This window comes from Coregonus clupeaformis, chromosome 6 (assembly GCF_020615455.1).
Source record: "Coregonus clupeaformis isolate EN_2021a chromosome 6, ASM2061545v1, whole genome shotgun sequence".
NCBI lineage: Eukaryota > Metazoa > Chordata > Actinopteri > Salmoniformes > Salmonidae > Coregonus > Coregonus clupeaformis.
In genome coordinates this window covers 9,972,508-10,260,865 of record NC_059197.1, presented here as the reverse complement: position 1 = coordinate 10,260,865, position 288,358 = coordinate 9,972,508, and the positions used below count along the sequence as shown (strand labels likewise).

The 288,358-nt window shown below is 43.9% G+C and overlaps 1 protein-coding gene across 1 annotated transcript; it reads left to right on the top strand.

Moving 5' to 3' along the window:
• The first annotated feature begins 67,681 nt into the window (after nt 1-67,681).
• Nucleotides 67,682-275,139, top strand: LOC121567293 (protein furry homolog). Its single transcript, XM_045218226.1, has 64 exons — nt 67,682-67,969; nt 74,469-74,668; nt 81,936-81,989; nt 83,558-83,700; nt 84,120-84,210; nt 84,637-84,716; nt 84,813-84,893; nt 88,177-88,345; nt 89,061-89,153; nt 92,972-93,070; nt 94,635-94,736; nt 94,860-94,963; nt 96,888-96,996; nt 101,735-101,821; nt 106,522-106,693; nt 107,146-107,278; nt 107,601-107,708; nt 109,911-110,055; nt 110,196-110,306; nt 113,683-113,856; nt 114,354-114,440; nt 115,010-115,269; nt 121,178-121,364; nt 125,581-125,705; nt 126,504-126,561; nt 126,800-126,891; nt 127,402-127,574; nt 129,974-130,134; nt 132,967-133,077; nt 134,029-134,183; nt 135,993-136,092; nt 136,601-136,772; nt 137,948-138,213; nt 138,396-138,542; nt 138,871-139,045; nt 139,309-139,399; nt 145,385-145,467; nt 146,975-147,125; nt 149,737-149,840; nt 152,990-153,178; nt 155,315-155,483; nt 167,984-168,105; nt 168,296-168,483; nt 168,886-168,980; nt 169,582-169,815; nt 170,039-170,397; nt 171,073-171,170; nt 171,415-171,579; nt 171,923-172,063; nt 186,702-186,878; nt 188,119-188,286; nt 189,622-189,696; nt 191,700-191,882; nt 192,598-192,606; nt 205,907-206,107; nt 206,527-206,676; nt 212,375-212,547; nt 225,278-225,485; nt 241,285-241,434; nt 241,733-241,831; nt 242,160-242,243; nt 254,841-254,951; nt 270,380-270,591; nt 274,045-275,139. Exons 1-64 carry the CDS (start codon nt 67,909-67,911, stop codon nt 274,295-274,297), a joined length of 9,027 nt encoding a protein of 3,008 aa, XP_045074161.1. The 5' UTR covers nt 67,682-67,908; the 3' UTR covers nt 274,298-275,139.
• Nucleotides 275,140-288,358: the final 13,219 nt, after the last annotated feature.

Below are 288,358 nucleotides of genomic sequence, written 5' to 3'. Positions count from 1 at the left end.
GAGGGGAGCTCCCACCACTGAGAGGTCCAAGGTTGCCACAGTGCTTTCCTTGCTGACTGGGAGGGCGTTGGAATGGGTTATGGCCATCTGGGAGAGAGGAGAGGAGGAGCTTGATTCTTATGAGGGGTTCATGGCTCTGTTTAAACGTATTTTTGATCATTCCCCAGAGGGCAGAGAGGGAGGTGAACAGCTACTGCAATTATGGCAGGGGAACCAAACAGTAGGACAGTAGCAGCATCCAGTGGATGGAATGAGCCAGAACTTTGTATGCTATTTAGAAGAGGTTTGTGTGAAGAAGTCCAGGCGGAACTGGCTTGTCGAGACGACAACCTCACCTTGGACGCACTCTTTGCGATGGCCATCCGTCTTGTTAACCTACTTCGGGAGCGCCGGTACTCTCATCGCTTCTCTCCCTCCCTCAGTGAACACTCGGGATCAGAGTCTGAACCCGTGGAGGTAGGGGTAACTCGTCTCCCCGCGGCAGAGCGCCGCAGACGGATACAGCTGGGGCTGTCTGTTCCGGCATGTCCGAATCCGGGATCACAAGAGCAGAGGGACGGTCACGTGATCTTCCACCCCCTAGGGCAGGAGTGAGTATCCCATCTTCATCACTGTCTACTATGCTCTTTTTGGTGTCCATTACACGATCTGACTGTCCCTCAAGTACTGTGTCTACAGCGTTAGTGGATTCCGGTGCCGCGGGGAACTTTATTGACCAGAACCTTGCCTCCTTTCTTAACATCAACTCATACCTGCTCTCCTCTCCTTTTCCAGTTCAAGCCCTGGATAGTCGGCCTTTAGGATCCGGAACCGTCACCCACATCACTCAACCACTCACCCTCACCGTGGAGTCCATTCATCAGGAGAACATTCCCTTCTTAAATACCAGTGCACCAGTCCACAAGATCATCCTCGGCCTCCCTTGGCGTCAACACCACAACCCTACCATCTCATGGTCGAGAATGAGAATTACAGACTGGTCACCCGAATGCCGGAGGACCTGTTTCCCTGTGCCCTGTGGTTCCACGTCAGTTGAGAGTCCTGTGGTTGCCCTTCAGCCCAACTTGCCGGAGGTATACCAGGACCTGCGGGAGGTATTCTCCAAGACCCGCACCACCTGTCTTCCTCCTCATCGCCCCTGGGACTGTGCCATTGACCTGCTTTCAGGTTCTGCGCCTCCACGCAGACGCATCTACCCTCTGTCGGTGGCTGAGACCCAGGCCATGGAGAATTACATCCAAGAGGCACTTCAACAAGGTTTCATCCGCAAGTCCACTTTCCCTGAGTCGGCTGATTGCTTCTTCGTGGCCAAGAAGGATGGAGGGTTAAGTCCCTGCATTTACTACAGAAGACTCAACGAAATTACCACAAAGTATCGGTACCCTCTCCCATTGGTGCCGTCAGCCATCGAGCAGCTCCGCGGGGCCCGGTTCTTTACCAAACTGGACCTGTGGAGTGCATACAATCTCATCCGCATCCGGGAGGGGGATGAGTGGAGGACGGCATTTAGCACAATGTCTGGTCACTACGAGTACTTGGGGATGCCATATGGCTTAGCCAATGCTACGACAGTTTTCCAGGCATTCGATAACGAGGTGTTCAGGGACATGCTCGGCCGCCAGGTGGTCGTGTATATCGATGACATCCTGATTTACTCAGCTACCCTGGAGGATCACATCATTCATGTTCGAGCAGTCCTGGAACGCCTCCTTGCCAACCACCTGTTCGTCAAGGCTGAGAAGTGCCAATTTCACCAGAGGACAGTCTCCTTCTTCGGCTACCAAATCAGCCCACAGGGTTTGAGGATGGATGACAAGAAGGTAGATGCAGTCAGGTCATGGCCAGTTCCAACCACCATAAAGGGGTTACAACGGTTTTCGGGGTTTGCCAACTTCTACTGCCGCTTCATAAGGAACTTCAACTCTGTTGCCGCTCCTCTCACCTCTCTCCTAAAAGGGGGCCCCCATAGGTTGGTGTGGAGCCCAGCAGCCGACGAGGCCTTCTGTCTACTCAAAGGACATTTCACCTCCGCCCCAGTGCTCAAACACCCAGATCATTATGATTCACACCTGGACTCCATTACCTTCGTCATTACCTCCCCTTTATCTGTCCCTCCCTTACATTCATTCCTCAGTCTTTATTGTTCCTGTGTTCATGCTATTATCGCCACTGTTACTCTGTCTCGTTTGATGTTTGTTGTTTTATTAAACGTTTCACCTGCTTCTCGACTCACAGAGTCATTGTTACAATAATGAAGTCTGGCTTTGTGATGTTTTCTGTCCTCAGATATGGAAAGCTGTAAAAGCCTTTTTGCAGATGAAGAGAGAGGTTCCAATGAATGTCCCAAGAGACTAAGGGTATATCCTATATGCCAAGGACTAAATGTGTAGACATACGTATTGTTTATATAAATAAATAAATAGTGGGTAGATCAGCTTTAATATTGCAGATAGATTGTAACTTCCATCAATGTAATTGTCTGAATCACTTCCAATCCCCCATATATTTTTTTGCAAATATATAACCGTTATACATATACATACAGTTGAAGTCAGAAGTTTACATACACTTAAGTTGGAGTCATTAAAACTCGTTTTTCAACCACTCCACACATTTCTTGTTAACAAACTATAGTTTTGGCAAGTCGGTTAGGACATCTACTTTGTGCATGACACAAGTAATTGTTTACAGACAGATTATTTCAATTATAATTCACTGTATCACAATTCCAGTGGGTCAGAAGTTTACATACACTAAGTTGACTGTGCCTTTAAACAGCTTGGAAAATTCCAGAAAATGATGTCATGGCTTTAGAAGCTTCTGATAGGAAAATTGACATCATTTGAGTAAATTGGAGGTGTACCTGTGGATGTATTTAAAGGCCTACCTTCAACTCAGTGCCTCTTTGCTTGACATCATGGGAAAATCAAAAGAAATCAGCCAAGACCTCAGAAGAAAAATTGTAGACCTCCACAAGTCTGGTTCATCCTTGGGAGCAATTTCCAAACGCCTGAAGGTACCACGTTCATCTGTACAAACAATAGTACGCAAGTATAAACACCATCGGGACCACGCAGCCGTCATACCGCTCAGGAAGGAGACGCGTTCTGTCTCCTAGAGATTAACGTACTTTGGTGCGAAAAGTGCAAATCAATCCCAGAACAACAGCAAAGGAACTTGTGAAGATGCTGGAGGAAACAGGTACAGAAGTATCTATATCCACAGTAAAACGAGTCCTATATCGACATAACCTGAAAGGCCGCTCATCACTTCTCTAAAACCGCCATAAAAAAGCCAGACTACGGTTTGCAACTGCACATGGGGACAAAGATCATACTTTTTGGAGAAATGCCCTCTGATCTGATGAAACGAAAATAGAACTGTTTGGCCATAATGACCATCGTTATGTTTGGAGGAAAAAGGGGGATGCTTGCAAGCCGAAGAACACCATCCCAACCGTGAAGCACGGGGGTGGCAGCATCATGCTGTGGGGGTGCTTTGCTGCAGGAGGGACTGGTGCACTTCACAAAATAGATGGCATCATGAGGAAGGAAAATATGTTGATATATTGAAGCAACATCTCAAGACATCAGTCAGGAAGTTAAAGCTTGGTCGGTTGAGTGGGCTGTATCGTTTTGCGGTATTTGTACCGTTTGTACATGGCTGTACACCTTTTATTTATTGGGTTGAAAGTATAGGAAAGTAATATTGAAGTGCGTGTGGGCATTCCTTGTCAAGTTACTACATCTTTTTGGCGACGAGGATAAAACTTCATCAGCATATACAGGGCGATGTGCTAGCTAGCTAAGAAACAGTGAAGGTAGTCAGTTAGCTAGCTTTAATGAGCGACGGAGAGCAGCTGCCGCTGGAGGGAAACGCCGACTGGGACAATCAGCAGCAAGTGCAATCGCTAACGAGGATCAAGGACAAGTTGGCGTTATAATGGCAATGTTTGGGACTATCACTGAGTTTGTGGAAGAGAACGAGGACTGGACGGAATATGTGGAAAGGTTGGGACACTTTTTCTTGGCAAATGGAATTACAGATGAAGCTAAACAGTGCTCTATTATGTGTGTGTGGGGCTAAAACCTACAAGCTAATGAGGAATTTGGCTACACCACAGAGACCGGGAGAAATTCCCTTTGGGGATCTAGTTGCTCTCGTTCAGACTCACCACAATCCAAAGCCTTCAGTGATTGTCCAGAGGTTCAAGTTTAACTGCCATTTTTGGAAAACAGGTCAGTCTGTTGCTAACTTTGTTGCTGAATTACGTGAACTCTCTGAACATTGTGAATTTGGGGCTATGTTACAGGACATGCTCCATGACAGATTAGTCTGTGGCATTATTGAGAACAGCATACAGCGCCGGTTGCTGGGAAAAGCCACACTGACTTTCAAGAGAGCATTGGAACTATCTCAAGGGATGGAGATGGCCGCTAGTAATGTGAAAAATATTCAAAAGGCCAACAGTGGAAGTTATGCAGTGCATCAGGTGACAAAAGAGGTGGCAGGAAAAAGGTGAAAAGCAGTGGAATTATGCAAACAACTGTGAGTTAAAGGATACTGTCTGTCACAATTGCAACAAAAGGGGAGATTTAGCTAAAGAATGCAGGGGTCCTAGGAGCAAGCCAGAGGGTGGGCGGACTGGGCAGGGCAAGTTCACAGCACCGAAGCCGCAGTCAGCAGCGCACCACCTAGAGAGCACAGAGGAGGAGGAAGAGCATTGTTCCTACAATATGTTTAATGTGAGTGAGCTGCGCGCAGAGCCTATCTATGCTACAGTGGAGGTAGATGGAAAGCAGATGAGGATGGAGGTTGACACTGGGGCCTCTGCCTCTGTCATCAGTGAGGAGACCTACAGACAAATGTGGGGCTCAAAACAGGCTTCTGCCCTCACACCGGCAGGGATCAGACTGCGTACGGGGAGACCATACCATTGCTGGGGGCTCTAGAGGTGGACATTGCATACAACAGCCAGGAAGCGAGAGCACGGCTCCTGGTGGTGAAAGGGAATGGGCCTAGTTTACTAGGGCGTGACTGGCTAAACAAAATACAACTGAACTGGGGTGAGATAAAACACACACGAGTAACTGAGGATGTCATTCAAAAGTACCCAGAGATTTTCAAAGATGAACTGGGCACACTGCAGTTAAGCTGTTCGTGGATCCTCAGGCCGTGCCTCGCTTTTTTAAGCCCAGGACAGTGCCTTACGCCATGAAAAAGAAAGTGGAAGATGATTTGGAGTGGCTGCAGGAAACAAACATCATTACTCCCATTCAGTTCTCCCGCTGGGCAGCTCCAATCATTCCTGTTCTGAAAAGTGACGGCACGGTGCGTACATGTGGGGACTACAAACTCACCATCAACAGGGCCTCTAAGATTGACGTTTACCCGCTGCCGCGGGTGGAGGACCTGTTCGCGACGCTTGCAGGAGGCAAGACGTCCTCAAAGCTTGACATGAGTTACGCCTACCAAAAGCTCCTCCTGGAGCTCAAAAGAGAATGTCAAAGGCTTGTTCAGGTACAACCGCTTGGTTTTCAGAGGACAATGGACAATCTGCTGCAGGGGATCCCTCATGTAGCAGTGTACCTGGACGACATCCTGGTTACAGGGGAGACGGATGAGGAGCACCTCCACCATCTGGACCAGGTGTTAAAGGGATTCTCTGAGGCAGGGCTGCACCTAAAGTGAGGCAAGTGCACATTCCAAGCACAGAGTGTGACATACCTAGGTCACAAGATCACAGCGCAGGGTCTGTATCCGGTGGAGGACAAAGTCAGGGCAATCAAGGATGCTCCTAACCCCAAGAATGTGTCTGAGCTCAGGTCGTTCCTGGGCATGGTGAACTACTATGGTAAGTTCCTCCCTGAGCTGTCAACAGTGTTGACTCCACTTTATCAGCTGCTCCACAAAGACTGTAAATGGAAGTGGGGGCCAGCACAAGAAAAAGCTTTCAAGAAAGTGAAAGCACTACTATAATCAGCACAACTGCTGGTTCATTTTGACCAAGACAAAGAGATCATCCTGTCATGTGACGCCTGGCCCTATGGCGTCGGGGCAGTACTCTCTCATCAGATGGAGGACGGGTCAGAGAAACCCATTGGATTCGCATCATGCACACTGACGAGTGCTGAGAAGGGTTATTCACAGTTAGACAAGGAAGGCCATAGTCTTTGCTGTGAAACGCTTCCATCAGTACCTCTACGGTCATCATTTCACCATATGCACTGACCACAAACCACTGATGAGCCTTTTCAGTGAATCAAGATGCATTCCTCCCATGGCTTCAGCAAGGATACAGCGCTGGGTCCTCACACTTTCAGCTTACCAGTACACTATCGTGTATAGAGCGCGGAAGGACAATGCAAACGCAGACGCGCTCAGCCGTCTCCCGCTACCAGAGATGCCCGCCACAACTGTGGTGCCTCCCGAGACAATTTTCCTAATGGAGAGATTGTCAAACTCACCTGTGAATGCCAAACAGATCAAACAGTGGACAGACCGGGATCCTATCCTGTCCCAATTGAAAAGATTCCTTATGCAGGGTTGGCCTCCTGTCATAGAGGATGATGGACTAAGACCTTACGCGGAACAGCTGTGGGTGGTACTATACAAGTTGAAACCCCACAGGAAACAATATCTGAGGAACAGGGGCATTCAATGGTTCCAGCAGAGGGTGATAGACATTCTCTCACAAACACCCAAACCGCTCCTGTGCCCTCAGACCCAGCTCCACTGGGACACGCCTTACCTGTGTCTCATGGCACACCAGGAGTACTGTGCAGATCACAGCGTAGTCACAAGCCTCCTGAAAGACTAACTCTGTAGTTGAGACTGAGAGACTCGTGGTGTTAGTGTTTGTTTGGAGCAGCAGACCTAGTTGAAAATAAATAAGGACTGTAATTTCTTTGTTTTTTTGTTGTTGTTTACAGTTACAGTAACACCAGCAGAAGTTCTACGGTGTTGTGAAGTAAAGAAAATAAAATGCTGATTTACTTGTTAACTTTATGTTTTCCTTACAGGGGTGATTTAAATTGAGGGGGGAGAAGTGTTATAGTGTGGACTATCCAAATAATTACATTGAATATGTGTTGTACCTGCAGTATAGTATGATTACTATTCATGTGTGTAGGGTTATTATTGGCATTGACCGTGACCTTTCCCCTTTGATGATGTCACGCCCTGGCTCTGGGGACTCTTGTATGTTGAGCCAGGGTGTTAGTTTCTTTGTGTAGTGTCTATGTTTCGTTTTCTATGTTCTGTTCTAGGTTATGTGTTTCTATGTTGGCCGGGGTGGTTCTCAATCAGAGGCAACGAGAATCAGGTGTTGCTTGTTGTCTCTGATTGGGAACCATACTTAGGCAGCCTGTTGTGCACTTGTGTTTTGTGGGATCGATCTTGTTCCGTGTTGGTTTGTGTTGTTAACCGAGGACTTCACGTTTCGTTTGGTTGTTTTGTATTTTGTATCGTGTTGCCAGTACACTATTAAAAAGATGCACGCATATCACGCTGATCCCACCAAAACAGGACCAAGCAGCGTGTCCAGGAGCAGACAGCCTGGACTTGGGAGGAGATCTTGGACGGGCAGGGGTCCTGGACTTGGGAGGAAATCCAGGCTGGAATGGATCGCCGTCCGTGGGAGGAGACGGTGGAGGCGCGCCATAGAGAGGAGCAGCGGCGCCAACCGGGCCGACGTCGGACATGCAAGAGGCAACCCCAAGAATTTTTTTTGGGGGGGCACACAGCATGGACGACGGGGCTGCTGGAGGCAGCTACGGGGCGAGTTTGGGGATTAGGAGAGGAGGCCACCGGGTTTGGGGGGCTGGAAGGGAGGTTGGCGGAGCCTAGAGGTAGAGCAGAGCCAACTCCCCGTACTCAGGCTAGGCAGCGTGAGACTGGGCAGGTTCCGAGGTATGCGGAGCTGCGTACTGTGCCGCAAGTGGTCCGGCACAGTCCGGTACGTCCTGTGCGAGCACCACGCACATGTCGTGCTAAGGTGGGCATGCAGCCAGGACGGAGTGTGCTGGCTCAACGTTCGTGGCCTCCAGTGCCCCTCCTCGGTCCCGGATATCCTGCGCCAGTGTCACGTGCTGTAGTGCCAGTACGAGTACACAGCCCTGTACGTCCTGTGCTGATGCCTCACACAGAGTGTGTAAAAATAGGCATTCAGCCAGGACGGGTTGTGTCAGCTCTTCGCTCCAGACCTCCAGTCCGTCTCCACAGCCCGGTCCGGCCTGTTCCTGCTCCCCGCACCAAGCCTGTGGTGCGCGTCGCCATCCCGGTCCGGCCTGTTCCTGCCCCTCGCACCAAGCCTGTGGTGCGCGTCGCCAGCCCGGCCCGGCCTGTTCCTGATCCCCACACAAGGCCAGTGGTGTGTGTTCCCAGTATGGGGGGGGGGGGGTACTGTCACGCCCTGGCTCTGGGGACTCTTGTATGTTGAGCCAGGGTGTTAGTTTCTTTGTGTAGTGTCTATGTTTCGTTTTCTATGTTCTGTTCTAGGTTATGTGGTTCTATGTTGGCCGGGGTGGTTCTCAATCAGAGGCAACGAGAATCAGCTGTTGCTTGTTGTCTCTGATTGGGAACCATACTTAGGCAGCCTGTTGTGCACTTGTGTTTTGTGGGATCTTGTTCCGTGTTGGTTTGTGTTGTTAACCGAGGACTTCACGTTTCGTTTGGTTGTTTTGTATTTTGTATCGTGTTGCCAGTACACTATTAAAAAGATGTACGCATATCACGCTGCGCCTTGGTCCAATCATTATGACGAACGTGACAGATGATGTCATCACCCAGAGTCGGATCTGTACAATGTGACTCTACCACAGGTTGAGTGGGCTGTATTGTTTTGCTGTATATGTACCGTTTGTACATGGCTGTACACCTTTTATTTCTTGGGTTGAAAGTAAAGGAAAGTAATATTGAAATGCGTGTGGGCATTCCTTGTCAAGTTACTACACTAATAAATACAAATACATTTGCATAGGAAAGTGGACAAGATAGGGTTTTGAAGGTTTCAAAAAATATATATTGGTAGCATACACACATTTAGCAGATGTTATCACGGGTGTAGAGAAATGCTTGTAAAATGTTGTACGACATGGATGGGATACAAACCCACATGTGCAGAGCACTATAGATTGGCAGTCCATTGACTTAACCACTCAGCCATCTTGTGTCTTTATGTGGTCAATGTGTAAGTGTATCCACTGACTGACTGTGACGTTCCAAATGGAACAGGAAATGGGAAAAAAGCAGTGAAACAGGTGTGTGTGTGTACGTGCATTTTGTGTACATTTAATTGTTTGTTTTGTTTGTGTTCATATGAAATTATTTACACTCCTCAAAAGAATAAAGGGAACACATAAACAACACAATGTAACTCCAAGTCAATCACACTTCTGTGAAATTAAACTGTCCACTTAGGAAGCAACACTGATTGACAATACATTTCACATGCTGTTGTGCAAATGGAATAGACAACAGGTGGAAATTATAGGCAATTAGCAAGACACCCCCAATAAAGGACTGGTTTTGCAGGTGGTGACCACAGACCACTTCTCAGTTCCTATGCTTCCTGGCTGATGTTTTGGTCACTTTTGAATGCTGGCGGTGCTTTCACTCTAGTGGTAGCATGAGACGGAGTCTACAACCCACACAAGTGGCTCAGGTAGTGCAGCTCATCCAGGATGGCACATCAATGCGAGCTGTGGCAAGAAGGTTTGCTGTGTCTGTCAGCGTAGTGTCCAGAGCATGGAGGCGCTACCAGGAGACAGGCCAGTACATCAGGAGACGTGGAGGAGGCCGTAGGAGGGCAACAACCCAGCAGCAGGACTGCTACCTCCGCCTTTGTGCAAGGAGGAGCAGGAGGAGCACTGCCAGAGCCCTGCAAAATGACCTCCAGCAGGCAACAAATGTGCATGTGTCTGCTCAAACGGTCAGAAACAGACTCCATGAGGGTGGTATGAGGGCCCGACGTCCACAGGTGGGGGTTGTGCTTACAGCCCAACACCGTGCAGGACGTTTGGCATTTGCCAGAGAACACCAAGATTGGCAAATTCGCCACTGGCGCCCTGTGCTCTTCACACATGAAAGCAGGTTCACACTGAGCACATGTGACAGACGTTACAGAGTCTGGAGACGCCGTGGAGAACGTTCTGCTGCCTGCAACATCCTCCAGCATGACCGGTTTGGCGGTGGGTCAGTCATGGTGTGGGGTGGCATTTCTTTGGGGGGCCGCACAGCCCTCCATGTGCTCGCCAGAGGTAGCCTGACTGCCATTAGGTACCGAGATGAGATCCTCAGACCCCTTGTGAGACCATATGCTGGTGCGGTTGGCCCTGGGTTCCTCCTAATGCAAGACAATGCTAGACCTCATGTGGCTGGAGTGTGTCAGCAGTTCCTGCAAGAGGAAGGAATTGATGCTATGGACCGCCCGTTCCCCAGACCTGAATCCAATTGAGCACATCTGGAACATCATGTCTCGCTCCATCCACCAACGCCACGTTGCACCACAGGCTGTCCAGGAGTTGGCGGATGCTTTAGTCCAGGTCTGGGAGGAGATCCCTCAGGAGACCATCCGCCACCTCATCAGGAGCATGCCCAGGCATTGTAGGGAGGTCATACAGGCACGTGGAGGCCACACACACTACTGAGCCTCATTTTGACTTGTTTTAAGGACATTACATCAAAGTTGGATCAGCCTGTAGTGTGGTTTTCCACTTTAAGTTTGAGGGTGACTCCAAATCCAGACCTCCATGGGTTGATAAATTTGATTTCCATTGATCATTTTTGTGTGATTTTGTTGTCAGCACATTCAACTATGTAAAGAAAAAAGTATTTAATAAGATTATTTCATTCATTCAGATCTAAGATGTGTTATTTTAGTGTTCCCTTTATTTTTTTGAGCAGTGTATTTTTACAAAAAAATGTCTAAAATATAATATATATATTTCAACCCATCTTGTGTATTTCTTCCTTTACTTTCCAAGTGCACCTCTGCAACACAAACTCCAACAGTGTTTTCATTGTTTATGTCAATGCACATAACTGAAATTAAAGTTTTATTTGATGTAAATTATTAATACTCATATTTTAGTATTCAACTATTATCTACTTTCTCAAAACATAAGATTAATCTGTAAAACAAATTATTAGACATTATTTGGTTACAACACTGAATATGTTGGTGAAGAACCATTTTTTAAGAGTCCACAGGAGGGCGGACCGGGCTACGCAATGAAAAGTTGACAGGCAAGTCATAATTTTTTACCGGAAGGCTAGCCAACTAGTCAACTATCTAGTAAACACTTCGGGTACGTGGTTGGTGTCTCTTTTTTGAACAAAATTAAACGGATATATCTTGTATTTGAACAAAATAGTAAGGTGGCCAATAACTGGGGACCGTATGCCGATAATACGGGACGTATTTATTTGCTAAACCGCTTATCAAAAAGCTGATAATAGTAGTATTTCCACTGAAATGTCAAACATGCTAATTGCTAACCCGTTAGCTAACATTTTTACGACACCAATAATCACATAACATTGATGGCTTGATCACAAGATAACACTGTTGAAGGTAATATATTTCTTAAACACTGTTGAATATGCCGAAAATACAGGGTTCCACGCTATGCTCAGTGTGTATTTACATTTTGTGTACACTGTCTTATGTGGAATGTGTCTCTATCCCTGTGTTCTGTATATGATCTTACTTCTCCCTGTGTGTGTGTGTTTCTGTCTGTATATGTCTGTGTCTGTATATGTCTGACTGTCTGTGTGTGTGTGTGTGCGCATGTGTTTAGTGCGGAACCTGGTGGCGTTCCTGATCATTGTGTTGTCCTACAGCAGCATGTTCTACACCGTCTGCCAGATGGGCATCAATGCCACAGACCTCCGCAGCCGGCTGCACAAAGACGTGGCCAACCGCATCTTCTTCATCGTGTCTTACACCCTCTGCTGGACCCCCATATTCCTGGTCAAAATACTGTCACTGCTGGAGGTGGAGATACCTGGTGAGACACATTAGGTGGGTGCATGCATTTACTAACACATGCGCGCGCGCACACACACACATACGAACACAAACACACACACATACACCACAACCCAACGCTCACAACCCTCTTTGTCCCTACAGGGACCATAACGTCCTGGGTGGTTATCTTCGTGCTGCCATCAACAGCGCCCTCAACCCCATCCTGTACACCCTGACTACCAGCTTCTTCAGAGAGCAGCTGGGGGTGCTGATGTGCCAGTGGCAGAGACACACGGGCCTCACCAGCTTGAAGGCCCACAGATAGATATGAAGGCCCACAGATAGTTACTGCCAGAACTATATACCCAGGATGTCGCTCACTGACAGAGAGGCCAACTATGGATGAACCATACAGTTAACTAAGGCTGAACTATACAGATACCTTTAAATGAACCATACAGCTAACTATGGATGAACTATTCAACTAACTAGGGCTGAACAATATAACTATGGATGAACCATACAGCTAACTATTGATGAACCATTACAGCTCACTATGGCTGAACCATGTAACTATGGATGAACCATACAGTTAACTTGGGCTGAACCATAACAATGGATTAACCATACAGTTAATTATGGCTGAACTCTACAGCCAAGTGTGAATGAACCATACAGCTAACTATGAACCATTACAGCTTACTATGGCTGAACCATGTAACTATGGCTGAACCATACATCTAACAATGGCCGAACTATGTAACTATGGATGAACCATACAGCTAACTATGGATGAACTATACATATAGTGACACTGACTCTAGTCATGACAACGCTCATCATGGATATTTTCTTCAGTTTGTCTTTCCGACAGTGAAACACAATACATAGAGCAATAGGACTCAATATTGTAACAGGGTTGTGTTAAGTTGGCATGAAACGGAATAAAACGTAGTGAAATGGGGAGTTACTACCTGAACTTGTCCATTAAGAAACATTTGTGATTGCAGAACGGCGCAAAGTTCTGTATCCAATCTTCAAGGAAAATAGATTAAAAGGGAAGCGTGTTGCTCTTGTTGTCGATAAACTGTATATAGACAACCACATGTTCCGCGACACAAAGACTACTCCATGGCTATTCTGAACGTTCTAATAGAGGAGTCGAATAATAGAACACCCAATACTAGCCATGGTAGGGATTGTAATAATAAAGCACATTTATAGTATGTATAGTATTTTATAAAGGGATAAAACGGTATTACAAGAAAAGATAACAAGCAAAATAATACATCTTCAAATACAACTAAATTAGAACACAAGTACTCAATCAATATACGGGGGACCAGTATGAAAAATAAAAAAGATTATGTATGCACTCACTGACTAAGTCGCTCTGGATATGAGCATCTGCTAAATGACTAAAATGTAAAATAGAAGGCACAGTATGTGGGTATGTGTGGATGAATTGTGATGTGTGGTGTGCGTTTTTGTGTTTGAATAAGTGTGGCGTTAAGTGATTGAGAAAGGAAATGGTTGTATATCCCAGAACCAACGTGTGTCTGTGAGCAAAGGTTGTGAGAGAGAGCTTTCAATTTTGTGCAGATGAGGGATATACATTTTAAAATATAGTATACATCTAATATATTTTTTTATTGTCCTATCATGATGGAACGATCCCCAACCCTATATCCTAGACACCCACCAAAAATAAGTCCCCATCTGTTTTATGGACCTGCTGTGAGTTGCCTATATGCAGCCAAAACAGAAAAATAAATGCAGTCAGAGACCTACTTGAGCATCACCGCCCCCTCAAGATTCTGAGCGTGCCTGGTAGGGTTGGTCCTACAAAGCCAGAGCCCACTGGTGGGAGAGCATAATATACAAGGACATTCTCAAAGCTGCTAATGAGAACCTTGACGACCTTGTACCTAGCCGGTGGGGATTCCGGTGGGGTACCCCCACCCAGGTAGTGGCAGTGCTGGCAACACTGGCTGCAGTAACCCATGGGGAGGGGGTCACACTCGGACAATCAGAGAGGGGGCTTATCATTGTGGCCCAGGTGGCACAAAATAATCAACGGTCTGACTGCACAGAGATGCTTGGGAAAAATGGTTACAACGGGGTACTAGAGTGTTTGTGTCACAGGTGAAGAGGGTGGATCTGATCTCCATCACCTAGGACTTGACATAGATTAAATAGATTAATCAAATCTCACATTGTTGTCAATTTTTGCTCAATCTTGCATGATTTCTCAAACAGCTGTAACTGTATATACATTCGTATATGCATTTGTAAATCAGGTCCTTTCTTGAGTTGGGCTCTGGGATGTAACAACCGTTGAGCATCTGATTTTATGGTTGATTGTAGAGGAAAGGGGTTGAGTGTGTTAGAGTATGTGCGTGTGTGTTTATCCCACATCTGTTGCAAGGGGGTAAGGATTTTAGGGAGAATATAGGATAAACCACAATAATTGTTTGCTAAAATAATAATTGCTTGTCAAAAATGTAATGTAATACAATGGCAATCCGGGTTATAGGTTAAAATCCTACGCATGAACTGCCAACATTATTACGCATATTAATTGATAATGATGGAAAATAAGATATGCAAGATATATATATATATTGAGGTGAGAGCATTGGAAATGCTTTTGGCGGTTGACCTGCTTCTGTTTTGTGGGTGGCACTGTGTGCTGTTTTCGATGGATGGGTCCTGGCCTCTCGGGGCCCTAGGGATCCGGAGGGACGGGGGTGGTATGCCGATCACTGGGATGATGGTCCAACTTGGGATGGGGAGGGGCTTTAGTGTGGGAATTAGTGGAGAACAATTGTAAGGTTACTTAGTAGCAATGCAAATATCATGGTACAGCTATATGGACACTCAATCACTATGGTATTTTTTTCAGTCATACAAAGGTTATACTTAAATCCGGACTGGTTCTCTAGCAAATTAGTAAGATTGTCTCACCCAATGTTCAAGAATGGCCTTTTTCCCTTTATTCAGATTACAACCTCTCACTTTCAGTTATTTGAAAAGGAAATCATCTCCCAAATATCACTATTTCAATTCAATCCTCCAGAAACGACAGAACAAATAATGCAACAAATATACGGGGCGTACCGGGCTGGCGACACGTACCACTGGTTTGGTGCGAGGAGCAGGGACGGGCCGTACCGGACTGGGAACACGCACCACTGCCTTGGTGCGAGGAGCAGGCACGGCCGTACCGGACTGGGAACACGCACCACTGCCTTGGTGCGAGGAGCAGGCACGAGGCATACCGGACTGGGAACCGGCGCTGGAGGTCTACGACTGTACCAGTCCTTTACTCTCCGCGCCCAGTCCTCCTCCAGTGAGGATTCCTCCTTGAGCCCCCACAAGTGCAGTGGTCGGGGCTCTTCCCTATCGATCCCCGACCACCCTTTTAGCCCCCCCAAAAACAATTATTGGGGTTGTCTCTCGGACTTCCTCCTCGGCCGGCGCCTTCTGTGTTCCTCTCCTGCCTGGGCTTCCTCCTTCGCCCAGGGTCCTTTACCTGCCAAAATCTCCTCCCTTGTCCAAAAACTTTTCCCCACCTGTGTCCAGGGTGTCTGCTGCTCCTGGGCACGCTGCTTGGTCAGTTTTTGGTGGGATCTTCTGTCATGAACGTTGAGAGACGGGTCGGACCATTGTGCAGCGTGAAAAGCGTACATGTTTATTAATACAATAAACACTGACAATACAACAAAAGGCAATGAAACGTGACGTCGGAAGCCAAACACACCGAAACACAAACAAGATCCCACAACCCAGGCAGGAAAACTGGCTGCCTAAGTATGATCCCCAATCAGAGACAACGAGCGACAGCTGCCTCTGATTGGGAACCACACCCCGCCAAACATAGAAATACAATACATAGAGTTTCACACCCTGACCAAACTACCTAGAGAATAACAGTCTCTCCAGGTCAGGGCGTGACATACCTTGACTACCTGGTACCTCTGCACATTGACTCAGTACTGGTACTCCTTGTATATAGCCTCATTATTACCTCAACTACCTGGTACCCCTGCACATTGACTCAGTACTGGTACTCCTTGTATATAGCCTCATTATTACCTTGACTACCTGGTACCTCTGCACATTGACTCAGTACTGGTACTCCTTGTATATAGACTCATTATTACCTCGACTACCTGGTACCCCTGCACATTGACTCAGTAGTGGTACTCCTTGTATATAGCCTCATTATTACCTCAACTACCTGGTACCCTTGCACATTGACTCAATACTGGTACTCCTTGTATATAGCCTCATCATTACCTTGACTACCTTGTACTCCTGCACATTGACTCAGTACTGGTACTCCTTGTATATAGCCTCATTATTACCTCAACTACCTGGTACTCCTGCACATTGACTCAGTACTGGTACTCCTTGTATATAGCCTCATTATTACTTCAACTACCTGGTACTCCTGCACATTGACTCAGTACTGGTACTCCTTGTATATAGCCTCATTATTACCTCAACTACCTGGTACCCCTGCACATTGACTCAGTACTGGTACTCCTCATATATATCCTCATTATTACCTCAACTACCTGGTACTCCTGCACATTGACTCAGTACTGGTAATCCTTGTATATAGACTCATTATTACCTAAACTACCTGGTACTCCTGCACATTGACTCAGTACTGGTACTCCTTGTATATAGCCTCATTATTACCTCAACTACCTGGTACTCCTGCACATTGACTCAGTACTGGTACTCCTTGTATATAGCCTCATTATTACCTCAACTACCTGGTACCCATGCACATTGACTCAGTACTGGTACCCCTGCACATTGTTTCAGTACTGGTACTCCTTGTATATAGCCTCGTTATTACCTCAACTACCTGGTACCGTTGCACATTGACTCAGTACTGGTACTCCTTCTATATAGCCTCATTATTACCTTGACTACCTGGTACTCCTGCACATTGACTCAGTACTGGTACTCCTTGTATATAGCCTAATTTTTACCTCAACTACCTGGTACTCCTGCACATTAACTCAGTACTGGTACTCCTTGTATATAGCCTCATTATCACCTCAACTACCTGGTACCCCTGCACATTGACTCAGTACTGGTACTCCCTGTATATAGCCTCATTATTGTTTTTATTGTGTTACTATTTGCTTTTTTATTTAACAAATATTTGTCTTACTTTTTAACTCTGCGTTGTTGGGAATGGGCTCGAAAGTAAGTTACAAGTCTGGAGTAGAAGTAGAAGGTAGGTACAGTCATAAAATGGCCAATTTCTCCATGAAGAGGAGGAATCTTTTTCCCTAATCTTTTCCATGTTTCAGTTTACAAATGTAACTATTTGAGTTAAAGCTCATCAGCAGGCGTATGTGATACGCTCTATCATAATAATTTGGAAGTCGATATGGCTAATTTTGTATGTTTTTTTTTTTCATAATCTCATGTCTTATTGCCAAATTAAGGACTAGATAACTGCATGACTATACGTCGCTTTGGATAAAAGCGGCTGCTAAATGGCATATATTAATTACAGCATTATTCACAGGTAAGTGAGCATCTTAAACGTACAATCTGCAATATTTACAGCGGTTTATGGACATTTCAATATACAGTATACTTGATATATGAATGATACATCTTTGTTAATGATTCTTGAAGAGGTCTTGGAGCAGGCAGTAACAGTAAACACATTCAGGATCTGTCTGGAGCAGAAGGTAGCATGGCCAATTACAGAGAATGGCCAATTCCTCCATGTTTCAGTTCACAAATCTAACTCTTTGTTAAAGTGCATCAGCAGGCATATTGTAACACAGTATTTTCTGGAAAAAAGTAAGTGATCATGCTTTTAATAACTTGGGCTGCTGGTCTCTGATTCCAGGTACCATCTCCTGCCATTGTGCCCTTGAGCAAGGCACTTGACCCCTTAAAAATGTCTCTCCATACAGGAGACCGACACTGACTGCTCTATTCTATTATATAATATTCTATTCTCCAGAAACAAACTTCTGCTGTTCATTATTCATCATCACTTCTCTGGATGAGTCTGTGGTTGCTAGGGGTGGAACCTGTGACTCAGTGCTTTAATAGTGCAGGGAGCAGTGTTGATGTAGAAGGCGGCTGAGAGAGAGCGAGAGAGAACGAGAGAGAGAGAGAGAGAGAGAGAGAGAGAGAGAGAGAGAGAGAGAGAGAGAGAGAGAGAGAGAGAGAGAGAGAGAGAGAGAATTTTGAGCAAGTGCAGTTTTAGGGACCACTGACTGAGACAAGAACTTCAACGACATGTTTGGAAAGGAGATGGACTAAGAACAGAACTGATGAGCACCTTAAACAGTTACAGGTATTTAAAATTCTTTGATGAGCACATTTCCTTATGTATGTCACTACCCTTTATACCATTTTTTTAAGGACATTTTTGGTTGTAAAAAAAAGACTGTAAAATAACCAGGAATTCAGCTAAAATTAGTTTAACTTAGGAAATCTGTTCCCAAGTATTCCCACAAATAAAATATAGACATAACCCACGGGCACAGACGTCCATTCAATGTCTATTCCACGTTGGTTTAACGTAATTTCATTGAAATGACGTGGAAACAACGTTGATTCAACCAGTGTGTGCCCAGTGCGATGTGATCGTCTCATTGTAATCAAGGTATGAAATGATTTATATTTTCAAATACAATCAATTTTTTGGGCTTAGTTGTGGTCAATTTGCAGTGTACAAATTATGATAAATATTTTCCAGCCCCCGACCATTCGCGACGAAAAAATCTAGTTGCCTACTCCTGCTTTAAACAGTCATATGAGACCGCATGGAAATAGTCACTACATAAATTATTCAAGCTCCTGCAGAACACAAGATTACATGATAGGTACTTAGTTTATTGCACTATATCTGTATGATAACCAACAGCAGAAACCCTAGAGTAGAAGTTTGTCTGATGGAAATGAGATGCTATTGGTTATGTTGAAATGCTTGCATTATGAATATGTTTTTGCGCATAACACATTATTTTAACCCACTTGAAGCAAATGCTTGAAGTGGGCGATGTTGGCAATGGCTTTTAAACAGCAAGCGCGTGGGTGCATGGTTTTCCTTCATTGTGCTCCAATAATGTTGCCACCAGTAGAGTGTTGGGGTATTCTAGTTAGGATATTATTTGCCATGATTGTAGGGCTGGTTGACATAGTTCATCTGCAGTACAGTATAGGCCATGTTAGTGCTTGCTATTCCTCTTCAAAAGACGTCGACCTATTTTCATTATTTATTTAAGATGCTATTTGCATGTGGCAGCAAAGGTTGTTTTGTGCTTTTAAAAAATTACAAACCGGTTTTCCCTCAAGTTATCTTACACTTAGTTGTAGTCCTAGTCTCTAAAATATTTGACATTGAGATAAAATAAAAATAATAAAATATTTTACATTGGTCAATTAAGCAATAAGGCCTGAGGGGGTGTGGTATATGGCCAATATACCACCTCTAAAGCACTCTACACACTCTATGCAAACAGAGACGGTCCGTACAACAGTACGTAGGCCGCTACACACTTCACACAAACTACGCAAACGCAGCATAGTTTTTTATGTAGTTCTACATACTTCTGTTCCGCTCACATTTTGGAATGGACTGTATAAGACGCTCTGTCACTCTGTTTGCCTAGGGTGTGTAGGGCCCTTAAGGGCTGTTCTTACGCACGACGCAATGCGGAATGCCTGGATACAGCCCTTAGCCGTGGTATATTGGCCATATACCACAAACCCCTGAGGTGCCTTATTGCTATTATAAACTGAATACAAACGGAATTAGAACAGTAAACAAGTCGTTTTGCATCATACCCGTAGTATATTTTCTGATATACCACAGCCAATCAGCATCCAGGAGCCAAACTACCCAGTTTATAATAGGCTATATTTTCTGATTACAATCAACTTTTGAACTTAAAGTAGGTGCATTGACTACAATGTAGGCTATATCTTTCACATGCACTCATGTTTTCATATGTTATTTTCATTACCCATATGGATCATAGAGGGATATCAATCAACAACCTTTCTACAAGATATGTAAAGTTAGTTTTCTACAACAGTGTACTCAATCAATCTATCTTGAACACACACACACACACACACACACACACCACACACACACACAATAACAATGGTTTCATTAATTGACAGCCCTTATTATTTTCTACGTGATGATGTTGAATCAACGTGGAAAACTGATTGGATTTGCAAAAAGTCATCAATGTTAGTGCATTTAGTATTTTTTTCACCCAACTTTTCACCTAAATCCAATGACAGGGTATTTTTGTTGTTGTTGATTTCATGTTGAATTCACGTTAGTTGACAACTCAACCAAATGTAAATCAAAACTAGAACTGACGACTATGCCCAGTGGGTAATGCTTTCCATCCAGCAGCAAGACTCTCAAATTCTCACGTTTTACTTTCCATACTTAACAACTGACATGGTGTAACCTATTTTGGTGTCTTGAAATGAGAAGACACACATTTTTATGATAAGGTGTTTGCATAATTCATATCCTGATACATTTAGGAAACTCCTATTCCTAACCCTCACACTAGATCACCTCAGTTGGTGGTTGAAACTGTATCACTTAGACCAAGAGAAGATACAATACCGTAGCCCCCTACACACTTGTGTAGATCTTAAAATATTGCGAAGAAGAAGAAGAAGGTATAAGAAATAAAGTAGTAGACCCTCCTATCCATTAGCTGGGTGGATTATTAGCTGGGTGGAATATTAGCTGGGTGGAATATTAGCTGGGTGGAATATTAGCCATATTATCCAGTCCTCCGATCTACACAAGTGTCTAGGGGGCAGGGGCTAGGGGGTAGGGGGTAGGGGCTAGGGGGCAGGGGCTAGGGGCTAGGGGGCAGGGGGTAGGGGCTAGGGGCTAGGGGGAAGGGGGCAGGGGCTAGGGGGTAGGGGGCAGGGGGCAGGGGCTAGTGGGTGTTTCTGGACAGGGCCAATGACTACCTTGCCAAAATACACTCAAGCCCTTCCCTGTAAAAAAGGGTGAAAACAATGATGTGCTATATTATTCAGAGCCTCTGATTAAAACCTATTCAATCCATAATAACCATAGGCGTCACTTGATATGGGTGTCGCCCACTGGTGTCCGTAGGTCGACTGTCCAATTGAAGCCAACAGGTAATTTCCTTTCCAAAATGGAAGACAATGAGTGCTTGTTAACCATATCACTGCTCAATGCAAACCAACTCAATGGCATGACTGTAACTAGATAGGCGTGTTGTGCTGCTCGGTGGCGAGGGCTGAGACTCTGTTTTGTCATCTCAATAGCCTAAAGTGGCTTCCTCTCCTCAATAATTTCAATTAGATTCCTCTCTACGTATCCTTTGATGGGTGCATCTCAAGTCTAAAGTGGCTTCCTCATCTCCTTGACTCCTTTCCTGCACTGATGTAAATGATCTGGACAGGTGAGAGCAAGGTCCTCCCGGTAGGCTTCAAGCATATTTACATATTTTGTGTTTTCACATCGATGAAGATGAAGGAAAGAAGAAAGGAAGCCACTTTGCGCTATTGCGATGCAACCATAGTGTCTAGTGTGTGAAGCCGCTGGCTGATAATTGACAGGTAGCGTAGGGACAGGTGTGCTGTGAGGGCCTCTAGGCTGCCAGTGAATGGTACTATTGTCTGATAACCCTGTTGAGAGAGAACAATGCCAGGGAGTAGGGAACAACCTGTTAAATAATTACTTGCTTCATCTTGGGTAGGGCCTCTTTCAGTGATCAGCTGTGCCCAGTATTTGTTTATTAAGTTCTTGGTTTCGCTTGTAGCCTAGTAGCAAGGCTATCATGTTAGGAATGTAAAGGCTACTGTGAAGTATGACATGTACAGTGCATTCAGAAAGTATTCAGACCCCTGATTTTGATTAATTAAATTGTTTTTTTCCCTCACCAAATTGTTACAAATTTGTAAAAAAAAATAAAAAAAATAATAATTAAATATCACATTTTTATTATTGAATTTACCACAGGTGGATTCCAATCAAGATATAGAAACATCTCAAGGATGATCAATGGAAAGAGGATGCACCTGAGCTCAATTTCTCATAGCAAAGGGTCTGAATACCTATGTAAATAAGGTATTTCTGTTTTAGCTTTTAATAAATATGCAAACATTTCTAAAAATCTGTTTTTGTTTTGTCATTATGGGGTATTGTGTGTAGATTGCTGAGGAGCTTTAGTTATGTAATCCATTTTAGAATAAGGCTGTAACGTAACAAAATGTAGAAAAAGTCAAAGGGTCTAAATACTTTCCGAAGATAAGATCTTGCTACCATGGAAAGGTAAATTACCCCGATTAAACCTGATTAATTATTTGGTCATAGTTTACCTATTTACTGATGGCCCTGTCTACACTGGACAACTAGTTTTTAAAAATGTTATGAGCAAATAATATTCCACTTTATTTGGAACGGCAAGCCAAACAAAATTAAATGGGCCTATTTATGTAATGAATATGAATTCGGAGGGCTAAAATGATTAAATATTAAAGCATTGAACCTCTCACTAAAGGCTTCAGTCATACAAAAGTTATACTTAAATCCAAACTGGTTTTCCAGCAGATTAGTAAGAATGACTCACTCAATGTTCAAGATTAGCCTTTTTCCCTTTATTCAGATTACCTCCTCTCACCTTCGGTTATTTGAAAATGAAATAATCTCCAAAATATAATAATTTTAAAACAAGCCATTGAAAGCTCGTTACAATCCACCAGAAAAGACATAACAAATATTACAACAAATAATTATGGTTAAACTCAAATATACTAATTGATAAAGAATGTTTAAAAACCTTGTAATCTTTGATAATGATATCATAAATAGGACACATGCAGCTAACAAAAATATATGGAAATGTCTGGTCTATCCAAAATTACAACCAACTGATTGCAGCATTAACACAAAAATGGAGGAGGCATTAAATACAAAAATTTAATAAATAAAAAGATACATAAAAAAGTATACCAGTTCCATTTAAGGACCAAAAAATGTACAGCTGTGCCATACAGGTTGCAAAATATACTGAACAAAAATTTAAACGCAACATGCAACAATTTCAATGATTTTACTGAGTTATAAGGAAATCAGTCAATTCAAATAAATTCATTAGGTCTTAATCTATGGATATCACATAACTGGGCAAGTGCGCAGCCATGGTTGGGCCTGGGAGGCCCACCACTTGCAGTCAACATGCCAATTGCACGCTCCCTCAAAACTTGAGACATCTGTGGAACCGTGTTGTGTGACAAAACTGCACATTTTAGAGTGGCCTTTTATTGTACCCAGCACAAGGTGCACCTGTGTAATGACCATGCTGTTTAATCAGCTTCTTGATATGCCACAACTGTCAGGTGGGTGGATTATCTTGGAAAATGAGAAATTCTCTCTAACAGTGATGTAAAAAAATCTGTGCGCAAAATTTGAGAGAAATAAGCTTTTTGTGCGTATGGAACATTTCTGGGATCTTTTATTTCAGCTCATGAAACATCGGACCAACACTTTACATGTTGCGTTCATATTTTTGTTCAGTATGGTTGGGAAGAGATTTTTGATGTGTCGATTCCATGGCACAGAGTTTATGAACTGATACACAAAACAACGCTGGATTCAAAATGCAGAGTTTTTCAATGAAAAATATTTTTAAAAAATCTTGCAACCAAAAGAATGTTACGTATATGGGGGATACAACCATCCCAGCTCTGTAGATTTTGCTGCAAAGAGACAGAATCATTAAATCACTTGTTTTGGTGCTTTCTTTATGTAGCTTGTTTTTAAAATCACCACATTTACTTAAAGCCATCTTCGCAAATAGCACTGCTGGGTGACATGATAAGCCATGGTCAGTCGATCATCAGCTGTTTTCCTGTGTCACTCATTGACAGTAACTCAATTAACCCATGTCAGTTAAAATGTTTTTGATTGGTAAATTAGTCTAGCCGGCTATCTAAATGTGTAATAATCATGGCACGCAGGGCACGTGCCCAGGGGCCATAACCTCCAGGGGGCCCACATTGATTTTGTTAGTCACTCTTACTCAGATATCATTAACATGGCATAAGTCATGGCAAAATGTGTAGAACTGAGGGACATTTGCTTTAAAACTACAAAAATGTCTCCCCACCCCATGGCATAAAGTTTATAATTGCATGAAATTAGTTGTAAAACTGCGAAAAAAATATAAAATGTTCTGTAAAGCAAACTTATTTGTTTACCTTTTGCTAATACAGTTATTTTTATCATAACAGATCCCTCTGTTCGTATTAAATTATAGTTTTTAATCCCTGTGATCTAGTAAGGTAAATGAAGCTACAGCAACTAATGTAAAAATTGCTGGGGCAAATCTTGTTTTTGCAGCTCTCCAAGTAGCATATTAGAGTTTGTATAGAATGCAGTAAATGAGCTTCAAATTTCTTAACATTTCTTGGATGAACATGATGAGATACGATGACAATGGAGCAGTGAGAGAAATAAGCTTTTTGTGCGTATGGAACACTCCCGAGTGGCGCAGTGGTCTAAGGCACTGCATCGCAGTGCTAGCTGTGCCACTAGAGAGCCTGGTTCGAATCCAGGCTCAGTCGTAGCCGGCCGCGACCGGGAAACCCATGGGGCGGTGCACAATTGGCCCAGCGTCGTTCAGGGTAGGGGAGGGAATGGCTGGCAGGGATGTACAGTGAGTGAAAAAAGTATTTGATCCTCTGCTGATTTTGTACGTTTGCCCACTGACAAAGACATGATCAGTCTATAATTTTAATGGTAGGTTTATTTGAACAGTGAGAGACAGAATAACAACAACAAAATCCAGAAAAAAACATGTCAAAAATGTTATAAATTGATTTGCAGAGGGCAGAGGTCAGACGTTTCTTGTAGTTGGCCACCAGGTTTGCACACATCTCAGGAGGGATTTTGTCCCACTCCTCTTTGCAGATATTCTACAAGTAATTAAGGTTTCGAGCCTGACGTTTGGCAACTCGAACCTTCAGCTCCCTCCACAGATTTTCTATGGGATTAAGGTCTGGAGACTGGCTAGGCCACTCCAGGACCTTAATGTGCTTCTTCTTGAGCCACTCCTTTGTTGCCTTGGCCGTGTGTTTTGGGTCATTGTCATGCTGGAATACCCATCCACGACCCATTTTCAATGCCCTGGCTGAGGGAAGGAGGTTCTCACCCAAGATTTGACGGTACATGGCGCCGTCCATCGTCCCTTTGATGCGGTGAAAACACCCCCAAAGCATAATGTTTCCACCTCCATGTTTGATGGTGGGGATGGTGTTCTTGGGGTCATAGGCAGCATTCCTCCTCCTACAAACACGGCGAGTTGAGTTGATGCCAAAGAGCTCGATTTTGGTCTCATCTGACCACAACAATTTCACCCAGTTCTCCTCTGAATCATTCAGATGTTCATTGGCAAACTTCAGACGGGCCTGTATACAGTGGGGAGAACAAGTATTTGATACACTGCCGATTTTGCAGGTTTTCCTACTTACAAAGCATGTAGAGGTCTGTAATTTTTATCATAGGTACACTTCAACTGTGAGAGACGGAATCTAAAACAAAAATCCAGAAAATCACATTGTATGATTTTTAAGTAATTAATTTGCATTTTATTGCATGACATAAGTATTTGATCACCTACCAACCAGTAAGAATTCCGGCTCTCACAGACCTGTTCGTTTTTCTTTAAGAAGCCCCCCTGTTCAACACTCATTACCTGTATTAACTGCATCTGTTTGAACTCGTTACCTGTATAAAAGACACCTGTCCACACACTCAATCAAACAGACTCCAACCTCTCCACAATGGCCAAGACCAGAGAGCTGTGTAAGGACATCAGGGATAAAATTGTAGACCTGCACAAGGCTGGGATGGGCTACAGGACAATAGGCAAGCAGCTTGGTGTGAAGGCAACAACTGTTGGCGCAATTATTAGAAAATGGAAGAAGTTCAAGATGACGGTCAATCACCCTCGGTCTGGGGCTCCATGCAAGATCTCACCTCGTGGGGCATCAATGATCATGAGGAAGGTGAGGGATCAGCCCAGAACTACACGGCAGGACCTGGTCAATGACCTGAAGAGAGCTGGGACCACAGTCTCAAAGAAAACCATTAGTAACACACTACGCCGTCATGGATTAAAATCCTGCAGCGCACGCAAGGTCCCCTGCTCAAGCCAGCGCATGTCCAGGCCCGTCTGAAGTTTACCAATGACCATCTGGATGATCCAGAGGAGGAATGGGAGAAGGTAATGTGGTCTGATGAGACAAAAATAGAGCTTTTTGGTCTAAACTCCACTCGCCGTGTTTGGAGGAAGAAGAAGGATGAGTACAACCCCAAGAACACCATCCCAACCGTGAAGCATGGAGGTGGAAACATCATTCTTTGGGGATGCTTTTCTGCAAAGGGGACAGGACGACTGCACCGTATTGAGGGGAGGATGGATGGGGCCATGTATCGCGAGATCTTGGCCAACAACCTCCTTCCCTCAGTAAGAGCATTGAAGATGGGTCGTGGCTGGGTCTTCCAGCATGACAACGACCCGAAACACACAGCCAGAGCAACTAAGGAGTGGCTCCGTAAGAAGCATCTCAAGGTCCTGGAGTGGCCTAGCCAGTCTCCAGACCTGAACCCAATAGAACATCTTTGGAGGGAGCTGAAAGTCCGTATTGCCCAGCGACAGCCCCGAAACCTGAAGGATCTGGAGAAGGTCTGTATGGAGGAGTGGGCCAAAATCCCTGCTGCAGTGTGTGCAAACCTGGTCAAGACCTACAGGAAACGTATGATCTCTGTAATTGCAAACAAAGGTTTCTGTACCAAATATTAAGTTCTGCTTTTGTGATGTATCAAATACTTATGTCATGCAATAAAATGCAAATTAATTACTTAAAAATCATACAATGTGATTTTCTGGATTTTTGTTTTAGATTCCGTCTCTCACAGTTGAAGTGTACCTATGATAAAAATTACAGACCTCTACATACTTTGTAAGTAGGAAAACCTGCAAAATCTGCAGTGTATCAAATACTTGTTCTCCCCACTGTATGTGCTTTCTTGAGCAGGGGGACCTTGCGGACGCTGCAGGATTTCAGTCCTCCACGGCGTAGTGTGTTACCAATTGTTTTCATGGTGACTATGGTCCCAGCTGCCTTGAGATCATTGACAAGATCCTCCCGTGTAGTTCTGGGCTGATTCCTCACCGTTCTCATGATCATTGCAACTCCACGTGGAGAGATCTTGCATGGAGCCCCAGGCCGAGGGAGATTGACAGTTATTTTGTGTTTCTTCCATTTGCGAATAATCGCACCAACTGTTGTCACCTCCTCACCAAGCTGCTTGGCGATGGTCTTGTAGCCCATTCCAGCCTTGTGTAGGTCTACACTCTTGTCCCTGACATCCTTGGAGAGCTCTTTGGTCTTGGCCATGGTGGAGAGTTTGGAATCTGATTGATTGATTGCTTCTGTGGACAGGTGTCTTTTATACAGGTAACAAGCTTAGATTAGGAGCACTCCCTTTAAGAGTGTGCTCCTAATCTCAGCTCGTTACCTGTATAAAAGACACCTGGGAGCCAGAAATCTTTCTGATTGAGAGGGAGTCAAATACTTATTTCCCTCATTAAAATGCAAATCAATTTATAACATTTTTGATATGGGTTTTTCTGGATTTTGTTTCGTTTCTTTGTCAGTGGGCAAACGTACAAAATCAGCAGGGGATCAAATACTTTTTTCCCTCACTGTAGCTCAGTTGGTAGAGCATGGCGTTTGCAACCCCAGGGTTGTGGGTTCGTTTCCCACGGGGGGCCAGTATGAAAAAAAAAAAAATAAAATAATGTATGCACTCACTAACTCTAAGTCGCTCTGGATAAGAGCTTCTGCTAAATGACTAAAATGTAAATGTAAATGATAGAGAGTGGCCTCAACTGGTGGGCCATTTGTCAATTGGCTTTCAAGGAACCAAGTAATGAACCAAGTAAGCCACAAGTGAAAATGTTTTGAGTAGAGCCTGTGGTCCAGCGGTAATGCTCCCACATAATCATATACTACTCCCCACTGTAGACTGTGGTTCAATCCCTATGTCTGACCTTCCAACTGTACTCCCACTTGCCTGTTTCCAACTATCTATGTAAAAAAGGTATTGAAAGCACCTATATTTTCAGTTTGCTTCAGGCATTCTGGAAAACACCCATCAAAATGGTTTATGCTATCATTTAGCCTATAATTGAGTTCTGCTGACTTGTTCTTCTGATTTAAGCCTAAAACCAGCACAAACGCTACAATCAAGTCATATGTAGATGTACAGTATGCTCTCTGCTATGGTGCTAGAGCGCCCTCAACTGGCAAACAAGTGGAGAGGAGAACTGTTCAGGAATAGCTCTAATGAACCCTTTATTGTCTTCATGGCCACATTTGTGTTTGCACGGCATCAATAGAGATACTGTAAAAATGACTATTTTTGATTCTGATTTTTTAAAATGTTTAAGTATTAGCCTACTGGTATATATAATACACATTCTAGATGGTTTAACACATGATGGATTAACACATGATGGGTTAACACATGATGGGTTAACACATGATGGATTAAAACATGATGGATTAAAACATGATGGATTAACACATGATGGATTAACACATGATGGATTAACACATGATGGATTAACACATGATGGGTTAACACATGATGGATTAAAACATGATGGATTAACACATGATGGATTAACACATGATGGATTAACACATGATGGATTAACAAACAGCGATGCCCAGGAAATAATTATATCCAATTGTTAGATGCTATCACCCCCTCCAAATCAAAACCAAACATGGATTCTATGTTGTGTCTCGCTTAGCGCGCACATCTGTCTGTGTTTCACACCTGTTTGTGTAGCTAATCAGCCTCGCAATTGGGCAACATGATGCCGCAAACGGGAAGTAGAACGGCGCTTGTGCACACAACATTGACATTTTCTTATTATTTTAATAGTTTTTCCTTTATTATTTTCCCCTAACCCTAACTCCCCTGCCCTAATTCGAGTACACTAATGAACAAGAATACTTAGACTTCTACTTCCAGCTTACATACTATATAAATTTTATGGACACGGTACGTTTTACATTATTATTATTTTTTTCATTCATTTTTTATCCCACCCTTCAGCTACCCAAAACCCGTCCCATCTATCTCTAAAAAACACCAAGTCTGGACTTCTACTTGCATGGGTTAATTGAGTGACTGTCATTGAGTGACATAGGAAAACTGCTGATGCACAACCAAGTTTCGAAATTGCACCTTGTGCATTCTACTATTCTAACTCTCTACAGTAAACTGAGTTCCTAATTGACCCCAACCTTTCAAAAGGTTTTGGATTTGAATTTACCGGCAACAGCAGTGAAACACTCTCAGATAGAGAAAATTAGTTTGGGGCGACGTCCCAAACTGCACCTTTTTCATGGGGAATAGGGTACCATTTGGGACGAAGTTGGGGTTTCAGAAGAAGTCTCCCAACAAGTTTTACTGTAAACATGTCAGCGTTGTGGTTAACACACTGCCTGGCCCCCAGGAGGTAACTAACAAATAAGCATTGACATTGGGTAGAATAAACAAGATAGGGGACAAGATGTCTTTGAGATACGGTGTTTGTATCAGTCTTGAAATGTTACAAAAGACCAGAGATAGATACCGAAATGGAATAATCTCAACAGAAGTATTTGTAGAAAGTTAGTGGACAGTAGAAAAACAGAGAGACAGAGACCAGCGGGAGTGCTGCTGTATGTTGGGGTGTGTGTGTGTGTGTGTGTGTGTGCGTGTGCGGGTTGACTCATAACCCGCATTCTCCAGGGTGCGTTTATATCCGCATGGTGGGTGGGTTGAATAAAGAGACAATGCATAAAAAAATCCATAAATGTATCATTCTTGTGCAAATCATATTTATAGGCTACATTGAGGTTTTTTCTTTCATAATTTTTATCTGGCATTAGTGCTTATGCCTATGCTTTAGGGTACGTGCGCCAACTGAAACCTGGACGCTATTCTGTTTCTCAACAGTGCTGTAAAAACAAGGAAGACAAAGTATTTATAGCCTCATAACTGCAGGTAGGTAGGCACCATTTAGAGCGTTGGGCCAGTAATCGAGAGGTTGCTGGTTCGAATACTCAAGTCAACTAGTGGCGTCTCCCGAGTGGCGCAGTGGTCTAAGGCACTGCATCGCAGTGCTAGCTGTGCCACTAGAGATCCTGGTTCGAATCCAGGCTCTGCCGTAGCCGGCCGCGACCGGGAGACCCATGGGGCGGCGCACAATTGGCCCAGCGTCGTTAGGGTAGGGGAGGGAATGGCCGGCAGGGGATGTAGCTCAGTTGGTAGAGCATGGCGTTTGCAACGCCAGGGTTGTGGGTTCGATTCCCACGGGGGGTATAAAAAAATAAAATATAAAAAAATAAAATAATGTATGCACTCACTAATTGTAAGTCGCTCTGGATAAGAGCGTCTGCTAAATGAAGTAAATGTAAATGAAAACTAGATGAAAAATCTGTCGATGTGCCCTTGAGCAAGACACTTCACCCTAATTAGCTCCAGGGGTGCTGTACTATTATGGCTGACCCTGTAAAACAACACATTTCAATGCACCTATCAGGTGTATGTGTCAATAAAACATTATTATTATTATTTTACTGTTATTAGTGGGTACTTAGATTTTCTAAACTTTATTGTGTTATAGTCTATTTATTTTCTATGCCTATTTTTTGTATGGTTTTATTTTTTATTTTATTCAAATGCCGGTATAGGCTATTAGCCCACACAGGCACTCAGCCTACAAGATGTCCATTTAATGTTTCACATTTTGTTTAGTTTCAGCAAAACGATAGGCTACTACTGTTCAATAAGCCTTTTCAATTGAATAGGCTTAAATGCTCAAGAAAAATGTAATTGTTCAATAAATTCAAGGGCAGAGTAGCCTAATTGTACAGTGCATTTTCACAAAAGCACAATGTGGGATTTACTGTTTGACTTATTTTTCACTAAATCATGCGCAAGGTGTCAATTTAGGTGACATTTTCTGTTTAAGCGAAACATTAGGCTACTGTTCAATAGGCCTAAATATTGCAGTAGGGTAGCTTTCCAGGAACAGGGTTGGGCAGCCATGCATTCGGCTATCCTCTAAATATAGAACTAAGCAAAAAGGCATTACAGGTTTTTGGATATGGGAAAGTATACTTCAAATGTTTGAACTCAACACAGCTCTTAGCTCGTTGGGCTAACAGAAAGGTGTGAACAGGTGGCTTAAACTCCATCCCGAATGGCACCCTATTCCCTATATTGTGCACTAGTTTTGACCAGTATCCATAGACCTTTGGTCAAAAGTGTCAGTGTTAGTTTCAAAAGTGGCTGAGGATATACAATCTCTCACATAACTATGAAATACGGCACTATTGAGATATGGGAACAAACTCGCATATTGTAGTCTTGTGTTCTGCCTGTACCTGATATAGAGCTGATATCACAGTATTGGTACAAACAAACTCTCACATTTCCTCCATGAAAATGTTATTTCTGCCTCGGAGACAAATGGCAGATAGGTTTCAGAACCTGGCAGAGCCTACCCACTGGGCAAAAACTGGTTAAATCAACATTGTTTCCACTTCATTTCAACAAAATAATTCAATGCGACGACATTGAATCAACGTGGAAAACTGATTGGATTTGCAAAAAGCCATCAACATAAGGGAATTTAGTATTTTTTTCACCCAACTTTTAACCTAAATCCAATAACATTGTGACATTTTTTGTTGATTTCACATTGAGTTCACGTTCACGTCAAAACTAGATTGAACTGACGACTGTGCCCAGTGGATAGCGTGTATCAGAATGTTTGGTTTGTTTGCTCTATTCTGTCATTGGCTCTAGTCAGACAGAGCCTGGACCTTAGAGGACTTTTTTTTTAAAAAGTAGGTCACAGGCCAAGCGAGGTAAACTATCAGCTACAGGAGTGGCATTAGGCAACGGTGGTAGTGAATGTATAGTAGGCCCTATGTCTGATTATCTATTTTACAGGTTTGTTCTAAACACATACCGACGCACAGCATTTTTTCTCAAGGCTACCTGTTTTTCTGACAGCTTGATGGAAGTCAAGGTGGTCACAGTGGAGGCTGCTGAGGGGAGGAAGGCTCATAATAATGGCCGGAACGGAGCAAATGGAATGGCATCAAAGACCTGGAAACCATGTATTTGATACCATTCTACTGATTCTTCTCCAGTCATTACCATGAGCCCGTTCTCCCCAATTAAGGTGCCACCAACCTCCTGTGGTGGAGAAGGGGAGGTGAGATGAGGGGGTGGCGTGTCGTTCCGCTCGGTTGTGTTTTGGTTCACTACGATTATACTTTCTGGTAGAAAACCATTGAGCTAATTGTTTTTCAGGCTGTGTATGTAGGCTACTTCTTAGGTTAGAGTTGTTGGAATTAAATTGACATAGTTTATATTTGTATAATTATATTTAACATTTGTTATTTTGCAGAAAAGAGGATATGAGCCTGTTCAGATATACTCAGTTCAGGTGCTTTTATGAATTGTCTCTCTGTATCCTGTTCGATTTAGTTAATTACTGTTTGTTTAGTTTCGAGAGTACCATCCACATTTATTTAGGAAACTAATCGGGAGCCACTCCTCTTTTCATTCAATAGACTCATTTGACAGCAGTTTAGCTGCCCAGGAACAGGGGAGAATGGACCAGCTGTTCCCTGGCTAAATGTGGTGACTCTTTCAAACAGAAAACGCCTTTAAGTACATACATATGTTTGTATTACTGATGTAGGCCAGCCAGCCTAGGAAAAACGTGTACATATACAGTACCAGTCAAAAGTTTAGACACACCTACTCATTCAAGGCTTTTCCGTTATTTTTACTATTTTCTACATTGTAGAATAATAGTGAAGACATCAAAACTATGAAATCACACATATGGAATCATGTAGTAACCAAAAAAGTGTTAAACAAATCAAAATATATTTTATATTTGAGATTCTTCAAAGTAGCCACCCTTTGCCTTGATGACAACTTTGCACACTCTTGGCATTCTCTCAACCAGCTTCATGAGGAATGCTTTTCCAACAGTCTTGAAAGATTTCCCACATATGCTGAGCACTTGTTGGCTGCTTTTCCTACACTCTGCGGTCCAACTCATCTCAAACCATCTCAATTGGGTTGAGGTCGGTTGATTGTAGAGGCCAGGTCATCTGATGCAGCACTCCATCACTCTCCTTCTTGGTCAAATAGACCTTACACTTCCTGGAGGTTTGTTTTGGGTCATTGGCTCATAATCGGCTCCTGTTGAAAAACAAATGATAGTCCCACTAAGCGAAAACCAGATGGGATGAGGTATCGCTGCAGAATGCTGTGGTAGCCATGCTGGTTAAGTGTGCCTTGAATTCTAAATAAATCACAGACAGTGTCACCAGCAAAGCTCCCCCACACCATCACACCTCCTCCTCCATGCTTCACGGTGGGAACCACACATGTGGAGATCATCCGTTCACCTACTCTGCGTCTCACAAAGACACGATGTTTGGAACCCAAAATCTCAAATTTGGACCACCGGTCTAATGTCCATTGCTCGTGTTTCTTGGCCCAAGCAAGTATTTTCTTCTTATTGGTGTCCTTCAGTAGTGGTGTCCTTTAGTAGTGGGTTCTTTGCAGCAATTCAACCATAAAGGCCGGATTCACACAGCCTCCTCTGAACAGTTGATGTTGAGATGTGTCTGTTACTTGAACTCTGTGAAGCATTTATTTTTGGCTGCAATTTCTGAGGCTGGTAACTCTAATGAACTTATCCTCTTCAGCAGAGGTAACTCTTGGTCTTCCATTCCTGTGGCGGTCCTCATGAGAGCCGGTTTCATCATAGCGCTTGATGGTTTTTGTGACTGCACTTGAAGAAACTTTCAAAGTTCTTGAAATTTTCCAGATTGACTGACTTAAAGTAATGATGGACTGTCATTTCTCTTTGCTTATTTGAGCGGTTCTTGCCATAATATGGACTTGGTCTTTTACCAAATAGGGCTATCTTCTTCTGTATACCATCCCTACCTTGTCACAACACAACTGATTGGCTCAAACGCATTAAGAAGGAAAGAAATTCCACAAATTAACTTTTAAGGCACACCTGTTAATTGAAATGCATTCCAGGTGACTACCTCATGAAGCTGGTGGAGAGAATGCCAAGAGTGTGCAAAGCTGTCATCAAGGCAAAGGGTGGCTACTTTAAATATAAAATATATATATATTTTTTTATTTTTTTTTTATGGTTACTACATGATTCCATATGTGTTATTTCATAGTTTTGATGTCTTCACTATTATTCTACAATGTAGAAAATAGTAAAAATAAAGAAAAACCCTTGAATGAGTAGGTGTGTCCAAACTTTTAACTGGTACTGTAGGTGTGTCCAGTTTTCTTGTCAATTCCCTTCGAGGGATTGAAAAAGTTTGATTGAATACAGCCTGCTCAGAGAGAACAATTTTTTTTTTTACTTGTGTTTAATAATATTTCATGTTTTGACCCCACATTTTTTTTACAGTGTACTGTGTTATTTTTTACGCAGTACTTGCCGAATAACTGCAATATAACTGCAGTGTATTGCATTTGAACTGCACTGTACAGCAGTTCTACTGCACTGTCACTGCAATCTTTTTTCGTGACAGAAATTGAGATAAAACTCTAGAGACGTTGTTGTAAATGCTGGGCTGACATGTGACCCTGACCCGACACTGAACTGGCTATGGATGTGGCATCTGATGATTGTTTGAACCTGGGTATTCTGCACACCACAAGACTGTGTTAGCCCACTTAGCTAAAGGTATTTGCATAGACGTCACACAACCTTAGTTACACAGGATCAAGATAACGGAGGAAGCAGGGACGAGGCGACTTCCAGGTGGACAACCATGGCGGTATTCATAAAGTGTCTCACTTACCTTTAATTCTGCCCCCCAACAACATTCATCACTGTTGCAGTTGATAATATGTATATTATTACAAGTTTGATTGTTTTTATTTCACTTGGTCCCCACAGCCCTTCAATGGTAATTTTACCAGGTAAGTTGACTGAGAACACATTCGCATTTACAGCACAGACCTGGGGAATAGTTACAGGGGGGAGGATGAATGAGCCAATTGGAAGCTGTGGATGATTAGGTGGCCATGATGGTATGAGGGCCAGATTGGGAATTTAGCCAGGACACCAGGGTTAATACCACTACTCTTACGATAAGTGCCATGTGTGACCACAGAGAGTCACGACACCTGTTTAACGTCCCATCCGAAAGATGGCAGTCTATATAGGGCAGTGTCCCCAGTCACAGCCTTGGAGCACTGGGATATTTATACATTTTTAGACCAGAGGAAAGAGTGCCTCCTACTGGCCCGCCAACACCACTTCTAGCAGCATCTGGTCTCCCATCCAGAGATTGACCAAGACCAAGACCAATCCTGCTTAGCTTCAGAGGCAAGCCAGCAGTTGGATGCCAGGTGGTATGTTGCTCCCCGTATGGTCAATCCCCCCCACCCCAATGGACATGTATTTATTAATCACTGCCAAAGTTATTATGTATTGTCACATCTACTCCTGATCCTCCCCTCCGGCATGCGACATCGCCGGAATACTAACCACCGGTCCTGGGATTCATCATTACGCACACCTGGCTCACATCATTACGCGCACCTGCAGATCATTATGATTCACACCTGGACTCCATTACCTTCCTCATTACCTCCCCTTTATATGTCCCTCCCTTACGTTTAGTCCTCAGTTGGTATTGTTCAATGGTGGCGTCATTGTTACAGAATACTGACTCAAACCAGGGAAGCAGCAGGAAATTCGAATATCTCTCACAAGGTCGACGAACAGGGTTATCTTCTACGTCAACACCATGACCAGCTGGCACAACTGGGATCGGTTATGGAGGAGGTTCTTTGCAGTGTGCAATGACTCGAACACACCCAGGAGACGTAGTCTTTATCCAGCTGAGGATACTCTACAACCAGTCGACCCAACGAGCCAGCACATCAGCCCATTCAGCAACCCGCTCAGGTCAGGGATAACCATTTATCCCTCCTGGATAAATATGACGGTACACCATCAAAATGCCGTGGCTTCCTACTTCAGTGCTCTCTCTATTTTTCGCATCAGAGGGGAGCTCCCACCACCGAGAGGTCCAAGGTTGCTACAGTGATTTCTCTGCTGACTGGGCGGGCGTTGGAGTGGGCTACGGCCGTCTGGGAGAGAGGAGAGGAGGAGCTTGATTCTTATGAGGGGTTCATGGCTCTGTTTAAATGTATTTTTGATAATTCCCCAGAGGGCAGAGAGGGAGGTGAGAGGCTACTGCAATTACGGCAGGGTAACCAGACGGCTGCTGAGTATGCGATCACTTTTCGGACAGTAGCAGCATCCACTGGATGGACTGAGCCGGCACTTCGTACGCTATTTACAAGAGGTTTGTGTTAAGAGGTCCAGACGGAACTGGCCTGTCGAGACGACAACCTCTCCTTGGACGCACTCATTGCGATGGCCATCCGTCTGGATAACCTACTTCGGGAGCGCCGGTACTCTCATCGCTTCTCTCCCTCCCTCAGTGAACACTCGGAATCAGAGTCTGAACCCATGGAGGTAGGGGTCACTCGCAGACGGATACAGCTGTGGCTCTGTCTGTACCGTGGAGAGGGAGGGCACGAGCTCCAGAGGTGTTCGGCATGTCCGAATCCGGGATCCACAAGAGCAGAGGAACGGTCACGTGATGTTCCAGGAGGGCAGGAGTGAGTATTCCATCTTCATCACTGTCTACTATGCTCTTTTTGGTGTCCATGTACTGTGTCTACAGCGTTAGTGGATTCCGGTGCCGCGGGGAACTTTATTGACCAGACCCTTGCCTCCTCTCTTAACATCAACTCATACCATTCAACACCACAACCCTACCATCTCATGGTCGAGAATGAGAATTACAGACTGGTCACCCGAATGCCAGAGGACCTGCTTCTTCTCTCCTTAAAGGAGGGCCCCGTAGGTTGGTGTGGAACCCAGCAGCCGATGAGGCCTTCTGTCTACTTTCACCTCCGCCTCAATGCTCAAACACCCAGATCCCACGAAATCCTTTCTGGTGGAGGTGGACGCTTCAGAGGTAGGCGTGGGGGAAGTTCTGTCTCAACGACAGGGTAACCCACAGAAGTTGTACCCATGTAGGTTTTACTCTAAGAAACTCTCCCATGTTGAGAGGAAGAATAGCGCCGGAGAAGATGGCTGCCGTTTTACAGCCCTCTAACCAATTGTACTATTATGTGTGTTTTTTCGCATTATTTGTAATTTATTTTGTACATAATGTTTCTGCCATCGTCTCTTATAACCAAAAAGAGCTTCTTGATATCAGGATAGCGATTACTCACCTCGTATTGGACAAAGATTTTTTCTTCAAAGCGGCGGCCGGACGCTTATAAGAAATCCCGCTATGCCCTCTGACGAACCATCAAACAGGCAAAGAGTCAATACAGGACTAAGATTGAATCGTACTACACCGGCTCTGACGCTCGTCGGCTGTGGCAGGGCTTGAAAACTATTACAGACTACAAAGGGAAACACAGCCGCGAGCTGCCCAGTGACACAAGACTTCCAGACGAGCTAAACCACTTCTATGCTTGCTTCGAGGCAAGCAACACTGAAGCATGCATGAGAGCACCAGCTGTTCCGGATGACTATGTGATCACGCTCTCCGTAGCCGATGTGAGTAAGACTTTTAAGCAGGTCAACATTCACAAAGCCGCAGGGCCAGACGGATTACCAGGACGTGTACTTCGAGCATGTGCTGACCAACTGGCAAGTGTCTTCACTGACATTTTCAACATGTCCCTGACTGAGTCTGTAATACCAACATGTTTCAAGCAGACCACCATAGTCCCCGTGCCCAAGGACACTAAGATAACCTGCCTAAATGACTACCAACCCGTAGCACAGACGTCTGTAGCCATGAAGTGCTTTGAAAGGCTGATCATGGCTCACATCAACACCATTATCCCAGAAACCCTAGACCCACTCCAATTTGCATACCGCCCCAACAGATCCACAGATGATGCAATCTCTATTGCACTCCACACTGCCCTTTCCCACCTGGACAAGAGGAACATCTACGTGAGAATGCTATTCATTGACTACAGCTCAGCATTCAACGCCATAGTGCCCTCAAAGCTCATCACTAAGTTAAGGACCCTGGGACTAAACACCTCCATCTGCAACTGGATCCTGGGCTTCCTGATGGGCCGCCCCCAGGTGCTAAGGGTAGGTAACAACATTTACATTTTTTACATTTACGTCATTTAGCAGACGCTCTTTTCCAGAGCGACTTACAGTTAGTGAGTGCATACATTATTTTTTATACTGGCCCCCCATGGGAATCCAACCCACAACCCTGGCGTTGCAAACGCCATGCTCTACCAACTGAGCTACATCCCTGCCGGCCATTCCCTCCCCTCCCCTGGACGACGCTGGGCCAATTGTGCGCCGCCCCATGGGTCTCCCGGTCATGGCCGGCTACAACAGAGCCTGGATTCGAACCAGGATCTCTAGTGGCACAGCTAGCACTGCGATGCAGTGCCTTAGACCACTGCGCCACTCGGGAGGTACAACACATCTGCCACACTGATCCTCAACACGGGGGCCCCTCAGGGGTGCGTGCTCAGTCCCCTCCTGTACTCCCTGTTCACCCATGACTGCATGGCCAGGCACGACTCCAACACCATCATTACATTTGCCGACGACACAACAGTGGTAGCCCTGATCACCGACAACGATGAGACAGCCTATAGGGAGGAGGTCAGAGACCTGGCTGTGTGGTGCCAGGAAAACAACCTCTCCCTCAACATGACCAAGGCAAAGGAGATGATTGTGGACTACAGGAAAAAAAAGAGGACTGAGCACGCCCCCATTCTCATCGACGGGGCTGTAGTGGAACAGGTTGAGAGCTTCAAGTTCCTTGGTGTCCACATCAACAACGAACTATCATGGTCCAAACACACCAAGACAGTCGTGAAGAGGGCACGACAAAGCCTATTCCCCCTCAGGAGACTGAAAAGATTTGGCATGGGTCCTCAGATCCTCAAAAAATTCTACAGCTGCACCATTGAAAGCATCCTGACTGGTTGCATCACTGCCTGGTATGGCAACTGCTTGGCCTCCGACCGCAAGGCACTACAGAGGGTAATGCGTACGGCCCAGTACATCACTGGGGCCAAGCTTCTTGCCATCCAGGACCTCTATACCAGGTGGTGTCAGAGGAAGGCCCTAAAAACTGTCAAAGACTCCAGCCACCCCAATCATAGACTGTTCTCTCTGCTACCACACAGCAAGCGTTACCGGAGTGCCAAGTCTAGGTCCAAAAGACTTCTCAACAGCTTCTACCCCCAAGCCATAAGACTCCTGAACAGCTAATCATGGCTACCCGGACTATTTGCACTGCCCCCCCACCCCCACCCCACACCCCATCTTTTTACGCTGCTGCTACTCTGTTAGTTATTTATGCATAGTCACTTTAACTCTACCCACATGTACATATTACTTCAACTACCTCAACTAGCCGGTGGCCCCGCACATTGATTCTGCACCGGTAACCCCCTGTATATATAGCCTCCCTACTGTTATTTTATTTTACTTCTGCTCTTTTTTTCTCAACACTTTTTTGTTGTTGTTTTATTTTACTTTTTTATTCAAAATAAATGCACTGTTGGTTAAGGGCTGTAAGTAAGCATTTTACTGTAATGTCTGCACCTGTTGTATTTGGCACATGTGGCCAATAAAATTTGATTTGATTTGATTTGGAATTACGACGTCGGTGATTTAGGAGCTGCTGGTGGTGAAGTTGGCATTAGAGGAGTGGAGACACTGGCTGGAGGGCGCCAAGGAACCATTCGTCATTCTCACCGACCATCAGAACGTGGAGTACATACGGACAGTGAGGAGGCTGAATCCGCGGCAAGCAAGGTGGGCCCTTTTCTTCACAAGGGTTGACTTCCCGCTGACCTATCGCCCAGGTTATAAGAACACCAAGGCCGATGCTCTGTCCCGTCTCTACGATTCGGGGGAGGGTCCAGAATGCGCCCATAATTCCATCCTCCCGAGTCGTAGCTCCTGTGGTCTGAGACATAGATGCGGACATCCGCCAGGCTCTGGAGAGGGAGCCCGCACCGACTAATTGTCCTCCGGAGTGCATTTACGTTCCCACAGGGATAAGGGATCCCTGTGGGATCATCGCTGTACACCCAGGTATTTCTCGCACTACCCAATCCATCTCCGGGAAATACTGGTGGCCCACTTTAGTGCAGGACGTCACTTGCTATGTCAACTCCTGTTCCGTAGGAGCTCAAACCAAGTCCCCCCGGAACGCTCCAGCAGCGAAGCTTTTCAGCAGGTCTTCCGGCATTATGGCCTTCCGGAGGACATCGTCTCTGACCGTGGGCCCAAATTCACATCACGAGTATGGAGGGCCTTCATGGAGAAGCTCGGGGTCATGGTCAGCCTCACTTCCGGGTACCAGCCTAAGTCCAACGGGCAGGTGGAAAGGATGAACCAGGAGCTGGGAAGGTTCCTGTGGAGTCACTGTCAGGACCGGCAGGATTCCTTCCATGGGCAGAGTACGCCCAGAACTCTCTATGTCACTCCTCCACTGGGTTGACACCCTTCCAGTGTGTTCTGGGTTTTCAGCCGGCCCTGGCCCCGTGAACCCCGTGCCAGACCGAAGCTCCTGTGGTTGATGTGTGGTTCCGTCGTGCAGAAGAGATGTGGAGCGACGCTCAAGTGAGACTCCAGCGTGCTGTCCATCGTCAAAAGGAACAGGCAGACCACCACCGCAGTGAGACCCCTGTGTTCCACCATGGGGATCGCGTAAGGCTTTCTACCAGGAACCTCCCACTCCGCCTGCTCTGTAAGAAACTGAGCCCCGGTTTGTGGTGCCGTTCAAGGTTCTACGGAGGGTCAACGAGGTGACGTATAGGTTACAGCTGCCCAGTCACTATTGTATCTCACCCTCCTTCATGTTTCCCTTCTCAGGCCGGTGGTTCCTGGTCCTATAGCTGAAGCTGTCCCCCACGACACCCCCCAACCCCCCCTGGACATCGAGGGGAGTCCGGCGTGTGCTGTTAGATCCCTATTGGACTCCCGGCATCGTGGGGGTCGGCTCCAGTACCTGGTGGACTGGGAGGGGTATGGCCCAGAGGAGCGGTGTTGGGTTCCGGTGGAGGACATTCTGGATCTCAACATCATCCGTGATTTCCACCTTCGCCGCCCGGACCGAACCCGCTCCTCGTCCTTGAAGTCGTCCCTCTGGTCGGTGTCATCTTGCGGTGGGAGCCGTGCGTCAGAGGGGGGGGTACTGTCACGTCTACTCCTGCTCCCCTCCGACGTGTGACGTTGCCGGAATACTAACCACCGGTCCTGCCATTCATCATTACGCACACCTGGCATCCATCATTACGCGCACCTGCAGATCATTATGATTCACACCTGGACTCCATTATCAACACCTTCCTCATTACCTCCCCTTTATATGTCCCTCCCTTACGTTTAGTCCTCATTCGGTATTGTTCCTGTGTTTATACTGTATTGTCACTGTTACGCTGTCTCGTTTCATGTTTGTTGTTTTATTAAATGTTTCACCTGCACCTGCTTCTCGACTCACAGCGTCATTGTTACATGTATATAGTGCTATTTCTATTGTTTTGTATTACCATATTCATTATTTTATTCCACTTAAGCCTAAGATTTTCACTGTACCCTGCAATCACAACTGCAACCCTGTACATTAAACAATCTGAAACTCTAAGTAGGAGTGCGGATCTAGGATCAGTTTTGCCTTTTAAATCATAATGAATAAGATTACATGGACAGGGGTGCTTCATGAATACGGGCCCAGAACTCAACATGAGGAGTAGTCAGGGTCAATGCATCACACCACTGCTGTCATTCTCACAGCTAGTTTAAAACGTTCTGAAATAGGGAGGTCCTGTGTGGCTCAGTTGGTAGAGCATGGATAAGAGTGTCTGCTAAATGACCTAAATGTAATAGTCAGTGTTGTAAAATACTTGCAAGTATTACTTAAGTCATTTTTTAGGGTATCTTTACTATTTATATTTTTGACAACTTTTACTTCACTACATTCCTAAAAAAATTACGCCATACATTTTCCCTGACACCCAAAAGTACTCGTTACATTTTGAATGCTTAGCAGGACAATAAAATGGTCTAATTAACACACTTATCAAGAGAACAACCCTGGTCATCCCTACTGCATCTTGCCTGGTGGACTCACTAAATACAAGCTTTGTTTGTAAATGATGTCTGCATGTTGGAGCGTGCTATCCGTCAATAAAAATAACAAGAAGCCGTCTGGTTTGCTTAATACAAGGACTTTATCATTATTTACCCTTTTACTTTTGATACTTAAGTATATTTTCACAATTACATTTACTATTGATACTTAATACTTTTAAAGAAGTAGTATTTTACTGGGTGACTTTCACTTGAGTCATTTTCTATTAAGGTATCTTTACTTTTACTCAAGTATGACAATTGGGTACTTTTTCCACCACTGGAAATAGTCCAATAAGAAATGTTGACTTTCAGAGTGGCTGATCAATTAGAGGACCAGTGTGTGTGTCTTCCTTTGAGGAAGTGCAGACTGCCTCATGCCTGGACTGTGTTAAAAGTATGGACAATGTTTATTTTTCTCTCTCTCTCTCTCTCTCTCTCTCTCTCTCTCTCTCTCTCTCTCTCTCTCTCTCTCTCTCTCTCTCTCTCTCTCTCTCTCTCTCTCTCTCTCTCTCTCTCTCTCTCTCTCTCCTGAAAAGAGGAGGGCCAATGCCATGCAGTAATCATACACCTGCACAATTCATACATGTTACTGTAACTCGCTAAACTGCCTTGACAAGTGCAGGGGTTAAAACACACTAGCAGGACTGGAGGCTGGCATCACAGCGACACACACAGTCACGCTTCCCAGACGGAGTGCTAAATAACAACCGGGGGAAGGAGAAAAAGGAAGAGAGAAATTAAACAAAAAGCAGAAATTCCCTTCCCTCGCCAGCTCTCAATGTTGCCACGGCCATTCCATCAGCATGTCTCTAAAGGAGAGCGCTCTGAGGGATGTGGGGGAGAGTGCTGAAGCGGAGGGCTCGAAGGGACAGGATGAGTTGGTCATGGTTCGCATGGCTAGTCTACCTGTGGACTTGTTTCCTGCCAGGGACTTCCAAGGGAAGTTTAAAAAGATGCGTCCCAAAAAAAGACCCACCATTCTGGACTTGGAAAGTAGGTGCTGTTTTGGATGTTTGACTGATGTTTGCCGTGCTGGGAAACATCTCGGTGCTGAAGGCTGGGGTTTTATCTGCCAATTTAGTTGTCCTTAAGAGAGGATAAGTCTTAGAACCTGGTTTTAGTCTTTGACCTGTGACTCGATGCCAGAAAACTAAAAACTGACTCATTTCAGCTACTCATGTCATCACTCTGCGAAATACCTCACTCTCCAGATAAATTTGTCATGGTTACCTCGAATCTTAAAACTTGTTACTAAAAGATTCAGAGAGAAATGTGTAGGCTACATCATGTTACTTAGCCTAGCTCTGCAATTTCAAGTTTCAAGTTTTAATGTCACGTGCACAAGTACAAGCTCTAAACCCAGCAATGCAGTAATCAGTATCAATGTAGTACTAAAAAAAAGGTACTGTGCACAGGGATACTGGAGTGATAGAGGTAGATATCTATACTGTAGGTGACTAGGCATCAGGATATATGATAAGCAGAGAAACAGCAGCGTGTATGATGATTGTATGTGAGTGTGTGTGTGTAGATTCAGTATAAATGTGTTTGTATGTTGTGTGAGTAAATGGTGTGTGTGTGTGTGTGTGTTGGAGTGTCAGTGTGCGGGATTGTGTAGAGTCCTGTGAGTGTGCAGAGAGACAGTGCAAAAATAAAATACAAGGGTCAACTCAGATAGTCCGTGTAGCCATTTTGTTAGCTATTTAGCAGTCTTATGGCTTGGGGATAGAAGCTGTTCAGGAACCTGTTGGTGTCAGACTTGATGCCCCGGTAGGTACCGCTTGCCATGCGGAAGTGGAGAGAACAGTCTATGGCTTGAGTTGCTTGAGTCTTGAACAATTTTCCGGGCCTTCCTTTCACACCGCCTGATATAGAGGTACTGGATGTCATGGAGCTCGGTCCAAGTGATGTACTGGGCTGTCCGCACCACCATCTGTAGCGCCATGCGATCGAGGGTGGTGCTGTTCCCATACCAAGCAGTGATGCAGCCAGTCAAGTTGCTCTCAATGGTGAATAGCTTTTTGAGGAGTTTTCAACATCCTGAGGGGCTTCTCGACTGCGCGCGTGTGTTGGACCATTTTGAGTCCTTAATGATTTGGACACTGAGGAACTTGTTGTCTGTTTCAATGGAACCAATGCATATTGTGTGTGTGTGATTAAACGGTGTGTGTCTGTGTTGGAGTGTCAGTGTGCGTGAGTGTGTAGAGTCCTTTGAGTGTGCAGAGAGACACTGCAAAAATAAAAATACAAGGGTCAACTCAGATAGTCTGTGTAGCCATTTTGTTAGCTATTTAGCAGTCTTATGGCTTGGGGATAGAAGCTGTTCAGGAACCTGTTGGTGTCAGACTTGATGCACCGGTAGTTACCGGTCCTAAAAGTTTAAACCATGCATACCTGGAACTCCAGGCAGGCTAAAGCGAATGCTCAAAGTGTTTGAAAGATTTCAAATAGTATTAAACTCAAGTCTTTCCGAGCCACAGGTGGTTTCATTGGTTCTGTTGAGTGATTTTATTAAGATCGTAGTTATGCTCTCACCTGTGTATTCATGCACTACTAAAAAACAAAAAGTGTTTCGTAGGCTGTGAGAATTTTTTTTGCAATGGAATAGAGTGATAGAGGAATGGCATGACATAAAGGTAGGGTTATGACAAGTCAGTAACATTTTTAACGGGACATGATTGTTAGGACAGGGGATAGAGAGAGGCCAGGGCAAATAGAGAGCGAGAGATAGGCCAGGGGCAGAGATCGAGTAGGGCCAGAGAGACTGAAAGAAGTTTCCCCTATGTACAGATCTAGGATCAGCTTCACCTTAACCATTAGTGAGGAAAATGCTAAACTGACCCAAAATCAGCATCTAGGGGCAACTTCACCCTACACCCATCTTGTTATCCCCAAGCAGGATTCAAATGGCTGATATTGGCTTTGCCTTCCACACATTGGAGCTAGCAAGAATACAAGGTGCTATATCATAAACACTGTGACTAGGTAACAGGATAGATAACATATAGTAGAAGCAGCGTATGTGATGAGTCAAAAGTTAGCAGATAGTCCGGGTAGCTATTTGGTTAACTACAGTATTTAGCAGTATCATGGTTTTGGGGTAGAAGCTGTTCAGAATTCTGTTGTTTCCAGACTTGGTGCATCGGTACTTCTTACCGTACGGTGTGTGTGGACCATGCTAATTCCGATGTAGATGTGGGGGGTGCTCGGCCCACCATTTCCTGTAGTTCATGATCAGCTCCTTTGTCTTGCTGACATTGAGGGAGAGGTTGTTGTCCTGGCACCACACTGAGTAGCGGTGCATAGGTAAAATCACTGGGGAAGCCAAGCCAGGAAAAAAAGCCATATTACAACCTATGTGTTATGCCTTGCCATTGTGATATACAGTATAGGCAGGGGTGAAAGTAAATGTCAAGAAAACTTTTGACTATTATACCACTTTTTATTGTTACTGCATGTCAGAGGCATGAAAAATGAGCGAATGGACTTGAAAACGGGTGGTATTGCCTACGCTCCAAAATGCAATGTGGTTAGACGAGAACACAGAAAAAGGCAGAGATGAGTGGCCGACATCAAAGACGCACACGGACAGCAGCGGACGCATAAATTCTGGCTTAATGACAATCGGCAAATGTCATTACACTTTCTGGTGTTTTGTGTAACAGGTGTCTCTTTCCTGTTACCTAGTCACAGTGTTTATGATATAGCACCTTGTCTTCTTGCTAGCAGGTGTCACCACTGTTTGGGAGTTGGAAATATGTTTTGAGTGGATGAACGTGCACAGGTATCCTAGTAAAGGAGACCTTTGAAGTGATTGTTTGACAATCAGATAAAAACTTAATGACGGTTTGTCTTTATGTCACAATAAAAGATAATACATTTTGAAAGTTAAATGACAAATCTTTATGACTAGATCCTATTGAATTATACAGGGATTCTACTGTATGATTGGCCCATAAACATTTTGGGGAGGTCCCGTATGGGGAAGAAATGAATAGTACTTTCACCCCTATAGCCTATATAGGCCTAAGGCCGAGACAACAAGAAGACACAGTGGCAGAATAAATTCAACCACACCTTTGTTTCATCACAGAACTGGAGAGCAACATCTGTCCGATGAAGTCCACAAAGCATATTGCATGTAACCAACAGTTACATGACCTACAGCATTGTCAAGCAAGTTAATGTTTCTGACATTTTCGGACTACTCAACAACTATTGATTTAGAACCACACAGAGTTACCGAAAGTCACAAAGAAAACAGGAGCTGCCTCCACTATTCCAACACCATTTCAACTTCAAGATTTTAATATCATAAAATTACAGTGCCTTCGGAAAGTACTCAGACCCCTCAGCAATCTACAAACAATACCCCATAATGACAAAGCGAAAACAGGTTTTAATACATAAATAAAAAACAGAAACACCTTGTTTACATAAGTATTCAGACCCTTTGCTATGAGACTTGAAATTGCACTCAGGTGCATCCTGTTTCCATTGATCATCCTTGATGTTTCTACAACTTGATTGGAGTCCACCTGTGGTAAATTCAATTGATTGGACATGATTTGGAAAGGCACACACCTATCTATATCAGGTCCCACAGTTGACAGTGCATGTCAGAGCAAAAACCAAGTCATGAGGTCGAAGGAATTGTCCTTAGAGCTCTGAGACAGGATTGTGTCTGAGGAAGGGTACCAAAAAATGTCTGCAGCATTGAAGGTCTCCAAGAACACAGTGGCCTCCAACATTCTTAAATGGAAGAAGTTTGGAACCACCAAGACTCTTCCTAGAGCTGGCTGCCCGGCCAAACTGAGCAATCGGGGGAGAAGGGCCTTGGTCAGGGAGGTGACCAAGAACCCGAGTTCCTCTGTGGAGATGGGAGAATCTTCCAGAAGGACAACAATCTCTGCAGCACTCCACCAATTAGGCCTTGATGGTAGAGTGCCCACTCCTCAGTAAAAGGCATATGAAAGCCTGCTTGGAGTTTGCCAAAAGGCACCTGAAGACTCTCAGACCATGAGAAGCAAGATTCTCTGGTCTGATGAAACCAAGATTGAACTCCTGAATGCCAAGCGTCACGTCTGGAGGAAACCGGGCACCATCCCTATAGTGAAGCTTGGTGGTGGCAGCATCAACCTGTGGGGATGTTTTTCAGTGGCAGGGACTAGGAGACTAGTCAGGATTTAAGAAAATATTAACGGAGCAAAGTACAGTGAGGAAAACCTGCTCCAGAGTGCTCAAGACCTCAGACTGGGGCAAAGGTTCACCTTCCAACAGGAACACGACCCTAAGCACACAGCCAAGACAACGCAGGAGTGGCTTCGGGACAAGTCTCTAGAATGTCCTTGAGTGGCCCAGCCAGAGCCCGGACTTGAACCTGATCGAACATCTCTGGAGAGACCTGAAAATAGCTGTGCAGAAACACTCCCCATCCAACCTGACAGAACTTGAGAGGATCTGCAGAGAAGAATGGAAGAAACTCCCCAAATACAGGTGTGCCAAGTTTGTAGTGTCATTCCCAAGAGGACTCGATGCTGTAATCGCTGCCAAATGTGTTTCAACAAAGTACTGAGTAAAGGGTCTGAATACTTATGTGAATGTAATCGTTTATTATTTTATTTTTAATAAATTAGCAAAAATGGTTAAAAACCTATTATTGCTTTGTCATTATCGGGTATTGTGTGTAGATTGATGAGGGGAAAAAACAATTTAATCAATTTTAGAATAAGGTTGTAACGTAACAACATTTGGAAAAAGTCAAGGGGTCTGAATACTTTCAGAAGGCACTGTACGCTTAGTCTAATACAATGACAACTAAAAGATACCAAAAACACTTTAGTCCAATCAACGTAAGCTAAATATGATCTGGCTGTCCATGGAACTGATTTATCTGTGTGTGTACTATAGAGCCACAAAATAAGTTATAGGAAAAACAAAAAGAATGGAGGAACTTATTCAGGAACGATCAAGTGTAATTTATTACAAAAATAAAGCGAACTGGATAGAAAGTGGTGAAGAATACACAACATTTTTCTTGAATCTTCAACATAGAACCAAAAATAATTTACAGAAACTCGTTAGAAATGACAGTCATCCATGATCAACCAAATTATATTTTGAAAGACGAAGCAAAATATTTTAAGCATATGTTTTCTTTTCAGTCTCCCCCATCTCCACTGAAGGATGTTAACTGTAAGGATTTTTTCCTAATAATAATAATGTAAAAGACCTGGGTGAAGGCCAACTTCCAGAGGAGGAACTTCTTGAGGCAAATACATCTTTTCAGTCTGGAAAACCCCCAGGGCTTGATGGTATACCAGTAGAGGTATATCAGACCTTTTTTTAGGTACTCAAAGATCCACTATTAGCATGTTTTAACTACTCCTATAAAAATGGTAGACTATCAGGTACTCGGCAAGAAGGTCTGATGTAATTACTACTGAAACAGGGCCCAGGTGGTAGGGATAAACATCCAGTCCATTTAAAAAACTGGAGGCCTTTTACACTTCAATGTTGTGATGCGAAAATGCTGGAAAAATGTATAGCACATAGAATTAAAAAGGTTTTACCAGATATTGTTCATCCTCATCAGACAGGTTTTTTGGAAAAAATATACTTGAAACAATAAAACATTAAGAAACATCAACGATACCGGGCCTGGTCTTCATAGCAGATTTTGAAAATGCTTTTGATAAAGTATGACTAGAATTTATATATAAATGCCTGGAATATTTTAATTTTAGTGAATGTCTTATACAATAGGTTAAAGTGATGTATAGCAACCCCAGGTGTAAAATAGTAACCTCTCTGGACTAAAACCCAATTATGATAAGTGTACCATATTACGTATTGGATCGCTAAAAGACAAGAAATGTACACTACTTTGTAGTTAACCAATAAAATGGGCTGATGGTGAAGTAGACATACTTGGTATTCATATCTCTAAAGATATACATTAATTTACCACAACCAATTTCAATAGAAAGTTAGCAAAAATAGACAAGATTCTGCAACCATGGAGAGGTAAATACCTGTCTATTTATAGAAAAATCACATTGATAAACTCTTTGGTCCTATCACAGTTTACTAACTTACTTATGGTGCTGCCTACTCCAGACAAGTCATTTTTTAAATCATATGAGCAAAAAAGATTTCACTGTATTTGGAACGCTAAGACAGACAACATTAAATGTGCCTATTTATATAATTAATATGAGTTTGGGGGGCTAAAATCATTAAATATTAAAGCATTAATAAAGCACCTCTGACTAAAAGCTTCACTCATACCGAACTGCTTCTCCAGTAGATTACTAAGGCTCATCCTTTGTTCGAAAATGGCCTTTTTGCCTTTATACAGATTACAACTTGTAATTTACAATTAATTGAAAATTAAACTTTGTTCAAAAGTTTAAATTATTTCTGTGCATTTGGAAAGTATTCAGACCCCTTGACTTTTTCCACAATTTTTTTACGTTACAGCCTTATTCCAAAATGGATTAAGTTGTTTTTTTCCCCTCATCAATCTACACACAATACCCAATAATGACAAAGCAAAAACAGGTTGTAGAAATTTTTGCAAATTTATAAAAGATACAAATCTGAAATATCACATTAAGGGCTATTTTACCAAGAAGGAGAGTGATGGAGTGCTCCTTCAAGACTGTTGGAAAAGCATTCCAGGTGAAGCTGGTTGAGAGAATGCCAAGAGTGTGCAAAGCTGTCATCAAGGCAAAGGGTGGCTATTTGAAGAATCTAAAATATAACACTGTTCTGGTTACTACATGATTCCATATGTGTTATTTCATAGTTTTGATATCTTCACTATTATTCTACAATGTAGAAAATAGCAAAAATAAAGAAAAACCCTTGAATGAGTAGGTGTTCTAAAACTTTGGACCGGTAGTGTATATTTTTAGCAAGGGTTCGTAAGTAAGCATTTCACGGTAAAGTCTACACCTGTTGTATTCAGCGCATGTGACAAATACAATTTGATTTGATTTGATCAAAGCTCTAATCGGGAAATACTGGGTTACCCGGGAGAATAAATATTTATTCTCGGGATGGAGCGTCTGTAAAATATCAGGAAAATATTCAACCCTAGTCTGGCTGTAACCGTAGCCGTTGGGCTGTGGCTTTCTGTCATTGGGCTGTAGCTTTCTAGCGGTGGGGCTGTAGCTTTCTGCCATAGGGCTGTATCTTTCTAGCAGTGGGGCTGTAGCTTTGTAACAGTGGGGCTGTAGCTTTGTAGCATTTGGGCTGTAGCATTGTAGCAGTGGGGCTGTGGCATTGTAGCATTGGGGCCATACCTTTCTAGCGGTGGGGCTGTAGCTTTGTAGCAGTGGGGCTGTAGCATTGTAGCAGTGGGACTGTAGCTTTATAGCAGTGGGCTGTAGCTTTGTGGCAGTGGGGCTGTAGCTTTGTAGCAGTGGGACTGTAGCATTGTAGCAGTGGGGCTGTAGCTTTGTAACAGTGGGGCTGTAGCTTTGTAACAGTGGGGCTGCAGCTGTGTAGCAGTGGGGCTGTAGCTTTGTAGCAGTGGGGCTGCAGCTGTGTAGCAGTGGGGCTGTAGCTTTGTAGCAGTGGGGCTGTAGCTTTGTAGCAATGGGGCTGTAGCTTTGTAGCAGTGGGGCTGCAGCTGTGTAGCAGTGGGGCTGTAGCTTTGTAGCGGTGGGGCTGTAGCTTTCTAGCGGTGGGGCTGTAGCTTTGTGGCAGTGGGGCTGTAACTTTGTAGCAGTGGAGCTGTAGCTTTCTAGCAGTATGGCTGTGACTGTAGCCATGGGGCTGTAGCTTTGTAACAGTGGGGCTGTAGCTTTGTAACAGTGGGGCTGTAGCTGTGTAGCAGTGGGGCTGTAGCATTGTAGCAGTGGGGCTGTAGCTTTGTAGCAGTGGGGCTGTAACTTTGTAGCAGTGGGGCTGTAGCTTTGTAGCAGTGGGGCTGTAGCTTTCTAGCGGCGGGGCTGTAGCTTTGTAACAGTGGGGCTGTAGCTTTGTAACAGTGGAACTGTAGCTTTCTAGCAGTATGGCTGTGACTGTAGCCGTGGGGCTGTAGCTTTTTGTTATTGGGCTGTAGCTTTCTGTCATTGGGCTGTAGCTTTCTAGCAGTGCAGTGTACTCCCTAGTTCTTTCTAGCAGTGCTACTGAAGCCTACTCCCCAGCCCAGCATGACTGAAGGACACAGCCATTAAACTATCTGTTACTCCTCTTCGAATAGTTGTCATTATAAAGGGGCAACGCAGCCTGTCAGGACAGTTCATAGCTGTATTTATTGTAACATGATTGTTGGCAGTGTGAGAAGTTGGCCTATGATTCTCTCTCTCTCTCTCTCTCTCTCTCTCTCTCTCTCTCTCTCTCTCTCTCTCTCTCTCTCTCTCTCTCTCTCTCTCTCTCTCTCTCTGTATCTTGTAGACAGGAAGTGATCTTGGGCGTTGTTCCGACAGCGTCCACTTATCTTTCCTGTTTCATGGTCTTGTTGAAAAACTCTGAAATTATTCGACCAGGGAATTACATTATGATTTGCTCCTTAGAGGCCTGCAGCAGAGAGGGCCGGTAGTAAAAACATTTCAGGACTTATCTACTTGTTTAATAGCATGTCTTTTTTATTAATATGTGATGAGGGTGGCAGGTAGCCTCGCGGTTAACGATGCGCGCCAGCAGCCGGAGGGTTACTAGATCGAATCCCGGGTCCGACATGACAAATCTGGCAGGAATTGAGCTGGCAACTGGAGGGTGCTGGTGTCAAATCCTAGATACCATTGCCTGCCTTTGAGCAAGCCACTTAACCAGTTGAATGATAGAGGAACATTTTGATTTCTGCCTAAATAGACACACCCAAATGTTATTATTTTAATGAGATGGCCATTAACAATAACTGGTAATGTTGCATATGTTTTTAGAAAGGTCTGGAACTTACCTTTCTGGTAAAAATAGTTATAAATTGCTGAGGTGTATTCACTTTTCAGGACACAAGCTCAAGTACATAGCTGAGCTCACTCGCTCAGAAGAAGAGATAATTGATTCTTTGTCTGGATAGTCAAGTCAGCTCCGCTTAGAGACTGGAAACGGAGTGCAGACAGATGGGTATTTTTGGCAAATGCATACAATAAAATTAAATATCACATTTAGATAAGTATTCAGACCCTTTACTTAGTACTTTGTTGAAGCACCTTTGGTAGGGATTACAGCCTCGAGTCTTCTTGGATATGACGCTACAAGATTAGCACACATGTATTTGGGGAGTTTCTTCCATTATTCTCTGCAGATCCTCTCAAGCTCTGTCAGGTTGGATGGGGAGCATCGCTGCACAGCTATTTTCAGGTCTCTCCAGAGATGTTAGATTGGGTTCAAGTCCAGGCTCTGGCTGAGCCATTCAAGGACATTCAGAGACTTGTCCCGAAGCCACTCCTGCGTTGTCTTGGCTGTGTGCTTAGGGTCATTGTCCTGTTGGAAAGTGAACCTTTGCCCCAGTCTGAGGTCAAGCGCGCTCTGGAGCAAGTTTTCATCAAGGATATCTTTGTACTTTGCTCTGTTCATCTTTCCCTCGATCCTGACTAGTCTCCTAGTCCCTGCCGCTGAAAAACATCCCCACATCATGATGCTGCCACCACCATGCTTCACCGTAGGGATGGTGCCAGGTTTCCTCCAGGCGTGACGCTTGGCATTCAGGCCAACAACAGATAATCTTGTTTCTCATGGTCTGGGAGTCTTTAGGTGCCTTTTGACAAACTCCAAGCGGGCTGTCAAGTGCCTTTTACTGAGGAGTGGCTTCTGTCTGGCCACTCTCCCATAAAGGCCTGATTGGTGGAGTGCTGCAGAGATGGTTGTCCTTATGGAAGGTTCTCCCATCTCCACAGAGGAACTCTGGAGCCCTGTCAGAGTGACCATCGGGTTCTTGGTAACCTCCCTGACCAAGGCCCTTCTCCCCCGATTGCTCAGTTTGGGCAGAAGGCCAGCTCTAGGAAGAGTCTTGGTGGTTCCAAACTTCTTCCATTTAAGAATAATGGAGGCCACTGTGTTCTTGGGGACCTTCAATGCTGCAGAAATTTTTTGGTACCCTTCCCCAGATCTGTGCCTCGACACAATCCTGTCTCGGAACACTACGGGCAATTCCTTCGACCTCATGGCTTGGTTTTTGCTCTTACATGCACTGTCAACTGTGGGACCTCATATAGACAGATGTATACCTTTTCAAGTCATGTCCAATCAATTGAATTTACCACAGGTGGACTCCAATCAAGTTGTAGAAACATCTCAAAGATTATCAATGGAAACAGGATGCACCTGAACTCAATTTCGAGTCTCATAGCAAAGTGTCTAAATATTTATTCCACAAGATACAGTGGGAAAAAAAATAGTATTTAGTCAGCCACCAATTGTGCAAGTTCTCCCACTTAAAAAGATGAGAGAGGCCTGTAATTTTCATCATAGGTGCACGTCAACTATGACAGACAAAATGAGGAAAAAAAATCCAGAAAATCACATTGTAGGTTTTTAATGAATTTATTTGCAAATTATGGTGGAAAATAAGTATTTGGTCAATAACAAACGTTTCTCAATACTTTGTTATATACCCTTTGTTGGCAATGACACAGGTCAAAAGTTTTCTGTAAGTATTCACAAGGTTTTCACACACTGTTGCTGGTATTTTGGCCCATTCCTCCATGCAGATCTCCTCTAGAGCAGTGATGTTTTGGGGCTGTCGCTGGGCAACACGGACTTTCAGCTCCCTCCAAAGATTTTCTATGGGGTTGAGATCTGGAGACTGGCTAGGCCACTCCAGGACCTTGAAATGCTTCTTACGAAGCCACTCCTTCGTTGCCCGGGCGGTGTGTTTGGGATCATTGTCATGCTGAAAGACCCAGCCACGTTTCATCTTCAATGCCCTTGCTGATGGAAGGAGGTTTTCACTCAAAATCTCACGATACATGGCCTCATTCATTCTTTCCTTTACACGGATCAGTCGTCCTGGTCCCTTTGCAGAAAAACAGCCCCAAAGCATGATGTTTCCACCCCCATGCTTCACAGTAGGTATGGTGTTCTTTGGATGCAACTCAGCATTCTTTGTCCTCCAAACACGACGAGTTGAGTTTTTACCAAAAAGTTCTATTTTGGTTTCATCTGACCATATGACATTCTCCCAATCCTCTTCTGGATCATCCAAATGCACTCTAGCAAACTTCAGACGGGCCTGGACATGTACTGGCTTAAGCAGGGGGACACGTCTGGCACTGCAGGATTTGAGTCCCTGACGGCATAGTGTGTTACTGATGGTAGGCTTTGTTACTTTGGTCCCAGCTCTCTGCAGGTCATTCACTAGGTCCCCCCGTGTGGTTCTGGGATTTTTGCTCACCGTTCTTGTGATCATTTTGACCCCACGGGGTGAGATCTTGCGTGGAGCCCCAGATCAAGGGAGATTATCAGTGGTCTTGTATGTCTTCCATTTCCTAATAATTGCTCCCACAGTTGATTTCTTCAAACCAAGCTGCTTACCTATTGCAGATTCAGTCTTCCCAGCCTGGTGCAGGTCTACAATTTTGTTTCTGGTGTCCTTTGACAGCTCTTTGGTCTTGGCCATAGTGGAGTTTGGAGTGTGACTGTTTGAGGTTGTGGACAGGTGTCTTTTATACTGATAACAAGTTCAAACAGGTGCCATTAATACAGGTAACGAGTGGAGGACATAGGAGCCTCTTAAAGAAGAAGTTACAGGTCTGTGAGAGCCAGAAATCTTGCTTGTTTGTAGGTGACCAAATACTTATTTTCCACCATAATTTGCAAATAAATTCATTAAAAATCCTACAATGTGATTTGCTGGATCTTTTTTTCTCATTTTGTCTGTCATAGTTGACGTGTACCTATGATGAGAATTACAGGCCTCTCTCATCTTTTTAAGTGGGAGAACTTGCACAATTGGTGGCTGACTAAATACTTTTTTTCCCCACTGTATAGTCCCGACACAAATCTAGGGTTGCTACCCAAGCCGGTTGGTTGTTCGTCAGTTCGGTTCGGTTGCCAGAGACACGACCCAGTCGTTAAGTCTTTTTGTTCTGTATCTATGGACACGACCCAGTCGTTCGTTCTAAATGTTCTATTGCCATACTGGCTGGCAACGTTCTTATTCCTTGCTTATTAGCTAGCCAACTACGGCTAACTGACAGTCACGTCAAACAGTGCAGCCAGAATAACAACAAAGTAGCTGTATTGGCATTTGTTTAAGCTGTTTTCTAGTGACATTTATTTGGATACATCCATAACAATGAGCTAATGATTCACCTGGCATAGAAAATGTGCTCTTTCATCAGGACACTGTTGTTCAGAGGAGCTAGCCAACAACACAGCTATCACAATCAAGCTGAAGCTGGAAAGACTGCAAACTAGCTGCACTTCGTTTTGTTTGACCTGTTTTCTATTGATATTTCTTTGTATATATCCATAAAAATGCTGATTCATGATTTTGACTGGCTGAGAAAAGCTGCCTGCCTGTCTGAATCATCCCGACTCCCGACACGTTCATTACTATGCAACAGCTGGAGTTCGAATTTGAATACTGAAACAATGTTGCAAATGTCGGAGAGACAAACAGCAAGGTTTATACAAATCTGTTGACTAAATGTTAGTCTAAAAGAAATGTGAGATAATGTCTAGATGCTTTTTATAGTGGAGATCATGTTTATAAATTGGCGGCTGGGCTGATGAGACAGTGGATTGCGCAGTCAGATGGAACAGAGTAAATAGGCATTTTAACGTCATAGCTTTAGCCGGTGGTAACTTGTGGAATAGACACCGGCTGGAATGCGGTTTTAACCAATCAGCATTCAGGATTAGACCCACCCGTTGTATAAAAGGCAGTGATGTATAATGAATACAGTCACAGATAATTGGGTTGACTGGACCTCAGCTATTGTGTCGGGCTGAACGCCATTTTACCTGTGACTGTATTCATGATACAGCACTGCCTCTTGTGCCTTATTGCTTAATCATAAAATGTTCATTGAAATGGTTTTCAAGGGAATTATTAATCCATTTAGCATTATTTCAATGAACTCTCTCCAGCAATTAGAGTGGAAATTGACTCCTTTGTGTTGGTATATGACACCTTTGTGTATTATGTAATGAAGGTAAAGTGGCTGTGGCTTGATGGACAGACACACAGACAGAGACGCATGATAGGATCTCTCTTTCTCTCTCTCTCTCTCTCTCTCTCTCTCTCTCTCTCTCTCTCTCTCTCTCTCTCTCTCTCTCTCTCTCTCCCTCTCTCTCTTTTATTGATTGATTGATTTTTCCCAAAGAAAACACAGCTGATCAGGTGATGTTCTGCTGCATAAAGACCCATCCAGAGGAATGATGCTATTACTGTTAGCATTGTGTTGTTAGCATATCCTTGAGAGAGCCTCCTCTCCCCTCCACTCCACTCAAATCAAATTGTATTTGTCACATGCTTCCTAAACAACAGGTGTACACTAACAGTGAAATGCTTACTTACGGGTCCTTTTCCAACAATGCAGTATTAAAGAGAGAAAATAATATGAAACATAGAAGTGACACAAGGAATAAATACACAGTGAATAACAAACAACAATAATGAGTACAAATAACATATACACTATACAATGCTTTTGGAAAGTATTCAGACCTCTTCTCTTTTATCACATTTTGTTACGTTACAGCCTTATTCTAAAATTATTTTTTCCCCCTCATCAATCTACACACAATACCCCATAATGACAAAGCAAAAACAGGTTTTTACAGGTTTTTACATAAGTATTTAGACACTTTACTATAAGACTTGAAATTGAGCTCAGGTGCATCCTGTTTCCATTGATCATCCTTGAGATGTTTCTACAACTTGATTGGAGTCCACCTGTGGTAAATGCAATTGATTGGACATGACTCTTTCCATTTAGGAATGATGGAGGCCACTGTGTTCTGTGGGACCTTATATCTGTCTATATAAGGTCCCACAGAACACAGTGGCCTCCATCATTCCTAAATGGAAAGAGTTTGGAACAACCAATACTCTTCCAAGAGCTGGCTGCCCGGCCAAACTGAGCAATCGGGGGAGAAGGGCCTTGGTCAGGGAGGTGACGAAGAACCCGATGGTCACTCTGACAGAGCTCCAGAGTTCCTCTGCGGAGATGGGAGAACCTTTAAGAAGGACAACCCTCTCTGCAGCACTCCACTAATCAGGCCTTTACAGTAGAGTGGCCAGACGGAAGCCACTCCTCAATAAAAGGCACATGACCGCCCGCTTGGAGTTTGCCAAAAGGCACCTAAAGGACTCTCAGACCATGAGAAACAAGATTCTCTGGTCTGATGAAACCAAGATTGAACTCTTTGGCCTGAATGCCAAGCGTCACGTCTGGAGGAAACCTGGTACCATCCCTAGGGTGAAGCATGGTGGTGGCAGCATCATGCTGTGGGGATGTTTTTCAGCGGCAGGGACTGGGAAACTAGTCAGGATTGAGGGAAAGATGAACAGAGCAAAGTACAGAGAGATCCTTGATGAAAACCTGCTCCAGAGCGCTCACCTTCCAACAGGACAACGACCCTAAGCACACAGCCAAGACAATGCTGGAGTGGCTTTGGGACAAGTCTCTGAATGACCTTGAGTGGCCCAGCCAGAGCCCGGACTTGAACCAAATCGAACATCCCTGGAGAGACCTGAAAATAGCTGTGCAGCGACGCTCACCATCCAAACTGACAGAGCTTGATAGGATCTGCAGAGAAGAATGGGAGAAACTCCCCAAATACAGGTGTGCCAAGCTTGTAGCGTCATACCCAAGAAGACTCGAGGCTGTAAACGCTGCCAAAGGTGCTTCAACAAAGTACTGAGTAAAGGGTGTGAATATTTATGTGAATGTGATATCAGTTTATTTTTGCCTTGTCATTATGGGGTATTGTGTGTAGATTGATGAGGGAAAAAAAGAATTGAATCCATTTTAGAATAAGGCTGTAAAAAGTTGAGGGGTGGGAATACTTTCCAAATGCATTGTATACAGAGAGTACCAATACTGAGTCGATGTGCAGGGGTACGAGGTAATTGAAGTAGCTATCTACATATAGGTAAGGTTAAAGTGACTAGGCAACAGGCTGTATAATAGACAGTAGCAGCAGTGTATGTGGTGAGTGTGAAAGTATGTGTGTGTGGCGTCAGTACGCATGTTATGCGTGTGTGGGCATATGTAGTGTGTGTATGTGTGTGTTGGGTTGTCAGTGACCTCCTTTACTGTAGCTCCCATCCTCTTCCAGTCTGAGAGTCTCAGGCTGCTCAGTGACAGGGCTCAGCAGCTCATCGCTATCATCATTACCTGGCCGCCGCACAGACAAACAGTGGTTATCATTAACTACGCTCCTCTAAGAGGATTGCTTCCTGCACTTTCAGCCTCCACGCAGTTATTTAAAGGGAGCTTGCACATCGCCACCCTGCCTGCCTGACGCACGGCTTTAGACATACACACAGAGACATAGAGAGAGAGAGAGAGAGATAGAAACCCTTACAAAAGAAGATTGCAGTTTTGAAACTGCAGTTAAAGTGCATTAACTGCAGTCGACTGTGGTATTTTGGACGCAGTAATTGCAGAATAACTGCAGTGTACTGCAGTTGAACTGCAGTTATACTGCACTCTAACTGCAGTTACACAGCAAAATTACTGCAGAACAAAAACAGTGTTACTACACTCTGACTGCAATCTTTTTTCGTAAGGGAAGAGAGAGGGAGGGAGGGAGGGAGGGAGAGAGGGACATAGGGAGGGAGAGAGGGAGAGAGCGAGAGTGATTGAGAGAGGGATTGAGAGAGGGGAAGAGTGAGGATAGGGAGGGAGAGATAGTGGGAGAGTGAGAGAGCGGATAAGTGAGTGAGCGAGGAGAGAGAAAGAGAGAGAGGGCTGAGAGCGAGGAACAGGAGGAGAAGGAGGAGAAGGAGGGGTAGCGCAGTGTCAGTTTGTTCTGGTCCTGGCGAGCGCAGCAGAAGTGTTGTGCATCACAGTGAGTTGACAGTGACAGCAGCTCAAACTGCTGCCCCAGAGCTGCAGGAGTAAACAACAACAGGGAGACTTCCTGTATAGGCATGGCCAGCCAACAGGACTCAGGCTTCTTTGAGATCAGCATCAAGTCTCTGCTCAAGTCCTGGAGTGGCTGTGAGTATACTCTAGCCTGCCTGGTTTCCAGCGCAGCATGCTTGTTTTGTGCTGTTAGCGTTAGCTACCAGGCTAAACTTAGCTTCAGCCATTCAGAATGACAGAGTAGAGATGATAGCGTGCCTTAGTGTGGCTGAACTACTTAGTGGTGCTGATTCAGTATGTGTTTTTTTGTTTTGGCTCCTTCCTGTTTGTGGGTTAGGGTCAGGGTCAGGCTTCTTTCTACGTGGCCTGCCTGCCGTGGAGTTTAAATAGCTGCTGTTCCATGCTGGGCTGTCCTAATAGGATGAAGCAGCTTCACCACCCTGCAGGATGGATAGGATGCTATAGCGCTACATGACTTGGGCTGGGCTGTCCTAATAGGATGCTATTACATGTGTAAAAAACGATATATATATATATATATATATACAGTGAGGGAAAAAAGTATTTGATCCCCTGCTGATTTTGTACATTACCTGGATTTCTGCATAAATTGGTCATAAAATTTGATCTGATCTTCACCAAGTCACAACAATAGACACACACAGTCTGCTTAAACTAATAACACACAATTATAAGTTGTCATGTCTTTATTAAATATTCACAGTGCAGGGTGGAAAAAGTATATGAACCCTTGGATTTAATAACTGGTTGACCATCCTTTGGCATCAATAACCTCAACCAAATGTTTTCTGTAGTTGCGAATCAGACCTGCACAACGGTCAGGAGGAATTTTGGGCCATTCCTCTTTACAAAACTGTTTCAGTTCAGCAATATTCTCGGGATGTCTGGTGTGAACCGCTCTCTTGAGGTCATGCCACAGCATCTCAATCGGGTTGAGGTCAGGACTCTGACTGGGCCACTCCAGAAGGCGTATTTTCTTCTGTTGAAGCCATTCTGTTGTTGATTTACTTCTGTTTTTTGGGTCGTTGTCCTGTTGCATCACCCAACTTCTGTTGAGCTTCAATTGGCGGAGAGATAACCTTACTTGCTCTTGCAAAATATCTTGATAAACTTGGGAATTCATTTTTCTGTCGATGATAGCAAGCTGTCCAGGCCCTGATGCAGCAAAGCAGCCCCAAACCATGATGCTCCCTCCACCATACTTTACAGTTGGGATGAGGTTTTGATGTTGGTGTGCTATGGCTTTTTTTCTCCACACATAGTGTTGTGTGTTCCTTCCAAACAACTCAACTTCAGTTTCATCAGTCCACAGAATATTTTGCCAGTAGCACTGTGGAACATCCAGGTGCTCTTTTGCAAACTTTTTCTGGACAGCAGTAGCTTCTTCCGTGGTGTCCTCCCATGAACACCATTCTTGTTTAGTGTTTTACGTATCATAGACTCGTCAACAGAGATGTTAGCATGTTCCAGAGATATCTGACACTCTAGGATTCTTCTGAACCTTATTGTGCATTCTGCGCTGTGCTCTTGCAGTCATCTTTGCTTTATGCAAGTCAACAATTGTTAATCTTAGGTCTTCTGAGCTCTTTTGTTTGAGGCATGGTTCACATCAGGCAATGCTTCTTGTGAATAGCAAACTCAAATTTTGTGAGTATTTTTTTATAGGGCAGGGCAGCTCTAACCAACATTTCCAATCTCGTCTCATTGATTGGACTCCAGCTTAGCTGACTCCTGACTCCAATTAGCTTTTGGAGAAGTAATTAGGTACAATGTTCTTGTGAAGCAGTTTTTTATAGGGAGAAGTCATTAGCCTAGGGGTTCACATACTCTTTCCAAACTACACTGTGAATGTTTAAATGATGTATTCAATATAGACAAGAATAATACAATAATGTGTGTGTTATTAGTTTAAGCAAACTGTCTATTGTTGTGACTTATGCAGAAATCCAGGTAATTCCAAAGAGTTCACATACATTTTCTTGCCACCAGTCAAAGGTTTGGACACACCTACTCATTCAAGGTTTTTTCTTTATTATTACTATTTTCTACATTGTATAATAATAGTGAAGACATCAAAACTATGAAATAACACACATGGAATAATGTAGTAACCAAAAAAGTGTTTAACAAATGAAAATATATTTTATATTTGAGATTCTTCAAAGTAGCCACCCTTTGCCTTGATGACAGCTTTGCACACTTGGCATTCTCTCAACCAGCTTCACCTGGAATGCCTTTCCAACAGTCTTGAAGGAGTTCCCGTATATGCTGAGCACTTATTGGCTGCTTTTCTTTCACTCTGCGGTCCAAGTCATCCCAAACCATCTCAATTGGGTTGAGGTCGGGTGATTGTGGAGGCCAGGTCATCTGATGCAGCACTCCATCACTCTCCTTCTTGGTCAAATAGCCCTTACACAGCCTGGAGGTGTGTTGGATCATTGTCCTGTTGAAAAACAAATGATCATGCCACTAAGCGCAAACCAGATGGGATGGCGTATCGCTGCAGAATGGTGTAGTAGCCATGCTGGTTAAGTGTGCCTCCACCTCAATGCTTCACGGTGGGAACCACATATGCGGAGATCATCCGTTCACAAAGACACGGCAGTTGAAACCAAAAATCTCAAATTTGGACTCCTCAGACCAAAGGACAGATTTTCACCAGTCTAATGTCCATTGCTCGTGTTTCTTGGCCCAAGCAAGTCTCTTATTATTATTGGTGTCCTTTAGTAGTGTTTTCTTTGCAGCAATTCGACCATGAATGCCTGATTCACGCAGTCCCCTCTGAACAGTTGAGATGTGTCTGTGACTTGAACTGAGGCTGGTAACTCTAATGAACTTATCCTCTGCAGTAGATGTAACTCTGGGTCTCCCTTTCCTGTGGCGGTCCTCATGAGAGCCAGTTTCACCATAGCACTTGATGGTTTTTGCGACTGCACTTGAAGAAACTTTCAAAGTTCTTGACATTTTCTGGATTGACTGACATTCATGTCTTAAAGTAATGATGGACTGTCATTTCTCTTTGCTTATTTGAGCTGTTCTTGCCATAATATGGACTTGGTCTTTTACCAAATAGGGCTATCTTCTCTATAGCACCCCTACCTTGTCACAACGCAACTGATTGGCTCAAACGCATTATGAAGGAAATAATTCCACAAATTAACTTTTAAGAAGGCACACCTGTTAATTGAAATGCATTCCAGGTGACTACCTCATGAAGCTGGTTGAAAGAATGCCAACAGTGTGCAAAGCTGTCATCAAGGCAAAGGGTGGCTACTTTGAAGAATCTCAAATATAAAATATATTTTGATTTAACACTTTTTTGGTTACTACATGACTCCATATGTGTTACTTCATAGTTTTGATGTCTTCACTATTATTCTACAATATAGAAAATAGTAAAAATAAAGAAAAACCCTTGAATGAGTCGGTGTGTCCAAGCTTTTGACTGGTACTGTATATATATACAGTGGGGAAAAAAAGTATTTAGTCAGCCACCAATTGTGCAAGTTCTCCCACTTAAAAAGATGAGAGAGGCCTGTAATTTTCATCATAGGTACACGTCAAATATGAGAGACAATTGTGGAAAAAATTCCAGAAAATCACATTGTAGGATTTTTAAGGAATTTATTTGCAAATTATGGTGGAAAATAAGTATTTGGTCACCTACAAACAAGCAAGATTTCTGGCTCTCACAGACCTGTAACTTCTTCTTTAAGAGGCTCCTATGTCCTCCACTCGTTAACTGTATTAATGGCACCTGTTTGAACTTGTTATCAGTATAAAAGACACCTGTCCACAACCTCAAACAGTCACACTCCAAACTCCACTATGGCCAAGACCAAAGAGCTGTCAAAGGACACCAGAAACAAAATTGTAGACCTGCACCAGGCTGGGAAGACTGAATCTGCAATAGGTAAGCAGCTTGGTTTGAAGAAATCAACTGTGGGAGCAATTATTAGGAAATGGAAGGCATACAAGACCACTGATAATCTCCCTCGATCTGGGGCTCCACGCAAGATCTCACCCCGTGGGGTCAAAATGATCACAAGACCGGTGAGCAAAAATCCCAGAACCACACGGGGGGACCTAGTGAATGACCTGCAGAGAGCTGGGACCAAAGTAACAAAGCCTACCATCAGTAACACACTACGCCGCCAGGGACATAAATCCTGCAGTGCCCTGCTTAAGCCAGTACATGTCCAGGCCCGTGCTAGAGTGCATTTGGATGATCCAGAAGAGGATTGGGAGAATGTCATATGGTCAGATGAAACCAAAATAGAACTTTTGGTCAAAACTCAACTCGTCGTGTTTCGAGGACAAAGAATGCTGAGTTGCATCCAAAGAACACCATACCTACTGTGAAGCATGGGGGTGGAAACATCATGCTTTGGGGCTGTTTTTTCTGCAAAGGGACCAGGACGACTGATCCGTGTAAAGGAAAGAATGAATGGGGCCATGTATCATGAGATTTTGAGTGAAAACCTCCTTCCATCAGCAAGGGCATTGAAGATGAAACGTGGCTGGGTCTTTCAGTATGACAATGATCCCAAACACACCGCCCGGGCAACGAAGGAGTGGCTTCGTAAGAAGCATTTCAAGGTCCTGGAATGGCCCTAGCCAGTCTCCAGATCTCAACCCCATAGAAAATCTTTGGAGGGAGTTGAAAGTCCGTGTTGCCCAGCGACAGCCCCAAAACATCACGCTCTAGAGGAGATCTGCATGGAGAAAGGGCCAAAATACCGTGTGTGAAAACCTTGTGAAGACTTACAGAAAACGTTTGACCTGTGTCATTGCCAACAAAGGGTATATAACAAAGTATTGAGAAACTTTTGTTATTGACCAAATACTTATTTTCCACCATAATTTGCAAATAAATTCATAAAAAATCCTACAATGTGATTTTCTGGATTTTTTTTCCTCATTTTGTCTGTCATAGTTGACGTGTACCTATGATGAAAATTACAGGCCTCTCTCATCTTTTTAAGTGGGAGAACTTTCACAATTGGTGGCTGACTAAATACTTTTTTCCCCACTGTATATATATATATATATATATATATATATATATATATATATATATATATATATATATATATATATATGTATATAAACGGTATTGAAAATCATACTGCCGGTATTTCGAAATACCCCGGTATACGGTATATCGCCCAAGTTTACTGGGCACGAACCCGTGATGCTTGGAGCCGAGGCGTGCTGCTCAGACCACCGCGCTATGGCAGTTCACAATGCTCTAGCAAGCCGTGAGATTAATTGATGATACCTGATGGCATGAGGTAGGTTGGTTTTCAGAGCCTTCCCCAAACCATAGCTCCCTAGGTACGGTACTGCATTGTGTAGCCTACAAATACACTTTCCAGCTGTCCCCTGGTGGCGATTATACATATTTAATATTTATTAAAATCCTCTTGCTGCAGGATTATTTTCCTCCTGCAACGAAATGGGTCATATTAAGATCCGACATCTGTATGGCGCACCACCATGCTCAGAGTTTGTCAGCGGCAGCGTGCTGGTGATGTAATGCCCAGTGTGCCTGAGCTAGCCTGTTGTTTACTGAATCACATTTAGCGCCCCAGTCCTTGATGCAGAGCCCAGAGTGCCTGGCCACACTGGCTGCTTTCTTCAGCTCCCCATCTACAGCTGAAAGCATGAGAACCATTCAGTCAAAAGAGATAAATGCGGGAGAAGTTGTTTCAGTGAACATTCATCTTCAGTGGCGACCCATCATTCCGGGGCAGGTGGGGCAGAGCCACCTGTTTAGCTAACAAAAAATCTATACTGTATATATATATATATATATATATATATATATATATATATTGTTGTTGTTGCCTGTTTTGCATGTTCTTTTGTCATTAATACATGTCACATATCAGTTTGCAAAAAGAATTTAAAATACTAATTGAGTTAATAAAGCAGCATACAAACATGGTCTCTTTTTTGCTTTCTTGAGTAAGGCAGCTCCAAAATGCAGGTGTTTCAGCCTAGCTCAGTGCTTTCTGTGGTGGTGGGGCATCCAGTGGAAAATACGGAGCGTAGGGGTTGGTAATGTTCTCTAGTTATGCCATTATTGGCTCAGTGTTCTGTCACTCATGGGGACACTACGTCACCGCCGAATCTACGGGGAGGGCAAAGAAATTCAAGCTCTTTGGGTGCTGCCATAGAGTTACATTAGAAGTGCCCATCCAAGAAGGCTCAAGGTTATTGGCCACAGATAAAAAGACGTCAAATCACGTTATATGCACCGTAGCTTTGATTGGACTGATCATGCCAACATTATACTTTCAAAATCTTAGCTAGCAAGCTAGCGGTCATCATCATGAATCAAGTCGACAATCTACTGGCAAATCCTTTTGAATCCTTGTCATATGAAGAGAAATTATGAAGAGAAATTATAGATAAAACGTATCGGTGCTCATCGGCCATTGTCAAGGTGACGTGTATGCGGGAAACGAAGTCAAGCGCAGGACACCGAACTACTGGCAGAACGTACTTTACTTAACACAGTAAAGAAAGTACAAAACAAACCTCCAAACAGGGAGGAACAAATAACGCATACAACCAGCACTGCCGACCTAACGGAAAACAATCACACACAATAACCAATGAGAGACAGGGGTTTATAAAGGGAATACAATATAACATAATGGGAAACAGGTGTAAACAATCAGGACAAACTAGACAAACACCGAAACATAGATCGGTGGCAGCTAGTACTCCGGGGACGACGAACGCCGAAGCCTGCCCGAGCAAGGAGGAGGGGCAGCCTCGGCTGATTCCGTGACAGCCATTGAACATAAACATTACACAACAAGTTGGAAATCGCTAATTCAACAATGAGTGGTTTGATCAGTGGCTAACTGCAAGCATTGCAAAGCAATCACTAGCCTGCTATTCAGTGGAGTTGGTGTGTGGTCCAAGACTGTGTTTAAGGGTCTCTTTTCGAAGCTTAAATGGATAAACATTCAACATTGGCCATGCTGTCAATCCAGCCAGGTGTAGCAGTGGTAAGGTGTTGGGACTGCTGTTGGGACTCTGCTGTTGGGACAGGTTTATGTGGGCACAGTTTGTCACCGTTATAGAGCAATTAATGTATTGTTTAGTGTTGTGTTGTGTAGTGGCTTTACTGGCATGCATCCCCAAATTGTTTTTTGAGTTTGCCTCACAAAGAATTACATGCTAAAATCGCTACTGCTCATCTTTCATTTAGGCTAACATTCATGTTTCATTTAACAGCCATTAGGCTAAATCGAAACTTGGTTGTGTTCGGTATTTTGCTGAAAGCACATCATTATTTTGTGTTGGGAGATTCCATTTTCCATGTGATGAGCCATCGCTTGCGAGCATTCTTGTTATGTCCCAAATTCTCTGCATTACATTAACTAGACAACACACCATTGGCCAAACACATAATGCTACACCATGAGTCAATGCCAAAAAAAACTAAAAGTGCCTTGATAGTTTTTTTTATATTTCTTTATGATTGTGGCACTCTTGTTAGATCTCAGTATGATGTTAAATTGTCTGCAGATTTTGTGACTGTTCTGTGTAACGCAATTTTAAGAAAGCAAACAAATACTTGCATATAGTGTGAGTATACATGGAGACTCTCCATGGTTCTACAGTTTGTTACAGGTTTTGGTTATTCCATTTATGTTTTGAGGTTGGAATTCTAGCACGTAGGGCGCACAGATTGGTGTCACCTCATCAGTCCTTATGTGTTACACCTGTGCTGGTTGTCATATTGTTAGTGGGAAGGTGTTTCACCTGTGTTGGCCAAGGTGCTATTTTGGAGTTGCTGGCCCAGTGCTCCAGTTGAGATTGAGAGATGTTGGGGCGCTACATTTCACGGCAGCTGAGGTGTGAGTTCGAGCTCAACTTAAGTTTGAAAGAAGCGTGAGTTGTGGTGTTTCCCCTGTTTAGTTTTTTTGTCTTTTCGGAGGCAAACCTAGTGGGCATCTATGGTGGGTGTCTTTCAGAACCCCTTACTAGTGGCTTTGATAACTTTCAGAGGTCATCCACTAGGGTGGATCAGAACCCCCTCCCACACTCTGCTGCGCTGCCCTGTGCCTCCTACTCTGGAGGGAGGGGATGGGTGGGAAGGGGAGGGCTGATGTGTCAGTATAGTGTGTACCCAGGGATAAATATAGTCACACAACTATTCCACCGTAACATGTTAGCCCTCGTCACTCCAACGGGCCGTGGTTAGAAATTCCTGCCTGACCTTCACTCTTGGAAGGCACTGTTGATCACAAGTCAGCACACAGCCACAGAAGCAGGCTGGAAAGAGCTAGAGGGAGAGATTCGTGTGGATTAGCAAACACAACTCAGCCTTTTAAACACACCTGTCACTACAGACCCACTCTGGGTCGGTTCACCATGGAGCGTACACCCAGGAGCACAGACAGACAATCGACAGAGCCCAGGGACAGACAGACGGAAAGACGTTAGAGGATTTGTAGTGTGTGTTTGTCTGACTTTTACAACCCTGGATACCCTACCTCCCTTCCCCACCATGGACGGCACTGCCATGTGCTGGAGCAAGGCCAGTGTCATCAGCTTTATCAAGGGCCTGGGTAGGTGCTGGGCTGGGTTGGGCTGGGTTGGGCTGGGTAGGTGTTATGTTAGTTCTGGGCTTGGCTGGGTAGTTGTTGGGCTGTACTGGGCTGGTTAGGGGTATGGGAAGGTGATGGGTTGGGCACGGTCCAGGGTAGGTGCTGGGGTGGGTTGGGTAGGAGCCTGAGAAGGTGCTCGGCTGTTCTAGGTTGGTGTTGGTAGGGGTATGGGAAGGTGATGTGTTGGGCACGGTCCAGGGTAGGTGGCTAGAGCCTAGCTTTGGTGGGCATGAGGATGAGTGTGCTGTAAGCTGTGCCATGAGGATGAGTGTGCTGTAAGCCGTGCCATGAGGATGAGTGTGCTGTAAGCCGTGCCATGAGGATGAATGTGCTGTAAGCCGTGCCAGACAGGCACACATGCTTGGCATTCCTGGCAGATAAAAGAACATATCAGAATGCTCCATGTGGTTGAGTGAAGCAGAGGCATGGACGACATGTCTACAGTTGCCAGCCCCACTCTCTGGCCCCTTCTGACACTCCGCTTGCTGCAATACTGTAACAGAATTATCCACTATCTAACTGTGAACTGAGAGATATTTAGGAATATTTAGGTTGTCAAAACTAATTTGGTGCTATGTCGCTGTTTTCGCTATTTTCAAACCTTCTTCTTCTTCAAGAATTGAATGTTAGTTCAGTGTCCACTGGATTCCTACAGGGATCACATTTCTAAAATGTATGCACTCACTGTACTGTAAGTTTCTTTGGATAAGGCATTGACGTAAACATGTTGTTGTTTGAAGAGAAGCTTCTCTATCTGTTCTACTTAATCATACTACTGTTGTCAACCCTCTGACCTGTGAACGAACTGATCTTTCTTCTGACAATCACTCACATGGCAGCATGCAGGGGGTCGTTAACTTAAGTTAGCACACATCTCATTCCGGTGTTCGATACTGTCAGGTGAGGCCAAGGCCTAGAGAAAATGGTGAACTCAAGTGTAACGAGACTTCCAGTAGCCATGATATGAATAAGCTTTTATATTAATATTTACCACTGTAGCAGTTCAAAGTTACATTTTAAACAAATAAGATAATAGTTAAATGAGTATTATTTAGAGCACCCACAAGGTTGGACTTTTGTTGCATTTAACGGGGCTCATCTCTCATTCAGGGGGTTTGAGCCCCCTTCGTCCTCTCTGTAATTCGTACTCTGCACATATTTATCTTCTGGTAAGACTTTATAATAACTTTCTTGAATAAGTGTTACTAAAATATTTATATATTATATACATACTATACATATTTTATCATGTAAACAATTCATAAACACTTTGTTATTTATAAAGCATTTATAGCATGTATAATGGCTTGTTCATTATAGTGTAACCTCTTGTCCTTTCATACACACAGATGCAACCTCTGGTTTACTCTAGATGATTAACCAGAGCAAATCCATACTACAAACAAGTCTCATCAAGTTCTACAAGGTTACTTGATACTCAGTTCCAAGATTTGCACGTAGCCTACAGGAGCGTTATGTTTTTATCAATGTGTATAGGTTATTATTGTCCTGCTGTGCCTTCAAAATTATTTTGTGCCAATCGGAGATGGAAAGGAGTTTGATTAAGTTAGGTCCTAGGTCATGTGTACTTGTAAAACCATCTGCCACCCAATTCTCTACCCTTCTAAGTGTGCAACTGTTCACTTCCCTTCTTTGATTTTATAAAGTAAATGACTGGTATAAGATGTAGTATACATGCTGTCTAGTCCATGCTTAGACCAATCCAATGCTTTTAAATCAATGGGAGGAGTGCACACTTTAGGAAAAAGATCAGAATTGGCACGCAGAGAATGTCTTTCTCCCTTGGCAGACAGATTGCACGTAGCACGTCTGCAGAAAGTGTAGCTGTTATGTTGTTTCCACAGACGCCAGCTGTAGGAATATGGCTGCCCAGTCTGTAGTGAGAAAAACAGGCTGAAGTCAGTGTCATGCATATCAAATAGTATTTGAACCCAGGTCTGATATGCATAACACTATGACTTCATCATTTTCATTAGCCTGCCTAGAATGCTAGGTGGGCAGGTTTTGCCATTTTGACACTTTTCTATTGGTTCCATTGGAACAGGCAAGCTCAACCAAGCACACATGGTATTTGAAATTATTTCACATAGCATTTGAACCCAGGTCTGGTGCACATAGAGGAGTCCATTATGCAATAGCCAGCTAGTACCATTCAACAGATACAACTGGGAGTGCTGAGACATTTCTGTTTGTGATACTCTTGTGTGGAGGTATGTCATGCACCAAGCGAACTGAAGGTATTTTTTCAAACATAGCTCACCTTGGAATTTTACCTTTCCTGAACTCACAACACCCCTAACATGATTTAATGCATGTTCGTCCCATTTTTATCTTTCTGTAGCTTAGTAACCAAAACGTCCAAGAAAGACGGGATGGTTTGTTCTGCATAGTGTTCTATGAATCAAGGAAATTTAAGAGGTCTTGTACACTGTAAAAATGTAAAGTCTCAAAACGCCATGATTGTGTAATGAAACCATGAAAAGTAGTGCACCTAAGCTGAGATCTGGTGTTTGGTGGGTGTTTGAATGTAAACCCAATGTAAGTGTTTTAATACACAGAATGTGTATCTATCATGAGGATAACCAAAGAGTCTTCAGTTTTAATCTCCTTGCATTTCCTATCACGCCATGTGTTTTTAGAGAATTGTGGGTAATTCCATTTTTTTTATTGACTTTATGATTCTTTCACACAATGTTGTATGCATAATATATTTCTATATTAGTATTAAGCTTGTTGTGCCATGAGGTGTAATGGATCATGATGAACGGATATCAAAACCGTCAGGCAAATTGACGTTCAATGAGGACAGCACCCATTCCTACATTCATGATTGTCAATTAGCGACACAACATTAAGGGGGAAAAGCAACAGAAGTTGGTGGATAATGGAGGGAAGATTGACGTCGGTGGTAAAATAGTGGACAGGGAAAAATTTGGAAAGTGGAACATACTGTATTATGAGAAAATATGGAGTGGGGGAATGCACAAGCCTTCTGGAAGATCTGATGGAAAAGATGGAGTGGGGGAATGCACAAGCCTTCTGGAAGATCTGATGGAAAATATGGAGTGGGGGAATGCACAAGCCTTCTGGAAGATCTGATGGAAAAGATGGAGTGGGGGAATGCACAAGGCTTCTGGAAGATCTGATGGAAAAGATGGAGTGGGGGAATGCACAAGCATTCTGGAGGATCTGATGGAAAAGATGGCGGACAAGAAAAAAATGAGAAAAGTGGAACATGTTTTGGGTGAATATGAAATGGTGGATCACACAACTTTTGGAAGAGCTACAGAAGGAAATTGAACGTGACAAGAGTGAGGATGAATTAACTGCAGTGGCAGGTGCAGTGATGACCGCCGAGAAGGAGCTGAGTGTAGAGGGAAGCGGTGTGATGAGGACGGTTGGCGTCAAGTGCAAAAAGAGGGATACCTGCTCCAGTAGCTCAGAGATGGAACCTGAAGAGAGTGAGGAGGAAGTACCTGCGGGGGCAGGTGCGGTGAGGACTGCAGAGTTTGAGCCTCTTCCAGATGATGACAAGAATGATTTTGGCCCAGTGGGAGTGAGATTTGTGGAGAGAATGGATCTTTGTATTCTGGCTGATCCATATGTGGTGTCAGGTTGGGTAGAGAAGAGGTTGGGGACGTTGAGTTGGTGAAAGTAACTCGAAGTCGACTTGTGGTGATGTATTATGTTTCTTCCGTCCAGAGGGAGTGGGCGCTCCGGACCATGCGACTAGGGACAAGAACTGTGACTTGCTTTGCTCTTCGGAGCAGGGCGCAGTTGAAATGAGTGATAATGGGGGTGGCATTAAGTGTTTAGGAGGATCAGCTGAAATGGAAGATTCCTGGTATCTGTGACCCCCACCGTTTGGTGCGACGCAGATCCGGTGGAGAGCGTGGTGAACCGGAGAAGACATTGTCTGTCCTGCTGATTTTTGATGCAGTCCTTGCCCGACAAGGTCAAGTTAGGATGTCAGTTATCCCGTGAGAGCTTTTGTTCCGAAATACTACGGTGTTTTAGGTGCCAAGCTTATGGTCATGTTGCACAGTGTTGCAGCAGTGTGTAGGAGGGCATGAGATGAAGGAATGTGTAGTATCGGTGGAGAAAGTTGTGGGGGTGCCCATGGGGCTGGAGATCGGAAGTGTCCGGTGAGAGAAAGGCAGGTTGAGATTGCCAGGTTCAGAGTAGTACAGAAAGTGTTGTTTGCTGAAGCAGTGAAGAGCGTGGTAGAGGAAGATGGGTACAGGGTGAGTAATCCTGAGAGGATTCCTGTGAGTAGGCAGAGACCAATAGAGTGATGGGAATAATATGTGCTTCAGTAAGGTGGGTTTCTTAGCATTCATAGCCGTGGTTGTCAACTGTACTGCAGAAATGGAACGTAAATTACAGGAAATAGAGGTTGTGGTGGCAGCTGCAGAGAAGTACTTGGGATTGCGAGGTTTTACTGCTGAAGAGTTGCAGGGGGTGTTGAGTGGTAATGTTCTGTCCTTCCAGACCGTTGGCCTGGAGTAAGATTAGATAGGGTTAAATAGTGGAATGGGGGGGTGTTTTTTTAATGAGGGCTAATAGTTGACAGGGTCATTTTTATTTACCTATTACCCAGTTTAGTATTTTTATTTAATTTTAATATAGATCTTCTTTTTTTAGGGGGTTTTGTATTACTGTATCTTGTTGTATAATGGATTGTACAGTAGGTGGCAGCAATACACCAATAGGTGTAGTCTGCCATTAAACTTTAAAAAAAGAAGAAGAAGAAGAAGAAGAAGAAGAAGAAGAAGAAGAAGAAGAAGAAGAAGAAGAAGAAGATTGTCAATGGAAGAGGAAAGTTCAGAATCCTCAGTTCTTGAAGTTCAACCTCCAGCTACTGCTAGTGGTTTGAATACTGTGCTTGACAATGCCTGCGAAAACTGTATATAATGGCAAATGATGAATCCATAAAACAATGTTAAACATCAAGACACTTCAGAAAAAGTTATCTAATTCTGCACTGAACAGGACTAGAAACACCAAAATAGCTTCTTTATCCTTTTCTGTTAGTGATCCCAGTCCCTGGCAAGGTTTTGCAGAACACTTGATTAAGCGGTGTTACAACACACCATGTAATGTTTCAAAACGTCTCAGAATGACGTGTTTCAATACTTAAGGTTAAGGTTTCGTCTCCAAGTTGGTGGCAGCTCAGTTGCCACTAGTTTTGGTGTTACAAAGCACTTCATTTTAACAGTGTAATGCATATTTCTGGGGGAGTATTCTGGGGTTGAAATCTTACTTTATCTCAGAGTGAGATTGTTACAAAGTAGCAATGGCACATTGAGGTCAATGTTGGGGTCAAGGTTGAGATAATGTTGGTGGTGGTTTTGTGTTTGCTGGGAGTCTTCATCGGCCTGAGGCCATGGAGAAGGCTTTTGTTGCCAACGAGAGAGCCTGGGATTTGATATGTGACTTTAATGGCCCCTGACACTCACAGTAAAGACCGTGCAGTAAGGCTGCCACTGATGGCCTGCTAGCTGTCCACTCTTATCTATCACACACAGGCAAGCATATAGACACACACACACAGTGCTGCAGCTGAGAGAAGATGAGACAGCCAAATTTGTCCAGTTTTGCTGTTAGTCTCCCTGTCCCTGAATATTTTACCCAGCAGATTTACCCCAGTTCACTGAGCTAGTACAATTCTGGGTTGAGGCAATCCACGCTAAGTGAACATTTCACACCCCTAATTAGGAGATAGCACACGGCATTTGGCTATTTTTAGCAACATTCTCTGTTTATGGGGAGTTGAAGTGAAACGGTGAGTTAAAGTCCAACTAACGTGCCAGTTGTTTAGGTGTTTTATGCGCCATGCCATCAGTGATTAAACTCAGGTCTGCATCACAGCGTTGGCAGAATGATGGTCACATGCAAGGGATTTCTTTCCTCAAAGGGCGTCTTGAACAGGAGATGAACACACCAGCTGCTAGCAGCTAGCCAGGGTGTTTTCATTTCCCTAGCCAGCCACAGATAAGGTCAGATCAGCTGGAGCATTAGGAGGAATTTCCCACATGTTGGGAACTTTAAATAAAAGCACTTTTCAAAACCAGAAAGTGGAGGCACAGAATCCAAGACTAAATGCTGCAGCAAATGCATGATTTTTTTTCCCACTGTACCCAGAGGGCAAAATTTGGCATATGACATCATAACCAGATTACAACCAACTGGTCTCTTTTAGATATATTTTTCATGACGGCATCAAAATGTAATGGGAACTACGTCATATTTTGGTTATTATCTGGTCATATACAACCAGATAAAAACGAATGTATCTTGTTGCTGAAAAGACATTAACAAAACATAAAGACGGAGTACACTACTAGCAACAGTACGTTGCTGCTCTTACACAATGACAGGCAGAATATGTCAAATGTACGTTGTTTCCTAACCCTGCCTGTGTGTTGTGTGTCCCCAGCGTCTCCAGTGGGGAACGGATATATTAAGCCGCCCATCCCTCCAGTGCTGAGTCCCCAAGGGGACAAGGGTCTTCCAGCCATGATGCCCATTAGCATCGACCCGGAGAGCCGGCCGGGGGAGTATGTCCTCAAGAGCCTGTTTGCAAACTTCACCACGCTGTCCGAGCGCAAGATATGCATCATCATGGCCGATCCGCTGGTGAGTCAGCAAGTTTTCCCTGTCTGTTCGTCCGTACATCAATCTGTCCGCCCGTGTCTGTCTGTGTCCGTCTGTCTGTCCGTGTTGCCGGACTGTTTTTTTTTTTAAGGGAACTTCTAAGCTTTTCCTGACCTTGCTGTGACATGAGGAGAAACCATATTACAAGGGCCCTAGTTATAAGCCGTTTACTTGACGACACAATAGGAGAGAGAGTATTCCATTATTGATTGATGGTTTGTATATCTCATATTCTGCTCCTGAGGTGGAAGAGGCATTATCGTGCCCTCTTCACGACTGTGTTGGTGTGTTTGGACCATGATACTGTAACTCGTTGGTGATAAGGACACCATGGAAGTTGAAGCTCTCGACCCGCTCGACATGGGTCTTTAGACATAGGCTCTGACATGGGTCTTTAGACATAGGCTCTGACATGGGTCTTTAGACATAGGCTCTGACATGGGTCTTTAGACATAGGCTCTGACATGGGTCTTTAGACATAGGCTCTGACATGGGTCTTTAGACATAGGCTCTGACATGGGTCTTTAGACATAGGCTCTGACATGGGTCTTTAGACATAGGCTCTGACATGGATAAGGAAGTAAAGCGGTAAAGACATTAGTACAACTACAGAGGAACAGCCCTGGGATACAGTGGGGTAAAGCGGTAAAGGTGGTCCCTTTCCCACCACATTAGTACAACTACAGAGGAACAGCCCTGGGATACAGTGGGGTAAAGCGGTAAATGTGGTCCCTTTCCCACCACTTTAGTACAACTACAGAGGAACAGCCCTGGGATACAGTGGGAATTGTAGAGCTACCGTATATGCTTCACCTGGCCTTCCCTGACAATACAGCTGTACATAATGATGATCAGCATTCCTACTCTGAGACGCTTTATGAATATGGGTCCTGGATGGTGTACCAGGCAATTGTACCTGTGGATGTATTTCAAGGACTACCTTCAAACTCAGTACTTTGCTTGACATCATTGGAAAATCAAAAGAAATCAGCCAAGACCTCCACAAGTCTGGTTCATCCTTGGGAGCAATTTCCAAACGCCTGAAGGTACCACGTTCATCTGTACAAACAATGGTACGCAAGTATAAACACCATGGGACCACGCAGCCGTCATACCGCTCTGGAAGAAGACACGTTCTGTCTCCTAGAGATGAACGTACTTTGGTGCGAAAAGTGCAAATCAATCCCAGAGGACCTTGTGAAGATGCTGGAGGAAACAGGTACAAAAGTATCTATATCCACAGTAAAACTAGTCCTATATCGACATAACCTGAAAGGCCGCTCAACAAGGAAGAAGCTACTGCTCCAAAACCACCATAAAAAAGCCAGACTACAGTTTGCAAATGCCCATGGGGACAAATATTGTGTAGCTCAGTTGGTAGAGCATGGTGTTTGCAATGCCAGGGTTGTGGGTTCGATTCCCACAGGGGGCCAGTATGAAAAATGTATGCACTCACTAACTGTAAGTCGCTCTAGATAAGAGCGTCTGCTAAAATGACCAAAAAAAAAAAAAGTCCTCTGGTCTGATGAAACAAAAATAGAACTGTTTGGCCATAATGACCATCGTTATGTTTGGAGGAAAAAGGGGGGACGCTTGCAAGCCAAAGAACACCATCCCAACCGTGAAGCATGGGGGTGGCAGCATCATGCTGTGGCTGTGCTTTGCTGCAGGAGGGGCTGGTTCACTTCACAAAATAGATGGCATCATGAGGAAGGAAAATGATGTTGATATATTGAAGCAACATCTCAAGACATCAGTCAGGAAGTTAAAGCTTGGTCGCAAATAGGTCTTCCAAATGGATAATGACTCCAAGCATACTTCCAAAGTTGTGGCAAAATGGCTCAAGGACAACAAAGTCAAGGTATTGGAGTGGCCATCACAAAGCCCTGACCTCAATCCAATAGAAGATTTGTGGGCAGAACTGAAAAAGTGTGCAAGCAAGGAGGCCTACAAACCTGACTCCGTTACACCAGCTCTGTCAGAAGGAATGGGCCAAAATTCACCCAACTTATTGTGGGAAGCTTGTGGAAGGCTACCCGAAACGTTTGACCCAAGTTAAACAATTTAAAGGCAATGCTACCAAATACTAATTGAGTGTATGTAAACTTCTGACCCACTGGGAATGTGATTAAATAAATAAAAGCTGAAATAAATAATTCTCTCTACTATAATTCTGACATTTCACATTCACTTAAAATAAAGTGGTGATCCTAACTGACCAAAGACAGGACATTTTTACTAGGATTAAATGTCAGGAATTATGAAAAACTGAGTTTAAATGTATTTGTCTAAGGTGTATGTAAACTTCCGACTTCAACTGTGTATACACTGAGATTTATACCATTCCAAAACCCTGACTAAGTGAACTGATTGAGACCCCATTTACATTTGGTATAAACATGAGCTTTCTGTTATCTGGATCCAGGTCGCATTTTTGTGTCAATTGGGTCTGAGAGTGACACTTGAATACTTTATCCACATAAAGTATGATGGAAAAAAGTTTTGGAATACTTAAACAATTTAATTATGGGCAGGATTAATTCAACTCCATCTTTCATTGAATCAGATTAGTCATTAATCACAAAACCTTTTGATGTTGCCAATTACTTTAATGACTATTTCATTGTCAAAGTAAGCAAATTTAGGCATGCATAAAATACTTAATAATGAAGGGAAAGCATTGTAATTTTTTATTTTGTAACATTAGTGTGGGTGAGGTGGAAAAAATTGTTGTCCATCAATAATGAGAAACCTCCTGGTATTGGCAACTTAAATGGAAAGCTACTGAGGATGGTAGCTGACTATATTGCCACTCCTACTGTCTTTAATCTGAGTATGGAGAATATTTTTTGTCCTCAGACCTGGAGGAAAGCCAAAGAATGGTAAAGCACCCTTTACTGGTTCTAACAGCCGACCAATCAGCCTGCTGCCGACTCATATCAAACTTTTGACCAGATACAATGCTATTTCTCTGTAAACAAATGAACAAGACTTTCAGCATGCTTATAGGGAAGGGTTCTCTGGATGCACTGCACTGACACAAATGACTGATGATTGGTTGAAAGAAATTGATAATAAGACCATTGTGGGAGCTGTACTGTTGGATTTCAGTGCAGCCTTTGATATTATTGACCAGAAACGTGTGTGTTATGGCTTTATCTAATAGAACAGAGGGTTTTGTTTAATGGAAGCTTCTCTAAAGTTAAACATGTAAAGTGTGGTGTACCGCAGGGCCTGTGTTTCTATGTATGCTGATGATTCAATCTTGTACGCGTCGGCAACCACAGCTAGTGAAAACATCCCTAAGTTCTACACCTCAGCTGAATCTGGTAATGAATGGTGTGGCTGTTGAGCAAGTTGAGGAGACTAAATTACTTGGTGTTACCTTAGATTGTAAACTGTCATGGTCAAAACATATTGTAATGGTTGTAAAGACACCACACACCACAAAGCAATTCCTGCAGGCTCTAGTTTTATCTTATCTTGATCATTGTCCAGTCATATGGTCAGGTGCTGCAAAGAATGACCTAGTTAAGCTGCAGCTGTCCCAGAACATAGAAAAACGTTTTGTTCTTCACTGTAATCAGAGGGCTAATATCAATACTAGACTGACAGAATCACTTCTTGTTTTTATAAGAAACATTAATGTGTTGAAAATTCAAAATTGTTTGCATAGTCAACTTACACACAGCACTGACACACACACACTTACCCCACCAGACATGCCACCAGGGGTCTTTTCAGTCCCCAGGTCCAGAACAAATTCAAGGAAACATACAGTATTATACAGAGCCATGATTCTATCTCATATAGCGCAAGTGAACAGCAAACCGGATTTCAAAACACAAATAAAGCAACACCTCATGGCACAACACCTCTCCCCCATGTGACCTACTTTTTGTGTGCATGTACTGACATGTGTGTGTAACTGATAGATGCGCACACACACATGAACACACATGCGCGCACTCTAACGCAAACTCTACACACACCCACACATTATTATTTAGTTGTATTGTTGATTTTATTAAATTTGTGTATTTTTATTGAAGATATATCTATCTATATGTGTGTGTGTATATATATGTATGTACATATATGTGTGTGTGTGTGTGTGTGTGTGTGTGTGTGTGTGTGTGTATGTGTATATACAGTGGGGGAAAAAAGTATTTAGTCAGCCACCAATTGTGCAAGTTCTCCCACTTAAAAAGATGAGAGAGGCCTGTAATTTTCATCATAGGTACACGTCAACTATGACTGACAAATTGAGAAGAAAAAAAATCCAGAAAATCACATTGTAGGATTTTTAATGAATTAATTTGCAAATTATGGTGGAAAATAAGTATTTGGTCACCTACAAACAAGCAAGATTTCTGGCTCTCACAGACCTGTAACTTCTTCTTTAAGAGGCTCCTCTGTCCTCCACTCGTTACCTGTATTAATGGCACCTGTTTGAACTTGTTATCAGTATAAAAGACACCTGTCCACAACCTCAAACAGTCACACTCCAAACTCCACTATGGCCAAGACCAAAGAGCTGTCAAAGGACACCAGAAACAAAATTGTAGACCTGCACCAGGCTGGGAAGACTGAATCTGCAATAGGTAAGCAGCTTGGTTTGAAGAAATCAACTGTGGGAGCAATTATTAGGAAATGGAAGACATACAAGACCACTGATAATATCCCTCGATCTGGGGCTCCACGCAAGATCTCACCCCGGGGGTCAAAATGATCACAAGAACGGTGAGCAAAAATCCCAGAACCACACGGGGGGACCTAGTGAATGACCTGCAGAGAGCTGGGACCAAAGTAACAAAGCCTACCATCAGTAACACACTACGCCGCCAGGGACTCAAATCCTGCAGTGCCAGACGTGTCCCCCTGCTTAAGCCAGTACATGTCCAGGCCCGTCTGAAGTTTGCTAGAGTGCATTTGGATGATCCAGAAGAGGATTGGGAGAATGTCATATGGTCAGATGAAACCAAAATAGAACTTTTGGTAAAAACTCAACTCGTCGTGTTTGGAGGACAAAGAATGCTGAGTTGCATCCAAAGAACACCATACCTACTGTGAAGCATGGGGGTGGAAACATCATGCTTTGGGGCTGTTTTTCTGCAAAGGGACCAGGACGACTGATCCGTGTAAAGAAAAGAATGAATGGGGCCATGTATCGTGAGATTTTGAGTGAAAACCTCCTTCCATCAGCAAGGGCATTGAAGATGAAACGTGGCTGGGTCTTTCAGCATGACAATGATCCTAAACACACCGCCCGAGCAACGAAGGAGTGTCTTCGTAAGAAGCATTTCAAGGTCCTGGAGTGGCCTAGTCAGTCTCCAGATCTCAACCCCATAGAAAATCTTTGGAAGGAGTTGAAAGTCCGTGTTGCCCAGCGACAGCCCCAAAACATCACTGCTCTAGAGGAGATCTGCATGGAGGAATGGGCCAAAATACCAGCAACAGTGTGTGAAAACCTTGTGAAGACTTACAGAAAACGTTTGACCTGTGTCATTGCCAACAAAGGGTATATAACAAAGTATTGAGAAACTTTTGTTATTGACCAAATACTTATTTTCCACCATAATTTGCACATAAATTCATTTAAAATCCTACAATGTGATTTTCTGGATTTTTTTTTTCTCATTTTGTCTGTCATAGTTGACGTGTACCTATGATGAAAATTACAGGCCTCTCTAATTTTTTTAAGTGGGAGAACTTGCACAATTGGTGGCTGACTAAATAAAATTTTTTTCCCCACTGTATATATGTATGTGTGTGTATATATGTGTGTGTATATGTATATGTGTGCGTGTATATATGTGTGTGTATATATGTATATGTGTGTGTATATATATGTGTATGTATATATATATATTGTGTGTGTGTATATGTGTATACATACATACATACATACATACATACATACATACATACATACATGTGAAATCCATAGATCTATTGCAAGTGACAGATTTTCATTATATGAAGTGTAACTCAGTAAAATTGTTGAAATTGTTGCATGTTGCGTTTTTATATATTTTTGTTCAGTAATATTTAACCTTGATTTTGAGTCAATGCTGACACCAAGGTCTCTTTTACAGATGAGCCCTGTTTAGCACAACAATACAAATCAAAAGACAATATACACATTAAACTACACATCCATATACACATTAAAATACACTTTATTATACATAACAATACATGAAAAGCAAAACACAATCATAAACCAACACATTCTTCAGTAAAAAGGACCCCTAACAGCCGTTTGAAATGCCCTAGAGGCATCAATTCCTCAAATGTTTTACGTGCGTTGGAGATCATTCCACATGTAAGGTGCAAAAAATCATGTCCAGAGTTAGCGAGACCGGGTCTGGTATCTTGTACGTCTATAAGTTAGCAATTAAGTAATTTATGCAGGAGGGTATAAACTTCACCCTTGTGATTTCAATCACTTCAATGGTTTCTAGATTCAGACTGTATGTAGCTACATGAACAATCTAAGAGTATGACTAGATACATTGGAATGTACCACCATGTCGCGAAGAACACTGGCACAGAGTTAAGAGGAAAGGCTTCCCCCGGGGCCATGAGAGAGGTAGGTCTGTCCTGGGGCCTCAAATAGAATTTGTTTAGTTTTATACTAAATTTCTGCGTACGTTCAGTTTTTAAAACGAAGGGAAACACACATCCTAAAAAGGTATATGCATTAAACACAAGCGTGTGTAAATCACTTTATAAGTACGTTTCATACATTTCTTACCTACAAATAAATTGCCCATTTTTAGATTTTCACATCAAGGTCAAGAGGAATCATTTACCACCTTTGTGTGTGGACAACATCAATAGCCTATGACATCAACGCACAGCACGCACAATTTATGGTCAAATCTGAGCGCAAGACTATTTTGATAAATGAGACCCCAGGGCAGTAACAAGGTGATGGGGCATTATGGGCATTATCCAGCTGAGTAAAGACTAATGAGGCACCTCATTAATGTCGCAACTGTCCTGTCCGTCTGACAGAAGCTGCCCAGACCTCCAACTGACTGAATGCTTTTCTCATTAACTCTGAGCGCTGTGTCCCAAATGGCACCCTGTTCCCTATATAGAGCAACATGACCAAAGCCCTATGGTTCTTGGTCAAAAGTAATGCACTATATAGGGAATGGGGTTCATTTGGAGCCTACCTTGGTATGACACTTTTAGTGTCTGAATGAATTGATCTATTCTTATTCTATTGTTTTTACAGGAGAAACCCTTGACCAAGTCTCTGCAGAGGGGTGAGGATCAGCAGTTTGACCAGGTAACATTTTTTACATTTACATTTTTAGTCATTTAGCAGACGCTCTTATCCAGAGCGACTTACATTTAGTGAATACATATATATATTTTTTTATACTGGCCCCCCGTGGGAAGCGAACCCACAACCCTGGCATTGCAAGCGCCATGCTCTACCAACTGAGCTACACAGGACTGTTACTCTCTAATAGACAGAGGAATCAGTAAGGCAGGGTTGGGTTTGTCAAGACTATGTTTCCCCGCTGAGCTCAAGCTAATACATTTTTGCTAGGGGAGCCAAAGCAGGTTTTCAGGTCTCAGACAACATTACTCAACAAGTGATACACAAGCTCGTTGTATTGAGCAGTCCATCAACGTTAGTGCTTGTTGGCTGGGTCTGCTCTAGGTGCCTGTATAGTAGAAGGTCTGGGTGTGTGTGCGTTTGATGGTAACTCATTCCAGAGGCCATTCAACAGTGTACAGAGGCAGGATTCTTCTCCTGTCCGTGCTGAATAAAGGCCCGCTGTGTTCCCCTGGTCTCACCAGACTCCCCTCCCTTCCTGTGTGCTAGTAGCCTGGTCCGAGCCGGCCAGACCCCTCCCTTCCTGTGTGCTAGTAGCCTGGCCCGAGCCGGCCAGACTCCCCTCCCTTCCTGTGTGCTAGTAGCCTGGTCAGAGCCGGCCAGACTCCCCTCCCTTCCTGTGTGCTAGTAGCCTGGCCCGAGCCGGCCAGACTCCCCTCCCTTCCTGTGTGCTAGTAGCCTGGCCCGAGCCGGCCAGACTCCCCTCCCTTCCTGTGTGCTAATAGCCTGGTCCGAGCCGGCCAGACCCCTCCCTTCCTGTGTGCTAGTAGCCTGGCCCGAGCCGGCCAGACCTCTCCCTTCCTGTGTGCTAGTAGCCTGGCCTGAGCCGGCCAGACTACCCTCCCTTCCTGTGTGCTAGTAGCCTGGCCTGAGCCGGCCAGACCCCTCCCTTCCTGTGTGCTAGTAGCCTGGCCTAAGCCGGCCAGACCCCTCCCTTCCTGTGTGCTAGTAGCCTGGCCCGAGCCAGCCAGACTCCCCTCCCTTTCTGTGTGCTAGTAGCCTGGCCTGAGCCAGCCAGACTACCCTCCCTTCCTGTGTGCTAGTAGCCTGGCCTGAGCCGGCCAGACTCCCCTCCCTTCCTGTGTGCTAGTAGCCTGGCCCGAGCCGGCCAGACTCCCCTCCCTTCCTGTGTGATAGTAGCCTGGCCCGAGCCGGCCAGACTCCCCTCCCTTTCTGTGTGCTAGTAACCTGGCCTGAGCCGGCCAGACTCCCCTCCCTTCCTGTGTGCTAGTAGCCTGGCCCGAGCCGGCCAGACTCCCCTCCCTTCCTGTGTGCTTTTCCATTCTCTCTCCTCTCCAGATTCCTCTCCTCTCTCCTTTTTCCCTTGTCCCTCTCTCTCTTTTATCTGCTCCCCTCCTCTAATCCCCTCTCACTGCCTGCAGTTTCTGTCTTGTGGAGGACATTGAGGGTTAAGACACAGTGATGTCTGTAGTGCATCTTCTTTTGATTCAGCTATAAATTAACTGACCAATATGTACACACCATTTGCATTTATTTGCTTGTTGTTTCAGGTAATCAGTGCTATGAGTTCTCTGGCGGAGTACTGCCTCCCGTCCATCCTGAGGACACTGTTTGACTGGTACAGGAGACAGAATGGTCTAGAGGACCCAGAGTCACACGAATACAGACCCAGAGCCAACATCAAGTCAAGAAAGTAAGACGTATGCACACACATACACCTTTTGACTGGTACAGGAGACAGAACAGCCAGGAGGACTCAGATTTCCATGAACACCCTGTCACATTTCATGACCAGAAATCAAACACAAAGAAAACACTGCACAGTAAAGTCTAAGACATTGTGCCTGAATTGATTGACATTATCATTGAACTGAATTATCATTGAATTGATTGACATTATCATTGAACTTAATGCATAACAGATGGTTATGGAAGCATATAGCTGCCGAAATTCAATTAGAAATGCCAATTGGTTATGATAAATCAATATCATTTTTGACCTTTCTTTTCCTATTTACATGTGCGTAATCTGTGACATAATTGGTAACAGCAAGCTTGGTGCTCTAGTTTGATAACTGCTCTAACTTGTCCAACCCTGTTGATGTTTCACAGTGACGAACAGCAGAGAGATTATCTACTTGAAAGGAGGGATCTGGCCATCGACTTCATCTTCTCTCTCGTACTTATAGAAGTTTTAAAACAGGTGACTCATTTCTATACTCCACTCTAAAACACTAAACCCAGCTAGCATATTAGTTTCCCTCAATGTTCTGGCAAGAACAAAAACCTTAATTTCTTAAAGTGCAAGTTTGTGTTGTATACTAAACACAAGTGCCACTTTGACCAATGTTAGCATTCACATCGTCATTAGATATGGCTCCCCTAAGGGATACCTGACAGAACAACCGCTTCTTGGATGCATCCCAAATAGCACCCTATCCCCTATATAATGCACTACTTTTCACCAGAGCCCCATGGGCTTTTTGGGAATATGGTGCAATTTGGGACGTAACCCTTAAAAGGCTGATTTATTCCTTTTGCTCAATCTCAGACTCATGACTGGAGTTTTCTGTTTGTAAAAGCGTGTCTTTCACCCTCTCACCCTCTCACTCTCTCACTCTATGACCAGATGCCACTCCACCCTGTCCTGGACAGTTTGGTCAGTGAAGTCATTAACTTGGCCTTTAAGCACTTTAGACACAAAGAAGGGTACGTTTAGCTCTGCTTTCATGACTTTCTGAGTATACAGTAGTGTTTCTTTCTTTCCTTGTTTCCTATTCTTACTCCTGTGTGTTTGTTTGCCAGGTACCATGGTCCTAACACTGGTAACATGCACATTGTAGCAGACCTCTATGCAGAAGTCATTGGAGTTTTAGCCCAGGCCAAGTAAGTTCATCAAGTCATCTGTAAACAATAATCCATACTGTATGTAATTCATTCGTTTGTTTGTTCGTTCATTCATTCATTCATTCATTCATTCATTCATTCATTCATTCATTCATTCATTCATTCATTCATTCACTTATTCATTCATAGGCTACTGTATAGGTAGTGACTGAACAACACAAATAAAGGCTCCTCGATAGTAGGCTGTCATTCTTTGGGCAGTAGTTGAACATATTTTAATTAACCTACACTTGAGGATACAGGACAGTAATGTATGCTGTTCAAATGCTGTTCGGCTTTGTCCCAAATGGCACCCTATTCCCAATATAGTGCACTGTTTTTGACCAGGGCCCATAGTAGTGCACTATGTAGGGAATAGGGTGCCACATGTTTAATGTTGCCATTGGAGATCACTAATGACTGTTTAGCTTTTGTGGTCTGGTTGAGTTGTCACAAGGCTCTCTCCTGCTTCTCTTCTGTACACATCTGCATAAGAATCTCCCTGGTTCAAATAGAGAGCTAGACCTGAGTAAATCACAAGACATGTTTTGGACAAGTCCTTTGCCCTCCATACTAGGACTGAAAATCACTGTGTTTATTGGAACGTTCCAGATCATCGTTACGAAGGAACAAAGCCCTTAAAATAGAGCTATGGTTGGGTAGTACTACCATCTTAGGCCCGAAGAGTAGGAGTGCCTTTTAGAATATTAATGAATGGCCCGGGGATCCTGGTCCTAGATCAGCAGTCCTACTCTGAGAATATAATGAATGGCCCGGGGATCCTGATCCTAGATCAGCACTCCTACTCTAAGTCCCTGGCTAGGCTTGTCAGATGTGACGTGCCACCGTGGAGCTGCTAGGTCATGTTCATTAACGACCAAACGGAAGGAAACAGAATCAGGGAGGGACTACCTCCTCCAATAAGGAACCCTCATTTCTGTTTTCCATTGCAAAATGTTTTAAAACATTTGTCTGTTGCGTGCCCTAATGAACACAGCCCTGTAATAAAACTGGGACACCAGGTGTGTGCATCTCCAGCCAATCTGTAGCATTCATTGATCAATTAAGTACCAGGTGAGAACCAGAAACCAGTGGGATGGGGGAAGTAGAGGGCCTGAGTTGTGCACCCCTGGTATAACCCAACCAGCTTTGCAAGCTTGCATGTTAGGTGATGCGGGGATATTAGATGATTTTATAGGTGGCAGGTAGCCTAGGGCCTAGCAGTTAAGAGCGCTGGGCCAGTAACCAAAAGGTTGTTGGTTCGAATCCCCGAGCCGACTAGGTGACAAATCTGTCTCTCTGGATAAGAGTGTCTGCTAAATAAGTAAAATGTAAAAATAGCAACCATAATTATCATAATGCAATCCTACCCGTGTAACATTCTCTGTCTCTGTTCGAATACTTTTAAAAAATGCATATTTCCTTCCTTACTTCCTTGAAGTAATCAGAAATCTGGATTGGTAAAAGTAATAGGGCTTTAACCTTTCTTTCAACTTTTCAATCACTTACTGTAGGGCCCGATTCAGACTTAGCAAAAACACCTTTCCTATGCACGCCTTTCCTAAGCACTTCTCAGTAGTTGGTTTTCAGACTTGCCTTATGCAGGTGTGTAACGTGCTTTGCAGGCTCCCTTGTGTATTATTCAACTGCTGAAAACCCTCCCACTTGCTGGCCAACAGATTTTTTATTCAATAGGGTTTTCTGTACATTTATCTAAAGCCATCCCTTTAAATTTGATGTACCTTTTTTAATTATACTTTTCTCCACTGACTCACTAGAATATATGGAGAGAACGGTTCAGAATATTAGGGATCAATGAAAGAAAGCAAATAAATAAATACACGCATATCTGTCTTCTTTTCAGCACCAGTTGGTAGATTTTAAAATACTCTAATCTTGTATATTATTTAGGGTTAGGAAAGTATTCATAAAAACAAAAAAACTGGGTTGGAGAGCAAAATATATTGGTGAATCAAAAATAGTGGTTTGATTCATCCTGAAAATTGCCATATTCAATTGTTCATCCATGAAATATTGGAAAGTGAGAAAACTGTGCAATAGGGGTTGAAGAGAAGTCCTATAAATGTACCTTAATAATCCTCACTAATGGAACTGTGACGACAATAGTCCAGTCATTGGGAACCGTGCGCCAAGCTCCAGGTTTAAACTGCTAAGTATGGTCTGCATTCCATAATGATTCAAATAGGCTACATGTCCCAAATTATTGCACAACTTGTAAAACGTTAGCCTAATATGATCCACTATTGCTAGCGATCCTCAGGAACAACCACACAAATGTGACAGAAATAAAAGATATACTAATAATATAATGGAACGATGCAAAATGTAAGGAAACTAACACTAAAGTCACAGTTCTAAATATATGTGGGTATAACTGATGGTGGCTACCCCTAATATTTAACAAGATACAAATTGTTTAAAAAAAATACTGTGAAAAGTCTGGGCATTTAATTAAAACATTCTAGAAATCATAAATCAACTAGGTACTGTAGGTTTGGCGCTTTACTGTCATTTGCGCATGGTCTCCTTCAAATGTCATCCCTGCAAGTTATAAGGCCAGCATTTCCTAAAGGTGACATGTTGATATGCTTCAGTTTGCTGCCATATGGCTGGTTTCACATTTGTCTCCAGCGATCATACTGTAAAAATCTAAAACAATTGTCATTTATATTTACAATCCAAACAGTTTACTCATTAACCACTTATCAATAGCTGTTATCAATTTGTAAACGATAGTGTATAGAGTGGTGTTATTTCTATAGAAAAAATAGAGTAGATGTTGTTCCACTTGGAATGGACAGGTTGCTCGACCTTCATCGTTTCATTGTGCGTAAAGGTGGTGGAATAATGAGGGAATTAAGTCAAGGTCAGAATACGGTGTATCTGTAGACACACCCCTGCCACACCTTCATTTCTTTGATCTCCACCCCAAACAAATAGCAGGTGAATATCATGCTATTCTCATGCTTAAATTCAAGGTCAGAATACGCATAGAGAGAACAGTGGATAAAAAGGGAATTATGTTCCATTCACGCGCTTAACTCGGGTCGGAAGTCCCCCCCCCCATATAGATCTGTTTTTACCTCAATGAAACAAGGAAGGACTGATTCATTTCTAAAGTCTTCAAACAAGGCTTTGTCTATGTCTGGTGTTGTCCCAAATGGCACCCTATTCCCTACAAAGTGCATTACTTTTGACCAGAACCCTGGTCAAAAGTAGTGTACCGTATTTCCAACCCTCTGTCTCCTCCTCTCCTTCTCAGGTTTCCTGCTGTGAAGAAAATGTTTCTGTCTGAGCTGAAGGAGCTGAGACAGAAGGAGCAGAGTCCCAACGTGGTCCAGAGCACCATCAGCCTTATCATGGGTGTCAAGTTCTTCCGCATCAAGATGTATCCAGTGGAGGACTTTGAAGCCTCCTTTCAGTTCATGCAGGTACAGAAGTGAGCAGTGAGCTCTACAGTACAGACGTGATGATTATAGGCCCACCTGTATGCACTGTCTCAAACAAGTGTGTAATCCTGCATGGCTGAAAAGGAACAGTGAATGCTATAAGGGACAGGAATCAGTATTTTCTGACCACTCACCTTTTCATGTTGAAATGGTCCTGAAATGTTTATTTCTATATTGGTCAATTTCGAAGGACCCGGATGCATGACCTGTATTGAGGCCATATAATCTTTTTAGTAAACAAATGAACTTGACTCATGTCTCTGCCTTATCCATGAAGCTAACAATGTAATAAGTGTCAGAAGTGGGATCTGAACCCACGAGTGAGAATGGTCATCTTTAACAGCATTAAAATCAGTCTAGAATCACTTGATTCCTCTTATCTTTAGCTTGAATTCCCCACTTTTGCATTCTGTGTACTTTTCTCATCCTATGCCTCTAGTTTGGCTGAGTCCCAATTCACCACCTTTTCCAGAAATTCCCATCATGCATTTAAAAGCATATGATTGGTGTAAGCATTGGCAGGAGTGAGTTTCCATCATTATAAAATCCATGTGAGAAAGTGTGCATGTGTACACTTTGTGAGAAGAGTGTAGTATCGGGACTTAGTGTTGACCACCATGTGACCTGACCTCAGTGGCCTGAATGTATGGTTTACAATATGTAATCCTTATGATGAAAGGGCTGCTCTCCGTTACAGGACTGTGCCCAGTACTTCCTGGAAGTGAAGGACAAGGACATTAAGCATGCCTTGGCCGGCCTCTTCGTGGAGATCCTAGTTCCTGTAGCGGCAGTAAGTTGGTTATCTGACCAGATGACAACCAGAATATGACGTCTTTTCCTTGACATCTTGATGTTGTCATGAAAACGATACCTTGTTGTTAAAGAGACCAGTTGGTTGTAACCAAATATGTATATAAACCCTGGAATGCTGATGCTATGTACAGTTGAAGTCAGAGGTTTACATACACCTTAGCCAAATACATTTAAACTCAGTTTTTCACAATTCCTGACTTTTAATCCTAGTAAAAATTCCCTGTCTTAGGTCAGTTAGGATCACCACTTTATTTTCAGAATGTGAAATGTCAGAATAATAGTAGAGAGAATGATTTATTTCAGCTTTTATTTATTTAATCATATTCCCAGTGGGTCAGAAGTTTACATACACTCAATTACTATTTGGTAGCATTGCCTTTAAATTGTTTAACTTGGGTCAAACATTTCGGGTAGCCTTCCACAAGCTTCACACAATAAGTTGGGTGAATTTTGGCCCATTCCTCCTGACAGAGCTGGTGTAACTGAGTCAGGTTTGTAGGCTTCCTTGCTCGCACATGCTTTTTCAGTTCTGCCCACAAATGTTCTATAGGATTGAGGTCAGGGCTTTGTGATGGCCACTCCAATACCTTGACTTTGTTGTCCTTAAGCCATTTTGCCACAACTTTGGAAGTATGCTTGGGGTCATTGTCCATTTGGAAGACCCATTTGCGACCAAGCTTTAACTTCCTGACTGATGTCTTGAGATGTTGCTTCAATATATCCACATAATTTTCCTTCCTCATGATGCTATCTATTTTGTGAAGTGCACCAGTGCCTCCTGCAGCAAAGCACCCCCACAGCATGATGCTGCCACCCCCGTGCTTCGCGGTTGGGATGGTGTTCTTCAGCTTAAAAGCCTGCCCCGTTTTCCTCCAAACATAACGATGGTCATTATGGCCAAACAGTTATATTTTTGTTTCATCAGACCAGAGGACATTTCTCCAAAAAGTACGATCTTTGTCCCCATGTGCAGTTGCAAACCGTAATCTGGCTTTTTTATGGCGGTTTTGGAGCAGTGGCTTCTTCCTTGCTGAGCGGCCTTTCAGGTTATGTCGATATAGGACTCGTTTTACTGTGGATATAGATACTTTTGTACCTGTTCCCTCCAGCATCTTCACAAGGTCCTTTGCTGTTGTTCTGGGATTGATTTGCACTTTTCGCACCAAAGTACGTTCATCTCTAGGAGACAGAACGCATCTCCTTCCTGAGCGGTATGACAGCTGCGTGGTCCCATGGTGTTTATACTTGCGTACTATTGTTTGTACAGATGAACGTGGTACCTTCAGGCGTTTGGAAATTGCTCCCAAGGATGAACCAGACTTGTGGAGGTCTACCATTTTTTTTCTGAGGTCTTGGCTGATTTCTTTTGATTTTCCCATGATGTCAAGCAAAGAGGCACTGAGTTTGAAGGTACGCCTTGAAATACATCCACAGGTACACCTCAATTGACTCAAATGATGTCAATTAATATATCAGAAGCTTCTAAAGCCATGACATCATTTTCTGGAATTTTCCAAGCTGTTTAAAGGCACAGTCAACTTAGTGTATGTAAACTTCTGACCCACTGGAATTGTGATACAGTGAATTATAAGTGAAATAATCTGTCTGTAAACAATTGTTGGAAAAATTACAGTGGGGAAAAAAAGTATTTAGTCAGCCACCAATTGTGCATGTTCTCCCACTTAAAAAGATGAGAGAGGCCTGTAATTTTCATCATAGGTACATGTCAACTATGACAGACAAAATGAGGAAAAAAATCCAGAAAATCACATTGTAGTATTTTTAATGAATTTATTTGCAAATTATGGTGGAAAATAAGTATTTGGTCAATAACAAAAGTTTCTCAATACTTTGTTATATACCCTTTGTTAGCAATGACACAGGTCAAACGTTTTCTGTAAGTCTTCACAAGGTTTTCACACACTGTTGCTGGTATTTTGGCCCATTCCTCCATGCAGATCTCCTCTAGAGCAGTGATGTTTTGGGGCTGTCGCTGGGCAACACGGACTTTCAACTCCCTCCAAAGATGTTCTATGGGGTTGAGATCTGGAGACTGGCTAGGCCACTCCAGGACCTTGAAATGCTTCTTACGAAGCCACTCCTTCGTTGCCCGGGCGGTGTGTTTGGGATCATTGTCATGCTGAAAGACCCAGCCACGTTTCATCTTCAATGCCCTTGCTGATGGAAGGAGGTTTTCACTCAAAATCTCACGATACATGGCCCCATTCATTCTTTCCTTTACACGGATCAGTCGTCCTGGTCCCTTTGCAGAAAAACAGCCCCAAAGCATGATGTTTCCACCCCCATGCTTCACAGTAGGTATGGTGTTCTTTGGATGCAACTCAGCATTCTTTGTCCTCCAAACACGACGAGTTGAGTTTTTACAAAAAAGTTATATTTTGGTTTCATCTGACCATATGACATTCTCCCAATCCTCTTCTGGATCATCCAAATGCACTCTAGCAAACTTCAGACGGGCCTGGACATGTACTGGCTTAAGCAGGGGGACACGTCTGGCACTGCAGGATTTGAGTCCCTGGCGGCGTAGTGTGTTACTGATGGTAGGCTTTGTTACTTTGGTCCCAGCTCTCTGCAGGTCATTCACTAGGTCCCTCCGTGTGGTTCTGGGATTTTTGCTCACCGTTCTTGTGATCATTTTGACCCCCCGGGGTGAGATCTTGCGTGGAGCCCCAGATCGAGGGAGATTATCAGTGGTCTTGTATGTCTTCCATTTCCTAATAATTGCTCCCACAGTTGATTTCTTCAAACCAAGCTGCTTACCTATTGCATATTCAGTCTTCCCAGCCTGGTGCAGGTCTACAATTTTGTTTCTGGTGTCCTTTGACAGCTCTTTGGTCTTGGCCATAGTGGAGTTTGGAGTGTGACTGTTTGAGGTTGTGGACAGGTGTCTTTTATACTGATAACAAGTTCAAACAGGTGCCATTAATACAGGTAACGAGTGGAGGACAGAGGAGCCTCTTAAAGAAGAAGTTACAGGTCTGTGAGAGCCAGAAATCTTGCTTGTTTGTAGGTGACCAAATACTTATTTTCCACCATAATTTGCAAATAAATTCATTAAAAATCCTACAATGTGATTTTCTGGATATTTTTTCCTCAATTTGTCTGTCATAGTTGACGTGTACCTATGATGAAAATTACAGGCCTCTCTTATTTTTTTTTAAGTGGGAGAACATGCACAATTGGTGGCTGACTAAATACTTTTTTCCCCCACTGTACTTTACATTGTTTGCAAGATCAGACATAATATCACTGTAATCCGAGTTTTCCTTTTCGGAAGTTGCTTTCATTTCAACGCATCTAATTTGTAAACATTTCAGCTGTATTAAATCATAACTTTTTTCAATTACACAAAAAAATCAACACCCACCAAAATAAAGTTATATTTCTTATGTCGATACGGTGCGTTAAATCCCCAACCAAGATTTACCGTTCTTATAGATGCAACAGAAAGCCAATGTAGTCCATTGAGCCCATTTCAGCCAATACTAGAGCAAGTTTGACAGGTCATTAAAGACGTTTCCACTGTCGATACGTTAACGGGAAAAAACGAATGGCAGAAGCATGAGTAGGAAAGAGTCACCAGAGTCAAATGAAATAAATAAATCCAGAGAGATTTAAGTGACGAGTGGATTTTGCACCCCTCAAACACAGGAAATAGATGGCTGAAAAGGAGAGATCCTCAGGTGGGTGGGGCATTCACATTGCTAATTATGTTTAAGTGTGTGTGTGTGTGTGTGATGCGTGTGATGCTGAGTATGTGTTCTCCGTTTCCAGGCTGTTAAGAACGAGGTGAACGTGCCGTGTCTAAGGAACTTTGTGGAGAGCCTGTATGACACAACACTGGACCTCTCCTCCAGGAAAAAACACTCTCTGGTTAGTCACACACACACACCAGAGTTATTGATGTTCTTCTCCCAAAGCCACAGTGACAGGCCAGTATAAAACTGGTGCATAGTGTACATGGCTGTGGTTTCTGTCAAGCCTGACAGCATTTCAAGGTCAATCTTGTACAGTGGCTCTCTCCTTGTTGCTCTTCTAACTAACGATGCACAAGGGAGGACAGACAACCTCTTCAAATCAAAGAGTAAACACTCAATCGGATTATTGTGGACAGTAAATGTGTGTAAGATTTACAGTTCCTCGGTGTCCACATCACTGAGGACTTAACACGGTCCTCTCACACCAGAACAGTCAGCACGGCAATGCCTCTTCTCCCTCGGTAGGCTGAAATGATTTGGCATGGCCCCTCATATCCTTTTACAGCTGCACCATTGAGAGCCTCCTGACTGGTTGTAATGCAACTGCACCACCCACGACCGGAAGGCCTTACAGAGGGTGATGCGGATAGCCCAGCGCGTCACTGTGGGCAAGCTTGCAGCCATCCAGGACATACATGCCAGGCGGTGTCTGAGAAAGGCCCGGAAAATTGCCATAGACTGTTCTCCATGCTCCCATCCAACATCAAGGCTCAGACAAACAGACTCCTTAAACAGCTTCTATCCCCTGGCCATGGGACTGTTAAATGGCTAACAACTACTGCTCTCCCTCTCCCACAGACTCTCCACACTGGCTCTATGCCCATCCACAGGTCTCTACCCACTCAGACACAACTTACGCTGCTGCTAAAATTATTATTGATTAGATGTATTACGCTGTTGTCCATTGGTTATTGATTGCCATTACCATTAGTATCTACCTATTTATTCTGCTATTGGTCACTTTTACTCCTGTTTACATGTGTATATATTTCCATTAGTATTTTACCATAAGTATTTATGTTGTTGCTACCCGTCACTTTTCAACCCTGTTTACATGTATATCCTACTACCTGTCATTTTTTATGTCTAAACCCACCTCAACCACACCAGTACCCCTGCACATTGAATAAGATACTAACACTGACCTGTATATACAACCACTCCAGTACCCCTGCACATTGAATAAGGTACTGACACTGACCTGTATATACAACCACTCCAGTACCCCTGCACATTGAATAAGGTACTGACACTGACCTGTATATACAACCACTCCAGTACCACTGCACATTGAATAAGGTACTGACCTGTATATACAACCACTCCAGCACCCCTGCACATTGAATAAGGTACTGAAACTGACCTGTATATTCTTGCATTCTCTTTTTCTTTAACTCTCATCGTACTTCTTGTGTGGGTTTTTATTCCTACTTTAATTTTATATTCTATTTTCCATTATTATCTATATTATTATAAGTGCATTGTTGGGAAAAAGCTCTCAAGGTAAGAATTTCACTTGACTGTTTTACATCTGTTGTATCCTGTGCATGTGGCGACTAAACTTGAAACACACACCTCACTGAAGCATAGGAATGTTCTATCTGAAGGTTTCATAGACCTAAACACCTTGCAGGCTCTGTATCCCTTAGTGACATGTCTACTGTGTGTGTGTGTCCTAGGCTCTCTACCCGTTGGTGACCTGTCTGCTGTGTGTCAGCCAGAAGCAGTTCTTCCTCAACAAATGGGCCGTCTTCCTCAACAACTGCCTCTCCAACGTCAAGGTACTGTACTGCAACCAGCGGGAATCGAACCAACGATCCTAATGTTGCAAGCGCCATGCTCTACCAACTGAGCCACACAGGACCAACCAGTAATAACATCAGTCTGTCTGTCTGTGTCTGCAGAGTAAGGACCCCAAGATGGTGCGCGTAGCCCTGGAGTCTCTTTACCGCCTGCTGTGGGTCTACATGATCAGGATCAAGTGTGAGAGCAACACTGCTACGCAAGGGTAAATGTTTCTACGGCTGTGTTTACACAGGCAGACAAATTCTGATATTTGTTCCACTAATTGGTCTTTTCATCACATAGATCAGCTCTGAAAAATATCTGATGTGAAAAGTTTTTATGTGATTGGTCAAAAGACCAATTAGTGAGGAAAAAATCTGAATTGGGCTGCCTGTGTAAACGCAGACAATTTCACACAGCAATTGCAATGTTCGTGTTTTGTGGCACGCAATTTCTTTTTCCACAAAATACAGCTTGTTGCATACAGCACCACATACACATTGCAACTCAGGTGTACATATCTTGATAATGTTCATCACTGCAACAACACAAGGGTAAATATCGTCATTCAACCATTCACTGCCCAGCTACGTGCCACATAATATAGCCTACCATGGCCACTCCTCTCCTCCATGTTGAAGCCACAAGGGCTACGTTCCGAATGGCATCTTAATCCCTACGTAGTGCACTACTTTTGACCAGGGCTCATAGGGCCAGAGTAGTGCACTACTTTTGACCAGGGCTCATAGGGCCAAAGTAGTGCTCTACTTTTGACCAGGTGTCATAGGGCCAAAGTAGTGCTCTACTTTTGACCAGGGCTCATAGGGCCAAAGTAGTGCTCTACTTTTGACCAGGGCTCATAGGGCCAAAGTAGTGCACTAAATAGTGCATTTTAGGACACAGTCAAGGAGAAGAGACCGGGGCTTGGCAGCACCCACAGGAAGCAAAGGCACGACCATAGGAAGCTGTGTACATAATCTAGCCTGCTCATGAATAGTATCTTTCTCTTGGTAGAACTTGAGAGCCAAAAACATGTTTTTCTATATTGCATTCCTCCCCAAAACACTTACACACACACACTTATGCCTGCAGGCATGCAAACACACACACACACGTGCATGCACGAGCACACGCATGCATGCACATACACACAAACATACACACACACACACTAACACACACAGTCGCCTCCCCTTCCTTGATATTGGGAGACTTGGCTGACTTGGCTCTTTACCTGTCAGAGTAGCAAGCACAGTCTGTAAACAGGCAGCCTGTTACACCAGGAGGGATGGAGGAGAGTGGAAGTAGAAAAAGGGAGAGTGGGTGTGTGGGGGAGAGGGGAGGAAGTGGGTGGGTGGGGGAGATGAGGTAGCTAGGTCATCACACTATAGGGAGTTGAAGCTCTTTCTCATTGGATGGGGGACTTTACTATCAGAGCCACACACACACACACACACACACTAGTGTAGCAGGCAGTGGATTAGGGCTCGACTCGTAGGTTAAGACGATACGCATTACCAGGGCAGCGTCCCAAATGCCACCCTATTCCCTTTATAGTGCACTACTTTTGACCAGGGCCCATAGGGTGAATATGGTCCCATTTGGGACGTAGCCCAGGCCACAGGAGGAATCACAAACAGGTCAAGCCTTTAACACGTCGTAATTAGCCCAGAAAAAAACCAGGCTTAAAATAAAACACTTGTTAAGAAATGGGACAACGGCATACAGGCCAGCTAGCGTAAAGCAATCTAATTTTACATTTTTATCTATGTCAGTTCTGAGTAACTGTGTGTACATTTTTATTATGTGAATGTGATCCCTGTGTATCTCATTTGTTGAATTCCCTGAAGCATCCATCCTTAATGTCTCTCTCTCTCTGTCTCTGTCTCTCTCTCTCTGTCTCTCTCTCTCTGTCTCTCTCTGTCTCTGTCTCTCTCTCTCTCTCTCTCTCTCTCTCTCTCTCTCTCTCTCTCTCTCTCTCTCTCTCTCTCTCTCTCTCTCTCTCTCTCTCTCTCTCTCTCTCTCTCTCTCTCTCTCTCTCTCTCTCTCTCTGTCTCTCTCTCTCTCTCTCTCTCTCTCTCTCTCTCTCTCTCTCTCTCTCTCTCTCTCTCTCTCTCTCTCTCTCCTGTTCTCCTGTTCTCCTGCAGGCGTCTCAACACCATCATTACAACACTGTTCCCCAAGGGCTCTCGCAGTGTGGTGCCCAGAGATATGCCCCTCAACATCTTCGTCAAAATCATCCAGTTTATTGCACAGGTAAACAGGAAGTTGCATGCAATCCACTGTCAACAACATTTTAATACAAACAAGACACAGGTTCAATGTTCTGGAAAATACCTACAGTGTATCCCCAGAGTCAATGTTGAACTTTCAGTGTTGAACTTTCAAATTAGCTCCCTGACTACAATATTGACAAATACTATTGTATTAAATTAATGTTAATTGTTCCTGAAGCGTGCACAATAAAAAAACATGTATATATTTTAAATTTTTGTCATTTAGCAGACTCTCTTATCCAGAGCGACTTACAGTTAGTGCATTCATCTTAAGATAGATAGGTGGGACAACCATATATCACAATCATAGTAAGTACATTTTTCCTCAATAAAGTAGCTATCAGCAAAGTTAGAGCTAGTAAAGGGGGGGGGGGGGGGATTATGTAAGATACTATTTGAAGAGGTAGGGTTTCAGATGTTTTCGGAAGATGGGCAGGGACTCTGCTGTCCTAGCTTCAGGGGGTGGGAGGGCCAAGAGACCAGAGGTGGCAGAACAGAATGCTCGAGTTGGGGTGTAGGGTGTCGTGACGTGACTTACTTTAATGTATGACTGTTATTTATCGAATCACCTATCTATGTTTAATTGTCACTCGATTTAATTAATCATGTAACAATTAACTCATTAGGAATTTGGGGCACCACGGAAGAAGTTGTTTAACGAGTTACCATCTTAGAAGATATATATGTAATATATCGATAACAGTCACTTATTAAATAATTACCTCTTATCAGTCTCATTCTGAATGTCGCATAATCCTTGAACCTCCAAGAACCCTAACCTTATTGATGAATCAGCAATACACAAATTGGCTTAATTATTTATTTACTCACTAACTAAATAATAACACAATACAAACATACATACACATAGGTTATTGATTACTAACGTACTAATGAAAACAGGTCCCTAGTGGACTGTACTAACAATAGCGTGACTGCTTGGTTAGGGGAAGGAGGGGTGAGTATGGAAGGGAGAGACAAAGATTCAAACTATCGTAGTTACTTTGGAGACTATGCTCACAGTAATCATAATACTTATGCACCCTAATAACGCTCATTCGGATTAGAAATACAACATGTATTTACGTGTTGCTGTCCTCGATAGTTGAGTTGATGATGTAGGACGTTGGTTTGCCCACCAGAGATTCCAATGTCCTTGGTAGAGTTTCTGGTCGTAGTAGTGGTTAGAATGGATACGTCAGATGTACCAGCAGTTGTCTGAGAGGGATTGTCCTTCCCACTTCCTGTCTTTAGTGAAAGTTCTCTAGACGACTATACATGCCAGCTGCAGACTGAAATGATAAGGTCTAGTGCATTGTCTTCTTCTTCACCTCGTGTAGAGGTTGAGAGTTTCAGAGTTTCTCAACTTCAAACGTGTGGACTAACGTCTAACGTTTTCTGGTCTTTCTAGTCTAACCATTTTGTAATGTGTAGCTTCAGCTTCACGCTTCTTGGTGTTGTAGAGTGTCAACCATTTGCAACATTAGGCTCACGCTTCACGTCTGCTGGTCTAAAGGTTGATTTGTTTTTCAAGGCTTTTTATGCCCTCGGGGTAAAAGGGGCGTTCCATCAAGTTTGTGCTCATCTGGGCGTGGCCACTGACTGAGAACAAATCAATATTGAAAACAATCATCTCATCTAGAATGCTAAAATCACATTGTTATCTTCACAAAAGTATATACAACAAATAGATGCAAACCTCATTACTGGGAAGTGTCCCCCCCCAAGAGATACAGTTATGTTGTTCCACCATCTTTAATGACATCACAACATAGTAACGAATTTGACATGATTGTTCTTTAAGTCCCCACCAACCATTTCCCACATACTTTTAAGTAGGAATGTTGTTTCATTATCCACTTTTGGATGTTGGAGTTTTGGCGGGAAGACTTCCTTTGTTAACAAAGGGGTCCTTTCTCCCAATACTTCATGGCAAGGAAGAGAAAGTCTCTGCAAGGAATTTATGACCGGTCATAAAACTGGCCCCCAGGAAAGGGGGTTTTCAAACCTTTGCCTAGCAGGAATCTTTGATCCTCAGCCCAAGAGGGCAAGTCATGACAAGGGTTTGAGCATAGCCTGAAAGTAGGGAGGGGCAGTTCCTCTTGCTGCTCCATAGGCAAGTAACGTGGTCTTGTAGTGGATGCGAACTTCAACTAGAAGCCAGTGGTATATGCAGAGGAGCGGGAAGGTTGAACACCAGGGGGTCTGCAGCGTTATGGATAAGTTGCAGGGGTTTGATGGCACAAGCGGAGTGCCCAGCCAACAGCAAGTTGCAGTAGTCCAGACAGGAGGTGACAAGTGCCTGGATTAGGACCTGCGCCGCTTCCTGTGGGAGGTAGGGTCGTACTCCTAACGAGTCACTGCTTGCACAGAATGACAGGGTGTTGTCCAGGTTCACACCAAGGTTCTTTGCACTCTGAGAGGGGGACACTGTGGAGTTCTCAACCATGATGGAGAGGTCTTGGAGCGGGCAAGCCTTCCCCGGGAGGAAGAGCAGCTCTGTCTTATCAATGCTGAGCTTGAGGTGGTGGGCCGACATCCAAACTGAGATATCTGCCAGGCATGCAGAGATGCGTGTCGCCATCTGGGTGTCAGAAGGGGTGAAGGAGAAAAGTAGTTGAGTGTCATCCGCATAGCAACGATAGGAGAGACCATGTGAGGATATGACAGAGCCAAGTGACTTGGTGTATAGACAGAAGAGGAGAGGGCCTAGAATTGAGTCCTGGGGGACACCAGTAGTGAGAGTATGTGGTGCAGACACAGATCCTCTCCACGTCACCTGGTAGGAGTGGCCTGCCAGGTAGGATGCAATCCAAGTGTGTTTAGAGCCTGAGATGCAGGACCAGCCCTTAGAAAGTGGAGAGGAGGATTTGATGGTTCATGGTGTCGAAGGCAGTGGATAGATGTAGGAGGATGAGAAACTCAGCTTTTGAGAGCCTCTGTGACAGAGATGAGCAGTCTCGGTTGAGTGACCCATCTTGTAGCCTGACTGGTTAGGGTCAAGAAGATCGTTCTGAGAGCGATAACGAGAGAGTTGGTCAGAGACTGCATACCGGTCTGTAGTTTTTGTTGTCAGAGGAGTCGAGTGTTGGTTTCTTGAGGAGGGGCGCGACTTGGGCCATTGTGAAGTCATAGGGTACTCAGCCAGTGGTCAGGGATGAGCTCATGAGGTAAGTGGGGAATGGGAGAAGGGGATAGTGTCAGGCAGCTGGACCTCTCTAGTCGCAGGATTTCATCTTGAGAGAGAGGAGAAAGAGGTCAAGGCGTTGGGTAGTTCTGTTTGTGTGGGACCAGTGGACTCAATAGGCTGAGTGAATGAGGAGCGGATGTCGTCAACCTTCTTTTCAAAGTGGTTGACAGTGTCATCCGCAGAGAGGGAGGGGGAGGGGGTGGAGGATTAAGGAGGGAGGAGAAGGTGGAAAAGAGATTCTTAGGGTTAGAGGCAGAAACTTGAAATGTAGAATGATAGAAAAGTGGCTTTAGCAGTGGATACAGAGGAAGAGAAGGTAGAGAGGAGGGAGTGAAAGGATGATAGGTCCTCTGGAAGTTTAGTTTTCCTCCGTTTTCGCTCAGCTGCCTGCAGCCCTGTTCTATTAGCTCGCAAGGAGTCACTCAGCCACGGAGCAGGAGGGGAGGGCCGAGCCAGCCAGGAGGAAAGGGGACAGTGTAAGTCATAGGAAAGGGAGGAGAGTAGGGTGGAAGAGGCAGAATGAGGAGACAGGTGGGAGAAGGATTTAGTGGAAGGGAGAGAGAGAGCGAAGCTTGCGACGGCGCATCAGCATCTGGGTAGGGGCTGAGTGGCTAGGGTTCGAGGAAAGGGAGACAGAAAGGGAAACAAATTAGTGATCAGAGACCTAGAGGGGGGTTGCAGTGAGATTAGTAGGCGAACAGCCTCTAGTAAAGATGAGGTCAAGCGTATTGCCTGCTTTGTGAGTAGAATGGGACTGGGAAATGGTGAGGTCAAAAGAGGCAAGGAGGGGAAAGAGAGAGTTGGAAAGAAATGAATCGAAGGCAGACGTCGGGAGGTTGAAGTCACCAAGTACGAAGAGCGGTGAGCCATCGACAGGAAATTAGCTTATCAAGGTGTCAAGTTCATTGAGGAACTCTCTAAGGGCACCTGGTGGGCGACAATATTAAGCTTGACTGGGCAAGTGACAGTGACAGCATGGAATTCAAATGAGGAGATGGACAGGTGAGAGATGGTGAAAAGAGAAAATCTTCACTTAGGAGAAATGAGTAGCCCTGTGCCACCACCTCGACGACCAGATGCTCTCGGACTATGAGAGAAAACGTAGTCAGATGAAGAGAGAGCAGCTGGAGTAGCAGTGTTCTCTGGGGTGATCCATGTCTCCGTCAGGGCCAAAAAGTAAAGGGACTGAAGTGCAGCATAGGATGAGATAAACTCTGCGTTCTTGGCCGCAGAAAGGCAGTTCCAAACGCTGCCGGAGACCAGGAATTTCACATGGGTTGTGCGCACAGGGTACACTAAATTAGAAGGGTTGCAGCCAAGGGGTGGGGAGCGTCTACAGGGAGAGGAGCGAACAGGTATAGAAAACACACACACATAGTTACAAAAGAGCAAAATTATATCTGAAAATAACTAGGAAAGATACTCAAGTGAGAGAGTGGTGTGGATCCTTCCTCTCTGATGTGAATGTGACGATGTGAAAACAGCAACAATATTACAAATCTGTTCTAAACCCTCTTTTCCACCACAGGAACGACTGGACTTTGCCATGAAAGAGATCATCTTTGACCTTCTGTGTGTTGGAAAACCAGCCAAAGCCTTTAGTCTTAACCCAGAGGTACAGTACACAATTGGCTTTGAATTCCATAATTCTTCAATATTCATTATATAAAATTCAACAACCTTATTTAATGTCACTAGAGACATATTCATGCAGACATGCCTTTGCAGTAATCATTTGGGGTTCACAGCAAAGCTGTGAAACCTAATGTTATTGTCTGAATTCTTATTATTTTAATTTTCCTTGACTTGGTCAAATAGCTCAAGCATAGATTGGCCTATAGGGGGCACTCTTATAAGAAGTCTCACTTAAACCCTCACATCTGTCGCCCCGTTTGACCTAGAGACTTGGAACTTTGTATGTAGTTGTCTTTCCTCATGCTGAACAAATTTGCCTCAAGGACCCATAATGTCCGTTAGGATAGATTTTCCTCAATTTTGGAAATTATGGAAAACCTTTGAAAAACGTATTCTCATTAACCATACGATCCAAATAACATTTGGTATGTAGGCCCATGGTACATCTCTTAACTTAGTTTGAGAAAAGTTAAGGGATTGGTTAAGAGATGGTTGAGTTATTGATAAATCAGGAAATCAGATTTTAGGTGTCCATTTAAATCCTTGTAAATGCACTCCACAATGGCCTATCAACTTGAAACGTTGTGGGGTTACCAAAGACATTACCATGATGAATGTCTTAAAAAATAAGGAAACTATTAACAATTCACTTTTTTATTATGCAAAACTAATGCTTAAAATAATAATACAAAGTCAGATTCACTCCAGATGTGGTCTTTGCACTCATCACAAAAATAAGGCTGATGCATTCAAAGATGGCCACACTATACCAGTAAATGCATTTTAACACATACGCTAAAATGCCAAAATATGCAAAAAAATACTTATTCTCATGAAGCATAAGACCAAATGACACCAATTCGGAATGTAGGCCCATGGTACATCTCTTAACTTAGTTTTGAGAAAAGCTAAGGGATTGGTCAAAAGATGGCTGAGTTATTGACGAGTCAAGAATCTGATTTTACGTGTCCATTTAAACCAAGCCTATCAACTTGGAACTTGTCATTGCTGTCATGGACGTCCCTAAAATGAACCACACTGAATTTCGTATTGATATAAAAAAAAACAAGGAAACTATTAACAACTTATTCTTGGCATATAACGCTAATGCTCAAAATCATCTGCAATTATCTTCTCCTAATGAACCATATGTCAGAATGTGTATTTACATCAGTCTAATGGTTGTTGCATTCAAATATGGCCGCTCTGTTCCAATAGATACTAAATAAATCTTCTTCTCAAGAACCATCAGTCAGATTGACACCAGATGTAGTATATAGACTCAATTAATTAGTCTCTAATGAATTTGAGAATGATTAGTTGCTGCATTCAAAGTCTGCCACACTACACTGCTAGATTGCACCATATCACACCAGGGCTATAAGAACTGAACCGATGGACATGGGCCCATGGAAATTGGTATGTAAACCTTAGTATACAAAACATTAAGAACACCTGCACTTTCCATGACATAGACTGACTAGGTGAATCCCAGTGAAAGCTATGATCCCTTATTAATGTCACTTGTTAAATCCACATCAATCAGTGTAGATGAAGGGGAGGAGACAGGTTAAAGAAGGATTTTTAAGCCTTGAGACTATTGAGACATGGATTGTGTATGTGTGCCATTCAGAGGTTGACTGGGCAAACAAAATATTTAAGTGCCTTTGAACGGGGTATGGTAGTAGGTGCCAGGTGCACCAGTTTGGGTCAAGAACTGCAACGCTGCTGGGTTTTTCACGCTCATCAGTTTCCCGTGTGTACTAAAAATGGTCCACCACCCAAAGGACATCCAGCCAACTTGACAACTGTGGGATATTGGAGTCAACATGGGCCAGCATCCCGGTGGAATGCTTTTGAAACCTTGTAGAGTCCATGCCCTGACGAATTGAGGCTGTTCTGAGGGCAAAAGTGTGTGGGGTGGGGGGGGGGTGCGCAACTCAATATTTGGAGGGTGTCCCTAATGTTTGGTATACTCAGTGTATATGTCCTTGTGTGAACATCATAAAGTCACTGCAACCTTAGATGGCTGCACCAGACCAGTTGGTGGTTCTATAGATGCCATTGGCACCAGTGGCATAGGGTACTAGAGCAATAACTATTGATCAAGTGGACTTTGTCTCATGCAAATTAATGTTAGATTTAAATTATATAGATGAACAATGTTAAATATTGTGAAAATAACGCTGTAAATATTTCACAAATCTTAACATAAACCATTAGTCCAATTAACCTCAGAATTGGTATACTGTATAAACTCAATACATGAACACTATAAAAGCCTGACTCGTTGGACCCCCCTTTGTGCCAATGAAACGTCTTTTGGACGTCAACATTCTAACAGTCTAATACATACAGTGGGGAGAACAAGTATTTGATACACTGCCGATTTTGCAGGTTTTCCTACTTACAAAGCATGTAGAGGTCTGTAATTTTTATCATAGGGACACTTCAACTGTGAGAGACGGAATCTGAAACAAAAGTCCAGAAAATCACATTGTATGATTTTTAAGTAATTAATTTGCATTTTATTGCATGACATAAGTATTTGATCACCTACCAACCAGTAAGAATTCCGGCTCTCACAGACCTGTTAGTTTTTCTTTAAGAAGCCCTCCTGTTCTCCACTCATTACCTGTATTAACTGCACCTGTTTGAACTCGTTACCTGTATAAAAGACACCTGTCCACACACTCAATCAAACAGACTCCAACCTCTCCACAATGGCCAAGACCAGAGAGCTGTGTAAGGACATCAGGGATAAAATTGTAGACCTGCACAAGGCTGGGGTGGGCTACAGGACAATAGGCAAGCAGCTTGGTGAAAAAGGCAACAACTGTTGGCGCAATTATTAGAAAATGGAAGAAGTTCAAGATGACGGTCAATCACCCTCGGTCTGGGGCTCCATGCAAGATCTCACCTCGTGGGGCATCAATGATCATGAGGAAGGTGAGGGATCAGCCCAGAACTACACGGCAGGACCTGGTCAATGACCTGAAGAGAGCTGGGACCACAGTCTCAAAGAAAACCATTAGTAACACACTACGCCGTCATGGATTAAAATCCTGCAGTGCACGCAAGGTCCCCCTGCTCAAGCCAGCGCATGTCCAGGCCCGTCTGAAGTTTGCCAATACCATCTGGATGATCCAGAGGAGGAATGGGAGAAGGTCATGTGGTCTGATGAGACAAAAATATAGCTTTTTGGTCTAAACTCCACTCGCCGTGTTTGGAGGAAGAAGAAGGATGAGTACAACCCCAAGAACACCATCCCAACCGTGAAGCATGGAGGTGGAAACATCATTATTTGGGGATGCTTTTCTACAAAGTGGACAGGACGACTGCACTGTATTGAGGGGAGGATGGATGGGGCCATGTATCGCGAGATCTTGGCCAACAACCTCCTTCCCTCAGTAAGAGCATTGAAGATGGGTCGTGGCTGGGTCTTCCAGCATGACAACGACCCGAAACACACAGCCAGGGCAACTAAGGAGTGGCTCAGTAAGAAGCATCTCAAGGTCCTGGAGTGGCCTAGCCAGTCTCCAGACCTGAACCCAATAGAAAATCTTTGGAGGGAGCTGAAAGTCCGTATTGCCCAGCGACAGCCCCGAAACCTGAAGGATCTGGAGAAGGTCTGTATGGAGGGGTGGGCTAAATCCCTGCTGCAGTGTGTGCAAACCTGGTCAAGACCTACAGGAAACGTATGATCTCTGTAATTGCAAACAAAGGTTTCTGTACCAAATATTAAGTTCTGCTTTTCTGATGTATCAAATACTTATGTCATGCAATAAAATGCAAATTAATTACTTAAAAATCATACAATGTGATTTTCTGGATTTTTGTTTTTGATTCGGTCTCTCACAGTTTAAGTGTACCTATGATAAAAATTACAGACCTCTACATGCTTTGTAAGTAGGAAAACCTGCAAAATCGGCAGTGTATCAAATACTTGTTCTCCCCACTGTATATTTAATACGCTATTGGAAAAATAATAATTTGGTTGTGTTTATGAAGGTCCTAGGAAACAAAAAACTAACAAAAAAATATTTGAAAGAACATATTAACATTTTCATCCGTTTTTGTGGCTGTAGGCTATATAATCCATGAGCCAGACCCACAAATGTGGGCCATCGGGCTGACGATGTCTCATAGTGATTTATTTTAATTTTACATTTTAGTCATTTAGCAGACGCTCTTATCCAGAGCGACTTACAGTTAGTGAGTGCATACATTTTCATACTGGTACCTGTGGGAATCGAACCCACAAGCCTGGCGTTGCAAGCGCCATGCTCTACCAACTGAGCTACACGGGACTATAAGGATTTTATGTCCCTAGAGTTGTGAAAATGTGTTATACAGGAATGGTAGCTTGGTAGCTTTCTGTGTGTTATCACCAGCGGCGCCACTTTGGTTTTAGAATTGGCGGGACATTACCTGGGGTCCTTTCTGTCACCCTGTGAACAGATCCCTGTTCATTTCTGCTTGCAGCTATATTTTCTAAATTGCACTGCCATTTTTTAAAGCAGAACTGCATTGAACACACTGAACAACATAACAGCTTCAGAATAACAAGAAATGTAAAAATAATTTCCTGTAAAAGGACAATACATGTAATCAATCAATCAAATCAGCCATGATATCATGACAATTAACACAGCATTCCAGTGTGTGTCTTTTGTCCAGAGAATGAATATAGGCCTGAGAGCGTTCCTGGTGATAGCTGACAAGCTGCAGCAGAAGGATGAGGAGCCGCCCATGCCCAACACAGGAACCACGCTGCCCTCGGGCAACACACTCAGGGTAAAGAAGACTTACCTGAGCAAAACCCTGACCGATGACGAAGCCAAGGTCATAGGTGGGTCACCAGGTGGACTATCTACTTTTCTTATATGTTGTGGATGTGTGGATGGATGTGTGGGTTGGTGGATAGATACATGGATGGATGGATGGATGATGGATGGATGTGTGGGTTGGTGGATAGATAAATGGATGGATGGATGGATGGATGGATGGATGGATGGATGGATGGATGGATGGATGGATGGATGGATGGATGGATGGATGGATGGATGATGGATGGATGTGTGGGTTGGTGGATAGATACATGGATGGATGGATGGATGGATGTGTGGGTTGATGGATGGATGGATGGATGGATGGATGGATGGATGGATGGCAGAATGAATTACTAGAATTGTTGTACTGGAATAAAAGCTTGTGTTGTTCACCATGCACCTTCCCATGTAAGTATGTCCCTATATGAATAGATTCTGAAACGTAATGATGTGTTCTTCCCCTGTGCTGTAGGTATGTCCCTGTACTACTCCCAGGTGAGGAAGGCCATAGACAACAGCCTGAGACACCTGGACAAGGAGGTGGGCCGATGCTTGATGATGACCAACGTCCAGATGCTCAACAAAGAGCCTGAGGACATGATCACGTACGTGTGCTACTCAGTTAGGGTTTTACATTTACAGAAACTTTCCCAAAGTTCCCAGCTCTCCAGAGTCCTAAAACTGGGAATCCTCCAAGTTTCAACCTGGATTGGCCAGGAAAAAGGTTTCCCATTTAGATCATGTGGTCAGGAAAAAGTAAAACTAAAGGCCCTACTCTTGATGTACCTTGGTTTAGCAGTTGTCACAAATGTTTTTGTTTTTCTGTATGTCATTATTGGGGGGCATTTTACATTGCATACCTAATGACAAACTGAAAGCCAGGCAGTTGTGCTGTTGACCTGATCTTGACGTTGTCTCGTTTGTCAGAGGAGAGAGGAAGCCGAAGATCGACTTGTTCAGGACGTGTGTGGCGGCCATCCCTCGCGTCCTGCCGGACGGCATGTCCAAGCCCGAACTCATAGACCTGCTGTCTCGGTGAATGTGTGTGTGTGTCGTGCGTGTGTGTGTGCATGCATGTATGTGTGTGTTTATCTGCCTGTGTGTGTGTGTGTGTGTGTGTGTGTGTGTGTGTGTAAAATTGCAGGAAAACCATTGTAATTAATGGGCCAATCCATCAGGTTTCCCGAAACCTCAGTAACACGATCCTGCAGAGGCCTGCTGTTGGATATTTGACCAGGGCATTCAGATAATTAGGTGACATTTCTCATGCTGAACCCACTTAAGACCAGAAACCATTCCTATCTTACCTGACTGGAAACACTACCATAAACCTCATTATATTCTGGCAGCGTGATTTCATTTGAAACTTTTCTTTAACAATGTGTTATAAGGAGGCAATTATTTAAAGCTAGAATCCTTAATTGAAACAGTAACAAAGTGTTCACCCCACCTGTGTTTTGGTAAAAAGCTGAGGGATGGGCCTGGAGAAATGTAATCACTCTCAAATTCATAGACAGAGCTATGGATGCAAGGACTGACCATCCATTATAATCAAAATCATAGTTTAAACCATGTTTTGAGGCTATATAGTGTTTGTTTACATTGTTTACAAACATCAAAATAAACAAGCTTATATTTTGGGTTCTGATAGGGTACGACAGTTGAACTAAGCTCATTAGGCATTTATAAGTTATATTCTTCAAGAATCAATGGGTATATGTCATTTATTTATACAGTGCCTTCGGAAAGTACTCAGACCGCTTGACTTTTTCCACATTATTCTAAAATTTTTTATTTTTTTTCCTCAGTAATCTACACACAATAACCCATAATGACGAAGCAAAAACTGGTTTTAGATTTTTTTGCAAATGTATTAAAAATAAAAAACAGATATCTTATTTACATAAGTATTCAGACCCTTTGCTATGAGACTCGACAATTGAGCTCAGGTGCATCCTGTTTCCATTGATCATCCTTGATGTTTCTACAACTAGATTAGAGTCCACCTGTGGTAAATTCAATTGATTGGACATGATTTGGAAAGGCACACACCTGTCTATATAAGGTCCCACAGTTGATAGTGCATGTCAGAGCAAAAGTTCGAAGGAATTGTCCGTAGAGCTCCGAGACAGGATTGTGTCGATGCACAGATCTGGGGAAGGGTGCCAAAATATTTCTGCAGCATTGAAAGTCCCCAAGAACACAGTGGCCTCCATCATTCTTAAATGGAAAAAGTTTAGAACCACCAAGACTCTTCTTAGAGCTGGCCACCCAGACAAACTGAGGCGGGGGAGAAGGACCTTTGTCAGGGAGGTGACCAAGAACCCGATGGTCACTCTGACAGAGCTCTGTAGAGATGTGAGAACCTACCAGAAGGACAACCATCTCTGCAGCACTCCACCAATCAGGCCTTTATGGTAGTGGCCTGACGGAAGCCACTCCTCAGTAAAAGGCACATGACCGCCCACTTGGAGTTTGCCAAAAGGCACCTAAAGACTCTCAGACCATGAGAAACAAGATTCTCTGGTCTGATGAAACCAAGATTGAACTCTTTGGCCTGAATGCCAAGCGTCACGTCTGGAGGAAACCTTGCACCATCCCTACGATGAAGAATGGTGGTGGCAGCATCATGCTGGGGGGGATTTTTTTTCAGCGGCATGGACTGGGAGACTAGTCAGGATCGAGGCAAAGATGAATGGAGCAAAGTACAGAGAGATCCTTGATGAAAACCTGCTCCAGAGCTAACAGGACCTCAACAGGACAATGAACCCTCAGCACACAGCCAAGACAACGCAGGAGTGGCTTTGGGACAAGTCTCTGAATGTCCTTGAGTGGCCCAGCCAGAGCCCGGAGTTGAACCCGATCGAACATCTCTGGAGAGACCTGAAAAGAGCTGTGCAGCAACGCTCCCCATCCAACCTGACAGAGCTTGAGAGGATCTGCAGAGAAGAATAGGAGAAACTCCCCAGATACAGGTGTGCCAAGCTTGTAGCGTCATACCCAAAAAGACTCAAGGCTGTAATCGCTGCCAAAGGTGCTTCAACAAAGTTCTGAGTAAAGGTTCTGAATACTTATGTAAATGTGATATTTCCGTTTTTTATTTTTAATACATTTGCAAATATTTCTACAAACCTGTTTTTGTTTGTCCAAATATTGATGTAGCAATTAAGGATTTCAGCTTTAAGTACAGTTTAGTAAACTTTAAAACGCACCTTGTGTGTGTTATTTTTCTCCCAGGTTGACCATTCACATGGACGACGAGCTACGCCTCATAGCCCAGAACTCCCTCCAGAGTTTACTGGTGGACTTCCCTGAGTGGCGTGATGACGTCCTGTTTGGCTTCATCAACTTCCTGTTGCGGGAGGTTCAGGACAGCCACCAGGTACAGATGGATGGATGGATGGACGGATGGATGGGTTAATGTATAGACGGCTGGATGGAACTATGATGAGTTGATTGTTGGCTTGATGAGTTGATTTCTTGATTGATGGATGGATTGATTGACTAATTGATTGATTGCAGGCCCTACTGGACACCTCCCTCAGGCTGCTGCTCCAGCTGTTGACCCAGTGGAGACAGGCTCTGTCAGCCCCAGAGAAGGGCTGCGACACGGCCAAGATACGCACTGCAGAGGTACAGTAAACAGAGATAGGCTGTCTAACATTTCCTTATTACTCTTACAGTGGAGATATAGGCTGTGATGTGTAATGCGTAGTTACATTAAGTGCCTGTATGTTTTATGTAGTTTTGAGCAATTCGGTTTTTAAACAACACATTTACCGATGTCGGTTCAATTATTTGAATTCCATTTTATTTCGTTTTTTTCTGTGAGCTCGATGTGCAGTTTCTGTAGAGATAAATCAGATCAAGCCTGTACTGTGCATTGTAGTAGGGAGTTGTAGTTTCCAACAGGACAATATTCTACACAGTTTAGCACAGAAAATGTGGTACTTAATTACAATGACCATAATCCATTGCATGCCCGCTTAAACTTGTCCAGTCTGTGCGGAGCTGACACAGATGCCACGTTCAAAACAACTGGGAACTCTGAAAAAGATTAGATCAAATCATGACGTCAGTGATCTTCAGGTCGGAAGGTCGGAGCTCTAGAAATAGGCCCGAATTCCCAAGTTGGAATTCCGAGTTGGATGACCGTTCAAATCGATTTTTCCCAGTCGGAGCTCAATGTTTTCAGAGTTCCCAGTTTTGAACGCACTGAAGTTGGAAGTCGGAGAGTTGCCAGTTCCCAGTTGTTTTGAATGCAGCAAGAGACTGACAGAAGATTACATGGGGATAGAAAACAGTGGCTTCACAAGCCTGAAAATACCTGATCTAAGTGATTGATAGTTGGTATTCAGCAGTCAATAAAGTATACCTTATTTACGTTGAAGAACTACGTAAATGATTTTGTCAGACAGCATAGGCAGCAGCTCTATAGAGCTGAGATGATGACTTGGAATTAAATAATAAAGTCATCAAATAAAACAAATATTTTATTAATGTAATGTGAATAAATTATGGTTAATAAGTGATAAGCAGTAATGGGCAGTCACTACCATCATGGGACTTTTATTAATTGTTTTATTCTGTGTTAGGGACAGACTGAAATGTACTGTGGGGGAGGGGTTGTCCCAAATAGGGGAGGGTTGTCAAACTTTTTTTTTTTTTGCTTTGGGGAGGGTTGTGTGTTTTATGGGGGAGGGGCCTATGATATGTGGGCAGTGCGCCTCGGCACTCCAACTGACTCCGACAGTTGAACTTGAGGTGAGGAAGACTATTTCAGGCCTACCAGAGTTACTCCTATAATCGAACAATATAATGCTTATCTTCATACAAAATATTCGGATCAACTTCCTTCTGTACGTCTGTATAGCAGATGCAGTAGCCATCTGACATAAAGAAATGCATGTCTGTGTCGTAGCATGCCACCGGCATATCTCTATCTCTCTGGGGTTAGGCCTAAGCTTCTCTTCCTTTTATATAGGCTATACAGTGCTTTCAGAAAGTATTCAGACCCCTTGACTTTTTCCACCTTGTTGTTGTTACAGCCTTATTCTAAAATGGATTAATACAGTTTTTACCTCATCAGTCTACACACAATATCCCATAATGACAATGCGAAAACTGGTTTTTAGAAATGTTTGCAAATTTATAAAAAATAAAATACAGAAATACCTTATTTACATAAGTATTCAGACCCTTTGCTATGAGACTCGAAATTGAGTTCAGGTGCATCCTGTTTCCATTAAGCATCCTTCTACAACTTGATTGAAGTCCACCTGTGGTAAATTCAATTGATTTGACATGATTTGGAAAGGCACACACCTGTCTATATAAAGTCCCACAGTTGACAGTGCACGTCAGAGCAAAAACCAAGCCATGAGGTCGAAGGAATTGTCCATAGAGCTCCGAGACAGGATTGTGTCAAGGCACAGATCTGGGGAAGGGTACCAAAAAATTGCTGCAGCATTGAAGGTCTCCAAGAACACAGTGGCCTCCATCATTCTTAAATGGAAGAAGTTTGGAATCACCAAGACGCTTCCTAGAGCTTGCCGACCAGCCAAACTGAGCAATCGGGGGAGAAGGGCCTTGTTTCTTTTATTAATTTTTTATACATTTGCAAAACAATCTAAAAACTTGTTTTTGCTTTGTCATTATGGTGTATTGTGTGTAGATTGAGGGGGAAAAAAAACAATTTAATCAATTTTAGAATAAGGCTGTAACGTAACAAAATGTGGGAAAAGTCAAGGGGTCTGAATACATTCCGAATGCACTGTAAATATATATTCATTAAAATATTAATATCATTCAGTGGACGCCTAAGACTTTGCTTGCTATGCCATGATAAATGTAGTGCTAAAATCTCTGACAGCTGAACCGTGATTTGGACAGTTATTGTTTTAGGAAAGTAGCCTAAAAAACCCAAACATAGGCTATAAAGTTTTGAATATGCTACACATCGAAACACAAGGAATAGTGTTTTTGTAATTTGTAATAGGCTGTTTGTTTTTAAGGACACGTAAATGTGGCTCATTTGTCCAACATCCCTCGTTTATTGATGGTGCTGGCTGAGCCAGGTTGGATTTGAATGCATATGGATGACGTTACATTTCTCAAATGTCCGATAATTGAAAAATCTTCCCTGTCCGGCACCAGATTTTCCTAAAGGAAACTCTGAAATGGCATATTGTTTTTATGAAGATTTTAGAATAGTCACATGAAAATCTGTCGCCAATTGGATGGAAACCTAGCTATAGACACCCTATAGGCAAGTGAGCTAGTCCAGTGTCACTTTGATTATGCCTGCACATCATGGTTCACCAGCAGCCCCAAATATCTAAAGAATAAGCTACCAGACAAACAAGCTTGTAAGAATTGTACTTAAACTCCCCCCTCAAACTCATCTGGAGGTTGAGCATTGTTTCGTCTCTATCTATGTAATGTGTCTGTATCTATGTAATTGTATTTGAATTTATGTTTTTAAAACATAGGGACCACAATGGAAATAAGTCCCCGACTTTATTGTGCAATCCCGGTCACTTAAAAAAATCTTTGTGTATATACAGTACCAGTAAAAAGTTTGGACACACCTACTCGCTCAAGGATTTTTCTTTATTTTTACTATTTTCTACATTGTAGAATAATAGTGAAGACATCAAAACTATGAAATAACACATATGGAATCATGTAGTAACCAAAAAAGTGTTAAACAAATCAAAATATATTTTATATTTGAGATTCTTCAAAGTAGCCACCCTTTGCCTTGATGACATCTTTGCACACTCTTGTGCAAAGAAAACGAAATCGAAAACCATGATTTTTTTTTTTAATGAATGAACCGAAACCGAACCGACCTTAAAAATCGTTCAGCACCAGTTTTACATAAGGGCATGGTTTCTGTTTTTTCAGAAAGGAATCAAAAGGAGTGTCTAGTTTTGTTGTGAGTGCGCCATACTCTTCTATTGAGGTGTTGTTGTTTGAGCCTGTGTCCTCTGTGTTGATGTTGCAGTCGGGCTCCAGCCACCGCATGTTGGTGGATCACGGTACCCACTCCATGGTGCTGCACGCCGTCGAGGGGCTGGCCTTGCTGCTGCTCTGCTCCTGTCAGCTCGCCACGCGCAAACTGGCCGTGGCCATCCTCAGGGAGATCCGCTGCCTGTTCTTCGCCATCGGACAGGCTGAGGTAAGGGGGAGGGTGAGATTGGGTTAAAATCGCCGGGCTGTTATTGTAAAAGATGGAGAACCATAGAAACCACCACAACACATCCAAAAGGCTATTTTCTAACCTTTGATGCAGTGTGGTTCTGATTAACCTACCTGGTTGACTTACAGGCTACACTGGACGCGAAACTTTTGCAGAGCGTGAGACACTCCCATTCATTTCACGAGAGGTTTGCACTGCTCACCATAAAATGTCAAACTATGATTTTTTTTCTCAAGAATTCAATGCACGGCTCACGCCCCAGAGCACTTGATAAAGTGGATGCTCTCTGCTCAGGCCTGCAACAAGTTACAGGTCTAATGTAGGCTAACAGCTAAAAACCGACTGTTTTCCCGAAGCCCCAGTGTAGCTCCCCAGTCAAGCTGACTAACTGGAAAGTTAACCAGTAAATTGTATGCTGGTTACAGAGTATTGGACCAGAGTTGATTGAACATGGTGGATTCTGTGTTACCTTACAGGATGATGACAAACCCATGATAGAGGTCATGGACCAGCTGAGCCTGGTGGTTCTGGACAGTTTTGTCCATGTGGCAGTGTCGGACACGGTGAGCGTTTCTCTCTGTTGCACTCTGTGTGTGTGTGTATGTGTGAGGGAGAACGGAGGCGGAGGGTTTGGGTGGAGGGAGAGAGGGGAGACTGAAGGCGTCAGTGTGTACTCAGACAGTATAGCTTCTGTGCAAGTCTGGCTGCATTCCGCTCGCCTAAGTAATCCACTTATTTTAGGTTCAATTTCTGGCATTTCATAACTTTGTAATCACTGTGCCATGACTCAATCTCCAGACATTCAGGATGGGTATTGTAGCCCTGTCTGCTCCACATACTGTCATCAAGTGATCTGGTTAGCTTCCATTGATCACCTTAGTTATCTGTATGAAGAATCTGCTTCACTGATCATAGAATTGTGGATGGCAGTACTAGCCTGGTTCTAGAACTGCAATTGTAATTCTAATTGAACAACCCCAAAAAAATTGCATTCATTTTTTATGATTTCTCAATAAACAGTCCATAGCCTTTAATTGTAATTGAAGATAATTTCCTGAATTGACTGAAACCTCTAACCCTTGAACTCTAACCCCTGACCCTACTGTCTCCCAATCCCAAAACTCCTTTTTAGGCCACTCTTCCGTTGACCCACCAAGTAGACCTGCAATGGCTGGTGGAGTGGAACTCCATTCTGGTCAACAGCCACTATGACATCCGGAGCCCGTCCCACGTGTGGATCTTTGCCCAGTCGGTCAAGGACCCCTGGGTGCTTTGTCTCTACAGCCTGCTGCACCAGGACCACCTGCCCAAACACTGCCCCACCGCCCTTAGCTACACCTGGTCCTACGCCTTCACGCGCATGCAGCTGCTCATGCCCCTGGTGGACCCCACGTGAGTACTGATGAATTCTATTGCTGATTGAATCTTGATCTTTATTGTTTCCAACCCAAGCCAACCTGACACAACCCCATGTTGGATTTGATTTATTGTACAGATTGAGTACAGTACAGCCCCAGAGGATGACAAGTCAGAGTATTGTACAAAAGTGTATTTTACAATGTGTATCTTGATGTAAGATAATCCATAAAAATAAAATGGACAGCACTCTAAGGGGCGGTTTCCCAGAAACAGAGTAGGCCTAGTCCTGGGCCCTTATCCACAAAGCATCTCAGAAAAGGTTCTTAAAACCTGTTTTTAGATTTTAAAAAACTTTTAGGAGGATGTGAAGACATTGCCCAGACAATCCTTGAGCCAGGAGTAAAATAAACGGATAAAAGTTTATCTCAGCTGGTAATCACGACAGTTTGAGGTACTGCAAAGGAAAGGTGGGGATGACGCTCATTGACATTGTTGCAAATTATGGGGAATAACCAATCGTTATGAGGCATCGGCAGCTGTGAACTCTATATCACTCTTCAGACAACCACGGTGAATGTGACTACATCAAATGTTGCCATGGTAAAACTTTTGATTTAACTTTGCCAACTCTTAATTCTTGCCGAATATGTTGGAAGCATAACCCTTTTTTTTGTACAAATTCAGATAAAAAAATAATAATGTGATAGGCATATTGCACTGAATCATACAGTATGATGGTTGTTAAACACAGAATTTTGATAAATTACCGTTATATCAACACATTTGCATTAGGCGAGAATGGTCAATATCAGGGGATATCTTTATCTACACTATAAATACAAAAGTATGTGGACACCCCTTCAAATTAGTATATTCGGCTATTTCAGCCACACCTGTTACTGACAGGTGTATAAAATTGAGCACACAGCCATGCAATCTCCATAGACAAACTTTGGCAGTAGAATAGCCTTACTGAAGAGCTCAGTGACTTTCAACGTGGCACCATCATAGGATGCAATCTTTCCAAAAAGTCAGTTCATCAAATTTCTGCCCTGCTAGAGCTGCCCCGGTCAACTGTAAGTGCTGTTATTGTGAAGTAGAAAGTCTAGGAGCAACAACGGCTCAGCCACAAAGTGGTAGGACACACAAGCTCAAAGAATGGGACCGCCGAGTGCTGAAGCACTTGGCACGTAAAAATCATCTGTCCTCGGTTGCAACACTCACTACCGAGTTGGAAGCAACGTCAGCACAAGAACTGTTCGAGTGCTGAAACGCGTACAGTGCCTTGCAAAAGTATTCATCCCCCTTGGCGTTTTTCCTATTTTGTTGCATTACAACCTGTGATTTAAATGTATTTCTATTTGCATTTCATGTAATGGACATACACAACATAGTCCAAATTGGTGAAGTGAAATGAAAAAAATAACTTGTTTCAAAAAAATTAATGACGGAAAAGTGGTGCGTGCATATGTATTCACCCCCTTTGCTATGAAGCCCCTAAATAAGATCTGGTGCAACCAATTACCTTAAGAAGTCACATAATTAGTTAAATAAAGTCCACCTGTGTGCAATCTAAGTGTCACATGATCTCAGTATATATATACCTGTTCTGAAAGGCCCCCCAGAGTCTGCAACTCCACTAAGCAAGGGACACCACCAAGCAAGCGGCACCATGAAGAGCAAGGAGCTCTCCAAATAGGTCAGGGACAAAGTTGTGGAGAAGTACAGATCAGGGTTGGGTTATAAAAAAATATCAGAAACTTTGAACATCCCTTTTAAATCCATTCAAAAATTTTTTTTAAAGAATATGGCACCACAACAAACCTGCCAAGAGAGTGCCGCCCACCAAAACTCACGGACCAGGCAAGGAGGGCATTAATCAGAGAGGCAACAAAGAGACCAAAGATAACCCTGAAGGAGCTGCAAAGCTCCACAGCGGAGATTGGAGCATCTGTCCATAGGACCACTTTAATCCGTGCACTCCACAGAGCTGGGCTTTATGGAAGAGTGGCCAGAAAAAAGCCATTGCTTAAAGAAAAAAATAAGCAAACACGTTTGGTGTTCGCCAAAAGGCATGTGGGAGACTCCCCAAACATATGGAAGAAGGTACTCTGGTCAGATGAGACTAAAATCTAGCTTTTTGGCCATCAAGGAAAACGCTTTGTCTGGCACAAATCCAACACCTCTCATCACCCCGAGAACACCATCCCCACAGTGAAGCATGGTGGTGGCAGCATCATGCTGTGGGGATGTTTTTCATCGGCAGGGACTGGGAAACTGGTCAGAATTGAAGGAATGATGGATGGCGCTAAATACAGGGAAATTCTTGAGGGAAACCTGTTTCAGTCTTCCAGAGATTTGAGACTGGGAAGGAGGTTCACCTTCCAGCAGGACAATGATCCTAAGCATACTGCTAAAGCAACACTTGAGTGGTTTAAGGGGAAATATTTAAATGTCTTGGAATGGCCTAGTCAAGCCCAGACCTCAATCCAATTGAGAATCTGTGGTATGACTTAAACATTGCTGTACACCAGTGGAACCCATCCAACCTGAAGGAACTGGAGCAGTTTTGCCTTGAAGAATGGACGAAAATCCCAGTGGCTAGATGTGCCAAGCTTATAGAGACATACTCCAAGAGACTTGCAGCTGTAATTGCTGCAAAAGGTGGCTCTACAAAGTATTGTTTTTTTGTCTTATTTCTTGTTTGTTTCACAATAAAACATATTTTACATCTTCAAAGTGGTAGGCATGTTGTGTAAATCAAATGATACAAACCCCCCCAAAATCCATTTTAATTCCAGGTTGTAAGGCAAAAAAAAATGAAAAATGCCAAGGGGGGTGAATACTTTCGCAAGCCACTGTATATGCGTGGAGGCCTGGAGATGCTAAACGTGTTTGTTAATTAACGGTAAATTACCGTGAGACCGACAGTCTTTTGCATGACAATAACCGGCTGACCAAATTTCATGACCACCCCACAGCACTAGGGGTTTCCATAATAACTTGTGTGATAGTTACATGCCTCCCATTCCACACACACTCTCTCTCTCATTTTTAAGTAATTAATTTGCATTTTATTGCATGACATAAGTTTTTGATACATCAGAAAAGCAGAACTTAATATTTGGAACAGAAACCTTTGTTTGCAATTACAGAGATCATACATTTCCTGTAGGTCTTGACCAGGTTTGCACACACTGCAGCAGGGATTTTGGCCCACTCCTCCATACAGACCTTCTCCAGATCCTTCAGGTTTCGGGGCTGTCGCTGGGCAATACGGACTTTCAGCTCCCTCCAAAGATGTTCTATTGGGTTCAGGTCTGGAGACTGGCTAGGCCACTCCAGGACCTTGAGATGCTTCTTACGGAGCCACTCCTTAGTTGCCCTGGCTGTGTGTTTCGGGTCGTTGTCATGCTGGAAGACCCAGCCACGACCCATCTTCAACGCTCTTACTGAGGGAAGGAAGTTGTTGGCCAAGATCTCGCGATACATGGCCCCATCCAGCCTCTCCTCAATACGGTGCAGTCGTCCTGTCCCCTTTGCAGAAAAGCATCCCCAAAAATGATGTTTCCACCTCCATGCTTCACGGTTGGGATGATGTTCTTTGGGTTGTACTCATCCTTCTTCTTCCTCCAAAAACGGCGAGTGGAGTTTAGACCAAAAAGCTCTATTTTTGTCTCATCAGACCACATGACCTTCTCCCATTCCTCCTCTGGATCATCCAGATGGTCATTGGCAAACTTCAGACGGGCCTGGACATGCGCTGGCTTGAGCAGGGGGACCTTGCGTGCGCTGCAGGATTTTAATCCATGACGGCGTAGTGTGTTACTAACGGTTTTCTTTGAGACTGTGGTCCCAGCTCTCTTCAGGTCATTGACCAGGTCCTGCCGTGTAGTTCTGGGCTGATCCCTCACCTTCCTCATGATCATTGATGCCCCACGAGGTGAGATCTTGCATGGAGCCCCAGACCGAGGGTGATTGACCGTCACCTTGAACTTCTTCCATTTTCTAATAATTGCGCCAACAGTTGTTGCCTTCTCACCAAGCTGCTTGCCTATTGTCCTGTAGCCCATCCCAGCCTTGTGCAGGTCTACAATTTTATCCCTGATGTCCTTACACAGCTCTCTGGTCTTGGCCATTGTGGAGAGGTTGGAGTCTGTTTGATTGAGTGTGTGGACAGGTGTCTTTTATACAGGTAACGAGTTCAAACAGGTGCAGTTAATACAGGTAATGAGTGGAGAACAGGAGGGCTTCTTAAAGAAAAACGAACAGGTCTGTGAGAGCCGGAATTCTTACTGGTTGGTAGGTGATCAAATACTTATGTCATGCAATAAAATGCAAATTAATTACTTAAAAATCATACAATGTGATTTTCTGGATTTTTGTTTTAGATTCCGTCTCTGACAGTTGAAGTGTACATATGATAAAAATTACAGACCTCTACATGCTTTGTAAGTAGGAAAACCTGCAAAATCGGCAGTGTATCAAACACTTGTTCTCCCCACTGTACATACATACATACACACACACACACACACACAATCAAAATCATAATCATTTAATGAAGCCCTTAGTGGCCAGATTGTTTCTCTTTTCATGGTGTGCATATACAGTGGGGGAAAAAAGTATTTAGTCAGCCACAAATTGTGCAAGTTCTCCCACTTAAAAAGATGAGAGAGGCCTGTAATTTTCATCATAGGTACACGTCAACTATGACAGACAAAATGAGGAAAAAAAATCCAGAAAATCACATTGTAGGATTTTTAATGAATATATTTGCAAATTATGGTGGAAAATAAGTATTTGGTCAATATCAAAAGTACAGTTCGTAGAACTGGCGCAGGATATGCGGGACCGAGGAGGCGTACTGGAGACCAGGAGCGTTGAGCCGGCACACCCCGTCCTGACTGGATGCCCATCTTCGCACGGCACGTGCGTGGTGTAAGCACAGGACGTACAGGACTGTGCCGGCGCACTGGCGACACAGTACTTAGCTCCGCATAACACGGAGCCTGCCCAGTCATACGCTTCCTCGCGTGAGTACGGGGAGTTGGCTCTGCTCTGACACTAGGCTCCGCCAACCACCCCGTGTGCCCCCCCCTACATTTTGTTGGGGCTGCTTCTCGGGCTTCCTCCTCGACCGGCCTCCTCCGCGTTGCCGTTGCTCCTCTCCTGCCTGGGCATCTACCTTAGCCCATGGTCCTCTCCCCGCAAATATCTCTCCTCCCATGACCACAAATTGCCCACCTGTGACATGGCTACTCGCTCCGCCTGGGCACGCTGCTTGGTCCTCGTTTGGTGGGATCTTCTGTCACGTTCGTTGAAGGACGGGTCAGACCAAGGCGCAGTGTGAAATGTGTATTAAACTAAATAAACACACAACAAAACAATAAACCAACGACACGTGAAGTCCTAAGGTAACACACAACAAACCTTACACGGAACAAGATCCCACAACTAGACAGTGCCAATAGGCTGCCTAAGTATGGTCCCCAATCAGAGACAACAAGCGACAGCTGCCTCTGATTGGGAACCACACCGGCCAACATAGAACTATACATACTAGATTCCCCACATAGAAAAAGCACAACAAGGAATATACACACCCTGACTCAACATATAAGCGTCCCCTGAGTCAGGGCGTGACAGTAACTCTTAACTGGTTAGGACAGCTCATGAGGTCTCCTAAATATCTGTCAACTAGGTGGGACTGAAGAGGCTTCGTGCATAGCTTTTATTGTTACCCATCAGAGTAGGAGGAAAATGTCTCTATTCTCAGCGCTTACAGTACGACAAATGTTCTACTCTGAGAAGCTTTGTGGATACGGGCCCAGGACTAGGCTTAACCTGTGTCAGGAAACCCCCCCACCCCTAAAGGTTCAATTTGACTTACCATACACTTTCAATGCACTGTGTGTGTGTTTACCTTGGGTCTCTCCAGTAACCCGATATACGCTAAGAAGGCCAGCAGCACGTCGGGTGGTGGGGACAGCTACGTGACCCTATGGAGGAACTACCTGATCCTGTGTTTTGGACTGGCCAAGCCCAGTATCATGAGCCCCGGCCACCTGAGAGCCTCCACCCCTGAGATCACTACACCTGACGGCAGTATCAGCTACGACAACAAGGTACAGTATTCAGACCAATTGACTTTATCCACATTTTGTTATCTTACAGCCTTATTCTAAAATGGATGACGTTGTTTTTTCCCCCTCATCAATCTACACACAATACCCCATAATGACAAAGCAAAAACAGGTTTTTAGATTTAAAAAATAGTAAAATAAATAAAATATTACATCTACATACGTTTTCAGAACCTTTACTCAGTACTTTGTTGAAGCACCTTTGGCAGCGATTACAGCCTGGAGTCTTCTTGGGTATGACGCTACAAGCTTGGCATACCTTTATTTGGGGAGTTTCTCCCATTCTTCTCTGCAGATCCTCTCAAGCTCTGTCAGGTTGGATGGGGAGCGTCGGTGCGCTGCTATTTTCAAGTCTCTCCAGAGATGTTTGATCAGGTTCAAGTCCGGGCTCTGGCTGGGCCACTCAAGGACATTTAGAGACTTGTCCTGAAGCCACTCCTGCGTTGTCTTGGCTGTGTGCTTAGGGTCGTTGTCCTGTTGGAAGGTGAACCTTCGCCCCAGTCTGAGGTCCTGAGCGCTCTGATTTCAGGTTTTCATCAAGGATTTCTCTGTACTTTGCTCCGTTCATCTTTCCCTTGGTCCTTACTAGTCTCCTAGTCCCTGCCATCCCCACAGCATGATGCTGCCACCACCATGCTTCACCGTAGGGATGGTTCCAGGTTTCCTCCAGACGTGACGCTTGTCATTCAGGCCAAAGAGTTCAATCTTGGTTTCATCAGACCAGACAATCTTGTTTCTCATGGTCTGAGAGACCTTTAGGTGCCTTTTGGCAAACTCCAAGTGGGCTGTAATGTGCCTTTTACTGAGGAGTGGCTTCCGTCTGGACACTCTACCATAAAGGCCTGATTGGTGGAGTGCTGCAGAGATGGTTGTCCTTCTGGAAGGTTCTCCCATCTCCACAGAGGAACTCTGGAGCTCTGTCAGAGTGACCATCGGGTTCTTGGTCACCTCCCTGACCAAGGCCTTTCTCCCCCGATTGCTCAGTTTGGCCGGGCGGCCAGCTCTAGGAAGAGTCTCGGTGGTTCCAGACTTCTTCCATTTAAGAATGATGGAGGCCACTGTGTTCTTGGGGACCTTCAATACTGCAGAAACTTTTTGGCACCCTTCCCCAGATCTGTGCCTCAACACAATCCTGTCTCGGAGCTCTACGGACAATTCCTTCAACCTCATGGCTTGGTTTTTGCTCTGACATGCACTGTCAACTGTGGGACCTTATATAGACAGGTTTGTGCCTTTCCAAATCATGTCCAATCAATAGAATTTACCACAGGTGAACTTCAGTCAAGTTATAGAAACATCTCAAGGATGATCACTGGAAACAGGATGCACCTCAGCTCAATTTCGAGTCTCATAGCAAAGGGTCTGAATACTTATGCAAATAAGGTATTTCTGTTTTTTATTTTTAATACATTTGAAAAGAAAACAAAACCTGTTTTTGCTTTGTCATTATGGGGTATTGTGTGTAGATTGATGATAATTGTTTTATTTAATCCATTTTAGAGTAAGGCTGTAACGTAACGAAATGTGGAAAAAGGGAAGGGGTCTGAATACTTTCTGAATGCACTGTAGATATCTCCCCCTCTCACAGGTAGATTTTCCCAACTAGGGACCTAGGGACTAACTAACCCCCCACAGGGACTAACTAACACCCCATAGGAACTAGCTAACTCCCCTCAAAGTTTGTAAAGTGACATGGTTATCCTTTCTACTGTGGTTTGCTCTGGTTTGGAAAACCATGTGAATAAGTTGTGTTGTCATTTGGAAAGACGTCTGAGTTGTGTGTGTGTGTGTACCAGGTGATTGGAACTGAATTGTGTGTGATGCACAATGTTTTGTGTGTGTACTAACTGTAAGTCGCTCTGGATAAGAGCGTCTGCTAAATGACTAAAATGTAAATGTAAAAATGTGCATTCAAAAAGTAAAATAGTATGTGAACGTTAGTTAAGGTTAGCTACCGTTAGCTAACATATCCATTCGTTTTGTGTTAACCGTAAACATTTGTTATCTCAAAGTCTGAGATGGTAGTGTGCAGCGAACGTAAGTGTCTATTTCGGGTCTAAACTGCCACTACAAATAATAATGTGGCCATGTAGGCTTATGTACAGTACCAGTCAAAAGTTTGGACACACCTACTCATTCAAGGGTTTTTCTTTATTTTTACTATTTTTTACATTGTAGAATAATAGTGAAGACATCAAAACTATGAAATAACACATATGGAATCATGTAGTAACCCAAAAAGTGTTAAACAAATCAAAATATATTTTATATTTGAGATTCTTCAAATAGCCACCCTTTGCCTTGATGACAGCTTTGCACACTCTTGGCATTCTCTCAACCAGCTTCACCTGGAATGCTTTTCCAACAGTCTTGAAGGAGTTCCCACATATGCTTAGCACTTGTTGGCTGCTTTTCTTTCACTCTGCTGTCCGACTCATCCCAAGCCATCTCAATTGGGTTGAGGTCGGAGGATTTTGGAGGCCAGGTCATCTGATGCAGCACTCCATCACGCTCCTTCTTGGTCAAATAGCCCTTACACAGCCTGGAGGTGTGTTGGGTCATTGTCCTGTTGAAAAACAAATGATAGTCCCACTAAGCCCAAACCAGATGGGATGGCGTATCGCTGCAGAATGCTGTGGTAGCCATGCTGGTTAAGTGTGCCTTGAATTCTAAATAAATCACAGACAGTGTCACCAGCAAAGCACGCCGACACCATAACACCTCCTCCTCCATGCTTTACGGTGGTAAATACACACGTGGAGATCATCCGTTCACCCACACCGCATCTCACGAAGACACGGCGGTTGGAACCAAAAATCTTGAATTTGGAGTCCAGACCAAAGGACACATTTCCACATCTAATGTCCATTGCCCGTGTTTCTTGGCCCAAGCAGGTCTCTTCTTCTTATTGGTGTCCTTTAGTAGTGGTATCTTTGCAGCAATTAGACCATGAAGGCCTGATTCACACAGTCCCCTCTGAACAGTTGATGTTGAGATGTGTCTGTGACTTGAACTCAGTGAAGCATTTATTTGGGCTGCCATTTCTGAAGCTGGTAACTCTAGTGAACTTATCCTCTGCAGCAGAGATAACTCTGGGTCTTCCATTCCTGTGGTGGTCCTCATGAGAGCCAGTTTCATCATAGCGCTTGATGGTTTTTGCGACTGCACTTGAAGAAGCTTTCAAAGTTCTTGAAATGTTCCGTATTGACTGACCTTCATGTCTTAAAGTAATGATGGACTGTCGTTTCTCTTTGCTTATTTGAGCTGTTTTTGCCTTAATATGGACTTGGTCTTTTACCAAATACGGCTATCTTCTGTATACCCCCCTACCTTGTCACAACACAACTGATTGGCTCAAATGCATTAAGAAGGAAAGACATTTCACAAATTAACTTTTAACCCTCCCGTTGTCCTAGGGTCAAAATGACCCGCCACTGTGTTGAACCAACTTTATTTAATTTTTATATTTTTTGGATCATTTGTGAGAAGGAGGCAGTGATACTTTCTTTAAAGTCTCACTGCCTCCTTCTCACAAATGATCCCAAAAATATAAAAATTAAATAAAGTTGGTTCAACACAGTGGCGGGTCATTTTGACCCTAGGACAACGGGAGGGTTAAGAAGGCACACCTGTTAATTGAAATGCATTCCAGGTGACTACCTCATGAAGCTTGTTGAGAGAATGCCAAGAGTGTGCAAAGCTGTCATCAATGCAAAGGGTGGCTACTTTGAACAATCTCAAATATAAAATATATTTTGATTTGTTTAACACTTTTTGGGTTACTACATGATTCCATATGTGTTATTTCATAGTTTTGATGTCTTCACTATTATTCTACAATGTAAAAAATAGTAAAAATAAAGAAAAACCCTTGAATGAGTAGGTGTGTCCAAACTTTTGACTGGTAGTGTATATTAAATGTAATAGGAATAGCAAATGAGTCATTTGCAGTTTGATTATTGGCACTAAAATGCCTTACAAAAATTAGCTGTTCGATTTTTCACCGTAACATTTTGGAATATTCATTCAAATCGTCCAACTGAAATTGTGACTAGGTAACATGTTCTGCCGCAAACAGAAGCCTGGTTGAACGCTCCTCAAGTGATTGGCACTGGGTTGTACAATGTTTTGTGTGTGTACCAGGTGAACGTGACTGAGTTGTCTGTGATGTACAATGTTTTGTGTGTGTGTGTACCAGGTGATTGGGACCCCCTCAGTGGCGTGGCTCCTGAAGCAGCTGGTCCCTCTAATGAGAGCAGAGAGCATCGAGTTGACAGAGTCCTTGGTGCTGGGCTTTGGACGCACCAACTCCCTGGTCTTCAGGTACAACACGCTCGCACACACACATACACACTAAAGTTGCCCCTGATCAGTGTAGGAGTTAGCTAAGCAAAGGCTATTTGTTTTAAGAATTTCCTCAGTACGTGATTATGGCAATAATCATTCCAGTTATATTTGACATGTAGCAGCACACCTGGGTGATTTATCAGTGTCTTACCTCCACTCCAGGGAGAAGTTTCCCCTAGGTACAGATCAAGGATCAGCTTCCCCTCCCCCGTTCCGAACCGTAACCATAAATGGGGAAATTGCTAAACTGACCCAAGATACGCAGCTAGAGGAAACTTCACCCTACACCCTTTTATTCAGTCAAACAGAAACTTGAGATATTAATTGGTTTAATGTGAGGGATTGAACACAGAGTGGTACATTCCAGTCTTTTTCAGTTTGGACATATCCCCTTCTCTTTGTTCCGGGTAGACCTAATTTTTGCCCAAATACCCTTTTCTTGGAAATCAATTTAATCAGTGCAAAACACTGCAAGGCTCAATCTACTGTGCTTTTTTGTGAATGTTTGTGAAATTGTTTTTCATCACATTTCAGAACATATGGCCTCTTTGGTATAGTATATCATTTATGTAATCACAGAGATCCTATTAAATTACTAACTAGCTAACATACATACAGTGATATATGATATTATACCACATATATGATATTATACCACATTTGATCCTTTTCTAGAATGAAAGGTTTCCTGAGCAAGATGGATGTTTTTTAGGCATGTTGCTAGGATCCAAATGTCCATTCTAGAGTTCTATATGTAATTCTGTGTGTGTCTAGAGAGCTGTTAGAGGAGCTGCATCCTTTAATGAAGGAGACTTTGGAGAGAAGACCAGAGGTGAGCTATGGGCATAATCATCATAACGCACCCCATTGTTCTTACATACACAACTACTACTTTGCAACATATTGCAAGTCATTGAATATAGAGGGGAGGTCATTGCCTGATGACACGTTGTAGATGAAACAGCTATTTGAAGAAGTGCCTATCTGATGGATCTCTCGTCTCTCTTTTCCTCCCATTCTATCTCTTTATCTCTCTCGCTCCTCCCCCTCTCTCTGTCTCTCTGTCTCAGAACAAGAAGCGTCGTGAGAGGAGAGACCTCCTGAGGCTGCAGCTGCTGAGGATCTTTGAGCTGCTGGCTGACTCTGGTGTCATCAGTGATAGGTTAGAGTCCCATTCACTGACCAATCACTGTACAGGAGGCTGCTGAGGGGAGGACGACTCTTAATAATGGCCGGAACGGAGCAAATGGAATGGGATCAAACACATGGAAACAATGTGCTGGGTGTATTTGATACCATTCCACCCATTCTGCTCCAGCCATTACCATGAGCCCATCCTCCCCAATTAAGGTGCCACCAACCTCCTGTGAATCACTGACACGCTCACTGACACGCTCTCTGACATAACCCACACTCTCTGACACACTCTCTCACACACTCTCTGACACACAATCCACACTCACTGACATGCTCACTGGCACACTCACGGTCATGCTGGAGACACTGCCCAGCACACTGGGCAGCACAGGACCCACAGAATACCTCTGTCCTCTCTTGGATGTGAAAGCAACAGTATGGTTTTGAAAATGTAAATAAAGTAAATGAACTGTTGTCTTGACTGATGTTCTCTTCTATCTGTCCATCTGTCTGTGTGTCTGTCTGGTGTCCACAGCACCAATGGGGCTCTGGAGCGGGACACGTTGGCCCTGGGAGCTCTGTTCCTGGAGTACGTGGACCTGACGCGGATGCTTCTGGAGGCGGAGAACGACAAAGAGCTGGAGATCCTCAAGGACATCCGAGCTCACTTCAGTGCCATGATGGCCAACCTTATCCAGTCTGTTCCCGGTAAATGCCCAAATTACTTTTTGGCCGACATTTTAGGGTGTGTCCCAAACGGCACCCTCTTCCCTATATAGTGCACTACTTTTGAACAGAGCCTTATGGATCCAAAATAACTGTGTTTCAACAGAATTTGTGTGTTTTCAGGTCCCCCTAGATGCGCACTGTCACCAAAAATATCCTACTTTTTGGTAGCTTATGATTGATGAAAACAGACCTCCATGTGGCAAGGGTTGGTACAGGCCTAGGGAATGCATGGACATTGATCTTGATTTGGCCATATTCCAAGGGACACCAGTCCTAAAATAGTGCAGCTTAAATGGGGAAGGCAAGGGCAGATGATGACTCATTGGCAGCCAGACTTCAGACTTCCTGACTGCCTGATGAATGAGAGATGACAGACGGAGGTGGAACACGACTGTTGTCCATCGGTGAATCCCAAACTAGCCCCTCGCCCCTACCAACTCGTTTGGAGGACCCTCCATTGTCACGTGTTGCTGATGAAACTCTGAGGGTGACTTCCATAGAGTGGCGAGGGGATCAATAAACCCATCAACCTCGGGACACACTTATGACTTGGATGATGCAATTCATGTTACACATTTAAATAATAAAATGAGCATGACATTCAAATGAACAAATTCCCTGTGGCGTTTTACAAGATATAAATCTCATTAACAGTTAAACATTTCATTTGGATGTATTTCATTGATTTTATGTGTCAAGCCTCGCAATCAGACACAAATGCATGTGTCAGAAAAAAGGCACGCCTCAATTCCTTTGTATGAAATGGCGCAAACTCCAAACATATTGAAGTGTGTGATGAGATAACACTTCGCTCTGGAGCCTGCAGCCTTGCTGGCTTGGTCGAAGTGGCTATCTGACGGTGTAATTAGCCCCTACACCCTCAATCATTTTCACTACCTCAACTTTGGGACACTTGTGCATATGTCGGAGGCACACGTGAATGGGCAAATGGAGGGCCGAGGGGAAGGGAAAGGGGAAGAACCGGTTTGGGATTCAGCATAGGCTCTCTCTCAGGAAACACTTAGTCACTCAGCCCATACAGTAGAAGTTTGTAATGCCCCAGTGATTTCATAGGCTCTCTCTCAGGAAACGCTTAGTCACTCAGCCCATACAGTAGCGGTTTGTAATGCCCCAGTGATTTCATAGGCTCTCTCTCAGGAAATGCTTAGTCACTCAGCCCATACAGTAGAAGTTTGTAATGCCCCAGTGATTTCATAGGCTCTCTCTCAGGAAACGCTTAGTCACTCAGCCCATACAGTAGCGGTTTGTAATGCCCCAGTGATTTCATAGGCTCTCTCTCAGGAAATGCTAGTCACTCAGCCCATACAGTAGCAGTTTGTAATGTCCCAGTGATTTCATAGGCACTCTCTCAGGAAATGCTTAGTCACTCAGCCCATACAGTAGCAGTTTGTAATGCCCCAGTGATTTCATAGGCACTCTCTCAGGAAATGCTTAGTCACTCAGCCTATACAGTAGCAGTTTGTAATGCCCCAGTGATTTCATAGGCTCTCTCTCAGGAAATGCTTAGTCACTCAGCCCATACAGTAGCAGTTTGTAATGTCCCAGAGATTTCATAGGCTCTCTCTCAGGAAACGCTTAGTCACTCAGCCCATACAGTAGCAGTTTGTAATGCCCCAGTGATCTCATAGGCTCTCTCTCAGGAAATGCTTAGTCACTCAGCCCATACATTAGCAGTTTGTAATGTCCCAGAGATTTCATAGGCTCTCTCTCAGGAAACGCTTAGTCACTCAGCCCATACAGTAGCAGTTTGTAATGCCCCAGTGATTTCATAGGCTCTCTCTCAGGAAATGCTTAGTCACTCAGCCCATACAGTAGCAGTTTGTAATGCCCCAGTGATTTCATAGGCTCTCTCTCAGGAAATGCTTAGTCACTCAGCCCATACAGTAGCAGTTTGTAATGCCCCAGTGATTTCATAGGCTCTCTCTCAGGAAACGCTTAGTCACTCAGCCCATACAGTAGAAGTTTGTAATGCCCCAGTGATTTCATCGGCTCTCTCTCAGGAAACGCTTAGTCACTCAGCCCATACAGTAGAAGTTTGTAATGCCCCAGTGATTTCATCGGCTCTCTCTCAGGAAACGCTTAGTCACTCAGCCCATACAGTAGCAGTTTGTAATGTCCCAGTGATTTCATCGGCTCTCTCTCAGGAAACGCTTAGTCACTCAGCCCATACAGTAGCAGTTTGTAATGCCCCAGTGATTTCATAGGCTCTCTCTCAGGAAATGCTTAGTCACTCAGCCCATACAGTATCAGTTTGTAATGCCCCAGTGATTGTGATGCCCAGAGACTGTTCTGAGAAGGGGACTAACTGGGACATTTTACTGTCCTTCTCTTCTTCCTCTCCTCCTCTTCTCCTCCAGTACACCACCGACGCTTCCTGTTCCCGCAGCAGAGCCTAAGGCACCACCTCTTCATCCTGTTCAGCCAATGGGCCGGTCCCTTCAGCGTCATGTTCACGCCTCTTGATCGGTACAGTGACAGGAACCACCAGATCACCAGATACCAGTACTGCGCCCTCAAGGTACATCAATCAATCACATGTGTTATTTGTATAGTGCTTTTACTAAACCATTTGTCACAAAGTGCTTAACAGTTGTATCTGTTTTTTATTTAATTTAATTGTACTGTATATACACTGAGTGTACAACACATTATGAACACCTGCTCTTTCCATGACATAGACTGACCAGGTGAATCCAGGTGAAAGCTATGATCCCTTATTGATGTCACTTGTTAAATCCACTTCAATCAGTGTAGATGAAGGGAGGAGACACGTTAAAGAATAATTTTCAAGCCTTAAGACAATTGAGACATGGATTGTGTATGTGTGCCATTCAGAGGCTGACTGGGCAAGACAAAAGATTGAAGTGTCTTTGAACGGGGCCAGGCGCACCAGTTTGTGTCACGAACTGCAACACTGCTGGGTTTTACACACTCATCAGTTCCCCGTGTGTCTCAAGAATGGTCCACCACCCAAAGGACATCCAGCCAACTTGACAACTGTGGGAAGCATTGGAGTCAACATGGGCCAGCATCCTGTGAAACGCTTTCGACACCTTGTAGATCCCATGCCCCGACAAATTGAGGCTGTTCTGAGGGCAAAAGGAGGGTGTGGGGGGGTTCAACTCTATATTAGGAAGGTTTTCTTAATGTTTTGTACACTCAGTGTATGAATAGTGTGTAAATAGTATTTTTGGTGTCTTTCCTCTATATAACTGTTATTTCAAATTTTTATTTAATGTAATATCTTATGATGTTCTTGTCTATAACTGTTCTGTACTTTGTCATGTATTAGTATGTTTTATGTGGACCCCAGGAAGAGTAGCTGCTGAATGTGCAGTCTTAATAAACTAAACTAAACAGTAACCTTGCCTAGTCCCGGGAAGACCAAGCAGTAGCACAACAGCAATGGAAAACTCCCAGAAATAAATCCTCATTTGGCTGTACCCAGTGGGCAAAGTGGTTGAAAAGACGTCAGGCTGACATTTGGATATTTTTATGTGATGTTATGGTCAGGTTGTGTTCTATTGAAAAAGGACAGAAGTCTTTTTAGTGACCAAAAAAACGTGTCTTTACCTGGTTGTAATCTGACGTCACTACAACCAGATTACAAAATATGATGTTTCCCAGGCATTTTGATGACATCAGTTAAAATGTTTTTATCTGGTTGTAATCTGGCCTTCTGGGTATCGGGTATTAGTTCAGAGTTGACCGTCTAGGCCAGACAGTTGTCCACTTACATGCCGTAGTACATCAACTCTCCATCCCACTTCCTCTGAACTCCAGAACCTCTTATTCACATTAACACCTTTCTGTCTGTGTTAAGGGTTAAAGTACATATTGTTCCTCATGGGAGATTTCCCTGGTTCTACAGCACTACTTGTAAAACCTGTGCTTTGGAAATGATAAGGAAACAAAGTGCTGCATGTGGTTTTAAGTTACCGTACAATGCGGCAATGTCAATTCGCAGTTTAGCCAGTGCTAAATTTAAACTTTTCCCAGCTGCCGCTAATTTTGACTCCAGTCCAGACAAACCGTGGAGTCACCCATTTTCTAACTTTATCCCTCAACTCCACATATATATTTAAAAGCCATACCTTATGGACCAGGGGAAATGTATAGCTGGAATCCAAACCATGTCAAGACAACATAGAATCCGATGTCTCTAAGAAATGTTAGGTTATAAATGAGATGTGATGATGTTGACCAAGCAAGCCTATGCTGGAGACATTCCAGTCCAGTTGACTGACTGTTTGCAGTCCAGTTGACTGACTGTTTGCAGTCCAGTTGACTGACTGTTTGCGGTGTGTCTTGGCGCAAAGGGGGACACACCCTTTAAAATGATGTCAGCGTTGTTGATTGATCTACAGCAAACAAAGACCGTGACAGGGAGACCATCTACTTTGCATGGAGAACTGCTGGACATTTCAATCAGCTTCTGTACCAGTGGTTCACCCCATTGTCCCAACAGGCTTTGAAACACTATCACTGTGTTGTTGGGAGGTACACTCTTAGAAAAATAGGTGCTATCTAGAACCTAAAAGTGTTCTTCAGCTGTCCCCATAGGAAAACCATTTGAAGAACCCTTTTGGTTCCAAGTATAACCATTTTGGGTTCCATATAGAACCCTTTCCACAGAGGGTTCTACATGGAACCCAAAAGGGTTCTACCTGAATACAACGTGTTAAGTGCGTTTGTCACATTTTTAGCAGTATTAATTTAGTGCCTTATTGCAAACAGGATGCCTGTTTTGGAATATTTTTATTCTGTACAGGCTTCCTTTTCACTCTGTCAATTAGGTTAGTATTGTGGAGTAACTACATTAAACTCTAACTGTTTTAAAGTCACCATTGACCTCATGGTGAAATCCCTGAGCGGTTTCCTTCCTCTCTGGCAGCTGAGTTAGGAAGGATGCCTGTATCTTTGTAGTGACTGGGTGTATTGATACACCATCCAAAGTGTAATTAATAACTGTTGAATGCTTATTGACTCAAGACATTTCAGCTTTTCATTTTTTATTAATTTGTAAACATTTTGAAAAACACAATTCCACTTTGACATTATGGGGTATTGTGTGTAAAAATCTAAATGTAATCAATTTTAAATTCAGGCTGTAACACAACAAAATGTGGAAAAAGTCAAGGAGTGTGAATACTTTCTGAAGGCACTGTATATGCAGCACTACCCAACCTTTATGGTTAGTGCTGGAAGCCACAGCGTGATGGTACAGAAGCTATACAGCACCCAACCTTTGTTAAGGACGAGGTGTCTGAAGTCATCCTGAGTTTGAGCAGGGGGTTGGTCCTTCTGCCATGTCCTACTGTTTCTAGAGTGGGTGTGTTTGTTTCTCTAGGCCATGTCTGCTGTGTTGTGCTGTGGACCTGTGTTCGACAACGTTGGACTGTCCCCAGAAGGATACCTCTATAAGTGGCTGGATAACATACTAGCCTGCCAGGACATACGGGTATGTGATGTGGCCACACACACCCATGTTTTGTTCTTCTATCCTCGTGGGGATCTAAAATTAATTTCCATTCAAAATCCTATTTACCCTATCACCTAACCCTAAACCTTACCCTTACCCTAACATGTAACTCTAACCCAAACCCTAAACATAACCCCTAATCCTAATTCTAACCCTAATCCTAACCCATAAAATGTAAATAGCTGCGCGCGCACACACACACACAATGACCCAAATAGCCCTCTGATAGTTTGCTTAGTTTCCTCGCAGTAAAACATGCCAACTGTTCCCTGTTGTTTTGATCAGGTGCGGGGAGGCAGTGAATGTTGTCCTTTGTCTCAGTGTAATTTGCTCAATTATTTGTCAATTTACCATGACTGGCTGGATTAAGCACCTGTCCCTCTCTGTATATGTCTCCCTCATTCTTTCTCCGGGGCAAAGTTGACTTTCATATTGTGTCCTGTTTACATATCCTTGTCCCAGATCTGTTTGTGCTGTCTTGCCAACTCGTATGGTCAATGTCAGCTATACAACACAAACAGATCTGGGACCAGGCTAGTGTTTACATTCTTTAACCTTAGAATGAACAGTAAAAACTGGGCATGTAGCCCAGAAAATGTGATTAATCCTGCTATGACAGATGACATATAGCTTCTACTATCCTTTCAGGCTAGTCTTACTCAAGGCTTTTAAAACGAGGAAACCTTTTACACCCCATATTTCTAAATGGATATACTGTAGTATAGAATATTTTTGTCTGAGGCTTTCCCTCCCCCATTCGGTATTGCACAGCAACATCCCTAGTGATTTTAATCAAGTTCAACTTTGCTCGCATCGCCAACAGTCAAATCGTCATTGAAGATGCATGATTTATCCGGTAGTTTGGATGCTCAAATTAGTTGATGGTGGTCGCACACACACTCGCACTGACCACCTGTCATTGACCTCTAGGTTCACCAGCTGGGCTGTGAGGTAGTTATTCTGCTGCTGGAGTTGAATGCTGACCAGGTCAACCTGTTTAACTGGGCGGTCGACCGCTGCTTCACCGGCTCCTACCAACTGGCCTCTGGCTGTTTCAAGGCCATCGCCACCATCTGTGGCAGCAGGTAGGAACTACAGACATCACTGGTAAGATCCCTTCTAATTCCACCGTCTCTGGCACAAGTAGAAAGTTAATAACCATAGGATATTAATGGAAGCAAGTAGGAACTACTCAGTCACCTTCCGTGGCAGCAGGTACTAACTAAGTTAAGAACCATAGAGATCATTGATAGTAACCACTCTACCATAGGGCTCCCGAGTGGCGCAGTGGTCTAAGGCACTGCATCTCAGTGCAGTGCCTCACTACAGACCCCCTGGTTCGATTCCAGGCTGTATCACAACCGGCCGTGATTAGGAGTCCCATAGGGCGGCGCCCAGTGTCGTCCGGGTTTGGCCGGTGTAGGCCGTCATTGTAAATAAGAATTTGTTCTTAACTGACTTGCCTAGTTAAATAAAGGTAAAATAAAATAAAAAATAAATAAATAAAATAGACATGATTGGTAGGAACTGCTCTACCATAGACATTGGTAGGGACCGCTCTACCATAGACATCATGAGTAGGAACTGATCTAATGCACCTCTCTGTAACATAACTCAACCTTACACTTCAAATACTGAACTGAAGCATCACTATTTGGTTAAATATTCTGTAATACTTTAACCTGCTGGTATAATGCTTTATACTAGGGGTCCGATCAAAAACTCAAATTATGACCAATGGGTAAAATAATATGTTAATAAAATAATATGTAGATAATCCTCTAAGAAAACCAATGGTCCAAACCTCAAGTCTCTATCATAATCCGTTCAAAAGTTATTGAAGTTTTTGCCCTTGGTGGCCAGAATTAGGTTGACTAAATCAACGGAGGCCAGAGGAAAAAAAGTGGTCAAAAATCTGGAAAATTGCATCACGTCAGCTAGGCTGGGTTCTGTGCAAGAATTAAGGCTACTGGCTACCTAGGTTCAAAATATACATAGCTGGCTACCTAGGTTCAAAATATACATAGCTGGCTACCTAGGTTCAAAATATACATAGCTGGCTACCTAGGTTCAAAATATACATAGCTGGCTACCTAGGTTCAAAATATACATTGCTGGCTACCTAGGTTCAAAATATACATAGCTGGCTACCTGACATGCTACTTTCCTGTTGAACTCGTAATCTTTCTTCTCGAAATCCGCAGGACAAAAAAACAATATAGAGGTAAGATGGATATTGATTTTGACAGTATCATATTTTAGTATACACTTTTCATATTCATTCGAAATTCCTGTTCTTTTTCTAAGATTTCTCACCAAAAAAAGCTTATCTCTGTGAATTGTCAACGGAGCACTGAGCGTATACCAAGCCTTTTATTTTCAAAGTCTTTTACATTTCATTCAGCTCGTGTCATGCTAATTTTGCTTTTTGCGACCCGTGGAAACAACTTTGAAGATGACGACCACAAAATGTAAAATCCTCAAAAGTTGTTACGAGAAACCTGAACCGCTATGTCAGCAGAGCTTGGTGCTTATTATCGGATGTATTCGCTTACGAAATCCGACTTTTTGAATATAATGTTAATAATATGTTAGAGAAGACCCCACTGAACGATTCAGAACATGAATAATCATATTTGTCTTGGAAAAGTGCAATTTTATCACCACTGGGCAGAGTGGACACCTGATTTATACCTTAACATAGGTTATGTCTATGTTATTTCAATTGACTTTTTTGTCAGGATCATTGTGAGATGATTGAAGACATTATGATATACCTGTCCATGACATGTCTTATGATGCATTATAACTTAATCATAATGATTTAGACCTACAAGGTTTATTAAGTACTGTAAAGTCTTACTAAATATTCATCTTGATTATTTCACTTGCAGAAACTACCCCTGTGACATCGTGACTTTGATGAATTTGGTGCTCTTCAAGACATCAGATACCAGCAGGGAAATTTATGAAATCTCAATGCAGCTAATGCAGGTAAGGACCAAGACCACAGAGTCTATGGACGCTCAACAAACCAATAGACTCAATCAGTAGCATGTACATAGATGACTATCCAAATAAAGTTTTACTGACCAATGTAAGGTATGATATCCTTCCATTGTAAACTGATAACAGGGTTTTTTCAGTTTACTTCCCGTATTGACTGAAATTAATGCAGGTTAAAGTTTTTTTGTCATGAATCTTGTTCTGGAGGCAGCGTTGCAGAGTGGTCACTAGCTGGCACAGCCAAAGTCATTATATTTAACCTAACCTTAACCCTAACCACACTGCTAACCCTAATGCCTAACCCAAACCTTAAATTAAGACCAAAAAGCAAATGTTTACTTTGCAGCTGGCCCATCTAGCGGTAATCGCTCAGTTCTGCCTCAAGGACAAGACTTATCCCAATAAACGTCAACCTGTGAATTGAATTAGAATTGACCCCAAACCTGACTGATAATATCCTGGACTAAGAGTGTGTGTTTTCTTCCTTGATAACCAGATTCTGGAGGCAAAGCTGTCCGTGTGTTCCAAGAGGATAGCAGACCAGAAGCCCAGTAGCATCCTGTGTAGGACCCATGGACCTCTGCCTCCCCTCTATAGTGTCTCTCTAGCCCAGCTCTCACAGCAACTGGCTAGGATATACCCTGAACTCACTCTGCCTCTCTTCTCAGGTAAGCTGTGTCTGTGTGTGTGTGTGTGTGTGTGTGTGTCTGTATGGTACTCACGTAGTACTCACAAGCAGGTCATCTTCATTTGGCTTCCTGCTAAATGTGTTGTTCTTGTGTTAGGATGGCTCCTCCCACTCAAAAAGGCTCGTTGTCAGTTAGCTATAGAAGCTCCCACTGCTCTTTGCCATAGCAACAGTGAAGTGGGTTGTGAGTCAGAAGGATTTTGTCAGTATAAAGTGGACCAAATAAATACACAGATCATCAGTTATTATCAAATGATGGAGACTCAGTATTCAGTTATCAAAAACACGGGTGAAAACAGACAACGACGAGGATCGACGACGTTGATTCAATAAAATAAGTATTGATCGGCAGTCGTTGTTTCCTCAACTGTGCCGTTTTTCAACTGTGTCTCTCCGTCTTCCTGCCATTACCAGCACCTTGTAGAAGGTGCACTGCTGTGCACAGGTCTTTACCTCATTGGTATTCAACTATAAAATGTATATTAGCTTTAAACCCTTTTAAGCAACAGGGCCTGTATTTATCAAGCGTTTCGGAGTAGGAGTGCTGATTTAGGATCAGGTCCTCCCTGTCCATAATAATATGATTCATTATGATCTAAAGGGCAAAACTGATTCTAGATCAGCACATATGACATAATGAGCCTGTTTGTTTTTAAAATGCTACTACCCCCACCTCTGCAGAGGACAACTGTATAGTCCCTCCAGGATTGAGCAATTCTGCAAAAACATTTTTTTTAGCAAAATCTATAATTTCCCGTATGTGAAGCGAGGTCTTGCAAATTTGACCATTCACTGCACTATTACCATATGTAACAGTCAAATCACCGCAATATTACCGCATAAAACTGTCCGATCACGCACTGCAAAAAAGGGCTCTCCATTTTAACCAATCACCACTTTTACAAATCAATCACTTTTACCACATAACATTGTTAAATCAAGCCACACATCAACAAATGTTTCCCCCATCACTGCATTTTCATCATGCAAAATGTCATAATTGCCACACCAAAATCAAGTATTTGTATCTACAAATACCACAAACAAATGCAGCGAAATCCTGGAGGGACTGACTTTGTAACAATTATTTATGACTTTGTATAAATTCATAAACTTACGGTTTCTGCTCGGTTGTGTTTCTCTCTCCTGTCCCAGAGGTTAGCCAGCGTTTCCCTACGACCCATCCAAATGGCCGTCAGATCATGCTGACCTACCTGCTGCCCTGGCTCTCTAACATCGAGTTGATGGACAGCTGCCTGCTGCCACCAGTCTCCAGTCCCTGCAGCCCTGAGGAGGAGACCCCGGGCCGGACAGGCACCACCGTGGGACAGGTCCCCCAACACACCCTAAGAGGAATGGGCTGGGGCTCGCTGCAGGCCACCTCGCTGGTCCTCAACAACCTCATGTTCATGACCGCCAAGGTGAGGAGGGTCTGTACATTGCTCGTTGAAAGGCAGACAACATACAGGAAACATGGGAGAAATAACACTTAGCACATTAGCACTTACAATACAAATATGACCACATATATGTTTTGCTCAGTGAAAGTTGTCATTCTATTGTTAATATTACTAATCGCTGATGCTCTGCCTTGTCCTGTCAGTACGGTGATGACGTCCCAGGACCAGAGATGGAGAATGTCTGGAACGCTCTGGTCAGTAACGACACGTGGCCCAACAATCTGAGGACCACCCTGCAGTTCCTCGTCAGTCTGTGTGGAGTGAGCAGCGACACTTCTCTGCTGCCTTATGTGAGTCTGCTGCATTAGAACCCCTCTAATTCCATTACTGTCTGAATAAATTGTAAGTAAAACCACCAAGAATATACAAAAAGATAATTAAGCTCAACCCCGCAGCCTTAGAACAATACAGAGAAAACGAATCCTGATACCTTAGAACCCTACAGAGAAATAACTTGAATCCCGCTGCCTTAGAACCATACAGAAAACGAATCCTATCTCTAATCCTAACCCTTGGTTTGTGTGTGTGTGTGTGTGTGTGTGTGTGTGTGTGTGTGTGTGTGTGTGTGTGTGTGTGCACGCGTGTATGCGTGTGTTCCTACTTCCGTGTGTTTTCCAGATCAAGAAGGTGGTGATCTACCTGTGTCGTAACAACACCATTCAGACCATGGAGGAGCTGTTGTTTGAGCTGCAGCAGACAGACCCGGTCAACCCTGTGGTACAGCACTGTGACAACCCACCTTTCTACCGCTTTGCTGCCACCTGCACGGCCTCCACCGCCGCCTCAGGTATAGGTACAGAAACGCACACAGACATACGAACACACAAACACGAACATGAACGAACACACTACCACACACACGAACGAACACACCAACAGTCAGACTGGACATATAGACCTCCACTGGCACCTTTGGTAGTAACATAATGTTACACACAGGAAGGTAACCAGATCAGATTTTTTATCACAAGTTTGACATTTTTCAAAACTTTCACAATATGTATGTTTGAATTATTTGTGTCTATAAACACTTAATTATGTCTGTTACTTTTTTAGGTACAAAATCCAGTAGCAACACTATAGTTGCTGGCCAAGAGAGTTTCCCTGACGCAGATGACACTAAAGCAGCCAAGGAGAATGAAGAGAGGTATAGTATCACAGTAGAGTACTTGGACTGGGGCTTGGTCTCACATTTCTTTCTGCTGTTTTGCCAACTCCTATAGGTCGTTTGGTATGTCAACAACCATGGAAGTTGACTAAACAGCACAAAGGGATCTGGGACCAGATCTGTTTGTGTTATCATGTCAACTCCTTCATTGTCACATCTGGGACCAGGTTAGGTGAAATGTGATGTAATATAAGATCAGCAGTAGCAGAGAGGAAGAGGCGAAGCGAGGGGGTTTACTCCGCCCAAAATCTGTCCATGAAAATAAGACCACGACGTGAGGAATGTTTATATAGAGGTACAATGTGTCAGCTTCCTGCCTCCTGTTTGTCTCCGGGCCTCTAGAGGTCATCTGTGTTCCCCTCTGCCTTAGTTCTTCCTCGTGTGTCCTAATTAGCTTGATCCAGGTCACCTGTGCCTTGTTTCCCCTTGTGTATTTTAGCTGTGTGTTTTCCCCTTGTTTCTCACTTGGTTATTGAGTCCTGGCTATGTGTCTCCTGCTTTGTTCCACCGTGTCTTTCCATGTAAGGTTTTCTAAGTTATCTTTAGTTTGTTTTTCTCCCCTCGTGGAGTTATTTTGTTTTGCCTCCTGTTTTGTTAACATACCTCTTTCTGAGAAGAACTTTTGTTGGACTATTTGTGAATGGCGAAGAACCTTTGTTTTTACATTAAATCTACTGGCCTGGAGTATTGCCTTGGGTGTTTCATTTGGGTCCTACTACACCTCCTCTGTGGCTAAGGGGTATTACCCCCAGCTCTCCACATCTGAGACCGGAGTTCTAGCACGGCTTGTGACAGAATAACCAAGTCAATCATGGACCCAGAAACACTCAGTTCCCAGGACCTGTTGGCGGTGATCACTCGACATGAGGCTTCTTTCCAGCGCCATGAAGCCGTTCTCAGCCGACAAGAGGAGCTGATGGCTAGACATTCTCAACTCCTGGCCGAAATGATGAGTTCCCTTCACCAGCTCTTTGAACGCCTCCTTGGTCCTCTCCCTTCCCCCAGGTCACCTCCCAGTGACGACAGGCCTTCTCGGTTGGCGGAGCCCCGACTACCACCTCCCAAGCCCTTTTCTGGGGATCCAAGCTCTTGCCAGGGTTTCCTCACCCAATGCTCCCTCACCTTCGAGCTCCAATCCTCAAGTTTTCCCACAGACCGTTCCAAGATTGCCTACATCATTACCCTTCTTTCAGACAAGGCGCTCGCCTGGGCCTCTGCGGTGTGGCAGTCCCAGGAGGCCTGTTGTGATTCCCACGCTGCATTTGTAGAAGAGTTCAAGCGGGTGTTCGATCATCCTGTCAGTGGGCGGGAGGCTTCCAAGCGCCTACTGTCTCTCCGTCAGGGCTCCCGAAGCACGGCAGATTTCGCCATTGATTTTCGGACCATAGCAGCAAGGAGCGGATGGAATGATGAAGCGCTGAGGGTCTGCTTTCAGGGAGGGTTATCTGAGCCCCTTCAAGATGAGTTAGCCACCCGAGAACCAGCTGGAGATCTCGAGTCCCTCATAGCCTTGGCCATCCGCCTGGACAATCGTCTAAGAGAGCGGAGAACGGCTCGCCGCCAGGTGTCTCAGTCCCAAGTTCCTCGGAGCAGCTCTGTTTCTCCTGTTTGGACTCCGTCATTCAGAGCTTCCCCGGCTCCTGAACTGCTCCAGGATTCCCCGGAGAGCATGCAGTTAGGCCGTTCCAGGCTTTCTCCCAATGAAAGGGAACGTCGCATGAGGGAGCGTCGGTGCCTCTACTGCGGGGTTGCCGGCCACTTCCGATCCACTTGCCCCGAGCTTTCGGAAACGCCAGTCCCCGCCCAGCTACAGGAGGGCTGTGATGGGGAGAATTAGAGCTCCTCCTACTAACGCTGTCCTGGCTATTCCAGCCACTCTGTCCTGGGAGGGCCACCAGCATCGGGTCCAGGCTATGATCGATTCCGGTGCCGCAGGTGATTTCCTGGATGTAACCTTGGCTAAGGAACTTAAGATCCCTACCCAACTACTTCCTCATCCCCAGGCAGTTACAGCCTTAGATGGCAGACCTCTGGAACCAGGAAAGGTTACAGAGGCGACTCAGTCCCTGCGACTTACCATCTCTCAACACCAGCAGGAGGAAACCTTCTATCTCATTGACTCTCCCGAGTATCCTATTATCCTGGGTCACCCTTGGCTATGCAGACATAATCCCCAGATCGACTGGCCTACTGGCACCATTCTAAGCTGGGGTCCCACTTGCCAACTCACCTGCATGCTTCAGAGTCCCTCAGCCCCTAGTACCCAGTTTCAAGAGTCTGTTGACGTCTCCTAGTCCCCAGTGTTTACCATCGGTTCAAGGCTGTGTTCAGCAAGGCCCGGGCTACTTCCTTACCGCCTCATCGCACGTATGACTGTGCCATTGATCTACTCCCTGGGTGCTGCCCTCCTAGAGGTCGGATCTTTTCCTTGTCCTCCCCCGAGCACGCAGCTATGGACACCTACATTAAGGAGTCCTTGGCAGCCGGCCTCATCCATGCCTCTACTTCCCCGGCTGGGGCGGGCTTCTTTTTTGTTGAAAAGAAGGACGGGGTCTTAGGCCTTGTATTGATTACCGGGGACTCAACAAGATCACGGTTCGGAATCGATATCCTCTTCCTCTCATGGCCACTGCTTTTGAGCTGCTTCAAGGGGCTTCCATTTTTTCTAAACTGGATCTCCGCAATGCTTACCATCTCGTGCGGATCCGGCAAGGTGACGAATGGAAGACGGCGTTCAACACGCCCACGGGGCACTATGAATATCGGGTGATGCCGTTCGGGCTCACCAATGCCCCCGCAGTATTCCAAGCCCTGATTAATGATGTTCTCCGGGATATGCTTAATCTGTTCGTCTTCGTGTACCTGGACGATATCCTCATCTTCTCGAGGTCACTGAAGGAGCATGAGGGGCATGTTAGCCGGGTTCTCCAGAGGCTCCTTGACAATCACCTCTATGTTAAACCTGAGAAGTGTGAATTTCATGTTTCTCAGACTCAGTTTCTCGGGTTTATTGTCACTCCCGGGCACCTAGAGATGGATCCCAAGAAGGTCGAAGCGGTCCGCAGCTGGCCCACACCTGCCACGGTCAAGGAGGTTCAACGGTTCATTGGCTTTTCTAACTTCTATCGGAAGTTCATCAAGAATTTCAGCTCAGTGGTAGCCCCCTTGACGACGCTTACCAAGGGAGGAGGGACCAAGGTTCACTGGGGTCCGGAAGCAGCAGGGGCCTTCGAGGATCTCAAGCGCCGCTTCACGTCTGCTCCGATTCTGGTGACTCCTGACCCAGAAAGACCTTTCGTGGTGGAGGTGGACGCCTCAGAGGTGGGGGTGGGAGCCGTCCTGTCACAGAGGGGTGAGGATGGGAGATTACACCCTTGTGCCTTCATGTCTCGCCGCCTGTCTGAGGCCGAGCGCAACTACCACGTGGGGGATCTAGAGTTGCTTGCAGTAAAACTGGCCTTGGAAGAGTGGTGCCATTGGCTTGAGGGGGCTCAGCACCCGTTCCAGGTTCTCACAGACCACAAGAACCTGGAATATCTCCAACAGGCTAAGCGGATGAACCCTCGGCAAGCACGATGGTCCCTTTTCTTTAATCGATTCCAGTTCCTCCTGTCTTACCGACCTGGCACCAAGAACGTCAAGCCGGATGCCCTGTCTCGAGCCTATTCTCCCGAGGTACAAGAGAAGCCCTTGGCATCGATTATTCCGAGGTCTAGGATCGTCGCACCTCTTCAGTGGGAACTAGAAAGAGGGGTACGAGAAGCCCTTGTCCATGAGCCCGATCCAGGCGGTGGTCCTGCCGGTCGCCTGTACGTTCCTCTCTCTGTTCGGGCCCGCGTCTTGCAGTGGGGTCATGAGTCGCCCTTGACATGCCATCCAGGCAGTGCTCGCACACTGGAATTCCTCCGACGGCGGTTTTGGTGGCCGTCCATCAAGAAGGACGTGCAGGTCTATGTTGAGGCCTGCCCGGTGTGCAACCAGGGAAAGTCGACGCGCCAGCGACCCCAGGGACTGCTCCATCCCTTACCTATTCCTCGAAGGCCATGGTCACACCTTTCTCTGGACTTTGTTACGGGACTTCCTCCATCCCAGGGCAACACCGTCATCCTAGTGATCGTTGACCGGTTCTCTAAGGCTGCCCGGTTTATTCCCCTGCCCAAGCTGCCCTCGGCTAAGGAGACTGCTGAGCTCCTCATGAACCATGTCTTCCGGATATTTGGCATTCCCCTGGACGTGGTCTCTGACCGAGGTCCCCAATTCTCGTCCCGGTTTTGGGGGCCTTCTGCAGGCTTATTGGGGACACAGCCAGCCTATCGTCAGGGTTCCATCCAGAGTCTAATGGCCAAACGGAACGGATTAATCAGGATCTGGAGACCACCCTGCGGTGTATGGCGGCCAGTAATCCCACGTCTTGGGCCACCTATATCATTTGGGCTGAATATGCCCACAACACCCTCCAGTCTTCAGCCACCGGATTGTCCCCCTTCGAATGCCAGTTCGGTTACAACCCTCCATTATTTCCAGAGGAAGAGGCGCAAGTTGGTGTTCCCTCGGCCCAGCGCTTTGTCCAACGCTGTAGGCGGACCTGGAAGAAGGCCAGGTGTATCCTCCTTCGGACCTCCCAGAGATACCAAAGTCAGGCTAATCGACACCGCCGGACGGCCCCTAGTTTCCGAGCTGGTCAGAGAGTTTGGTTGGCCACTAAGAACCTGCCCCTCCGGGTCGAATCCAAGAAGCTTTCCCAGAGATACATCGGCCCTTTCCGCATTGCTAGAAAGGTTAACCCTGTTTCGTATCGTTTGGTTCTGCCTCGCTCCCTTAGAGTTAACCCCACTTTCCATGTTTCACTCCTTAAACCTGTCTTGTCTTCTCCTTTTGCCCCCCACGCAGACCCCCGCCACCTCCCAGGATCATTGACGGCCAGCCAGCCTACACAGTCCGCCGGATACTGGACTCCCGGAGGGTCCAGAACTCTCTGCAGTATCTGGTGGACTGGGAGGGCTACGGGCCAGAGGAGCGCTCCTGGGTTCCAGCCAGGGACATCCTGGACCCAGGTTTGATCCGAGATTTTCGCACCCTGGGGCCGGGGTGTTCTGGAAGGAACGTCAGGAGTCGTTCCTAGAGGAGGGGGTCCTGTCAGCTTCCTGCCTCCTGTTTGTCTCCGGGCCTCTAGAGGTCATCTGTGTTCCCCTCTGCCTTAGTTCTTCCTCGTGTGTCCTAATTAGCTTGATCCAGGTCACCTGTGCCTTGTTTCCCCTTGTGTATTTTAGCTGTGTGTTTTCCCCTTGTTTCTCACTTGGTTATTGAGTCCTGGCTATGTGTCTCCTGCTTTGTTCCACCGTGTCTTTCCAAGTAAGGTTTTCTAAGTTATCTTTAGTTTGTTTTTCTCCCCTCGTGGAGTTATTTTGTTTTGCCTCCTGTTTTGTTAACATACCTCTTTCTGAGAAGAACTTTTGTTGGACTATTTGTGAATGGCGAAGAACCTTTGTTTTTACATTAAATCTACTGGCCTGGAGTATTGCCTTGGGTGTTTCATTTGGGTCCTACTACACCTCCTCTGTGGCTAAGGGGTATTACCCCCAGCTCTCCACATCTGAGACCGGAGTTCTAGCACGGCTTGTGACACAATGAGTGTTGAATTTGGTCAACAAAAAATGTAATTGCTAATTTGCTATGTAAGGCTTATTTGATCAAATATACATTTCCTAATGGTTTGGATGGCATTTCGGCAACTTTGAAAAAAACGACTTTATATCAAAGTTTTGCCTGTTGTTGACACGCGTATCTGCCCTTTCATTGGCTAGAATGGTCCCACCTGATCTCGCCTCCTCCCACCTGCCTTGCATCTTTGAGGACATGTATTTCCATTGTTAGAGCGGTCACTCGACTATCTTGTCAATATAATAGATAATCTGTGGCAGTAGTCTTGGCGACAACCTCTGACCTCTGACCTTTGTGATCCAGGCTGAGTAACATAATGCGTAACCACAACCGCCTGGAGTCCCGATACAGCAACAGTTCTGGAGGCTCCTACGACGAGGAGAAGAGTGAGTAAAGAGATTATAGATATACTCTATGTACAGTGTGTGAATATAGTGCCTTATTCACCTGCTTAAAGTGGGGGGTGCTGCTAGCCTGGGAAACAGACCATATGTTACATAGCTTGGCTGCTGCTAGCCTGGGAACCAGACCATATGGTACATAGCTTGGCTGCTGCTAGTCTGGGAACCAGACCATATGGTACATAGTTTGACTGCTGCTAGCCTGGGGAACAGACCATATGTTACAATGTAACTACATTTAATCAAAAATGTAATCTACGTAATCCTCAAAATAAATGATTTATCATGAGATGGCCATAAACAATAACTAGTAATGCTGTTTAAAATCTTACCTTTCTGGTAAAAATGGTTATAAATTGCCAAAGTGTAGTCACTTTTGAGGACACAAGCTCAAGTACACAGTACAAACATGATGAAAATATGAACTATTTTGTATGATGTATTTCCTATTCAACAAAACTGTATGAATAAGGCTTGAAATGACTTATATGCTTTCTAAATATAGTATAATCAAATTATAAAACAACTAACTATAAGATTTCACCTTCCTTATAACTGTAAAATACATACTGAATTTGAATGTTTTGTGTTAGAGAAAATGTGCAGATTTTCTAAAGGGCTCTCTTGATCAAAACGTCTGCCTCCATCGCTGTGAACATCTCACAGAGCTCTAGCTTGGCTTCCTAGCTTGGAATTTGCCTTTCATCTCATATTAATCTTGCCCATCTATAACAAACAGAACGTTTTTTGTTTAAAATCTAGGAATTATTTAAGATGAATGGCTATAGCTCAATCTCTGAATGTGCTACAGTGATGAAACTCTCCTGCTGCGCTACGATGTAAGGATTGCAGGCATGTGCTTTGTCAGTGGCTGTGACATAGGATTCAGCCAGGAGTTGATGGACAGTCGGAAGAGCGAATGAAATGGTAGGAGGGACATCCCAACTTCAAGTGGTTTCAGATTTCACATCCTACGTCACACAGGCTCAGAAAATATACTACTGTGTCCGTGGGAACCAGGGTTATCTCTCAATGCAAGCCATTTCGATCTACGGTGTCCACAGGTCAATCTATACGTGGAAATATCGGTCGGAACCGGTACCAGAACCATGCAGGTCCCCTAGACTTTACATCTAAGGGGTAAGATGGCTGCCTAGGTCAGTGCCATTGATAATGCATGATAGGCCTGGAGCGCTGAGAAGATCCTTTGTAAGAACTGGAAGTGAAACACACAAGCAGCTCCGTGACAGGGCCTCTCAGATACTACCAGTAAACAGCCAGTGATCCCAAAACTCATTTGTTCTACTCATTGGTTCTACTCTCTGGAACAGAGGTAGCCTGGGTCAGTGTCCAATAAGAAACATTGGTTTTCGTTTTCCGTTGGAAAACGTTTTGCCCAAGTGTGCCCCACTGAACACGACCCTGGAGAGGGTCTGGCCTGGCGAGTGCTGCCGTGCTTTGTCATGAGTTTAACTTCCTGTGTGACCCCTAGGTGAACCCCTTCCGCCGTACACTGGTTGGCTGATGAGCGTTGTGGAGACCAATCAGCCACTCCCTTTGCCCATGCCTGTCAACGGAGGCTGCTGGGCTCCCCTGGTGGACTACCTCCCTGAAACCATCACTCCTAGGGGACCTCTACACAGGTACACACACACACGTTTCCTGGTGGACTACCTCACTGAAACCATCACTCCTAGGGGACCTCTACACAGGTACACACACACACATGTTTCCTGGTGGACTACCTCCCTGAAACCATCACTCCTAGGGGACCTCTACACAGGTACACACACACACATGTTTCCTGGTGGACTACCTCCCTGAAACCATCACTCCTAGGGGACCTCTACACAGGTACACACACACACGTTTCCTGGTGGACTACCTCCCTGAAACCATCACTCCTAGGGGACCTCTACACAGGTACACACATACACACGTTTCCTGGTGGACTACCTAACAGGAACCATCACTCCTAGGGGACCTCTACACAGGTACACACACACACGTTTCCTGGTGGACTACCTCCCTGAAACCATCACTCCTAGGGGACCTCTACACAGGTACACACACACACACGTTTCCTGGTGGACTACCTAACAGGAACCATCAACCATACCTCTACACAGGTACACACAGGTTAACACACACAGGCGCACACACACCATTTGTGTATGAAATACCAAGCAGTGTGTGTGATGCATGTGAGATACAATTGAAGTCGGAAGTTTACATACACTTAGGTTGGAGTCATTAAAACTCGTTTTTCAACCACTCCACAAATTTCTTGTTAACAAACTATAGTTTTGGCAAGTCGGTTAGGACATCTACTTTGTGCGTGACACCAGTAATTGTTTACAGACAGATCATTTCACTTATAATTCACTGTATCACAATTCCAGTGGGTCAGAAGTTTACATATACTAAGTTGACTGTGCCTTTAAACAGCTTGGAAAATTCCAGAAAATGATGTCATGGCTTTAGAAGCTTCTGATAGGCTAATTGACATCATTTGAGTCAATTGGAGGTGTACCTCAAGGCCTACCTTTAAACTCAGTGCCTCTTTGATTGACATCATGGGAAAATCAAAAGAAATCAGCCAAGACCTCAGAAACAAAATTGTAGACCTCCACTAGTCTGGTTCATTCTTGGGAGCAATTTCCAAACGCCTGAAGGTACCACGTTCATCTGTACAAACAATAGTACGTAAGTATAAACACCAAGGGACCACGCAGCTGTCATACCGCTCAGGAAGGAGACGCGTTCTGTCTCCTAGAGATGAACGTACTTTGGTGCGAAAAGTGCAAATCAATCCCAGAACAACAGCAAAGGACCTTGTAAAGATGCTGGAGGAAACAGGTACAAAAGTATCTATATCCACAGTAAAACGTGTCCTATATCGACATAACCTGAAAGGCCGCTCAGCAAGGAAGAAGCCACTGCTCCAAAACCGCCATAAAAAAGCCAGACTACGGTTTGCAACTGCACATGGGGACAAAGATCGTACTTTTTGGAGAAATGTCCTCTGGTCTGATGAAACAAAAATAGAACTGTTTGGCCATAATGACCATCATTATGTTTGGAGGAAAAAGGGGGTCGCTTGCAAGCCGAAGAACACCAACCCAACCGTGAAGAACGGGGTTGGCAGCATCATGCTGTGGGGGTGCTTTGCTGCAGGAGGGACTGGTGCACTTCACAAAATAGATGGCATCATGAGGAAGAAAAATGATGTGGATATATTGAAGCAACATCTCAACAGATCAGTCAGGAAGTTAAAGCTTTGTCGCAAATGGGTCTTCCAAATGAACAATGACCCCAAGCATACTTCCAAAGTTGTGGCAAAATGGCTTAAGGACAACAAAGTCAAGGTATTGGAGTGGCCATCACAAAGCCCTGACCTCAATCCTATAGAACATTTGTGGGCAGAACTGAAAAAGTGTGTGCGAGCAAGGAGGCCTACAAACCTGACTCAGTTACACCAGCTCTGTCAGGAGGAATGGGCCAAAATTCACCCGACTTCTTGTGGAAAGCTTGTGGAAGGCTACCTGAAACGTTTGACCCAAGTTAAACAATTTAAAGGCAATGCTACCAAATACTAATTGAGTGTATGTAAACTTCTGACCCACTGGGAATGTGATGAAATAAATAAAAGCTGAAATAAATCATTCTCTTTACTATTATTCTGACATTTCACATTTGTGAAAAACTGAGTTTAAATATATTTGGCTAATGTGTATGTAAACTTCCAACTTCAACTGTATGTAGGACATCTGCAGAGGGCTATTGTTAGAGGTCAGACCTACGCTACCCTGTCTCTCACACCTGGTCCCTGTAACTCTTATCAAAACCATTATCTAAGATGATGTCATCCTTCATGGTAGCAGAGGGAAAGAACATGACCCAGCACATAGGTTTAAACAGGGTGGATGAGCTCTATCGTTTGACAAAATAAGTTCTGATACAATGTCCTCCTCATTTCCCAGTGATAAACCCCAAGCAGTCATAATATATATTCCATTGCATCCCTGAGCATTGAAAACAGAGGGAGAGAGAGAGGCCATAGATGCGTCTCAAATGGAACCCTATTCCCTATTTAGGGCACTACTTTTATGCACTATACTATGTAGGGAATAGGGTAACATTTGGGATGGAGACAATGTATAGAGTATATTTGATGTGTTGTTGTATGCAGTATGTTGGTGTAACATAGTAGTTGATGTATATACAATATGTATATTGTTGATGTGTCTGTAGGTGTAACATCGCAGTGATCTTCATGACCGAGATGGTGGTTGACCACAGTGTGAGAGAAGACTGGGCCCTGCACCTGCCACTGCTGCTCCACGCCCTCTTTCTGGGTATGACACACACCAGCGCATACTTTTCAATGAGGAATTACTGAATGAACTGATTCTGAACTCGCTCCAACTTGGACACGCCAGAAAGTAGCTGGCAATTGCTGCCAATCGTTTTGCCTCTTTTACAGCTGGAGACCATAGGGAGCAATAATATTAACCCCAACCCTGTGTAGTATCAGTTATTACACCAGTAGAGACACTGTATGTAAGGATGTTATTATTGACACCCTTGATAAAGATTAACAATAATGACTGTATAAAATAAATAATTCATACTGAGCTATATTGTATGCTCCCAAAATGTGGGAAATTATATTATTTTATACTAATATCATTGCTCAGAGAAATAAATTTTGTTTAACAAATAAAAAGGTAGGGGTCAAAATGATTACCACCCCTAAAGATTGTTATAAATAAAGCAGTCAAAAGTGTAGTATTTGGTCCCATATCCTAGCATGCAATGATTACATCAAGCTTGTGACGCTACGAACTTGTTGGATGCATTTGCTGCTCGTTTTGTTACAGATTATTTGGTACCCCAATAGGAATGAATAGTCAATTATGTATTGTGTCATTTTAGAGTCGCTTTTATTGTAAACAAGAATATAATATGTTTCTAAACACTTGTACATTATTGTGGATGCTACTATGATTACGGATAATTCTGAATGAATCGTGAATAATGATGAGTGAGAAAGTTACAGAGGGTCAAAGATCATACCCCAAGACATCCTAACCTCCCCTGTTATTGGTGAAGAGGTTAGCATGTCTTGGGGGTATGGTCTTTGACCCTCTGTAACTTTCTCACTCATCAGTAATGTCCCGTGTAGCTCAGTTGGTAGAGCATGGCGTTTGCAACGCCAGGGTTGTGGGTTCGATTCCCACGGGAGACCAGTATGAAAAAGAAAAAGCACTCACTAACTGTAAGTCGCTCTGGATAAGAGCGTCTGCTATATGACTAAAAATTTAAAAAATGTAAATGAAATCATTATCCACGATTCGTTCAGGTAGCATCCACATGAATGTAGAAGTGTTCAGAAACATATTCTATTCTTACATTGTACAGTTGAAGTTGGAAGTTTACATACTTCTTAGCGAAATACATTTAAACTCAGTTTTTCACAATTCCTGACATTTAATCCTAGTAAAAAGTCCCTGTCTTAGGTCAGTTAGGATCACCACTTTATTTTAAGAATGTGAAATGTCAGAATAATAGTAGAGAGAAAGATTTATTTCAGCTTTTATTTCTTTCATAACATTCCCAGTGGGTCAGAAGTTTACATACACTCAATTAGTATTTGGTAGCATTGCCTTTAAATTGTTTAATTTGGGTCAAATGTTTCGGGTAGCCTTCCACAAGCATTCCACAATAAGTCGGGTGAATTTTGGCCCATTCCTCCTGACAGAGCTGGTGTAACTGAATCAGGTTTGTAGGCCTCCTTGCTCGCACACACTTTTTCAGTTCTGCCCACAAATGTTCTATAGGATTGAGGTCAGGGCTTTGTGATGGCCACTCCAATACCTTGACTTTGTTGTCCTTAAGCCATTTTGCCACAACTTTGGAAGTATGCTTGGGGTCATTGTTCATTTGGAAGACCCATTTGCGACCAAGCTTTAACTTCCTGACTGATGTCTTGAGATGTTAATTCAATATATCCACATAATTTTCCTTCCTCGTGATGCCACCTATTTTGTGAAGTGCACCAGTCCCTCCTGCAGCAGAGCACCCCCACAGCATGATGCTGCCACCCCCGTGCTTCACGGTTGGGTTGGTGTTCTTCGGCTTGCAAGCGACCCCCTTTTTCCTCCAAACATAACGATGGTCATTATGGCCAAACAGTTCTATTTTTGTTTCATCAGACCAGAGGACATTTCTCCAAAAAGTACGATCTTTGTCCCATGTGCAGTTGTAAACCGTAGTCTGGCTTTTTTATGGCGGTTTTGGATATAGATATAGATAATTTTGTACCTGTTTCCTCCATCATCTTCACAAGGTCCTTTGCTGTTGTTCTGGGATTGATTTGCACTTTTCGCACCAAAGTACATTCATCTCTAGGAGACAGAACGCGTCTCCTTCCTGAGCGGTATGACGGCTGCATGGTCCCATGGTGTTTATACTTGCGTAATATTGTTTGTACAGATGAACGTGGTACCTTCAGGCGTTTGAAAATTGCTCCCAAGGATGAACCAGACTTGTGGAGGTCTACAATTTTGTTTCTGAGGTCTTGGCTGATTTCTTTTGATTTTCCCATGATGTCAAGCAAAGAGGCACTGAGTTTGAAGGTAGGCCTTGAAATACATCCTCAGGTACATCTCCAATTGACTGAAATGATGTCAATTAGCCTATCAGAAGCTTCTAAAGCCATGACATCATTTTCTGGAATTTTCCAAGCTGTTTAAAGGCACAGTCAACTTAGTGTATGTAAACTTCTGACCCACTGGAATTGTGATAAAGTGAATTATAAGTGAAATAATCTGTCTGTAAACAATTGTTGGAAATATTACTTGTGTCATGCACAAAGTAGATGTCCTAACCGACTTGCCAAAACTATAGTTTGTTAACAAGACATTTGTGGAGTGGTTGAAAAAGGAGTTTTAATGACTCCAACCTACTGTAAGTGTATGTAAACTTCCAACTTCAACTGTATATAATAAAAGTTACTCCAAAATGACACAATACATTATTTACCATTCATTCTATTGGGGACAAATTACAAATCTGAAACACAACTAAAACGAACTGCAAATGCATCCAATGAGTTTGTAGAGTCACAATCTTGATATGGTAATTGCATGCTTGGAATATGGGACCAAATACAAAACTTTTGACTACTTTATTTTTACGAATCTTTAGGGGTGTCAATAACTCTCTTTCTCTCAGCAATTGTATTAGTACAAAATAATTTCCCAATTTCTTTGAGCATACAACATAGCTCAGCATTTGAATTATTTATTTTATTCAGTAATTATTGCTCATCTTTATCAAGGCTGTCAAAAATGTTGGACCCCACTGTATCTGCTGTCTCTGTATTATGATGTCACTGTATCTGCTAACATTGTATTATGATGTCACAGTATCTGCTGTCACTGTATTATGATGTCACTGTATCTGCTGTCACTGTATTATGATGTATTTGTTTCACCACCAGGCATTGATCACTGCCGTCCTGAGGTGTTTGAGCACAGCAAGCGTCTCCTCCTGCACCTGCTCATTACTCTGTCCTGCAATGGCAACTTCCAGACCATCGCCTCCGTCCTGCTGCAGACACAAGAGGTCAATGGCAACAAAACCTTGACCAGCGAGTCAGGCTACCTGCCTGAATACTTCACTACTACAGGTATTACACAGTACAGTATAGACTCCTGGGCAGTGTTCACTAGGGCATGCAACAGATACAAATCATTATCATTATCGTAACTTGTGTGGTCCAAGTCGGAGTTGTTGTTTTAAAACTATATAAATGCACCATGTAAAGTGGTGGTCCCATGTTTCATGAGCTGAAATAAAAGATCCCAGAAATGTTCCATATGCACAAAAATATTATTTCTCTAAAATGTGCACAAATGTGTTTACATCCCTGTTAGTGAGCATTTCTCCTTTGCCAAGATAATCTATCCACCTGAAAGGTGTGACATATCAAGAAGCTAATTAAACAGCATGATCATTACACAGGTGTACCTTGTGCTGGGGACAATAAAGGGCCACCCTAAAATGTGCAGTTTTGTCACACAACACAATGCTACAGATGTCTCCAGTTTTGAGGGACCGTGCAATTGACATGCATGCAATTGGCATGCTGACTGCAGGAATGTCCACCAGAGCTGTTGCCAAAGAATTGAATGTTCATTTCTCTACCATGAGCCGCCTCCAACATTGTTTTATAGAATTTGGCAGTGTGTCCAACCGGTCTCACAACCGCAGACCACATGTAACCATGCCAGCCCTGCTTCTTCACCTGCGGGATCGTCTGAGACCAGCCTCCCGGACAGCTGATGAAACTGTGGGTTTGCACAACAGAAGACTTTCTGCACAAACTGTCAGAAACCGTCTCAGGGAAGCTCATCTGCATGCTCGTTGTCCTCACCAGAGTCTTGACCTGACTGTAGTTCGGCGTCATAACCGACTTCAGTGGGAAAATGCTCACCTTCGATGGTCACTGGCACGCTGGAGAAGTGTGCTCTTCACGGATGAATCCAGGTCGTATGGCGTTGTGTGGAGCGAGCGGTTTGCTGATGTCAACATTGTGAACAGAGTGCCCCATGGTGGTTGCATTTTATCGATGGCAATTGCATTTTCCCGCCAATATCCAGCAACTTCGCACTGCCATTGAAGAGGAATGGACAACATTCCACAGGCCACAATCAACAGCCTGATCAACTCAATGTGAAGGAGAAGTTGCGCTGCATGAGGCAAATGGTGGTCACTGACTGGTTTTCTGATCCACGCCCCTACTTTTTTTTTTAAGGTATATGTGACCAACAGAAGCATATCTGTATTCCCAGTCATGTGAAATCCATAGATTAGGGCCTAATGAATTCATTTCCATTTAGCTATTTCCTTATATGAACTGTAACTCTGTAAAATCATAGAAATTAGTGCATGTTATATTTTTGTTCAGTAAAAAAAATTAAGAAAGGCATTTTCAGTTTATCAATCAAATGAATATAAAATGGCCATCTTAGACAGCCATGTGGTTCTACAGGGTCTATGGGAGAGAGTGTAGCACTGGACACATTGCTCCTCTCCATGGTTAATCTAGGTACAGTTATCAGCAGGGAATGGCTTACACTTTCAAGGGAGAGCTTTGTGGGGGAAAGAAAACATGGTAGCCTGGCCAGCAACAATCCTATGTCCTGCAGCAGACGACATCAAAAGTCCTGATTAAAGCATTCCATTACGCTATTTATATCCTCTTGCCCAAAAAGGGGCCATCTACCAAGGCAGGGTTAGACACGCTGCAAGGATAGGTTCTTTCCCCACTTTAATTTGTTTTGCTTGAAGCGATAAAGAAAACTTCACTTGACCTGACTAGCGACAAGCTGGTATCTTAAATTCAGTAGTTGTAATATAGAAAAACAGAGCATAGAGTTCACCTCACATCTCGCTACATTGGACTCACAACAGGAGTAGTCAAGATATAAAGTGAAACCACCAAATGTACCTCTGTTATCTGGGTGCTGTTCAGTAAACACGGTTTTGAAATGGACAAGTTCAGGATGCACCTCCTGTTTCAAAACGTTTCTTCCTGTTTTGTGCCTTCTAAACTGTCCCTGTTGTGACTCCTCTCCTTCTCCCGTTCTCTCTCTCTCTCTCCTTTTCCCTTTCTCTCTCTCCTTCTCCCTTTCTCTCTCTCCTTCTCCCTTTCTCTCTCTCCTTCCCTCTCCTCTCCCTCTCTCTCTCCTTCCCTCTCCCTCTCTCTCTCCTTCCCTCTCCCTCTCCCTCTCCTCTGCTTCTCTCTCTCTCTCCCTCCCAGGTGGGGTGGACTTCCTGCGAAAGGGCCAGGCATCCCCTGTACCCGACTCTGGCTCTTCGTCCACCTCTTCCAGCCTCAGCCTGGGAGGCAGCACCTCCAACCTGCCCCACATCTCCTCCCAGGACGCGGAGGAGATGACCAACAAACTGATTGAGTTCCTCACCACCAGGTAGGTGGACCACGGACTGAAGGATGGACAGACAGGCAGGCAGAGAGTCGGCCAGACAGACAGTCGGCCAGTCAGTCAGTCGGCCAGTCAGTCAGTCGGCCAGTCAGTCACATAGTATGTTCCACTACCAACAGACTTGAGTGGAACACTAGAACTTCATTACCTAGTTATCCTGGCAAGGACAAGCCGAAATATAATTTGCAAGCCTTTATCTTGAAGATGTTTTGTTATCGAGACTTGGCCATGTAATTTCATGTCAGTTTAATCCACTTGATGTCAGTGTGTGAAAACAGGGAGCCAACTCCTGACATCCACCGCCACCTAGCGGTCTAATGTGGCTAACAACAACAGACTTTTTACCAACTCCGGACGTCCACCGCCACCTAGTGGTCTGGTGTGGCTAACAACAACAGACTTTTTACCAACTCCGGACGTCCACCGCCACCTAGTGGTCTGGTGTGGCTAACAACAACAGACTTTTTACCAACTCCGGACGTCCACCGCCACCTAGTGGTCTGGTGTGGCTAACAACAACAGACTTTTTAAAATATTTTTTTTATGAGGTAGATCAGCTTTAATATCGCAGGTAGTGTGGCTTCCATCAATGTAATTGTCTTTCCAATCCCCCATTATTATTCTATCTATATATAAGCTACCGGTCAAAAGTTTTAGAACACCTACTCATTCAAGGTTTTTTATTTATTTTTACTATTGTCTACATTGTAGAATAATAGTGAAGACATTAAAACTATGAAATAACACATATGGAATAATTTAGTAACCAAAAAAGTGTTAAACAAATTAAAATATATTTGAGATTCTTCAAATAGCCACCCTTTGCCTTGATGATAGCTTTGCACACTCTTGGCATTCTCTCAACCAGCTTCACCTGGAATGCTTTTCCAACAGTCTTGAAGGAGTTCCCACATATGCTGAGCGCTCGTTGGCTGCTTTTCCTTCACTCTGCGGTCCGACTCATACCATATCATCTCAATATATACTGAACAAAAATATAAACCAACATGCAACAATTTCAGAGATTTTACTGAGTTACAGTTCATATAAGAAAATCAATCAATTGAAATAAATTCATTAGGCCCTAATATATGGATTTCACATGACTGGGAATACACAGGCCGTGGTAATTAACCTCTCCAAAAAAGAGCTCACTGACGCACAAGTCTCAGTCTTATCTAAGGGCCTCTCTTTTGTACCTACGTGTACAGACAAACCATTTGATACGAAAGTAGATCTGTTTAAATTATTTCGCAAGATTAAACTTAAACATTTGTTTTCCCTAAACATTGTTTCTGGCCTAGAAACCCAACAAAGAACTGTTACCCATTTTAAGCCCAAAAGCAAATTCTGTCCTATGGTGAACAACTCCTCGATTTAATACCTATTGTAGCCATATTCAGAAGAACCTCACCAGGACAGTCACTTAATTAATAATAATAATAATAATAATATGCCATTTAGCAGACACTTTTATCCCTAATGAAAGATTCATCTTTGGTTATCAAACCTGCAGACAAGAGGGGTGCTGTGGTCGTTTTAGACTATGAAAAACACAAAGAAGAGATTCTGAGACAACTCAGTAATGAACGTTTCTATATAAAACTGAGTGTTGATCCCACACAGGTGTTCCAAAGGGATATTAGCTCTAATCTGGAGCAAGCCCTATTAAACAACCTTATCTCAAAACCTGAATATGAATACCTTTGCTGCAAATGTGCCATACGTCCATGCCTGTACATTTTGCCTAAAGTACATAAACCTAAAAAAAAACAAGGCAATTATCTAGGCAGACCAGTGGTTGCAGGAATAGGCTGAATGCTTGAGCCATTGTCAAACTTTGTAGACTCTTTTATTAAATCTCATGTGCAAGCATTGCCATCATATGTGAAAGACTCTATAGACTTCATAAATAAGATCTCACCAATAACGGGATTAACAGAGGACTGTATTTTGGTCACATTATACAGTGGGGAGAACAAGTATTTGATACACTGCCGATTTTTCAGGTTTTCCTACTTACAAAGCATGTAGAGGTCTGTAATTTTTATCATAGGTACTCTTCAACTGTGAGAGATGGAAAATCCAGAAAATCACATTGTATGATTTTTAAGTAATTAATTTGCATTTATTGCATGACATAAGTATTTGATACATCAGAAAAGCAGAACTTAATATTTGGTACAGAAACCTTTGTTTGCAATTACAGAGATCATACGTTTCCTGTAGGTCTTGACCAGGTTTGCACACACTGCAGCAGGGATTTTGGCCCACTCCTCCATACAGACCTTCTCCAGATCCTTCAGGTTTCGGGGCTGTTGCTGGGCAATACGGACTTTCAGCTCCCTCCAAAGATTTTCTATTGGGTTCAGGTCTGGAGACTGGCTAGGCCACTCCAGGACCTTGAGATGCTTCTTACGGAGCCACTCCTTAGTTGCCCTGGCTGTGTGTTTCGGGTCGTTGTCATGCTGGAAGACCCAGCCACGACCCATCTTCAATGCTCTTACTGAGGGAAGGAGGTTGTTGGCCAAGATCTCGCGATACATGGCCCCATCCATCCTCCCCTCAATACGGTGCAGTCGTCCTGTCCCCTTTGCAGAAAAGCATCCCCAAAGAATGATGTTTCCACCTCCATGCTTCACGGTTGGGATGGTGTTCTTGGGGTTGTACTCATCCTTCTTCTTCCTCCAAACACGGCGAGTGGAGTTTAGACCAAAAATCTCTATTTTTGTCTCATCAGACCACATGACCTTCTCCCATTCCTCCTCTGGATCATCCAGATGGTCATTGGCAAACTTCAGACGGGCCTGGACATGCGCTGGCTTGAACAGGGGGATCTTGCGTGCACACACAGAGAATTAGTGAACATAAAAGTTAAATCAGAAGAAACGACAGGGATTATCCAGTTGCAGTACATTTTAATGACCAAAAACATGACCTTTCTACGTTTTAGATTTTGTGGCATAGAGAAAGTCAAGATATCAGACAGGGGAGGTGATATAAATAATACTCTGAGCAAAAGAGAATGTTTTGGGATTTTCACCCTCCAAACATTATTCCCAAAGGTCTTAATGATGGAATGTGAACATGAATTATTGCCGCCACTTCACACTACTCTGTTTTTTCTTGCACAGTACACAATGATTTATGAAAACGTACTTGATAGGTCAATGTCCTCATTGGTGTTTTACAGTCTGGAGTTGATACGTTTTATGTACACACTTTATTAGAATACTTATGAAATGCACATTGTTATATTTGGTAACACTTGCTTATTTTCCCTCAACTTAATACCCATTTGATGCATTGAACGGATGTGGGTGGAGCAGTGTCTACATAGGGGTGCAGGTTGTGAACACTCACAAAAGTTCTGACGAAGGAAACAGTGCCTTCGGAAAGTATTCAGACCCCTTGTCTTTTTCAACATTTTGCTACGTTACAGCCTTATTCTAAAATGGATTAAAATGTTTTTTAAAATCCTCTGCACACAATACCCCACAATGACAAAGCGAAAACAGGTTTTTAGAAATCTTTGCAAATGTATTACAAATACAAAACAGAAATACTTTTTATTTTTTATTATTTCACCTTTATTTAACCAGGTAAGCCAGTTCAGAACAAGTTCAGAACAAGTTCTCATTTACAACTGCGACCTGGCCAAGATAAAGCAAAGCAGTTCAATAAAAAACAACAACACAGAGTTACATATGGGGTAAAACAAAACATAAAGTCAAAAATACAACAGAAAATATATACAGTGGGGAGAACAAGTATTTGATACACTGCCGATTTTGCAGGTTTTCCTACTTACAAAGCATGTAGAGGTCTGTAATTTTTATCATAGGTACACTTCAACTGTGAAAGGCGGAATCTAAAACAAAAATCCAGAAAATCACATTGTATGATTTTTAAGTAATTAATTTGCATTTTATTGCATGACATAAGTATTTGATCACCTACCAACCAGTAAGAATTCCGGCTCTCACAGACCTGTTAGTTTTTCTTTAAGAAGCCCTGCTGTTCTCCACTCATTACCTGTATTAACGGCACCTGTTTGAACTCATTACCTGTATAAAAGACACCTGTCCACACACTCAATCAAACAGACTCCAACCTCTCCACAATGGCCAAGACCAGAGAGCTGTGTAAGGACATCAGGGATAAAATTGTAGACCTGCACAAGGCTGGGATGGGCTACAGGACAATAGGCAAGCAGCTTGGTGAGAAGGCAACAACTGTTGGCGCAATTACTAGAAAATGGAAGAAGTTCAAGATGACGGTCAATCACCCTCGGTCTGGGGCTCCATGCAAGATCTCACCTCGTGGGGCATCAATGATCATGAGGAAGGTGAGGGATCAGCCCAGAACTACACGGCAGGACCTGGTCAATGACCTGAAGAGAGCTGGGACCACAGTCTCAAAGAAAACCATTAGTAACACACTACGCCGTCATGGATTAAAATCCTGCAGCGCACGCAAGGTCCCCCTGCTCAAGCCAGCGCATGTCCAGGCCCGTCTGAAGTTTGCCAATGACCATCTGGATGATCCAGAGGAGGAATGGGAGAAGGTCATGTGGTCTGATAAGACAAAAATAGAGCTTTTTGGTCTAAACTCCACTCGCCGTGTTTGGAGGAAGAAGAAGGATGAGTACAACCCCAAGAACACCATCCCAACCGTGAAGCATGGAGGTGGAAACATCATTCTTTGGGGATGCTTTTCTGCAAAGGGGACAGGCGACTGCACCGTATTGAGGGGAGGATGGATGGGGCCATTTATCGCGAGATCTTGGCCAACAACCTCCTTCCCTCAGTAAGAGTATTGAAGATGGGTCGTGGCTGGGTCTTCCAGCATGACAACGACCCGAAACACACAGCCAGGGCAACTAAGGAGTGGCTCCGTAAGAAGCATCTCAAGGTCCTGGAGTGGCCTAGCCAGTCTCCAGACCTGAACCCAATAGAACATCTTTGGAGGGAGCTGAAAGTCTGTATTGCCCAGCGACAGCCCCGAAACCTGAAGGATCTGGCGAAGGTCTGTATGGAGGAGTGGGCCAAAATCCCTGCTGCAGTGTGTGCAAACCTGGTCAAGACCTACAGGAAACGTATGATCTCTGTAATTGCAAACATTTACATTTTCGTCATTTAGCAGACGCTCTTATCCAGAGCGACTTACAAATTGGCGCATTCACCTTATGATAGCCAGTGGGACAACCACTTTACAATATTATTATTTTTTTGGGGTGGGGTAAGGGGTGGGTAGAAGGATTACTTGATCCTATCCCAGGTATTCCTTAAAGAGGTGGGGTTTCAAGTGTCTCCGGAAGGTGGTGAGTGACTCCGCTGTCCTGGCGTCGTGGGGGAGCTTGTTCCACCATTGGGGTGCCAGAGCAGCGAACAGTTTTGACTGGGCTGAGCGGGAACTGTGCTTCCGCAGAGGTAGGAGAGCCAGCAGGCCAGAGGTGGATGAACGTAGTGCCCTCGTTTGGGTGTAGGGACTGATCAGAGCCTGAAGGTACGGAGGTGCCGTTCCCCTCACAGCTCCGTAGGCAAGCACCATGGTCTTGTAGCAGATGCGAGCTTCAACTGGAAGCCAGTGGAGTGTGCGGAGGAGCGGGGTGACGTGAGAGAACTTGGGAAGGTCGAACACCAGACGGGCTGCGGCATTCTGGATGAGTTGTAGGGGTTTAATGGCACAGGCAGGGAGCCCAGCCAACAGCGAGTTGCAGTAATCCAGACGGGAGATGACAAGTGCCTGGATTAGGACCAGTGCCGCTTCCTGTGTAAGGCAGGGTCGTACTCTACGAATGTTGTACAGCATGAACCTACAGGATCGGGTCACCGCCTTGATGTTAGCGGAGAACAACAGGGTGTTGTCCAGGGTCATGCCAAGGCTCTTTGCACTCTGGGAGGAGGACACAACGGAGTTGTCAACCGTGATGGCGAGATCATGGAACGGGCAGTCCTTCCCCGGGAGGAAGAGCAGCTCCGTCTTGCCGAGGTTCAGCTTGAGGTGGTGATCCGTCATCCACACTGATATGTCTGCCAGACATGCAGAGATGCGATTCGCCACCTGGTTATCAGAAGGGGGAAAGGAGAACATTAATTGTGTGTCGTCAGCGTAGCAATGATAGGAAAGGCCATGTGAGGATATGACAGAGCCAAGTGACTTGGTGTATAGTGAGAATAGGAGAGGGCCTAGAACTGAGCCCTGGGGGACACCAGTGGTGAGAGCACGTGGTGCGGAGACAGATTCTCGCCACGCCACCTGGTAGGAGCGACCTGTCAGGTAAGACGCAATCCAAGAGTGAGCCGCGCCGGAGATGCCCAACTCAGAGAGGGTGGAGAGGAGGATCTGATGGTTCACAGTATCAAAGGCAGCAGATAGGTCTAGAAGGACGAGAGCAGAGAGAGAGTTAGCTTTAGCAGTGCGGAGAGCCTCTGTGACACAGATAAGAGCAGTCTCAGTTGAATGACCAGTCTTGAAACCTGACTGGTTTGGATCAAGAAGGTCATTCTGAGAGAGATAGCAAGAGAGTTGGCTAAAGACGGCACGCTCAAGAGTTTTGGAGAGAAAAGAAAGAAGGGATACTGGTCTGTAGTTTTTGACATCGGAGGGATCGAGTGTAGGTTTTTTGAGAAGGGGTGGAACTTTCGCTCTCTTGAAGACTGAAGGGACATAGCCAGCGGTCAAGGATGAGTTGATGAGCGAGGTGAGGTAAGGGAGAAGGTCTCCGGAAATGGTCTGGAGAAGAGAGGAGGGGATAGGGTCAAGCGGGCAGGTTGTTGGGCGGCCGGCCGTCACAAGTCGCAAGATTTAATCTGGAGAGAGGGGAGAAAGAAGTCAAAGCATAGGGTAGGGCAGTGTGAGCAGGACCAGCGGTGTCAGTTGACTTAACAAATGAGGATCGGATGTCGTCAACCTTCTTTTCAAAATGGTTGACGAAGTCATCCACAGAGAGGGAGGAGGGGGGGAGGGTGTGGTGGATTCAGCAGGGAGGAGAAGGTGGCAAAGAGCTTCCTAGGGTTAGAGGCAGATGCTTGGAATTTAGAGTGGTAGAAAGTGGCTTTAGCAGCAGAAACAGAGGAAGAAAATGTAGAGAGGAGGGAGTGAAAAGATGCCAGGTCCGCAGGGAGTCTAGTTTTCCTCCATTTCCGCTCGGCTGCCCGGAGCCCTGTTCTGTGAGCTTGCAATGAGTCGTCAAGCCACGGAGCAGGAGGGGAGGACCGAGCCGGCTGGGAGGATGCAGAAAGGGAGGAGAGGAGGGTTGAGGAGGCAGAATCAGGAGATTGGAGGGAGAAGGTTTGAGCAGAGGGAAGAGATGATAGGATGGAAGAGGAGAGAGTAGCGGGAGAGAGAGAGCGAAGGTTGCGACGGCGCATTACCATCTGAGTAGGGGCAGAGTGAGTAGTGTTGGAGGAGAGCGAGAGAGAAAAGGATACAAAGTAGTGGTCGAAGACTTGGAGGGGAGTTGCAGTGAGATTAGTAGAAGAACATCATCTAGTAAAGATGACGTCAAGCGTATTGCCTGCCTTGTGAGTAGGGGGGGACGGTGAGAGGGTGAGGTCAAAAGAGGAGAGGAGTGGAAAGAAGGAGGCAGAGAGAAATGAGTCAAAGGTAGACGTAGGGAGGTTAAAGTCACCCAGAACTGTGAGGGGTGAGCCATCCTCAGGAAAGGAACTTATCAAGGCGTCAAGCTCATTGATGAACTCTCCAAGGGAACCTGGAGGGCGATAAATGACAAGGATGTTAAGCTTGAATGGGCTAGTGACAGAAACAAAGGTTTCTGTACCAAATATTAAGTTCTGCTTTTCTGATGTATCAAATACTTATGTCATGCAATAAAATGCAAATTAATTACTTAAAAATCATACAATGTGATTTTCTGGATTTTTGTTTTAGATTCCGTCTCTCACAGTTGAAGTGTACCTATGATAAAAATTACAGACCTCTACATGGTTTGTAAGTAGGAAAACCTGCAAAATCGACGGTGTATCAAATACTTGTTCTCCCCACGGCAAAAAATAGGCCATAGTGCAAAAGAATTACAATGAGTATTAACACTGGAATGATAGATGTGCAAGAGATGATGTGCAAATAGAGATACTGGGGTGCAAATGAGCAAAATAAATAACAATATGGGGATGAGGTAGTTGGGTGGGCTAATTACAGATGGGCTGTGTAAAGGTGCAGTGATCAGTAAGGTGCTCTGACAACTGATGCTTAAAGTTAGTGAGGGAAATAAGAGTCTCCAGCTTCAGAGATTTTTGCAGTTCGTTCCAGTCATTGGCAGCAGAGAACTGGAAGGAATTTCGGCCAAAGGAGGTGTTGGCTTTGGGGATGACCAGTGAGATATACCTGCTGGAGCGCATACTACGGGTGGGTGTTGCTATGGTGACCAATGAGCTAAGATAAGGCAGGGATTTGCCTAGCAGTGATTTATAGATGGCCTGGAGCCAGTGGGTTTGGCGACAAATATGGAGTGAGGACCAGCCAACAAGAGCGTACAGGTCACAGTGGTGGGTAGTATAGGGGGCTTTGGTGACAAAACTGATGGCAATTTGCTGAGTAGAGTGTTGGAGGCTATTTTATAAATGACATTGCCGAAGTCAAGGATCGGTAGGATAGTCAGTTTTACGAGGTTATGTTTGGCAGCATGAGTGAAGGAGGCTTTGTTGCGAAATAGGAAGCAGATTCTAGATTTAACTTTGGATTGGAGATTCTTAATGTGAGTCTGGAAGAAGAGTTTACAGTCTAACCAGACACCTAGGTATTTGTAGTTGTCCACATACTCTAGGTCAGACCCGTCGAGAGTAGTGATTCTAGTCAGGTGGGCGGGTGCCAGCAGCGTTCGATTGAAGAGCATGCATTTAGTTTTACTTGTGTTTAAGAGCAGTTGGAGGCTACGGAAGGAGTGTTGTATGGCATTGAAGCTCGTTTGGAGGTTTGTTAGCACAGTGTCCAATGAAGGGCCAGATGTATACAAAATGGTGTTGTCTGCGTAGAGGTGGATCTGAGAATCAAGCAGCAAGTGCGACATCATTGATATACACAGAGAAAAGTCAGTGATCTGTTTGTTAACTTGGCTTTCAAAAACGTTCGAAAGGCAGGGCAGAATGGATATAGGTCTGTAAAAGTTTGGATCTAGAGTGTCCCCCCTTTGAAGAAGGGGATGACCGCGGCAGCTTTCCAATCTCTGGGGATCTCAGACGTTACGAAAGAGAGGTTGAACAGGCTAGTAACAGGGGTTGCAACAATTTTGGCAGCTAATTTTAGAAAGAAAGGGTCCAGATTGTCTAGCCCTGATGATTTGTAGGGGTCCAGATTTTGCAGCTCTTTCAGAACATCAGCTGTCTGAATTTGTGTGAAGGAGAAGCGGGGGGCGCATGGGCAAGTTGCAGCGGAGGGTGCAGATATGGTGACCGGGGTAGTGGTAGCCAGGTGGAAAGCATGGCCAGCCGTAGCAAAATGCTTGTTGAAATTCTTGATTATTGTAGATTTATGGTGATAGTGTTTCCTAGCCTCAGTGCAGTGGGCAGCTGGGAGGAGGTGCTCTTATTCTTACATAAGTATTCAGACCCTTTGTTATGAGACTCGAAATTGAGCTCAGGTGCATCCTGTTTCCATTGATCATCCTTGAGATGTTTCTACAACTTGATTGGAGTCCACCTGTGGTAAATTCAATTGATTGGACATGATTTGGAAAGGCACACACCTGTCTATATAAGGTCCCACAGTTGACAGTGCATGTCAGAGCAAATACCAAGCCATGAGGTCAAAGGAATTGTCTGTAGAGCTCCGAGACAGGATTGTGTCGAGGCACAGATCTGGGGAAGGGTACCAAAAAATTTCTGTAGCATTGAAGGTCCCCAAGAACACAGTGGCCTCCATCATTCTTAAATGGAAGAAGTTTGGAACCACCAAGACTCTTCCTAGAGCTGTCCGCCCGGCCAAACTGAGCAATCGGGGGAGAAGGGCCTTTGTCAGGGAGGTGACCAAGAACACGATGGTCACTCTGACAGAGCTCCAGAGTTCCTGTGTGGAGATGGGAGAACCTTACAGAAGGACAACCATCTCTGCAGCACTCCACCAATCATGCCTTTATGGTAGAGTGGCCAGACAGAAGCCATTCCTCACTAAAAGGAACATGACAGCCTGCTTGGAGTTTGCCAAAGGGCACCTAAAGGCCTCTCAGACCATGAGAAACAAGATTCTCTGGTCTGATGAAACCAAGATTGAACTCTTTGGTCTGAATGCCAAGCCTCACATCTGGTGGAAACCTGGCACCATCCCTACGGTGAAGCGTGGTGGTGGCAGCATCAAATATGAACTGAGCAAAGTACAGAGAGGTCCTTGATGAAAACCTGCTCCAGAGCTCTCAGGACCTCAGACTGGGGCAAAGGTTCACCTTCCAACAGGACAACGACCCTAAGCACACAGCCAAGACAACGCAGGAGTGGCTTCGGGACAAGTCTCTGAATGTCCTTGAGTGGCCCAGCCTGATCCCGGACTTGAACCCAATCTAACATCTCTGGAGAGACCTGAAAATAGCTGTGCAGCGACGCTCCTCATCCAACCTGACAGAGCTTGAGAGGATCAGCAGAGAAGAATGGGAGAAACTTCCCAAATACAGGTGTGCCAAGCTTGTAGCGTCATACCCAAGAAGACTCGAGGCTGTAATCGCTGCCAAAGGTGCTTCAACAATGTACTGAGTAAAGGTTCTGAAGATCAAGTGTAATATATTGTAAAAATAAAGCGAACTGGATGGAATATGGGGAAAAATGCACTAAATTATTTTTTTATCTTCAACATAGAAATGCTACCAAAAGGAATTTACTGAAACTTGTTACAAATGACGGAGTCACCCATGATTCACCAAACAATATTTTGAAAGAGGAAGCAAAGTACTTTATGCATATGTTTTTGTTTCAGTCTCCTCCATCTCCACTAACCTAAGTTAATTGTATGGATTTTTTTTCTATTAATAATGTAAAATTAACAGCTGTACAGAAAGTCTCATATGAACGCGAAATTACACAGGAGGAACCTCTTGATGCAATTAAAGCCTTTAAGTCCGGGATAGCTCCAGGGCTGGATGGCATACCAGTTGAGATATACCAAACTTTTTTTGATGTACTCAGAGGAACGTTATTAGCATATTTTAACCACTCCTATAAAAATGGTAGATTATCAGATACTCAACAAGAAGTTCTGATTTCATTTTTACTGAAACAGGACCCAAGTGGTAAATATAAAGATCCATTAAAAAAATTAGAGGCCCCTTACACTTCAGTGTTGTGATGCAAAAATGTAAAAGGTATTGTCGGATATTATTCATCCTAATCAGACAGGTTTTTTACATGGACGATACATTGGAGATAATATAAGACAAGTACTGGAAACAATAGAACACTATGAAAAATCTGGGAAACCAGACCTGGTATTCATAGCTGACTTTGAAAAGGCTTTTCAATTTTGGAGAATCTCTTTATACAATGGGTTAAAGTTATGTATAGTAACCCTAGGTGTAAAATAGTAAATAATGGCTACTTCTCTGAAAGCTTTAAACTGTCAAGAGGAGTGAAACAAGGTTGTCCACTATCGGTATATCTATTTATTATGGCCATCAAAATGTTAGCTATTAAAATCAATTCTAACAATAATATCAAGGGGCTAGAAATCCAGGGCTTAAAAACAAAGGTGTCATTGTACGCTGATGATTTAATTTGGATCCCTCCACAGCCTCATAGAGGATCTAGATAATTTTTCTAACCTCTCTGGATTACAGCCAAATGATGATAAGTGTTCTATATTACGTATTGGATCACAAAAAAATACAACTACATTACCGTGTACCAATAAAATGGTCTGACAGTGAAGTGGACATACTCGGTATTCATATCCCAAAAGAAAGAAATGATCTCACTAAAATACATTTGAATAGAAAGTTAGCAAAAATAGATAAGATCTTGCTACAATGGAATGGAAAATCACCCTGATTTATCTCTTTAGTCATTTCCCAGTTTACCTATTTGCTTATGGCCTTGCCTACACCTAGTGACCTTTTAGTGATCCAATACGTAGTATAGTACACTAATCATAATTTGGTTGTAATCCAGAGAGGTTATAAAACGTATCTAGATCCTCTATGAGGCTGTGGAGGGATCGAAATTGTGGATTTAAAAGAAAACATGAATCTTCAGTGTACAATGACACCTTTGTTTTTAAGCCCTGGATTTGGCATTGTTGTAGTAGCTACAGCACCGTAGCTCCACTTCGCTCTGGGGTGAAGTTTCCGCTAGGTACAGATCTAGGATCAGCTTCCCCTCCCCCAATACTAACCTTAACCATTAGTAAGGAAAATGCTAAACTGATTCAAGATCAGCGTCTAGGGGCAACTTCACCCTACACCAGGTAGGTATACTTCTGTTTGAATTATACTTTTGTTTTCCTCTCTATGATATCATAGTATAAAACAAATTGTTTTCCAGGGCCTATAGACCCATGTGGTGTCACGAAGACATCTCACCCAAGAACCCCAACTCAAAAAGCATGGAGCAGCTTGCCAATTTATTGTGTCACGTGGTGTCGGTGTTCAAAGAGTCCAAGTCAGGTAATCCTCCCTAAGATCCTACCTTACCACACTACATGGTCATGACCGTCATGCTGGAACCACTGCACTTTCATTCACCTATTGCCTTGTAATCTGACTCGTACCCAGGTAGACATCAGTGTGTGTGTGTATATGCCTGCATGCCCATGATTTGTGCACGTGTGTTTTATACCTCTCATGTGTGGGCCAGACTTCCACCTGGAGCAGCAGTTGAGTGACGTAGCTCTGCAGACGGGTCTGTGTAGCTCGTCGCGCCACTATGCCGGGAGGTCCTTCCAGGTGTTCCGGGTGCTGCGGCAGCCGCTCTCGGCCCACTCCATCTCCGACCTGCTCTCACGACTGGTGGAGGTGGTGGGGGAGCACGGGGAGGAAGTACAGGTGTGTGTGGGTGGGCGGAGGGAAGGTGGGAGTGTGTGTGCAGGGTAGGGGGAGTGTGTGTGTGTGTGTGTGTGTGTTGTCTGCCTGTCTGTTCCTCTGTGTGTGTGCCTGTGTGCGTGTGTGTGTGTGAGAATGGGATGTGATGTGGGCTTGGGATGTGATGTGGGCTTGGGATGTGATGTGGGCTTGGGATGTGATGTGGGCTTGGGATGGGATGTGGGCTTGGGATGTGGGCTTGGGATGGGATGTGGGCTTGGGATGGGATGTGGGCTTGGGATGGGGTGTGATGTGGGCTTGGGATGGGATGTGATGTGGGCTTGGGATGGGATGTGGGCTTGGGATGTGATGTGGGCTTGGATGGTTGTATAGGTACCCAGTTTTAATGTCCTCCTGCTCTTCCAGGGTTATGTGATGGAGATGTTGCTCACCTTAGAGTCTGTGGTGGACAACCTGGCTGAATGTCTCAAGAACAACAACCTAATGGCTATCCTGACCAGGTTGGTTTACAGGTCTCTTTCACTGACAGCATGACAAAAAAAAAAAACCTTGACAGAGACACTTAAATGTAGCTAGATGGGGATATAGTACAGTACAGTACAGAAAGTGCGTTGCGGAACGAACCGTTACCTCCAGGGTACCTCATGTGGTCTGGGGACGGCAGCACTACTACTAGACCAGCTAATGGACCTTTATATTAGCCTGGAACACTCACTGCATAAGACTGGCATTATATAAAAACTAAATAGTCAGCCAATGGATCACCTTCAACCAATCAGAAGGCCAAATCTTTTGACGTTATCCAAACGCAACATAAGCTAAATCCGCCCGTAGTTGCTGAGAGGACACTAGCTACTTTCAAGCCTGTCCAAGTGCCCCTCTATTGGAGAAAGTTCCGACTGAATTGGTGAAATGAACCAGAAAGTGGTAGCTGCAGCAACAGAGTTCACACATCTATTATCCCTTCAAACCTTACAACCCAGCACCCAAAGATGTTTGTACAAACAATTTAGAGTTGAGTACGCCAATCTATTATTAGGTATTTGTATGCCAGGTTGTTAAGGGTTTGAACTCATCGCTAGTCTCTTATTGGCTCTCTAGGGCATCCTCAGACTTACTGGCCAATGGCAAGCTGGTGTCCAACAGGAAGAGCACGGGGCAGCTGAACCTGTTCCAGCAGGGCCTGGGGACATCCGAGCGCAGCCGCCACCAGAGGAGCTACTCCGTCCCCAAGAAGTTTGGCGAGGCGGACCGCTCATCCGACCCTCCTCGCAGCGGTACACTGGACCCCATCCAGGCCTGCACCCAGCAGGGAGGGCTGACCAAGAACCGCAGGTAGGGGACAGCAAGTAGCCTAGTAGACTACAGCAGTCTTTCTCAATCCTTTCCTTTGGCATTTCCCAGTCGGTTTGAGGTCATGTTTATTAGGATACACCTTGGCAAAACGTTTAATGAAAAATGTGCTAAGTCTTGGAGGTGCCACAAGGGGCATCGATTAGATAGAAAGCCAACTATATGATTTCCTCCAAAGAAATAAACACATTCCTCTCCTACGCAGTCCATTCTCTTCCAAAGAACTCCTAAGTGACCTGGCCAACGTCAACCACCCGTCCAACCTGCTGGCCACCATCTTCTGGGTGGCCGTGTCCCTGATGGAGTCAGACTTTGAGTTTGAGTACCAGATGTCCCTGCGGCTGCTCCACAAGCTGCTGGCCCACGTGGCCCTGGACAAGCAGGAGAACAGGGAGCGGCTGGAGAAGCTGCAGGGCCAGCTGAGGTGGAGCGGCTTCGCCGGGCTCCAGCAGCTGCTCCTCAAGGGCTTCACGTCCACCTCCACCACCGACCTCACCCTGCACATCTTCTGCCAGCTCACGCCTGTCTCGCGGGTGCCCGTGGTGGACACCTCCCAGACCATAGGTAGGTTATCTGTGGTCCTGTGTGACTCAATTGGTTAAGCAAGGCTCTTGCAACGCTATGGTCAAGGATTAAATTCCAGCTTGGGGTATGATCTTTGACCCTCTGTAGCTTTCTCATTCATCATTATCTTTACCAAGGGTGTGAATAATTTCGGATCCCACTGTAAATTGTATGTACTCACAGCAGGCCATTTGTGACTTCTTAACTTAGCTCACACAAGCCATCGGTACATAAACTAAATGCTCTACTCACTTCAGCTATCTATAGATTTTTATATTATGACCTTTATTTATACAGGTGAGTCAATTAAGAACATGCTTTTTTGTTATTAACAAGACGACCTGTGATGAGCTGACGATAACGTTAATTCAGTTCCTCACAATTCATACTGGTTTCAATACCAGCTAAAGTTGGGCATTGCTTCCAAAGAAGAAAATATGTTTATTGATGTCATGGAAAAATAAAAGAGGAAGAAAGACATTACATTTACTATTTTTCCTTGTCCATTGTAGCGTCAGGTGTGTTCTTTGTCTGTCTCTCATTTGTATTTATTTTATGCCATCACTGTAGCAGTTTGCGATTGTCTTTCAATGAAAAGCGTGTTAAAAATGAAAGGTATTGTTATTATTGATCATTTCTGAGGAAATTGGAATCCCTATTTCTCCTGTTGCCCAGGTTTCCCTCTGAACGTTCTCTGTCTGCTCCCACACCTGGTCCACAACTTCGACGGCCCCTCCCAGTTCTGTAAAGACGTGGCTCAGAGAATAGCTCAGGTTAGTCTCCTCGTCAACTTTCCAGTCAATGTTCTTATTTAATAGATAAACAAGGACTTAACACATGCAAATCGTGGTGAGTCATGTACATTTTCTCCAGAAATTAAGTAAATGTAAAGTATATACAGTAAATGTCATCTTGGTTGTTTGGAAATCGATTTCATGTCAATCTAAATCATTATTAATTATGATTCATTGCCAATATGTACAGTAAATATTTTCTGCTTTTTGCTTGGATGGCCAGGTATGCCTAGAGGAGAAGAAACTGTCCAACTTGGCCCATGTGATGACCCTGTACAAAACACACTCGTACACGCGGGACTGCTTTTCCTGGGTCAATGTCGTCTGTCGCTATCTCCACGAGGCCTTCTCCGACATCACCCTTAACATGGTCACTTACATGGCCGAGGTCTGTATGGCTGTTCTATGGATAACCATACTCCTCTTAAGTCTGATTCACACTACAGGGCCAAACCAATCCAGTTCAAGATTAACTGTACAGGGCGGGTCTGGTTAGGCATCCACCATACTTGCTGGAACCTTGCGGGAAAGGACAATGTGAGAAGAAAATATCCGAGCCAGCATAGTGCTGTTCAGGTCAGCCCTATAGTGTGAATTAGCCATAAGAGTTTCTGATATGTAAATTAAGTTTCTCCTCAAGTAATATGGATCGATGGATTGATCGATCAATGTAGGGCTTTACATCCATTCCAGACTGTGTCGTTAACTGTGAGTGTGTTCTGATTGGCCAGTTGTTGGAGAAGGGTCTTCCCAGCATGCAGCAGACCTTGCTCCAGATCATCTACAGCCTGCTGAGTCACATGGACCTGTCAGTCATTCAGGCCAAGCCATTCAATATGGAGGTCCTCAAGACCATCGAGAAGTTTGTCCAGGTGAGAGGAACATGACGTTGTTCTTAGTGAAATAATATTTTCAGCCATCAAAACTGGGCAAAACTCACAATGATGTTATTTCAACCAGTTTTGTCCACTGGGTAGTGACAAACACAGCTTTGTGTGGTATCTTGGCATTAAGCAACAAGAGCAATCAGGAAGTAGAAGAGAGCCTTTCTCTGGCCCAGAGAACTCCACCAGTACAATAATAAACATTTGGTCTGACTGATGGAGAAACTAGATGCAATCACAAGACAATTAAAAGTATTTGCAAGAAAATTGATAACATATAGCTTATCATGTGACATGCCAAGACACCACACAAAAACTAAACTTCCTGATTTGACCTTGTTTTGAAACTTGGTCATTAAGAAACGCTATCGGCCATGACTCAAGCCAAACGATATTTGTCTTGGGGGTGTGGTTTGATGTGGGTGTTTCTTGGGTGTCTTTGCAATTCAATTACAACAAACAAGGGCAGTAGTGAGTACAGCGAGGTATGTTAAGCTAGCTTTGAGAACAACGTTTTGAAGTTGTGGACTTCCCCCTTCTGACTGACTGGCCATTTCAAGATGGTTAGCCAATTCAGTTCTACTGTATGTATAGGCTAAATCCTCTGCTGAACTTGTGTTTAGCCAAGCTGACAGCAGCTAGCATAGCTTGGGGATAGATAATAATAAATAATATGCCATTTAGCAGACGCTTTTATCCAAAGCGACTTACAGTCATGCGTGCATACATTTTTGTGTATGGGTGGTCCCGGGGATCGAACCCACTACCTTGGCGTTACAAGCGCCATGCTCTACCAGCTGAGCTACAGAGGACCAGCAGCTGGACCCTTATAGATGCAGCTTGACCCTTATAGAAAAAGATACCCGTTTTGAAATTGCAGTAAAAGTGCAGTAACTGCAGTCGACTGGTATTTTGGACGCAGTAATTGCAGAATAACTGCGGTGTACTACAGTTGAACTGCAGTTACAGTGTATACTGTGGTAGAAATTCTATAGGAAGAGAAACTGCAGAATCTTTAAAACAACAACTTTATCATAAAATTAGCAAAAATGGAGATATCAACCATCCACTCAACAATGCATTGTTGAAAGCCCAACGACCACGGTTGGCTCTCTCCTTTTATAGAAAGTACATCCTCTTATCAATGTGACAGTTAGCAGATGTTCAGAAACAGGGCCAGGGAACAGAGTTGTATCGCCACCATTCTCTGTTCCTCCCGGCAATTCCCAAATAGCTAAATTCCTGCCGATCGTGAACACAGGAGCACCCAACGGCTCATAAATCTGTACACTCAGATTCATGACTAAGTCACACAATACAAGTGTGTATCAGTAAAAATACTAGCATTTAACAATGGACAATCTTTAGGTAAAAACAGCATAGTATGTCTAATTAAAAAGTATAGTATGTAATGAATATTAATTTCCAGCACAATACCGCACTCTAACTGCAGTTACACTGCAAAATTACTGCAGTAAAAAAAATGTTATTTTGGACGCAGTATTTGCAGCATACTGTAGTTATACTGCAGTTATACTGCACTCTGACTGCAATCTTTTTTCGTAATGGGCTAGCCTATCTAGCTGATATTTTTCTGTCAAATCCATTATGGCAGATAGCAAGAGCCAGTGTCTGGAATGCGTTTCATAACACAATCGTTCTACGAAAGTAGCTTGCAGCTTAGTTTCAAAGTTTAATTGTGTCATGTTAAGACATGTTACAATGGAAACGGTATCAACTGTGAGTTGAATGCCCGGTCTTAAGTCAGCTCAGCTGTCCACAACACAATATTCTACATATAACTGGATAGTTTTGTCTCGTCTCTCCTTATGTCCGCTGTTAGATCTTACCCGGGGGGAAAATCCCAGAACTACTAATATCCCTACAGGTGTAGGCTACATGTGGACATTGCACAAACATCACCCAGCTTGAATGTACAGTGCATTTGGAAAGTAGTCAGACCCCTTGACTTTTTCCCGATTTTGTTACGTTACAGCCTTATTCTAAAATGGATTAAATAAAATGTTTTCCACATGAATCTACACACAATACCACATAATAACAAAGCAAAAACAGGTTTTTAGAAATATTTGCACATTTATTACAAATAAAAAACAGATACCTTATTTACATAAGTATTCAGACCCTTTGCTATGAGACTCAAAATTGAGCTCAGGTGCATCATGTTTCCATTGCTCATCCTTGAGATGTTTCTACAACTTGATTGGGGTCCACCTGTGGTAAATTCAATTGATTGGACATGATTTGGAAAGACACACACCTATCTATATAAGGTCCCCCAGTTGACAATGCATGTCAGAGCAAAGACCAATCCACAAGGTCAAAGGAATTGTCCATAGAGCTCCGAGACAGGATTGTGTTGATTCACAGATCTGGGGAAGGGTTCCAAAAAATGTCTGCAGCATTGAAGGTCCCTAAGAACACAGTGGCCTCCATCATTATTAAATGGAAGAAGTTTGGAACCACCAAGACTCTTCCTACAGCTGGCCGGCCGGCAAAATTGAGCAATCGGGGGAGAAGGGCCTTGGTCGCAGAGGTGACCAAGAACCCGATGGTCACTCTGACAGAACTCCAGAGTTCCTCTGTGGAGATGGGAGAAACTTCCAGAAGGACAACCATCTCTGCAGCACTCCACTAATCAGGAGTAGAGTGGCCAGACGGAAGCCACTCCTCAGTAAAAGGCACATTGCAGCCTGCTTGGAGTTTGCCAAAAGGCAACTAAAGGACTCTCAGACCATGAGAAACAAGATTCTCTGGTCTGATGAAACCAAGATTGAACTCTTTGGCCTGAATGCCAAGAGTCACGTCTGGAGGAAACCTGGCACCATCCCTACGGTGAAGCATGGTGGTGGCAGCATCATGCTGTGGGGATGTTTTTCAGCAGCAGGAACTGGGAGACTGGTCAGGATCGAGGAAAAGACGAACGGAGCAAAAGTACAGAGAGATCCTTGATGAAAATCTGCTCCAGAGCACTCAGGACCTCAGACTGGGGCAAAGGTTCACCTTCCAACAGGACAACGACCCTATGCACACAGCCAAGACAACGCAGGAGTGGCTTCGGGACAAATCTCTGAATGTCCTTGAGTGGCCCAGCCAGAGTCCGGACTTGAACCTGATCTAACATCTCTGGAGAGACCTGAAAATAGATGCAGCGATGCTCCCCATCCAACCTGACAGCGCTTGAGAGGATCTGCAGAGAAGAATGGGAGAAACTCGCCAAATACAGATGTGCCAAGCTTGTAGTGTCATACTGTCATGAGAATTTCTACATACATACAGCTTTATACCCCTTGACACACAAAGGCACTTTGCTCTGCCCACCTTTAGGAGGCTTTTTTTAACCCGTTTTCTCAGTCCCCTTCACCCTAGAATGTTTAGTCCCGCCCCCCTCTGTTAGTGGGTTGCCACTACATTATAACTCTAACACCGTTCACACATTTATACTGTATTTGGGGTGAAATCCTTTAGTCATTATTCTTAAAATACAAATTAATCTATCACATACCCAAGAAGACTGAAGGCTGTAATCGCTGCCAAAGGTGCTTCAACAAAGTACTGATTAAAGGGTCTGAATACTTATGTAAATGTGATATATTTTCTTATGTTCTTTTTTTTTTAGCTAAAATGTCTGAACCTGTTTTTGCTTTGTCATTGTGAGGTTGTGTGTGTAGATTGATGAGGGGGGAAAAAACAACTTAATCCATTTTAGAAATAAGGCTGTAACGTAACAAAATGTGGAAAAAGTCAAGGGGTCTGAATACTTTCCGAATGCACTGTAGATACATTTATCAACAAAAAAAACGGTGGGTGTGTTCGTGTTACAAAGGCAAAACATTTTATGCTGTAAATATCATATTGATGTGCATATAAAGACAGTACACCTACACATACCTAGCAAATAAAAGTTCTAACCAGAACTAGAATGGCATCTATTTGTCTATTTGGCCAAATCTAAGGATTTGGCTTTCTAACCACACACTGACATTCACAGCTGTCTGGGTGAGGTTCTGTCTTCAAGTCTCCAGTGGTTGATTGAGTCCCTTCCATTTATGTAATGTATTACAGGTTATAGACAGTGCAGTCAGGTGGCAGGAGGGGTGGAGTGCATGACACCATCCTGGATATGACAGAGTTTGCCTCAACCCATCGGGTCCATCAGGCAAAGGCAAACACCCCATAATGTCAAAGTGAATTATGTTTTTAGAAATGTTTACGAATTAATAGAAAATGAAAATAAGTATTCAACCCCTTTGTTATGGCAAGCCTAAATAAGTTCAGGAGTAAAAATGTGCTTAACATGTCACATAATAAGTTGCATGGACTCACTCTGTGTGCAATAATAGTGTTTAACATGATTCTTGAATGACTACCGCATCTCTGTACCCCACACATACAATTATCTGCAAGGTCCCTCAGTCGAGCAGTGAATTTCAAACACAGATTCAACCACAAACACCAGGGAGGTTTTCCAATGCCTCGCAAAGCAGGGCACCTATTAGTAGATGGGTAAAAAAAGCAGACTGAATATCCCTTTGAGCATGGTGAAGTTATTAATTAGTCTTTGGATGGTGTATCAATACACCCAGTCACTACAAAAGATACAGGCGTCCTTTCTAACTCAGTTGCCGGAGAGGAAGGAAACTGCTCAGGGATTTCACCATGAGGCCAATGGTGACTCAAAAACAGTTAGAGTTTAATGGATCAACAACATTGTATACTACATGACCAAAAGTATGTGGACACCTGCTCGTCAAACATCTAAATCCAAATCATGGGCATTAAAATGGTGTTGGTCCCCATTTACTGTTATAACAGCCTTCACTCTTCTGGGAAGGCTTTCCACTAGATGTTGGAACATTGCTGCGGGGACTGAAGTTGGGCGATTAGGGCTGGCTCGCAGTCGTCGTTCCAATTCAATTTCCCTTCACTGGAGCTAAGGGGCCTAGCCCGAACCATGAAAAACAGCCCCAGACCATTATTCCTCCTCCACCAAACTTTACAGTTGTCCCTATGCATTGGGGTAGGTAGTGTTTTCCTGGCATCCGCCAAACCCAGATTTGTCCGTCGGACTGCTAGATGGGGAAGCGTGATTCATCACTACAGAGAACGCATTTCCACTGCTCCAGAGTCCAATGGCGGAGAGCTTTACAGCCCTCCAGCCGACGCTTGGCATTGAGCATGGTGATCTTAGGCTTGTGTGTGGCTGCTCGGCCATGGAAACCCATTTCATGAACCTCCAGACGAACAGTTATTGTTCTGACGTTTGGAACTCGGTAGTGAGTGTTGCAACCGAGGACAAATTATTTTTACACGCTACACGCTTCAGCACTCGGCGTAACCCCAAGGCAGTTGTGGTTACTCACCGAAGTCCAGTGGTCTCCCGTGAGAGCAAAAGCCTTTGCATGTTTCAACTCCTCCGCTTTCGTAGCCCTCTCGCTTTCATATAGCTTGTGTATTCTTGCAACGACTGTGGTTCTCGAGGGTAACTCATATGTTGAGTCGTTTGATGCTATCCAAATGATATCCCTCAAGACTTAGTCCTCCACAATGTAGACTGGCCTGCAAGCTGTAGCTATCCATTTTGGTATTGCTTGTGTTAGCTTGCTGCTCGTCGACTTGTCCATAGGCCTCCCGCGCACACTCTTCTAGCTTAACCTGCCGAAGATGTCCTCCATTGCTACTAGTAGCGTTACTTGTATTGCCGGGTCAACTGTATGTTTCCCTGCTACAAGTAGCGTTACTTGCATTGCCGGGTCAACTGTATGTTTCACTTGTAAATGATAATGAAGACTCTGTACTTCGGTGATAAACAAATTCAGCCTTGCAGTAGATGCAAATTACTTTGGTTTTATCCAGAGAGCCATCTAGGAGTGATTTAAAATTGAATTTGTCATTTAAAAGCCCCTTACTAGCATTCTCCATCATTCAGTCATACAAGTAGCTAGCTAGTAAAGTGTTTGTCAAACTAGCGCATCGGCTGCCAGGGCTTGAATTTGAACTATGGGGGTCAAACTAAGAAAATGCGTTAATGGCGTCAAAAAAATGAACAGCATTAAAAATGTAAGCATTAACGCATTATTAACGCGTCAACTTTGAAAGCCCTACTTATTAGTAATCACCTTTTGTACCTTCTGAGGTGTTTGCCAACGCCTGATGGGCATAGCAGCGTAGATCAGTTCCAGGCCCCTCTCGTGACAGATACTGGTCAGGAAGGAGCCTGACTTCGGCTCCTATATCACAGAGGAGGGAGAGAGGGAAAGTCTGTCACAGACAGTCATGGAAGCCAACAGTAAATATACGGTTGAACATAGCCAATCAGAGATCCTGATTCACAGCTAATTTACAAGCGATTGGTTGGCATTACTCACTCTGGCCCAGGAGTAGTCCATTGGCACAGTGGAAAGGGGCACCTTCTTACAACATACAAGACACACATACAGTGGGGAAAAAAAGTATTTAGTCAGCCACCAATTGTGCAAGTTCTCCCACTTAAAAAGATGAGAGAGGCCTGTAATTTTCATCATAGGTACCTGTCAACTATGACAGACAAATTGAAAAAAGAAATCCAGAAAATCACATTGTAGGATTTTTAATGAATTTATTTGCAAATTATGGTGGAAAATAAGTATTTGGTCAATAACAAAAGTTTCTCAATACTTTGTTATATACCCTTTGTTGGCAATGACACAGGTCAAACGTTTTCTGTAAGTCTTCACAAGGTTTTCACACACTGTTGCTGGTATTTTGGCCCATTCCTCCATGCAGATCTCCTCTAGAGCAGTGATGTTTTGGGGCTGTCGCTGGGCAACACGGACATTCAACTCCCTCCAAAGATTTTCTATGGGGTTGAGATCTGGAGACTGGCTAGGCCACTCCAGGACCTTGAAATGCTTCTTACGAAGCCACTCCTTCGTTGCCCGGGCGGTGTGTTTGGGATCATTGTCATGCTGAAAGACCCAGCCATGTTTCATCTTCAATGCCCTTGCTGATGGAATGAGGTTTTCACTCAAAATCTCACGATACATGGCCCCATTCAATCTTTCCTTTACACGGATCAGTCGTCCTGGTCCCTTTGCAGAAAAACAGCCCCAAAGCATGATGTTTCCACCCCATGCTTCACAGTAGGTATGGTGTTCTTTGGATGCAACTCAGGATTCTTTGTCCTCCAAACACGACGAGTTTAGTTTTTACCAAAAAGTTATATTTTGGTTTCATCTGACCATATGACATTCTCCCAATCCTCCAAATGCACTCTAGCAAACTTCAGACGGGCCTGGACATGTACTGGCTTAAGCAGGGGGACACGTCTTGTACTGCAGGATTTGAGTCCCTGGCGGCGTAGTGTGTTACTGATGGTAGGCTTTGTTACTTTGGTCCCAGCTCTCTGCAGGTCATTCACTAGGTCCCCCCGTGTGGTTCTGGGATTTTTGCTCACCGTTCTTGTGATCATTTTGACCCCACGGGGTGAGATCTTGCGTGGAGCCCCAGATCAAGGGAGATTATCATTGGTCTTGTATGTCTTCCATTTCCTAATAATTGCTCCCACAGTTGATTTCTTCAAACCAAGCTGCTTACCTATTGCAGATTCAGTCTTCCCAGCCTGGTGCAGGTCTACAATTTTGTTTCTGGTGTCCTTTGACAGCTCTTTGGTCTTGGCCATAGTGGAGTTCGGAGTGTGACTGTTTGAGGTTGTGGACAGGTGTCTTTTATACTGATAACAAGTTCAAACAGGTGCCATTAATACAGGTAACGAGTGGAGGACAGAGGAGCCTCTTAAAGAAGAAGTTACAGGTCTGTGAGAGCCAGAAATCTTTCTTGTTTGTAGGTGACCAAATACTTATTTTCCACCATAATTAGCAAATAAATTCATTAAAAATCCTACAATGTGATTTTCTGGATTTTTCTTTCTTGATTTGTCTGTCATAGTTGACGTGTACCTATGATGAAAATTACAGGCCTCTCTCATCTTTTTAAGTGGGAGAACTTGCACAATTGGTGGCTGACTAAATACTTTTTCCCCCCACTGTATACACACAGCACTGATTACATTATCAATGGTGGTTAGGTGAATTCCAGGACAGGTAGTATTTTGACCATTGACCAGATCAAATGTGACCAACCTGATTCAAGTGTCCTCCTTTACTCTGAAGTGTCTGGCCACTGCCTCAGCCTTCTGTAACAGCTCCTGATATGGAGCGTTTCCACAATGCTGCTGAACAACAAATCCACCAGGTTTTGTACGTAGCCTGTGAATGAAATAAAATATCATCACTCAATATATAGTGAGAAAAATAACTTTCTCTAGTTTTGAAGTAATTGATATGCTAATAGAGGGACTGTAACTACAGAATAGATTGAGGCTGGTGACGCTGACACCGTTACTATGCAACCAGTTATGTATGTTGCTGAATGTTTGCTGACACGTTTTGCTATTTGCTTCCAGAGCCATAGATATATTTGTAGTAGAGAAGTACCATACTTTTTGCCCTAGAAAATACATGATAAACGTATGAGTACAGGCACGTTGTTTTGCGTTAGCAGACGAAGCCCCCGAATGCTAGCTAGCTACCTAACTTGCATATCCATGTTAGCTATCAATATTTTTATCCGAGTTGAAATTAGTTGGCTAGCTAGCTAGCCTGTTTGAGTTGAAACATTATTGAAAGCAAGCAGGCTACATCTTATGCAGTGGCAATTTTAGCATGTACAATAATGTTTAAGATGCATGCCAGCAAAGCCACTACAACACTAAACAATACATTAATTGCACTATAACGGAGACAAACTGTGTCCACAAACTGTTAGGGCCTACGTAAAGCTGTCCCAACAGCAGAGTCCCAACAGCAGTCCCAACACCTTACCACTGCTACACCTGGCTATCAGCGGAGCCTTGTCTGGTAGTAAAACAGTTCATTCAGCCTCATTTACTGCCTTTTAAAAAAACATAGCTGATATGGCTGACTTGCTTCAACAAATGTGGTTTCTACTGACAATTGAGATGTACAAACTATGGCATAAGGGAACGATTAGCAGATAAGAGGCAATCCGTAATTTCGATTAATACATTAATGAGCGAGCTAAAACGGACGTAGTCAATATAACTATTTGTTCAGCACTTTTTAAATGTACAGCGACAGAATTCAGAACATGGGCCGTTCTTACAGTATTCTTCCTCTACACCAAGTCAGAACCGTAGGATAAATAAAGGGGGCATATAAGCAGACAGTGAAAGCTCCTATAATATTAGATTATTACATTTCTCTAAAACAGGCTATAGGCTACATGTGCACCACCAAGTCAGAACAGTAGGCTAAATTACTTAGTATTACTTTCTTAGCTACAGTATACATATCTCCCTGGCATATTACATAATTTATGCAAATCAAATCAAATTTTATTTTTCACATACACGTGTTTAGCAGATGTTATAGCGGGTGTAGCGAAATGCTTGTAAATGCAGCAGCATACAATACATTTTTGGACTCACCTTATTGTGCTGTGCTCACTTGAACAGGAAGGTGGCGCGGCATTCCTTCATGGGCAAATTTCGTCATCAAACTTTGTCATCAAAGTCTGGCATTCTCTGGATTTATGGTGTTTAAGACAACTGGGAACTCGGAAAAAATAATTTCTGCACAAACTGTCAAACTGTCTCAGGGAAGCTCATCTGCGTGCTTGTCGTCCTCACCAGGGTCTTGACCTGACTGCAGACTTGCAATTCCGAATTGGATGACCGTTGAAAATATTTTTTGCCAGTCGAGCTCGTTCCCAGTTATCTTGAAGTCACTGATGTCTGAGATTTCCGAGTTTCCAGTTGTTTTGAGCGCGGCAGAAGTCATGCTGGATTGACAGCATGGCCAATGTTGAATGTTTGGAAAAGAGACCCTTAAACCCAGACTTGGACCACACACCCACTCCACTGAATAGCAGGCTAGTGATTGCTTTGCAATGCTTGCAGTTAGCCACTGATTCCTTCCAAAACACTCATTGTTGAATTTGCGATTTCCAACTTGTTGTGTAATGTTTATGTCTAATGGCCGATGAGCACCAATACGTTATATCTATAATTTCTCTTCATTATTTCTCGGCAGATTTGCCAGTAGATTGTCGACTTGATTCATGATGACTGCTAGCTTGCTAGCTAAGATTTTGAAAGTATGATGTTGACACGATCAGTCCAATCAAAAGTACTGTAGATTTAACGTGATTTGACGTCATTTTATCTGTGGCCAATGACCTTGAGCCTTCTTGGATGGGCACTTCTAATGTTACTCTATAGCTCTCCCCGTAGATTTTGCGGTGACGTAGTGTCCCCATGAGTGACAGAACACTGAGCCAATCACGGTGCAACTAGAGAACATTACCAACCCCTACACTCCATATTTTCCACTGGTTGGCCCACCACCACAGAAAGCACTGAGCTAGGCTGAAACACCTGCATTTTGGAGTTTGTATGCGGCTTTATTAACTCAATGATTTATTTATTTATTTTTGTACATTGTTTGCAAACTGATATGTGACACGTATTAATGCCAAAATGACATGCAAAACAGGCACACACAAAAAAAGAAATGTTATTTTTATTTTATCTAAACAGGTGGGGCAGAGTCGCCACTGATCTTATGATACATCCAATGCTTTCTCTGTATTGACCCTAAATGCAAATGGAGTGCAGTTAGCTTTTGTTAGCTAATGTGAGCATGCACATCTTCCTCTGACATGCTACATCACATTACACGTTAGCTTGATGTATTTAGCGAGCTACAGTATTATTCCCCTTTTATCTGTGGTATCATAGCTAGCCTGGCTCTCTAGTATTATCAAATAATGTTGTATAACCAAAAGTAACTAGATATCTACTTAGCTAACATACTCACCAACGGATGTAATCCATTCCTGGCCATCTGGCAATATTTTTGAAATGCACTGTTTGCACCAACTTTATGGAAGTCCATTTTCACTCTTATTTGCCAAGCGAAATGTGCGTGCGTTGCAACCATATGCAGACTTGGCAACATTATTGTCCACAAACTCCACATGGCAGCTAGGGCCGGACAACAATGTGTTGTCTCTGGGCAATGGCGAAGGTGCATAAAGATGGAGGAATTCAGATATGACGTCATTGTTTTTAGCAATACCCACAGAGTTCTTAAACTACGACGCACAACATGGTTCAATGTGCCAGTAAATCAGCACAATCTACTTTTTAGTTTTTTCATATTGCTGCCGTCTTGGAGCTAGAATTTGGATAATGTATACCGCGCTAATGCCGATACAAAAAAACAGTAATGGAGAGCAATGTACAATACGGCAAACTTAGCAAACGAGGCATTTGTGGTAAGTACATGGGGTCCACCATCTTTATGCACCTTCGCCATTGGACATCATTAGCATGTAAGTATTCCAGTGGTTGGCAATCATTTCGGCTCGAGGGCCACATCAGGATAAAAAAATTCAGAGGATGGGCAGTTATTTAAAAACGTATAGGTCCATTGTAATTTCTACATATTTTCTATCTAGTTTTAGACTTTCAAGATTGGCCTGGAGTGTTTTTTTAACCCAAAATAATCATTTTCCCCGCGGGCCATATGTTGCACACACCTGAAATAATCCATACCCAACCCTCAAATAAGTCATGACGAACTCAGTTACAAAACTCTGTTTTGGATGAGACTGACTTTATGACCAAAATTGTCCTATTAACACTTTGTAGTATATTTTGACACTAGAATAAATGTTTCTGACTCATATCGATGCCATATGAGTTGTTTTCTACCAGATAAGTTGTTTATTGCCTTCAGTTGCTCTTTAAAGCAATATATTTTAGTATTTTGTTCTTTAGTCCACTACAATCCCAATAAGTGTGTATGTCAACAGTCAACTTTTCAAGGTAGAGCACTTTCAGTACAGAGCAAAACATGTTTTGATTATGCTTTGTATGGTGTTAAGAATTAACAAATTCAGGAGAGAGGACCAGACTTGAATGCAACACTAACTATACTGAACAAAAATATAAACACAACATGTAAAATGCAAAAATGTTGTGCACAAAATGTCTCCTTTGTCAAGATAATCCATCTACCTGTCAGGTGTGGCATATCAAGAAGCTGATTAAACAGCATGATCATTACACAGGTGCAAAGTTTTGAGGGAGCTTGCATTTGGCTTGCTGACTGCAGGAAATGTCCACTCTGTTGCCAAAGAATGTAATGTTCATTTCTCTATCATAAGCCGCCTCACAACCGCAGACCACGTGTAACCACGCCAGCCCAGGACCTCCACATCCGGCTTCTTCACCTGCGGGATCGTCTGAGACCAGTCAACAGCCTGATCAACTCTATGAGAAGGAGATGTGTCGCGCTTCTATGATATCATGGCGGTCGGCAAACAATCGTTTAAGTGCATGCCGCCACCTACTGTGCTGGAATGTATGAATAATAATGATCTGCCCAATTCTGTACTACCATGAAAATAAAATTCAAACCAAATAAATACCACACTCTCCCCAAAAAAACTCCCCAACCCGATATAAACTTTATCTATATCATGCTGAAACACTCCACCCTTAGGATTGTTCAGCATGTCAACAACCATTTCAATGGTAACATTTGTTACCCCCAATATCTCAAAGTGTCCTTTGACACCGCACATTCATGAGCACAAGATTTCTGAACAGGCCTCGAAACCATGCCAGGACCATCAGAAGCACCAGCCCCAACAGTAGGTCCACTTACTTCAGATACATCCATGTAAGCTTCATCAGTCCGCACTGTAGTTCTACCAATCTGTTTTACGTCCTCTGCATACGATACATCATGACTGATCCTATATCTCTAGCCTCTCTCTGTACCTGGCATCCACCAAATGCTGCACTGTGTTCTCCCCCACAATTACAGCACTTAACCTTCACATTACTTCCACATTCACCATAATCTTGTGCCCCTCCACTCTACATGTTCCATTCTTTGGCATTTAAAACACTGTGGTGCATATGGGACAAATTCTCTAACATTGAAACTAAGGAATCCTATCTGTACTTTTTCCGGCAAGACTTTCTCAAACCTCAACATCACTGATAAGCTTTCACTTCTTTGACCCGCTTTCTTACTGATCAACCTTTTGGCCTCAATCACTCTGCCTTCACATTTTCTTAAATATCATATGTGGACATACATTTTGGGACCCCAGTGATGACTCCCCTCAATCTAGTATAAGCACCAGGGACATGGCTTTTAATCTTCTTCCCAGTAAGCTTTTCCATTTTCAGAATCTTCTCTTGCTGAGGCTGGCTACCACACAATATTAACAATCTACCATTTCCAATGAACCAAGCTAATTTCACTTCACCTATCTCTTTCTCTACTGCATTAGTTAGCCAGATAGGGTGTAAGTGAGGCCACTGCTTTCTGTACCGACCATTACGGTCCTTGACCCTCATCCTCCCGCTCCATACCATCAGAACTGACACCCATATTGTTCACATTCCAGCACAGTTGTCCTCACTACTCACCGCCATTTCTGACCCAACCCTCCTGTCTTCCTTTCCCAAATGGTGGTCACACCAGATACTGACTTGTTTTCTGATCCACGTCCCTACTTTTTTTTTTTAAGGCATCTGTGACCAACAAACAGCTGCATATCTGTATTCCCAGTCACGTGGAATCCATAGATTAAGGACTAAGAAATGTATTTCAATTGACTGATTTCCTTATAGAAACTGTAACTCATAACTGTAAAATCGTTGAAATTGTTGTATGTTGCATTTATATTTGCCGCGAACCCAGCTCCTCAATAGCATCAGCTGCAACTCATTGCTAATCAGCCTCCACACCTGTCCTCCTTAATCACCACTGCCACTTAAACCTGACCAAACTAACATTCCTCCTCTATGTTCTGCAGTGCATGTTGCGTTGCATGACACTGTGCGTTACTAGCCTGATCAAGGTTCGCATCCCTCCTTCTCCACCGTCTATCTAGTATCTCTTAGGTTCTTCCAAGGATCTCCTAGGGGGATTGCCATCACCACAGCAGCCTAACTACCATGGCCTGATGTCTACATGAGACTCCAAACTCTACAGAGTCCACCACCCAGATTCTTCATCTGCAGACTTCGGCTTCATCTGGAATATTCTCATCCCCTCCTGAATCCTTCTCACATCCATTCAATTCCCTCCATAAATATTCTAAACCAAATTCAATGTCTGGTCCTTAAACTCGTGAAAAATCCTATGATGACTAGAATATTGAATGTTTTTGAGTGTACTATTCCTTTAACTACTGCTGATTAAAAACAAAACAAAAAAATGTCTTGCTTCTCCGCAGTAAATTTGCAGGAACACCCAACATGACTCTATAAACAACCTGATGTGTTGGCTGCAGGCCCTCATTCCAGGCTCACACACACTGAAACCTTTCTCCTGGAGGATTCTCCTCAGAGGCTTTGCTTTACGGTAGCTTTCAGGAAGCCCCGTCTTTATGCTTCTTTGATAAATGAAAACAGTTTTGACTCATGTCGATGGTGGATACCTTCTAACAGACTTTGTGTGTGTGTGTCTCGCGCTCTCTCTCTCTCTTTGTGTGTGCTCTGCCTGCACACGCTTTGCAGACGGCCCACTGGAGAGAAGCCCTGAACATCCTGAAGCTAGTGGTGTCCCGGTCGGCCAGCCTGGTGCAGCCATCGTCCCCCCACAGCGAGCTGTCCCACCTGGACCCCCGGGTGTGGGAGCGCTCCTCCAAGGCCCTGCCTGGGAAAACATTGGACTTTACTTTCGACATCTCTGAGGTTTGTCAGACAATCGACGGTCCTTTTGATCTGTTTCTCTCCCTTTCTCTCTCTCTCTCTTGCTTACTATCTTCCTCTCTCACAAACACACTGTATTTTCTTTTTCTCTCTCTCTCCCTCTCTCTCGTTCTGTTTCTCTCCCTTTACCTCTCACATCCTCTCACTCTGACGTAATGTTGTCGCTCCCTGTCTGAGAGCCAAGCCACGGACAAGACAGGGTTTGTTCTGTGCATGAAGCTGTTCTGTGTTACATAAAGACTGCTTCCCAAATGGCACCCTATTCCCTATATAGTGTACTACTTTTGACCAGGGCTCAGGGTGCCATTTGGGACAAAGCCAAAGGTTTGGTGTTAAAAGCAAGAAGGCCACTTAGAAGAGTGGTTCTGTCTCGTGTTTTCCTGTACTTTTCCTGTGTTTTCCAGGGTGCGGTACTGGTGTGAGACTGTGTTGATGACTGGATCTGTTTTGAACAGGAAACATGTCTTTCCTTTCAGTTCATTATTGATTGTGCCTTTTAATAATGACCCTAGTAGATTAGCAGCAAAGCTAGAAAAGTACCCACACACACACAGTAAACAATATCAGCCAGGCTGGGCAGAGCTAGGCTAGAAAGCGATGTTGTGAGGGCTAACAGACAGACTGGGCAGCGGTGTATGATTTATGTACGTCTGGGAACCAAACAGGCAGCAATTTGTGCGGTTTATGAATGGCAGGAAATATTGTCAGACAGGGCTGCTGCCGTCCTTTGTGTGGGAATCAGGGAGGAGGAGAGTTCAAACTGGGCTGGGGTGGAGAGGGAGGGAGCGCCAGCCAAACAGAGATCCAGAGAGCATTACAGCCTAGAGAGGAATGATTGAACAAACTAACCCCTCAGAGAAATTCCTCAGTATTTTTAGACGGAAGGGGGTCGGGGAGAAAACACAGCAGAAGGAACAGCATGTTACAAGAGGCACATGGAATCTGTGTGAATTGACTGCAGGTGGGTTGTGCAAATCTCTCCTGCTCGGTAACTGAGCTGCCGGGGCTATGAACAGCTGCCAATGGGACAGTGCTAAGGGCTTAACAAACGCTGCCTGGCAGGTGTTGAAATATTGATGAGCGGCTGAATACTTGGCCTGGCTGGACTGGAGCAGCCATAGGACAGAGGAATGTCCGCTCATGGACTTATTGCCGCAGAGAGACACACTGGTTCTGCTCCAAACGTCTGCTCTGTGTGACTCACAAAGGCCCCTGTGTGTAGACCCCAGTGATAGGCAGGAGGTATGAGGAGCTGCAAGGTCCTCCAGGCCGGGAGGGGAAGAGCCAGGCCATAGCTGTGACCTGCAGCATCACCTCCATCACCTCCTCGGGCTCCACCTCCAACAACGTCCTGGTTCCAGTCAGCTGGAAAAGACCCCAGTCCTCTCAGGTCAGTGTCACCCTTTCACCCTCAGTGTCTCAGGTCAGCCTCCCCCTTTCACCCCTCCTCCCCCTTTCACCCCTCCTCCCCCAGTCTTTTCAGGTCAGTGACCCCCTTTCTCCCCAGTCCCCCACTCCTCCCCCAGTCATAGCTGTGAGTGTGCCCTTGAGCAAGTCACTTAACCCTATTTGCTCCTGTAAGTCGCTCTGGATGACTAAAATGCAATTGTAAAATGTAAGGGGGATACTGACCTGAGGGTTAATTAGGGTTAAGTGACTTGCTCAAGGGCACATCGACAGATTTTTCACCTAGTCACATCAGAGATTCAAACCAACAACCTTTTGGTTACTGGTCCAACGCTCTTAACCGCTATGCTACCTGCCACCCCTACCTACTGTCCTCCCCCAGTCATCCAAGGTCAGTTTACCCCTCTCCTCTAGTCCTCTCAGGTCAGTCTCACCCCCTACCCCAGTCCTCACAAGTCAATCTCTCCCTTCTGTTTCAGAATGTTATCTCTATCTAGCCTGGTCACTAGTTTCTGTTTGTGCTTTAGCTAACCCCTCACGTTTCTTGTATGTCATGGCAAGGACCACTACAGAGGAGTTGGCTAAAGCACACCCAGATCTGGCCACCAGGATAATTGCTATCAGAAATTGAGAAATAACAACAAACATCCCTCGGTACCTGATTATGTAGCTCTTGTCCAGGGCATAGTGTCACTAGTAGTTCCTCCAGTCGTAGTGGAGAAACGCGCAGGTCCAGGGCATAGTGTCACTAGTAGTTCCTCCAGTCGTAGTGGGAAACGCGCACTACACCCTGGACCAGAGCAAGAGTCAACACACCTTCAAAACATGTGCATAAGGAGTGATGACTGATAATATTACAGTACATTTCTGTGTACTTTTAGTAGAACAAACACATTCCTACAGTGTTCTAATTATCCAGTGTTTACAGTGGACAGGAACAGGGGAGTCTTTTGAAAGGAAGCAGCAGAAGTACAAAGAGTCTGTCTAGCTTAATGGACATTTTACTCAAAAACGATATTTTAGTATTTTGTTAATTCATCTACTGTTAATACAATCCCAAAATTGTGCATGTCAGCAGCCAAGTTTTCAAGATGGAGCACTTTCAGTGTGATGATGATGATGCATTCCCTTTAAAGAGAAGCGAGGTCAGACTGAGATCACGTATTGTTATTTATTATATATTATGTAATCTGATGTGTTGTGCTGCTGCATCGCTGTCCTCTCAGAGGTCCCCCTCCACAGTCTGAACAATGCAGCTCTGCTCTGCTCTGCTCTGGTGGGACGTCACCTCACAGATCTCTTCTCTCCATATCTGCAGAAGAGAACACGGGAGAAGCTGGTGAATGTGTTGTCTCTGTGTGGACAGGAAGTGGGGCTCACCAAAAACCCTTCGGTGAGATACACACACACACACACACACACACACAGTTCATGTTGAATATTCATAATAAGTGAATTTTTTTGTTCAGACTCACTGAGAGACAGCGCAGTCTATACACTTATTCAACAATTCAACACTCATTTTGATGATGGCCTACTCACAACTAATATTGCAGACATTTTGTGAAAGTTATACACTGAGTGTACAAAACATTAGGAATGCTCTTTCCATGACATAGACTGACCAGGTGAAAACTATGATCCCTTATTGATGTGACCTGTTAAATCCACTTCAATCAGTGTGAATGAAGGGGAGGAGACAGGTTAAATAAGGATTTTTAAGCCTTGAGACAATTGAGAGACATGGATTGTGTATGTGTGCCATTCAGAGGGTGAATGGGCAAGACAAAAGATTTAAGTGCCTTTGAACGGGGTATAGTAGTAGGTGCCAGGTGCACCGGTTTGAGTATGTCAAGAACTGCAACGCTGCTTGGTTTTACATGCTCAACAGTTTCCCGTGTGTATCAAGAATGGTCCACCACCCAAAGGAAATTTAGCCAAGTTGACACAACTGTGGGAAGCATTGGAGTCAACATGGGCCAGCATCCCGGTGGAATGCTTTCAACACCTTGTAGAGTACATGCCATGACAAATTGAAGCTGTTCTGAGGGCAAAAGTGGGGGTGCAACTCAATATTAGGAGTTGTTCCTAATGTTTTGTACACTCAGAGTTATGTTGAGTGATGGAGGGGTAAGGAATGATGTGTAACCAATGTCATAGTAGTGCCTTAAGATTGTGTAACATGGAAGACGTAAAAAAAATATTATACTGATAATGTTGTTTATGCACTGTGATCATACAGTACACCAGTCAAAGGTTTGGACACACCAACTCATTCAAGGGTTTTTCTTTATTTTTACTATTTTCTACATTGTAGAATAATAGTGAAGATATCAAAACTATGAAATAACACATATGGAATCATGTAGTAACCAAAAAAGTGTTAAACAAATCATAATATATTCTACTTCAAAGTAGCCACCCTTTGGCTTGATGACAGCTTTGCACATTTGGCATTTTCTCAACCAGCTTCATGAGGAATGCTTTTCCAACAGTCTTGAAGGAGTTTCCACATATGCTGAGCACTTGTTGGCTGCTTTTCCTTCACTCTGCGGTCCAACTCATCCCAAACCATCTCAATTGGGTTGAGATCGGGTGATTGTGAAGGCCAGGTCATCTGATGCAGCACTCCATCACTCTCCTTCTTGGTCAAATAGCCCTTACACAGCCTGGAGGTGTGTTTTGGGTCATTGACCTGTTGAAAAACAAGACCTGTTGAGTCCCACTAAGCGAAAACCAGATGGGATGGCATATCGCTGCAGAATGCTGTGGTAGCCATGCTGGTTAAGTGTGCCTTGAATTCTAAATAAATCACAGACAGTGTCACCAGCAAAGCACCCCCACACCATCACACCTCCTCCTCCATGCTTCATGGTGGGAACCACACATGCGGAGATCATCCGTTCACCTACTCTGCATCTCAAAAAGACATGGCGGTTGGAACCAAAAATCTCAAATTTGGATTTCCACCGGTCTAATGTAAATTGCTCGTGTTTCTCGTCACCAAATAATTTATTAAAACACACTGTTTTGCAATGAGGGTCTACAGTAGCCTCAGAAGCACTCTGTAGGGTAGCACCATGGTGTAGCTGGAGGACAGCTAGTTTCTGTCCTCCTCTGGGTACATTGACTTCAATACAAAACCTAGGAGGCTCATGGTTCTCACCCCCTTCCATAGATTTACACAGTAATTATGACAACTTCCGGAGGACATGCTCCAACCTATCAGAGCTCTTGCAGTATGAACTGACATGTTGTCCACCCAATCAAGGATCAGATAATGAATCTAGTACTGAAAGCATAAGCTACAGCTAGCTAGCACTGCAGTGCATAAAATGTGGTGAGTAGGTGACTCAAAGAGAGAGAAAGACAATAGTTGAATCCTCCCGTCCCCAGGTGATCTTCTCCAGCTGTGGAGAGCTGGACCTGATGGATCTGCAGCCCAGCCTGGTGTCATCTGACGAGGGGACAAGAGAGCAGGACAACACCATGGATGGATCCTCTAGCTCCACGTCCGAACAACAGTTCAGAGTGTTCCGAGACTTTGACTTCCTGGACGTGGAGCTGGAAGATGGAGAGGTGAGATTGGTTGATTTTGATTTGATCATTTAAAAACAGAATTCTAATCACGCACCTGGATGCAATGCCTTTGAAATCATTGAGGATAAACATTAAAAAAAAAGGTTTTACAGTTTATTTCCAGTGTGGTCCTCTGGTTTAAGCAGGCAGGCTGACTGTCAGGGCTGAGAATATGACTAGCTTAGTGGTGTGTAAAAGGGTGGAAGACGTGAATGCAATGGCCAAATCACTCACAAGTTGCTTACCTTGGAACACCCATATAAGTTCTCTGGGTGTACCTTCTTGCTCAGGGGATTTTGGAGTGTAAGATATCCATGGGTTGGCCCTGTATAGACAGTACTCAGTGTGTAGTGCCGTTATGGAACCTCTGTCTCCGAAACCTAATGATGGAAGTTAAAAAAGCATTAAGTACTGTGTAGGACACCAATGTGCACCGTAATGTACTTGAGTATTGGTGCTATCAGCTTTTCAATTAATTTAGGGTGCTGAGAACTTTCTTCATCCCAAACGAGTGTCTCAGCCATACAAATGGAATTACTAAAAGGGGAATCCCCATTCAAGTCAATGAGGCCATAATGGGTGGCCCTTTCTAGTAATTATATTTATATGGTCTCAACAGATTTCTAGGACACTTTGTTGTGTCTACTTTGATTTCTTCTCTTCTATAATGAAATGTGGGTTTATTTGTTCTGTTTTTGTCTGTGCCACCATCTAGGAGCTCCAGGTAAGTTCAGTCATGTTGCAATGCTAATACTGTGTTGTGTAGATGGCATGCAGTGGGTTGTGGTAGTCTATGGTTGCGTCCCAAACAGTACCCTATTCCCTATTTAGTGCACTACTTTTGACCAGAGCCCTATGGGCCCTGGTCAAAAGTATTGCACAACGCCTCCCGAGTGGCACAGCGGTCTAAGGCAATGCATCGCAGTGCTTGAGGCGTCACTACAGACCTGGGTTCAATCACAGGCTGTGTCGCAGCCGGCCGTGACCGGGAGACCCACGAGGAGGCGCACAATTGGCCCAGCATTGTCCGGGTTAGGGGAGGGTTTGGCCGGCCGGGATGTCCTTGTCCCATCGCACTTTAGCAGCACCTTGTGGCGGGACGGGCGCATGCGCGCTGACTTCGGTCACCAATTGTACGGTGTTTCCTCCGACACATTGGTGCGGCTGGATTCCAGGTTAAGTGAGCAGTGTGTCAAGAAGCTTGGCAGGGTCGTGTTTCGGAGGATGCTCTCGACCTTCGCCTCTCCCGAGTCCGTATGGGAGTTGCAGCGATGGGACAAGACTGTAACTACCAATTGGATATCACAAATTTGGGGAGAATGTATTTTATTTTATATATATACATTTTATATATATACAATGGGGGAAAAAAGTATTTAGTCAGCCACCGATTGTGCAAGTTCTCCCACTTAAAAAGATGAGAGAGGTCTGTAATTTTCATCATAGGGACACGTCAACTATGACAGACAAATGGAGAGAAAAATTTTCCAGAAAATCACATTGTAGGATTTTTTATGAATTTATTTGCTAATTATGGTGGAAAATAAGTATTTAGTCACCTACAAACAAGCAAGATTTCTGGCTCTCACAGACCTGTAACTTCTTCTTTAAGAGGCTCCTCTGTCCTCCACTCGTTACCTGTATTAATGGCACCTGTTTGAACTTGTTATCAGTATAAAAGACACCTGTCCACAACCTCAAACAGTCACACACCAAACTCCACTATGGCCAAGACCAAAGAGCTGTCAAAGGACACCCGAAACAAAATTGTAGACCTGCACCAGGCTGGGAAGACTGAATCTGCAATAGGTAAGCAGCTTGGTTTGAAGAAATCAACTGTGGGAGCAATTATTAGGAAATGGAAGACATACAAAACCACTGATAATCTCCCTCGATCTGGGGCTCCACGCAAGATCTCACCCAATGGGGTCAAAATGATCACAAGAACGGTGAGCAAAAATCCCAGAACCACACGGGGGGACCTAGTGAATGACTTGCAGAGAGCTGGGACCCAAGTAACAAAGCCTACCATCAGTAACACACTACGCCGCCAGGGACTCAAATCCTGCAGTGCAAGACGTGTCCCCCTGCTTAAGCCAGTACATGTCCAGGCCCGTCTGAAGTTTGCTAGAGTGCATTTGGATGATCCAGAAGAGGATTGGGAGAATGTCATATGGTCAGATGAAACCAAAATAGAACTTCTTGGTAAAAACTCAACTCGTCGTGTTTGGAGGACAAAGAATGCTGAGTTGCATCCAAAGAACACCATACCTACTGTGAAGCATGGGGGTGGAAACATCATGCTTTGGGGCTGTTTTTCTGCAAAGCGACCAGGACGACTGATCCGTGTAAAGGAAAGAATGAATGGGGCCATGTATCGTGAGATTTTGAGTGAAAACATCCTTCCATCAGCAAGGGCATTGAAGATGAAACGTGGCTGGATCTTTCAGCATGACAATGATCCCAAACACGCCGCCCGGGCAACGAAGGAGTGACTTCATAAGAAGCATTTCAAGGTCCTGGAGTGGCCTAGCCAGTCTCCAGATCTCAACCCCATAGAAAATATTTGGAGGGAGTTGAAAGTCCGTGTTGCCCAGCGACAGCCCCAAAACATCACTGCTCTAGAGGAGATCTGCATGGAGGAATGGGCCAAAATACCAGCAACAGTGTGTGAAAACCTTGTGAAGACTTACAGAAAACGTTTGACCTGTGTCATTGCCAACAAAGGGTATATAACAAAGTATTGAGAAACTTTTGTTATTGACCAAATACTTATTTTCCACCATAATTTGCAAATAAATTCATTAAAAATCCTACAATGTGATTTTCTGGAGAAAAAAAATCTCAATTTGTCTGTCATAGTTGACGTGTACCTACAGTGGGGAAAAAAAGTATTTAGTCAGCCACCAATTGTGCAAGTTCTCCCACTTAAAAAGATGAGAGGCCTGTAATTTTCATCATAGGTACACGTCAACTATGACAGACAAAATGAGAAAAAAAAATCCAGAAAATCACATTGTAGGATTTTTAATGAATTTATTGGCATATGATGGTGGAAAATAAGTATTTGGTCAATAACAAAAGTTTCTCAATACTTTGTTATATACCCTTTGTTGGCAATGACACAGGTCAAACGTTTTCTGTAAGTCTTCACAAGGTTTTCACACACTGTTGCTGGTATTTTGGCCCATTCCTCCATGCAGATCTCCTCTAGAGCAGTGATGTTTTGGGGCTGTCGCTGGGCAACACAGACTTTCAACTCCCTCCAAAGATTTTCTATGGGGTTGAGATCTGGAGACTGGCTAGGCCACTCCAGGACCTTGAAATGCTTCTTACGAAGCCACTCCTTCGTTGCCCGGGCGGTGTGTTTGGGATCATTGTCATGCTGAAAGACCCAGCCACGTTTCATCTTCAATGCCCTTGCTGATGGAAGGAGGGTTTCACTCAAGATCTCAAGATACATGGCCCCATTCATTCTTTCCTTTACACGGATCAGTCGTCCTGGTCCCTTTGCAGAAAAACAGCCCCAAAGCATGATGTTTCCAACCCCATGCTTCACAGTAGGTATGGTGTTCTTTGGATGCAACTCAGCATTCTTTGTCCTCCAAACATGACGAGTTGAGTTTTTACCAAAAAGTTATATTTTGGTTTCATCTGACCATATGACATTCTCCCAATCCTCTTCTGGATCATCCAAATGCACTTCAGACGGGCCTGGACATGTACTGGCTTAAGCAGGGGGACACGTCTCGCACTGCAGGATTTGAGTCCCTGGCGGCGTAGTGTGTTACTGATGGTTGGCTTTGTTACTTTGGTCCCAGCTCTCTGCAGGTCATTCACTAGGTCCCCCCGTGTGGTTCTGGGATTTTTGCTCACCGTTCTTGTGATCATTTTGACCCCACGGGGTGAGATCTTGCGTGGAGCCCCAGATCGAGGGAGATTATCAGTGGTCTTGTATGTCTTCCATTTCCTAATAATTGCTCCCACAGTTGATTTCTTCAAACCAAGCTGCTTACCTATTGCAGATTCAGTCTTCCCAGCCTGGTGCAGGTCTACAATTTTGTTTTTGGTGTCCTTTGACAGCTCTTTGGTCTTGGCCTTTGTGAAGTTTGGAGTGTGACTGTTTGAGGTTGTGGACAGGTGTCTTTTATACTGATAACAAGTTCAAACAGGTGCCATTCATACAGGTAACGAGTGGAGGACAGAGGAGCCTCTTAAAGAAGAAGTTACAGGTCTGTGAGAGCCAGAAATCTTGCTTGTTTGTAGGTGACCAAATACTTATTTTCCACCATAATTTGCAAATAAATTCATTAAAAATCCTACAATGGGATTTTCTGGATTTTTATTTCTCAATTTGTCTGTCATAGTTGACGTGTACCTATGATGAAAATTACAGGCCTCTCTCATCTTTTTAAGTGGGAGAACTTGCGCAATTGGTGGCTGACTAAATACTTTTCTTCCCCACTGTATGATGAAAATTACAGGCCTCTCTCATCTTTTTAAGTGGGAGAACTTGCACAATTGGTGGCTGACTAAATACTTTTTTTTCCCCCACTGTATGTGCACAACATAGGACATAGGGTGCCATTTGTGACACAACCCTATATAGTGCACATTGAGTGGATTATTTCCCTATGGTGGTGTGTGATACAGTAGTACTGTGCATGTTTGGAGTGTGTTCAGGGTTTTCTTTCCCTAATGTTAAGTCAAGTCCTCACTCAAGCCTCTACAGTTTCTGTCAGGGTCGGTGTTCTTAGTACTTAGTTCCAGTCAGAGGGATACTGTAGCATCATGTAGATCATACGTGACTTAACACTCCCATCAAAACACATTATACACAGCCTTCCATTCACTGATGCTAGATATGAGCAGACGTATTGCTCTTAAATGAGTAGTATGCAACTTAGTGGTCCTCTGTAGCTCAGCTGGTAGAGCACGGCGCTTGTAACGCCAAGATAGTGGGTTCGATCCCCGGGACCACCCATACACAAAAATGTATGCACGCATGACTGTATATCGCTTTGGATAAAAGCGTCTGCTAAATGGCATATTATTATTATTATTATTAATAATCAGCTGATTGATCACTGTTGATCACACACAGCCATGCCAAACTAAGGACTTAGGTTGCATCCCAAATGGCACCCTATTCCCTACACATTGCACTACTTATAGTTTCCTCTCATTTATGTTGCATTTGCTCAGATTATTATTTAATACCAGTCATGTATAGTGAATTATATAGTTAGAATTGCGTTGATATATGTATATGTGTGTATATATGTATGTATATATGTGTGTATATATGTGTGTATATATATGTATATGTACAGTGGGGGAAAATAGTATTTAGTCAGCCACCAATTGTGCAAGTTCTCCTACTTAAAAAGATGAGAGAGGCCTGTAATTTTCATCATAGGTACACGTCAACTATGGCAGACAAAAAGAAATCCAGAAAATCACATTGTAGGATTTTTAATGAATTTATTTGCAAATTATGGTGGAAAATAAGTATTTGGTCAATAACAAAAGTTTCTCAATACTTTGTTATATACCCTTTGTTGGCAATGACACAGGTCAAACGTTTTCTGTAAGTCTTCACAAGGTTTTCACACACTGTTGCTGGTATTTTGGCCCATTCCTCCATGCAGATCTCCTCTAGAGCAGTGATGTTTTGGGGCTGTTGCTGGGCAACACAGACTTTCAACTCCCTCCAAAGATTTTCTATGGGGTTGAGATCTGGAGACTGGCTAGGCCACTCCAGGACCTTGAAATGCTTCTTACGAAGCCACTCCTTCGTTGCCCAGGCGGTGTGTTTGGGATCATTGTCATGCTGAAAGACCCAGCCACGTTTCATCTTCAATGCCCTTGCTGATGGAAGGAGGTTTTCACTCAAAATCTCACGATACATGGCCCCATTCATTCTTTCCTTTACACGGATCAGTCGTCCCTGGTCCCTTTGCAGAAAAACAGCCCCAAAGCATGATGTTTCCACCCCCATGCTTCACAGTAGGTATGGTGTTCTTTGGATGCAACTCAGCCTTCTTTGTCCTCCAAACACGACGAGTTGAGTTTTTACCAAAAAGTTATATTTTGGTTTCATCTGACCATATGACATTCTCCCAATCCTCTTCTGGATCATCCAAATGCACTCTAGCAAACTTCAGACGGGCCTGGACATGTACTGGCTTAAGCAGGGGGGACACGTCTGGCACTGCAGGATTTGAGTCCCTGGCGGCGTAGTGTGTTACTGATGGTAGGCTTTGTTACTTTGGTCCCAGCTCTCTGCAGGTCATTCACTAGGTCCCCCCGTGTGGTTCTGGGATTTTTGCTCACCGTTCTTGTGATCATTTTGACCCCACGGGGTGAGATCTTGCGTGGAGCCCCAGATCGAGGGAGATTATCAGTGGTCTTGTATGTCTTCCATTTCCTAATAATTGCTCCCACAGTTGATTTCTTCAAACCAAGCTGCTTACCTATTGCATATTCAGTCTTCCCAGCCTGGTGCAGGTCTACAATTTTGTTTCTGGTGTCCTTTGACAGCTCTTTGGTCTTGGCCATAGTGGAGTTTGAAGTGTGACTGTTTGAGGTTGTGGACAGGTGTCTTTTATACTGATAACAAGTTCAAACAGGTGCCATTAATACAGGTAACGAGTGGAGGACAGAGGAGCCTCTTAAAGAAGAAGTTACAGGTCTGTGAGAGACAGAAATCTTGCTTGTTTGTAGGTGACCAAATACTTATTTTCCACCATAATTAGCAAATAAATTCATTAAAAATCCTACAATGTGATTTTCTGGATTTTCTTTCTCAATTTGTCTGTCATAGTTGACATGTACCTATGATGAAAATTACAGGCCTCTCTAATTTTTTTAAGTGGGAGAACTTGCACAATTGGTGGCTGACTAAATACTTTTTTTCCCCACTGTATATGTGCTTTCTTGAGCAGGGGGACCTTGTGGGCTCTGCAGGATTGCAGTCCTTCAAGGCGTAGTGTGTTACCAATTGTTTTCTTGGTGACTATGGTCCCAGCTGCCTTGAGACCATTGACAAGATCCTCCCGTGTAGTTTTGGGCTGATTCCTCACCGTTCTCATGATCATTGCAACTCCACGAGGTGAGATCTTGCATGGAGCCCCAGGCTGAGGGAGATTGACAGTTATTTTGTGTTCCATTTGCGAATAATCGCACCAACTGTTGTTACCTTCTCACCAAGCTGCTTGGCGATGGTCTTGTAGCCCATTCCAGCCTTGTGTAGGTCTACAATCTTGTCCCTGACATCCTTGGAGAGCTCTTTGGTCTTGGCCATGGTGGAGAGTTTGGAATCTGATTGATTTATTGCTTCTGTGGACAGGTGTCTTTTATACAGGTTACAAACTGAGATTAGGAGCACTCCCTTTAAGAGTGTGCTCCAAATCTCAGCTCGTTACCTGTATAAAAGACACCTGGGAGCCAGAAATCTTTCTGATTGAGAGGGGGTCAAATACTTATTTCCCTCATTAAAATGCAAATCAATTTATAACATTTTTGACATGTGTTTTTCTGTATTTTTTTTGTTGTTGTTATTCTGTCTCTCACTGTTCAAATAAACCTACCATTAAAATTATAGACTGATCATTTCATGTCAGTGGGCAAACGTACAAAATCAGCAGGGGATCAAATACTTTTTTCCCTCACTGTGTATATATATACATACACTACTGTTCGAAAGTTTGGGGTCACTTAGAAATGTATTTTTTTCAAAAGAAAAGCATTTTTTTTGTCCATTAAAATGACATCAAATTGATCAGAAATACAGTACACATTATTAATGTTGTAAATGGCTATTGTAGCTGGAAACGGCTGATTTTTTTATGGAATATCTACATAGGCGTACAGAGGCCCATTATCAGCAACCATCAGTCCTGTGTTCTAATGGCATGTTGTGTTTGCTAATCCAAGTTATCATTTTAAAAGGCTAATTGATCATTAGAAAACCCTTTTGCAATTATGTTAGCACAGCTGAAAACTGTTGTGCTGATTAAAGAAGCAATAAAACTGGCCTTCTTGAGACTAGTTGAGTATCTGGAGCATCAGCAATTGTGGGTTCGATTACAGGCTCAAAATGGCCAGAAACAAATAACTTTCTTCTGAACCCCGTCAGTCTATTCTTGTTCCATTCCATGTGAGAAATTGCCAAGAAACTGAAGATCTCGTACAATGCTGTGTACTACTCCTTTTACAGAACAGTGCAAACGGTCTCTAACCAGAATAGAAAGAGGACTGGGAGGCCCCGGTGCACAACTGAGCAAGAGGACAAATACATTAGAGTGTCTAGTTTCAGAAACAGACGCCTCACAGGTCCTCAACTGGCAGCTTCATTAAATAGTACCCGCAAAACAACAGTCTCAACGTTAACTATGAAGAGGCGACTCCGGGATGCTGACCTTCTAGGCAGAGTTGCAAAGAAAAAGCCATATCTCAGACTGGCCAATAAAAATAAAAGATGAAGATGGGCAAAAGAACACAGACACTGGACAGAGGAAGATTGGAAAAACGACTACTGGCCTACACACAATACCGCATAATGTCAAAGTGGTGTTATGTTGTATTTCTTTTTTAACAAATTTAAATCACTCTGTGTGCAATAATAGTGTTTAACATGATTTTTGAATGACTACCTAATTTCTGTACCCCATACATACAATTATCTGTAAGGTCCCTCAGTCTAGCAGTGAATTTCAAACACAGATTCAACCACAAAGACCAGGGAGGTTTTCTAATGCCAAAGAAGGGCACTTATTGGTAGATGGGTAAAGATATCCCTTTCAGCATGGTGAAGTTATTAATTACACTTTGGATGGTGTGTCGATACATCCAGTAATTACAAAAATACAGGTGTCCTTCCTAGTTGCCGGAAAGGAAGGAAACCGCTCTGGGATTTCACCATGCGGCTGATGGTGACTTTAAAACAGTTAGAGTTTAATGGCTGTGATAGGAGAAAACTGAGGATGGATCAACAACATTGTAGTTACTCCACAATACCAACCTAAATGACAGAGTAAAAAGAAGGAAGCCTTTACAGAATAAAAATATTCCTAAACATGCATCCTGTTTGCAATAAGGCAATAATGTAAAACTGCAAAAAATGTGGCAAAGTGTCCTGAATACAAAGCGTTATGTTCGGAACAAATCCAAAAGCCCTGAGTACCACTCTTCATGTTTCCAAGCATGGTGGTGGCTGCATCATGTTATGGGTATGCTCTGCATTGGCAAGGACTAGGGAGTTTTTTTAGGATAAAAGGAAATGGAATAGCGCTAGGACAGGTAAAATCCTAGAGAAAAACCTGGTTCAGTCTGCTTTCCAACAGACGCTGGGAGACAAATTCACCTTTCAGCAGGACAATAACCTGAAAGAAAAGAGAAACCAGCACACCGCTCTTGCTAGTATCACTGTTCTTTATTAAACTATTGTATCGGCCTCAAGGCCTTCGTCAGAACTTTTTTTTTTTTAAAGCTCCGACGAAGGCATTGATGCCGATACGTAAGCTTAATAAAGAACAGTGATACTAGCAAGAGCAGTGTGCGGGTTTCTCTTTTCTTTCATGTTATTCAATTGTTCCCATGCACCTGCAACAAAGATAGCTCAGATGTGCGAGTGCCTTTTGAATTTTGAATCAGCAGGACAATAACCTAAAACACAAGGCCAAATATACACTGGAGTTGCTTACCAAAATGACATTGAATTTTCCTGAGTGGCCTAATTACAGTTTTGATTTAAATTGGCTCAAACATGTATGGTAAGACTTGAAAATGGCTGTCTAGCAATTAGAATAATTTTTTCAAGAATAATGTGCAAATATTGTACTATCCAGGTGTGCAAAGCTCTTAGACTTAAAGACTCACAGCTGTAATCGCTGCCAAAGGTGATTCTAACATGTATTGACTCAGGGGGTTGAATAATCAAGATATATTGGTGTTTTAAATATATAAGTACCAGTGAAAAGTTTGCACACACCTACTCATTCATTATTTTTACACTTTAATAGTGAAGACATCAAAACTATGAAATAACACAAATGGAATCATGTAGTAACCAAAAAAGTGTTAAACAAATCAAAATATATTTTATATTTGAGATTATTCAAAGTAGCCACCCTTTGCCTTGATGACAGCTTTGCACACTCTTGGCGTTCTCTCAACCAGCTTCATGAGGTAGTCACCTGGAATGCATTTCAATTAACAGGTGTGCCTTGTTAAAAGTTCATTTGTGGAATTTCTTTCCTTCTTAATGCATTTGAGCCAATCAGTTGTGTTGTGACAAGGTAGGGGTGGTATACAGAAGATAGCCCTATTTGTTAAAAGACCAAGTCCATATTACGGCAAGAACAACTCAAATAAGCAAAGAGAAATGACAGTCGATCATTACTTTAAGACATGAAGGTCAATCAATGCGGCAAATTTCAAGAACTTTGAAAGTTTCTTCAAGTGCAGTTCCAAAAACCATCAAGCGCTATGATGAAACTGGCTCTCATGAGGACCGCCACAGGAAAGGAAGACCCAGAGTTACCTCTGCTGCAGAGGAGAAGTTCATTCGAGTTACAAGCCTCAGAAGTTGCAGCCCAAATATATGCTTCACAGAGTTCAAGTAACAGACACATCTCAACATCAACTGTTCAGAGGAGACTGCGTGAATCAGGCCTTCATGGTCGAATTGCTGCAAAGAAACCAATACTAAAGGACACCAATAATAAGAAGAGACTTGCTTGGGCCAAGAAACATGAGCAATGGACATTAGACCGGTTGAAATGGAGGAGGAGGTGTGATGGTCCTTTGCTGGTGACACTGTCTGTGATTTATTTAGAATTCAAGGCACACTTAACCAGCATGGCTACCACAGCATTCTGCAGTGATACGCCATCCCATCTGGTTTGAGCTTAGTGGGACTATAATTTGTTTTTCAACAGGACAATGACCCAAAACACACCTCCAGGCTGTGTAAAGGCTATTTGACCAAGAAGGAGAGTGATGGAGTGCTGCACCAGATGACCTGGCCTCCACAGTCACCCGACCTCAACCCAATTTAGATGGTTTGTGATGAGTCGGATCGCAGAGTGAAGGGTAAGAAGCCAACAAGTGCTCAGAATATGTGGGAACTCCTTCAAGACTGTTGGAAAAGCCTTCCAGGTGAAGCTGGTTGAGGGAATGCCAAGAGTGTGCAAAGCTGTCATCAAGGCAAAGGGTGGCTACTTTGAAAAATCTAAAATATATTTTGATTTGTTTAACACTTTTTTGGTTACTACATGATTCCATATGTGTTATTTCATAGTTTTGATGTCTTCACTATTATTCTACAATGTAGAAAATAGTAAAAATAAAGAAAAACCCATGAATGAGTAGGAGTGTCTAAACTTTTGACTGGTAGTGTAAATACTGATTATTATTACCTAGGATTTGAACTCTCAACCTCTTGGGTCCGATCTTCCTGCTACTCCACGATGTCTTTGTCAGTTATCAGTTAATCTGACTATTCTGTCATCATTGATTTGATTTATTTATTTCAGCAATTGTAAGGGTTTTCTGTTGGCTTATTACTCGGTTTAGTGTTACTCAAATGATAAATAAAATTGTTTTTATTTAGGGTACTTTTAACAGAGCTGAGATTTACTTCAAAGTTTTACAATGCAGGTGAAATCTAACGGGGTGTTGGAGGCGCTGTGAGGTACTTACAATACACTTAAAACATTTGTTTTCGAAAGATGGGCAGACGGGCTGTCCTGACTTTAGGGGGAAGCTTGTTCCACCATTGGGGTGCCAGGAAATGGAGAGCTTTGACTGGGCTGAGTGGGAGCTGCCCTCCCGTAGTGGTGGGAGGGTGGTGGAATGGAGTGCTCGGGTTGCGAGGTAGGGTTTGAGCATAGCCTGAAGGTAAGGAGGTGGAGTTCCCCTTGCTGCTCCGTAGGCAAGCACCAGGGTCTTGAAGATGATGCGAGCTTAGACTGGAAGCCAGCGGAGTGTGTGGAGGAGCGGGGTGACATGGGAGAATTTAGGAAGGTTGAACACCAGGCGGGCTGCAGCGTTCTGGATAAATTGCAGGGGTTTGATAGCACAAGCGGGGAGCCCAGCAAAGAGAGTTGCAGTAGTCTAGACGGGAGATGACAAGTCCCTAGATTAGGACCTGCGCCGCTTCCTGTGTGAGGAAAGGTCGTTCTCTATGGATTTTGTAGAGAAAAAGAAGGGATACCGATCTGTAGTTTTTGACGTCAGAGGGGTCGAGTGTTGGTTTCTTGAGGAGGGGACCGACTCGGGCCATCTTGAAGTCAGAGGGGACGCAGCCAGTGGTCAGGGATGAGGGAAGTGAGGAATGGTAGAAGGTCTCCAGAGATGGTCTGGAGGAGGGGATGGGGTCAAGTGGGCAGGTTGTCGGGCGGCCGGACATCACTAGTCACAGGATTTCATCTGGAGAGAGAGAGGGGAGAAAGAGGTCAAGGTGTATTGTAGTTCTGTGTGAGTGGGACCAGTGGACTCAGAACGTCCTGGACAAAGAACGTCTTATGTTTTAAATGTCCTTCGACACAGGAATGTTCTTGCAATGTACCATGGAACGTGTCTAGAACATTAGTATATTTATTCTGAGAACATGGTAACCACCTTCTGGGTAAGTTTTGTTTGACATTAAGTAAATGTTCTCCTAACTCTAACGTCAAAACATGCTCTCAGGAGGTTTTTGCTAACATACATAGAATGTTCCCCTAACTAATGAAAAACTGGACACTCAAACATCATTATGAGTAACATTACAAAAACATTCTCTATCCCTAGAATTGTTAGCTGGGACTCCAGGCATGCTCAAACAGATCTGGGTTCAGGCTAGCCGTCTCCCTCCACTAGATTGAAATATGATGAAGCTAGTCAGTCACCACAGGTCCAGGATCTGTCCTGTCTGCTGTGGTGACCTGGACTGTGTTCCAAATGGCACCCTATTCCCTTTATCAAATCAAATGTTATTTGCCACATGCGCAGAATACAACAGGTGTAGACCTTGTGAAATGAAATGCTTACTTACAAGCCCTTAAACAACGATGCAGTTTTAAGGAAAGTGGAAAAGTTATAATGCACTACTTTTGACCAGGGCTCATAGGAAATAGGGCGCCATATGGAACGTGGCCTTGAGGAGGCTTGTTGGAATGTGGATGTTGGCTGACATTCTCCAGAATCGTGACCTTATGGAAAGTAATTTTCCATCTGAACAGGTATAGGTTGAAGTTGCCACTAGATGCATCTTGGGTCAGTTTTGGATTTTCCCCTGTAATGGTTAAGGTTAAGATTGGGGGAGGGGAAGCTGATTCTAGATCTGGACCTAGAGGAAACATCACCCAGGAGGATCTGAAACAAGACAGAAGCCATGAGGCTCATGGGGATAAAACTAGACAATATTTAGGAAGTCAAACAAGCTCCCGTTGGAGTCAAAACCAAGTTATTTTTTAGTTTTCATTGAGGGCTATTTTGATTTGATCCATTGGAAAGTTTCTGTTAGGATGCACTAAAGGCTACCCTTTTCACATGACTGTGCCGAACCGTACTGTGCTGTCTTGGATATTTTCTGTTCACTTGGTCCATCAGCACTGTTCTAGAATCTGTGGTGGATGAATGCATAATCATGCTAGGGCAGTACAGCTCAGCTTGGCTTGTATCACCTCAGCTCAGTAGTGTGAAATGGTTGGCATTGTCACTGGGTAACTCCCCCATGAAGATCAGCCTTGACTTGACTTGCTCTGCATGGTCAAGCATTTGTGTGGCTGCAGGTTACTGTGTTTGTGTGTGTGTGTGTGCGTGTGTGTTTGCGTGTGCAGACCCCTTTGTGTGTGCGTGCGTACGTGTGTGTGCGTGCGTACGTATGTGTATGTGCGTAGACCCGTGTGTGCGTGCGTGCGTGTAGACCCCTTTGTGTGTGCATGTGTGTGCGTAGACCTGTGTGTGTGTAAGGCATCTGGTTCTGTGTGGTCTATCTGTGTACTTTCTTAAAGCTGCGTGTGTCGTCCTTGCAGGGGGAGACGATGGACAGCTTCAACTGGGGGGTGCGGAGACGCTCCATGGATAGCCTGGACAGGAGTGACCTGGTGCCCCTGGATGACAGCGAGCTGTCCAGCAGCACGCCCAGCCTAGGCCAGATCACCCACCAGGATTCAGAGGAATCCTCAGAGGAAGAGTCCATCACCGCCAGCCAGATCCTCTCTCACTCCCAGGTGGTACGTCTCTCTAACCACAGACCTAGGATCAGATTACCCTACCCCCCTACCATCCAGGAAGCATGCTCTGCTTCTCTCATACCATTCTGCTTAAATACTTTTAAGTGTTTATATTTTATGTATTGTGAGATGGTTTTCCCTGTGCTCACAACAGTTGCCTCGTGCATGATGTCCTGACTAGCAGATCTGTGCAAACCTCGCCCATCTGGCACTGGTTCAAGTAGTATTTGTTTTCTTCCAAATACTTCAAGCTTGATCGAGCTCGCCTGGTGCCATGGAACCAAGGTAATAGTCCCAAAAGTGCAAACCTCGCCCGAACGCTCAATCCAAATATTTGAGAGAAAGCGAATACTATTTGAACCTGGGTCTGATGATTAGACAGGAGGAGGACTCTGAGCTGGACCTTTGTCTCGTTGCAGATTGTGAACCTCTCCCCCTCCGAGGAGGTCAATCAACTGGACTCTCTGTACACGTCCCTCGACAACTCGGCCGCTGACCCTTCTCTTCCCTCTCTGCAAACCGGAACGTCCAGTTTCGAGGTCTTGCTGGCAGAGGATTCAATGCCGAGGGTGAATAAGGAGATATGGGCACCCACTCACTCCTATTCCTCCTATCGCACCTCAATCCTAGAGTTCTTTACTAACGCTGCCAAACAAAACAATTCTATCCTATCCTTTCGCAGTTAGATTTCAGGGATAAGTGTTGATGTTTCTCTATAAGGTATTATGTGTATGTCTCTGTGACTCTTCAAGGTTTTCTCCAGAGTGGATATGGCAGGACCCAGTCTTTCATAGAGCTTCTAGTTACAGTAGCTGCATGTCACAGCAAAATCATCTAATACCTGTTCTAACACATTTTATCTAATTCTTTAGGTGCTGCAAATGCTTCCATTTATACTATTCTACATCTTTTGAGGAATAGTATTTTACTGAGTTCTTGGGGTTTTGCGGGTGTGTGGTAGCAAGACGCTTTCTGTGTCTGTTTAAACTGGGGGGGTGTGAGTGTGCCTATAATTTATTCCTAATACTATACATTTAGAAAATGTCTTACCTTTAGGAGGAAAGTGTCATAATTCTGAGAATTTTCTGAGGAGTATTTCTCATCATTAAGCAATATAATGCAAATGCCCCCAGAAACACCCCGGCCGTCCTACAATCTAAACTAGATGCACTCAATCTCACACAAATTATCAAGGAACCTACCAGGTACAACTCTAAATCCGTAAACATGGGCACCCTCATAGATATCAGTCTCCCGAGTGGCGCAGTGGTCTAAGGCACTGGTCTAAGGCACTGCATCGCTGTGCCACTAGAGATCCTGGTTCGAATCCAGGCTCTGTCGTAGCCGGCCGCGACCGGGAGACCCATGGGGCGGCGCGCAATTGGCCCAGCGTCGTCCAGGGTAGGGGAGGGAATGGCCAGCAGGGATGTAGCTCAGTAGATAGAGCATGGCGTTTGCAACGCCTGGGTTGTGGGTTCGTTTCCCACAGGGGGTATGAAAAAAAATATTATAATAATAATAATATGTATGCACTAACTGTAAGTCGCTCTGGATAAGAGCGTCTGCTAAATGACTAAAATGTAAATGTAAAATATCATCCTGACTAATTTACCCTCTAAATACACCTCCGCTGTCTTCAACCAGGATCTCAGCGATTACTGCCTCATTGCCTGCGTCCGTAATGTGTCCGTGGTCAAACGACCACCCCTCATCACTGTCAAACGCTCCCTAAAACACTTCAGCGAGCAGGCCTTTCTAATTGACCTGACCCAGGTATCCTGGATGGATATTGACCTCATTCCGTCAGTGGAGGATGCCTGGTTGTTCCTCTCCATCTTAAATAAGTATGGCCCATTCAGAAAATTCTGAACTAAGAACAGATATAGCCCCTGGTTCACCCCAGACTTGACTGCCCTTGACCAGTACAAAAACATCCTGTGGCGTACGGCATTAGCATCGAACAGCCCCCGCGATATGCAACTTTTCAGGGAAGTCAGGAACCAATATACACAATCAGTTAGGAAAGCGAAGGCTAACTTTTTCAAACAGAAATGTGCATCCTGTAGCACTAACTCCAAAAGGTTTTGGGACACTGTAAAGTCCATGGAGAATGAGAGCACCTCCTCCCAGCTGCCCAATGCACTGAGGCTAGGAAACACTGTCACTACCGATAAATCTACGATAATCGAAAATGTCAACAAGCATTTTGCTACAGCTGGCCATGCTTTACACCTGGCTACCCCTACCCCGGCCACCAGCTCTGCACCCTCCGCTGCAACTTGCCCATAACCCCCCCCCCCGCTTCTCCTTCACCCAAATTCAGATAGCTGATGTTCTGAAAGAGCTGCAAAATCTGGACCCCTACAAATCAGCTGGGCTAGACAATCTGGGCCCTTTCTTTCTAAAATTAGCAGCTGAAATTGTCGCAACCCCTATTACCAGCCTGTTCCACCTCTTTCGTATCGTCTGAGATCCCCAGAGATTGGAAAGCTGCCGCGGTCATCCCCCTCTTCAAAGGGGGTGACACTCTAGATCCAAACTGTTACAGTCCTATATCCATCCTGCCCTGCCTTTCGAAAGTTTTTGAAAGCCAAGTTAACAAACAGATCACCGACCATTTCGAATCCCACCGTACCTTCTCCGCTATGCAATCTGGTTTCCGAGCTGGTCATGGGTGTACCTCAGCCACGCTCAAGGACCTAAACGATATAATAACCGCGATCGATAAAAGACAGTACTGTGCAGCCGTCTTCATTGACCTGGCCAAGGCTTTTGACTCTGTCAATCACCGCATTCTTATTGGCAGACTAAATAGCCTTGGTTTCTCAAATGACTGCCTCGCCAACTACTTCTCACATAGAATTCAATGTGTCAAACCGGAGGGCCTGTTGTCTGGACCTCTGGAAGTCTCTACGGGGGTGCCACAGGGTTCAATTCTCGGGCCGACTCTATTCTCTGTGTATATCAATGATGTCGCTCTTGCTGCTGGTGACTCTCAGATCCACCTCTACGCAGACGACACCATTTTGTATACATCTGGCCCTTCATTGGACACTGTGTTAACAAACCTCCAAACGAGCTTCAATGCCATACAACACTCTTTCCGTGGCCTCCAACTGCACTTAAACGCTAGTAAAACTAAATGCATACTCTTCAATCGAACGCTGCTAGCACCCGCCTGCCCGACTAGAATCACTACTCTCGGCGGGTCTGACTTAGAATATGTGGACAACTACAAATACCTAGGTGTCTGGTTAGACTGTAAACTCTCCTTCCAGACTCACATTAAGCATCTCCAATCCAAAGTTAAATCTAGAATCGGCTTCCTATTTCACAACAAAGCCTCCTTCACTCATGCTGCTAAACATGCCCTCGTAAAACTGACTATCCTACCGATCCTTAACTTCGGCGATGTCATTTACAAAATAGCTTCTAACACTCTACTCAGCAAAATGGATGTAGTCTATCACAGTGCCATCCGTTTTGTCAACAAAGCCCCATATACTACCCACCATTGTGACCTTTACGCTCTCGTTGGCTGGCCCTCACTACATATTCGTCACCAAACCCACTGGCTCCAGGTCATCTATAAATCACTTCTAGGCAAATCCCCGCCTTATCTTAGCTCATTGGTCACCATAGCAACACCCACCCGTAGTATGCGTTCCAGCAGGTATATCTCACTGGTCATCCCCAAAGCCAACACCTCCTTTGGTCGCCATTCCTTCCAGTTCTCTGCTGCAAATGACTGGAACGAACTGCAAAGATCTCTGAAGCTGGAGTCACTTATCTCCCTCACTATCTTTAAGCATAAGTTGTCAGAGCAGCTTACCGATCACTGCACCTGTACACAGCCCATCTGTAATTAGCCCACCCAACTAACTCATCCCCATATTGTTATTTACATTGTTATTTATTTTGCTCATTTGCACCCCAGTATCTATTTTTGCACATCATCTTCTGCACATCTATCACTCCAGTGTTAATACTAAATTATAATTGTAATTAATTTGCACTATGGCCTATTTATTGCCTTACCTCCATAACTTACTACATTTGCACACACTGTATATAGATTTTCTATTGTGTTATTGACTGTACGTTTTGTTTATTCCATATGTAACTCTGTGTTGTTGTTGTTTTTACCGCACTGCTTTGCTTTATCTTGGCCAGGTCGCAGTTGTAAATGAAAACTTGTTCTCAACTGGCTTACCTGGTTAAATAAAGGTGAAATTAAAAGTAAATTTAAAAAAAGCACATTGAGTATAGTTGAGTATAATAATGGATTGGATTCATTGAGTGCTTTTACACTTAGATGCTCTAAGTGATTTACCGTCACTCACTGGATTCCGTCAGTAGAACACCATCAGTGTTGTATTTAATTACATAGACCAGTGTTTCCCAAACCTGTCCTCAAGTACCTACAGCCAGTTCCACTGATTTGAAGTACTGGAATAGATCAAATTGGCTGGGGGTACTACACTGAGTGTGCGTCCCAAATAGCACCCTATTCCCTATATACAGTGAGGGAAGAAAGTATTTGATCCCCTGCTGATTTTGTACGTTTGCCCACTGACAAAGAAATGATCAGTCTATCATTTTAATGGTAGGTTTATTTGAACAGTGAGAGACAGAATAACAATAAAAAAATCCAGAAAAACGCATGTCAAAAATGTTATAAATTGATTTGCATTTTAATGAGGGAAATAAGTAGTTGACCCCCTCTCAATCAGAAAGATTTCTGGCTCCCAGTTGTCTTTTATACAGGTAACGAGCTGAGATTAGGAGCACACTCTTAAAGGGAGTGCTCCTAATCTCAATTTGTAACCTGTATAAAAGACACCTGTCCACAGAAGCAATCAATCAATCAGATTCCAAACTCTCCACCATGGCCAAGACCAAAGAGCTCTCCAAGGATGTCAGGGACAAGATTGTAGACCTACACAAGGCTGGAATGGGCTACAAGACCATCGCCAAGCAGCTTGGTGAGAAGGTGACAACAGTTGGTGCGATTATTTGCAAATGGAAGAAACACAAAAGAACTGTCAATATCCCTCGGCCTGGGGCTCCATGCAAGATCTCACCTCATGGAGTTGCAATGATCATGAGAAATCAGCCCAGAACTACACGGGAGGATCTTGTCAATGATCTCAAGGCAGCTGGAACCATAGTCACCAAGAAAACAATTGGTAACACACTACGCCGTGAAGGACTGAAATCCTGCAGCTCCCGCAAGGTCCCCCTGCTCAAGAAAGCACATATACAGGCCCGTCTGAAGTTTGCCAATGAACATCTGAATGATTCAGAGGAGAACTGGGTGAAAGTGTTGTGGTCAGATGAGACCAAGATCGAGCTCTTTGGCATCAACTCAACTCGCTGTGTTTGGAGAAGGAGGAATGCTGCCTATGACCCCAAGAACACCGTCCCCACCGTCAAACATGGGGGTGGAAACATTATGCTTTGGGGGTGTTTTTCTGCTAAGGGAACAGGAAACTTCACCGCATCAAAGGGACGATGGACGGGGCCATGTACCGTCAAATCTTGGGTGAGAACCTCCTTCCCTCAGCCAGGGCATTGAAAATGGGTCATGGATGGGTATTCCAGAATGACAATGACCCAAAACACATGGCCAAGGCAACAAAGGAGTGGCTCAAGAAGAAGCACATGAAGGTCCTGGAGTGACCTAGCCAGTCTCCAGACCTTAATCCCATAGAAAATCTGTGGAGGGAGCTGAAGGTTCGAGTTGCCAAACGTCAGCCTCGAAACCTTAATGACTTGGAGAAGATCTGCAAAGAGGAGTGGGACAAAATCCCTCCTGAGATGTGTGCAAACCTGGTGGCCAACTACAAGAAACGTCTGACCTCTGTGATTGCCAACAAGAGTTTTGCCACCAAGTACTAAGTCATGTTTTGCAGAGGGGTCAAATACTTATTTCCCTCATTATGCAATTAATTTATAACATTTTTGACATGCGTTTTTCTTGATTTTTTTTGTTGTTATTCTGTCTCTCACTGTTCAAATAAACCTACCATTAAAATTATAGACTGATGATGTCTTTGTCAGTGGGCAAACGTACAAAATCAGCAGGGGATCAAATACTTTTTTCCCTCACTGTAGTGCACTACTTCTGACCTGAGCCCTATGGACCCTGGTCAAAAGTAGTACACTACATAGGGAATAGGGTGCCATTTGGGATACACCCTAATATTGACCATTTGATGCCAGCATTTCGAGTAAGCCCCTCCCTCATTTCCTCTCTCCCTCCAGGCTGAGGTATCAGTAGAAGACAAGGACACGAACATCCATGAGGATGATCTGTCCCTGTCCATCAGTGACCTCCCGCCTGGGTTTGACTGTGACGGTGACCGCTTCAGCCTGGAAAACTTGGCTCTGGGAGACTACCGAGGAGAACTGGACCTGGACTCCAGCTGTCTGCCCAGGTACATAGCACTGTTCAGGTCAGATAGAAGAAAACATGTGGTTAATGGAAGTGTTTATAGTTCATTTTCATGAATAAGCCATTACAAACGAGTATAGAAGTGTTTATTTGTATTTATTAGGGATCCCCATTAGCTGTTGACAAGGAAGCAGCTACTCTTTCTGGGGTCCAAACATATTAAGGCACTTACATTACATATAAAACAAAAGATAGACAGTACATCATATAACATTATTACATCACTACATATCTACAATACAAAATATATAATACCACAATACAACAATATTACAATGTACGTGTGTAGAGTGCGTGTGCTAGGACTTGGGGCTTGTGAAGAGACCTCTGGTGGCATGTCTTGTGGGGTATGCATGGGTGATCGAGCTGTGTGCCAGTAGTTTAAACAGACAGCTCGGTACATTCAGCTTGTCAACACTTCTTACAAAAACAAGTAGTGATAAAGTCAATCTCTCTTCCACTTTGAGCCACTTTGAGAGATTGACATGCATATCATTAATGTTAGCTCCCCGTGTACTTTTAAGGGCCAGCCATGCTGCCCTGTTCTGAGCCAATTGTAATTTTCCTAAATCCCTCTTTGTGGCACCTGACCACTCCTGAACAGTAGTCTAGGTGCGACAAAACTAGGGCCTGTAGGACCTGCCTTGTTGATAGTATTGTTAAGAAGGCAGAGCAGCGCTTTATTATGGACAGACTTCTCCCCGTCCTAGCTACTGTTGTATCAATATGTTTGGACCATGACAGTTTACAATCCAGGGTTACTCCATGCAGTTTAGTCACCTCAACTTGCTCAATTTCCCTGTTATTCATTACGAGATTTAGTTGAGGTTGAGGGTTTAGTGAATGATTTGACCCAAATACAATGCTTTTAGTTTTGGAAATATTTAGGACTAACTTATTCCTTGCCACCCATTCTGAAACTAACTGCAGCTCTTTGTTAAGTGTTGCAGTCATTTCAGTCGCTGTAGTAGCTGACGTGTACAGTGCCTTCGGAAAGTATTCAGATCCCTTGACTTTTTCCAAAAAAAATTAGGTTACAACCTTATTCTAAAATGGATTGAATTGTGTTTTTGTCTCATCAATCTACACACAATACCCCATAATGACAAAGCAAAAACAGGTTTTTTGAAATTTACATAAGTATTTACATAAGTATTCAGACCCTTTACCCAGTACTTTGAAGCACCTTTGGCAGCGATTACAGCCTTGAGTCTTCTTGGGTATGACGCTACAAACTTGGCAAACCTGTATTTGGGGAGTTTCTCCCATTCTTCTCTGCAGATCCTGTCAAGCTCTGTCAGGTTGGATGAGGAGCGTTGCTGCACAGCTGTTTTCAGGTCTCTCCAGAGATGTTAGATCGGGTTCAAGTCTGAGCTGTGGCTGGGCCACTCAAGGACATTCAGAGACTTGTCCCGAAGCCACTCCTGCGTTGTCTTGGCTGTGTGCTTAGGGTTGTTGTCCTGTTAGAAGGTGAAACTTCACCCCAGTCTGAGGTCCTGAGCACTCTGGAGCAGGTTTTCATTAAGTATCTCTCTGTACTTTGCTCTGTTCATCTTTGCCTCAAACCTGACTAGTCTCCCAGTCCCTGCCGCTGAAAAACATCCCCACAGCATGATGCTGCCACCACCATGCTTCACCATAAGGATGGTGCCAGGTTTCCTCCAGACGTGACGCTTGGCATTCAGGCAAAAGAGTTTAATCTTGGTTTCATCAGACCAGAGAATCTTGTTTCTCATGGTCTGAGAGTCTTTAGGTGCCATTTGGCAAACTCGAAGCGGGCTGTCATGTGCCTTTTACTGAGGAGCGGCCACTCTACCATAAATGCCTGATTGGTGCAGTGCTGCAGAGATGGTTGTCCTTCTGGAAGTTTCTCCCATCTCCACAGAATAACTCTAGAGCTTTGTCAGAGTGACCATCGGGTTCTTGGTCACCTCCCTGACCAAGGCCCTTCTCTCTCGATTGCTCAGTTTGGCCAGGCTGCCAGCTCTAGGAAGAGTCTCGGTGGTTCCAAACTTTTTCCATTTAACAGTGATGGAGGCCACTGTGTTCTTGGGGACCTTCAATGCTGCAGAAATGTTTTGGTACCCTTCCCCAGATCTGTGAATCAACACAATCCTGTCTCGGAGCTCTACGGACAATTCCTTTGACCTCATGGATTGGTCTTTGCTCTGACATGCATTGTCAACTGGGGGACCTTATATAGACAGGTGTGTGTCTTTCCAAATCATGTCCAATCAATTGAATTTTCCACAGGTGGACTCCAATCAAGTTGTAGAAACATGCATAGACACACTGGCTTTACTCAAAGCCATTGGCATGTCATTAGTAAAGATAAAAAAAAGTAAGGGGCATAAACCGCTGCCCAGGAGAATTCCTGATTCTATTTGGATTATGTTGGAGTGGCTTCCATTAAAGAACACCCTTTGTGTTCTGTTAGACAACTAACTGTTTATCCACCATATAGCGGGGGGTGTAAAGCCATAACACATATGTTTTCCAGCAGCAGACTGTGATTGATAATGTCAAAAGCCGCACTGAAGTCTAACAAAACAGCCCCCACATTATTTTTATCATCAATTTCTCTCAGCCAATCATCAGTCATTTGTGTTATAGCTTGTTGAATGTCCTTCCCTATAAGCGTGCTGAAAGTCTGTTGTCAATTTGTTTACTGTATAATAGCATTGTTACTCGTCAAACACCATTTTTTCCCAGAAGTTTACTATGGGTTGGTAACTACAGTGGGGAGAACAAGTATTTGATACACTGCCGATTTTGCAGGTTTTCCTACTTACAAAGCATGTAGAGGTCTGTAATTTTTATCATAGGTACACTTCAACTGTGAGAGACGGAATCTAAAACAAAAATCCAGAAAATCACATTGTATGATTTTTAAGTAATTAATTTGAATTGTATTGCATGACATAAGTAATTGATACATCAGAAAAGCAGAACTTCATATTTGGTACAGAAACCTTTGTTTGCAATTACAGAGATCATACGTTTCCTGTAGGTCTTGACCAGGTTTGCACACACTGCAGCAGGGATTTTGGCCCACTCCTCCATACAGACCTTCTCCAGATCCTTCAGGTTTCGGGGCTGTCGCTGGGCAATACAGACTTAAAGCTCCCTCCAAAGATTTTCTGTTGGGTTCAGGTCAGGAGACTGGCTAGGCCACTCCAGGACCTTGAGATGCTTCTTACGGAGTGTGACGTCACGAGAGGCTACACAGCTTTCAGCGGGATTGCTCAAGTAGTGCATGGAGACAAGGTTCAAACAAAACAAGGATTTTATTATAGGTCTTGGGAAATTAACGAAAATATAACAAAATTCTGTTCTCTTGTGGCTCTTTAAGGGTTAACAGTTCAGGGATGTCTCTTCCACATCCAAAATCATAATTCTCACTCGCTCAGATAACTTTTCCCCAGCCTTACTGTAGTCCACGTTGCAGCTAGTGGCCAACCCAGCAAAAAGTCCTTCCAAATGTCTCTCACGTATTTCCACCGGTGCATATATCCAAAGGTGAGTATTTCCCAAAGGTAAGTATCTCCAAATCCTTATATTCCTCATGGAAGTGGACGTGCAGCACTCTTGTCCTCCAGAGAGCCCAGGTTGGAGACTGTGTCTCTTCCCTTCCCAAACCTTCAGCTCATCAGCTCCTCATTTGTTTCAGCTGCGTGGGAAGATTGGCCATAGAGGGGTGGAGTTCCCGACCATACCAGCAGATGGAGCCATAGCTGTCTGGGTTTGCAGCCACCTCAGGGGGATGTAACGTCCCTCCAGGACACAGCCTCTCGTGACATCACACATCCCCCTCCTCGGGACCGACGTCCTCGTCGGGTAAAGGCAGCGAAGAAGGCATCACGCCGGAGAGGGCGTCCGCATTGCCGTGGTGCTTGCCAGACTGCTCTCTCTTCAACTCCTCCAACTCTAGGACCAGGGACTCAGCCTCCTGTTGTCTCTCCTTGAGTTTCTTACTGAACGCATCAGCCTTGGTTTTAGCAGAGTTTAGCTTCTGTTGAGCAGCTTTCAGTTCCTTCTCTCTCTCTGCCTCCGCATTCTTCATCTTGTTCTCCAACACCTTGTACTTCTCCTCTGCCTTCTTCTGGACCTCCTTACTACTGCGCAGGGTCTCCTCACACTCCTCGATGGTCCTGCGCAGCCTCTCCAGCTCCTCCTGTTGCTTAGGGAAGGAGCTCTGTTGGAGTTTAGCCTGGAGGATATCTAACTCTTCTGTCTTCATGTCTAACTGTTGCTTTAACAAACGATACCTCTCAGCGGTCCCCTTTCAGACCAGACAGTTCTTTGTCCAGATTCTGTAGCTCCGTCTCTGTGTCGGTCTGGGCACCTGCCATCCCTATCAGAGCCCGGGCGGGAGTGAGTAATTCGGAGGATTGCACCGGAGCCTTCCCAGGATGAGTCTTGCCTCTCCGTTTCCGCGGTACTCGGGTTATCCTCTCCTGAGACTCTCTCCAGAGTGGGTAAAAGGCTGGGCAGTCTCGTCCAATTAGGACAGGGACGGGGAGGGAATCAACCACCCCCGCCGTCGTGTGTATGGTTCCCCGTGTGCTGGTCATTGTAAGTTCAGTAATGGGGTATTCTCTGGTGTCCCCATGGACACAGGAAACTGGGAGGACTTTCCCGGGGTCAGACACGTTGGGCCCACCAAATCCTTACGCACCAGGGTGGCCCGGCTACCAGAATCCAGTAAGGCCTCCACATCATGGTGATTCACAGTTACCGGGCAGGTGGGGGGTCGATCTGGGCCGCCATCTACGACTCCCAAGAGCGAGGCAAAACGGTGTGTGGGTGCTGAGCTGGAGGACTCCGCAGTGGGCATAGGTTCATCGGCTGGTTTCCCACACTGCCAGGAGATATGTCCCATCTCCCCACACCGGTAACACTGTCGAGTTTCCCCCTCCTGGTGTACTCTTCTTGGACCCGCCTGGTTTCTGGCTCCCCCTGGAGCCGGGATAAGTCCTGACGTGGCTGGGTTCGAGACCTTGGGGTCCTTTGGACGGGTTCTTCCCATTTGTGGTGGGGCCGCACTCCTGGGGTCTTTTCGGGAAGCATTCAGCATCTCCGCTGTGGCCTGGTACTTTTCCACAGCTTCCACGGTCAGATCAGCCGTGGTCAAGGCCTGTTGACTGATGAACCGTTTTGCCTCATAAGGCAGGGCGCGTAGGTAACGATCCACCACAACGGCCTCCACCACCGCCGCTGCTGTATTCCTCTGCGGATCCAGCCATTTCCTTGCGATTCGGACAAGTTCATGCATCTGCGCCCGAGGAGGTTGGTCTGGTTGGAAGGTCCAACTGTGAAAGCGCTGGGCCATACCAAACTTTGTGAGTCCATATCTGCTGAGGATCTCAGACTTCAGGGCATCATAGTCAGTAACCTGGTCAGGGCCCAGGTCCCGGACAGCATTCAGCGATTCCCCGGTTAGAAAGGGGGCTAACAGACCAACCCACTGTTGCTTGGGCCAGGCTTCCCTAGTGGCCGTGGCCTCAAATGCATGCAGGTATGCCTCAATGTCATCGGTAGCTCCCATCTTAGATATAAAGTCACTTGCCTTTATTGGGCGGGTATTTTGGACAACCCTCTGTCTCTGCAACTGCAATTCCTCTGCCTTCAGAAGGTTGGCTTTCTTTTGCTCCTCCAAGAGAGCCACGTTTGCTTGCATCTGGGCTTGCTGGCCAGCAACAAGGGCTTTCAATATGTCCTCCATTTCAGTCGGCGGGGAGCCTACGGCCAACTTGGAAAACTGGGTGATCAAACCTTCGGTATCCTCCTCTGACATGCACTATTAACGCTTGAGCGTGCCCGTATTCTCCACCATCTGTGACGTCACGAGAGGCTACACAGCTTTCAGCGGGATTGCTCAAGTAGTGCATGGAGACAAGGTTCAAACAAAACAAGGATTTTATTATAGGTCTTGGGAAATTAACGAAAATATAACAAAATTCTGTTCTCTTGTGGCTCTTTAAGGGTTAACAGTTCAGGGATGTCTCTTCCACATCCAAAATCATAATTCTCACTCGCTCAGATAACTTTTCCCCAGCCTTACTGTAGTCCACGTTGCAGCTAGTGGCCAACCCAGCAAAAAAGTCCTTCCAAATGTCTCTCACGTATTTCCACCGGTGCATATATCCAAAGGTGAGTATTTCCCAAAGGTAAGTATCTCCAAATCCTTATATTCCTCATGGAAGTGGACGTGCAGCACTCTTGTCCTCCAGAGAGCCCAGGTTGGAGACTGTGTCTCTTCCCTTCCCAAACCTTCAGCTCATCAGCTCCTCATTTGTTTCAGCTGCGTGGGAAGATTGGCCATAGAGGGGTGGAGTTCCCGACCATACCAGCAGATGGAGCCATAGCTGTCTGGGTTTGCAGCCACCTCAGGGGGATGTAACGTCCCTCCAGGACACAGCCTCTCGTGACATCACAGGAGCCACTCCATAGTTGCCCTGGCTGTGTGTTTCGGGTCGTTGTCATGCTGGAAGACCCAGCCACGACCCATCTTCAATGCTCTTACTGAGGGAAGGAGGTTGTTGGCCAAGATCTCACGATACATGGCCCCATCCATCCTCCCCTCAATATGGTGCAGTCGTCCTGTCCCCTTTGCAGAAAAGCATCCCCAAAGAGTGATGTTTCCACCTCCATGCTTCACGGTTGGGATGGTGTTCTTGGGGTTGTACTCATCCTTCTTCTTCCTCCATACACGGCGAGTGGAGTTTAGACCAAAAAGCTCAATTTTTGTCTCATCAGACCACATGACCTTCTCCCATTCCTCCTCTGGATCATCCAGATGGTCATTGGCAAACTTCAGACGGGCCTGGACATGCGCTGGCTTGAGCAGGGGGACCTTGCGTGCGCTGCAGGATTTTAATCCATGACGGCGTAGTGTGTTACTAATGGTTTTCTTTGAGACTGTGGTCCCAGCTCTCTTCAGGTCATTGACCAGGTCCTGCCGTGTAGTTCTGGGCTGATCCCTCACCTTCCTCATGATCATTGATGCCCCACGAGGTGAGATCTTGTTGATGCCCCAGACCGAGGGTGATTGACCGTCACCTTGAACTTCTTCCATTTTCTAATAATTGCGCCAACAGTTGTTGCCTTCTCACCAAGCTGCTTGCCTATTGCCCATACACAAAAAAAAAAAAAAAATGTATGCACGCATGACTGTAAGTCGCTTTGGATAAAAGCGTCTGCTAAATGGCATATTATATTATATTATTATTATTATTATTATTATATTGTCCTGTAGCCCATCCCAGCATTGTGCAGGTCTACAATTTTATCCCTGATGCCCTTACACAGCTCTCTGGTCTTGGCCATTGTGGAGAGGTTGAGTCTGTTTGATTGAGTGTGTGGACAGGTGTCTTTTATACAGGTAACGAGTTCAAACAGGTGCAGTTAATACAGGTAATGAGTGGAGAACAGGAGGGCTTCTTAAAGAAAAACTAACAGGTCTGTGAGAGCCGGAATTCTTACTGGTTGGTAGGTGATCAAATACTTATGTCATGCAATAAAATGCAAATGATTTACTTAAAAATCATACAATGTGATTTTCTGGATTTTTGTTTTAGATTCCGTCTCTTACAGTTGAAGTGTACCTATGATAAAATTTACAGACCTCTACATGCTTTGTAAGTAGGAAAACCTGCAAAATCGGCAGTGTATCAAATACTTGTTCTCCCCACTGTATTTGGTTGACTATTTGAGCCAGTAAAGGGGGCTTTATTATTCTTAGGTAGCGGAATTACTTTTGCTTCCCTCCAGGCCTGAGGGCACACTTTCTAGTAGACTTACTTTGAAGATATGGCAAACAGGAGTGGCAATATTGTCCACTATTATCCTCAGTAATTTTCCATCCAGGTTGTCAGACCCCGATGGCTTGTCATTGTTGATAGACAACAATAATTTTTTCACCTCTTCCACACTCACTTTACAAAATTCTAAAGTACAATGCTTGTCTTTCATAATTTGGTCAGATATACAGCGTTTGTTGCTGGCATGTCATGCTAAATTTGCTAATCTTGCCATTTAAAAATCATTAAAGTACTTGGCAATATCAGTGGGTCTTGTGATGAATGAGCCATCTGATTCAATGAATGATGGAGCAGAGTTAGCCTTTTTTCCCAAAATTTCATTTAAGGTGCTCCAAGTCTTTTTAATGTCATTCTTTATCATTTACTTTTGTTTCATAGTATAGTTTCTTTGTATTTTTATTTAGTTTAGTCACATGATTTCTCAATTTGCAGTACGTTTGCCAATCGATTGGGCAGCCAGACTTATTTGCCATACCTTTTGCCTCATCCCTCTCAACCATACCATTTTTCAATTCCTTATCAATCCAAGGAGATTTAACCGTTTTTTGTCATTTTCTTAATGGTTGCATGCTTATTAGTAACTGGAATAAGCAATTTCATAAATGTGTGAAGTGCAGCATCTGGTTGCTCCTCATTACACACCACAGACCAGCAAATATTATTTACATCAACAACATAAGAATCTTTCCTAGATATGGTTACTATATTGTAATCACTACATCCTATGGATTTGGATACTGCTTTAAAGCACATTTCAGCAGCATTAGTAAAGATGTGATCAATACATGTTGATGATTTCATTCCTGTGCTGTTTGTAACTACCCTGGTAGGTTGACTGACAACCTGAACCAGGTTGCAGGCACTGGTTACAGTTTGAAGTTTTTTCTTGAGTGGGCAGCTTAATGAAAGCCAGTCAATATTTAAATCACCCAGAAAATATACTTCTCTGTTGATATCGCAAACATTATCAAGCATTTCACACATATTATCCAGATACTGACTGTTAGCACTCTGTGGTCTATGGCAGCTTCCCACAAGAATGGGCTTTAGGTGAGACAGATGAACCTGTAGCCATATTACTTCAACAGTATATAACATGAGATCCTCTCTAAGCTTTACAGGATTGTGGTTCTGAATACAGACCACAACACTGCCCCCGTTGGCATTTCTGTCTTTTCGGTAGATGTTATAACCATGTATTGCTACCACTGTATCTTCAAAGGTATTATCTAAGTGAGTTTCAGAGATAGTCAGAATATGAATGTCATCGGTTATAAGCAAGTTATTGACTTCATGAACCTTTGGGCTATTTGTTGCACTTTTTCTGGGTTGCTTTATTGTTTTTAATGCTTTACTGGGAAGCTTATCAGAAGTAGACTTGCTCATGTTATTTATATTGGAGCTGATGAGTTGCACAAAGTGGACTTCCTGCTAGGGCACACCGCCTCAGTGCTAACAGTGTAACTCTGGTTCATAGGCACATGATTACTGCATACAATAACTGTAGGATCAACAGAGGTATTCAGGGCAGTTAGTGGGACATAAATGAAGTTACTTACATTGTCTGCCAACGCCCCTGGGATAATGTACATTCGATGCAGCATTATGACAACTCAGCGTCACAATGGTAGGGATTAACTACTAACGCAGCATTGAAATGCGTGGACAGATTCCAGGAGCCAAGATGATTTGGATGGACTCTGTCATTCCTGTAGAGTATCTTCTGTTTCCAGAAGGTGTCAAAGTTATCTATAAAAGTTATTCCAACAGAGCTACAGTCATCTTTTAGCCAGGTGTGTAATGCCAGTAGCCTGCTGAATCTTTCACACCTGCGACCCAATGATGGTATCGGACCTGAAAGGATTGGCTGCTTTTTTAGAATCTTTCAGTGCTAGAATCAGTTCTTTAAAATCAATTTTCAGAAGTTCAGAGCTAGCCCTCCTGATGTCGTTTGACCCCACATGGACTACGACAGCGTCAGTTCCCGGCATCTGTTGTAGAACGGTCGGAAGCAACCTTGTAATGTTCTGTACTCTTGCTCCTGGGTAGCACAGGGTTTTTGCACTGGTAACTGAGATGTTTCTCACCATCGAGCTGCCGATGATGACAGCTGGTGAAACAGCCGAGAAGGTCCGGCCATTCTTTCACCTCGAGTGGTTTAGAAGACTCCAAGGACCGATCGGCGGTGGGGCCCGATGGACCCGAGCCGGTTGTAGTATCCATCGTGGATGATGAATGGGCCAGTCTCTCAGGCAGCCTGACGGATCCAATCTTGAATCGGAAGCCCCTAAGGAAGAAGGCGCCGGAACCTCTGGATCCAGGGTGGCAAAGCGTTTCTGGTCTGTGTCCGGTCCGGGCTTAACATTTCCAAGGAAGCCCCTGTTGCCAGAGGACACTTTCTTCAACTTCCACAGCGAGTGACATATCTCCATGGATGATTGGTTGGGTTGAGAACAGGAACATCCCCCAAGTCATCCATGAGCATCCTACTAGCTTCGTTCTCCAGGGAAGGGGGAGACCCATTCGGGGAGGGATCCCTGCAGAGTACCGGCCAGCCGGCTTTGAAGAGCCGATACGGCGGCGAAAATTCCACTAGACCAGAGCGGCGTCCGGGGCAAAAGGGGTAGAAGAAAAAGAAAAAGTAGCTTGTGTAGGTTCGCTACTTGTTTGCTAAGAGTAGCCACTTCGCCCCTGTAGTCCTCTATAAGCAAACAGTTAGTACATTGAAAGTCTGGGCGGTCCACATTGTCCCAAAATAAAGCAAAGTAAACACAGCTCCTGCAGTGTTGATAACGTTCTATAGCGACCTCCATTTGAGACTACCGAGCCAGCTAGGCTAGCTGGGTTTCTGTGTCACTCTCTTTACATGGAATCTAGCGTTCACAGCAACTGAGCCCAACTGAGCCGCGGGATCCAAAATCCGAAAGTATATCAAATCAGTCACAACTTTTACAAAAACAATAAACCGAGGTCTCTCGTTCAGCGTTCAACAACATACGTCGCGCTCAGATGATGCAGGGTGGAGGCGGGAGTGATTTATAAATGCTTTATAAATTAGGCCAATACAGTGGGGGGAAAAAGTATTTAGTCAGCCACCAATTGTGAAAGTTCTCCCACTTAAAAAGATGAGAGAGGCCTGTAATTTTCATCATAGGTACACGTCAACTATGACAGACAAATTGAGAAGAAAAAAATTCCAGAAAATCACATTGTAGGATTTTTAATGAATTTATTTGCAAATTATGGTGGAAAATAAGTATTTGGTCACCTACAAACAAGCAAGATTTCTGGCTCTCACAGACCTGTAACTTCTTCTTTAAGAGGCTCCTCTGTCCTCCACTCGTTACCTGTATTAATGGCACCTGTTTGAACTTGTTATCAGTATAAAAGACACCTGTCCACAACCTCAAACAGTCACACTCCAAACTCCACTATGGCCAAGACCAAAGAGCTGTCAAAGGACACCAGAAACAAAATTGTAGACCTGCACCAGGCTGGGAAGACTGCATCTGCAATAGGTAAGCAGCTTGGTTTGAAGAAATCAACTGTGGGAGCAATTATTAGGAAATGGAAGACATACAAGACCACTGATAATCTCCCTCGATCTGGGGCTCCACGCAAGATCTCACCCCGTGGGGTCAAAATGATCACAAGAACGGTGAGCAAAAATCCCAGAACCACACGGGGGGACCTAGTGAATGACCTGCAGAGAGCTGGGACCAAAGTAACAAGGCCTACCATCAGTAACACACTACGCCGCCAGGGACTCAAATCCTGCAGTGCCAGACGTGTCCCCCTGCTTAAGCCAGGACATGTCCAGGCCCGTCTGAAGTTTGCTAGAGTGCATTTGGATGATCCAGAAGAGGATTGGGAGAATGTCATATGGTCAGATGAAATTAAAATAGAACTTTTTGGTAAAAACTCAACTCGTCGTGTTTGGAGGACAAAGAATGCTGAGTTGCATCCAAAGAACACCATACCTACTGTGAAGCATGGGGGTGGAAACATCATGCTTTGGGGTTGTTTTTCTGCAAAGTGACCAGGACGACTGATCCGTGTAAAGGAAAGAATGAATGGGGCCATGTATCGTGAGATTTTGAGTGAAAACCTCCTTCCATCAGCAAGGGCATTGAAGATGAAACGTGGCTGGGTCTTTCAGCATGACAATGATCCCAAACACACCGCCCGGGCAACGAAGGAGTGGCTTCGTAAAAGAAGCATTCAAGGTCCTGGAGTGGCCTAGCCAGTCTCCAGATCTCAACCCCATAGAAAATCTTTGGAGGGAGTTGAAAGTCCGTGTTGCCCAGCGACAGCCCCAAAACATCACTGCTCTAGAGGAGATCTGCATGGAGGAATGGGCCAAAATACCAGCAACAGTGTGTGAAAACCTTGTGAAGACTTACAGAAAACAAAGGGTATATAACAAAGTATTGAGAAACTTTTGTTATTGACCAAATACTTATTTTCCACCATAATTTGCAAATAAATTCATAAAAAATCCTACAATGTGATTTTCTGGAGAAAAAAATTCTCATTTTGTCTGTCATAGTTGACGTGTACCTATGATGAAAATTACAGGCCTCTCTCATCTTTTTAAGTGGGAGAACTTGCACAGTTGGTGGCTGACTAAATACTTTTTTCCCCCACTGTAAATGCTTATGTATTGAAATGGAATTGATCATAAAGTGTGATCATGAAAGTCTCATCAAACCTGCAATAGTGCTTTTGTCAGTATTTACACCCTTTTCATACTACTGGATGTGAAAATAATATTATGTAAGCCAGTACAATACGGTTCTGGTCAGCACGATACTCTGAAAAGTGTTTTAGAGTGCTGCTATATCTTCTTGTGTGTTCTGATGGTTGTGTATGCCTGGTCTCCCCCACCAGTCTCAGCGAGGAGGAGAGAGATGAGCTGATGGAGTCTCGTTCTTCCCCTCCTCCGTTACCCTTCTTCTCTGCCATCCTGGCGGCGTTCCAGCCAGCGGTGTGCGATGACACAGAGGAAGCGTGGCGGAGGCACATCAACCAGCTGGTGTCCGACTCAGACGGCTCCTGCGCTATCTACACCTTCCACGTCTTCTCATCCTTCTTCCAGGTAGATAGTGGATTCACATTGCTCACTACCTGTGCTCTCCACCTGTGGGTGTGTCTTCTTTACAGCATGTGAAACAGCACCGTTGATGGAAGCCTATCGAGCACACTGTTAAAGCTGGCAAGAGCTTCCCTTTTCTGATTGGTTATCACAAAGTCGTGTTACTGAAATTTGCATTAAATTTGAACTTTCTCAACTCTGGTCGCAAAATTGCAACTATAGTTGCCAACAGTCAAATCTTAAGTGTCTCCTTCTATTGAAAATGATAGATTTCTTGTTTTTTTTGTTCTGAATCTATCGTAACAGCCAAAGAGAATTTCCTGTACCGTGTCAGGACCTGTTCATACAGATCCCAGTCTGTGTCTCAAAAGACACCGGTTGTGTCCCAAATGGCAACCTATTCCCTGTATAGTGCACTACTTTTGACAAGGGTCTAGGGCCCATAATAAGCAATTAAGTGTCCTATCTGCCATACTATGTCAGTCATACTGGACTATGTCACCACACTGATGTTTAGTTTATTAGGATCCCCATTAGCTATTGCACATGCAGCAGCTACTCTTCCTGGGGTCCACATAAAACATACAAATACAGAACAAAGTACAGAACAGTAATAGACAAGAACAACATCAGATATTACATTAAATGAGTAACCTCTGGTGGCGGAGCATTCCACGATGATATGGCTCTATACATAACTGAGCGACGCATTGAATCTGTTTTTGGTTTGTGTACCATGAAGAATCCCATTGTGTCGTGTCTGGTGGGGTATGTACTGTATGTCTGAATTCTATCTAACCCTATGGCGCCGGAGGAGGCTCCTAACCAATTGTGCTATTTTGTGTGTTTTCTCACTTTGTTTGTAACTTAAAAGAGCTTCTGGATATCAGAACAGCAATTACTCACCTCAAACTAGATGAAGATTTTTTCTTTAACGAGTCGTACGCGAAGAATTTACTGCTGACACCGGACCAGGCCCAAATCCCCATCATTCGCGTGAAGAAGAGACACCGATACAGTGGATGCAGGTCCGGGTGCCTTGTGAGAATTTGTCGGCGAGTGGGTAACCCGCCTCTACCATCCGTCCTATTGGCCAACGTGCAATCATTGGAGAATAAACTAGATGAGCTCTGTTCAAGGCTATCCTACCAATGGGACATTAAAACTGTAATATTTTATGTTTCACAGAGTCATGGCTGAACAACGACATGGATAATATACAGTTGGCTGGGTTTTCTGTGCATCGGCAAGACAGAACAGTTGCCTCCGGTACGACAAGGGGTGGCAGTCTGTGTCTATTTGTCTATAAGAGCTGGTGCGCAAAATCTAATATTAAGGAAGTCTCAAGGTTTTGCTCGCCTGAGGTAGAGTATCTCATGATAAGCTGTAGACCACACTATTTACCAAGAGAGTTTTCATCTTTATTTTTCATAGCTGTCTATTTACCACCACAAACCGATGCTGGAACTAAGACCGCACTCAATGAGCTGTATAAGGCCATAAGCAAACAAGGGAATGTTACTCCAGAGGTGGCACTCCTAGTGGCCGGGGACTTTAATGCAGGGAAATTTTAATCAGTTTTACCTAATTTCTACCAGCATATGTTACATGTACAACCAGAGGACAAAAAACTCTAGACCACCTTTACTACACACACAGAGACGTGTACAAAGCTCTCCCTCGTCCTCCGTTTGGCAAATCTGACCATAATTATATCCTCCTGATTCCTGCTTACAAGCGAAAACTAAAGCAGGAAGTACCAGTGACTCACTCAATACGGAAGTGGTCAGATGACGCAGATGCTAAGCTACAGGACTGTTTTGCTAGCACAGACTGGAATATGTTCTGGGATTCAGTCGACGGCATTGAGGAGTATACCACATCAGTCACCGGCTTCATCAATAAGTGCATAGATGACGTCGTCGCCACAGTGACCATACATACCCCAACCAGAAGCCACGGATTACAGGCAGCATCCGCACTGAGCTAAAGGGTAGAGCTGCCGCTTTCTGCTACTCTGTTTATTATTATCTATGCATAGTCACTTTACTCCTACCTACATGTACATATTACCTCGACTGACCTGTACCCCCACACATTGACTCAGTACCGGTACCCCCTGTATATGGTCTTGTTATTGTCATTTTAGTAAATATTTTCTTAACTCTTATTTTTCTTAACTGCATTGTTGGTTAATGGCTTGTACGTACGCATTGTACGTACGCTGTATTCGGCGCATGTGACTAATACCATTTTTATTGATTGATTATAAAGTGGTTAGGCATTTTCAACAAACAAGTGATTCTTAAGACTAGAAGAGAAATAGTTAATTTATCCTCATTCCTCAACCATGAAAGACTATCATGCATGTTGTTAGTTCTGTGTATGCAGTTAAGGGCAAGGCTTCGTGCTGCTCTGTTAAGGGCAAGGCTTCGTGCTGCTCTGTTAAGGGCAAGGCTTCGTGGTGCTCTGTTAAGGGCAAGGCGTGCTGCTTTGTTTTCAGCTGCATCTTTGCTAGGTCTTTTTTTGCTGCACCTTATTACCGGACAATAATCAAGATGTGACAAGATCAAAGCCTAAACAACTAGTACAATTGGTCTTTGTGTCAAAAACACATAACATCTTTTTATAACAGACATACCTCTCCCCGTCTTCACAACATCTTTGTCGATATGATTTGACCATGATAACTGACCATCCAATGTTACTCCTAGGAGTTCAGCTTCTTCAACTTGTTCAATGGTCACAACCTTTATGTACAACTCCAGTTGAAGAGAATGCTTTGAACCAAATACAATGCTTTTGGTTTTAGATGTATTTAAGACTAGTTTATTGTTGATTACCCATTCTGACTGACTGTAACTCCTTGCTAAGAGTCTCAATGAGCTCACTGGCAGTAGGTGCTGATGTGTAGAGTGTGCAATCATCAGCATACATAGTCATTTTAGCTTCTTGTAAGCCAAGTGGCAAATCATTCGTAAAAATAAAGAGTTACAGCCCAAGGCAACTGCCCTGAGGGATACCGCACTGTACATATGGGTCTTTCTATAAACTAGGGTATCAGTGAGTATTTCTTGTAGCGGAGAACTGTAGCCGTTACAAAGTCATTGTCACGCCCTGGCTCTGGGGACTCTTATATGTTGAGCCAGGGTGTGGATTTTCTATGTGTTATTTTCTATGTTTTGTTCTAGTTCATGTATTTCTATGTTGGCCAGGGTGGTTCCCAATCAGAGGCAGCTGTTGCTTGTTGTCTCTGATTGGGGACCATACTTAGGCAGCCTGTTTGGCACTGTTTATTGTGGGATCTTGTTCCGTATGGTTTGTTTTGGTGTTAACCTAGGACTTCACGTATCGTTTGGTTTGTTGTTTTTGTTCGTGTGTGTTAAGTACATTAAAAATTAAACCAAGCTAATGGTGCGTGTTCCCAGTCCAGCCCGGCCCGTTCTGCTCCCCGCACCAAGCCAGTGGTGCGCGTCGACAGTCCGGCCCGGCCTGTTCCTTCTCCCTGCACCAAGCCAGTGGTGCGCGTCGCCAGCCCGGTCCGGCCTGTTCCTGCTCCCCGCACCAAGCCAGTGGTGCGCGTCGCCAGCCCGGTCCGGCCTGTTCCTGCTCCCCGCACCAAGCCAGTGGTGCGGCGTCGCCAGCCCGGTCCGGCCTGTTCCTGCTCCCGCACCAAGCCAGTGGTGCGTGTCGCCAGCCCGGTCCGGCCTGTTCCTGCTCCCCGCACCAAGCCAGTGGTGCGCGTCGCCAGCCCGGTCCGTCCGTTCCTGCTCCCCGCACCAAGCCAGTGGTGCGCGTCGTCAGCTCGGTCCGGCCCGTACCTGCTCCCTGCACCAAGCCAGTGGTGCGCGTCGTCAGTCCGGCACGGTCCGTGCCTGCTCCACACCGGAGCCAGAGCAATCCGCTCCACCGATGTTCAGCTCCGGCCAGCGGGACCAGACCAGGGGCGCTACGGGGGGGTAGAGAGAGAGTGGTGGTCACGCCCGGAGCCGGATCCGCCTCCGAGGTGGAATGCCCACCCGGCCCCTACCCTCTTGTGTTTGGTTGGCGCGGTCGCAGTCCGCGCCTTTGGGGGGGTACTGTCACGCCCTGGCTCTGGGGACTCTTATATGTTGAGCCAGGGTGTGGATTTTCTATGTGTTATTTTCTATGTTTTGTTCTAGTTCATGTATTTCTATGTTGACCAGGGTGGTTCCCAATCAGAGGCAGCTGTTGCTTGTTGTCTCTGATTGGGGACCATACTTAGGCAGCCTGTTTGGCACTGTTTATTGTGGGATCTTGTTCCGTATGGTTTGTTTTGGTGTTAACCTAGGACTTCACGTATCGTTTGGTTTGTTGTTTTTGTTTGTGTGTGTTAAGTACGTTAATTAAATAAAATGTACGCTTACCACGCTGCGCCTTGGTCCGTCACTTCCTTGAACGATCGTGACAGTCATTAATAATAATTTGCCTTTTTTTCATGTGAATTAAGATATAAAGGGGGAACATAGATACATTCAATATAATTCATGAATTGAATCAAGTTGTTTAAACACGTTTAAACCCTTTCTCAAGCTTGGAGTTGTCACAGATTTGGCAAAAAATGTGTGACATCAAACACTACAGCTGTGTTCAAATACCCATACTGTATACTACATACTTAATGAGTATATACTACATACTATATACTATTAGTTCATTTTAGTATACTTTAAAACGAACAGTATCCTTTCAGTTGAGCATACTAACGCTTCGCCTGTCTACCGGAAGTTGATGCTGTTGCTATGCAACCTCTTGCTAGCTTGTTAGTATAAGAAATTACAAGCTAGACATTTTACGACTTCGGGTGTGTTATTAAATTCAATCTGGAGTGCCAGACAGTGTTGCCAAATTAGCAACTTTGTCACTATATTTAGCGAGTATTCAGACCCCTCTAGCAACACATTTTCAAAAAAGCAACTAGCGACAAATCTAGCGACTTTTTCTGGTTTTATTGGAGACTTTTGGAGACTCTGACGTGAAAGCATGTATCGTTCTTACTCTTCTCAACGAGCAGCAGGTGCTGCCGTGGGCCCCACCCCCGTCCCAAAGCACTCACAGGCGGCCCAGTCCTCATGCAGCAGGGTCTGTTCACCCCTTCGCGTCCAGACTGCAAATGAATCGCGCATGCGAAAGCCGCGCTGGCTGATCCTGCCCTGGCTTACATTCAGGGCGGGATGTAAATGTAAAACATTTAAAAAAAACAAGAATCGACAGAAGAAAGTTAAATTTGTAGTTCTAAACATATTTAGGGTGTTTTTTTCTCACTTTTTGTCTCTCCCACGACGTTATTCCTCTCTCCTACAGCGTCCATCACAATTACATGCACTTGGCCAATTATGCAAATTAGGCGATGACGTCATTTAGTGACTTTTAGGACAGCCAATAGCTGCTTTCCTTACTGAGGAGTTGGCAACACTGGTGCCAGAGTGTGCTCAGAGTGTGCTCTGGGCGTTCGTAAATTCAGAGCATTGTCAGATTGTCCGTTTGTAAATTCAGAGCGTTTCGCTCTCGGAGCGTTCAGAGCGCACACTGCCAGGCACTGGACGCTCTAGCCGAGTAGGGTTGATCCGAGCGTTCTGACCTCACAACGGCAGTCAAGCACCCAAGTAACTGGCTAACTTGCTAGCTAGTTCCAGACACAAATGAGAGAACGCCTCACTCTGACCATTTTATTCACCCTAGCAGGTTAGGCTGTTTTCATGTTATCCAGAACGTTGGTGACTGTAACTGTACTGCTGGCAACAATTTAATTACGCTTTTTTGCCGACGTTTACGGCCATATTCAACTGGTGTTGAGTGTTCATAAATTCCACAGTTATTCTGCGCTCTGGCACAGGTACACTATACGAATGCACCCGAATGTCCATTGAGAACGCACGACTATACCGCTTAGCTAAACTAAGAATGACGTGAATAATCAAGTCAAAACACGTTTGGTAGTTAGTTAGATAGCATATAGTTAATATACTGGCAAGTTCAATGTATTAGTAGCCAACTAATGTTAGGTAGCTAGCTAACATACTGGTACATACTGCTGTAATGATATGCTATGCGGTTCATAAGGATAGCTTAGCTAACAAATTGTCAGCCAACATAACGTGTAAGGTAACTTATTTGAAAAGTAATTACTTCATTACATTGCTCAATATTTTCTTAACATTTGTCATCATTAGTTGAAGCAATGCATTTGTATCCGCTCTCGTTGTACTTCAGCTGCATATTTTCCGCCATTTTCTTCAAATCTGAAAATGTTGTGAAGCCATGCCCATTTTCTGAAGAATTGCATTATGGGCCCTAAAGGCATGGAAATAGTGTCCACTGCTTGTATACTTCGTATTTTGGCGAATTTAGTAGGACATCAGGGAACTTTTGGCATACTAACTATATCCATACTATGACCAATAAGCATACTATATACTCAATTTTCATCAAATAGTCCAGTTAGTGCGGTTAGTATGAGTATTCGAACACAGCTTACGTTTCTTTCTTAATATTTATGATACTGTTTGTTGTTATCATATACTAAACATTTAACATTTGAATTACACATTGACCTTGATCCTGTGAAATTCCTGGATATTGCTGTTGGACTCTTATTTTTTGTATGGAGATCTCGGAAGTGTACTGTAACATTTCGAATCTCAACTGGTGTGAAAACAGTTTTCATGGGCACACATATCCAAAATAATGTGTGATTGCAAAGTCCAATGCTACAAACAGAAAGAGTAACTTTAGTATGATTAATAAAACAAAAATCGATACTGTCATTTAACGGGGTTCTTCAATAATTACGCATAATAGTTGTTTGATGTCTAGCTGTTTAGTTACTTGGCGACATTATCGCGCAACATCAGCTGATTCAGGAAAGGATATTCTGAATGGCAGTGAAGCGATAAAGAGCTTGTGTGATACTGCACACGATTTAACAACAGCCAAAGTGTGGGAATTAATGTTGATCTCAAGGATTGACAGAACATTTTGATGTCTATGTTGTTACGGCAGTCAAGATATTTAGCCTACTTCGTGGACAACATTAAATCAGGATTCCTGAGGTAAGATTACAGTCCGTGTATGTTTTGATTGTTTGTTTTCCGAGTTAAAACAGAACATGCATATAAATCCCAAAAACAGTGATATATTATGTGGGTGTGGTTAAATGTGGAATGCCTTGTCAAGTACACAGCCAACACTTCATTCTATTAATCTATAAATCTATTATCTATTATTTAATTGATTAATAGCTGCCCATACCGTGGTAAGATTTCTGCATAAGATTTAGTGTGTATTGACTTATTAATGAACTGCTGTTACTGTAAATGGTTAGTTGACTGATATATCCTAGCTACCTACAGTGGGGAAAAAAAGTATTTAGTCAGCTACCAATTGTGCAAGTTCTCCCACTTAAAAAGATGAGAGAGGCCTGTAATTTTCATCATAGGTACACGTCAACTATGACAGACAAAATGAGGAAAAGAAATCCAGAAAATCACATTGTAGGATATTTAATGAATTTATTTGCAAATTATGGTGGAAAATAAGTATTTGGTCAATAACAAAAGATTCTCAATACTTTGTTATATACTCTTTGTTGGCAATGACACAGGTCAAACGTTTTCTGTAAGTCTTCACAAGGTTTTCACACAATGTTATTTTGGCCCATTCCTCCATGCAGATCTCCTCTAGAGCAGTGATGTCTTGGGGCTGTCGCTGGGCAACACAGACTTTCAACTCCCTCCAAAGATTTTCTATGGGGTTGAGATCTGGAGACTGGCTAGGCCACTCCAGGACCATGAAATGCTTCTTACGAAGCCACTCCTTCGTTGCCCGGGCGGTGTGTTTGGGATCATTGTCATGCTGAAAGACCCAGCCACGTTTCATCTTCAATGCCCTTGCTGATGGAAGGAGGTTTTCACTCAAAATCTCACGATACATGGCCCCATTCATTCTTTCCTTTACACGGATCAGTCGTCCTGGTCCCTTTGCAGAAAAACAGCCCCAAAGCATGATGTTTCCACCCCCATGCTTCACAGTAGGTATGGTGTTCTTTGGATGCAACTCAGCATTCTTTGTCCTCCAAACACGACGAGTTGAGTTTTTACCAAAAAGTTCTATTTTGGTTTCATCTGACCATATGACATTCTCCCCAATCCTCTTCTGGATCATCCAAATGCACTCTAGCAAACTTCAGCCGGGCCTGGACATGTACTGGCTTAAGCAGGGGACACGTCTGGCACTGCAGGATTTGAGTCCCTGGCGGCGTAGTGTGTTACTGATGGTAGGCTTTGTTACTTTGGTCCCAGCTCTCTGCAGGTCATTCACTAGGTCCCCCCGTGTGGTTCTGGGATTTTGCTCACCGTTCTTGTGATCATTTTGACCCCACGGGGTGAGATCTTGCATGGAGCCCCAGATCGAGGGAGATTATCAGTGGTCTTGTATGTCTTCCATTTCCTAATAATTGCTCCTACAGTTGATTTCTTCAAACCAAGCTGCTTACCTATTGCAGATTCAGTCTTCCCAGCCTGGTGCAGGTCTACAATTTTGTTTCTGGTGTCCTTTGACAGCTCTTTGGTCTTGGCCATAGTGGAGTTTGGAGTGTGACTGTTTGAGGTTGTGGACAGGTGTCTTTTATACTGATACTGATACTGTACTCCTGAGTGGCGCAGTGGTCTAAGGCACTGTATTGCAGTGCTAACTGTGCCACTAGAGATCCTGGTTCGAATCCAGGCTCTGTCGCAGCCGGCCGCGACCGGGAGACTCATGGGCGGCGCACAATTGGCCCAGCGTTGTCCAGGGTAGGGGAGGGAATGGCCGGCAGGGATGTAGCTCAGTTGATAGAGCATGGCGTTTGCAACGCCAGGGTTGTGGGTTCGATTCCCACGGGGGGCCAGTATGTATTCACTAACTGTAAGTCGCTCTGGATAAGAGCGTCTGCTAAATGACTAAAATGTAAAGTAAATGTAAATAACAAGTTCAAACAGGTGCCATTAATACAGGTAACGAGTGGAGGACAGAGGAGTCTCTTAAAGAAGAAGTTACAGGTCTGTGAGAGCCAGAAATCTTGCTTGTTTGTAGGTGACCAAATACTTATTTTTAAAAATCCTACAATGTGATTTTCTGGATTTTTTTTCTCAATTTGTCTGTCATAGTTGACGTGTACCTATGATGAAAATTACAGGCCTCTCTCATCTTTTTAAGTGGGAGAACTTGCACAATTGGTGGCTGACTAAATAGTTTTTTCCCCACTGTAGCTAACCATTCGTAATCTTATTAAATGATGCTATACAGCCAATAGACAGTATCTATTGCTAGACTAGAGATATTGTCACGATCGTCGATAGAAGTGGACCAATGCGCAGCGTGATGAGTGAACATACTTTAATTTGATTCACCACACGAAACAAAACAACAAAACGATACGTGAAGTCCTAGGTAAGACACAAACCATACACGGAACAAGATCCCACAAAACACTGTGGAAAACAGGCTGCCTAAGTATGGTTCCCAATCAGAGACAACAAGCAACAGCTGACACTCGTTGCCTCTGATTGAGAACCACCCCGGCCAACACAGAAACACATGAGCTAGATAACGAACCTAGAACACAAATACATAGAAACTACACACCCTGGCTCAACATAACAGAGTCCCAGAGCCAGGGCGTGACAGATATGCCCTAGCTGTAGTTAGTCAGTGGTTGCACATCTACTGTAACTAGCTGAAATGAAGCAAGAGTGTGAATAGTAGACGTTAATATATCCTTTCACCGTTTACAGCAGGTATCCAGCTACCCAGACCTGTCTGATCAGCCTGATAGGGTGGTGGGTGTGTCCAGTTTACACCTGTGTAAATCGGTGTGTGTATAGCAATGGGATTAAACATCCAACCAATGCATCAAGTGTCGTGCTGTAGGTCCACCACACACCCGAAGGGTTGTGGGGTCCTGTCCAGAAACAAACCCTAGCCCCTATCCCTAGACACTTGTGGAGATCTGAGAGAATTGGACAGGTGTAAGCAATACAGCCAAAATTCCACCAAGCCAATCAGAGGGTAAGGTGGAGCTCTCACCACCCATCAATCCCTCTCAGATCTCCACAAGTGTCTAGACTCTGGGCAGTAGGGGCTAGGGGTTGTTTCTGGACAGGCCATGGGTATTATGGTAGCTCAGTCAGTTAGTCTGGCACTGTCATTTAAAACAATGATCAAATCAAAATCAAATGTATTTATAAAGCCCTTTTTACATCAGCAGATGTCACAAAGTGATTATACAGAAACCTAGCCTAAAACCTCAAACAGCAAGCAATGCAGATGAGTAAATAATAGTTGGCTTTTCATAGCCGAGCATTCAGAGGTCGAGACACCAGGTGCGGTAGAGAGAGGGAGAGGGAGATATAGCTGTCAAATAGGGAGAGGGATATAATAGCTGTCAAATACTTGCTTCCTCTGTTCTTGGATAATCTCAATTGCATTTACTTGATTCGTTGCATCCTCTCTTGTCGTCTCCTTCTCAAAACCCAATGGATGAGAAGGTCAGAGGTCCCTCCCCTCACCTAATTATCCAATGGGTTTTGCGAAGGAGGCGAGGAGAGAGGTTGAGATTCTCCCCTTGTTTGTTCTCCATTCCTCACCTCCCTCTCAAAGCACATTGGGGTAGAGGAGGGAAGGTTCCTCCCTTCGGACTCCAATGCACTTTCAAGGAGAGGCAAGGAGTGGAGGAAACAAGGACAGAGGAAGCAAGTTTTCACACACGCACTGCTTGAAGAGTTTACTGATTATAATGATTTTGTTATCAGTCATTTTTCTGAGCATTACAGGAATATGGCTGTGAATATACTGTATACAGCAACACCTCCCCTGTAGGAATTCCTGTATTTTCTATAGATGTTATATCCTTGTATTCCTACTGATGTATCATCAAAGGTGCTGTCTAAGTGAGTCTCAGAAATGGCTAATATATTAATATTATCTAAGATTAGCAAATTACTAATCTCATGAACTTTGTTTTAGGTTACATAACCCTTTCCTTGGTAGCTTATCTAAAACTGAACTCATAATGATAATAGGTTGTATTTCAAATAATTATATTTCTGATAATAACAAAGAAGGAGTTCATTGATTGGGAGCTGGTGGTCGTGATCTTGGAGGATATATGGCAGTTTCTTTCTTTTTTCTAGCAAACCCCTTTAACACCCTGTTTGTTCAGGTGTGCTAGGTGGTACATCAGCTGGGGGTGAATGTGACGGTGGTTTGCTAGGTAAACATTGTCCAAGAGAGCACAGCCTCTAGACAGCGCAGCGTTGTTGATCTGAATAGTGTTGAAGGGCACATCTCCACATGGCAACAGGGTTGACATAGTGATTTTGGTGTTAGGAAATCTCTCTGCAGCTCTTGCTGCCAGTTGCTGCATTGCAGGAGCTACATATCTTCTCATTGCCATCACATCATTAGTACCTGTGGGAATTATAATATGTTTGGCCCCATTTAATTTATTGCTTGACAGACTTTTCAAGGCACTTGCTGTTGTTGGGTACCATAGCTTTCTGACTGACATGCCAGGGAATAGCAGTTTCTCTCTAAGAAATTTCCCATTGGAGTCACATTAAATGAAGGTCTTAGGGTGCTCTGCCTGTGTGCTGCTGTTGTGGGCTGTGTTGTCTAGGGTGATGTGCTTTGGATGTAGTGGGGTGGGGACCACAGCTGGCCTTTGTCTTCCTCTCTCCTGAGGGTCTGCTATCTGACGAGGGGAATGTGCTGGTGTGGGAGGAGGAGTTGTACTGGGTCTGCTATCTGACCTCGTGCTGAGAAGCAGTGGTACCCTCTGTAGCTCCTCCCTCTGTAGCTCCTCCCTGATGTCAGCTCCTCCCTCCTCATGATGCTCTCTACTGATTGTCTCTCAGCTCCTCCTTATCCTGCCTCAGAACTGTCACCTCACCTCCAGCAGAGAGATACTCCCAAAGGTCTAAGACAGGTTGTCACTCTCCATCTCTGCTAGGGTGGCTTGGTTAGATATGAGGTTGGGGGGACTTTTGGAATGAAATGATTTCTCATCAGGTCTGTCTTCTGATTGAAGTGTAGCAGTTAGAGCCATTCTCTTTCAAGGTGTCTGCAAGCTCTTTCAGTGATGTAAACTCATGTATATAGAGCAGGGTTTCTTAAACTCGGTCCTCGGGACCCCAACGGTTGCACGTTTTGGTTTTTGCCCTAGCACTACACAGCTGATTCAAATAATCAACTAATCATCAAGCTGTGTAGTGTTAGGGCAAAAAACAAAACGTGCACTCCTTGGGGTCCCGGGGACAGAGTTTGGGAAACGCTGAGATAGAGGATATATGCAGCTTTTAGGCCTTGCATAATTACTGTGCCATTGTTGTAGGTGGTGAAGTGTTGATTATCAGACTCTAATCAAATACCAAGATCCGTCAACCATTAGTGATTCCTCTCTTTCTGACATGGCCAAAGTTCCTACATAAGGCAGAATACTAAGCAGCAGTATGCTCTGTATAGAAGAGCAGGTCAGAGATTGTATTCTTGTCTCCAATTAGTGTATAATCAGCAAACAATGTCTCTGGATTTTGTTTGTGATGCTGTTTAGAATGTTCAGAGCTTTTTTCTGCTGATTGATCAAATGGAATGGGGCAGGCTCCTGCTACTGTTGTCATTGTTCTTCTTTTCCTTTGAGCATTGAAATTATGATGATGTGGCCTATTATTCCCTGTACAATACATAGAAAAAAGGGAACAAATAGGGTGTCATTTCAGATTGACCCATGTCTTACTGCAGGGACAGTGGGATTAACATGGATGGACCATCATAGGCTGCATACCAAATGGGACCCTATTCCCTTTATAGTGGGCCCTGGTCAAACGTAGTGCACTATGTAGGAAATAGTCTGCCATTTGGGACACAACCCACAGTCCCAAACAAGATTACGATTGTTCGAATTGTTAAGCTTAGAAAAGCTTCAACATGAAGTGCAGTTTGTTAATTGGGGAGAAGGCACTCTGCTCTGTAGTTACTTTCTACTTGGTGATCACCGGATGACTCGTTAACATGGTTTGATTCAGTTCGTCACCCAAAGCTGACAATGAGTTGTGTAGAGTATACCTGAGCTTAAACAAGGTGCCTCCTTATGGTTTGTAATAGACTTTGATGACATCCCGGGTACCTTGGTACAAAAAATATATGCCATTTGTAAGCGACTTAGTAGTGGCAGTAGTGAATGCATAGGGGAGAGCGGAGTTGGTTGTCACTTTTTTTATTCTCAGTGCATTCGGGAAGTATTCAGACCCCTTGACTTTTTCCACATTTTTTTACGTTACATCCTTATTCTAAAATTGTTTAAATTGTTTTTTTCCCCTCATCAATCTACACACAATACCCCATAATGACAAAGCAAAAACAGAAATATTACACTTACATAAGTATTCAGACCCTTTACTCAGTACTTTGTTGAAGCACCTTTGGCAGTGATTACAGCCTCGAGTCTTCTTGGGTGTGACTCTAGAAGCTTGGCACACCTGTATTTGGGGAGTTTATCCCATTCTTCTCTGCAGATCCTCTCAAGCTCTGTCAGGTTGGATGGGGAGCGTCGGTGCACAGCTATTTTCAGGTCTCTCCAGAGATGTTCGATTAGGTTCAAGTCCAGGCTCTGGCTGGGCCACTCAAGGATATTCAGAGACTTGTCCCGAAGCCACTCCTGCTTTGTCTTGGCTTTGTGCTTAGGGTGAAACTTTGCCCCAGTCTGAGGTCCTGAGCGCTCTGGAGCAGGTTTTCATCAAAGATCTCTCTGTACTTTGCTCCATTCATCTTTCCCTCGATCCTGACTAGTCTACCAGTCCCTACCGATGAAAAATATATCCACAGCATGATGCTGCCGCCACCACGCTTCACCGTAGGGATGGTGGCAGGTTTCCTCCAGACGTGACGCTTGGCATTCAGGCCGAAGAGTTTAATCTTGGTTTCATCAGACCAGAGAATCTTGTTTCTCATGGTCTGAGTCCTTTAGGTGCCTTTTGGCAAACTCCAAGTGGGCTGTCATGTGCCTTTTACTGAGGAGTGGCTTCCGTCTTGCCACTCTACCATAAAGGCCTGATTGGTGGAGTGCTGCAGAGATGGTTGTTCTTCTGGAAGGTTCTCCCATCTCCACAGAGAAACTCTGGAGCTCTGTCAGAGTGACCATCGGGTTCTTGGTTCCTGACCAAGGCCCTTCTCCCCCAATTGCTCAGTTTGGCCGGGCGGCCAGCTCTAGGAAGAGTCTTGGTGGTTCCAAACTTCTTACATTTAAGAATGATAGATGCCACTGTGTCCTCGAGACCTTCAATGCTGCAGAAATGTTTTGGTACCCTTCCCCAGATCTGTGCCTCGACACAGTCCTGTCTCGGAACTCTACGGAAAATTCCTTTGACCTCATGGCTTGGTTTTTGCTCTGACATGCATTGTCAACTGGGGGACCTTATATAGACAGGTGTGTGCCTTTCCAAATCATGTCCAATCAATTGAATTTACCACAGGTGGACTCCAATCAATTTGTAGAAACATCTCAAGGATGATCAATGGAAAGATGCGCCTGAGCTACATTTTGAGTCTCATAGCAAACTGTCTGAATACTTATGTAAATAAGATATTTCTGTTTTTTAAAAGCCTGTTTTCGCTTTGTCATTATGGGGTATTGTGTGTAGATTGCTAAGGATTTGTTTTTATTTAATCAATTTTAGAATAAGGCTGTAATGTAACAAAATGTGGAAAAAGTCAAGGGGTCTGAATACTTTCCGAAGGCACTGTACATACTTACCTACATACTGTATGCTACAGGAGAAACGACAACACGATATACAGAAAATAAGGCACTTACTTTGATAGGAAGGCACACATGTCCAAAATTATTATTTGTAAGAAAAACTACAATGAAGGCAATGCGAGGGCCGTGGAATTAGCCACAACCAAATCCCCAAAATCTTATAATGGAGTTGATCGTGACAACCAACCCCACATTCCATGTGACAACCATCCCTAATCTTCCCCTGAATGCTAATTAAGATGTTAGTTACCACATGGCTTGACCTAGGAACTCATAAATAGAATTGAAATGTCGCTCTCCCTTTCATAAATGTGCATGGATACTCCCATAATTCAAACATTTACAAAGAAAATACAAATATTTGTTTATACTTTCACCTACGAAAAACACCTAAATTCCCCTCACTTCAATGTTTTGTCATGCTGACATGAATTGACAAAGGTGGATGATTCACACATTTTGACCTTAAAATTATTACACAACGCCATTTAGATTGGGAGTAAACTCACTTCCAAATATGGCGATGAGAGGAAGCCCAGTGGCTGGCAGTGGGAGAAAATGGAGCGAGATGGATTTTGGCCGATATTCTGCAAATTTTCTCATCAATGAAACATTTGATCTCCATACTGTTTTCTGTTTCCAAAACTAAAATCTATAAGAGAGTGGACTGCGTTTTGTAGATTTTACCCTTTTCAAAAAATTGCGTTGTTTAGAAGGAGTGAGGGCAAACTGAGTTATTGCACACGCGCACTTCACAGAGTAGGCATTCCCTATGCAAATAAATGCTAGAACGCGCCAATAAGATCTCACTAGCTTGTGCTTGACTCATCACCCCTCCTTGCTTGTTCTGATTCATTTGTTCCCATTGGAAGCGACAGGCTCTGGTCTATCTTGGGTTAGTTTTAAAAATCGTTGATTTCGGCGTTGCAAGCGCCATGCTCTACCACCTGAGCCACATACTGTATGTTTGTTTTTTTTGCTTTTCAGAGTATTCAGAGCAAGTTCTGCTCCCTAACCTGCGATGCTGTGGGTTACCTAGGAGACGGCCTGCGAGGGATAGGTTCCAAGTTCCTCAGGTCGTCCCAGATGCTGACATCATGCTCTGAGTGTCCTACGCTGTTCATAGACGCTGACACCGTGAGTAGTAGATCAGCATTTACTAATTATATTCTGTTCATGTGTAATGGGTGAGACTTTTGGTCTTTTGGACACTGTGAGTAGATCAGCAATTAATCAACTTTTATACTTCAGTTTTATAATTGACCTTGAAGTGCAATGCCAACATGTTTTATATTATGTATGTACTGTATATATTGTATCTGTTTTAATGTTGTACGACTATCTGATGTACAATCTTATCAAACAATAACATTGTGTCATTAGCCAACTATTTTAGTCACCCCAAGTATAAAACAATGTTGTTTCCATTACCCAGATCATCTCCTATGGGCTCCTGGAGAAGATGAAATTTAGCGTACTGGAACTCCAAGAATATCTGGACACTTACAACAACAGGAAAGAAGCAGCCATAGCTGTAAGCCATGATACAAGAGTTGCTGTTACTACATGTTTTAAATACACCCGGTGACCAAAGTCACCTTGGTACAGCCCGAAGAAGATGGACCTGTTCTCTGTGTCTGGTTACTCTCGAGGTTTCTTCCTTCTAACAAGTTTTTCCTTGCCACTTCCGCTTTCTCTTGGTATAGGCTGAGTTACTGCATCCCAGTGTTACTTTTGTGACAACTGTTGGTGTTAAGAGGGCTTTATACATACCTTTGATTGATTGAAGTACCAATGTTTCATCAAGTCATCATGCAATTCAGAACTTGATGTTACAATAACCCCCCTCTCCCGTCCCACAGTGGTTAACCAACTGCAAGGCCACCTTCCCCAGAGGCAGTGAGGGTGTCGTGATCACCAACCAGCCGGGGGAATACGAGGAGAAGGTAGGACCTTTGTCCTCTGTCTACTTAAGGTGTCAGCATGCTTCGCTTGAGAAATGAGAAAAAGCGGCGATAGTACTATTTGTCCATCTTGAGACACCGTTGCCATTATACACTTCCTCAAAATAGTCCGAATTAATGATTAATTTTGATGTTTTTGCGGCGGAGATCTTAGTTGCGCAATTTTACATCTAACTTGGTGAATTATTTCTAAAGTGAAATAAGCTGCATGAAAACGAGTTGTCTCTCGATGAATGACAACAAACACTTAATTGAAGAATTCTTACTTTGAAAAAACCCTTGCCGAAGACCAAAACGAACAAAAACGTCACAATGTTGTCATAATACACTGAACAAAAATATAAACACAACATGTAAAGTGTTGGTCCCTGATGTTTCATCAGCTGAAATAAAAGATCCCATACATTTTCCATAGGCACAAAAAGCTTATTTCTCTCAGATTTTGGGCACAAATGTGTTTATGTCCCTGTTAGTGAGCATTTCTCCATTGCACCTTGTGCTGGGGACAATAAAAGTCCACTCTAAAATGTGCAGTTTTGTCACAAAACACAATACCACAGATCTCTCAAGTTTTGAGGTATCGTGCAATTGTCCACCAGAGCTGTTGCCAGATAATTGAATGGTCATTTCTCTACCATGCCAACGTTGTTTTAGAGAATTTGGCCTCACAACCGCAGACCACGTGTATGGTGTCGTGTGGGCGTGCGGTTTCCTGATGTGGTGGGGTTATGGTATGGGCAGCGTGTTCAAGTTCCTGCCAATATACGCACAGCAATTGAAGAGGAGTGGGTTAACATTCCACAGGCCACAATCAACAGCCTGATCAACTGTATGCGAAGGAGATGTGTCGCGCTGTATGAGTCAAATGGCGGTCACACCAGATACTGACTGGTTTTCTGATCCACGCCCCTACCTTTCTTTAAAGGTATCTGTGACCAACAGATGCATACAGTGGGGGAAAAAAGTATTTAGTCAGCCACCAATTGTGCAAGTTCTCCCACTTAAAAATATGAGAGAGGCCTGTAATTTTCATCATAGGTACACGTCAACTATGACAGACAGCTGGTAGCTCAGCTGGTAGAGCACGGCGCTTGTAACGCCAAGGTAGTGGGTTCGAACCCCGGGACCACCCATACACAAAAAAAAAAATGTATACACGCATGACTGTAAGTCGCTTTGGATAAAAGCGTCTGCTAAATGGCATATTATTATTATTATTATTAAAATGAGAAAAAAATATCCAGAAAATCACATTGTAGGATTTTTAATGAATTTATTTGCAAATTATGGTGGAAAATAAGTATTTGGTCAATAACAAAAGTTTCTCAATACTTTGTTATATACCCTTTGTTGGCAATGACACAGGTCAAACGTTTTCTGTAAGTCTTCACAAGGTTTTCACACACTGTTGCTGGTATTTTGGCCCATTTCTCCATGCAGATCTCCTCTAGAGCAGTGATGTTTTGGGGCTGTCGCTGGGCAACACGGACTTTCAACTCCCTCAAAAGATTTTCTATGGGGTTGAGATCTGGAGACTGGCTAGGCCACTCCAGGACCTTGAAATGCTTCTTACGAAGCCACTCCTTTGTTGCCCGGGCGGTGTGTTTGGGATCATTGTCATGCTGAAAGACCCAGCAACGTTTCATCTTCAATGCCCTTGCTGATGGAAGGAGGTTTTCACTCAAAATCTCACGATACATGGCCCCATTCATTCTTTCCTTTACACGGATCAGTCGTCCTGGTCCCTTTGCAGAAAAAACAGCCCCAAAGCATGATGTTTCCACCCCCCATGCTTCACAGTAGGCATGGTGTTCTTTGGATGCAACTCAGCATTCTTTGTCCTCCAAACACGACGAGTTGAGTTTTTACCAAAAAGTTATATTTTGGTTTCATCTGACCATATGACATTCTCCCAATCCTCTTCTGGATCATCCAAATGCACTCTAGCAAACTTCAGACGGGCCTGGACATGTACTGGCTTAAGCAGGGGGACACGTCTGGCACTGCAGGATTTGAGTCCCTGGCGGCGTAGTGTGTTACTGATGGTAGGCTTTGTTACTTTGGTCCCAGCTCTCTGCAGGTCATTCACTAGGTCCCCCCGTGTGGTTCTGGGATTTTTGCTCACCGTTCTTGTGATCATTTTGACCCCACGGGGTGAGACCCAGATCGAGGGAGATTATCAGTGGTCTTGTATGTCTTCCATTTCCTAATAATTGCTCCCACAGTTGATTTCTTCAAACCAAGCTGCTTACCTATTGTAGATTCAGTCTTCCCAGCCTGGTGCAGGTCTACAATTTTGTTTCTGGTGTCCTTTGACAGCTCTTTGGTCTTGGCCATAGTGGAGTTTGGAGTGTGACTGTTTGAGGTTGTGGACAGGTGTCTTTTATACTGATAACAAGTTCAAACAGGTGCCATTAATACAGGTAACGAGTGGAGGACAGAGGAGCCTCTTAAAGAAGAAGTTACAGGTCTGTGAGAGCCAGAAATCTTGCTTGTTTGTAGGTGACCAAATACTTATTTTCCACCATAATTTGCAAATAAATTCATTAAAAATCCTACAATGTGATTTTCTGGAGAAAAAAAATCTAAATTTGTCTGTCATCGTTGACGTGTACCTATGATGGAAATTACAGGCCTCTCTCATCTTTTTAAGTGGGAGAACATGCACAATTGGTGGCTGACTAAATACTTTTTTTCCCCACTGTATCTGTATTCCCAGATGTGAAATCCTTAGATTAGGGTCCAATTAATTTATTTAAATTGCCTGATTTCCTTATATGAACTGTAACTCTGTAAAATCTTTGAAATTGTTGCATGTTGCGTTTATATTTTGTTCAGTATATATGCACAAACTGTTCCGAACTGTTTCGGATGGGAGCATGTAGACGCCTTTAGTCATCCAGTTAGCAACTGTAATGCAAATCCTCTGGACAATTTAAGAACGCCTCTTGTTACTGGTTAATCGGTTAATGAGGCCTCTTGTTATTGGTTAATCAAATACTGACCATGTTTTGTAGACAATGGCAACGACAAGAGGTATGTGAATAATGTGTGCTTATTGAGACTGTGTCACTAATCTAACCAATTTGTTCTCATTAGTATTGCCTACTTTGTATGCTGAACCGACAGTATAACCCAACAAAAAAAGCTGTATCATTTTGATATTTCTGGAAATTGTCATGTTGAAGAATGATAGATACTAGAAGAATTATGTTTTGTCTTGTAGAATTGAGAAACAGAATGTTCTATTTTGCTGTATACTGTTCTCATACATTACTGACATGAGAGGGTACTTCAGATTAAAATTCAATTAATCCTTTCACATTTCCTGCCTTTCGGGTACTCTGTGGTAGCTCTGTGAGTGAAATACTTTAATTTTCTCGTTGAATATAATTTCTGGGCAACCCCTGAGTTGTAGCACATTACATTGTCTCCCTCATCCCAATGTGTAATGTGGCCATTTTGACTCTGCTGGGCAGGGGAGCAGTGCAGCCTAAGTGCTAGTCTGTTAGTGCTATCATGCCAACTCCTTGTCACTCATTGTCATGTTTGGCTTGGCAATGGCGTTGGCAAGACTCTACACAGTTCTGGGACCAGGCTAGGGGAGCAGGTTCTGATAATACACGGATACATCAGTAGCCTTGTCCCATATCTGTTTGTGCTGTATTTGACATGACAATGACCATAGGAGTTGGCTAGCACAAACATATCTGGAACTTGACTTATAAATTAGCAGAAAACATTAAGAATTTTCTTATAATCCAAAAAACATCCAAATTCAAAGGTCAAATGGCTGCTAAATCTCAGCCTTATAAATCTCGAGAGTGAAATATTAAGTCAAGTTTAAAACGACTTTGAGACTCCCAGCAGAGTCCAAGTGCATCGAAGAAAGTGACAAGGCAAAACTGCTTACTTGCTTGGCTTTTTAAAAAAATAATCACGGGACCACCCGGCTTTCAGTCCCAAGACTGCAGCTTCTCGCTCTCTCGCTCTCTCGCTCTCTCTCTCCCTCCAATTTAAGGGCTTTATTGGCATGGGAAACATACAGTTGAAGTCGGAAGTTAACATACACCTTAGCCAAATACATTTAAACTCAGTTTTTCACAATTCCTGACATTTAATCCTACTAAAAATTCCCTGTTTTAGGTCAGTTAGGATCACCACTTTATTTTAAGAATGTGAAATGTCAGAATAATAGTAGAGATAATTATTTATTTAAGATTTCTTTCATCACATTCCCAGTGGGTCAGAAGTTTACATACACTCAATTAGTATTTGGTAGCATTGCCTTTAAATTGTTTAACTTGGATCAAATGTTTCGGGTAGCCTTCCACAAGCTTCCCACAATAAGTTGGGTGAATTTTGTCCCATTCCTCCTGACAAAGCTGATGTAACTGAGTCACGTTTGTAGGCCTCCTTGCTCGCACACACTTTTTCAGTTCTGCCCACACATTTTCTACAGGATTGAGGTCAGGGCTTTGTGATGGCCACTCCAATACCTTGACTTTGTTGTCCTTAAGCCATTTTGCCACAACTTTGGAAGTATGCTTGGGGTCATTGTCCATTTAGAAGACCCATTTGCGACCAAGCTTTAACTTCCTGACTGATGTCTTGAGATGTTGCGTCAATATATCCACACAATTCTATAACTGATTCAAGTATTTTTAGCCAGATTCTAATTGGTATGTCGAATTTTATCTTCCTTTTGATGGCATAGAAGGCCCTTCTTGCCTTGTCTCTCAGATTGTTCACAGCTTTGTGGAAGTTACCTGTGCGCTGATGTTTAGGCCAAGGTATAGTTTTTTGTGTGCTCTAGGGCAACGGTGTCTAGATGGAATTTGTATTTATGGGCCTGGCAACTGGACCTTTTTTGGAACACCATTATTTGTCTTACTGAGATTTACTGTCAGGGCCCAGGTCTGACAGAATCTGTGCAGAATATCTAGGTGCTGCTGTAGGCCCTCCTTGGTTGGGGACAGAAGCACCAGATCATCAGTAGACATTTGACTTCAGATTCTAGTAGGGTGAGGCCGGGTGCTGCAGACTGTTCTAGTGCTCTCGCCAATTCGTTGATGTATATGTTGAAGAGGGTGGGGCTTAAGCTGCATCCCTGTCTCACCCCACGGCCCTGTGGAAAGAAATGTGTGTGTTTTTTGCAAATTTTAACCGCACACTTGTTGTTTGTGTACATTAATTTTATAATGTTGTATGTTTTTCCCCCCAACACCACTTTCCATCAATTTGTATAGCAGACCCTCATGCCAAATTGAGTCAAAAGCTTTTTTGAAATCAACAAAGCATGAGAAAACTTAGCCTTTGTTTTGGTTTGTTTGTTTGTCAATTAGGGTGTGCAGGGTGAATATGTGGTCTGTTGTACGGTAATTTGGTAAAAATTTGCTCAGTACATTGTTTTCACTGAGGAAATGTAAGAGTCTGCTGTTAATGATAATGCAGAGGATTTTCCCAAGGTTGCTGTTGACGCATATCCCACGGTAGTTATTGGGGTCAACTTTGTCTCCACTTTTGTGAATTGGGGTGATCAGTCCTTCGTTCCAAATATTGGGGAAGATGCCAGAGCTAAGGAAGATGTTAAAGAGTTTAAGTATAGTCAATTGAAATTTGTAGTCTGTATATTTTATCATTTCATTGAGGATACCATCAACACCACAGGCCTTTTTGGGTTGGAGGGTTTCTATTTTGTCCTGTAGTTCATTCAATGTAATTGGAGAATCCAGTGGGTTCTGGTAGTCTTTAATAGTTGATTCTAAGATTTGTATTTGATCATGTATATGTTGTTGCTGTTTGTTCTTTGTTATAGGGCCAAAAAGATTGGAGAAGTGGTTTACCCATACATCTCCATTTTGGATAGATAACTCTTCATGTGTTGTTTGTTTAGTGTTTTCCAATTTTCCCAGAAGTGGTTCATCTATGGATTCTTCAATTAAATTGAGCTGATTTCTGACGTGCTGTTCCTTATTTTTCCGTAGTGTATTTTTGTATTGTTTTAGTGATTCACCATATTGAAGGTGTAGGCTCAAGTTCTGGGTCTCTATGTTTTTGGTTGGATAGGTTTCTCAATTTCTTTCTTAGGTTTTTGCATTCTTCATCAAACTATTTGTCAGGTTCTTGTCCAGTTCTGGCATTTAGGTCGCCACAGACTAGTACATGTCCCTGGGCCTGGAAGTGATTGATTTCCCCCTCCAGGATGGAGAAGCTGTGTTCATTAGAGTATGGGGATTCTAGTGGGGGCTATAGGTAGCACACAGGAGGACATTTTTCTCTGTTGAGATAACTTCCTTTTGAATTTCTAGCCAAATGTAAAATGTTCCTGTTTTGATTAATTAAATGCAGTGAGTTAGGTCTGCTTTATACCAAATTAGCATACCCCCTGAGTCCCTTCCCTGTTTCACACCTGGTAGTTTGGTGGGTGAGACTACCAACTCTCTGTAACCTAGAGGGCAACCACTGGGTCCATCTCCTCTATACCATGTTTCTTGTAGGATGACAATGTCTGTATAAGTCCAGGTTTCTGCTCTTTACGCCAAAGGCAGATGACCAGGCCTGGTGATTGGTGTTGATTGGTTGGGGTGTGGATGTGGGGCTGTGGACTGGATGTAGGTCCTCTCGGGGGGTCCCGCAGGTCTGGGAGAGTGTTTTGCTAGTCTGGGCGGGTAGTCTGTTGATGGCGTAGCAGTGCGGTTGAGTTTTTTTTTCTGTGTCCTTGTGTAAATAGCCAGTTTCTTGTTTTTTGTCTATTTTGTATATATTTCTCAATTTCACTTTTCATTCCTTAACTAAATATACTTTACTGCAACCCGCCTCACCCAATGTGGAAAGGATTCTACTATTTCTTATAACTTTTATCAAGAACCTTAAGCTGAAACTAGGCTAGCTGCAACCGAATGGCTACTTGCTATTAGCCACCGTTAGTGTCTTCACCATTGTCCGTGGCCTGCACTATCCACCAGCCAGCTCTAGCTCTAGCCTGGACAATTCGTCGGCCAGTCTGCACAGCGTGCTATCGACCCAGAGCATTTCGGATTTTCTGCCGGAATCACTGGACCCTAGCGCCGGATCATCGCAACCAGCTAGCTGCAACCTGTTGTTGGCTAATTACCATTGCCCCTTAGCAGCACCAGTTAGCCTTGAGCTAGCCTCGAGCCAGGCCCATCTCCCGGCTATCTACCTCTCTGTCAACCGGACGGGACCTCCTAGTGTTGACACTGAGCCCCGCCGATCCAACAAGACTGGTTTGCCGACGAAATCATCGGATGTGTTTTCAACAGGCTTCCCGTTACGACGTCGACCATGAAGATCCATCTGCTAGCCCCGGCCCGCTAGCACACGCAAACTACAACTGTGCTTCCTGCTAGCCTGTGCTGTAGCACCAATTCGAACTCACATATTGTTGTTCACTGGACCTTATGATCACTCAGCTACACAGCTGATGTCTGCTGGACTGTTCCTTTACACGGTACCCTGTCCTGTTTATTCTGTTTAGCCTCAGCCCAAACTTTATCGCCATTACCAGTTGTTGTCTTAGCTCTCTCTAATAACACCTGTGATTGCTTTATGCCTCTCTCCCATGTCAATATGCCTTGCCTATTGCTGTTCCAGCTAGTTCTTATTATACAATCTCACTGTAGAACCCCAAGTCCCTCTCAAACTGCCTCAAATAGTTCCTTTGTTCCACCCCCCATACACGCCGAGACCGACTCAATCGGTGCCTCCAGTGATGCTATCTCTTTCATTGTTACCCAACGCTTAGGTTTACCTCAACTGTACTCATATCCTTCCATATCCTTTTATGTACATAATGCCCTGAATCTTTTCTACAATGCCCGGAAATCTGCCCCCTTTATTCTCTGTACCCAATGCACTAGAAGACCAGTTCTTAAAGCCTTTAGCCGTATCCTTATTCTACTCCTCCTCTGTTGATGTAGAGGCTAACCCAGGCCCTGCAGCCCCCAGTATCACTCCTACTCCCCAGGAGCTATCATTTGTTGACTTCTGTAACTGTAAGAGCCTTGGTTTTCTGCATGTTAATATCAGAAGCCTCCTTCCTAAGTTTGAGTTATTCACTGTGTTAGCACACTCCGCCAACCCTGATGTTCTAGCAGTGTCTGAATCCTGGCTTAGGAAGGCCACCAAAAATCCTGAAATGTCCATCCCCAACTATAACATTTTCCGTCTAGATATAACTGCCAAAGGGGGTGGAGTTGCAATCTACTGTAGAGAGAGCCTGCAGAGCGCTATCATACTATCCAGGTCTGTGCCCAAACAGTTTGAGCTTCTACTTATAAAAATCCACCTTTCCAGAAATAAGTCTCTCACTGTTGCCGCTTGCTACAGACCTCCCTCAGCCCCCAGCTGTGCCTTGGACACCATATGTGAATTGATTGCCCCCCATTTATCCTCAGAGTTCATACTGCTTGGTGACCTAAATTGGGATATGCTTAACACCCCGGCCATTCTACAATCCAAACTAGATGCCCTCAATCTCACACAAATTATCAACGAACCTACCAGGTACAACCCTAAATCCGTAAACATGGGTACCCTCATAGATATCATCCTGACTAACTTACCCTCTAAATACACCTCCGCTGTCTTCAACCAGGATCTCAGTGATCACTGCCTTATTGCCTGCGTCCGTAACGGGTCCACGGTCGAACGACCACCCCTCATCACTGTCAAACGCTCCCTAAAACACTTTAGCGAGCAGGCCTTCCTAATTGACCTGGCCCAGGTATCCTGGATGGATATAGATCTCATTCCGTCAGTAGAGGATGCCTGGTTGTTCTTTAAAAGTAATTTCCTCTCAATCTTAAATAAACATGCCCCATTCAAAAAATACAGAACTGAGAACAGATATAGCCCCTGGTTCTCCTCAGACTTGACTGCCCTTGACCAGCACAAAAACAACCTGTGGCGTACTGCATTAGCATCAAATAGCAACTTTTCAGGGAAGTTAGGAACCAATATACACAAGCAGTTAGGAAAGCAAAGGCTCCTTCACACAAATTCAGACAGCTGATGTTCTGAAAGAGCTGCAAAATCTGGACCCCTACAAATCATCTGGGCTAGACAATCTGGACCCTTTCTAAAACTAGCCGCCGAAATTGTCGCAACCCCTATTACTAGCCTGTTCAACTTCTCTTTCGTAACGTCTGAGATCCCCAGAGATTGGAAAGCTGCCGCAGTCATCCCCCTCTTCAAAGGGGGTGACACTCTAGATCCAAACTGTTACAGACCTATATCCATCCTGCCCTGCCTTTCGAAAGTTTTTGAAAGCCAAGTTAACAAACAGATCACCGACCATTTCGAATCCCACCGTACCTTCTCCGCTATGCAATCCGGTTTCCGAGCTGGTCATGGGTGCACTTCAGCCACGCTCAAGGTCCTAAACGATATTATAACCGCAATCGATAATAGACAGTACTGTGCAGCCGTCTTCATCGACCTGGCCAAGGCTTTCGACTCTGTCAACCACCGCATTCTTATTGGCAGACTAAATAGCCTTGGTTTCTCAAATGACTGCCTCGCCTGGTTCACCAACTACTTCTCACATAGAGTTCAATGTGTCAAATCGGAGGGCCTGTTGTCTGGACCTATGGCAGTCTCTATGGGGGTGCCACAGGGTTCAATTCTTGGGCCGACTCTTTTCTCCGTGTATATCAATGATGTCGCTCTTGCTGCTGGTGACTCTCAGATCCACCTCTACGCAGACGACACCATTTTGTATACATCTGGCCCTTCATTGGACACTGTGTTAACAAACCTCCAAACGAGCTTCAATGCCATACAACACTCCTTCAGTAGCCTCCAACTGCTCTTAAACACTAATAAAACTAAATGCATGCTCTTCAATCGAACGCTGCTGGCACCCGCCCACCCGACTAGAATCACTACTCTCGACGGGTCTGACCTAGAGTATGTGGACAACTACAAATACCTAGGTGTCTGGTTAGACTGTAAACTCTCCTTCCAGACTCACATTAAGAATCTCCAATCCAAAGTTAAATCTAGAATTGGCTTCCTATTTCGCAACAAAGCCTCCTTCATTCATGCTGCTAAACATGCCCTCGTTAAACTGACTATCCTACCGATCCTTGACTTCGGCGATGTCATTTACAAAATAGCCTCCAACACTCTACTCAGCAAATTGGATGTATCACAGTGCCATCCGTTTTGTCTCCAAAGCCCATACACTACCCACCACTGTGACCTGTACGCTCTTGTTGGCTGGTCCTCACTACATATTCGTCCCCAAACCCACTGGCTCCAGGCCATCTATAAATCACTGCCAGGCAAATCCCCGCCTTATCTTAGCTCATTGGTCACCATAGCAACACCCACCCGTAGTCTGCGCTCCAGCAGGTATATCTCACTGGTCATCCCCAAAGCCAACACCTCCTTTGGCCGCCATTCCTTCCAGTTCTCTGCTGCCAATGACTGGAACGAATTGCAAAAATCTCTGAAGCTAGAGACTCTCCCTCACTAACTTTAAGCATCAGTTGTCAGAGCACCTTACCGATCACTGCACCTGTACACAGCCCATCTGAAATTATTTTGCTCTTTTGCACCCCAGTATCTCTATTTGCACATAATCTCTTGCACATCTATCATTCCAGTGTTAATACTAATTGTAATTATTTTGCACTATAGCCTATTTATTGCCTTACCTCCATAACTTGCTACATTTGCACACACTGTATATATATTTTATGTTGTATTTTTGACTTTATGTTTTGTTTTACCCCATATGTAACTCCGTGTTGTTGTTTTTATCACACTGCTTTGCTTTATCTTGGCCAGGTCGCAGTTGTAAATGAGAACTTGTTCTCAACTGGCTTACCTGGTTAAATAAAGGTAAAATAAAAAATAAATAAATCTGTTGCTCCTGTGTGAGGGTTTGGGGCTGCGGTTGAGGGCGATGTCCTTTAGGGTCCGGGCGAATGTGGGCACTGCTGCCTTGTATAGGTGGACCTGGTCGTAAACGCTGTTCAAGTCCAGGGTGGAGTGGTGGGCCAGGTAAACATTTGGTTTTGAGGCACAGTCACGGGAAATACTTGCGTTTACCCGCTGTATGGTAGCAGGGTGGAAGTCTTTTCGTGGTAGCAGGGTGGAGATAACCACTTGTGCGTTGGGGAAAGTAGAATAAGCTTTTTCTATCACTCCCTTGAGTGCTGTGGCCACCCTTTCCTGCTGTGTTCTCAGGTCGTTTGTGCCTGTGTGTATTATTATGTGGCTGGGTGATCCTAGTCCTCAGACAGAAGGGCGCGCTGGGTGTTTGGACACCAGAGTTTAGACACTGTGTGTTTGGGAAAAAGTTATTTTCTTGTATGTATTTCCCGTTTTAGTCCATAAGGAGTACAATCTGTGTCTTGTTTATGTCCTCAGTGGGTGTGGGGGTCATCAGGAGGGCTATCAGGGTGGCTGACAGGGGGGGTGCTCAGAGGGGTTCTTCATTTGTTTGTCCGGCTGTGATGTCGGATCTCTGGTAGTAGGAATCCTTCAAGGTCATTTTGTCCAAATTCAGGTTGTAGGTTTGGAGTTTTGATTTGGAGTGAAGGTTATGTTGTGGAGGGTAGTATCATGTGTATGTCCTTATCTAACTCTAAATCTATATTTTTGTAAAAACATGCTGAAACATGCGGGAGCTCATCTGCTCTCTCTGTCTCTCTCTCTCTGTCTCTCTCTCTCTCTGTCTGTCTGTCTGCATGTGTCAATGAAATGAAAGCATTTCATGACTTAAGGTAATATTGTTCACCTAACCGGGACTGCCGATGGTTGCATGCTTGCTATTGATTTTCTATGTCTTCCTTTCACCTCTCTCTTGTCTTGTAACACGCTTGCTTGGTAGCAAATGGAATCTCTGGCAGTAAGTTCAAAATCACTTATTCCTATTTTCTGATAGTGCCCTGTCTAAATGAAGATGCGCAGTGTCTCTTGCTTACTGTAAATATTCTGAAGTAGTTTAAAAGGAAAAAATACAATTTTCTCCCTTATACTGTATATCCATAGTAGTTATTCATGTTGTTTTTATAAACTTGTATTTATTCAGGGTAGCCCAATTGAGACCAAGGTCTCATTCTCAATGGTGCCCTGAGTACAAACATATTCTCACGACAGGAATAACTATTTACATTACAATTAAAACAAGAAGAAGAAAAAAAAGTGAGCTGCATTACAATATGACACGTGTTACCAAAGGATATTGGCAGTGTTACCAAAGGGTATTGGCAGTGTTACCAAAGGATATTGGCAGTGTTACCAAAGGATATTGCCTGGCACCCAAGAGGCTGAGTTAGTGATAACAGGTCTTTGCAAAATAAATAGTCCTACAATATTGTACTTCTTGGTGATGTCATTAACACTACTAAAGCCAACATTACTAAAGTAACATATTCACATGTAGCTGTACTAGATTGTCTTTCAATCGAGAAACCAATAGGCTATGTCAAAGTGTAAAATAAATTAGAATGAAATGAGCATTACACAACAAAGTAATACAACTTGAACGGAGTTTCAACAAGAGTTGTTGTTGACCGCCATTTTGTTTATGTGTTTGTGCAGCAACTGGAGCTGTGTCAACGACTCTACAAGCTCCACTTTCAGCTGCTGCTGCTGTTTCAGTCCTACTGTAAGCTGATTGGGCAGGTCCATGCTATCAGCTCAGTCCCAGAGGTAAGGCTGTTGGAAATGTCCCAAATGGCAATATATTCCCTATATAGTGCACTACTTTTGACCAGAGTGCTATGGGCCCTGGTCAAAAGTAGTGAACTACATGGAGAGTAGGGTGCCATATGGAATGTAACCATTGTCTATGGTGATATAGACAGTCATCTGCTTTATTAACCAAATAATTTGCGACATTTGCATTTTGTTAAGGACTTAAAGGAGTGGTTCACCCATTTTGAATGTTATATTGTTTTTGTGGATCTCTGAATTGTGTTCTATCGATTCCCTGAGTCATTTCATGTTTTCACGTGTATCTGAGTCATTCAATCCGGCCGGTATGACATAGCACCGTGATAAAGTCGCTCTCACTACACTGGAAGTTAATAGCAATACAACTTTTAGATCGCGAAAACATCTATCATACATGTCAGATTTCAATACTGGCCGATATCATAACTCAGGAGAATGTCTTCATATTTTTGCAATATTCCAACCTCGAGAAATGTGTAGTTTAACGGAGGGTCTAGCGCATGTTTCCTATTTGTCTGCCTCTTTATTCCAATGCACCATTGCACGGTGCCATTGGCAGATATATTATAGAAAGGAGATAAGAATCCAATGAATGCAGGAACTTATAACGCCCCACCCAGCAGACTGTCGACCAATCGCGTTCACGTTGTCATGCTGTGTCACTCGGTTGCTAAACTAATCGTCATACCTTCTCAGTCAGTGTATATTTCGAGAAAAGTGCCTATTTTCCTCGAGAGTACGTAATGTCACGATTCCAAAGCTATACGATATTACAAGTTAAAAACCTCTTTTGGATAGGACCCTTCATCTCAATTTCCGCCTAAAATGACATACCAAAGTCTAACTGCCTGCAGCTCAGGACCTGAAGCAAGGATATGCATATTATTGATACTATTTGAAGGGAAACACTTTGAAGTTTGTGGAGACGTGAAATTACAGTGTATTTTTTGATCATTTTGACCCCACGGGGTGAGATCGAGGGAGATTATCAGTGATCTTGTATGTCTTCCATTTCCTAATAATTGCTCCCACAGTTGATTTATTCAAACCAAGCTGCTTACCTATTGCAGATTCAGTCTTCCCAGCCTGGTGCAAGTCTACAATGTTGTTTCTGGTGTCCTTTGACAGCTCTTTGGTCTTGGCCATAGTGGAGTTTGGAGTGTGACTGTTTGAGGTTGTGGACAGGTGTCTTTTATACTGATAACAAGTTCAAACAGGTGCCATTAATACAGGTAACGAGTGGAGGACAGAGGAGCCTCTTAAAGAAGAAGTTACAGGTCTGTGAGAGCCAGAAATCTTGCTTGTTTGTAGGTGACCAAATACTTATTTTCCACCATCATTTGCAAATAAATTCATTAAAAATCCTACAATGTGATTTTCTGGATTTTTTTTTCTCATTTTGTCTGTCATAGTTGACGTGTACCTATGATGAAAATTACAGGCCTCTCTCATCTTTTTAAGTGGGAGAACTTGCACAATTGGTGGCTGACTAAATACTTTTTTCCCCCACTGTACATAATATTTGGTATGAAGTCTCCCAGGTGTCCCTCACGAGTTTGCCCAAATGTACCCAAGTGGCCTCCAAGTGGCAGAATTGGTCAATTGATACATTTTCAAGTACATAACTAGAGAACATACAAAAATGCTATGGTAATAAAAAATTAAAGTTTACACACAAAGATGAAGGGGGCTGTACTTAACAATATATATATATACACTACCGTTCAAAAGTTTGGGGTCACTTAGAAATGTCCTTGTTTTCCATGAAAACATACATGAAATTAGTTTGAATAGGAAATATAGCAAAATGCATAGTAAATGTAGTCATTGACAAGGTTAGAAATAATAATTTTTAATATAAATAATAATAATTGTGTCCTTCAAACTTTGCTTTCGTCAAAGAATCCTCCATTTGCAGCAATTACAGCCTTGCAGACCTTTGGCATTCTAGTTGTCAATTTCTTGAGGTAATCTGAAGAAATTTCACCCCATGCTTCCTTAAGCACCTCCCACAAGTTGGATTGGCTAAAGGGCACTTCTTACGTACCATACGGTCAAGCTGCTCCCCCAACAGATCAATAGGGTTGAGATCCGGTGACTGTGCTGGCCACTCCATTATAGACAGAATACCAGCTGACTGCTTCTTCCCTAAATAGTTATTGCATAGTTTGGAGCTGTGCTTTGGGTCATTGTCCTGTTGTAGGAGGAAATTGGCTCCAATCAAGCGCTGTCCACAGGGTATGGCATGGCGTTGCAAAATGGAGTGATAGCCTTCCTTCTTCAAGATCCCTTTTACCCTGTACAAATCTCCCACTTTAACACCACCAAAGCACCCCCAGACCATCACATTGCCTCTACCATGCTTGACAGATGGCATCAAGCACTCCTCCAGCATCTTTTCATTTGGTCGGCGTCTCACAAATGTTCTTCTTTGTGATCCGAACACCTCAAACTTTGATTCGTTTGTCCATAAAACTTTTATCCAATCTTCCTCTGTCCAGTGTCTGTGTTCTTTTGCCCATCTTAATATTTTCATTTTATTGGCCAGTCTGAGATATGGCTTTTTCTTTGCAACTCTGCCTAGAAGGTCAGCATCCCAGAGTCGCCTCTTCACTGTTGATGTTGAGACTGGTGTTTTGCGGGTACTATTTAATGAAGCTGCCAGTTGAGGACCTGTGAGGCATCTGTTTCTCAAACTAGACACTCTAATGTATTTGTCCTCTTGCTCAGTTGTGCACCGGAGCCTCCCACTGCTCTTTCTATTCTGGTTAGAGACAGTTTGCGCTGTTCTGTGAAGGGAGTAGTACACAGCGTTGTACGAGATCTTCAGTTTCTTGGCAATTTCTCGCATGGAATAGCCTTCATTTCTCAGAACAAGAATAGACTGATGAGTTTCAGAAGAAAGTTCTTTGTTTCTGGCCATTTTGATTCTGTAATCGAACCCACAATTGCTGATGCTCCAGATACTCAACTAGTCTCAAGAAGGTCAGTTTTATTGCTTCTTTAATCAGCACAACAGTTTTCAGCTGTGCTAACATAATTGTAAAAGGGTTTTCTAATGATCAGTTAACCTTTTCAAATGATGAACTTGGATTATCAAACACAACATGCCATTGGAACACAGGACTAATGGTTGCTGATAATGGGCCTCTGTACGCCTACAGCGCCTTGCAAAAGTATTCATACCCCTTGGCATTTTTCCTATTTTGTTGCATTACAACCTGTAATTTAAATTGATTTTTATTTGGATTTCATGTAATGGACATACACAAAATAGTCCAAATTTGTGAAGTGGAATGAAAAAAATAACTTGTTTCAAAAAATTCAAAAAAATAAATAACGGAAAGTTGTTGCGTGCATATGTATTCACCCCCTTTGCAATGAAGCCCCTAAATAAGATCTGATGCAACCAATTACCTTCAGAAGTCACATAATTAGTAAAATAAAGTCCACCTATGTGCATAGTGTCATATGATCTGTCACATGATCTCAGTATACATACACCTGTTCTGAAAGGCCCCAGAGTCTGCAACACCACTAAGCAAGGGGCACCACCAAGCAAGCGGCACCATGAAGACCAAGGAGCTCTCCAAACAGGTCAGGGACAAAGTTGTGGAGAAGTACAGATCAGGGTTTGGTTATAAAAACATATCAGAAACTTTGAACATCCCACGGAGCACCATTAAATCCATTATTAAAAAATTGAAAGAATATGGCACCACAACAAACCTGCCAAGAGAGGGCCGCCCACCAAAACTAACGGACCAGGCAAGGAGGGCATTAATCAGAGAGGCAACAAAGAGACCAAAGATAACCCTGAAGGAACTGCAAAGCTCCACAGCGGAGATTGGAGTATCTGTCCATAGGACCACTTTAAGCCGTACACTCCACAGAGCTGGGCTTTACGGAAGAGTGGCCAGAAAAAAGCCATTGCTTAAAGAAGAAAATAAGCAAACATGTTTGGTGTATGTCAAAAAGCATGTGGGAGACTCCCCAAACATATGGAAGAAGGTACTCTGGTCAGATGAGACTAAAATTGAGCTTTTTGGCCATCAAGGAAAACGCTATGTCTGGCGCAAACCCAACACCTCTCATCACCCCGAAAACACCATCCCAGTGAAGCATGGGGGTGGCAGCATCATGCTGTGGGGATGTTTTTCATTGGCAGGGACTGGGAAACTGGTCAGAATTGAAGGACTGATGGATGGTGCTAAATACAGGGAAATTCTTGAGGAAAACCTGTTTCAGTCTTCAAGTTTGTCTTGGAATGGCCTAGTCAAAGCCCAGACCTCAATCCAATTGAGAATCTGTGGCATGACTTAAAGATTGCTGTACACCAGCGGAACCCATCCAACTTGAAGAAGCTGGAGCTGTTTTGCCTTGAAGAATGGGCAAAATCCCAGTGGCTAGATGTGCCAAGCTTATAGAGACATACCCCAAGAGACTTGCAGCTGTAATTACTGCAAAAGGTGGCTCTACAAAGTATTGACTTTGGGGGGGTGAATAGTTATGCACGCTCAAGTTTTCAGTTTTTTTGTCTTATTTCTTGTTTGTTTCACAATAAAAAAAATAGCATCTTCAAAGTGGTAGCCATTTTGTGTAAATCAAATGATACAAAGCCCCAAAAAATCCATTTTAATTCCAGGTTGTAAGGCAACAAAATAGGAAGAATGCCAAGGGGGGTGAATACTTTTGCAAGCCACTGTATGTAGATATTCCATAAAATATCATCCGTTTCCATGTCTACACTGTATTTCTGATCAATTTGATGTTATTTTAATGGACAAATAAATTGCTTTTCTTTCGAAAACAAGTGACCCCAAACGTTTGAACTGTAGTGTGTGTATATTTGTATGTATGTATGTATACTGTTGAAGTCAGAAGTTTACATTACACTTTGGTTGGAGTCATTAAAACTCGTTTTTCAACCACTCAACACATTTCTTGTTAACAAACTATAGTTTTAGCAAGTCAGTTATGACATCTACTTTGTGCATGACACAAGTAATATTTCCAACAATTGTTTACAGATTATTTCACTTATAATTCACTGTATCACAATTCCAGTGGGTCAGAAGTTTACATACACTAAAATGACTGTGCCTTTAAACAGTTTGGAAAAATCCAGAAAATGATGTCATGGCTTTAGAAGCTTCTGATAGGCTAATTGACATAATTTGAGTCAATTGGAGGTGTACCTGTGGATGTATTTCAAGGCCTACCTTCAAATTCAGTGCCTCTTTGCTTGACATCATGGGAATATGAAAAGAAACCAGCCAAGACCTCAGAAAAAGAATATTGTAGACCACAAGTCTGGTTCATCCTTGGGAGCAATTTCCAAACGCCTGAAGGTACCACGTTCATCTGTACAAACAATAGTACGCAAGTATAAACACCATGGGACCACACAGCCGTCATACCGCTCAGGAAGGAGACACGTTCTGTCTCCTAGAGATGAACGTACTTTGGTGCGAAAAGTGCAAATCAATCCCAGAACAACAGCAAAGGACCTTGTGAAGATGCTGGAGGAAACAGGTACAAAAGTATCTATATCCACAGTAAATCGAGTCCTATATCGACATAACCCGAAAGGCCGCTCAGCAAGGAAGAAGCCACTGCTCCAAAACCACCATAAAAAAGCCAGACTACGGTTTGCAAATGCACATGGGGATAAAGATCGTACTTTTTGGAGAAATGTCCTCTGTTCTGATGAAACAAAAATAGAACTGTTTGCCATAATGACCATCGTTATGTTTGGAGGAAAAAGGGGGCATTTGCAAGCCGAAGAACACCATCCCAACCGTGAAGCACGGGGGTGGCAGCATCATGCTGTGGGGGTGCTTTGCTGCAGGAGGGACTGGTGCACTTCACAAAATAGATGGCATCATGAGAAAGGACAATTATGTGGATATATTGAAGCAACATCTCAAGACATCAGTCAGGAAGTTAAAGCTTGGCTGCAAATGGGTCTTCCAAATGGACAATGACCCCAAGCATACTTCCAAATGGCTTAAGGACAACAAAGTCAAGGTATTGGAGTGGCCATCACAAAGCCCTGACCTCAAGCCTATAGAACATTTGTGGGCAGAACTGAAAATGCGTGTGCGAGCAAGGAGGCCTACAAACCTGACTCAGTTACACCAGCTCTGTCAGGAGGAATGGGCCAAAATTCACCCAACTTATTGTGGGAAGCTTGTGGAAGGTTACCCGAAACGTTTGACCCAAGTTAAACAATTTAAAGGCAATGCTACCAAATACTAATTGAGTGTATGTAAACTTCTGACCCTCTGGGAATGTGATAAAATAAATAAAAGCTGAAATAAATCTCTCTCTACTATTATTTTGACATATCACATTCCTAAAATAAAGTGGTGATCCTAACTGACCTAAGACAGGGAATTTTATTAGGATTAAATGTCAGGAATTGTGAAAAACTGAGTTTAAATGTATTTGGCTAAGGTGTATGTAAACTTACGACTTCAACTGTATATATACACACACACACACACACACACACACACACACACACACACACACTCACTACCGGTCAAACATTTTAGAAGTTCAAGATGACGGTCAATCACCCTCGGTCTGGGGCTCCATGCAAGATCTCACCTCATGGGGCATCAATGATCATGAGGAAGGTGAAGGATCAGCCCAGAACGACACGGCAGGACCTGGTCAATGACCTGAAGAGAGCTGGGACCACAGTCTCAAAGAAAACCATTAGTAACACACTACGCCGTCATGGATTAAAATCCTGCAGCGCACGCAAGGTCCCCCTGCTCAAGCCAGCGCATGTCCAGGCCTGTCTGAAGTTTGCCAATGACCATCTGGATGATCCAGAGGAGGAATGGGAGAAGGTCATGTGGTCTGATGAGACAAAAATATAGCTTTTTGGTCTAAACTCCACTTGCCGTGTTTGGAGGAAGAAGAAGGATGAGTACAACCCCAAGAACACCATCCCAACCGTGAAGCATGGAGGTGGAAACATCATTCTTTGGTAATGCTTTTCTGCAAAGGGGACAGGACGACTGCACCGGATTGAGGGGAGGATGGATGGGGCCATGTATCGTGAGATCTTGGCCAACAACCTCCTTCCCTCAGTAAGAGCATTGAAGATGGGTCATGGCTGGGTCTTCCAGCATGACAACGACCCGAAACACACAGCCAGGGCAACTAAGGAGTGGCTCCAGACCTGAACCCAATAGAAAATCTTTGGAGGGAGCTGAAAGTCCGTATTTGTTGCATTATTTTTTCTGTCGTTTCTGGAGGATTAAATTGAAATTGCAACCAACTTTCTATGGCTTGTTTTAGAAATAGTGATATTTGGGAGATTATTTCCTTTTCAAATAACTGAAAGTGAGTGGTTGTAATCTCAATAAAGGGAAAAAGGCCATTCTTGAACATTGGGTGAGACAATCTTACTAATTTCCTAGAGAACCAGTTCGGATTTAAGTATAACTTTTGTATGACTGAAGCTTTTAGTGATAGGTCTAATGCTTTAATATTTAATAATTTCTGTCCTCCGAATTCATATTAATTATTATAGATAAGCCCGTTTAATTTTGTCTGGCTTGCCGTTCCAAATAAAATGGAATCTTTTTTTTCTCATATAATTTAGAAAACTGTTCGCTAGGCGTAGGCAAGACCATAAGCAAATAGGTAAACTGGGATAATACTAAAGAGTTCATCAGAGTGATTTTTCCACAAATTGACAGGTATTTACCTTTCCATGATAGCAAGATCTTATCTATTTTTGCTAACTTTCTATAAAAAAATTTTGAAGTGAGATCATTTATTTCCTTTGGGATATGTATTCTGAGTATATCCACATCACCTTCAGACCATTTTATTGGTAAACTACATGGTAATGTAAAAATTGTATTTTTTTGTTATCCAATACGCAATATAGTACATTTGTCATAATTTGGTTGTAATCCAGAGAGGTTAGTAAATGTATCTAGATCCTCTATGAGGCTGTGGAGGGATTCTAGTTGTGGATTTAAAAGAAAACATGAATCATCAGCGTACAATGACACCTTTGTTTTTAAACCCTGGATTTCTAATCCCCTGATATTATTGTTGGATCTGATTTTAATAGCTAACATCTCGATGGCCATAATAAATAGATATGCCGATAGTGGACAACCTTGTTTCACTCCTCTTGACAGTTTAAAACTTTCTGAGAAATAGCCATTATTTACTATTTTACACCTAGGGTTACTATACATTATTTTGACCCATTTCATAAGAGATTCTCCAAAATTGAAATGCTCCAGGCATTTATATATAAACCCCAGTCGTACTTTATCAAATGCCTTTTCAAAGTCTGCTATGAATAGCAGGCCTGGTTTCCCAGACTTTCCATAGTGTTCTATTGTTTCTAATACTTGCCTTATATTATCTCCAATGTATCTTCCATGTAAAAAACCTGTCTGATTAGAATGAATAATATCCGACAATACCTTTTAATTCTATGTGCTATACATTTTGCTAGAATTTTTGCATCACAACACTGAAGTGTAAGGGGCCTCCAATTTTTTTAATGGACTGGATCTTTATATTTTCCACTTGTATCCTGTTTCAGTAATAATGAGATCTTCTTCTTGAGTGTCAGATAATCTACCATTTACATAGGAGTGGTTAAAACATGCTAATAACGGTCCTCTTAGTATATCAAAAAAGGTTTGGTATACCTCGACTGGTATGCCATCCAACCCTGGAGTTTTCCCGGACTTAATGTCTTTAATTGCATCCAGAAGTTCCTCCTCTGTAATTTAACCTTCACATGAGTCTTTCTGTAGGGCTGTTAATTTTACATTATCAATAGAAGAAAAAAATCTCTACAATTAGCTTCAGTTAGAGGAGATGGAGGCGACTGAAACGAAAACATATGCTTAAAGTACTTTGTTTCTTCCTTCAAAATATAATTTGGTGAATCATGGGTGACTCCGTCAATTGTAACCAGTTTCATTACATTCTTTTTGGTAGCATTCCTATGTTGAAGACAAAAAAATAATTTGGTGAATTTTTCCCCATATTCCATCCAGTTTGCTTTATTTTTATAATATATTACACTTGATCTTTCTTGAATAAGTTTCTCCATTTCTTTTTGTTTTTCCTCTAATTTATTCTGAGCCTCTATGTTACAGTTTTTATTGCCATCTATCTGTTCTGTTAGACTTTCTATTTCCTTTGTTAGTATAAACTCTTTTGACCTAAATTGCTTTTGTTTTCGAGATGAGTACTGAATTGCATGGCCTCTAAAGGCACATTTAAAGGTGTCCCATACAATAAGGGGATTTGCTGTACCTATGTTATGTTCGAAAAAGTTAGTTATAAATTCCTTTGTCCTAGTTAAAAATAAGTTATCATCCAATAGCCTTTGATTAAATTTCCAATATCCTCGCCCACGTGGAAATTCAGTAAGAGTAATGTATATGCCAATTATATGATGGTCCGACCGCATTCTGTCCCCTATCAACACTTTTTTATATTTTGGTGCCAACGAGAATGAGATAAGAAAGAAGTCATGACGACTAGCTTGATTGAGTCTCCGCCATGTATATCTCACTAGATCAGGATATTTAAGCCTCCATATATCTACTAGTTCTAATGTATCCATGACATTCACGATTTCCTTAAGAGCATGTGGGTGATTGTTTGTGGTGTGATTTCCTTTACGGTCCATTGAGCTATTTAAAACAGTATTATAATCCCCCACCATAATAATATTGTCTTGAATTGCTTGCAGGGTTGATAATTTATTATATATATTGTCAAAGAAGTGTGGATCATCATTATTTGGTCCGTAAAGGTTAATGAGCCATATATGTTTATGGTCCAATAACATATTTAAAATAATCCATCTACCTTGCGTATCTATTTGGAGAATTTGCACATTCGGATCAAAATTACTATTAATTAATATCATCACCCCTTTTGAATTTCTTTGCCCATGGGAGAAGTATATTTCCCCCCCATTCCTTTTTCCACGCAACTTCATCTAGAATTGTTGAATGAGTTTCCTGTAAACAATAGATATTATATTCCTTCTCTTTGAGCCATGTAAATATAGTTCTTATTTTGTTATTATCAGCTAAGCCATTACAATTATAACTGGCTATACTTATTTCACCATACACCATAATGAGATACAAGTTTCAAGTCTATTTATTATTATATATGTTTGTAAATTTACCAATACAAAATACCGTAATGATTGAGTGTCCATATACAGTGGGGAGAACAAGTATTTGATACACTGCCGATTTTGCAGGTTTTCCTACATACAAAGCATGTAGAGGTCTGTAATTTTTATCATAGGTACACTTCAACTGTGAGAGACGACAAAAATCAACAAAAATCCAGAAAAACACATTGTATGATTTTTAAGTAATTAATTTGCATTTTATTGCATGACATAAGTATTTGATCACCTACCAACCAGTAAGAATTCCGGCTCTCACAGACCTGTTAGTTTTTCTTTAAGAAGCCCTCCTGTTCTCCACTCATTACCTGTATTAACTGCACCTGTTTGAACTCGTTACCTGTATAAAAGACACCTGTCCACGCACTCAATCAAACAGACTCCAACCTCTCCACAATGGCCAAGACCAGAGAGCTGTGTAAGGACATCAGGGATAAAATTGTAGACTTGCACAAGGCTGGGATGGGCTACAGGACAATAGGCAAGCAGCTTGGTGAGAAGGCAACAACTGTTGGCGCAATTATTAGAAAATGGAAGAAGTTCAAGATGACGGTCAATCACCCTCGGTCTGGGGCTCCATGCAAGATCTCACCTCATGGGGCATCAATGATCATGAGGAAGGTGAAGGATCAGCCCAGAACGACACGGCAGGACCTGGTCAATGACCTGAAGAGAGCTGGGACCACAGTCTCAAAGAAAACCATTAGTAACACACTACGCCGTCATGGATTAAAATCCTGCAGCGCACGCAAGGTCCCCCTGCTCAAGCCAGCGCATGTCCAGGCCCGTCTGAAGTTTGCCAATGACCATCTGGTTGATCCAGAGGAGGAATGGGAGAAGGTCATGTGGTCTGATGAGACAAAAATAGAGCTTTTTGGTCTAAACTCCACTCGCCGTGTTTGGAGGAAGAAGAAGGATGAGTACAACCCCAAGAACACCATCCCAACCGTGAAGCATGGAGGTGGAAACTTGATTCTTTGGGGATGCTTTTCTGCAATGGGGACAGGACGACTGCACTGTATTGAGGGGAGGATGGATGGGGCCATGTATCGTGAGATCTTGGCCAACAACCTCCTTCCCTCAGTAAGAGCATTGAAGTTGGGTCGTGGCTGGGTCTTCCAGCATGACAACGACCCGAAACACACAGCCAGCGCAACTAAGGAGTGGCTCCGTAAGAAGCATCTTAAGGTCCTGGAGTGGCCTAGCCAGTCTCCAGACCTGAACCCAATAGAACATCTTTGGAGGGAGCTGAAAGTCCGTATTGCCCATTGACAGCCCCGAAACCTGAAGGATCTGGAGAAGGTCTGTATGGAGGAGTGGGCCAAAATCCCTGCTGCAGTGTGTGCAAACCTGGTCAAGACCTACAGGAAACATATGATCTCTGTAATTGCAAACAAAGGTTTCTGTACCAAATATTAAGTTCTGCTTTTCTGATGTATCAAATTCTTATGTCATGCAATAAAATGCAAATGACTTACTTAAAAATCAAATACTTAAAAATCATACAATGTGATTTTCTGGATTTTTGTTTTAGATTCCGTCTCTCACAGTTGAAGTGTACCTATGATAAAAATTACAGACCTCTACATGTTTTGTAAGTAGGAAAACCTGCAAAATCGGCAGTGTATCAAATACTTGTTCTCCCCACTGTAGCTGTACCGTGATATTTGCATTGCTACTAAGTAACCCTTAAATTGTTCTCCACTAATTCCCCCGCTAAAGCTCCTCCCCATCCCAAGTTGAGCCGTCATCCCAGTGATCGGCATCCCACCCACGTCCCTCCGGATCCCTAGGGCCCTGAGAGGCCAGGACCCATCCATCGACAACAGGACACAGTGCCACCCACAAAACAGAAGCAGATTAACCGCCAAAAGCATTTCCAATGCTGTCACCTCTATATATGTATATAGCTATTTAAAAATATATATCTATTCAAATATCCTGCATATCTTATTTTCCATCATTATCAATTAATATGCGTAACAATGTCGGCAGTTCATGTGCAGGATCTCAACATACAACCCGGATTGCCATTGTATTAGATTTAATTTATTGACAAGCAATTATTATCCTAGCAAATAATTACCACGGTCCATCCCATACCCCCCTCTCTGATTGTCAGAGTATGACCCCCTCCCCATGGGTTACTGCAGCCAGTGTTGACAGCACTGCCACTACCTGGGTGGGGGTACCCCACCGGAATCCCAACCGGCTAGGTACAAGGTCGTCAAGGTTCTCATTAGCAGCTTTGAGAATTTCCTTGTATATAATGCTCTCCCATCAGGGGGCTCTGGCTTTGTATGACCAACCCTGCCAGGCAGGCTCAGAATCCTGAGGTGGCGGTGCTGCTCAAGTAGGTCTCTGACCGCATTTATTTCTCTGTTTAGGCTGCATACTCACAGCAGGTCCATAAAACAGATGGGAACTTCTCTTTGGTGTATGGGTCGCTCAGGTGGGTGTCCAGGATATAGGGTTTGGGATCTTTCCATCATGATAGGACAATAAAAAGTTAGATTAGATGTATACTATATTTAAAAATGTATATCCCTCATCTACACAAAATTGAAAGCTCTCTCTCACTACCCCTGCTCATAGACACCCGTCGGCTCTGTGATATGCAACCATTTCCCCTCTCACTCACTTAACGCTGCACCCTTCCAAACACAAAAATGCACACCACATGGTTGACTGCGGAGGAAATGGGCCAAGTGCAAACGCACCCGCATCCCACACCTGCCACAAGGGGGAAAGGACGCCAGGGAGAACACAGGACCAACCACAACAACCGCCCGCCAAAACAACAATTGCCCAGCAAAAAAGCCATGTTCTAATTAGTTGTATGTTAAGATGTATTATTTTGCTTGTTATCTGTTCTTGTTATATCATTTTATCATTTTTTTTTAATACTATAGTTACTATAAATGTTCTTTAATATTACAATCCCTATCATTGCTAGTATTGGGTATTCCATTATTCAACTCCTCTATTACAACTTTTAGAATAGCCATGGAGTAGTCTTTGTGTCTCTGAACATTTGGTTGTCAATATATAGTTTATCGACCACCAGTGCAACACGTTTCTCTTTTAATCTATTTTCCTTGAAGATTGGATACAGAACTTTGCACCTTTCTGCAATCTCCCTCGGGAACTGATCATTCATGCCTATTTTCGTGCCAGCAAGTCTTTTACCTAGGCTTTTAACCATTGCTTTATCCTTAAAAAAATGCAAATTTGGCAACGATTGGGCGATCATATTTCTGTCCTCTTTGTCCGAAACGGTGTACACGTTCGAGTTGGATTTTATCGACAGCCTCGAGTGGGATTTGAAGCGCCATATGCAGGAAGTCCTTCATAATATTCTCGGTTATTTCTCCCTCCTTTTCCTGAATACCCGTAAGTACTAGATTTTCTCTCATCGATCTAGTTTGGCTTCTCTCAGAAGGTTGTTCTCCTTTTTAAGTTCCCTAACGTCCGTTTCCATCTTAGTGACTGTCACTTTAAATTTTTTGGTTTCTTTTTCCATTATCGCAGCTTTTTCGTCAATCATTTCAAGACTCGCTTTCAACTCTTTTACGTCCTTTCTATTCAATTCTAGTATGCCCAATTTGTCATTTATCGACTTCAACGGGTCGCTTTCCACACTTACCAGTCCCAGTGGTGAAAAGCATATATCATCTGTATCAGTCGACGAGTCGCGTTTTCTCTTGGGGATTGGTACTCCTCGTTTATCTTCCGCCATGTTTGGGTGTTGCGTGTTGTTGTAATATTTGTCGATATATTTATCTAGCCTTTATCTAGCCTGTTTTGTGTTATTATCCAGATTGAATTTTATTTACTGCGAATATATGAAATGCTAATATTATTCTAACTTACTGATTTTGAATATTATGTTTTTATCTTGAGGTGGTTTGTACCGCTTTCTATTCAATACGCCATCTTGTAGCGAGTGGGAGACTTTAGTTGGTTAAACGTTTTTCTACATTATGCATTTGTAAGTACATTATTTACCGTGGTGAATGTATCAAACCAGTTGCCTTGATAAGTATTTTGTTGTTGTACACTATCCTCAAACAATAGCATGGTATTTTTTCGCTGTATTAGCTACTGTAAATTGGACACTGCAGTTAGATTAACATCCATTTAAGCGCTCTGATGATGTAAGACATGTCTATGTCCCAGAAAGTTGGCTGTTTACAACGCCATTCTAGTCACATATCGCATATTGATCCTGTAGAGGTTAATTATCTCACATCTCGGAAAAGATTTGTAATGTTGTACTTCTTGTTGACAAAATCTGTGCTAAAGTTGGGTTTTTGAGCTAGCGCCCAATAGACTCCCATTCACTCCTTTAAGGAGAGTGCTCCTTGTCCCAGAATCGCCCAGTATGTTTCCCATCTCCTCAAAAGTATATCTGCCGTTGCGAATGTCAATGTTCGCACTGTGAGGCACATCAGTCTGCAGGTTGAAAATTGTGAGATTGTAGACTCCTAAATTAATAGTACAGCTAACTAGCTACTTTACATGCTGATATTGTCTTTGGTATTATTGTGTGTAGCTACGTTTGCTAGCCACCTAGCTAGCCAGCCCATAGAGAGAGCATTGCATTGTGGATTTTGTAGTCTACTTGACCTGCAACAAATTTCCAAAGATTTTCCATGTTGCTACCAACCTTATTATAACGCCAAAATTAAACATAATTAAACATCACAAAAAATATTGTTCTCACATATTAGTGTTATTTAACACTGTAAATTAAAGGAATGAGTGGATTTTTCCTTAAAGGCAATAGATGTATTATCTATCCCTACCTCATGGGTTTACTGATGTGTAAAAAGCATGTATTACTACTACATTTATTATTATAATATTAAAATGCCAGTTAACAGACTTTTTTACCCAAAGCAACTTGGAGTATTGTCTGCATACATGGCTAGCCCCAGTGGGAATTGAACCCATGACCCTGATGACTAAGTGAGCCACACTTTTATTGAATGGACTGTGTGGTCCTGTCATTGGTGGGATCTGAACCTCGGTCTCCCACTCAGGAAACCAATGTCTTAACCATTAGGCCAAGAGGAAATGACCTCTTGAACCGAAGGTGACACTGATTTTAAGTCACAGTCAGGGCTACCTCATCCAGAGAGCGTGAGTCTGACTCACCTCCGCTACACTTCCTCTCTCTCTCCCTCAGCTGATGAATATGTCCAGAGAGCTGAACGAGCTGAAGGGCAGTCTGCAGGCTGCAGCAGCCTCCGTGACTTCCAGTGACCTCCAGGCTGCCCAGGAGACATCCTCCTCTTCTGAGCCCACCTTCCTCTCGTCTGAGGCGGCCGTACAAGCCGTCTTGGACGCCCTGAAGAACCACGAGTTCACCACATCCATCTGCTACATCCGCGAGTGCAGGTAAAGACAAAGAGAAAATGGTATATTGCACTATATCTGAGTGTTGTGTTCCCGTTGTTTGGATCGTCTTGAACTGATTGTCCGGGCTGTAACCTCGTTCGTACTAAATAAATCAAAATGATCAACCGTTGTTGATTGGAAATGAAAAAAGCCATAATAAAGCCACAATAATGCTTATATATACAGTGCATTCGGAAAGTATTCAGACCTCTTCCCTTTTCCCAAATTTTGTTACGTTACAGCCTTATTCTAAAATTGATTAAATCGTTTTTTTCCCCATCAATCTAAAGACAATACCCCATAATGATAAAGCAAAAACTGGTTTTTAGAAATGTTATCAAATTTATTACAAATAAAAAATGGAAATATCACATTTATATAAGTATTCAGACCCTTTACTCAGTACTTTGTTGAAGCACCTTTGGCAGCAATTACAGCCTCGAGTCTTCTTGCGTATGACACTACAAGCTTGGCACACATTTATTGGGGAGTTTCTCCCATTCTTCTCTGCAGATCCTCTCAACCTCTGTCAGGTTGGATGGGGAGCGTTTGCTGCACAGCTATTTTCAGGTCTCTCCAGAGATGTTAGATCGGGTTCAAGTCCGGGCTCTGGCTGGGCCACTCAAGGACATTCAGAGACTTGTCCCGAAGCCACTCCTGCGTTGTCTTGGCTTTGTGCTTAGGGTCGTTGACCTGTTGGAAGATGAACCTTCGCCCCAGTCTGAAGTCCTGAGCGCTCTGGAGCAGGTTTTCATCAAGGATCTTTCTGTACTTTGCTCCGTTCATCTTTGCCTCGATCCTGACTAGTCTCCCAGTCCCTGCCACTGAAAAACATCCCCACAGCATGATGCTGCCACCACCATGCTTCACCGTAGGGATGGTTCCAGGTTTACTCCAGACGTGACGCTTGGCATTCAGGCCAAAGAGTTTAATCTTGGTTTCATCAGACCAGACAATCTTGTTTCTCATGGTCTGAGAGTCCTTAAGGTGCCTTTTGCCAAACTCCAAGCGGGCTGTCATGTGCCTTTTACTGAGGAGTGGCTTCCCTCTGGCCACTCTACCATAAAGGCTGATTGGTGGAGTGCTGCAGAGATGGTTGTCCTTCTGGAAGGTTCTCCCATCTCCACAGAGGAGCTCTGGAGCTCTGTCAGAGTGACCATCGGGTTCTTGGTTTGCTCAGTTTGGCCGGGCGGCCAGCTCTAGGAAGAGTCTTGGTTGCTTCAAATTTCTTTCATTTAAGAATGATGGAGGCCGCTGTGTTCTTGGGGACCTTCAATGTTGCAGAAATGTTTTGGTACCCTTCACCAGATCTGTGCCTCAACACAATCCTGTCTCGGAGCTCTACGGACAATTCCTTCGACCTCATGGCTTAGTTTTTGCTCTGACATGCACTGTGGGACCTTATATAGACAGGTGTGTGCCTTTCCAAATCATGTCCAATCAATTGAATTTACCACAGGTGGACTCCAATCAAGTTGTAAAAACATCTCAAGGATGATCAATGGAAACAGGATGCACCTGAGCTCAATTTCGCGTCTCATAGCAAAGGGTCTGAATACTTATGTAAATAATGTATTTCTATTTTGTATTTTTAATACATTTGCTAAAATTTATAAAAACCTGTTTTCGCTTTGTCATTATGTGGAATTGTGTGTAGATTGCAGAGAAGAAGAAAAATATTTAATCCATTTTAGAATAAGGCTGTAACTTAACAAAATGTGGAAAAAGTCAAGGGGTCTGAATACTTTCCGAAGGCACTGTATATATACACATTAAAATACAAAAACTCACAGTCATGGGAAGCACAAATATAACTTTACAAATCACCCAGAAAAACAGTTACATTCCTCCACAAATAAGTCCCCAATCAATACTATACATTTCCCGAATGGCACCAGAACATCAAGATTAAATGTATTTTGAATTTTGTTCCAGCAATACGGTGCATTAAAACTAAAAGCAGATTTACCTAGCTCGGTGGAGACCCTAGGAACTTCAAACCTGTGAACGGGTTAGGCAACGCAGGTGTCTATACTTCAATAGCAAAGTTAGATAAGACGGAAGTTTATGAAGTAGGGCCTTGTAAACAAAAAGGGAGTAATGTAGAGATCTACAGGTCTTTAGCGAAGTCCAGCCAACCTTTTGATACAGGATACAGTGATGAGTATCAAAACTGTCACCTGTAACAAAACAAAGGGCGCTATGGTAGATGGCTTCCAAAGGTTTAAGAGTAGTAACAGCTGCACTTTGATAAATAATATCACCATAATCAAGAACAGATAAAAAGGTTGACTCAATAATATGCTTCCTACTGCTTAGAGAAATCCACAATCTGTTTCTGTAGAAAAAGCCAACTTTAAATCTTAGCTTCTTAACCAGCTCATCTATGTTTTCTAAACGTCAATTCCATATCAATCCAAATCCCTAAGTATTTATATGCTGTAGTTGTGACACAGCCAGACTGTAGTTTTGACACAGCCAGACTGTAGTTGTGACACAGCCAGACTGTAGTTGTGACACAGCCAGAATGTAGTTGTGACACAGCCAGACTGTAGTTGTGACACAGCCAGACTGTAGTTGTGACACAGCCAGACTGTAGTTTTGACACAGCCAGACTGTAGTTGTGACACAGCCAGACTGTAGTTGTGACACAGCCAGACTGTAGTTGTGACACAGCCAGACTGTAGTTGTGACACAGCCAGACTGTAGTTGTGACACAGCCAGACTGTAGTTTTGACACAGCCAGACTGTAGTTTTGACACAGCCAGACTGTAGTTGTGACACAGCCAGACTGTAGTTGTGACACAGCCAGAATGTAGTTGTGACACAGCCAGACTGTAGTTGTGACACAGCCAGACTGTAGTTTTGACACAGCCAGACTGTAGTTTTGACACAGCCAGACTGTAGTTGTGACACAGCCAGACTGTAGTTTTGACACAGCCAGACTGTAGTTGTGACACAGCCAGACTGTAGTTGTGACACAGCCAGACTGTAGTTGTGACACAGCCAGACTGTAGTTGTGACACAGCCAGACTGTAGTTGTGACACAGCCAGACTGTAGTTGTGACACAGCCAGACTGTAGTTGTGACACAGCCAGACTGTAGTTGTGACACATTACATTTAAATTTTAGTAATTTAGCAGACGCTCTTATCCAGAGCGACTTACAGTTAGTGAGTGCATACATTATTTTTTTATTTTTCATACTGGCCCCCCGTGGGAATCGAACCCACAACCCTGGCATTGCAAACGCCATGCTCTACCAACTGAGCTACATTCCTGCCGGAATTGTAATTCCTATCATGCTTATAAATAATACTAACTTGTTATTTGTTATTTATGTAAATAATTTATTACGCTTTTAAGAAAGTTATTATAAAGTGTTACCAAATTATGAAGTTGAGAGTTACATATAATTCAGGTTCATGATGGTAACTGCTTATTTTGTCTGCAGGAGGATGTGGCCCAGTGACATTTTCGGCAGCAGCTCTGAGGACGAGACCCAGACGTTGCTGAACATCTACTTCAGACACCAGACGCTGGGCCAGATGGGCACCTTTGCACTGGTGGGCTCTAAGCAGGACCTCTCTGAGATCTGCGTCAAGCTGATGGAGCTCAACGGGGAGATCAGGGACATGATACGCCGGCCCCAGGGCTACCGAGCCACCTTTCTCACAGACTCCAGTGTGTCTGGCTCCAGTCTCTGACACGCAGGAGGAATGCTGTGCCTGACTCCAGGACCTGTTCCAGGCCCCAGTCCCAGCCCAACCTGAGCCCCCAGCCTTAGCCCCAGTTCACTGCCCTGCCCCAGCCTCAACACCAGCCCTATAGCCTAGCCCCAACCCCAGCTCACTGCCCTGCCACAGCCCTATACCCTATCATTATTAGCCCCAGCCTCCATCCTCAGCCCCTGTCCACTACGCTGCTCCAGCCCTTCACCCTACTCCTACCCTGGGTATGCTGCTATGGTTACCGTGGTCACAGCAAGCTCTCTTTTCTCCCCCGGGAAAACTGAAGTCCTCGTGTCCCTTCTCAGAGTAGAGGGCCCTCAGGATGTACCCCTGTTCAGCTCTCCAGATGTGCAGCAGTACTGTGGGTGTGAACGTGACGAACCAAGACTTTGCTCTTAGAAACAATCCTTAGCTTTTATTGAACTAATATTTATGGATAACATCACACAGCGGCAACTTGCTACTGAGGTCAATGACTTTCACGTCTAACAGAAGACATACCAAAGTTACAATTAACCTATTCTTCTGCTGAGTATCTGTTATTTAAAATGTTTAAGGGAAAATGTGCAATGCTTCACAGAAGTGAGACTTTTACTGTATCATGAGGATTTTAGTGCTTTTCACTACTTGAATATTATGTATTACAGGCGAAATTATGCTGAATTTGTTTAAATAGACAGCCTGTGTGTGTATGTGAAACTGACTGTAACCAGACTACCATCCATGAACACTGCAAAGCACAGATATACTGTAAATACAGTGGGGAGAACAAGTATTTGATACACTGATTTTGCAGGGTTTCCTACTTACAAAGCATGTAGAGGTCTGTAATTTTTATCATAGGTACACTTCAACTGTGAGAGACGGAATCTAAAACAAAAATCCAGAAAATCACATTGTATGATTTTTAAGTAATTAATTTGCATTTTATTGCATGACATAAGTATTTGATCACCTACCAACCAGTAAGAATTCCGGCTCTCACAGACCTGTTAGTTTTTCTTTAAGAAGCCCTCCTGTTCTCCACTCATTACCTGTATTAACTGCACCTGTTTGAACTCGTTACCTGTATAAAAGACACCTGTCCACACACTCAATCAAACAGACTCCAACCTCTCCACAATGGCCAAGACCAGAGAGCTGTGTAAGTTCAAGATGACGGCCAATCACCCTCGGTCTGGGGCTCCATGCAAGATCTCACCTCGTGGGGCATCAATGATCATGAGGAAGTTGAGGGATCAGCCCAGAACTACACGGCAGGACCTGGTCAATGACCTGAAGAGAGCTGGGACCACAGTCTCAAAGAAAACCATTAGTAACACACTACGCCGTCATGGATTAAAATCCTGCAGCGCACGCAAGGTCCCCCTGCTCAAGCCAGCGCATGTCCAGGCCCGTCTGAAGTTTGCCAATGACCATCTGGATGATCCAGAGGAGGAATGGGAGAAGGTCATGTGGTCTGTTGAGACAAAAATAGAGCTATTTGGTCTAAACTCCACTCGCCGTGTTTGGAGGAAGAAGAAGGAAGAGTACAACCCCAAGAACACCATCCCAACCATGAAGCATGGAGGTGGAAACATCATTCTTTGGGGATGCTTTTCTGCAAAGGGGACAGGACGACTGCACCGTATTGAGGAGAGGATGGATGGGGCCATGTATCGCGAGATCTTGGCCAACAACCTCCTTCCCTCAGTAAGAGCATTGAAGATGGGTCGTGGCTGGATATTCCAGCATGACAACGACCCGAAACAAACAGCCAGGGCAACTAAGGAGTGGCTCCGTAAGAAGCATCTCAAGATCCTGGAGTGGCCTAGCCAGTCTCCAGACCGGAACCCAATAGAAAATCTTTGGAGGGAGCTGAAAGTCCGTATTGCCCAGCGACAGCCCCGAAACCTGAAGGATCTGGAGAAGGTCTGTATGGAGGAGTGGGCCAAAATCCCTGCTGTAGTGTTCAAACCTGGTCAAGACCTACAGGAAACGTATGATCTCTGTAATTGCAAACAAAGGTTTCTGTACCAAATATTAAGTTCTGCTTTTCTGATGTATCAAATAGTTATGTCATGCAATAAAATGCAAATGAATTACATAAAAATCATACAATGTGATTTTCTGGATTTTTGTTTTAGATTCCGTCTCTCACAGTTGAAGTGTACCTATGATAAAAATTACATACCTCTACATGCTTTGTAAGTAGGAAAACCTGCAAAATCGGCAGTGAATCAAATACTTGTTCTCCCCACACTATACATATAGATTTAAATGCTCAACTGCTCTGATATGCTGTATATCTACTGTCTCGAGGACCTAGATACCACATTGGGCTAGCTGTTGCTTAAAACGTTATTTACAAATGTTCGCTTTCTACAGTATAGCTATTTTGCTTATAGGATAATGATTTATATTTACATAAAATAAACATGCTTTGAACTGATTCGTTTTATAGAATGAAAATAAATGTTCTTGTTCTGTCTGTTAAAACTGCCAAGCATGCATATTTTATGGACTATAAAGTGTAATAGTTTATTGTATTCATAAATATTTATATTTTAACTCAGTTGCATTTGTATGTACATAGTGCAAGTGGAGCTTTGCTTTGCTTGTAAGATTTTATTTTCATGTTTTTAATTTACAGTTGGACTATGCATGTAATTTAATATTTGTAAAGCTTCCATAGGGACTGTTTTCACCTTTAAATACTACTGCTTTTGTGATGTACACTTCTGTAACAATAAAAAATAAAATGTCTTTATTTTATTTAACCTTTATTTTATCAGGGAGTCATACTGTGACCAATGTCTATTATACAGATTAGCCCTGAATTACATAAATTACAGAAAATACACTCATCAATATAAATACAAAATGCAAGCAGAAAGAAAAACTGTCATAAAAAACAAAAAAACACAACAAATCAAATGCGCCGAATACAAAAGGTGTAGACATTACAGTGAAATGCTTACTTACAAGCCCTTAACCAACAATGCAGTTTTTAAGAAAATAAAAAATCATTAAAGAGCAGCAGTAAAATAAAATAACAGTAGGGAGGCTATATACAGCGGGTACTGGTACATTTACATTTTACATTTACGTCATTTAGCAGACGCTCTTATCCAGAGCGACTTACAAATAGGTGCATTCACCTTATAGCCAGTGGGATAACCACTTTACCATTTATTTATTTATTTATTTTTTTGGGGGGTTGGGGTAAGGGGGGGTAGAAGGATTACTTTATCCTATCCCAGGTATTCCTTAAAGAGGTGGGGTTTCAAATGTCTCCGGAAGGTGGTGAGTGACTCCGCTGTCCTGGCGTCGTAAGGGAGCTTGTTCCACCACTGGGGTGCCAGAGCAGCGAACAGTTTTGACTGGGCTGAGCGGGAACTATGCTTCCGCAGAGGTAGGGGAGCCAGCAGGCCAGAGGTGGATGAACGCAATGCCCTCGTTTGGGTGTAGGGATTGATCAGAGCCTGAAGGTACGGAGGTTCCGTTCCCCTCACAGCTCCGTAGGCAAGCACCATGGTCTTGTAGCAGATGCGAGCTTCAACTGGAAGCCAGTGGAGTGTGCGGAGGAGCGGGGTGACGTGAGAGAACTTGGGAAGGTTGAACACCAGACGGGCTGCGGCATTCTGGATGAGTTGTAGGGGTTTAATGGCACAGGCAGGGAGCCCAGCCAACAGCGAGTTGCAGTAATCCAGACAGGAGATGACAAGTGCCTGGATTAGGACCTGTGCCGCTTCCTGTGTAAGGCAGGGTCGTACTCTCCGAATGTTGTAGAGCATGAACCTACAGGATCGGGTCACCGCCTTGATGTTAGCGGAGAACGACAGGGTGTTGTCCAGGGTCACGCCCAGGCTCTTCGCACTCTGGGAGGAGGACACAACGGAGTTGTCAACCGTGATGGCGAGATCATGGAACAGGCAGTCCTTCCCCGGGAGGAAGAGCAGCTCCGTCTTGCCAAGGTTCAGCTTGAGGTGGTGATCCTTCATCCATACTGATATGTCTGCCAGACATGCAGAGATGCGATTCGCCACCAGGTTATCAGAAGGGGGAAAGGAGAAGATTAGTTGTGTGTTGTCAGCGTAGCAATGATAGGAGAGGCCATGTGAGGATATGACAGAGCCAAGTGACTTGGTGTATAGCGAGAATAGGAGAGGGCCTAGAACTGAGCCCTGGGGGACACCAGTGGTGAGAGCACGTGGTGCGGAGACAGCTTCTCGCCACGCCACTTGGTAGGAGCGACCGGTTAGGTAGGACGCAATCCAAGAGTGAGCCGCGCCGGAGATGCCCAGCTCGGAGAGGGTGGAGAGGAGGATCTGATGGTTCACAGTATCAAAGGCAGCAGACAGGTCTAGAAAGACAAGAGCAGAGGAGAGAGAGTTAGCTTTAGCAGTGCGGAGAGCCTCCGTGACACAGAGAAGAGCAATCTCAGTTGAATGGCCAGTCTTGAAACCTGACTGGTTTGGATCAAAAAGGTCATTCTGAGAGAGATAGCAAGAGAGTTGGCGAAAGACAGCACGCTCAATAGTTTTGGAGAGAAAAGAGAGAAGGGATACTGGTCTGTAGTTGTTGACATCAGAGGGATCGAGTGTTGGTTTTTTGAGAAGGGGTGCAACTCTCGCTCTCTTGAAGACGGAAGGGACATAGCCAGCGGTCAAGGATGAGTTGATCAGCGAGGTGAGGTAAGGGAGAAGGTCACCGGAGATGGTCTGGAGAAGAGAGGAGGGGATAGGGTCAAGCGGGCAGGTTGTTGGGTGGCCTGCCGTCACAAGTCGCAAGATTTTATCTGGAGAGAGAGGGGAGAAAGAAGTCAAAGCATAGGGTAGGGCAGTGTGAGCAGGACCAGCAGTGTCATTTGACTTAACAAACGAGGATCGGATGTCGTCAACCTTCTTTTCAAAATGGTTGACGAAGTCATCCACAGAGAGGGAGGATGGGGGGGATTCAGCAGGGAGGAGAATGTGGCAAAGAGCTTCCTAGGGTTAGAGGCAGATGCTTGGAATTTAGAGTGGTAGAATGTGGCCGTAGCAGCAGAAACAGATGAAGAAAATGTAGAGAGGAGGGAGTGAAAAGATGCCAGGTCCGCAGGGAGTCTAGTTTTCTTCCATTTCCGCTCAGCTGCCCGGAGCTCTGTTCTGTGAGCTCGCAATGAGTCATCAAGCCACGGAGCTGGAGGGGTGGAGGATAGGGGACATAGAGAGTCAAAGGATGCAGAAAGGGAGGAGAGGAGGGTTGAGGAGGCAGAATCAGGAGATTGGAGGGAGAATGATTGAGCAGAGGGAAGAGATGATAGGATGGAAGAGGAGAGAGTAGCGGAAGAGAGAGAGCGAAGGTTGCGACGGCACATTACCATCTGTGTAGGGGCAGAGTGAGGAGTGTTGGAGGAGAGGGAGAGAGAAAAGGATACAAAGTAGTGGTCGGAGACTTGGAGGGGAGTTGCAGTGAGATTATTAGAACAACAGCATCTAGTAAAGATGAGGTCAAGTGTATTGCCTGCCTTGTGAGTAGGGGGGGACGGTGAGAGGGTGAGGTCAAAAGAGGAGAGGAGTGGAAAGAAGGAGGCAGAGAGAAATGAGTCAAAGGTAGACGTAGGGAGGTTGAAATCCCCCAGAACTGTGAGGGGTGAGCCATCCTCAGGAAAGGAACTTATCAAGGCGTCAAGCTCATTGGTGAACTCTCCAAGGGAACCTGGAGGGCGATAGATGACAAGGATATTAAGCTTAAATGGGCTAGTGACTGTGACAGCATGGAATTTCAAATGAGGAGATAGACAGATGGGTCAGGGGAAAAATTGAGAATGTCCACTTGGGAGAGATGAGGATTCCTGTGCCACCACCCCACTGACCAGATGCTCTCGGGGTATGCGAGAACACATGGTCAGACGAGGAGAGAGCAGCAGGAGTAGCAGTGTTTTCAGTGGTAATCCATCTTTCCGTCAGCGCCAAGAAGTCGAGGGACTGGAGGGTAGCATAGGCTGAGATGAACTCTGCCTTGTTGGCAGCAGAACGGCAGTTCCAGAGGCTGCCTGAGACCTGGAACTCCACGTGGGAGGTGCGTGCAGGGACCACCAGGTTAGAGAGGCAGCAGCCACGCGGTGTGAGGCGTTTGTGTAGCCTGTGCGGAGAGGAGAGAACAGGGATAGGCAGAGGCATAGTTGACAGGCTGCAGCAGATGGCTACAATAATGCAGAGGAGATCGGAATGAAATGAACTAAACATCTGGTACAGAGTCAATGTGCTGGGGCACCGGTTAGTCGAGGTAATTGAGGTAATATGTACATGTAGGTAGAGTTACAGTGACTATGCATAAATAATAAACAGAGTAGCAGCAGCGTAAAAGAGGGGGGTGGGGAGAGCAATGCAAATAGTCCGGGTAGCCATGATTAGCTGTTCAGGATTCTTATGGCTTAGGGGTAGAAGCTGTTAAGAAGCCTTTTGGACCTAGACTTGGCGCTCCGGTACCACTTGCCGTGCGGTAGCAGAGAGAACAGTCTATGACTAGGGTGGCTGGAGTCTTTGATCATTTTTAGGGCCTTCCTCTGACACTGCCTAGTACATAGGTCCTGGATGGCAGGAAGCTTGGCCCCAGTGATGTACTGGGCTGTACACACTACCCTCTGTAGTGCCTTGCAGTCGAAGGCTGAGCAGTTGCCATACCAGGTGGTGATGCAACCAGTCAGGATGCTCTCGATGGTGCAGCTGTAGAACTTTTTGAGGATCTGAGGACCCATGCCAAATATTTTCAGTCTCTTGAGGGGGAATAGGCTTTGTCGTGCCCTCTTCACGACTGTCTTGGTGTGTTTGGACCATGATAGTTTGTTGGTGATGTGGACACCAAGGAACTTGAAGCTCTCAACCTGTTCCACTACAGCCCCGTCGATGAGAAAGTGCTCAGTCCTCTTTTTTTTTCCTGTTTTTTTCCGAATCTCCTTTTTCTTGATCACATTGAGGGAGAGGTTGTTATCCTGGCACCACACGGCCAGGTCTCTGACCTCCTCCCTATAGGCTGTCTCATCATTGTCGGTGATCAGGCCTACCACTGTTGTGTCGTCGGCAAACTTAATGATGGTGTTGGAGTCGTGCCTGGCCATGCAGTCATGGGTGAACAGGGTGTACAGGAGGGGACTGAGCATGCACCCCTGAGGGGCCCCCGTGTTGAGGATCAGCGTAGCAGATGTGTTGTTACCTATCCTTACCACCTGGGGGCGGCCCGTCAGGAAGTCCAGGATCCAGTTGCAGAGGGAGGTGTTTAGTCCCAGGGTCCTTAGCTTAGTGATGAGCTTTGAGGGCACTATGGTGTTGAACACTGAGCTGTAGTCAATGAATAGCATTCTCACGTAGGTGTTCCTCTTGTCCAGGTGGGAAAGGGCAGTGTGGAGTGCAATAGAGATTGCATCATCTGTGGATCTGTTGGGGCGGTATGCAAATTGGAGTGAGTCTAGGGTTTCTCGGATAATGGTGTTGATAATAAGACCATCAATCAGCTTTATGAATTGCCCTAGAGGCACCAAAACATACAATTTAAGAACATTTTGAAGATTGTTCCACAAATAAGGTGCAAGAAAACTAAAAGCTGATTTACCTACAGTGCCTTGCAAAAGTATTCATCCCCCTTGGCTTTTTTCATATTTTGTTGCATTACAACCTGTCATTTAAATAGATTTTTATTTGGATTTCATGTAATGGACATACACAAAATAGTCCAAATTGGTGACATGAAATGAAAAAAATAACTTGTTTCAAAAAATTCAAAAAAATAAATAACGTAAAAGTGGTGCGTGCATATGTATTCACCCCCTTTGCTATGAAGCCCCTAAATAAGATCTGGTGCAACCAATTACCTTCAGAAGTCACATAATTAGTTTTAAAAAGTCCACCTGTGTGCAATCTAAGTGTCACATGATCTGTCAAATGATCTCAGTATATATACACCTGTTCTGAAAGGCCCCAGAGTCTGCAACACCACTAAGCAAGGGGCACCACCAAGCAAGCGGCACCATGAAGACCAAGGAGCTCTCCAAACAGGTCAGGGACAAAGTTGTGGAGAAGTACAGATCAGGGTTGGGTTATAAAAAAATATCTGAAACTTTGAACATCCCACAGAGGACCATTAAATCCATTATTAAAAAATGGAAAGAATATAGCACCACAACAAACCTGCCAAGAGAGGGCCGCCAACCAAAACTCACGGACCAGGCAAGGAGGGCATTAACCAGAGAGGCAACAAAGAGACCAAAGATAACCCTGAAGGAGCTGCAAAATTCCACAGTGGAGATTGGAGTATCTGTCCATAGGACCACTTTAAGCCGTACACTCCACAGAGCTGGGCTTTACAGAAGAGAGGCCAGAAAAAAGCCATTGCTTAAAGAAAAAAATAAGCAAACACGTTTAGTGTTCGCCAAAAGCCATGTGGGAGACTCCCCAAATATATGGAAGAAGGTACTCTGGTCAGATGAGACTTGAATTTAGCTTTTTGGCCATCAAGGAAAACGCTATGTCTGGCGCAAACCCAACACCTCTCATCACCCGGAGAACACCATCCCCACAGTGAAGCATGGTGGTGGCAGCATCATGCTGTGGGGATGTTTTTCATCGGCAGGGACTGGGAAACTGGTCAGAATTTAAGGAATGATGGATGGCGCTAAATACAGGGAAATTCTTGAGGGAAACCTGTTTTAGTCTTCTAGAGATTTGAGACTGGGATGGAGGTTCACCTTCCAGCAGGACAATGACCCTAAGCATACTGCTAAAGCAACACTCGAGTGGTTTAAGGGGAAACATTTAAATGTCTTGGAATGGCCTAGTCAAAGCCCAGACCTCAATCCAATTGAGAATCTGTGGTATGACTTAAAGATTGCTGTACACCAGCGTAACCCGCTGGAGCAGTTTTGCCTTGAAGAATGGGCAAAATCCCAGTGGCTAGATGTGCCAAGCTTATAGAGACATACCCCATGAGACTTGCAGCTGCAATTGCTGCAAAATGTGGCTCTACAAAGTATTGACTTTGGGGAGGTGAATAGTTATGAACGCTCAAGTTTTCTGTTTTTTTGTCTTATTTCTTGTTTGTTTCACAATAAAAAATATTTTGCATCTTCAAAGTGGTAAGCATGTTGTGTAAATCAAATGATACAAACCCCCAAAAAAATCAATTTTAATTCCAAGTTGTAAGGCAACAAAATATGAAAATGAATACTTTCGCAAGCCACTGTAACTCCGTAGAGACCAAAGGAATTTCCAGAGTTAGCCATCCCTTTACTGAAGCGGCAGCTGCGTTCATATAGATGTCGCCATAGTCTAGGACCGATGGGAACGTCGACTGAATAATCTACTTTCTACTATTTAGCGAGAGGCAGGACCTATTTCTATAGAAGAAGCCCATTTTTATTCTCAGCGTCTTAACTAACTCATCAATATGCTTTTTAAAAAGACAGATGCACAGATTTTTGTAAGCAGGGACACAGTCAATATGGACACCATACAAAGTAGATATGCTTAAATCATCAGTTATTTTGATGCGCTCTAGAGAACAACATATACTTAGTTTTACCTGCATTCAATACTAATTTCAGGTCAATAAAGTTTTTCTGTAATACAATGAAGGCAGACTGTAGTTCAGGTAAAGCCTGGTTAACCGTCGTGGCAATAGCATACACAACAGTATCCTCGGCATAAAAGTGCAGACAAGTCGATATTGTTAATGTAAATAGTAAAAAGTACAGGACCCAGAATCGACCCCTGCTAGACACCTTTCATAATATCCAGGAGACCTGCTTTAACACCATCAGTAGATACACATTTAGTTCTATCTAGCAGTAAGTGATCAACAGTATAGAAAGCCTTTGACAGGTCAATGAACATCATTTATAACTAGGGATGCAGCAAAGATAGTGCTATGACCTGGTCTAAAACCCGACTGATGTACATTTAGAATACATTTAAAAGATAAAAAAGATCTTAGCTGAGAATTAATCAAGGATTCTAATATTTTAGCTAGGCAAGAAAGTTTAGAAATAGGGAGATAATTATTTAGGTCATCACCTTTGTGAAGGTGGAGTACATGGGCTGCCTTCCAAACCTTGGGGATAGTACCAGATATAATCGTCAGGTGAAAAATATGGGTTAATGATTCAGCAATCAAGGGGGCAGAGAGCTGCAGCAAAAATGGATCAAGCATATCAGCCCCAGTGGATTCTTTTTAAGGCAAGGCATATAGCACATCACAGATAGTAAATTGTTGAAATGAAAACAAAGATTCACTAGAAGATGACGGGTTAACCGTAGAGTCAGCTAGAGGCTGGCAGAGGGAAAAGCAGTCGATTGTGTCACGACTTACGCCGAGGCTGCCCCCCCTCCTGGTTCGGGCAGGCTTCGGCGTTCGTCGTCACCGGAGTACTAGCTACTGTCGATCCCATTGTCAATCACACACACCTGGTGCTCATTCCCCTAATTAGTATGTGTATAAGTGTTCCCTCTGTCCCCCTTGTCTTTGTGAGTGATTGTTTTGTTGTGAGAGCGTGTAGCTCGGTTGAGCTACATTTCACTGTGTTATTGCCAAGGTGGATGTTTTCCCTTGTTTTCCCTTGTATAGTTTCGTTTGACGCTTGGGCCGTTTGATTTATGCAAACGGATTAAACTCTGGACTTCCTGAGCCTGACTCCTTCTTTCACACCTCGTCACAGAATCACTCACCTGATCTGATATGGAGTCAGCAGGAGAAGACCGCATGCCTGGAGTTGTGGCAAGGGTCCAGGAGCATTCCTCGATGTTGGCCAGCTTGGGGGAAGCGATGGATCGGGTTCTTCAGGTGGTAGAACGCCTGGAGAGGAGAGGATCCGATCTATCGAGACCAGCTGGTCAACCGGATCCAGCCACCTACACCCCAGCCCCTGGAGGGATCCAGATATCTCGGCCACCGGCGTTTGATGGGACGGCAGCGCGATGTAAGGGATTCCTACTCCAACTGGAGTTGTATTTCTCCAGCATCAGGCCGGAGCCCCGGGAGCGGGAGAAGGTATCCGTCCTCGTTTCCTGCCTTTGTGGGAGAGCCCTGGAGTGAGCCAACGCGGTGTGGAACGAGGGAGGTACCACATTGGAGAACTACGGGGAGTTTGCTCGCCTCTTTCGGGCCGTTTTTGATCGAGGGTTGAGAGGCGGGCGAACGACTGGTTCATCTGAGGCAGGGGACGAGGAACGCTCAGGACTACGCGCTGGAGTTCCGGGTGGAACGAGCGGCCCCTGATCGACCATTTCCGGTGCCACCTAAGGGAGGACGTCCTGACGTCCTGACGGGATGCCATGCTATCATTCTCCCAACTGGTGGACATGGCCATCTGGCTGGACAATCTGCTAGCAGCCAGAGGACGTCCTGGTAGGGGTCTGCCTGTTCCCACTCCGGACGACTCTGACCCCGAGCAGATGGAGCTGGGCGTAGCTGCCGGTCGAGAGAGCGCAGGAGGACAGCGACAGTGCCACTCTGGTGGCACGAAGGGACAATCCACTTCACGTCGCAGTCAACGTTCTTTTGGGTCTGGAGGCGGTAGGCAGGGTACTCACACATCACCCCAGGTAACGAACACCCAAATGTGTTCAGAGCCCTTTGCGGCTCACTGTACTTTATCTATCTCCTTTCCCGATCACTTGGTAGGTTCCCAGTGTAAGGCGCTAGTCGATTCAGGCGCAGCTGGGAATTTTATGGACAGGGCATTTGCACACCGTCAAGGCATTTCATTGGTTCCCCTAAGCATTCCACTCCCCATCAGAGCACTTGATAGTCGACCATTAGGGTCCGGGTTGGTTAAGGAAGTTACGGTACCCGTCACCATGATTACGCAGGAGACGCATGTTGAGCAGATCACCTTTATGATTATTTAGTCTCCTGCTTACACTGTAGTCTTGGGTATCCCATGGTTAGTCCTTCAATACCCCAACTTCTCATGGCCACAGAGGGTTCTTACGGGGTGGTCGCGTGAGTGTCCGGGTAGGTGTCTAGGTGTTTCCGTTGGTGCGACCACGGTGGAGAGTCCAGACGGTACCCCCACCGTGCGCATTCCCCCCGAAAACCATGATATGGCGCTCGCGTTTTCCAAGACGCAAGCGACTAAATTACCACCTCATCGGGAGGGGGATTGCGCGATAAACCTTCGGGTAGACGCTGTACCTCCCAGGAGTCATGTGTATCCCCTGTCACAGGCTGAAATGGAGGCTATGGAAATATGCGTCACCGAGTCCCTGCGCCAGGGGTATATACGTCCCTCCACTTCACCTGCCTCCTCGAGTTTCTTCTTTGTGAAGAAGAAAGATGGCGGTTTACGTCCGTGCATTGATTATCGACCACTGAATAATGTGACGGTACGATTTAGTTATCCTCTTCCCTTCATTCCTTCAGTGATTTAATCAATGTATGGGGCCCGTTTTTTCACCAAATTAGACCTCAGGAGTGCCTACAACCTGGTGCATATTCGGGAGGGGGATGAGTGGAAAACAGCATTCAGCACAACCTCGGGGCATTATGAATACCTGGTGATGCCCTACAGTTTGATGAATGCTCCATCCGTTTTCCAGTCCTTTGTGAACGAGGTGTTTCGGGACATGCTTGGTCACGGTGTTGTGGTCTACATCGATGACATCCTGGTGTATTCCGCTACACGCGCCGAGCATGTGTCCCTGGTTCGCAAAGTACTGGTCCGACTGCTGGAAAATTATCTTTATGCCAAGGCAGAGAAGTGTGAGTTTTTCCAGCAGTCAATCTCCTTCCTTGGATATCGCATTACCACCACAAGTGTGGAGATGGAGGAAGACCGCATTGCAGCCGTGCGTAATTGGCCGACTCCAACCACGGTAAAGGAGGTGCAGCGAAGGTTTATTCGGGGCTTTGGCAAGGTCGCAGCTCCCATTACCTCCTTGTTGAAGGGTGGGCCGTCCCGGCTCCGCGGGTCTGCTGAGGCTGATTTGGCCTTCAGTAGATTGCGGGGTCTGTTCACCTCAGCCCCGGTACTGGCTCACCCCGATCCATCACTACCGTTCGTAGTGGAGGTGGATGCGTCCGAGGTAGGGATAGGAGCTGTCTTATCCCAACGCTCGGGCACGCCACCCAAGCTCCGCCCCTGTGCCTTCTTTTCTAAGAAGCTCAGCTCGGCGGAGCAGAACTACAGCGTTAGTGATCGGGAGCTGCTGGCTGTTGTGCGAGCTTTGACGGTGTGGAGACATTGGCTCGAAGGGGCAAAACACCCTTTCCTCGTCTGGACAGACCACCGTAACCTGGAGTACATTCGGGCAGCGAGGAGGCTGAATCCTCGCCAGGCCAGGTGGGCCCTCTTCTTCACCCAGTTTGATTTCACACTCTCATACATTCCGGGTACGAAGAACGTGAAGGCAGACGCACTGTCTCGGCTGTATGACACAGAGGAGAGGCCCAGAGACAACACCCCCATACTCCCGGCCTCATGCATTGTGCCGCCGGTAGTATGGACGATGGACGCAGATATAGCGCAGGCATTATGCACAGATACATCTCCACCGCAGTGTCCAGCTGGGCTGCAGTACGTGCCTGCGCTTATCCGTGATCGTCTGATCTACTGGGCACACACGTCACCCTCCTCTGGTCATCCAGGTATCGGTCGTACAATGCGCTGCCTGACCGAGAAGTACTGGTGGCCTACCTTGGCTAAGGACGTGAGGGTTTATGTTTCCTCATGCTCAGTGTGCACCCAGAGTAAGGCACCTAGGCACCTCCCAGCGGGTAAGCTACAACCTTTACCAGTTCCACAAGGACCATGGTCTCACCTGAGTATTGATTTTCTCACTGATCTTCCCCCCTCCCAAGGTAACACCACTATCCTGGTCGTTGTGGACCGCTTTTCAAAGTCCTGCCGCCTCCTTCCTCTGCCCAATTCTCCCCACGGCCCTACAAACTGCGGAGGCTCTGTTTACTCACGTCTTCCGGCACTACGGGGTACCAGAGGATATGGTGTCCGACCGAGGTCCCCAGTTCACGTCTAGAGTCTCGAAGCCGTTCATGGAACATCTGGGGGTCTCGGTCAGCCTG

Coding starts and splice junctions, on each gene's coding strand:
- LOC121567293 (XM_045218226.1), top strand. CDS start 67,909: ATGGACGGCACTGCCATGTGCTGGAGCAAGGCCAGTGTCATCAGCTTT. Junction 133,078..134,028: donor TAGCCTGCCAGGACATACGG/GTATGTGATGTG, acceptor ATTGACCTCTAG/GTTCACCAGCTGGGCTGTGA. Junction 149,841..152,989: donor GCTCCACGCCCTCTTTCTGG/GTATGACACACA, acceptor TTTCACCACCAG/GCATTGATCACTGCCGTCCT.